At 43.2% G+C, this 287,581-nt stretch overlaps 7 protein-coding genes, 3 long non-coding RNA genes, 2 other non-coding genes and 1 pseudogene across 32 annotated transcripts in view; 5 read left to right on the top strand and 8 right to left on the bottom strand.

Moving 5' to 3' along the window:
* BATF3 (basic leucine zipper ATF-like transcription factor 3) overlaps positions 1–12,003 on the bottom strand; it is a 13,457-nt gene extending 1,454 nt beyond the window's left edge. The window contains exons 1-2 of one of the 2 annotated variants that reach the window (XM_019976939.2): positions 11,767–12,003; positions 8,904–9,008 (exon numbers count right to left, since the gene is read on the bottom strand). In XM_019976939.2, coding sequence (XP_019832498.1) covers positions 8,904–9,008; positions 11,767–11,844 — 183 coding nt within the window. In that variant the 5' untranslated portion in view covers positions 11,845–12,003. Of the gene's footprint in view, positions 1–8,903; positions 9,009–9,103; positions 9,256–11,766 lie in introns of those variants that run through there. The other variant, XM_019976938.2, reaches the window with a different exon arrangement.
* Positions 12,004–51,219: 39,216 nt separating this feature from the next.
* Positions 51,220–86,694, bottom strand: NSL1 (NSL1 component of MIS12 kinetochore complex). Of its 2 annotated transcripts, none has more exons than XM_070768606.1 (6): positions 86,461–86,694; positions 80,228–80,306; positions 70,353–70,483; positions 68,794–68,848; positions 55,241–55,308; positions 51,220–52,716 (listed from the first exon to the last, which is right to left on the bottom strand). In XM_070768606.1, the coding sequence occupies exons 1-6, from the start codon at positions 86,692–86,694 to the stop codon at positions 52,438–52,440; spliced, it is 846 nt and encodes a 281-aa protein (XP_070624707.1). In that variant the 3' UTR covers positions 51,220–52,437. The 2 variants fall into 2 exon arrangements, with proteins under 2 accessions (XP_070624707.1, XP_070624709.1); XM_070768608.1 differs by lacking the exon at positions 51,220–52,716 and adding an exon at positions 53,591–55,071.
* A 59-nt stretch (positions 86,695–86,753) lies between these two features.
* Positions 86,754–101,530, top strand: TATDN3 (TatD DNase domain containing 3). Of its 10 annotated transcripts, none has more exons than XM_070768615.1 (11): positions 86,754–86,917; positions 88,514–88,546; positions 89,750–89,823; positions 90,027–90,111; positions 92,350–92,412; positions 93,309–93,418; positions 93,591–93,646; positions 94,897–95,009; positions 97,541–97,618; positions 98,194–98,228; positions 100,590–100,817. In XM_070768615.1, the coding sequence occupies exons 1-11, from the start codon at positions 86,852–86,854 to the stop codon at positions 100,642–100,644; spliced, it is 768 nt and encodes a 255-aa protein (XP_070624716.1). In that variant the 5' UTR covers positions 86,754–86,851; the 3' UTR covers positions 100,645–100,817. The 10 variants fall into 10 exon arrangements, with proteins under 10 accessions (XP_070624716.1, XP_070624715.1, XP_070624720.1 ...); XM_070768614.1 differs by having other exon boundaries at positions 97,538–97,618; XM_070768619.1 differs by lacking the exon at positions 94,897–95,009 and having other exon boundaries at positions 100,590–100,691.
* On the top strand, positions 98,328–98,399 carry TRNAE-UUC (transfer RNA glutamic acid (anticodon UUC)). The gene has a single exon. It is a non-coding gene; the product is annotated as a tRNA-Glu (tRNA).
* Positions 101,531–115,665: 14,135 nt separating the features above from the next.
* On the bottom strand, positions 115,666–145,050 carry SPATA45 (spermatogenesis associated 45). The gene is made up of 3 exons (XM_070768620.1): positions 128,356–145,050; positions 118,167–118,480; positions 115,666–116,236 (listed from the first exon to the last, which is right to left on the bottom strand). The coding sequence occupies exons 2-3, from the start codon at positions 118,438–118,440 to the stop codon at positions 116,217–116,219; spliced, it is 294 nt and encodes a 97-aa protein (XP_070624721.1). The 5' UTR covers positions 118,441–118,480; positions 128,356–145,050; the 3' UTR covers positions 115,666–116,216.
* Positions 145,051–147,811: 2,761 nt separating this feature from the next.
* On the bottom strand, positions 147,812–153,664 carry LOC139176441 (uncharacterized). The gene is made up of 2 exons (XR_011560925.1): positions 153,580–153,664; positions 147,812–153,124 (listed from the first exon to the last, which is right to left on the bottom strand). It is a non-coding gene; the product is annotated as an uncharacterized lncRNA (long non-coding RNA).
* A 74-nt stretch (positions 153,665–153,738) lies between these two features.
* FLVCR1 (FLVCR choline and heme transporter 1) lies at positions 153,739–182,887 on the top strand. 4 transcript variants are annotated; one of them, XM_019976695.2, is made up of 11 exons: positions 153,958–154,754; positions 159,795–159,939; positions 160,400–160,594; positions 166,373–166,513; positions 171,818–171,885; positions 172,556–172,659; positions 174,509–174,619; positions 175,139–175,244; positions 175,470–175,581; positions 179,911–179,978; positions 180,153–182,887. In XM_019976695.2, the coding sequence occupies exons 1-11, from the start codon at positions 154,014–154,016 to the stop codon at positions 180,225–180,227; spliced, it is 1,866 nt and encodes a 621-aa protein (XP_019832254.2). In that variant the 5' UTR covers positions 153,958–154,013; the 3' UTR covers positions 180,228–182,887. The 4 variants fall into 4 exon arrangements, 3 of the variants coding, with proteins under 3 accessions (XP_070624706.1, XP_019832254.2, XP_019832255.2); XM_070768605.1 differs by lacking the exons at positions 179,911–179,978; positions 180,153–182,887 and adding an exon at positions 178,172–178,536 and having other exon boundaries at positions 153,954–154,754; XM_019976696.2 differs by lacking the exon at positions 160,400–160,594 and having other exon boundaries at positions 153,960–154,754.
* Positions 174,532–178,639, bottom strand: LOC139176442 (uncharacterized). The gene is made up of 2 exons (XR_011560926.1): positions 178,504–178,639; positions 174,532–175,673 (listed from the first exon to the last, which is right to left on the bottom strand). It is a non-coding gene; the product is annotated as an uncharacterized lncRNA (long non-coding RNA).
* Positions 182,888–197,802: 14,915 nt separating the features above from the next.
* On the top strand, positions 197,803–198,260 carry LOC109570209 (large ribosomal subunit protein eL29 pseudogene; annotated as a pseudogene).
* Positions 198,261–205,302: 7,042 nt separating this feature from the next.
* Positions 205,303–216,440, bottom strand: LOC139176439 (uncharacterized). Of its 2 annotated transcripts, XR_011560924.1 has the most exons (6): positions 216,280–216,440; positions 209,878–215,871; positions 209,262–209,382; positions 208,340–208,997; positions 207,410–207,665; positions 205,303–205,498 (listed from the first exon to the last, which is right to left on the bottom strand). It is a non-coding gene; the product is annotated as an uncharacterized lncRNA (long non-coding RNA). The 2 variants fall into 2 exon arrangements; XR_011560923.1 differs by having other exon boundaries at positions 209,878–216,440.
* Positions 216,441–218,039: 1,599 nt separating this feature from the next.
* Positions 218,040–259,033, top strand: VASH2 (vasohibin 2). The gene is made up of 8 exons (XM_019976175.2): positions 218,040–218,171; positions 218,808–219,246; positions 227,607–227,695; positions 232,081–232,137; positions 232,887–232,961; positions 240,379–240,760; positions 242,894–243,009; positions 255,954–259,033. Exons 2-8 carry the CDS (start codon positions 218,971–218,973, stop codon positions 256,024–256,026), a joined length of 1,068 nt encoding a protein of 355 aa, XP_019831734.2. The 5' UTR covers positions 218,040–218,171; positions 218,808–218,970; the 3' UTR covers positions 256,027–259,033.
* Positions 241,947–242,019, bottom strand: TRNAG-UCC (transfer RNA glycine (anticodon UCC)). Its single transcript has one exon. It is a non-coding gene; the product is annotated as a tRNA-Gly (tRNA).
* Positions 259,034–259,290: 257 nt separating the features above from the next.
* ANGEL2 (angel homolog 2) lies at positions 259,291–277,476 on the bottom strand. Of its 6 annotated transcripts, none has more exons than XM_019976169.2 (9): positions 277,228–277,476; positions 274,761–275,086; positions 269,416–269,672; positions 268,559–268,628; positions 266,779–267,200; positions 265,759–265,885; positions 265,295–265,352; positions 263,242–263,405; positions 259,291–261,652 (listed from the first exon to the last, which is right to left on the bottom strand). In XM_019976169.2, the coding sequence occupies exons 1-9, from the start codon at positions 277,284–277,286 to the stop codon at positions 261,501–261,503; spliced, it is 1,635 nt and encodes a 544-aa protein (XP_019831728.1). In that variant the 5' UTR covers positions 277,287–277,476; the 3' UTR covers positions 259,291–261,500. The 6 variants fall into 6 exon arrangements, with proteins under 6 accessions (XP_019831728.1, XP_019831729.1, XP_070624704.1 ...); XM_019976170.2 differs by having other exon boundaries at positions 277,269–277,472; XM_070768603.1 differs by lacking the exon at positions 277,228–277,476 and adding an exon at positions 277,056–277,148.
* Between the last annotated feature and the right edge of the window lie 10,105 nt (positions 277,477–287,581).

The raw sequence follows: 287,581 nt of genomic DNA, 5'->3' as shown, positions 1-287,581 counted from the left end.
ATAAAATGCACAGACTTTATGTGTTTAGTTCAATGAGTTTTGACAAGCATAAACAACTGGTTTGATCGAGACACAGAATGTCTCCATCCATCTGGAAGTTCCCTGATCTTGCTGTAGCCACACTTTCCAGGAAACAAACTCACTCAGAAGGACAATGCAGATCATGGAGTGCAGTTTACTACACTGGCAGGCCCAAGGCAGAGTCTCCTCTTAGCCAAGGACCCCAACCAGTTTTTGGGAAAACCTTATATACTCCAAGTGTTCATGCCCAAATCCACGTCCCCAAATTCCCAGAAACTAGTCTGAACAAAGGAAAAGAAAGATACAGAGTTAACCTGTGATTCATATGCCTTAAGCCTAGGAAGTTAACAGTGGACAATTATCAATAGGCCTGTGGTCATACCCCAATAAGCATAATACAGTGTATGATTCTATTCAGTTACACAGATAATTAGGGTATTCTTTCAGGCAATGGAGAGTCTAGGTACAAGCCCTGGGGCTCTTCCTTCTAGGGGCCTGGTTTTCCAATTGGTATGTCATTTCCATAGATCCTGGGCATCAAGCTCCAAGTCCACAGTCTGGCTCAAGATGGAGTCCTGCTTTCAAGACGGAGCCTGTTCTGTTTCCTCCTTCAATCTCCCTCTGCAGCCAGCCGCCCCTGCCCCCAGCTGCTGATCTGCTTCTGAAGGTCTGTGCTGGGCTCACTCTTCTAGCCCCAGCACCCGGAAAAGTGTCTGGAACAGAACGCATGTTTGTTGAATGCTGAGTAAATGAGTGAAAAATACCTGTTGCTTTGGCTTTGCTTCAACACTCACCTAATAAGTTTCCACTATGTGAGAGTTTACAGAGGCTTAGAACTGGGGGCGGGGCGGGGGGCGGAATCAGAGAGCCCTTAGCCCAACCCACCCAGTGTTCCCTATGTAATCCCATCTCCCACATCCGACTCTCTCCTTCTTCCAAGGATACTTCCTTCTGACCGCTCTATTAGAAAGCTCCACTTTGTACTGATCTAAAATCCTTCTCCCCTTCACACCCACCTACTGGGCCTGGTTCCACCTATGGAACCACACAGAGTACGTGGGATACTTTCTCAACATCACAGTTCTTGAAATGTGAGATGGCCCCATACCACTTCCCCTTAGGTGTTCTCTGAGCTCAACTGCCTCAGGTCCTCCCGGCTCCTTGGGTTTTAGGACTTCTGCTTCCTCTGCCCTCCTGGAGGCCATTCCCGATGTATGTTCCATTTGCCAGGGGCTCTGAGCAAACTTCCCCTAACGCAGTGCAGTGCATGAGTCGAGAGGGACGGGCCATGCGGAGGGCAGCTGTCTAGAGGTAGTCTGCTCTGGGTGGGACCCACATTCAAAGCCAGCTGGCTCGAGAGATTCTTCTCCCTGAGCTTGCAGAGAAGTGCAGGATTTGCCTGCATCTGCTGCACCTCTGTCCTTGCTTGAATGACCGTTTTTTTATATTTTGGCTTAAGGGTGGGCTCTACATCTACTTCTACTGAATTTCACCCTGTTTCTTGGGCACCTTCCAGCCCAGCAAAATCATTTTGAATATTGATTGTGTCAGCTCCTGAACTGGTGATACCACACAGCTCTAAGTTTTCCCCTCATTTGATGAAGCAAGTCTTCTTTTTCTTCATTAGTAAGTCCTACAATACTCGGCCACTTGCAGAGCCTGACCTTCTTAAGGCTGACAGTCTCATTTGCATCTTGTTGAAAAGCTGTTTTCAACCATTTCTAGGTTGATTCATATGATTAGGCTTTGTCGTACCATGCATTTTCTGAGCTGGGGACCCAACCTTATTATCTTACCAGTAATGTTTGAGAAATATTACGGAAAAAGTCTGATCTTCTTACAAGTATGAAGACACATGCAAATTCTCAGCTCTCCCTCTTTGCTAAAGCTGTTCTCCTCAACAGAGCTATCTTCCTTTTTTCGAATGTAGGCCCAGCTCAAGTCCACCACCTCCAGGAAGGCTTCCCTGATTACAGCACCTAATGAAACCACATCTCTCATTATCTGTTCTCTTCAGTCTTGTATCATAGTTCAATCTTACTTATAGTAAATAAAGTCTCTCCCCAAAGATTAGAAACATATAGCAACCAGGAGCCTCTGCTACCTTCTCCTATAACCCTTCTGACCGGCCCCAGCGCCAACATCTACGACTCCTCAACATCAGTGACTCCTCAACTCTTGCCCTCGGTCTCCTCTTACCTTCTTTCCTCCCTGCCTCCCCCTTCTAGTCACCCTCCTCCCGCTCAGAACAAGGGCCCCAGAGGGGTTCCATGCAGAGGCCATTGAAGCTGTCCCTCTGCCCCCTGTCTTTCCAAGGCAGGCTCTCAGGGTGGCCTGGAATACTGTCCATGGCAGCAGGCCTCACCCACGTGCCCACAGGCTGTCCGGGGATGACTCTGGCTCCCCCAGGGAGCTGGCCACATCTGCCTGCAGCTCTCTCCCAGACCTACCACCCCCAGCTCCCCACACTCTCGTCTGGGCTTTGACCAGCTCTAGTTCTGGAGTCAGAAGTCAGTCTCCTAATGCAGTAAGAGGCCCTCCGTGGGCTGGAAGGGTCTGGATGGGAGGAGGGCATGGGGGCACAGGCACCACGGGGAGCCTGCCCACAGCAGAGGCTGAGAGAGACTATAGCTCTGGGTAGCTTGCACATGCATGTGTGCAAGCGTGCACAACACGTGCACACACACACACACACACACACTCCATCCTGCAACTGGAAATGCTCTTCACTCCAAGTAAAATGGAGAACACGTTTGAATGGTCCCATCCCTGGTGGCTCAGATGGTAAAGAATCCACCTGCAATGCAGGAGACCTGGGTTCGATCCCTGGGTGGGGAAGATCCCCTAGAGGAGGGTATGGCAACCCACTCCAGTACTCTTGCCTGGAGAGTCCTCATGGACAGAGAAGCTGGGTGGGCTACAGTCCATGGGGTCGCAAAGAGTCGGACACGACTGAGAAACTAAGGACAGCACAGTGAGCTAAGATTTTAACTGGATTCCAAAGAACAGACTCCTTCCTGTGGCAGAATATTCCAAATGCCTTTGTGTGGTTACTGAACTGTGTGGCAAGATGCTCGTGAATGTCTGAGCTTTCCCTCTGGAAGCCACAGGGGCCACACTGCCTAAGTCCTCTGCTTGCCCCAAACCCCCGCTCAGAAAGGCCACAGAGTGGGCGCCCAGCAGGTCCCCTGGCTGCCTTCTCCCTGGGGACTTTCTCTTCTGGGACTTAAGTTTTATTCATAAATCTGCCAGAGGGGGCTTTTTATCGGGCTGAGGGCATAAAAAGAGAAGAAGTCAAAATCTTCTTCAGGCAAGACCAGTTTCACAAAATAAAAAAGGGGAGTGGGGAAGAGGAGGTGGGAACACTGAGTGGGTACAGAGAGGAATGAGGAAGACCCTCTTCAGCCAGGGGAAAATCACCTGGACTTAATGTGTGTGTAAGACAAGCCAAGAACGCTAGACCCTTTGTTATTTCCAAAGAGATGATCAGTCTAGCTCTGATCTTGCTGACTCTTGAGTCTCCTGCCCTGGGAGGGTTTGAGGTCACCAGGCTGCCTTCTCTGGGTATTTGCAGGACACAGTCACAGAGCAGAGACTAGAATGGGAGGTGGCGAAATCACTGCAAATCCAAGTTCTGCCTCGGAAATTAAGCTGTTTCGGGCAGTGATTCCCAACTGGGGCAATCTTGGCAGTCCCCAGGGGACACTGGGAGCGGCTGGAGACAGCCTGGGTGGTGACAGCTGCAAAGGGGGCACCACTGCCTCTGGAGGGTAGAGGGTTGAGCACAGATGCTGCTCAATGCCCTAGGGCACACAGGACACCCTCCCCAACCCAGTGAGGAAATAGCTGACCCCAAATGTCAATAGCACTGGGCTTGAGAAACCCTGGTTGAGCACCTAAGAGAGGCTGATTGAGGACTGAGGTGCTGTCTGGGTGGGGAGAGATTTGGAGTCTAAGATGCCTTTGACGCAAAGACTGGTATGTGGGAACCAGGGGCCAGAGATGATAACTAAGGCGGGAAGGGAATGAGGGGAAAGGAAAGGCCATCAGGAGGACACAGACCCTCTTTCACAAGTGAGGCAACCGAGGCTCAGAGGTACAGCGATGCTTCCGAGGTCATACATACTTGGGACCTGATCCCTAACCCCAAGATCAGCCGCAGCTCTCACGCAATGATAGAAATTCTGCTTTTGCTTGGCAGTGCCTGGGCCCAAATTTCCCCCATGGTGGTTACCAGCAGGAAAGGACTACTCGAACTCAGGATTTTACAATAAGTCTCTTCCCAAGCCTTAAGCTCATATGCTTCCCAGCAGAAAAATTGTGTCACCAGCCCAGGGCGGTACAAATTAGTGTCATCATCACTTTCTAAACCCACTGAGGACTGACATGAAGCATTCTCTTAGAACACGCAATATCTGAAAACACCAGGGCAACACACACCACAATCATATTGCCCAAGACAGTTGTCAGTTTGTGACATTTAGGGCTCCTGAGGATGGCACTGCTGCCTTCCTTTTCTGGCTCAAAATCCTTTCTCAGTCTGACATCTCCGGGTGCCTGGCTTGAACCAGTGTGATCCACTTCTGACACATTCGCAACAGGCCTTAGAGACCCGGACCGTCTTCTTGGGTTCCCATCTGTGAATGCGGACCCAGGTCGTGTGCCTAGTGTTCAGAGATGAATACGGGCTCAAAATCCCCAAGAGAAGGGTAAGTGGTTTGACTGGGTGACTTGAAAAGCCACAGTGAACAGTAAGGCACACAGATACATGCTAGGAACCGCTTCTGGTCACCACAGTGTGGCTTCCAGAAACACCCGCCCACGGGGGAACTCAGACAACCCTGAAGAGTGAGCCTGGCCTCTCCCTGGCTCTGCCTGCCCAGGCGCCCCTCCCAACCTGCCCTTGGGGGGGGGTCCTGCCTGATGGGATAGCTCCCCCATCTTTGGCGCTGGAGAGCTGGGGAAGGAGGAGGGCGCCTGAGAGACTTGTAACAGCTGGGACTAGAGGAGACCTTTCTGCATGTTGGAGGGAAGAGAGGTTCAAGAACTGAGTGGGCAGGAGAGGATGGTGGGAATTTTTAAACACATCCTGCTCTAAATATTCCCCTTCACAGTGCTCAGGAAAGGCAAATAAAGAGCTCGTGCTAAATGGAGATATTTAGCAATGGCAGCCCACAAGATGGGATAGAGGAATTTATGGGATAAAGGCTTTACTCAAGGGGACTTCCCTGGCGGTCTACTGGCTAAGATTCCATGCTTCCACTGCAGAGCAGTGTGGGTTCAAGTCCTGGTCCAGGAATTTAAAATTCCACAGGTTGCAGGTTTAGCCAAAAAAACCCCGCTTTACTTTACTCTTAGGACGGGTGGGCTCCTCTCCTCGGGGAATTACAGGGCAGTTGTGGCTGCCAGGTGGTGGTGGGTTTCATGGCCCCTCAATGTCTCCCAACGCGCTGGCCGCATTCCGAGTCTGAGGAGGAGGTTTCCAATCACCTCTTACTTCTCCCAACCTAGACGTGGCCCGGGAGCCCCAGGGAGCCCGTGGGGCTTTCAGCTGTGACCCACAGCAGTGTGCAAGGTCCCCTGCCCGCAACCCACTGGAGCACGAATTATTCATCACCACACACCTGAAGCAGACATCTCACTGTCAATGTGCAGATGTTCATCAAAGTTTGAAAACTAGTCACCAAGGTGGCTACTGCCACCAGCGACCAACGACACTTGTGTGCAGCTAGTGACGACAAAGGGCTTGTGTGGTCCGGATGGAACCACTGTCCTGGCCTCCTTGACACTGTGTTTCCCAACAAAACTCGCCATGGTGCGTGATCCTGATCCATCCTGGCAGCTCCCCAGAGAAAGAGGGGAGGCCGTGGTCTTCTGTGGAGGCCCTGGGTTTCAGAGCAATCAGCCCCGTTTCTGGAAAGGGCAGCTGGCATGGTTATTTCTATGGATAGCAGAACAAGCTATGAAGGGTCCTCCACCCACTGTTCTAAGAGGGATTAGGCAGGAGAAAATGTGACGAACCACCCTTAAGTTTCCCAGACGTCAAGTTCATTTGGTTATCAAATCCCACAATGACAGAAATTGAGAGAGACCCATCTCTTTTTTTTTGAAGCTGTAGTATTCATGTTACCTTCCATGGTATACAGAATAAGTTCCAGGCTTTCTGAACTAATCAATACAATTAATAAAAATCCCCTAACTCAGCTGGGAAAGAATCCACCTGCAATGCGGGAGACCTGGGTTTGATCCCTGGGTTGGGAAGATCCCCTGGAGAAGGGAAAGGCTACCCACTCCACTATTCTGGCCTGGAGAATTCCATGGACTGTATAGTCCATGGGGTTGCAAAGAGTCGGACACAACTGAGCAACTTTCACTTCAGTTTCACTTTAAGACTCTTATACCTCCCCAGGACAGGAATGAGATCTGATTCCTCTCCTTGTGACCCAGTGGTAGTGCCTTGCTGGCAATGGTTCTTATTTAACATTTGTTGAGGGATTTCCCTGGGAATCCAGTGGCTAAGGCTTCGTGCTCTCAATACAGGGGGCCGGGGTTCCATCCCTGGTAAGGGAACTAGATCCAGTATGCTGCAACTAAGAGTTGGCATGCTGCAATGAAGATCAAAGATTCCAAATGCTGCAACTAAGATCTGGTATATCCAAATAAATAGATAAAAATAAAAATTTAAAAATATATATCTGTTGAATGAATCTACTTGACCTTGTTCCACAAAAGATCTTATCCAAGTCATTTAGTCACCTCTGCACACATAATCACAGAGGTCTTAAAACCGAGTATCCTCTGGTGCGTTTTGATATTAATATACCCATCTCCAACTAGAAGCTCTTCGAGAGGAAGGGCCCAGCTGTCAGGCTGGCGCATGTGCTCTGAACATAGGGCTGTGCACTGACTGAGCCACAAATCCCTTCTGGGGGTTGTTTGGTAACATGAGGCTAGAACCAGGCTTGCTTCAGGAGCAAGGGGAGGGAAGAAAGGAGGCAAAAGACATCCCAATTCTTCTGAGGAATTTTACAGAACAATCCAGTCTGGGACAGGCTTTCCCAGACCCTGGTTTGAAGGTCCTAATCTCTTTCTACAATGCAGGCTTCCTACTTTCAAGAAAGAATCTAGCATTTATAATGTATGGCCCTCTGTGAATTTACATCAGTGGGTCTCCTCTCTCTGGAGGCTGTGCATTCTAAATCTGTTCTCTGCTCACTGTGAAGGGGTTTTTAGAGGCAGTCATTTCCCACTCATAACACCCCAAAGTCTCCAATGCTGTCAACACCCTCAGACTGGCCGTGCTGAGACCATCTACAGCCAGAAAGATTGGCAGGAAACTGCTGAACCAAAACCCTTAATGATCACATCAATCCTGTGTAAAGATGAGCGCAGAGCTGCCGTCGATTCCTTGGACAGATCCTGGATGCCTTCTACATCACTTCCTGACATGGAGTGGTTCCCGCATCCTGGCTTCGAGATTATGTGGGATAATCCACAGGGACGGCAGGAAAGGAAAGAGTCTAGCATCACCCTCAGGTTCCTGATTGGGGTGATGGGTCGATGGTTCATTAGCTTCATATTACAATTTGAAGACAGCTGAGAAGAGGAAGTCTCAGGATGAGCAATCCCACTATTATGGCCAGGCTGCCACCAAGGAGCCTGAGGGGACCCATTTGGAGGCCTCGAAGCAGACCCTGGAGGTGTGGGGTTAGGGCCAGGACAGAGGTCTTATTGCAGTGATCACTGCCTACCTGAGGGTAAGCGATGCTGGGAGCTGACAGATCAACAGATTAAATCTCCCAGGTGAGAGGAAAAAAGGGTAGAGTCTGAAAGCATGGTCAGCACCAACATTTGAGAAAACAGACAAGTAGAAAGGTGAACAAAGAAACAGAAAAAAGCGGTTAAGAGGGTCAGGAGAAATAGGAAGCTAAAGACCTTGAGGGGGGACTTCCCTGGTGGCCCACTGGCTAAGACTGCACACTTCCAATGCAGGGGTCCCGGGTTCAATCCCTGGTCAGGGAACTAGATTCCACATGCTGCAACTATAAGATCCTGCATGCTGCAATGAAGACTGAAAAACCTGAGCGCTGCGACTGAGACCTGGCACAGCCAAAGGAATAAATGCAAATAAATACTCTTTTAAAGTTGTAAAAATAAAGAAGCTAAAGACCGTGAAAGAATGTTCCAAGAAGCTGTCAGAGGTCCCAGCAAGGTCAAGGATCAGGGGACTAGAAGGAGGTCCCTGGACCGGGCAGTGCCAGGACACTAGCGGACTCAGTGGAGCCGTTTCTGTAGGAAATTTGCATGTCTGTGTGTGTGTGTGTGTGTGTGTGTGTCTGTGTGTGTTTGGGGAGCAGAAAGGATATCACAGTGGCCTGGGAAATAAATGGGAACTGGGGACATCGAGACAGCAGGTCTCTTTTCAAGAAGCAGGGAGGGACTTCCCTGGTGGTTGGGTGGTCCATGCTCCCAATGCAGGGGGCCCAGGTTCCACCCCTGGTCAGGGAACTAGATCCCACATACCATGAAAATAGATCCTGTCTGCCAAATAAATTCAATAATTTTTTTTTTTAAGAAGCAGGTAAATAAAGGAGGGAAAGAAAGGACACGGGGCACTAGCTTGAAAGGGAGTTAGGATCAAAAGGAAGTTTCCTCGCTTTAAAATTAAAAGAGAACTGTGAGATACAACCAGTGAGGGAGCAATGAAGACACCGGAGAGGGAAGACTCGGAACGCTGGGCTGGAGGGAGGCAGTGGGATTAGACGTGCCCGTGGCCGAAGTGGCGATGACCAGGGCGCAGCCTCGTGGCCACCACCCTGCAGGGGCAGAGGACCACTCCCTGCCGTGGCCCTCACGTGGCTCAGCCCCAAACACCTGCTCACCTCGTGGAGTTTGTCAGCCTTCTGGGTCTGCTTCTTCCGACTTCTCTGAGCAGCAACTCGGTTTTTCTCCCTCCTCCGGACCTTCCTGTCATCATCCTCAGGGCTCTGGGGGAAAGGTCGTGGTCAGGTGGGATGCTGAGGCCCCTCGCCGCCCCTCCTCTGCCCGCTCTCTTCATCCAGCCCTGCTCGTGGAGCGTCACCGTGTTCTTTGCAGTCACAGCAGCGCTTGCTGCTCCATCAGCAGGGGAACAGTGGCCCCACGTCGAGGGAGCACTAGCCATGAGCTATGGCTGGGTTAGCTGCTACCCCGCCCCTGCCACCCCCGAGACCTGTGTGGTGGGACTGCCATCTAAAAGATGAGGAATAAGAAACTCCGAGAGGTTGAGGAACTTGCTCCAGGTATCACAGCTAGTGGGGGGCCGAACGGGAAGTGGAACTCACGTCTGCTGGACTCCAAACCAACGTTCTCAAACCTTTCCCCCACCCCACGGGGTGTGTGCCTGGAAGAGGTGTGGTGCTGGTGTGCAACTGAGGACGGGAAAGGCAGAAGGCGGCTGCTATCTGGGACTTGCCGTGGGCCAGGCCTTCCGCCAACACACACAAACAGGTACTTTTGACACTGTGTGCAAATCACAACTACGCTGGTTACTGATTGTAATCATGCAACTCTCCTAACACACCAAGTGGTCCTAAATGCCACAGGCAGCTCATCCCTTTGAACAGTGTTTGACTGACATTTTATTTCACAGGTCAGAGCAATTTGAATCCTAAATTGATGATGTGTCTTGAAAGCTCTTAGCTATACATGAGATTTGTTTGTGGGGTCGCACAGGGTCGGACACGACTAAAGCGACTTAGCAGCAGCAGCAGCAGCAGTCAAGTCCTTCAAGAGTTATTCTGAAAAGGCAGGCAGAAAAATGCACCTACAATGGTAAAAAGCACTTCATCCAGTTATAGAAAACAGAGGAGGGGTATAGTATTTGCTTCCCAGAGACCTATGAGAAGATTCCATAGAAATACTACCTTTAAAGAGTTTCAAGATCAAGAAATCAGTGGGATACAAACACAGGAAAGCTACTCAGTTATTACTATTAATGGAAAGCAAATATTGATAACATGAAATAACAGATGTTTTCAGATATCATTTTATCTGGTCTAATATTCCAAATAATAAAGATACATATCTCCCCAAGTTACAGTGAGTAGAGAATTTTCAGCATATGCAAGAAAATAAAGCTATGAAAGGAAAAGAAGAAAGAATGTGACATAGAGAAGTGGCCTGAAGACAGTGTTTAAGGGACACAAGATGTTAAGATGCAGTCTTTAAGAGGCAAAGAAGTCTTGGTGGAGGTAATCAGAACACAACAGGGAGTCTGACAAACAGAACTTTAGCTTTAGAAATACAGGGTCTTGGTTTTGTCTCTTACTAGCAATATGGCCTTGGGTAAATGACTTACACTCTCTGATTTTTCGATTTTCTCATTTGTTGTAAGTGTGATTCATTCATTCTTTCAGTAAGTATTAACTGAGTACCTGCCATGTGCCAGGCACTGTCTTGGGCACTAGAGACGCATGCCCTGAACAAGTGGTCAGTAATCTCTGCCATGATCATCCTAACAGCCCAGTGCTTGGAGCTGCATAAGATAAAACTAGATTTTATCCCAAAGCGCCACATGGTGTGTCTTCAATAACCTCTGTTGAGACTGCTATTTTCTGCTGAGTCCCTTATAGCACTCATCACCAAATCATGCCTCTCTGGTCCTCATTGGAGATTCATAAGGCACAAGGGAGGAGCATGCATCCTGCCCTGTAAAAGTGGACACTCCAAACTGGATTTATCACCTACCACATGGTCGGACCTGACAACCAGCAGAAACATTTAATTAAGGCAGAAAGAGAGCAGCAAAATGTTGAGATATTCATATATTACTAACCATATCTCTATTAGTCCTCATAAAAATCACAAGAAGTTATATTATATTGATTTTTACATGTGGAGAAACTGAGGCTCAGAGAGGTGAAGCAGATTCCCCAAGGCTACTCAGCCTGTGTGTGGCAACGCTGAGGCCCAGACTCAGCTGTGTAACTCCCTAGCGTCACCCGATGACATTCTGTACCAGGCTCCTAACTGAGAAGCAGGGCATAACCCTGAAAAGACTCGGTCCTAACGTAGTTGAGTGAGAAGTTCTCGGTCTGCCGTCCCTACCGGCAACCTTGTGTGTTTCCCCGAGTAAGCGGCTGTAAACACGGTGGTGGACAGCGCAGAGGACCTGGCGCCCGCCGAGGGCTCTCCACCCGCCCTGAGGTTGGAGTCTGCCCACCTCGGGCCGCCACCTCGCGTCCCTGGGCCATTCGGGAGGCCGCCGGAGGAGAGTACATGCTGAGATTGCCTAGGCACGAGCCGCCCCTCGGAGCGGAATTTCCCCTCTCCACACCTTGGCCCCAGCTCGGCGCGGCGGGGAAGGACCACGCGCTCCGGCGATGGGGTGGCAGCCGGCGGCGGCGCACGGATGGCGACACCTAGGGAGGCCCGGACCCCACGTGCCGGGCAGCGTGGACAGTGCCCAGCCCTACCAGGCGTCGGCGCCCTCTGACCTCTGCTCCTCCCAGGCTCAGGAGCCCAGGCACCATCCCGGACGCTCCAGGCACCTGGCTTGCGCTCGGGGCGGCCGGGCAGAGGCGCACAGCTGGGTCCCCGCGCGCCTCCCACGCCGCTCGCGTCCGGCTCCCGCATTGCCCTCCACCCCTGCTCCCATCAGTCCCCAGCCGGGAGCCCCAGCACCCACCTCCTCGCGCCCCTCGTAGCGCGCCCACCACTCCCCCCAACCCGAGCATCCCCCCGAGCCTCTATCTAGCTCGCTACCTGTGGCCGCGCCTGGTTCCCGGGCGCCGAGACGCTCCTGTGCAGGACGCTGCCGGCCGCCGGGAGCCCTTGCGACATGCCGGGCGCTGCTCCGGCCCGGCCCGGCCCGCCGCGCAGCCTCGCGGACGAGCGGCCGCGCGGCCCGGCGCGCCCTGCACGCGGGGCGCTGCCTACCGGCTCCCTCGGGCCGCACGCATCCCTGCGCCCCCGCACCTGCGGGCCGCCGCCTCGGCCCCGCCCCCCGGGCTTCCCGCTCCCCCGGCTCCACCGCGCGGCGCCCGGGTTTCCCCACCCCCGGTCCCAGCGCGCCGTCCTTCCCGTCCCCGAGTCCGCCCCGCCCCGCCTTCTCCCACCCCCGCTCCGTTTCCTCCTCTCCCCGCCCTCTCGCCGCACCCCGGGGTCCCAAATCCCACCGCTGCCGCAGCTTTCCGCTGGGCCCCCCCGTCTTCGTGGAAGTCACGTGGTGGCTCCGAACCCAGAAGGGAGCGCGAAGCTCCCCCACCAGAAGCGAGGCTGGGACAGGTTGCGGTCGTGGAGGCGCGGCGCAGCCCTGGGGGGCGTCTCTCGGCCGCTCTCGGAGAACTCGGGCTGAGAAACTCCAGTGGGCGGTTTGGGGGGTCGGTGTTTTTTTTCCCGGTCCCATAGCGGCACCTTCCTGCGCATCCGCCCGCCTTTCCCCCTCACCCCCGCGCCCGGGCGCAGGGGTCACAGTCTCGGGGGACTTTCTCTGCGCTGCGGTCGGTCACGCTCCCTCCCTCCGGGGCCCCACCGGGGAGACGCAGGCCTGTGTACCCTGAGACCCACGGGGCACCCCGGGGCCTTTCTGAGGAGAGCACCTTCTCTCTCCTCTCGCCAGTTCCGCGGGGCAGTGGGAGGGAACCAGGCGGGGCGGCCCCGGAGGGTGAATTCCCTTGGGGAGGATGGCGAGGAAGATTGTCCTGGAGATTTCACAGTGGCTGGGCTTCCCCGGAGCCTGGCTGGCACGGGGGGACGTCCCTGGTACACAGGATCGGGGATCTGGACCCTGCGCGCTAACGTGAAATGGACCCGATGCTTTTTCTCTCCCAAGGTTCAAGTGGCGGATGCTCTGCCCACCAGGTTAAGATGCGGGACTTCGTGCTAGACAGAGGCCGAGGCTTTCTCCCTCCACCTGCCTGCCAGTTAAAAGATGCAAAGTCAAGCGATGTTGTACGTGGTCCCAGCAAAGGGAAAAAAAAAAAAAAAGGTGGTTATGGGTTTGTGGTCTGCATACTGTGAGCACCGGGAAGGAAAGATAACCGCGAACCTGGGCCGGCGGGTGGGAACCAGAATCAGGAGGTCAGACGTGCCTTCCTAGTGTGGTCGCTTAAGCTTTCAGGCTCCAGGTTCGTGGGCAGCCGTGGGGATGAAGGCGGGGTAGGTGGGGTGAGGGGTCGGGCACTTGTGACTCCCAGTCTAGTGCACGTGGCTCTCCGCGCCAGGTTTAAGACTCTTGCAAAAGTTTTGAGATGCAGCTGGCTAGAGGGCAGGGAAGCAAGTGGTGATTCTTGTCTGTGTGTAGAGGCTTGGACCAGCTGAGAGGAGGGTGGAGGTGCACGCGGGCCGCGGGAGGACAGAGGGTGGGCGCCCCCCACGATTAAGGCTGCACAGCGGCGGAGCCCTTTCTCCGTCCACCTGGATTTCTCTTTTCATCTCCTTTTATCCTTTTCTTTGCTCAGCAGAACTCATGGTTGCCCTGGGGCTATTATTCTGCCTCTCATCCAGGTACACACGACGTGCTGTGCGTAGAAAAGGCTCCAAACACGATCAGTGTATGTATTGTTGTAGGTCAACTGAGAGGGGCTCCTTCTTGGAAAACTCGGCACGACTCCAATAAAGACAGGGAAATCTCCGGGTCAAGTGGTCTTTAATGTTTAGAAACACTTTCATCCCCCAGTGTCGTTTCTGACCGAAGAGCAAGGTGAAAACGCAAGGACATTTAGGTGCACTCCCACACTTCGTTCGAGATATTGCTCCTTTTCTGGTCTCGCTGAACCCATCGCGTTTTAAGTCCTTTGGGTTCTACCTTCCTCCTCTTCCCCCAGGGAGGCTGGAACCCTGCCCCAGTACACAAGAACTCTTCACACAGGGATGGACCTACAGTTTCAGTTACTCAGGGCTTTCCTCAAATATATTAAAAGGAAGAGTCCTGGTTAATTAGTGAGAACTTACAGAACGCATTAATTTGACCTACATGTACATCAAAAGGAATGAATGAAATAATGATAGGAAATAAAATCAGGAAGATAAAGCAGAATTAAATCTTTTATCAAAGCCCTGGGGATAAGACAAAGTGGAGAGAATTTTCTAAGATGAAGGTGATAGGAAAAACCACATTGATAGATCTGAACAGTGTAACAGTGTTAAATTGCCTCAGGTGACAGTATAACTAGACATTTTAAACCAGCAGATGGGGAAAAATATTCACAGTAAATCTGACAGTGTTAAAAATCTTTATTATATATACAGCACATGAAAAAAAATAAGAAAAATATTGAGACAACCTCCTAAAGGTAAATAGCAACTGACATAAACTGGCATTCTCCAACAGAGAAAACAATCAAGGAAAATAGATGTAGGAAAAATACATGTTAAAGTAATATGACTTCTAAATTAAAATATTAATATCAAAAGAAAAAGTTGTGAAAGTGTGGTGAAATTGGTGCTCTCATATTGCACTGGTATCCTTGTAAACTGGTAGAAAGCATTGGAAAGCAGTTCTATTGTAATTTTCAAGAATCGTGCAAGACATCACTTTTGACTTAGTTTCCCTAGGAAACTTCTAGAAAAGCATTCAAGAAGATCAGCGAAAATATTAAAGAGAAAAATACTATACTAACTAAAAATTCATAATAATATTGTAAGAGTGAAAAATTGTAAACACCATAAATGTCCCATTATAGATGAACAGCTAAATAAAGTATGTTCTAACCACGGGATAGAATGTTATGCATCTTTAAAATTACAAGCATGTAGACAGATTTGCTACATGGACGATTTATTTGATATGAGGCAAACTGAGGGGAAAAAATCAGGATACGAAAGATGTAACAGTAACATGTATATAAAAATATATGCATAACACTACTGTACTGTACACTTAAAAATGGCTAAGATGGTAAATTTTATGTTGTATTTTTTTTTTACCACAATGAAAAAGTGTATGCATATGAGAAAAATCAGAAGGGAATATACAAAAGTTCTAGTTTTTCTATTGTGGTGGTAGGATTATAAATACTTTCACTTGTCTTTTTTATACATTTTGGAAAATGTTTTATTACATTGACAACTTAAAATGTTCTATATTTACAAGTGATATTATCTCTTCTAGTCCTGAGCTCATTTGTTACACCAGAATGTCAACACCTCTCTGATCAAGTGGGATGCTCTAATGACAGCCTGTATTTGCTGCTTTTCTGTGCTATTTTCTAGTTCATTTTATTTGAAATCAGAAGGAGAAATAAAAGTGAAAAGGAAGAAAAGATAAACAAGAACAGACATTTCAAGTGTCTGCTTTGCTTCTTCCTCCTTTTCATTTGTATTTTTTCCTTTGAACTGGGAAGATTATATGATTTGGCAATTTCCTATTACTACCACAGTGACTCTGGATTGCATTTTTGGGGACAAAGGAAGGAGATGCAAGAGGTTTATAGCTCAGTGATCAAATCCTCTGGTGATTCACTTCACAAGAAAACATTTCATTATAAAACAAAGTTGCTCAAATGCTAGAAAATCCTGCCACTGTGTTACCTTTGCTCTTCTCTTTTAGGGAAACAGGACTTCCAGTAACTACTTTCACTGCTGTTTCTCAGAAGGTGGTCCTGTGGGCTGCTGGTGGGGCTAGAGAAAGGTCCATTAAAGGCAGAGACCCCTGTGTTTACTTGAAATCGGTCATGTTCCAGGAAATGGGCACAACTGTGCCCACAAAGATCCATACCTCATGGAGCTCAGTTCTAGAGTGGGGAGAGGGACGGAAAGCAGAACATCTGTTTAGATGGTGATACAGCCTATGGAGAAACAAAGCGGGGACAAGAAATAGGGACTGGTGAAGGGAGGTCAGGATTCCCGGGTGGCTCAGCGGTAAAGAACCCTCCTGCCAATGCAGGAGACACAGGAGACGTGGGTTCGATCCCTGGGTCAGGAAGATTTCCCGGAGGAGGAAATGGCAACCCACTCAAGTGGGAAAATCGCATGGACAGAGGAGTCTGGCGGCCACAGTCCGTGGGGTCGCAGAGTCAGACGGAACTGAGTGACTGAGCATGCACCCACGCACGCACGAGGGTAGGTCAAGCAAGGGTTTTCTGGGAAGAGTTGTCCAGACTGCATTAACAGCAAGTCCGGGAGCCTCATGGGACTGTGCCCCGTCATTACAGAAACTGTAGCTGACTGGAGTGGACTGAGAAAGGGCTGGATCCCACGAGGCGAGGTCAGAAAAGCAAAGAGCCAGGCCACACAGGGCCACTTGGACTACTGGCTTTTATGGAAGTGAAATGGGAAAACATCGGAATCTTTTGAGCAGAAGTGTGACATGATCTGACTGTCAGTTTTTACAGGACCACGTTGGCCACGGCATTAAGAACAGATTGAAATGGGCAAGGAAGACAAAAAGAGTCGATGGCAACAAACCAGGAGAGTGGGGGTGAGGGTTTGGAAGTTGTTGAGAGTGGAGGAGCCTGAGGCCAATTTGCCAGGAAGTCAAAGGGCATCAGCTTCAAGGCCTCTCACTTGGACCAGAATGGGCCCTGGCAATGTGTCCATATGGTTGGTGACAGGGCATAATAAAATTTGGACAACTGGGATATTTCAGCCACAGATGGTTCAAACCACTGTCTCTTTTCCACCCCCAAATTCCGCTCAGTCCCTTCAAGTCTGGTGGTGTTGAAGTGGCTGTGGGCATTTGGGGGAAGGTTTAATCAGAGATATATTTATATACTGGGATACAGGGTTGTGGTTTGCAGTCTCTTCTGTCAAGTCCTATTACTGCTACCTGTATGGCTCCCAGGAATATTCCTGCTGCCCTCTGTACTAACTCACCTGACAAGGTAGGTTGTACTGAGACGTGAATATTCCTGCACCGCCAGATGCCACACTGATGTCAATGGTGGAGGAGAAACAAGGTTTGAAATGTACAGCCCCAGAAGCTAATTTGAAAATTCTTAGATTGTCACACGTGTATGGTTCTAGTCGAAATTCTCTCCTTCCATGAATGAAATCGACCACACAGCTTATACAATAATAAATGTAACATAAGGAATTTTTTTCTTTGTTAATGGGAGTGATTTATTTGGTGAAGCTTGATTATGACCCTTTAACTGCTATTTGGAAATATGTCCTGGAACATTTTCAATAAAAGAGAGTACAGACTTCTGATTTTTTCATATAGGGAGGACAACATTCTTTCTTCAGATTCATTTATGTGTAGGGTAAGGAGTTAGATGAAATAGGTAAAGGGAATAAGAGGTGCAAACTTCCAATTATAAAGTTGATAAGTCACAGGGAGGTAATTTACAGCATGAGAAACATATACAATAATACTCTAGTAACTTTGTGTGGTATCAGATGGTCACTAGACTTATGACAATCATTCTACAATGTATTTAAGTGGCAAATCACTATGTTGTACATCGAAACTCACACAATATTGTACATCAATTATATTTTAATTACAATAAATAAAAAATTTGAAAATCAATTCATTTATGTATTAAGGAACTGAGAGAAAATTCCCTGGTGGTCCGATGGGTTAGGACTCTGTGCTTCCACTGCAGGAGCCCTGGGTTTAATCCCTGGTTGGGGAAAGAAGATCCCTCAAGCTTCATGGCACTGCCAAAAAAAAAAAAAAAAAAACAACTGAGAGGAAAAGACACATAAAATTAGGGAAATGTAAAAGATAAGATAAGCAATTAAAATCAGTAGAAAATTTTTGACAAAAATAAGCAAATTATAACAACACGTTTCAGCTTACAATGAAGCAGTAATTCATTTAGAGGAAAATACAGCGTCAAATGGAACCAGTGAACAAGCTCTTGGATTGTCTGATGACCCACTCATGAGGTAGAGTGCATTATACAAACACAATGGAAAAGCATTTACAAGTCTTGCTGCTCTTATCTGAAATATTGACATTGATAAGGAAACGATACCAGTACAATGAGGACATTGGTCACAAATTGGTTGATGAAGGTCATCAGTTCTAAGAAGGTTTAAGATGAATCACTGGAAAATAAAACGTGAAATGTCCTAAAATATTACAACTCACACATTACACATTGAAAAATTTAGAGAATTTTTTCACTGGAAAATAAAACGTGAAATGTCCTAAAATATTACAACTCACACATTACATATTGAAAAATTTAGAGAATTTTTTCAAATCTGACAATTCTAAAAAATTATATGTCATTACCAGTAATTTGTTGAGAGGCTGAAAGAAATGACATAAATATTTTTAATCAAATTTTTATCCTTTAATTGGAAAAAAAATGAATTATCCTTCTGGTCTCTCTATAGAAAGTGAAATTACAGAAGCATTGTCTTATGGAAAGGAGAAACAGCCTCACAGACGAAGAGGTTTCGGGTATATATATGTGTATAATACCTCCTATTGGTTCTGTTTCTCTGGAGAACACTGACATACACATATATTACTTTTCCACATGTTTAAATGCAAGCTTATATTGATATACATGTGTATGTGTATACATGAAGTCATACTCTAACATTCCTTTTCACTTGAAAAAAGTGAGTGAAAGTCACTCAGTCTTGTCTGGGTCTTTGCGACCCCGTGGAATAGTTCATGGAATTCTCCAGGCCAGAATATTGGAGTGGGTAGCCGTTCCCATCTCCAGGGGATCTTTCCAATCCAGGAATCAAACCCAGGTTTCCCACATGGCAGATGGATTCTTTACAAGCTGAGCCACCAGGGAAGCCCAAGAATCCTGGAGTGGGTATCCTATCCCTTCTCCAGTGGATCTCCCCGACCCAGGAATCAAACTGGGGTCTCCTGCATTGCAGGTGGATTCATTACCATCTGAGCTACCAGGGAAGCCCATCTATTACTCTGTTTTCAATCTTTCTGTATGCAAAAAAAGAAAAATTGATTACTCTGTTGTTTTTAATTTTTCCATATGTGTAAACAACTTTGTTATAAATATCATTGTATTAGTCAACTCTGGTTGCCATAACAAAATAACACAGTCTGGGTGGCTTGAACAACAAAAACATATTTCCCACAATTCTAGAGGCTGGAAAGTCCAAGATCAAGATGCTAGCCAGCTATGTTTCCTGTAAAGATTCTTCTTGGCTTATAGAGGCTGTCTTCTCACTGTGCCCTCACATGGCAGGAAGAGAGAGAGGAAAAGACTTGTCTCTATCTTCCTCTTCTTTTAAGGCCACAGTCCATTGGACCTCGGGCCCCATCCTTATCACCTCACTTAAACTATTACCTTATAAAGATCCTATCTCCAGTTATAGTCACTCTGGGGTTCATATATGAATTTAGGGAGGGCATATAATAAAGCTTATAGCAATCATGGTATAAACATATTTTTGCATTTATCTGATTATGGCCTTAAAGTTTAATTCCTAGGAAAAGAATTGCTAATCAAAAGGAAATAACATATTTTCAAGGTATTTGACTCATATTACAAGATGGTCTTGCAATTTGATAGTCTTGTCAGCAGTGTATGAATATCCTACTAGTTAATTAGGTAACTGAGAACTTCCAGATGTACAAGCTGGATTTAGAATAGGCAGAGGAACCAGAAATCAAATCACCAACATCCGTCGGATCATACAAAAAGCAAGGGAATTCCAGAAAAACATCTACTTCTGCTTCATTGACTATGCTAAAGCCTCTGACTGTGTGGATCATGACAAACTATGGAAAATTCTTAAAGAGATGGGAATATCAGACCACCTTACCTGCCTACTGAGAAACCTGTATGCAGGTCTAGAAGCAACGGTTAGAACTAAACATGGACTGGTTCAAAATTGGGAAAGGAGTATGTCAAGGCTGTGTATCGTCACTTGGCTTATTAATTTCTATGCAGTGAGAAATGCCAGGCTGGAAGAACCACAAGCTGAAATCAAGATATCCAGGAGAAATATCAATAATCTCAGATATGCAGATGATACCACTCTAATGACAGAAAGTAAAGAGGAACTAAGGAGTCTCTTGATGAGGGTGAAAGAGGAGAGTGAAAGAGCAGGCTTAAAATTCAACATTCAAACATCTAAGATCATGGCATCTGGTCCCATGACTTCATGGCAAATAGAAGGAGAAAAAGTGGAAACAGTGACAGATTTTATCTTCTTGGGCTCTAAAATCACTGAGGACAGGGACTGCAGCCACGAAATTAAAAGACGCTTGCTCCTTGGAAGAAAAGCTATGACAAAACTGACAGCTTGTTAAAAAGCTGAGACATCACTTTGCCGACAAAGGTCCATATAGTCCAAGCTATGGTTTTTCCAGTAGTCATGTACGGATGTGAGAGTTGATCCATAAGGAAGGCTGAACACTGAAGAACTGATGCTTTCCAACTCTGGAAAGAATCTGGAGAAGACTCTTGAGTGTCCCTTGGACTGCAGGAGATAAAGCCAGTCAATCCTAAAGGAAATCAGTCCCGAATATTCATTGGAAGGACTGATGCTGAAGCTGAAGCTCCACTACTTTGGCTACCTGATACAAAGAGGTAACTCAATTGAAGAACAACAACAAAAAGGGTTGTTTTTAGCAACTTTCCTTCTGTTGCTCCTTCTATATCCACTCCTCAGAACTGCCTGCCCAGAATTCCTCGAGGGGCAGGCTATGCAGGCTACAGGCCAATGCTCTGCAGCCTGATTCAAAACCCATCACCACATTTTCTTCACCCAGTCTTCCCACCCTTCAGGTTTTTCTCTCCCTTAGCTCTCAGACCAGAAAGACAAAGACAGCAAGTCAAACCTAAGGGTTCATATTACCTCTACTAAAGATACTTGCATTTTATTAATAAAATGAAAAAGTACTGAAGATGCATCTACACAGAGGACAAATACCACACGGTGAAATTTTAGGCTCCATGGTCCTAAAAGTGGGGAAGAGATTTGGGGAGAATCCTTAATCTCAGTATGTTAGCTTGTTATCTTCTTGTTTCTGCAAGTAGAATTGGCCCTTCCAAAGCAAAGAGGAAAAAAGAAAAAGGCCAAAGGAGAAAACAGGATGGGGGGAAGGAGACAAAAAAAGAAAAGAAGTTATTGGTGGTGGGATGCCAGTGTTTGGCCCAGATGTCAAAGAAAGTTCTGGAATAGTGGCTGGAGAATTTAAGCGACTGGGTTTATATCCTTGTTCTGTCTCTCTGTGTATCCATCTGCCTTTGTCTGTCTCTCTCATCTCTGCAGCTCTGGCTGCCTCTGATCATGGCTGCCCTGAGCTCTACCCTCCATCCCTGGCCCAGCTCCTCACATTCTCATTCATTTCCAGTTTGTCTTTCTGCACCAAGACCTCCCTCCTAGGCCTCTCTCTTGGGATATCCCACAGACACCTCAGCCTCACAAGATCCACACTAAGTCTATCATCCACCCAAGCATGCTCCTCTCTGTGTCCTGGCCCACAGTCTGGTGCCAATAGCTGCCCAGCCGCCCAGCAGAAATCATTGGACATCTTCCACACCTTCCACCCGACCAATCAGGGCTCGTCCTTGGCTCCCCTTTGTCACTAGGATGAAGCCCAGCAATCCTACTTGGCCTCACAGGGCTCTCTCCACCTCTCCAACCTTCTCTGCCCCCTCGACCCACCTCACCCCTTTATGCACATGCAGTAGCATGCTTGCAGGCTTCCAGGCCACAAGGACCTGTGGCTCCTGTCCTTCTGCTCCCCTCTTCCTTTTTCCATACACATCCCCTCCCCGCCCCTAAATCAGCTGACCCGATGGACATCTACTCCTTTTTCCAAAAGTAGCTGAATCATCTCTTCCTCCATGAAGACTTTCCTTAATGATCAGAATTAACTACAGGATTTCCCTGGTGGTCCAGTGGTTAAGAATCCACCAGCCAGCGCAGGGGACACGCTGTGATTCCGGGTCTGGGACAGTTCCACATGCTGAAGGGCCCCAACTACTGAGCTCACTGTCTCTAAAGCCCTGTGCTCTGCAGCAAGAGAAAGCACTGCAATGAGAAGCCCACATCCAGGAATGAAGAGCAGCCCCCGCCTGCCAAACTAGAGGAAGTGTGAGAGCAGCAGCAAAGGCCCAGCGCAGCCAGAAAAACCAAGAATTAACTACACATCCCTTTTCTCTCCAGTACTCAACTCCTTTAGGAAGCTTTTTAAAAAATATTCATTTACAAAAGAAATACATGAATGCACTCTCTCTTTAAGAAGAAGGGATTCAACTAGTATAGATAAATGAAAAGTCATCATCACTTCCAGTTCCCCCAGCAGTCTGATGTGTCTTTCCAGTTTTTGTTGTTGTTTAGTTGCTAAGTCAAGTCTGACTCTTTGCGACCTCATGGACTGCAGCACACCAGACTTCCCTGTCCTTCACTATCTCCTGGAGTTTGCTCAAATTCATGTCCATTGAGTCAGTGATGCTATCTAACCATGTCATCCTCTGTTGTCCCCTTCTCCTCCTGCCTTCAACCTTTCCCAGCATCAGGGTCTTTTCCAATGAGTTGGCTCTTCACATCAGGTGTCCAAAGTATTGGAGCATCAACTTCAGCCCTTCCAATGAATATTCTTATTCATATATTAGTGCCCTACTGTCTTCCCCTACTAGATTAAAAGTTCCATGAAGGCAAAAGCAATGTCTCCTGTACCCCTCAGCCCTCCTCCCCAACTCAGTGCCTCATTGTAGGAATAACCAGCACTAGAAATGAGGGCATTGAGGCACAGAGAGCTTAAGAAATTTTCCCAGATTACCAAGAAAAAGATGGCAGAGTTAGCATTCAAACTCAGGCAGAGCATGTACTTACTAAGTCTTTAATTGATTAATACATAAAGAACATTTGCACTGGGACGTCTAGCATTTGGATTAGAAGAGTTGCCCCCAAAGAAGGTCCAGCACAGACCATCAAGGCAGATATGGGTGTGCTTAATGAGTTTCAGAAGCATCATGTTAGCATATATCACAGAAAAATTAAGTAACTGATTTTTCTTTTTTTTTCCCCCTGCACTTCTGTTTCCCACAGAAAGACATCTAGTAGAATAATGTGTTAACAGGTTGTGAAATACTAGTATTTAACTTATATGCAGAGTACATCATGAGAAACGCTGGGCTGGAAGAAACACAAGCTGGAATCAAGATTGCTGGGAGAAATATCAATCACCTCAGATATGCAGATAACACCACCCTTATGGCAGAAAGTGAAGAGGAACTAAAAAGCCTCTTGCTGAAAGTGAAAGAGGAGACTGAAAAAGTTGGTTTAAAGCTCAACATTCAGAAAACTAAGATCATGGCATCTGGTCCCATCACTTCATGGGAAATAGATGGGGAAACAATGGAAACAGTGTCAGACTTTATTATTTTGGGGCTCCAAAATCACTGCAGATGGTGATTGCAGCCATGAAATTAAAAGGTGCTTACTCCTTGGAAGGAAAGTTATGACCGACCTAGATAGCATATTCAAAAGCAGAGACATTACTTTGCCAACAAAGGTCCATCTAGTCAAGGCTATGGTTTTTCCACTGGTCACGTATAGATGTGAAAGTTGGACTGTGAAGAAAGCTGAGTGCCGAAGAATTGACGCTTTTGAACTGTGGTGTTGGAGAAGACTCTTGAGAGTCCCTTGGACTCCAAGGAGATCCAACTGCAAGGAGTTCTTTGGAAGGAATGATGCTAAAGCTGAAACTCCAGTACTTTGGCCACCTCATGCAAGGAGTTGACTCATTGGAAAAGACTCTGATGCTGGGAGGGATTGGGGGCAGGAGGAGAAGGGGACGACAGAGGATGAGATGGCTGGATGGCATTACCAACTCTATGGATATGAGTTTGGGTGAACTCCAGGAGTTGGTGATGGACAGGGAGGCCTGGCATGCTGCGATTCATGGGGTCGCAGAGTTGGACACGACTGAGCGACTGAACTGAACTGAACTAAAGGCAACCCCAAATTATGGCATACCATAGGAATGATAATAGCCTGGTGTCTGAAGAGATTGCTCATTATTCTCTTTAAAACAATGAATAAGACATTCATGACTCACTTAAAAAAATAATTTCACTCATTTCCTATAGAAGTGACCACTTTCCACAACTACTTTGTAATTTCCTTGAAGGCATCTCCAGCTTCTTGCTGTGCCAACACGCACAGCATAGCCGCTGAATGAATAAACTATGAATGACTTTCCACCAGCAAGCAGCACACTTCATTATAAAGAGGATAATACCTTTGGTATTTCCCCAAACTCTCAAAACGGGTGTTTGTGGCTGTTTCAAGGAATCCCTTTTCCCTCTTAACAACTGCCCTTGCTGTTGACTTGTTTATGGCAGAAAGAGCCTCTGGTATGTGTAAGAAAGCTGCCTAAAGTCTGCTTCTCATAAGGAACAGAGCTCATTTGTTACTTCCCCCCACTAGACCTCAGGTACACAAAGTTGGATCAACCTTGATTCTTGGTACCTTTTACTCTGTCATCATTGGTTCATGACTTCTTTTAATTATTTGTCACTTAGTTATATATTAATAATACAGTGCACTAAGTCTCTTCAGCTGTGTCCAACTCTTTGTGACCCCGTGGACTGTAGCCCACCAGGCTTCTCTGTCCATGAGATTCTCCAGGCAAGAATACTGGAGTGGGTTGCCATGCCCTCCTCCAGGGAATGTTTCAGACTCAGGGATGGAACTTGAGTCTCCTGCAGCTCTCGCACCACAGGCAGAATCTTTACCACTGAGCCATCAGAGAAGAGCCCAATAATATAGCAGACACTTCTAAACCCATCATCTAATCAAAAAACCAAAGCACTGACAATCCCTTTCATTTACTTTGAATTCATCCCTACTCCATCTACCTCCTTACCTTAAATATCATAAGTTTTACCATTTTGTTGCCTTTTTTGGTTAAACTTTAAAACTTTGAGATATTTGTAGATTTGCTTTTTTTTGGCCACGTCATGCAGCAGAAAGGACCTTAATCCCCAGCCAAGCAGAGTCGTAACCACTGGGCCTCCAGGGAAGTCTGAGACGCCATGTGCCGTTTACCCAGTTCCTCCTAGAATCTTGTAAACTTTAGTAAAATATTGCAAGCAGATATTGACACTGATACAGTCAAGATACAGAACATTTCTAGCACCACAAGGATCACCCATAGCTTTTGGTATAGAAATCTCTATTTCTATAACTTTTTCATTTCAAGAGTTTTATATAAACGTAGTCAGGCAGTATATAATCTTTTGAGATTCACTTTTTTTCACTCAGCATAATTCTCTGGAGATTCATCCAAGTTGTTACCTGGATCAGCAATAGTTCATTTTTGCAGTTGTTGTGGCTGAGTAGTATTTTATGGTATTCTACGTATTTTTATATATTTTATATTTAGTAGTATTTTATGGTACCACAGTTTATTTAACCACTAACGCATTGACAGGTACCTGGGTTGCTTCCAGTTCTTGGATATGAAAAATAAAGCTACTACAAACATTTGTTTACAGGATTTTGTGTGAACATAAATCTTTACTCTTCAGGGAAAATGCCCAAGAGTGAGACCGTTGAACTAGACATACAGTTGAATGTCTAGTTTTTAAAGAACTGATGAAGTGTTTTCCAGAACAGCTGAACCATTTTAAATTCCTACCAGCAATGCATGAGTGATATTATTTCTCAGCATGTTCTCCAGCACATGTTGTTGTAACTAATTTTTATTTTAACCATTCCCATAAATGTGTAATGATAGCTCACTGTGGTTTTTAATTTGTGCTTCCCTAATGGCTAATGATGTTGAATATCTTTTCATGTATTTATTTGCCATCCCTATACGTTCTTCAGTAAATTCTCTCTTTACATCTTTTGTCCATTGTATAATTGGGTTGTTGGTTTGCTATTGATGTTTGAGAGCTCTACATATATACTAGATACTAGTCCTTATTCAGATATGTGGTTTGCAACTATTTTCTCCTACTCTGAATCTTGTCTTTTCATTTTTTATCAAGTTCTTTTGCAGAATATAATTGTTAATTTTTATTAAGGCAAATTTATCAATTTTTCTTTTTTGTGGATCACACTATTGGTATTGAGTCTAAGAACTCTTTATCCCTAGATCCTAAGGATTCTCTCTTATTTTTTTCTTAAATGTTGCGTGGTTTTATGTTTCATACCTAAGTGTATGATCCACATTAATTTTTCTGTTAGGTGAAGTCTTAGGTTGATGTTCATTTTTTCTTTTTATCTATAGATGTACAGTTGCTCCAGCGCCACTGTTGGAAAGCCAGTCTTCTTCCACCATATTGCTCTTGCATCACTATCAGAAATCAGCTGGCCAAGGGGCTTCCCTGGTGGTCCAGTGGTTAAGAATCTGTCTTGCAACACAGGGGACACAGTTTTGATCCCTGGTCAGGGAACTAAGATCCCACATACCTTAGAGCAACTGTAACTAGAGAACCTGTGTTCTGTGTTCAAGATACCACATGATGCAACGAAGATCACATGTGCTGCACCTAAGACTCAAAGCGGCCAAATAAATAAATAAACATAATGCTGAAAAACTTAGAAAATCAGCCGGCTGTGTTTGTATGAGTCTATTTCTGGGTTCTCGGTTCTACTTACATATGTATCTATTTCTCTGCCAATACCACCGTCTTGATTACTATCTCTATATATCAATAATAAGTCTTGAAATTTGATAAATTGATTCCTCCTACTTTCTCCTTCTTTTTCAAGATTATTTTAGCTATTCTAGTTTCTTTGTCATCCCATACAAATTTTAGAACAATCTTGTATATATCCACCAAAAAATCTTGCTGGGATCTTGACAGGAATTGCATTATACCTATATATAAATTTGGGGAGAATTGATATCTTTACTAGGTTGAGTTTTCCAATCCATGAGCACAGTATGTCTCTCCATTTATTTAGATTTTTTATTTCTTTCATCATCATTTTATAACTTTTAGCTACAAGTTCTCTACATGTTTTGTTAGATTAACACGTATTTCTCTTTTTTTCTTTGAGTGGTTATGCTGCTGCTGCTGCTAAGTCGCTTCAGTCGTGTCCGACTCTGTGCGACCCCATAGACAGCAGCCCACCAGGTTCCCCCGTCCCTGGGATTCTCCAGGCAAGAACACTGGAGTGGGTTGCCATTTCCTTCTCCAATGCGTGAAAGTGAAAAGTGAAAGTGAAGTCGCTCAGTCATGTCCGACTCTTAGCTACCCCATGGACTGCAGCCTACCAGGCTCCTCTGTCCACGGGATTTTCCAGGCAAGAGTACCGGAGTGGGGTGCCATTGCCTTCTCCCTTGAGTGGTTATAAAAGGTATTATATTTTTAACTTCAGTGTCCATGTGTTTATTTGCTCTTTCTAGATTTATCTTGTGTCCTATGAACTTGCTGAACTTACCTATTGGTTTAGGAATTTTTTGCAGATTCTTTGGGATTTTCTATGTAAACAATCATGTCATCTCCAATAATGGTAGTTTCATTTCTTCCTTTCTGATCTGCTTTTTTTTTTCTTATCTTATTTGCACTGACAAAAATTTCCAGTTAATAAAAGTTAATAAAATGTTAATAAAAGCTGTGAGAGCAAACCTTCTTACTTTGTCCCAGATCCTAGAGGGTAAAGCTTTTGGTCTTTCATCATGTTAATTGTAATGTTAGCTGTAGTTTTTTTTTTTGTAGATATTCTTTATCAAATTGAGGAAGTCCCCCTAGGCTGGGAAGATCCCCTGGAGGAGGGCATGGCAACGCACTGCAGTATTCTTGCCTGGAGAATCCCATGGACAGGGGAGCCTGGCAGGGCACAGTCCATAGGGTGCCAAAGAGATGGACACAACTGAAGCAACTTAATATGCATGCATGCACGCCCTTTATTCCTAATTTTTCTGGGAGTTTTTATCATGAATTGTTGAATTTTGTCAAGTACTTTTTCTGCATCAAATGATATAATCATGAGATTTTTCTTTTTCAGTCTATTAAAACGGTGGATTATACCAATTAATCTTCAGGTACTGAAACTACCTTGTCTCTCTGGAACAAACTCTGTTTAGTCATGGTGTGTAATTCATTTTTATGTATTGCTGATTTCTACTTGCTAATATTTTGGTTTTTTTCTGTATACATGGAGGATATTGGTCTGTATTTTTCTTTATTTTGTATGGACTTTGTCTGGTTTTGGTATTAGTATTACTAGCTTCGTAAGATAAAATGGAAAATGTCCCCCTCTTCTGTTTTCTTGAAGAGACTGTATAGAATTGGTATTAATTTTGCCTTAATCCTGGGCATTTATCAGAAGAAAACCATAATTCAAAAAGATCCATGTACCTCAATGTTCATTGCAGCACTGTTTCCAATAGCCCAGACTTGGAAGCAACCTAAATGTCCATCAACAGAAGAATGGATAAAGAAATGTGGTACAGGAAATTCCCTGGCAGCCCATTTGCTAGGACTCCAAGCTTTCACTGCTGATGCCCGAATTCAGTTCCTGGTGGGGTAACTAAAATCCCGCAAGCTGCTCAGCATGGCAAAAAAAAGTGTGGTACACATATATATATATATAATGGAATGCTACTCAGCCATAAAAAAGAGTGAAATAATGCCATTTGTAGCACCATGGATAGACTTAGAGATTATCATACTAAGTGAAGGAAGTCAAAGACAAAGACAAATGCCATATGATATCACTTATATGTGGAATCTAAAAAAATGATAAAATGAACTTATTTATAAAGAGAAATAGACCCACAAACCTAGAAAAAAACTTACAATTACCAAAGGAGAAATGTGGAGTGAGGAATAAATTAGGAATTTGGGAGTAACATATGCACACTCTTACATATAAAATAGATAACCAACAAGGACCTACTGTAAGCATAGGGAACCATACTAATTATTTTGTAATAACCTATATGGAAAAAGGGCTTCCCTGGTGGCTCAGCAGTGAAAAATCTGCCTATAGTGCAGGAGATGCAATTAGATATGGGTTTGACCCCTGGGTTGGGAAGAGCCCCTGGAGAAGGAAATGGCAACTCACTCCAGTATTTTTGGTGGGAAATTCCATTGACAGAGGAGTGTGGCAGGCTACAGCCCATAGGGTCACAAAGAGGCCGTCATGACTAAGTATAACACAGCACATGTGGGAAAAGAATATTAAAAATAGAACATATGTATGTAGAAAGCCTATTATATACATGTAAAAAGAATACATATGTATGTAACTGATCACTTTACTGTATACCTGAAACTAATATAACATTGTATATCAACTATATTTCAACAAAAAATAAATTTTAAAAATTGTTTTAAAAAATTTTTCTAAAATTCTGTCTTAAATGTTTAATAGAATTCTCTGGTGAAACCATCCATATATGGAGGTTCCTTTTCATAAGTTTTAGAATTATGAAGCCAATTCCTTCAATAGTTATAAGGCTATTAAAATTATCTCTTGCTTATTGAGTTGTGGTAGTTCATATTTTTTGAGGAACGAGTCTATTTCACCCAAGTTGTCAAATCTTTGTATATGTTATTGTTCATAATATTCCTTTATTATTCTTTTGAGCCTGGAGGTTCTCAGGTAATGTTCCCTGTTTCATTCCTGACATTGGTCATCTGTATTTTCTCTTTTTTTTCCTTCTTGGTCAGTCTTGCTAGAGATTTGTCAATTTTGTTCATCTTTCCAAAGAATCGTCTTTTTGTTTTTGTGGTTTTCTCTATCACTTTTCTGTTTTTAACTTTTCCCTTCTCTCTGCTTGATGGGACTTATTTTGCTCTTTTCTAGGTCCTTTAGTTCAAAGTTTGACACATTTACTGCATAAATTTCCCTCTTGGCATCATTTTAGTTATGTCAAGCAAATTTTGATATATCATATTTTCATTTCCATTTAGTTCAAGGAATTTTAAAAATTTCCCTTGCAATTTCCTATTTGACTCATGAATTATTTAGAATAGTGTTTACTCCAAGTGGTTGAAGATTTTCCTGTTATCTTTCTGCTATTGCTTTCTAGTTTGATTCCAATGTAGTCAGAGAATATACTCTCTATAGTTAAAATTCTCTTTAATTTGCAGAGGTTTGTTTTATGACCCAGGATATAGTCTAACCTGGTGTATGTTTCATGGGCATTTGAAATGAATGTGCATTCTGCAGCTGTTGGGTAGGGTGTTCTATAAATACCGCTTTGACCTGTTGCTTGAGTTCTATATCCTCGTTGACTTTTGTTTAGTTGTTCTATTAGTCATCAGATACCTAAATCTTTGCCTGTCTAGGAGGTGGGAAATGCTGTTGTCTTGCGGTCTTGATCTGCATTTCCCAGAGTTATATAGTAAGACTGAGGATCAAATTAAATATTTTCCTTCCTCTCAAATTGTACCCTTTAAAACATGTTGAGATTTACCGATTATTCAAACCTATTGCTTTTTCTACTCATTTGTTTTTTTGTTTTTGTTTTCACACATGAAGTGAACCCTGCCAATGCCTCTGAATAGAGCAGCCAGGAATACGTTTCTGGATAGATCTCCTTGTATGTCTCCATCTAGCAGAGTGCCACAAGCAATTATACACATACTTAGGTCATAAACCTCTAAAACCTCCCCACTTTCTGACAAATACCATCCTAAACCTTAACCCAACTTTTAAAGCTCATGGCACATTTCTGATGTAACAAATCCAGCTATGTCAATGGCTCGGTATTATCCTAGTCTGTCCCAGCTAAGATGGTCCCTGCCAGCACATCTCATCTTCGCCCATGCCATTGCTTCTGCCTAGAATGTACTTTGTCAACCAAATCCTACTTACATTTAAAGTGTGGCTCAGGGACTTTCCTGGTGACCCAATGGTTGAGTCCACCCGCCAATGTAAGGGATATGGGTTCGATCCCTGGTCCAAGAAGATCCCACATGCTGTGGGGCAGCTAAGCCCGCAAGCCTAGAGCTGGTGCTCTGCAACAGGCGAAGTCACTGCAATGAGCAACTTGCATATCGCAACTAGAGAAAACCCAGGCACAGCAAAGACCCAGCACAGTCATAAGTAAATAAATAAATGAAATGTGGCTCAAATGCATCCTCTGTGGAGACGTTCTCAATCATTCCAAGTGGAAGTGATGGCCCTCTTCCATCGTGCTCTAACACGTGTCAGATGATGGGTGGCTTGGTATCGAACTGCACGCATCTGGGAAACGAGTGACGGGCTCTCCCGTTAGTGATTCAGACCAGGACTGTCTGGTCGTTTCTTTATGCCTGTGTCTTGGCTGGTAGGCGATGTGCCTCTCCTGCAGTAACATTCTAGCTCACATAGTGAACATTTGTTAAAATTCCATCTTGAACAACCAAATTCATCAAAAGTGGTACATTAGAAAAACTTCCAATTCGTTGAGCAGAAATATCTCCTACACAAGATTGGAAGGATGAATTATTCAGAATACTGATAAACTCGTGCTACAAAGTGATTTCTGCATCAGTGACACATGAAATATCCCCACAGTAGCAAAACAGCTGAGAAGTGTATTTTTAAAATCCTGATGCATTTTCTTATGCATGGAAACGGACAACTCTCCACTAAGTTTCAAACATTTACTTCTTACACCTTAAACTTATACAGTGCTGTATTTCAATTATACTTCAAGAAAACTGGAAGGAAAAAAAACCTTTCACTTTTTCAGGCAAAGTGGAAGTTTCAGGAAACTGTATAATACAAAAGAACTTTAAAAAATATCTACTATGTTATTTAGTATATAGTATTTAGTAAATAGGAAGTTCCAGGCAAGTTTCAGACACTTACCTACATAAAAGTAACTGAAGTTTTATATTTCCTGTGTGTGCAATTTCACACACCAAGCAATTCCAGTTTTTATTAAAAATTGAGCTATAAATATTTAAGTCACAGAAGATCAGAATTTTAATAAAATTTTAATAAAAATTCTTATCTCATTACAAAAATGAAACAATTATCATAGAATATTAGAAAATAACAATGGCAATACTCACTGATAATCAATAACAAACTATTATATATTTAATTAATAATTAAAATAATTTATTGTAATCAATTTGCCCATAATCCCTTTACTCAATAAGAACTGCTGATAGCATTGAAGGACCTTGGCAAGATTGTTCTAGATCCTTTCTGATTCCTGTTTAGACAAAGTATACCTGATAGATTTCTTTTGTTTTTAATGAAGAGTCTCTACCCACCCTCAGTGTTCCAGGACCTAATTCCGCTGATGGTCAGCAGTTCATGTTTATTTTCGGTTCCACATGCTGTCCTTCAAACTCATTTCCTCTTGTTCTCTCCCCACCAGAGGCAGAGGAGCGCTGGCAAGTCTCCCCTGCCTGAGAATCTTCCACAGAACTAAACAAACTACTCCACCCTCAACCTGCTCTTCTCTGGAGTGAATCATAAGGCTCTTTCTCTTTGGCATTGAGTCTCTTTTCCAGTTATTTTAGTTATACCTCAAAGAGTTGCAGTCTCCCTGAAACCTTCGAAGAGGCTATTTTTCCTGACAACTGGTTGACCTGCTTATTCTCCTTTCTGAGAGCACAGGGCTAGATCAGATGACCTTTGGGCCTTCCTCTCACTTCTGACTTTATGTGCCCTCTCCTGGAGCCTGGCTTAGGATTCTACATACGGCAAGTATTTACTGGCTTTCAGACAGCATTACTGGTTGTCTGACTCAAGAGTGTGGTTGCTAATAAGAGCCACGAATGGCAAAGGCAGTTCTAGGAATTGGCTGATTACTCGGGGGAGGTGGATGGAGCAGGAAAACTAACACAGGCCTCCTGCCCACTCCCCGGTCACTTCCCCCACATTCATCACGAAAGGAAGGGTCACAAAGAACAGGCCTGAGGGACCTCACTCTGCCCCTCACTGTGGGTTCCTGGCAGGAGGGCAGCCCAGAGGATTCTGTTCTTCAAGGAGCTCTGGTTTCACGGGGGCTGCTTTACTCAACATGACCCAGAGTTCTAGCTAACTGGGGCCTCTCCCATCTTGCCTCCTCCTGGTCTCCTTTCTTTCCAGGGAAGTCAGTTTTACACACTCTTTGAGGCTGTGTACTGCTACCCATGAGCCTGAGAGATCCAGCCATATTCACCTCTGTGCCTTGACCTGAATCCTTCTAGAAGTAACAGGGAAGACAAATGGAAGATGGTCCCAGTGTAGTGACAGCAAGTCTCAGACTCAACCTTTGCAGCAATGCTCAACCTTTGCAGAAATGTCTCGGGCACTGCCCAACTTTTGCAGGCAGTGGCTGGACTGTTCCGCCAAACTCCTTCCCGAATTGGCCTTTCACTCTTTGCAAACAGCTGTTTGTCATTCCTTTCATCCATCGTACTCTGGCGTCTTGGATTTTTTTAAGGTCGTATCACTTGTTCAGAATATCCCCCAGTCGACCTCAATCTTTTCCCATTATTCGTAGAGTTCCTGAAACCACCTCTTCCAGGAAATCTTCCTTGACTAACCAGAACAGTGAAATCTCTGGCCTCCTTCCACGCTAACCACTCTCCTCAAAGAACTTCCCCTTTGTTTCCACAGAATGTAAGTGCTGCAATTTATTTATTGTCTTGTGTGTATTTTGAATAGATTCTCAAGAAGGATATAATAATCGGTGATGCCTTTTGAGAAGGAGGATGGTGTCTCACAGATGTGCGGGAGGCCCCACACACCTCAACGCATCAGCAAACAAGTGGTGCTGTTGTAAGTGTGATTTTGCAGGTGGCTGCTCACTCAGACCTTGCCTTCAGAACCTGAGTTTCCACATTCCAGTGGTGCTACTTATACATGCAGCATCAGCCAGATGCTTCAGCAGTATTCATTCAACAGATGCCAAGCACTGGGTTAGATCCTGGGGATTTAGTGCCCGTTGAAGAATTTTAAGACTATTGTGGTAGCCCATCATTTCGGTGGCCCATCATGAACTATGTCTCCCAGCATTCATGCCCCTGTAGAGCCCCCACCCTCAAACCCCTTCTTAAACCTGACTTGGCCCAGGACCTACTTTAATAGAATACAGTGTAGTCTCAGCTCAGTTCAGTCGCTCAGTCATGTCCGACTCTTTGCAACCCCATGGACCGCAGCACGCCAGGCTTCCCTGTCCATCGCCAACTCCTGGAGCTTGCTCAAACTAATGTCCATCGAGTCGGTGATGCCATCCAACCATCTCATCCTCTGTCGGCCCCTTCTCCTCCCGCCTACAGTACAGTCTAGTACAGCCTAGTACAGTCTAGCAATAGTAGTCTAGTAGTAGCAGTACAGCCTAGTACAGTACTGTACAGTCTAGTAGACTGTAAAGTAAAAAAAAAAATTTCCATTGCAGTGGTCCCTATATCTATCCAAAAAAGAACATAGTACAGGTGGTGTTGTGCCAGTTCCAGGCTTAAATCCAAGACCTGGACACTTCTGCTTTTGTAGTTTGAAGATCCTTGAGCTACTGTGTAAAGAGATCAGCTACCCTGCTGGAGAAATCACATGGGAAGTCCATTTGGAAAGAGAGAGGCACTGAGACTATAAGGAAAGAGAGAGATGCTTGACCATCCCAAGTCCCAAAGGAACCCAGCCTCCAGCCAACCTGCCGGCTGAATGCAGCCACATGAGTGAACACCAGCATGAAGACCAGAAATACCATCCAGCTGAGCCCAGCTCAGATTGCAGAACTGTGAGCAAGTAACCATTTGGTTGTTTTAAGCCACTATTTGGGGGATGATTTGTTATACAATAAGTCCCTACATATGAAAGAGTTCCATCCTCAGAGTGCGTTCTTAAGTCCAATTTTTTCCTGAGTTCAAGAAAGTTAGCCTAGGTACTCAACTAACACACTTGGCTATATAGTACTGTATTGTAATGGGTTTGTAATATTTCTCACACAAATAATACATGAAAAGCAAACACAAAAAATAAATAAAATGCTTTTAATCTTACAGTACAGTACCTTAAAAAGTACACAGTACACAGCTGGCACACAGGACTGGCACGGAGTCAAGAGGCGAGAAGAGTTACTGACTGGGGAGGCGGTGGGAGATGGCAGAACTGAAGGATCGGCAGTGACAGGAGACGGAGGGCAGGCTGCACTTTCACTCTCATTTGATGTTGATGGCACAGGTTCTGGCTCCTTGCTGGATTCAATTCTCTCTATCCTCTTGAAAAAATGATCCAGTAATGCCTGGGTAGTAGCTCTTTTTCCCTTGTCATGGATGACGCAGGAGCACTGGACTGCATTCTGAATGGCTGCTGCAAACTTTGTGTGCTGTTCCACATTTGGGTCCTGTGATTCAACAACTAACAATGCCTTCGAGAAAATCTCCTTCCATCTCCTGCGTCGTGCATCTCTTTGGTTCTTCAGTTACTTCTCCTCTTGGTCCCTCTTCATCCCTTCTCCGGGCCTCCAGTTCCACTGGGCCTTCATTAGTAAGCTCCTCACATTGCACAGAGAAGTCACCCTCTTGCAGATCTAGCTTGAAATAAAGCTGCTGTACTACTGCGTCCATACAGTACAGTGCACTAAAGTACACAAATCACAACCACCTGTAGAGGAAGCACGCACATGTCAATGTACGCCTGACACGTGAACTAACTTATGTGATTGGATTTGAGAACACAAGTTTGAATCTTTAAAAGTCCATAACTTGAAGGTTCATATGTAGGGGGCTTACTGTATAGCAACTCATAAACAATCAAATCACAGTGCTGCTGCTGCTGCTGCTGCTGCTAAGTCGCTTCAGTCGTGTCCAACTCTGTGCAACCCCATAGACGGCAGCCCACCAGGCTCTCCCGTCCCTGGGATTCTCCAGGCAAGAACATTGGAGTGGGTTGCCATTTCCTTCTCCAATGCATGAAAGTGAAAAGTCAAAGTGAAGTTGCTCAGTCGTGTCCGACTCTTAGCAACCCCATGGACTGCAGCCCACCAGTCTCCTCTGTCCATGGGATTTTCCAGGCAAGAGTCCTGGAGTGGGGTGCCATTGCCTTCTCTGACAAATCACAACAACACCCTGTAATTCCTAAAAACAAGAGAGGAGTATATGGTGTTCCAAAGTGACTTCAAGACAGATTAATAGGCCAAGGGCTTTGAAATTTAATAATCAAGCAGAGTCATGTTAGCAATAGGCCTTTAAAAAAAAAAAAAAACAGACCATACCAAGTTCTTAGATAAGAATTAATCTGTCCATCTTCCTTAAAAAATAAGCTATAAAATTAATGCAGTTCCCCCCAAATACCAACAAGACTTTTTTTTTTTGGAGGCAGGCATCGGATGTTAAAGTTCATGTGGGGATAAGAAAAAAAGTAGCCAAGAACTTTCTGCAAAAATAATAAGTGGCAGAGGAATAGTCAGTAGAAAATAAATGCATCATAAAACTATAAAAACTAAGGCAGTTTGGTATGACTTCCTGCCTGGTACCCCACAGTAGGCTACCAGCCACCTCCACTGGCTGGCTGCTCCTACAGTCCTTCACGTGGCATGTGGAGAACTCCAAATGCCTTCTGTGAGACAACAGAGCTGAGACAGGGTCAGGGGCTGGACTGTGGAGCACCACCTTGGCGCTGATTTTACCCTTCTGTCTTATCTCGCTGCAAAGAGCACAGAGACAGCATTTTCCAGACTCTGTCCTCCTGGAGTCAGTCTAGACCACCGCCCAGAGAGGAGAGTCGGGCTCTGAGTCTGCCAGCTTCACCCTCCTCATCTTTCCACAGCGCACTGGGGACAGAATGCACCAAGATTCCTCACCTGCCTCTATCCTAGACTGTGCTGATAACCAGCCCACCAGACCTGACTCTTAATGTGGTATATGGAGGCTAATGGAATTAGAAAATCCTTTTCTCTACCCAAAAAATATGGTGTTCAGGACTTGCCTTGTGACTCAAGCTGGGGACTTCCCTGGTGGTCCAGTGGTTAAGAATCTGCCTTACAATGCAGGGGACACAGGTTCAATCCCTCGTCAGAGACCCAAGATCCCACATACCTAGGGCAACTAAACCCACGAGCTACAACTACTGAGCCTGGGAATCCTGGAGCCCATGAGCCACACTAGAGAAATTCCAGCAATGCAGTGAAGACAAGAACAGCCAAAAAAAAAAAGAACAGCCAAAAAAAAGAGGCGCAACTGCTCCACGGTCCTTTGTTCCAGGTGGGGCTGGTGCTTCCCCCTCATTACTGGGGTGCAGTAAGGCTCAGCGCTCAGCCTTAGATGTGGAAGACCAGGAGACAATAAAGTTTAACTGGGAAAATGAAATGAAGTCAGTTTAATGTTTTCTAAACACTATCTTTGTAACAGATGCTACATGTATTTGGAAAACTGACATAATTTTTAGTCAACTAAAATTATTTCTTTTATTATTATTATTCACAGCTTGTGGGATCTTAGTTCCCTGACCAGGGATTGAACCCATTCAGACTGCAGTGGAAGCACAGAGTCCTAACCACTGAACTCCCAGGGAATCCCTCTTTTATAATTTAAATTAATATCATGAACATGTCACCAAAGAGGGCAATGATTTAAATGTGTGCCACATACTTCTCTGAAAAACTTGATGACTCAATTGTCTGGAAGTTGCTTTGAAAGCTTATTAATTCACAGTTGGCCAATTCAGAATTTATAACGGTAATCTTGAATGGGCAGGACTGTTAACTTCCTGCCATGAAGTAATGGTTGGCTATTATGATTTATATTTCTCAAGTAATTAACAGCAGAAATACACACGCAATCTCCTTAAGATAATCAACTTTTTAAAACCATTTTGAGCAATTTCTTACATGCTGCTCATAACTCCTGGGAAATTTAGAAATGTTTGTTTTTACTATATGTTGCTACATGTCATTAAAAAAAAAAAAGAGTGCACGAGGGAGCTGCGGCGTAATGGCAAGGACACTGTGACCCAAGGCAAGGGCCTTTGCTCTGTGTCATGGGGAGGGGCAGACTTTATTTTTGGGGGGCTCCAAAATCACTGCAGATGGTGACTGCAGCCATGAAATTAAAAAACGCTTACTCTTGGAAGAAAAGTTATGACCAACCTAGACAGCATGTTAAAAAGCAGAGACATTACTTTGCCAACAAAGGTCTGTCTAGCCAAGGCTATGGTTTTTCCAGTGGTCGTGTATGGATGTGAGAGTTGGATTGTGAAGAAAGCTGAGCGCAGAAGAATTGATGCTTTTGAACTGTGGTGTTGCAGAAGACTCTTGAGAGTCTCTTGGACTGCAAGGAGATCCAACCAGTCCATTCTAAAGAAAATCAGTCCTGAATATTCATTGGAAGGACTGATGTTGAAGCTGAAACTCCAATACTTTGGCCACCTCATGTGAAGAACTGTCTCACTGGAAAAGATCCTGTTGCTGGGAAAGATTGAAGGCTGGAGGAGAAGGGGACGACAGAGGATGAGATGGCTGGATGGCATCACCGACTCTATGGACATGAGTTTGAGCAAATTCTGGGAGTTGGTGATGGACAGGGAGGCCTGGCGTGCTGCAGTCCATGGGGTCAAAAAGAGTCGGACACGACTGAGCGACTGATCTGAACTGAACTGATGGGGAGGGGTGGAGGCAGAGTTAGCAGTCACACCACCTCGCTTCACCGAGTATTGTCTGCAGACCCCCAGGAAGGTGGCTGGGCATGTACACTGTCTTACCTTTATCTCTGTGTCCTGAGAAAGGAGACGATAATAGCTCCCACCTCATGCATGGTTTTGAGGATTAAATGAGATGATGCACGTGAAGTTTTTAGCGTGTTCTTGGCACACAGGAAGCACTCAATGACATAGTAACTATTAGTATTTTATTACTAGTATCTTGCAACCCACTCCAGTACTCTTGCCTGGAAAATCCTGTGGATGGAGGAGCATGGTAGGCTACAGTCCATGGGGTTGCAAAGAGTCGGACATGACTGAGCGACTTCACTTTCTGCAAATAAGTTGATACGGTTATATTTCAACACTTATAGGGAAGTATTTCTGTACGATTCTAGGCATATAGTGAATTCTGTTTGCTTTGTTTTTTTGTGGTGCAGCTTGAAGAATCTTAATTCCACAACCAGGGATTGAACCCAGCCCCGGCAGTAAAAGCACCGAGTCCTAACCACTGGACTGCAAGGGAATTTCCAAGTGGTTTCTTTATGTGCTTGTTTTAAAAACAAACTAAATTTTTTTAAATAAACTAAAAAACAAACAAAAACACATTGCCTTAAACAATTTTCTAATTCAATCTATTAATGGCCTTTCACCTGATTTCGCTGCACTACTACTTTGAGGGTTGGTTTACACAACTCTTCCACATCATATTTAAAGGGAGATATGAAAGATAAAAGGGGTTGTGTTAGGGGAAAAAGTGATTTCTGAGAATTCTGAGACTCTGATCTGATGTATTAAATAGCAAAGGGAACCACAGGGCTTATCTGCACATCACGTAGACCGTTCGAGGAAATCTCTGGAGAGTGTGATACCTTCACAGATAACGCGTGGTACACTTGGTCACGGTCCCTTTGTTGCCACACTTCATCTTGTTCCTCCTCTGCTTCCCCTCTCTCTGACTCCCACAACAGCTGGGAGGCAGGAGGGGCTCCAGGGCAGAGTGTGCAGCAGATCAAGTCCTCTGTTTCAGGAAGGACCATCTCGGGAGTGTTGGAAGTTGGCAGTGAGGGAGCCACACATTCATCACCCAAACAGAGAGAACACAATACTGATTTCCGTCTTTGGATTTTTGTTCCTTTTGAGTGTGAGAGACAAAAGAAATGAGGACAGACTATTTCTAGAGAAGCAATCATTTGTCATATCTGAAAAATTCCCAAGCGGAATTCTTGGGTTGGGCTTCTAACAAAGAGAAATCAAAGTATTAAGATTTGCCTGTAAATGACAGGACTTTCTTAGGGCTCCATCATAGCTTTTGAAGCCAGACGAAGCAATGTCTTACAAGCAGCTAATTCCACAGAAGTCTCAAAACCCTTGCGTGTTACTTTCATCTTCCCTCTGGGAGGCTGGAACCCAGCAGCAGTACAATTTTGCCCCCAAACTTGGGGGCCCCATTCCTTCTGCTCTTTTTTTTCACCTTATTGAATTTCTGGCTGCCATTGATATCTCTGGGAACCAAAGGCAGATTGCTTGTGGGCAGGGTCTGTGCCTTGTTTACACGTGTGTAGCCATACACCTTAGCATAGCATTTGGATTCACTGAGTATTTGTAGGGTAAAAGGAGGTGTGATTATGAAAAGTGATTTTAAAATATTGTTTGGAATGTGATTGGGAGAGCTCACAAGGCTCTGGAAATGGAATGTGTGGGACCTGGCCCCGAGGTGTCCTACAAACTGGTCAGATGTTATTAATATTACTCTACCCACCATTCATTTTCTAATGTCCACACACACCCTCAAAAGATCAGAGGTTGGCAGACATATGTAGAGTATGATAAATCAAGAGAGAATGCATACCCATACTTATTTGAACCTTCTTCCCACCACGATCTTTTCAACAGGGGAGGAAATGAAGCAAGATATACAAGTCAAAGCCTCCTTTCTACTCTTCTTTCCCACCTTCTCCTATGGTGGAGATGCTTAGGTGTTAAATGACTCAAAAGAAAAGGAGATTCAAATATAGGAACAGGGGACTTCCCCGGCGGTCCAGTGGTTAAGCACGTCCCCTTGCAATGCAGGGGACGCAGGTTCCATCCCTGGAGGGGGAACTAAGATCCCACGTGCCTCGGGGCAACTAGGTTCACACGTTACAACTAAAGAGTCCGTACACCCCAACGAAAAGGACCCTGCATGCCGCCACTAAGACCCCACACAGCCAAACAAATACATTAAATAAATATTTCTTCTTTAAATGTAGGAACAGAGGAAGTCTAACCCGGGAAAAGTCACTGAACCAGCTGGTGCTGCAAAGGGCAGGGATGGGAGAGCCCAGGGCTATTGGTATGATGTAGGCAGCAAGAGCCCTGAAGGGGTAGGGTAACCCCCGGTTGCTTCTTGGAGGAACTAAACCTCAGAAGAGTCAGAAGGAACCAAAAGAATGAAATGTCCAAGTCTCAGATACTTACGGACTGGTGAAGGGGAGTCCCATCCAGGTAATGCAAGGCGCAGAGATGGGCAGTTAGCTCCAGTGCCATCATGGCAGATGTGGGCCACAGCGCTACATATGTGGGCCACAGAGGAGTCCTTAAAATCCATGACTAGGTATGAGCCCAAAGCCATGGGAACCAGTCTCTGAAATGAAGCTAGTCCAAGTGATAATACAGACAGCCTGAGCCTTCACTAGTGCAATATCAGCTGGAGCAAGGGACCCAGAGGAGCCAGGTTTTCTGACCCAGGCCACCTGGAAGTCAAAGGACTGTAGCCAAAGGAAAAGAGGACCAGAGGGCAAATATATCTGCTAAATTAAAAGACACTTGTTCCTTGGAAGGAAAGCCATGACAAACCTAGTCAGCGTATTAAAAAGCAGAGACATCACTTTGCCAACCCAGGTCCATATAGTCACAACTATGGTTTTCCCAGTGGTCATGTATGGATGTGAGAGTTGGACCACAAAGAAGGCTGAGCGCCGAAGAATTGATGCTTTCGAACTGTGGTGTTGGAGAAGACTCTTGAGAGTCCCTTGGACTGCAAGGAGATCCAACCAGTCCATCCTAAAGGAGATCAGTCCTGAATATTCACTGGAAGGACTGATGCTGAAGCTGAAGCTCCATTACTTTGGCCACCTGATTCAAAGAACCAATTCATTGGAAAAGACCCTGATGCTGGGAAAGACTGAGGGCAGGAGGAGAATGGGCAACAGAGGATGAGATGGTTGGATGGCATCACCGACTCAATGGACGTGAGTCTGGGCAACCTTTGGGAGACAGTGAAGGACGGGACACCGGGCATGCTGCAGTCCATGGGGTCACAGAGCATCAGACACGACTGAGTGGCCGGACAGCAAGCACCAGGGAGTGAGTCTGAGGGGTGTGAATGCCTTCCTCTGCTCTGACACTCCCAAGGATACAGGGACTACACTTCAACAGTAGTAGCATGAAGACTCCAGAATTCAAATTCAGGAGAGTTTCCCTGTGACTTGCCCTCAGGACTTTAAATTCCCCAGCCACCCACCGACTCCCCACCATACTCCTCTGCCTCCTGCGATAGTAAGACTATCTTTTAAAGTCATTTACAAAAGAATATGAATACCACAAGTTATTAACGCCTGTGATTGTGATCTAGAGAAACTGACAAGTTAGAAATTTGCAGTGTGAAATCACTCATTCACTCAGCTAATAGTAGTAGAGGGCAACAGGCTACAAACAACTTAGAGATACAGCAATGAATTATAGGAGGACTCCTTGAACTTGAGGCTTCAAATGAATATAGTATTAATTTCCCCAAATCATTTCATGTAAAATACCCAGTAACCTTTTAGTGGTTATCTAGAAAGATTGTTTTTTTCTTCATTTTTGTACATAGAGACTTGATAATAGAATCTATTTGCAAAACAAATGGTCAGGGGAGAAAAAAAAAAAAAAAAAACTTCAAAGAAACCAAAACTAAAACTCTCAGCTAAAAACAGAATCTTATCTGAAATATACTGACATAATGGAACTGAAACAACTGAAAGAAACCCCTGAAGTACAATTCATTTCTTAATTTTCAATAATATGAAGAAGAGAAGATAGTGGCGAAGATAACTCATATTCACTTGCATTTGTGTTGCAGTTTTAAAATCATTTAAAAATCAAATATATTTTATGCAAGTATTAAATGCACATAATTTAAAGAATCAAATCTGCAAAACTTATACCAAAAAATATCAGTCCCTCGGCCCACTTTTCCAACCTAGATTCATCCGCAAAGGTAACCGCTTTCCATTCTCTTAGCTGCGTTCTTCTGGCATTTACTGAATAATATCCATCTTGTATCTCTGGAGTCAGCTATTTCAGACACTTTGCATTTACTTTCAGTTGTGGCAAAGACTTCACTCTCCAACATTCCCACTTCGTGGTTGATATCCTGATGGTCAGAGTGGAAACTGAGTTGTTTCAATACTGCAAAGTACTCCTGGTATACTGGTTGGTACAGGAGCTTTCTCAGCATCCCATCCTTGTCACCCCGGATGCTCCAGTTCCTGTCCTGGGAAACCCTGGACTTTCCCAGGACCCAGCAGCTGCGGGGGCCTCCAGAGTCCCTACTCTGGTGCTTTGACCACTGTCTATTCTGACGTCCAGTACTTGTGCTGTACTTGTTATTAATTTCTAATCCTCTTGCCCTCCCAATATAACTGTCTCAATTGTTTACTTAATTCAGATTTGGGGTGCTCATTATTATGTCTTTGTAAGTGTCACTGTATAGCCAACTATGATTATGTTTCTTTCCTTGTACAATTTTCTGCTTTTATTGTGGTGAATAATTTCCTGGTATTTTGACATGTTTCTTTGAACATCCAAATACTATAAAATATCTGCTCTATATAATTTTCCAAGCTGTCAGTTATATTTTCTCCTCCCGATAGTGTCTCTTTTGGAGTCTTATGTGTTCATATTCCAACCTAACCTGACTGCACTTTTCTTCACATCTACTGAACTGGGTCCTGTGGAATTGAATTTGCCGCTATCTTGGAGCCTCTCTTTCCTAGACCCATGGGCTTTTTTGGTTTATTCTTTGTAGTGCAGCACATGCTCTAGAAGTGTCCCGAAAAAAGATGCTTTGGAGATAATTTTTTAAAAAGATTTTGCATGTCTGAGAATGGTTTTTGGCTAACCTCACACTTGATTATTTGACTGGGTATGGATCCCTAGGTTTCAAATCATTTATACCAAGAATTTCCAAATTGTATTGCTTCAAGGACTTTTATTTAGTGATTTGATGCCATTCCAATTCCCTTTTCTTTATAGTTTTTTCCTCTCATGGAAGCTTTTAGGAATTTCTCTTTATCCAGCATTTCTCAGTAATCTTCCATGGTAGAGATGAGTTTTTTTTTTTTTAATTCCTTAGGTTGAATACTCAGGTTTTATCTTCTGGAGTCTTGGGATGTGAAAATGGTGTTTTTTTGTTGTTTTTTTTTTTTGCATTATTCTTCTTTCTTTACTGTCTTTTAAAATTGAGATATACTTCACAAGCCATACAATTCACCCACTTAAAGTGTACAGTTCAATGGGTTTTAGTATATTCACCAAAAAACCATCACCACGATCAATTTTAGAACATTGTCATCACCCCTGAGAGGAACCTCATACCCATTAGTGATCACTCCCCATTCTTCCTACCCTCTCAATCTAGTCCTGGGCAACCACTAATCTATTTTCTGTTTCTACAGATTTGCCTGTTATGCCATTTCATATAAATGGGATCATACCAAAGACAATCTTATAAGTGACTTATCACTTAGCATGTTTTCAAATTTCATCCACGTTGTAACATGTACCGTACCTCTTATTGCCAAATAATATTCCATCAAGTGGATATACCACGTTTTATTTATTCATTTTCCAGTTGATAGACATTTGATTTGCTACTATAAACATTCACTCACACGTTATTACATAGACATGCCCTTCATTCTCTTAGGTTTTGACCTCAGAACTGAACTGCTGCATCATATGGTAACTGTATCATCTCTTTGATAATTTTAACTCCTTGGTTTTCTCTGCCCTTTCTTTCTGGAATGGCTATCAATTATCATACCATTCAGGTATGACCTAAATCAAATTCCTTATGATTATACAGTGGAAGTGAGAAATAGATTTAAGGGCCTAGATCTGATAGATAGAGTGCCTGATGAACTATGGACAGAGGTCCATGATATTGTACAGGAGACAGGGATCAAGACCATCCCCATGGAAAAGAAATGCAAAAAAGCAAAATGGCTGTCTGGGGAGGCCTTACAAATAGCTGTGAAAAGAAGAGAAGCGAAAAGTAAAGGAGAACAGGAAAGATATAAGCATCTGAATGCAGAGTTCCAAAGAATAGCAAGGAGAGATAAGAAAGCCTTCCTCACCAATCAATGCAAAGAAATAGAGGAAAACAACAGAATGGGAAAGACTAGAGATCTCTTCAAGAAAATTAGAGACACCAAGAGAATATTTCATGCAAAGATGGGCTTGATAAAGGACAGAAATGGTATGGACCTAACAGAAGCAGAAGATATTAAGAAGAGGTGGCAAGAATACACAGAAGAACTGTACAAAAAAGAGCTTCACGACCAAGATAATCACGATGGTGTGATCACTGACCTAGAGCCAGACATCCTGGAATGTGAAGTCAAGTGGGCCTTAGAAAGCATCACTACGAACAAAGCTAGTGGAGGTGATGGAATTCCAGTTGAGCTATTTCAAATCCTGAAAGATGATGCTGTGAAAGTGCTCAGTATGCCAGCAAATTTGGAAAACTCAGCAGTGGCCACAGGACTGGAAAAGGTCAGTTTTCATTCCAATCCCAAAGAAAGGCAATGCCAAAGAATGCTCAATCTACCACACAATTGCACTCATCTCACATGCTAGTAAAGTAATGCTCAAAATTTTCCAAGCCAGGCTTCAGCAATACATGAATCGTGAACTTCCAGATGTTCAAGCTGGTTTTAGAAAAGGCAGAGGAACCAGAGATCAAGTTGCAAACACCCGCTGGATCATGGAAAAAGCAAGAGTTCCAGAAAAACATCTATTTCTGCTTTATTGACTATGCCAAAGCCTTTGACTGTGTGGATCACAATAAACTGTGGAAAATTTTGAAAGAGATAGGGATACCAGACCACCTGACCTGCCTTTTGAGAAACCTATATGCAGGTCAGGAACCAACAGTTAGAACTGGACATGGAACAACAGACTGGTTCCAAATAGGAAAAAGAGTTTATCAAGGCTGTATATTGTCACCCTGCTTATTTAACTTCTATGAAGAGTACATCATGAGAAATGCTGGGCTGGAAGAAGCACAAGCTGGAATCAAGATTGCTGGGAGAAATAACAATAACCTCAGATATGCAGATGACACCACCCTTATGGCAGAAAGTGAAGAGGAACTCAAAAGCCTCTTGATGAAGGTGAAAGAGGAGAGTGAAAAAGTTGGCTTAAAGCTCAACATTCAGAAAATGAAGATCATGGCATCTGGTCCCATCACTTCATGGCAAATAGATGCGGAAACAGTGGAAACAGTGTCAGACTATTTTTTTGGGCTCCAAAATCACTGCAGATGATGACTGCAGCCATGAAATTAAAAGATGCTTACTCCTTGGAAGGAAAGTTATGACCAACCTAGATAGCATATTCAAAAGCAGACATTACTTTGCCAGCAAAGGTCCATCTAGTCAAGGCTATGGTTTTTCCAGTAGTCATGTATGGACGTGAGAGTTGGACTGTGAAGAAAGCTGAGCGCCAAAGAATTGATGCTTTTGAAAACAAACAAACAAACAAACAACAAAAAAAAAAGAATGGATGCTTTTTAAGTGTGGTGTTGGAGAAGACTCTTGAGAGTCCCTTGGACTGCAAGGAGATCCAACCAGTCCATCCTAAAGGAGATCAGTCCTGGGTGTTCTTTGAAAGGACTGATGCTAAAGCTGAAACTCCAGTATTTTGGCCACCTCATGCAAAGAGTTGACTCATTGGAAAAGGCTCTGATGCTGGGAGGGATTGGGGGCAGGAGGAGAAGGGGACGACAGAGGATGAGATGGCTGGATGGCATCACCTACTCGATGGACATGAGTTTGAGTGAACTCTGGGAGTTGCTGATGGACAGGGAGGCCTGGCATGCTGCAATTCATGGGGTCGCAGAGTCAGACACGACTGAGTGACTGAACTGGACGAACCGATCAACTAGACATTGGCTCTCTGAATTTATTCTCTTTATTCTTACTTTTTCTTCCTAATTTGCTATCTCCTAGTCTTTTTGTTTTACTTTTGGGAAATACTATTATCTTACAGCCCTCATCCTGAATTTATTTCACCATTTACACTTCAACTTTTAACTTTTGAGAACTCTTTCTTGTTTACTAAATTCTTTACTGGAATTTTCTTAATGGAAGCAGTCTCTTCTCATCTCCGGGAAAGCAGTAATTATTTTGTAACTCTGCCATGTATTTGTCTGGGTTTGTTTGTTTGTTTGTTTGTTTTGGGATCCTAATTTCCCTTTGGTTTTTGTGTTCTTGTTTTCAGTTAACCAGTATGCACTGAGAAACCACCTTGTGCCCGCAGGCACTAGCTTTGGTACATCAGAACAAATGTTCCTGCCTCCGTGGGACCTACAGTCTTTTGGTCTCTGCATTTGGAGGCTTCCTTCACATGTCCGGTGAATTTCCACTTGTGTGCTTATTATTTTTTAAAATAAAACTTACATAAAATAAAATGAAGACATTTAAAGTGCATAGCTCAATGAAACTTTACGTATGTATACAGCAATATAAGCACCACTGAGATCAACATACAGAACATTTCCATCACCCAAAAAGCTTGCCTGTGCTCATTCCCAGTTAGTGTCTCCTCTCTCCCCACAGGCAACCACCATAGATGCATTTCGCCTCTTCTGTAATTTCCACAAATGGCATGTACTCTTTCGAGCCTGGCTCCTTTCATTCAATATAATGTCTTTGGGATTTATCCATATTACAGTTGAGTCGCCTACATACGAACTTTCAAGGATGCAAACGTGTGTCCCATCAATGTCGAGTATGAGTGAAATTGAAGTTCACCCTCCACCTCTGCTGTTGTGGACCTTCAGCTCCACCGTCTCCCACCTCTTCTCCCCCCTCCAGTTAGGGACACTTCTTGCCTGTTCACTCGATGCCAGTCCCTATATGCCAGCCGTTATACTGTATGACTGGACTTTTCTAGGTACTGGAAGACTTAAAATGTTTTTTGTTATGTATTTTTGATATGAAAGTATTATAAACCTACTACAGAATAGTACTTTATAACCAATTGCCTTAGTTGGGTACCAGGCTAACTTTGTTGGTCTTATGAACATATTGGACTTTCAAACGTGCTCTCAGAAGGGAACTTGTTCATGTGTAGGGGACTTACTGTACATGTATCAGTAATTTCAGTTTAAAATTCCTGTGTATTTCATTATGTGTATATGCCACTTGTTTTTTGACTATTGATGGATATTTGGGTTGCTTCCTGTTCTTTTTCCACACTGCAGGTTGCGGGATCTTAGTTCCCCAACCAGGAATCAAACCCGGGTCCTGGCAGTGAAAAGTGTCAAGTCACAACTGCTGAACTGCAAGGGAACTCTATTCATTTCAGAGAGTAAAATATATACAAAAATGTTTCTGGAAGCCCTGTGTGGATGGGTCTTAAGAGACGAAATGACTCCACAGTAGAGCAATTGGACTGGTCAGCTGGAAATGTGGCTTGGGACCTGCAAATATCATTGTCTGGAGCTCTTTTCTCTGGGGGTTTTTCAGTTTCTCTAAAGAAGGCCCAGCTAAGATGTGTGAGGCTGCCAGTATTCTGGACCTTCAAGACTTACCATTCCAGTATGGAACTTCACTTTGCCCATTTTTTGTTCTGGGTTTCACTCTCCTCTCCAGGTCTTTATTTCAGTTTTTCAGAAGACAAACTCCTTTGGCATAATTACCAACAGTGAGTGAAGGGGATAAGTCACCACCTCATTTTCAGGCTCCTCCATCTCACCTGTCTCTGTGGTGTCCTCCATTCAACTGTCAAGTGATTCTGGGGGTGGGGGTGGGGCGGAATTGGGTTTCCCTTCTCAATGTATCACTCTGAAGACATTTAGGTTTGATATCCCTCTGACTTGTTAATCCATTTCTCTTTCCTCCATACACTTTCCTTCTTCATCTGCTATGGTTTGGGGCAACCTACCTCCTGCTTTCCTCAAAAGATGAGTCTGTTTCTTTCTTGTTCTTGCTATTTTGGGGTAAATGCCACAAAAGAGGGACCACTGATTCAATGGATTTTCCACCTCCTTGCCCCTCCTGTGTTGACACTAATGGCGCCTCACCACCAATTCTAAGGAGGACAAAATTCTTAAAAGTTGCTCCTGCTTCTCTCTTCAGGTTCGCCTGTAGTAAGCCTCTTTAGACAAGACCCACACAGAGAGACTTACCTGGGGGTCCTCCCGTGCAGTGCTCCCTCTCAGCCACCTGCCCTGTTGAATTCTCTCACACTGCCAGCAATCTTCCTCCCTCAAGACTGCTCAAATGTCGCCTCCTCCACAAAGACTTCCATGGCTTCTCACCAAAGTTCCCCCACATACATCTATGATTTGCTGCATTGCATGATCATTGTTCTCCTCACTGGAATATGAGACTCTTGAAGTTTTATCCCTTGAGTGTTTTCACTTCCTTTTTTGACAAACCAAGTAATAATAACGCTTGTGGAATGCTCACTATGTATACTATGTGCCAAGTACTAAAGACTTTATATTACGAACTCACTTCTCATAACAACACTATAAGGTGGGTATTATTGTCATCCCCATGTTATATATGAGAACACTGTGATACAGAGGTATCCTGCTCAATTCTATATAATAACAGTAGAACAGATATCTGAATCCAGGCGATCTGGCTCAGAAACTATGCTCTGAACCTGACTTCTGAACTAAGTAGTGACTACCAGGTATCTGTTGAGTGGCTTAGTAAATAAATGAAGGTATATAGGGGAAAACGAAGGCCTTCAACAGAAGTCAGACAAGCTCAGTTTTACAGACAGCTGCATTCTGAAGCGAAGTAAAAGTCTGATTTCATTGACTTTGTTCTCTACGCAGCCCAAGCCATGAGGGCCCAAGGAAAGAGGTAGAGGGAAAGATTTCTGTTGTCCAGTGTTATGGACCAAACGTTTGAGTCCCCTCAAAATCCATATGTTGAAGCTCTAAAGTGAAAGTCGCTCAGTCATATCCGATTCTTTGCGACCCCATGGACGAATTCTCCAGGCCAGAATACTGGAGTGGGCAGCCGTTCCCTTTTCCAGGGGATCTTCCCAATCCAGGGACTGAACCCAGGTCTCCTGCATTGCAGGTGGATTCTTTACTGTCTGAACCACCAGGGAAGCCCATAATCCTGCCCCAAGTGTGGCTGTATTTGGAGACAGGACCTCTAAGGAAGTAATTAAGGTTAAATAAGGTCATAGGTGTAGCTTTCTAACAGGATTAATGTTCTTAAAAGAAAAGAACCAATACCGCCCCAATCACCAATGCATGCATGAAGGAACAGAAACTGAATTTGCCTTGATCGTGGGCTTCAAATCTCCAGAACCGTGAGAAATTAAATTTCTGTTGTTTAAGTCACCCAGTCTGTGGTATTCTGTTACAGCAACTCAAGCTGACTAATACAGTTTCTAATGCCTGATGTTTGGAAAACACAGATATTCCTTCAGTGTTTTCAGAAACCAGCTGCTTTAAACGTTCTCTGTCCCTTGAAACTGGATTTGACCTTCCTGTGTTTTGCTTCTTTGTCTGACTTTGGTTTTTGTTGAAAGGAAATTTAAGACTCCATCCAATCTGGCCTTCTTTTTACCATAGGTATGTCACTATTTGATTTTCTATTTTTTCCTTCAATATTTCTTGCAACTACAGACTTTTTGACTTTTCATCACCTTAGCTAGCTAGTTCTCAGTCTATGCAGAAATTCAATTTCTCTTTTTTTAAAACTATTTGGCTGCACCAGGTCTTAGTTGCAGCATGCTGGATCTTTTTAGTTTCAGCATGTGGGATCTAGCTCCCTGACCAGGGATCAAACCCCAGCCCCCTATACTGGGAGTACTTGAGTCTTAGCCACTGGACCACCAGGGAAGTCCCTCCATTTCTCTTCTTAAAAATACTTATCGATAATAAATTACTGATATCAGCCATGTTTACCTTAGTTAATAATGCTAATATATTTTCTTTCCTAATGGTATTTCATTTGGAACTCTGCTATAACTGTGGAGTAACACTTAGAGCCCTCTAAAAGATTTCAAGTTTCAGCTGTTTGTCTGAGGGCTTTAAAAAGAACAAACTTTTTAATTATAAAAATTTCCAGACCCAGGAGTAGAAAGATTATAGTTTCAGACAGATCCAACATTATCAAGATTTTTGCCATACTCACTTCATCTATTCCTCTCCTTTTTTCTTGGCTCACATATTGCAAACAAACCTAAAACATCAAGTTATTAGACTCTATGTATCTCAATATGAATTTCTTAAAAAGAAGATTTTTTAACAGAAACACAATTCAGTTATCTAATCTAGGAGAATTAACAATAATGCTTTTGTTTGCATGCTTTTGAGTGAAACTATTCATAGACTTTTGTACTGATATTATGAAAAAGCACGACATTAGTATAGCAATATTCTGTAGACTCCAGTTTTATAGAGAAATTTAGTTATGTGCAAGGTGTTGACCTACCATCCAACCAAAGCTAAGCTCCAGAAGGCCTGAGACAAGTCTTAAAAATACACAGGATCAAGGCTGCAGTCTTTGTACATTATTTTAATAAAAACACACTATTGCATACAAATATACAGATCTCAAGTTTTAACACTCAAATTCAGAATGCAATAAAGTAGCTTTGTAAGTTTTCTTCACTGAGACAGACTTTCTTATTCATGATTATTAACATATAATGAACAAGAGAAGTACATTATTTTCCAACCTCGTGATTAGTAAATTCCTCTATAAAGGAATGAAGGTATATAATCGTTTGTAAGAAAACAGCTGGCAAACTAGATGGCCCTGGCTACACTGTATTAATGTGAATAAGTGAAACAATAAGAGCTAGAGAAACTCTACTTAAATGTTTAGAAGTATAGGCAATACTGCTTTCTCAGACTTCTTTCTACCAATCATTATATACTTGATATGTAAACATTCTCAAATGTAAAATAGTTCAATATGATTGCATCTGTATTTCTTCCACAGTGACGTTTGTTTAATGTATTAATCTGATATATATTTTTGAACTGGATTCATCTACAAAAAGTAATGAGAAATCCTGAAAAGAAATTATTAGTTCCACGTCAACTTATGTTTAAAAGTTAATCTATGAAAGCAAAAGTGTGGGTAAGAAACGCCAGCTACATGGCAAGTTTTATTTCTAAGAGAAATTCTTACACAAATAATCATCTTCTTTGTCTTACAAAACAAAACCAAAAAAAATTCTAAAATTAATCCCACAAATTCAAATTAGTGGAACTTAGTGTAACAAAGTCAAAGCCAGTCTTGTCATCTGCATGTTAATTTGATAAATCAAACTGCCTTGGGGGAAGGAACCCAAGAAAACAACTGTATCTGCTACTGTGCAGAAATGATGATGACTTTCAGCCCTTAAATAAAGATAACTGTTATAGCTCTTTTTTAAACAAAGACGTATATCTGGGAAATGCAGTGGAATATGTTACTTCTGAAATTCCACAAAAGCTGTAAGGCAGCCAAGTGCTGATGGTATTTAAGGACAGTAAAAGTTTGCACTCTTAATGACTATTGACAGGCTTTATGCCAATATTCAAACAATATGCTTTTCATGGACTACAGATGAAAATATTATATCACACCCCAATATAGTGTTACTATATTTGTATTAAGGAATCACTAGTTATCTGCTGTTTAAACCAAGTCCTGTCCAGGCATTAGGCTGTAATCTAAATGTTGACAGTGCCTAATTTCACCTCTTAAGATGAATAAAAAGGGCTTATGTATCAAGATTAATTCTCTTTCGCCGCAACGGATACCATTTTCTCTGGGGGCAGTCTTTAGTTCGCTTTCTTCTCAGTACCAAGTCAGTAGCTGTCCTAGTAGAAGTCTCTGCTGGTGTGGTTTCTATTTGTGCTATAAAGCTCTCGGGTTTAACATCTGGTTTCCTACAGCAACTGGAAAAGACTTCCTGGTGGACTCTCTGGAGCTGGATAATAGGCTGCATCTTTAACACTTGGGAAAATCCATCTCCTTGTTCAATTAATGCAGGTAAGGACTTAAAAAACAAACAACAGTAATACTTAACATTAATCTCAGGCTGAAACACAAACACACAGAGATAAGTACAATACTCAAGTCTTTAAACTGTTCAGGTCAAGCCTTTTTCTAAAACCTTATTTTTAAGTCACAGATAATCAATATTACTTTAAAATACCAATTTTAGCCGAGGAATTTTAACAAAAAGCTAAAGCTAAAAAGATGTATTCTATTCCTATTTTATAATGCCTGGTAGTAAAATAAAACTCTAGTAAAACAGGAGGTAACAGGGACTTCCCTGGCAGTTCAGTGGTTAAGAGTTTGTCCTTCCAATGCAGGAGGTGCAGGTTCAATCCCTAGTAGGGGAACTAAGATCCCACATGCCTCACAGCAAGGTGAAAAGATTAAAACACACACACACACACACACACCCACCCACACACCCACAGAGGAGGTAACAGAATTTCAGAGTTAAAAAATCTAATGTCTGGAATTCTGTATTTTAGGATAGTACAATTTTAGAAATCTTAGAGGAGGGATCAGCACATTTTTCCTATAAAGGCCCATAGAATAAACATTTTAGGCTGTGAGGGCCTTTACATTTGTCACAATTATTCAACTCTCCTGTTCTAGTGTTAAGAGGCCACACATGCATACATGCTCAGTCACATCCCACTCTTTGCCACCCCTTGGACTGAAGCCCACCAGGTTCCTCTGTCCATGGAATTTTCTAGCCAAAAATACTGGAATGAGTTGCCATTTCCTACTCTAGGGATCTTCAGAACCAGGGATTGAACCCATGTCTCCTGCATTGGCAGGCAGATTCTTTACCACCATGCCACCTGGGAAGCCCCAAAGAGACCACAGACAATAAGCAGACCAAAGTACACGGCTCCGTTCCAAAACAATTTTATTTACAAAAACAGGTGGCAGGCCGGGTTTTAGCCTGGCCCACCCCAGTTTGCCAATGTCTGATTAAGAGCATGCTGTGAGAGAAGTGTGAGTACCAGAAAATCATGGGATCAATACACATCACAAAAGAAGGTTATAGAAAGTAATCAAAACAGAGGAGATCCTGAAGGAGTTTAAAAATAATTTTCATGTACTAGAAATCCAAATGTTTTTGTTTGGCCAGAATACATGTCAAGAACATAGACAATTTTATTATTATAATATTAAAACTCCAAGTTGGATATGCAGTTGATGGAAGAAACTTTCACATACTGAGGTATGGGGAAGTCACTCTGGTTTATACATGATCTAGTTTGAACCGTGTGCTAACTCAAACAGCCTGTCTTACGGCCTGTCAAGCATACCCGTACCTCTGCTTTCACCATGAAAGAAAAAAATGTGCTCATCACCCAGTTACACAAAGGGCGAAGGCACGACCCACTGCAGTCACCCAAGACAGCGAGCCCCGAGGGGAACTCAGGAAGGGAAAGCCAAGATGAAGCATTCTGTGCTTTGGATACACAGGCTCCCAGATAGTTAAGATGCACATTTAAGGACATATTTCAATGACCCCAGATTCTTGCACCTTCCCATACACAGAAAAAAACACTAAAATCATTAACTTGAGACATCTGTTCTTCGTGCTTAGCAGTAATTTTTTACCAAGTCGCAATCTTGACAACATTTTTTTCCCCAGCCAAAAAATTCATATAGACTGGCTCCTCCCCTACCCCTTTGGAGCAGTCCCATCAAAGCTACTGAGAAGCTCTTTCCTGGGCTATAGCCCTTGGTTTGACTCTAATAAACCTCTTCTGCTATTCTTATTATATATTATTTACTGATTATTTGCATCAATACAGTATAATACAGTGGTTAAGAGTACATGTTCTGGAGCTAAACATCCAGGGTTTAAATCCTGGCACAATTATCTGTTTGGGCAATCTACTTAGCCCCTCTAGTTTCCTTATCCGTAAAACAAGGAAGTAGCAGTACTTCTCTCAGAGGGATAGAGTAAGGATAAAATGAGGTGACACAATATAGGTGAAACAGTTAGACGGGGCCTAATTCACAAATGCTGACTAAATGTTAGTGTTATTATCCAAAATTGTTTGATGGATTCCTAACTCTCAGAACTCAAAAAATATAGCCAACCTTTAAAGAAAGTTAAGTTAAAGTGTTAATCGTTCAGTCGTGTCCGACTCTTTACAACCCCATGGACTATAGCCTGCCAGGCTCCTCCGTCCATGGAATTCTCCAAGCAAAAATACTGCAGTAGCTAGCCATTCCCTTCTCCAGGGGATCTTCCCGATGCAGGGATGGAACCCAGGTCTCCTGCGTTGCAGGCAGATTCTTTATCATTTGGGTCACCAGGGAAGCCCAACCTTTAAAGAAGCCAGGTATAACACTGGCACACGGTAGGTACCTAAAAAATGGTAATTATTCTGAATGTTACAGTCATTTAATAACTTCATTAAAGATCTATTTAAAAGACTACTGAGAATTCCTATTACAACAGACTAAGACACATATGAATGCTAAAAGCAAATACCTAGCTACACATGTTATTCACTTATAATTTAGTAGGTAGTTACCTTCATGGCTTCACTGATCTCCTTAGCTACGGCTCCTCCTCTGCATCTCAAGTTTTCCAACCGAGGGGCTGCAAAGAAACCACCAAACAATATTTTAGGCTTTTTAATCTAATACCAAGTCATAAAAGACAAGCAGGTGATATCTGGACAATAATCTGTGAGGACTCTTCACCTTTATTTAACAAGAAAATCAGAGGTTATTCTATATAGAAAACAGAAGATCAGTGAAATAACATACTCTATTTATTTGCATATGATAAGAAGGGAGGAAATAATCTTAAAAGAGTGTGGATAATATACCAATACAAAGTACAGGATGTTGAAATGGTGAATATTAGGAAGCACAATGTATCTACAAATGAGATGGCCTTATTAAAAGTGTTACATCAAAATAATTCCCTACATTAAAACATTGGAAAGTGTAGGGATTAAATTCAATAGAAAATATTATCTCCCACTTTGAAATTCCACCATAATTCAGATTAGATTCAGTAGTTCAGTAATTACATCCACTTAAAAAGAATTCAGAGATCATACAGTCATACTGTTGAAAGGCGATGGGGAACACAGAATGGATAAGACAAAAACAGAAATATGAGAACTATGGAGAAAACGGCGTTTCCCAGGTGGCACAGTGGTAAAGAATCCAACTGCAGATGCAAGAGATGTGGGTTCAATTCCTGGGTCAGGAAGATCCCCTGGAGGAGACAATGGTAACCAACTCCAGTATTCTTGCCAAAGAATCCCATGGACAGAGGAGCCTGGCAAGCTACAGTCCATGGGGTTGCAAAAAGTCAGACACGACTCAGTGACTCAACAGACAGAAGATATGTGGTTGACCTTTGTGGATAGATTCAGAGTAAGAATCAGTGAAGTCTCTCAGTCGTGTCCGACTCTTTGTGACCCCATGGACAGTAGCCTGCACCAGGCTCCTCCGTCCATATGATTTTCTAGGCAAGAGTACTGGAGAGGGTTGCCATTTCCTTCTCCAGGGAATCTTCTCGACCTACGGATCAAACCCAGGTCTCCCACATTGTAGACAGAACGCTTTACTGCCTGAGCCACCAGGGAGTAAGAATAAAGACAAGCAATCTAATTAAAAATTTAATATTCACATAATTTCTTATCACTGTAAAAAAGTTTTTAATATACAGTGTGGCAATAATAGGAAGTATTTAAAAATAATTTTTATTAATAAAAATGAGATTCCTACATTTTGTGTGCTTCTGTTAATTTAGTAACATTTGGTCCTATTAAAAAGACAAATCTTCCATTACATATTTCCCATTAGCTTTGTTCTACACACTGTACCAAAATCCTTTGCAAGTAAAAATGTTGTTGAAAATTTCTAAGTAATTCATCTTTTGAAAAAAGGGAGTATGAAAGTTGTAAGTGGATCTAAAACATTTCATAATCAGATTGATAAAATGCAACTCTAGTTGCAATGACTTTTTAGTTCAATTTACCTTTCCTGCATATGTAAATTAACAGAGATAGAAAGAATATTTGAAGAAATATGATGATTAAGTCAGAATGGTGGCTACCTCTGAGAGCAGCAGAATATTGACCAGTAAGGAATATAAGGAAACTTTTTGGGGTACAGAGTGTCTGTAAAATTGGGAAGCAGAATAAATATGTGTTAGTTACATTTGCAAATAATATAGTCAATATCTTCTTTTTTAACTTCAAGTTACCTTTTCAAGTAAAATTTAAAGCAATGGATCTAACTGTTAAAATGTAAAAAATGAAATAAATAGGATATTTTCCTGATGTTTCCAGATTTTTGGACAGTGTGACTATATTTACTGTACATATGAAAACATAATGGGCACATTATTTGAAAAGGTACTATTTAAAAATAGGTTTATCCTATGTTAAAGAAGTTGTGGTACATATATACAATGGAATATTACTCAGCCATAAAAAAGAACACATTAGAGTCAATTCTAATGAGATGGATGAACCTAGAGCCTATTATACAGAGTGAATAAGTCAGAAAGAGAAAGATAAATATCGCATATTAATGTATACATATGGAATCTAGAAAAATGATACTACTGAAGAATTTATCTGCAGGGCAGCAGTGGAGAAACAGACAGAGAATAGACCTATGTACATGGGGAGAGGGGAGGAAAGGGTAAGAGGTATAGAGAAAGTAACATGGAAACTTACATAACCATATGTAAATAGATAGTGGGAATTTGCTGTATGTCTCAGGAAACTCAAACGGGGGCTCTGTATCAACCTAGAGGGGTGGAATGGGAGGGAGATGGGAGGGAGGTTCAAGAGGGAGGGGATATATATATATACTGATGGCTGATTCAGGTTGAGGTTTGACAGAAAATGACAAAATTCTGTAAGCAATTATCCTTCAATTAAAAAATGAATAAATTTTAAAAAATAAATATGTTTAAAAAACCATAAACACAGGTTTATCCTATGTTTCCCAACTCTGCAGACAGTACCTAGATCCAAGCAGCAGTTACATACTTTAATATGTATATATGTGTACAAGTTCATCAAGCTGTGCACTGTATATTATAGCTCAATATATACAAACATACACATAATATTGAACAAAATCTCTTTTTCAACATTTACTCTAGAAAAGTTGTATTCAGTTCAATCACTCAGCACGTAGTAACACATGCAACTTGACAAAAAATTTTCTTCTGCAAACACACACTGATGGACAATAGCTGTTTTCCATCTGTTGCACAAGCAATAACAATGTAAAAAGTGCCAAGTAGTTTGGGATTGCATGTAAAATGGAGTTAGGTCCCAGGCTTGGATAACTATGAACAGATTTTCATTCATGAATGTTTGGTGCTGGACTTAGCTACGTTTAGTATTCTCGGCCCCTGACTATAAAACGCCAGCTATGCCCTCCCAATAGTGCTATAAGTAAAAATTTCCCCCTATTTTTCAAAGGACCGCTAGGGGGCAGTACGGCCCCCGCAGTGAGAACCATAGTGTTCCTATTTTTCAGAATTTTCTTGGGAACAAGAACCTTATTCTCTTAGTCTTGGACTCCCTCCTGCTGAACACAGTGCCTGACTTGTAGAGTAGGTGCTTGAAAAGTATGATGGATGAAGGCTATGACAAAGTTTGCCATGGAGGCACAAAGGTGAGGTCAATCCAACAAGGGAATTGAAAGGCGAGTAAAAACTTCATAGATGTTATAAGAGCTATGTTATAACATAGATGTTATAGACTAAGAAGATTTCATACTGGGTGGCTGGGGGTGAGTGGAAATAGGAGGTGGGTGGTAGAGGATGTGCTATACCAAAACAAGAGAATAAATCAAGAAAGAAGAAAACACAGGAACCAGGAAACATGATCCAAAACAGAAGTAAAGGAAATTCCCAGGATGATGAGGAAAGAAACAGATGGAATGAAAGCTCTTCAGCAGGTCTAAATAGCAAACAGTCCAGATTTGAACAGGAAGACAAAAGGCTCCCAGAGGAAAACCTCCAAGAAAAAAGGAAAGGGTTTTAAAAGTGGATTTGATGGAAGTGTTTACTATATTGAGAGGAATTTTACTGTTCTATTGAAGTGTTTGGGAAAGAATCAGTGAAAGACACATTAGCAAACAAAGCAAACAGAAAAATAAAGCATTCCAAAGTGGGGGGTAATAAGATGTTCAAGAAAGAAAATACACTCATTGTCTGATTACCTGACTCATACTGAAGAACATTTACATAGTCATAACAATATCAATGCTTAATACTACTGATGATTTTTGACAAAAATGAAAGTGAAGCTAATGGGTGTAGATTATTCTTTTGACAAACTTGGCTATGAAAAGGAGAGTTCAGGTAAAAGAAACAAAAGGAAAGGAAGTTTTCCCTACACGTGATCTTCTGATAGTGCATTTCTGTAGTATTATGGGCTGTCATACAATGCCAATTGGCCCTATGTATCAACTTTAGCAACTCTGTGATGGAAGCAGGTTTCATCAACCTCTTTTTTTTTCAGATGGGAAAAAAGAAGCTGTGAGAGCTGAGAAATGTATATGAACTAAATGAATAACTGAATAAACACTAAATAGAGTTAGAAACTCACAGCACACACTCTTCTATATTCTATACGTAACTTTCCAAACTACCACTTTGCCAGGAATTATACTATACTCATATGAATATAAGTTAACAAACGGTCAAAAATTCTGCTACAGTAAAAATCTCTTAAGATAAAAATGAAAATAAATTATGCCTAGCAAAGAATTTTAAAAAGTCTAGAGTTAAATTTGTTTCAACTATTAACATTTAAGTACTGTTTTGTTTTTAGTTAAGTAAATGAAATTCCTTCTTTGAAAACTAAGGAGCATCAATAATTTTAGGAATAAAACTAAACACACAAATATTTAAAAAAACCCAAAGAGGGGGGAAAAATAAACACAAAAATATGATCACTAAAAATGAAATACGTCATCTGTAAATGTATCAGAAAAGCATTCACCAACATTAACATCTACTCAGGAATTCAAAATACACAAACTTTTCAATTCCTCACTTAAGATTATTTTAAATGAATGCTCCACTTGTGTAACTAGTAAGAGCTTACAGGTACTCCTGATAAACAAACATCGGACTTAGGAATGTCTCACGTCCAGATGCCGGGTCCCTGCCATGCAGGAGATGGATGGGCTTCCTGCAGAAGCATTCTCAACGGCTCTCTCCATCACCTAATGGGAACACCTTCATGGCACCATTATTCATTGTCTCACCACAAACAAAGGTATCACTGAACCCAAATGATTACCTCCAAATTCTATGTAAATGTCACGCAGTAGAACTAATGTGCATCTGAAGTGTGATTCTCCTAATATTTTTCATCATAAATGTGTAGTATTTCAGCTACACTATATGTTACATGGGGCTTCCCTGGTGGCTTAGCGGTAAAGAATTCTGCAATGCAGGAGACACGGGTTCAATCCCTGGGTTGGGAAGATTCCTCAGAGGAGGGCATGGCAACCCACTCCAGTATTCTTGCCTGGAGAATCCCATGGACAGAGGGCCCTGGTGGGCTAGAGTCCATAGGGTCGCAAAGAGTCGGACACAGCTGAGTGACCAACCACATGTAGGTTTACATAGGTCTTTAAAGGGTAGCCAGAAAGTTATTTATTTATAATACCATTTGCACATTTTTTCAGGGGAGAAATACAGTTCAAATTTCAAAGTTCAGATTAAGTATAAATGTCTGAAATGTAACCATTTGTAAGTGGGTGACTACCTGTAAATATTCTAACAATGGCTTAAGCAAGCTGTCATTATTAGGAAAAAAGAGGAACTGTCTCTAAGTCCTTTGCCTGTAGGGTCAGCAAAAGAACTATCATAAAGTCTACTACAGAGAAGCTTAAAATAGATCTTTGTCATCACTACATGTTTAGTGAAGGACAGGAAATAATAAAAAGGGAGCCTCGTCAATTAATTTCAAATAACTTTTTTTTAAAGTTGATGATATGGAAAGAATGATTAGTTTCACGAATAGGATCACAAAAGGTTATAAATGACAAATGAAAACTCATCCTATTGGTAGGTAGTTAATTAGAAGACTGCTGCAAAGATATATATATAAAAGTTTGCTCTTAAAAATGTGGAAGTTAGGCACCCTTGAGTACACTGCCTTCCCTAGTCACTTGCTTTCTAAAACACAGGGAAATGAAAAAGTGGAAATGAAAGATTGAGTAATCAACCTTGTTTTGCTTTTAGGTCATTGCACTGACTAAACTAGGAAACATGAAATTCCAAAAGCCTGCACAAATTTAGAAATTCAGCAAGAAAAAAAAAAGCATTAACTGAGTGTTTCCTTTCCATTTCCACTGTATTTTATGAACATGTATGAGCAAGCATGCATAATATAGGATGTTTGGCTTATACTAGTTTCTAAAAAGGGTAACTAAAGGCATGAAAAAGAACCATGAGTTAAAAAGTAGCATCCCTGGTGAAAAGGAAACCAAAAACTAAGCAGTGATTTATGACTTTCCGGAAGATAACACTTTGCCATAATTTTAACTCATCTGTTTAACACACGTGCTAGGATCCTTGGCATCTACTCACACCTGCACCTCACCAGCTCCTTCAGTACTCAAGAACTGCATCTGTCTTAAGGTACCACATATTTTCAAACTCCTAGCTTGTGTTATCTGGTCTCAGTCAAGACTCTAACCTTCTCCTGTAATGCTCTTCCCCTCTATTCCTTCCACTACAGCTCAGTAGTCTCTTGTTCTATGAATATTCAAGCTCATTCTTAGGAACCTTGTTCTAGCTCTTCTAACTGAAAAGTTCTTCCTCTTGATTGTCACAAGATAAATTCCTTCTTGTTACTTCCTCAGAAAAGTGTTTCCCATCACCTAAACACATCACCCTAGCACTGATGTTATTTATTTTTCTATTTGTTGCTACTTTCCTTCTCCCACTAGAACGTAAGCTCCACAGAGCAAGGACCCTGTCTGTATCGTTCACCATTACATCCTCCACAGTGAGAACCGTTCTGGCATACCGTAGACATTCAATAAATATGCTGAATGCATGGGTGAATAATAGTCACGTGGTAAGTATTTACTGAGCATGATGCTATATGCTGGTTTCATATAATGCAAACAAAAATGCAAAGTAAAAAACTCATGAAGCTTTCAGTTTTGTGAGAAACCATAAAGAAACAAACAAGCACATGTCATAACAAATGATTTTATGGAAATAAACAAGTATTATGACAGAGAACTGGGGAGAGATTACTTTTACCAGGGTGAGTAGGAAAGATCTCTCTGTGGAGGTAGCATTTAAATGAGAAAAACTGAGAAGATGTCAACCTTAGAAGTGACTGGGGGAAGTAAACTCATACACTTAGGATCATTTTATCTATGACAAAGGAGGCAAAAAATACACACTAAATAAAAGACAGTCTCTTCAACAAGTAGTGCTGGGAAAACTGGACAGCTCTACATGTAAAAGAATTAAATTAGAACATTCTCTAACACCATATACAAAAGCAAACTTTGCTAAAATGGATTAAAAATCTAAATGTAAGACTGGATACTATGAAACTCCCAGAGAAAAACAGGCAGAACACTCTGACATAAACCACAGCAGAATTTTTTTTGGATTTGTCTCCTAGAGTGATGGAAACAAAAACAAAAATAAACAAATGGGACGTAATTAAACTTAAAAGCTTTTGCACAGCAAAGGAGACCATCAGCAAAACAAAAAGACAACCTGAGGAAAAAATACTTGCAAACTATGTGACTGACAGGATTAATTTCCAAAATACACCATCAGCTCATATAGCTCAATAAATAAATAAATGGGCAGAATACCTAAATAGATATTCCTCCAAAGAAGACATACAGAAGGCCACCAGGCACATGAAAAGATGCTTAACACTGCTAATTATTCAAGAAATGCAAATCAAAACTACTATAAGGTCTTACCTCATACCAGTCAGAATGGCCATCATCAAAAAGGCTACAAATGATAAACCCTGGAGAAGGGGTGGAGAAAAGGGAATCCTTCTACACTACTAATGGAAATGTAAATTGGTGCACCCACTATGGAGAATGGTATGGCAGTTCCTTGGGGATTCCCTGATAGCTCAGTTGGTAAAGAATCCACCTGCAGTGCAGGAGACTCTGGTTCAATTCCTGGGTCGGGAAGATCCCCTGAAGAAGGGATAGGATACCCACTCCAGTATTCTTAGGCTTCCCTTGTGGCTCAGGTTGCAATGAATACACCTGCAATGAGGGAGACCTGGGTTCGATCCCTGGGTTGGGAAGATCCCCTGGAGAAGGGAAAGGCTACCCACTCCATTATTCTGGCCTGGAGAATTCCATGGACTGTATACTCATGGGGTTGTAAAGAGCTGGACACGACTGAGCAACTTTCACAGCAATTCTTTTAAAAACTAAAAACAGATCTCTCAGCAATTCCACTCCTGGGCATTTATCTGGAGAAAACTGTAATTCGAAAAGACATATAGCCAACACTATGTTCACAGCAGGACTATTTACAATAGCCAGTCAAGACATGGAAACAAACTAGGTGTTTACTGACAAATGAGTCAACAAAGATGATGTGGTACATACACACAATGGGACACTTCTCACCACAACAAAGAACGAGATGCCACTTGCAGCAACACTGATAGACCTAGAGATTATCAGACTAAGTGAAGTCAGACAGAGACAAGTATCGCACAGTATTGCTTATATGCGGAGTCTTAAAAAATGATATAAATGAACTTACTGACAAAAGAGAAACAGACTCACAGCCATAGGAAACAAATTTATGGTTACCCAAGTGTAAGAGGGGTAAATCAGGAGTCTGAGATTAAAATATACACACTACTGTATATAAAATGGATAACCAACAAGGACCTCCTTACTATATATTAATAGCATAGGGAACTCTACTCAATATCTTGTAATAACCTACAATGGAAAAGAAACTAAAAAACAAATACCCACACACATAGCTGAACCACTTTGCTGAAAGAGAGGGTCTACAGAGGGCCAGAACAAAAAGGAAAGCTTTTGAAATGAATCTGGAAGGACCAGGTCACATAAAGGAATGGTGAGAAGGTCGAAGTCTATTATTCTTTAAAATTGGAAGACTTTAGGATTTTAAGCAGAGAGGAATGAAAGTTGATTTGTGTTTTTAAGAGTATCCTAAATTTCTAGTCAAGCTGGTCTTGGAAGTTCATAAACTCCCCACTTTTGTCCAAAGTACCACTGGATAAATATAGAAAAATTTTAAAGACAAATTCAAAGCATGTACAAAGTAAATTTCTATGAACCAGAAAAAAGTAGAAGAGAAAAAGCTGTTAAGTCAGGCTAAAGTTACAGATCCAATGGAGGGCAGACGGAAGATAGGCAGTAAGTAACCAGGAATTTGCTCCCCACAAGATAAAAAGGTATCAACATGCACCAGAGGGGCAGGGAATGGGGAGAGCTGGCCTCATACATGAAACCAAGGGTTCAAATGGAGTTTTCCTACCCTGAAAAGGAGGCTGGGGGAAAAAAAACCAAACTGAGCTACTGAGCTGCAGCATACTTAAAGCTACACTAGATGATGGGAGAAAATGCCTCAAAGCCAGGGCCTATATTAAGCTGCCTGCTGACTTAGTGACTAGATCCACTATCACCAATATTACAGTGGAACAGGGGCCCTCCCAGTGTCAATTTAAGATGTGGTTCTTGCCTGGGACTGTTCAAGGGCCAGACAGAAGGCAACCACAAAACTACTAGACAGGAAGAGGGGAAAGCAGCAATAAGAAAGTAAGCACATGAAAAACTTGGTCAGGAAACACTTGCTAAGCAAAATTCTTAAATATATGAAGAAATCACAGCCATGAAAGACAGCCAATATAACCAATGTCAAGGAGAGGAATTTGCTGCAGATAAAATAAAAATAGAGCAATCTGAAAATGATTTTAAGGTTTCAGTTCAGTTCAGTCACGTCCAGTTCTTTGTGACCCCATGAATTGCAGCACGCCAGGCCTCCCTGTCCATCACCAACTCTTGGAGTTCACTCAAACTCATGTGCATCGAGTCGGTGATGCCATCCAGCCATCTCATCCTCTGTCGTCCCCTTTTCCTCCTGCCCCCAATCCCTCCCAGCATCAGGGTCTTTTCCAATGAGTCAACTCTTCACATGAGGTGGCCAAAGTATTGGAGTTTCAGCCTCAGCATCAGTTCTTCCAATGAACACCCAGGACTGGACTCCTTTAGGATGGACTGGTTGGATCTCCTTGCTGTCCAAAGGACTCTCAAGAGTCTTCTCCAACACCACAGTTCAAAAGCATCAATTCTTCGGCACTCAGCATTTTTCACAGTCCAACTCTCACATCCATACATGACCACTGGAAAACCACAGCCTTGACTAGATGGACCTTTGCTGGCAAAGTAGTATCTCTGCTTTTGAATATGCTATCTAGGTTGGTCATAACTTTCCTTCCAAGGAGTAAGCATCTTTTAATTTCATGGCTGCAATCACCATCTGCAGTGATTTTGGAGCCCCCCAACAAAAAAAGTCTGACACTGTTTCCCCATCTATTTGCCATAAAGTGATGGGACCAGATGCCATGATCTTCGTTTTCTGAATGTTGAGCTTTAAGCCAACTTCTTCACTTTCTTCTTTCACTTTCATCAAGAGGCTCTTTAGTTCCTTTTCACTTTCTGCCATAAGGGTGGTGTCATCTGCATATCTGAGGTTATTGATATTTCTCCCGGCAATCTTGATTCCAGCTTGTGCTTCTTCCAGCCCAGCGTTTCTCATGATGTATTCTGCATATAAGTTACATAAGCAGGGTGACAATATACAGCCTTGATGTACTCCTTTTCCTGTTTGGAACCAGTCTGTTGTTCCATGTCCAGTTCTAACTGTTGCTTCCTGACCTGCATATAGGTTTCTCAAGAGGCAGGTCAGGTGCTCTGGTATTCCCATTTCTTTCAGAATTTTCCACAGTTTGTTATGATCCACACAGTCAAAGGCTTTAGCATAGTCAATAAGGCAGAAATAGATGTTTTTCTGGAACTCTCTTGCTTTTTCTATGATCCAATGGATGTTGGCAATTTGATCTCTGGTTCCTCTGCCTTTTCTAAAACCAGCTTGAACATCTGGAAGTTCACAGTTCACATATTGCTGAAGCCTGGCTTGGAGAATTTTGAGCATTACTTTACTAGCGTGTGAGATGAGTGCAGTTGTGCGGTAGTTTGAGCATTCTTTGGCATTGCCTAAAGGTTTAAGATCCTCCAATAGCTAAAGAAAGGCTTCCCAGGTGCTACTAGTAAAGAACCCACCTGCCAATGCAGGAAACTTAAGAGACATGGTTCCAATCCCTGGGTCAAGAAGATCTCCTGGAGGAGAGCGTGACAACCCACTCCAGTATTCTTGCCTGGAGAATTTCATGGACAGAGGGGCCTGGTGAGCTACAGTCCAGAGAGTCACAAAAAGTCAGAAACAACTGAAGCAACTTAGCATGCATGCAATAGTAAAGGAAATCATAACAGACATTATAACAAGAATAGTACAAAAACAGAAGAAATGATAAGCAAAGTTGAAAGATTAAGTTAAAGATTTTCTAGAAGATGAGAGTCCTCAGACAAATTATACATGGAGTTGTGAGTGGAAGATGAGAAGAGGAAGCAAGCAAAACAAATTAAAAAATCCTCCCTATCCAAAACCAAAAAAAAAAAAAAAGTGTATACTCTATTTAAATAAAATTGTGTGCATGTGTACAAAAGCATAAAAAAATTACCAGTAAGAAGCACAGAGATGAACCGTATGTTACATAGTTGAATGAAAAAAAAAAAAAAGAATAAAATATATTGTATATATATTAACAACTCAAAACTCCCTATGTCTATCTGCCCACATACAAATGTACTGATAAAGATCTAAGATTAGACATATCAAGCAGTTACAGTAATTGTCTATTTGAAGGTGTGTGACATCAGATATTTAGAAAAGGCAGAGGAACCAGAGATCAAATTGCAAACATCCTCTGGATCATTGAAAAAGCAAGAGAGTTGCAGAAAAACATCTATTTCTGCTTTATTGACTATGCCAAAGCCTTTGACTGTGTGGATCACAATAAACTGTGGAAATTTCTGAAAGAGATGGGAATACCAGACCACCTGACCTGCCTCTTAAGGAACCTGTATGCAGGTCAGGAAGCAACAGTTAGAATTGGACATGGAACAACAGACTGGTTCCTAATAGGAAAAGGAGTACATCAAGGCTGTATATTGTCACCCTGCTTATGTAACTTATATGCAGAATACATCATGAGAAATGCTGGGCTGGATAAAGCACAAGCTGGAATCAAGATTGCCAGGAGAAATATCAATAACCTCAAATATGCAGATGATACCACTATTATGGCAGAAAGTGAAGCACTAAAGAGCCTCTTGATGAAAGTGAAAGAGGTGAAAAAGTTGGCTTAAAGCTCAACATTCAGAAAACTAAGATCATGGCATCTGGTCCTATCACTTCTTGGTAGATAGATGGGGAAACAGTGGAAACAGTGATAGACTTTATTTTGAGGGGCTCCAAAATCACTGCAGATGGTGACTGCGGCCATGAAATTAAAAGATGCTTGCTCCTTAGAAGGAAAGTTATGGCCAACCTAGACATAATATTAAAAAGCAGAGACATTACTTTACCGACAAAGGTCCATCTAGTCAAAGCTATGGTTTTTCCAGTAGTTATGACTGCATGTGAGATATGGACCATAAAGAAAGCTGAGCACTGAAGAACTGATGCTCTTGAACTGTGGTACTGGAGAAGATTCTTGAGAATCCCTTGGACTGCAAGGAGATCCAACCAGTCCATCCTAAAGGAAATCAGTCCTGAATATTCACTGGACGGACTGATGCTGAAGCTGAAGCTCCAAAACTCTGGCCACCTGATGCGAAGAACTGACTCATTGGAAAAGACCCTGATGCTGGGAAAGACTGAAGGCAGGAGGAGATGGGGACGACAGAGGATGAGATGGTTGGATGGCATCACCGACTCGATGGACATAAGTTTAAGCAAGCTCTGGGAATTGGTAATGGACAGGGAAGCCTGGCATGCTGCAGTCCATGGGGTCGCAAAGATTCAGACACAACTGAGTGAATGAACTGAACCAAACCAAACCGATAACAAAGTAAGTGTTACTAGGTTAATGTTTATTGTCAAACGCAATGACTGTGATAATTTTAGCCAACTTCAGCCTGCATTTGCTTCCCCCTCTCAGTTTATCCCATTGGCTTGGGACACTTTGAAAGGGCAGGGGACATGTTAGAAGGTAAATCAGAATTCAACAAGGGTGAGGTATTCAAAGCCATAAGTATAGAAATCCCATACAAATAAATCAAGATCTTAACTGTTTTACAAAGACTTCAAAATTGGTACTTTAGAGAGCCAAAGGCAAATTCCAAAATGTCTCTTAGGAAAATTGTTACACATTTTTCAAGGTAAGAATAGAGTTATTTAAAAATATGCATGATCCACATTTTTAGCAATGTTAGTTCTGTTGCTGGATTTACAAAGTTTATATTCTTTTTATTTCTTTGTGTTTTACAAGATGCACTTAAGTGGAAAACAGAACTGAATTCAAAGGTGTAACAAGTGTACATATCTCTTAAGTTCAATATTATATTTTTATTGGATTTTATTCTGTAAATGATGAAAAACCAATGATGGTTATCACAAGAAGAAAAGATACTATGAGTGCTTTAATAGTCACTTTGGCTGTAATGCAAAGAATGGATAATATAATAGTATTAAAGATGGGAGGGTATTATAGGAGAAGGCAGATGGAGAAGGTGTAATACTCTAGGTTAGGAGACTGCTTAATGGAAGTCCAGATTCCTGGGTCCTGACCCTGGAAATTCTGAGATGGTAGGTTTAGAGCTAGTTCTCATAAACCTAAGTGAGAAAAAGACTTGACTGGGAGTGAGAGCATCAAAGGGAAGATACCCCTGATGCTAAATCCTTTAAAGGAGTATCAGGAACTCCTAAAGTTACAAGCTCATGCTTCATTTTTACCACAAATGAATACTGGCTCACCTGGATCAGGGTCATATTTTAGGTCCAACAGATGTACAACAGGGTGGTACTGCTTCTAAACATAAAATAAAACAGATTTAAATTAACAACTAGGTGACTTACAGAAACATTTTCTTTGGCTAATATAAATAAATATTAGTTAGCAGTATCATTCTTTTGCCAAAAAAACCCCAAAACAAAACAAACGTCCAAATTAGATCCTGTAGGGAAGGGAGGAGAAAAGAACAGATCAAATTAAGCCTGATTTATACCTTTTAGAGTACTGCCACCTACTGCATACACTAAGAAGCAGCAACATACAGAAGCATACAAGCAAATTAAAGGCACAGTGACAGAATCTTAAACTATAAGGTAGTTTTCAAACTATTAACGGACTGTTTTTCAAAAGTTCATTTTAAGACAAGTGGTTAGAACTTGAACTCACATTCACACAGAAATCTGTTTTTAAAAGTGTCAGCATACTAATGCCTACCTGTGATACACTGGGACTGCAGTAGCAGAACTCTAAGAACAGGATCCATAATTCAGGCAAAAAGGAAGTGGAAAATGTCCTTTCTCATGCCCAAAGCAGCAGGAACCAAAAAAGTTTTTTGTTTGTTTGTTTTAAAGCTGTCTTTAGTATCCTCACCCCATTCATTTTTACATCAATTTTTAAACTTCCACAGCAACACCCCATCTAGGTCAGCAAACTTTCTTTTATGTAATACTGACTACAGGTTTTTTGATGGAGAGGGTGGGAGCAGGGAGGAAGGGTAGTAATAGGGAGAAAGATACTGGAAAATAAATACATTTTGAATGTTTTTCCTGAGGAAATTTTAAAAGTAGATGAGGGAGATAGGAGTGGGGTATTTCTTGGAGAACTGACATTTCTATGGAAGAAATAAGAAAAATTTTGCTTATAACTATTTTTTCTCATAGAATGGTAAGTAAAATATTTTAGATAAAGTACCTGCTTCACTCTCTGAAGCAATTCCTGAAAACTAAGCAACTGGAAAATTTATATGTGAGTATGCTAATTTCAAAAAGTAAGGACAAACCGTTAAGCAAAACTGAAAGCCACATTTATGTCTCACTCCATAGGCAATGCCATTCCAGCAAACCTCCTTCTGCCTCGTCATAATTTTTGGAGCAAAAGAAATTACACACAATTCATAAAGCAAATTTTGGCATTATAAACAGGTAGTCTCAATCTTCATCACCAAAATACATAGCAAAGACAAGAGTCTCCCAAAATACATAACTATATACAAATAATGTGCCAAATACAAATCACAAATAGAAGAGGCTTAAAAAATAAATTTCTTTCTCCTTCCTGGACTCAGAATTAAGTTATTGTCAGTCTTCCATCTTCAAATCCTACTTTATTATCAACAGTATTGAAAACCTAGAGTGACTTAGAAAGGGGAAGTTTTATAATAGACAAGCAGTAGTAATTCAGGCATGAAAAACAAAGAAACCGAAATATTATTTATCTCCACTTGATCTTATACTTTAACTTTTTTACTGTAGTAAAACAGACATTACATAAAATTTACTATTTTAAAGGTAAATCATCTTACCAGAATCTCTTGTTGTGCCTTTATGATTTTGATGACATATTCAAGGATCTTTCTGGGATACTGCTTACGTTTTGTGGCTAAATCAACTATGATTTCATCAAACTGGTCTTCAAGGACTTTGATATCAGAATCTATTTCAAGTGAAAAAATAATATAAAAAATTCCTTAAAACACAGTTTATATTCTATATGAAAATGTAACATAAATAAACAAAATTTAGAAAACACAAAATTTAAGGAAAACAAAAATGGCAAGTTAATGGATGCCTCACTTTGGTGACTGATTCATCTATTCATTTAAAAGTCAATTATTTATTGAGCCCCTGTGGGAATCCAAGCCCAAATCAGAGAAATACAAAGATGATTAAAAAAAAAAAAGACAAAATGAGGAAAAACTTACAGGACAAAGGAATTAGAAGAAAGTTATCAAATAAAGTGTATAAAGCAAATGAACTAATCTCTAATATAAAGCATAGCATACTGACTGGCATTAAGACAAAATCCAACAATCTAATGCCTAAAGAAGACACACAAAAATATATGTGGGCGAAAATCTACAGAATAATTTAAAGCATGCAGTATCTGTGCAAATATAAAAAGAAAAAAATGTAGAGTTTTCTATTATGGCAAAAAACTAAGACAAATTAATAATGTTATGATTATGTTAAATAAATTTTCATGAAGTCATATTAAATAAGAGACTATCTAACAATATTACATGTGTCAGTTCCAACCAATATAGTAACAATATATTCTGAAGAACTATTGATTAGAAATGAAAAGTATAGTTGTACCTGGAAGCCTTATCAGTTTATAATGTCAAGCTAGTAAATATGAAATTAAAGATAAATACTAGTTTAAAATCTGTATCAAATAACAAATGACGTAAAACTAACCCTGTAATAGAAAATTTTAATGACAAGACAGAAAAATAACTTTAAAAAAAAAGAGAGAGAAATACAAAGATGAATATAACGCAACCCCTGTTCTCTAAAAGCACATGGTTCACTGGAAGAAACTACGGATAACTGCAAAACAAGTTCACAAAAGCAGTGGAGGTGTGAACAAAATGCTAGCAGGACAAAGGACAACCTGAACAGTACTACGCCTTGGGAATCTGAGACTTTAAAGAGAAAGTAACATTTGAATTGGATCTTGAAATACTGATATAAGTGTAAATAAATTGCATTAAAAAAAGGTAGGGAAAAATAATATGGAGAAGCACATGAAGCAGAGAAAACAGCATCAGCAAGATCAAGAGTCTTTAGGAAAAAGTTCTAAATGGCTGCAGGATAAAGTATAAGGAAAGAAGGATGATAATATAATGAAAGAACCACACTGAAAGCATTTAACATTTGATTTTATTATTTCTTTGATTTGGCTAAAGCTATCTTATCAGCTGCTTTCCTGTGTTTTAAAATACAGTAGACCCTTGAACAATGTGGGAGTTATGGGCACCAACCCTTCACACCATCAAAAATCCAAACATAACTTTATAGTTTCCACATCTGTGTATTCAACCAACTACAAATCATGTAGTACTGTAGTATATATACGGTGAAAAAAAATTCCTATATAAGTGGATCCTTGCAGTTCAAATCTATGTTGTTCAAAAGTCAACTGTACTGATTCTCAAACTCCTAGAGAATGAATAATCACCTGGAGAACTTGTCAGACCTAAAAAACAGCTATATTGAGGTAAAACTGTCATACAGTGAACTGCACATATTTAAAATACACAATTTGGTAAGTTTTGACATGTGTATACCCTTGAAACCACCACCACAGTCAAGATAATGAACATAATCCTCACCCTAAAAGTTTCCTTATGTTCCCCTGTAATGTCCCCCTCCAGCTCCTTCCAAACTGCTCTCTATCCCAGGCAACCACTCACCAAATTTTCATCACTATATTCTAGTTTTCATTTCCTAGAATTTTATATAAGTGAAGTCATATAGTACACATTCTTTTGTAAGAAGGGGAGAAATTTTGATTCTCAACAGAGGTCTCTGGAATGAGGCCCAGAAATTAAGCACCTCAGATGAAATGAATGCAGGGAATACATTAACCTTATTTTGAAAATTATTTTTTATTTTTACTTATTTATTTGGCTGTATTGGATGGCATGGGGGCTCTCCAGTTGTGGCTTAGTTACCCCAGGGCATGTGGGATCTAAGTTTCTGACCAGGGAAGGAACCCTGGTCCCCTGCATTGCAAGCCGCATTCTTATCACTGGACCACCAGGGAAGTCCCTGGAAATTATTTTTTTAAAGTAGCGAACTTTAAATAGTCAAAAATACTAAAAAGCTATGTCCTCGGCTTAACTGATTTTGCATCCTGTGTGTTCTGCTATGTCAAAGTCTATGGCAGAAATAGATCTATTTATCTTACTGAGTAGAGAGCTTCATTATGGAGACGTCTGAAACATGTTAAATACATACTGGGGAACATTTTGAGACACTGCTGACATACATCAGCATAAACGTACATATCAGGTAAAGATTAATGAGGTCACGTATGACCTTGCATTCATCAAAAAAATATTCACTAAGTCCAACTAAATTACTTCTTCTGAGAGCATTATGAGATATAGTCATTATTACTTTGAATATTCATTTAAATGAGCAGCCTTCCCTATATTTTAATTCATTATTTTAAAAGTTCAATCACTAGCCTGAAAGGAATATTGTTAATATTTCACAATCAGGTATCAAAAACAAGTCTCCCAGGTAAATCTTCTGTGTAGAGAAAATGGTTTCTTAGCGCCACCTAATGATAAAGCTAAAAACTGAAATCTATAAATTTAGTTCAGTGTCCAACTCTTTGTGACCCCATGGACCGCAGCACGTCAGGCCTCCCTGTCCATCACCAACTCCCAGAGTTTACTCAGACTCACGTCCATCGAGTCGGTGATGCCATCCAACTATCTCATCCTCTGTCATCCCCTTCTCCTCCTGCCTTCAATCTTTCTCAGCACATCAAGTTCTTTTCCAAAGAGTCAGTTCTTTGCATCAGGTGGCCAAAGTATTGGAGTTTCAGCTTCACCATCAGTCCTTCCAATGAATATTCAAGACTGATTTCCTTTAGGATGGACTGGTTGGATCTCCTTGCAGTCCAAGGGACTCTTGAGTCTTCTCCAACACCACAGTTCAAAAGCATCAATTCTTCAGCACTCAGCTTTCTTTATAGTCCACCTCTCACATCCATACATGACTACTGGAAAAACCATAGCCTTGACTAGACAGACCTTTGTGGGCAAAGTAATGTCTCTGCTTTTTAATATTCTGTCTAGGTTGGTCATAACTTTTCTTCCAAGGAGCAAGTGTCTTTTAATTTCATGGCTGCAGTCACCATCTGCAGTGATTTTGGAGCCCCCAAAAATAAAGTCTGACACTGTTTCCATTGTTTCCCCATCTATTTGCCATAAAGTGATGGGATCGGATGCCGTGATCTTAGTTTTCTGAATATTGAGTTTTAACCAACTTTTTCACTCTCCTCTTTCACTTTCATCAAGAGGCTCTTTAGTTCTTCTTCACTTTCTGCCATAAGGGTGGTGTCACCTGCATATCTGAGGTTATTGATATTTCTCCTGGCAATCTTGATTCCAGCTTGTGCTTCTTCCAGCCCAGCATTTCTTATGATGTACTCTGCATCTAAGTTAAATATGCAGGGTGACAATATACAGCCTTGACATACTCCTTTCCTGATTTGGAACCAGTCTGTTGCTGTCCAGTTCTAACTGTTGCTTCCTGACCTGCATACAGGTTTCTCAAGAGTCAGGTCAGGTGGTCTGGTATTCCCATCTCTTGAAGAATTTTTCAGTTTGTTGTGATCCCCAGAGTCAAAGGCTTTGGTATAGTCAACAAAGCAGAAATAGATGTTTTTCTGGAACTCTCTTGCTTTTTCGATGATCCAACAGATGTTGGCAATTTGATCTCTGGTTCCTCTGTGTTTCTGAATCCAGCTTGAACATCTGGAAGTTCATGGTTCATGTACTGCTGAAGCCTGGTTTGGAGAATTTTGAGCATTACTTTGCTAGTGTGTGAGATGCATGCAATTGTGCAGTAGTTTGAGCATTCTTTGGCACTGCCTTTCTTTGGGATTGGAATGAAAACTGATCTTTTCCAGTGCTGTGGCCACTGCTGAGTTTTCCAAATTTGCTGACATAAATTTAAGCAGGGAAGAATTTGTCATTACTCTGGCATCCCCATTGGCTCAGGGGTAAGGAATTCACCTCAATGCAGGAGACGTGGGTTCAATCCCTGGGTCAGGAAGATCCCCTGGAGAAGGAAATGGCAACCCACTCCAGTATTCTTGCCTGGGAAATCCCATGGACAGAGGAACCTGGCAGGCTACAGTCTATGCTGCTGCTAAGTCACTTCAGTCGTGTCCGACTCTGTGCGACCCCATAGACGGCAGCCCACTAGGCTCCTCTGTCCCTGGGATTCTCCAGGCGAGAACACTGGAGCAGGTTGCCATTTCCTTCTCCAATGCATGAAAGTGAAAAGTGAAAGTAAAGTTGCTCAGTCGTGCCCAATTCTTAGCAACCCTATGGACTGCAGCCTACCAGGCTCCTCCATCCATGGGATTTTCCAGGCAAGAGTACTGGAGTGGGGTGCCACTGCCTTCTCCGGCTACAGTTTATAGGGTCATAAAAAGTTGGATACGACTTAGCGACTAAACAAATACGTACTGGGTTGGCCAAAAGGTTTGTTTGTTTTTTCCCGTAACTAGCTCTAGTAGTGCTTAATTGTCTTAAATTTCATTAACAATTTTGTTAAGAGTGTACTGTGACAGCTGTCATATCAGGGTGTATTTTAAAAAAAAGTTTATCAATTGGTGAATTTTTGAGTAGCCATTTTAATATTGATCATAGAAGAAGAAAGCAACATTTTCAGCATATTATGCTTTATTATTTCAAGAAACATAAAAATACACCTGAAACACAAAAGAAAATTTTGTGCAGTGTATAGAGAAGATGTTGTGACCAACTGAACATGTCAAAAGTAGTTTGTGAAGTTTCATGCTGGAGTTTTCTAAAGGGACAATGCTCCATGGGTAGGTAGACCAACTGAAGTTATGAGCGATCAAATTGAGACATTAATCGAGAACAGTCAACATTACACCATGCAGAAGATAGTCAACATACTCAAAATATCCAAATCTAGCACTGAAAATCATTTGCACAGCCTGGTTATGTTCATCACTTGATGTTTAGGTTTCGCATAAGTTAAGCGAAAAAAACCTTCTTGAGCATATTTCCATATGTGATTCTCTAATGAAACATAATGAAAAATGTCCTGTTTTAAAGCAAATGTGACAGGAGATGAAAAGTGGATATTGTACAATAGTGTGGAACAGAAGAGATTATGAGGCAAGTGAAATGAACCACCACAAATCACACCAAAGGTTGGTCTTCATCCAAAGGTTATGTTGTATATATAGTGGGACTCAAAGGGAGTCCTCTATTATGAGCTCCTTCCAGAAAACCAAGCAATTCATTCCAACAAGTGCTGCTTCCAAGCAATAGGTGAAAAGTGTCTGGAATCAGTCAACAGAAAACACATCATCTTCCACTGAGATAACCCAAGACCACATGCTTCTTTGATGACCCGACAAAAACCATTACAGCCTGGCTGGGAAGTCCTGATTTCATTCACTATATTCACCAGACACTGCACCTTCAAGTGCCCATTTCACTCTTTACAAAATTCTCTTAATGGAAAAAAATTTCTGTTTCCTGGAAGACTGTAAAAGGAACCTGAACAGTTCTTTGCTTAAAAAGATAAAAAGTTTTGGGAAGATGGAATTATGAAGTTGCCTGAAAAATGGCAGAAGGTAGTGGAACAAAACAATGAATATGTTGTTCAGTGAAGTTCTTGATGAAAATGAAAGACTGTCTTATTTTTTACTTAAAAAACCAAAGGAACCTTTGGCCAACCATATACTATGTGCCAAGCCAAGTACTGAAAATATAGTGATGAGAAAAATATATATATTCCCTGCTCTCAAGGAACTTACTTTTTAATTCTTTTTTAAAAAATATATTTATTTATTTGGCTACACCAGGGCACAGCTGCAGTATGTGTGATCTTTGATCTTCATTCAGGCACGGGGGATAGCCCTCTCAGAGTAGAGGGGCAAGGAGAAAGTTGGTCTCACTTGTATATTCATTCTTTCATTTGTTCACTCATATGCACAATAATCTCAGTGAACAAAACACAAAAGCCTCTGCCCTTGTGAAACTTACTAATTGATTCTATGTATTAGATCAAATACAAACCTTATTAATTCTATCTTCTGAACATCTCTCGAACCCATCTTTCTTTTCTCTTTCTTAGGGTGGTCTTCACCGTCTTTGGCTGTGTTACTGCAATAACTTCCTAAGGTCTGAGAGGTTCTCCCTTGAATTTCTCCCTTCTCCAATCTGTCCCGGACACAGTCAGCAGTTAGATTCTAAAACACACACTTTTTCTTGTTACAGTAGTGCACCCTTATCTGTGGTTTCACTTTCTGCAGTTTCAGTTACCCATGGTCAACCACAGTCTGAAAATATTAAATGAAAAATTTCAGAAATAAACAATTCCTAAGTATTAAATTGTGTGCCATTCTGAGTAGCATGATGAAATCTCAGGCTGTCCTGCTCCATCCCACCCAAGACATGAACCATCCCTTTGTCCAGTTTATCCTGCCCATTAGTCATTTGGCAGCCACCCTGATTATCAGATCCACTGTTGCAGTATCTCTGTGTCTGTGTTCAACCAACCCTATTTTACTTAATAATGGCCCCAAAGCACAAGAGTTGTGACGCTGGCAATTTAAACAGGGCAAAGAAGGGCTTCCCTGGTGGCTCAGTGGTAAAGAATCTGCCGGCCAATGCAGGTGACACAGATTCGATCCCTTGTCTGGGAAGATCCCACATGCTGCGGAGCAACTAAGCCCACAGCTAATTGAGCCTGTGCTCTAGAGCCCACGAGCCGCAGCTACTGAAGCCTGAGCCCTGAGCCCATGCTCTGCAACAAGGGAAGCCACCTCAAGGAGAAGCCCACACACCACAACTAGAGAGCAGCCCCTGCTCGCCACATCCTTTAACAGAGAAAAACCCGTGCAGCAGAGACCCAACACAGCCAAAAATGATAAATGAATTTTTTAAAAAATAAAATACAGCAAAGAGAAGCTGTAAGGTGCTTCCATTAAGTGAAAAGGCAGAAGTCTGCAACTTAATAAGGAAAAATATTGTAGGCTGAGATTGCTAAGATCTACGGTAAGAATAAATCTTCTATCCATGAAATTGTGAAGAAGAAAAAAGAAATTTGTGTTAGCTTTGTTGTCATTCCTCAAACTGCAAAGGTTACAGCCACAGTGCATGGTAAGTCTTTAGTTCAGACAGAAAAGGCATTAAATTTATACAGTAAGATATTCTGAGAGTGAGGGAAAGAGACCACATTCACATAATTTTCATTACAGAATATTATTATAATCGTTCTATTTTATTATTAGTTATTGTTGTTAATCTCATTAAGCTTAATTTCTAAACTAAACTTAATCATAATTATATATAGGATGGATAAACAACAAAGGCCTACTAGCACTGGGAACTGTACTCAATATTCTGTGACAAACCATAATGGAAAAGAATATAATACATGTATATTATTGAGTCACTTTGCTGTACAGAAGAAGAGCAACATTGTAAACCATACTTCAATACAATTTTTTTTTAAATAGTATACACAGGGTTTGGTACTATCTGAGATTTTAGGCATCAACTGGACAATCTGGATACATCCCCTTAAGGTAAGAGGGGACTATGGGGAGGTGGTTTAGGGGCATTACATATACTGTGCACTTTACTTACATTATTATTACATCAGTTCCACCTCAGATCATCAGAGGTTGGGGACCCCTGATCTACAGGATAAAGTACATATTCCTCAGCATACTCTACTGGGCTTTATGTGATTTGGTCCCAACTTGGCCTCATCTATCTCAATTCACTTCTGACATTTTCCAAACATATCACTCCTTTGTGCCTTTAGGGCTTCCCTGATAGCTCAGCTGCAGTGCAGACTCCACCTGCAGTGCAGGAGACCCCAGTTTGATTCCTGAGTTGGGAAGATCCGCTGGAGAAGGGACAGGCTACCCACTCCAGTATTCTGGCCTGGAGAATTCCAAGGACTGTATAGTCCATGGGGTGGCAAAGAGTTGGGCATGATTGAGCGACTTTCACTTTGTGCCTTGGACATGCTTTTTTCTTTGCTTCAAACGTCCTTCCAACCTCCTTTCTGTCTATACTTTTATTTATTAAATGCATTTAATAGCAACCTACTCTGTTATGTCTTCTCCCACTTTCTGAGGAGTAATGCGTTTTTGTCTATTTCCTTCCTTTAATGATGAGTTCCTAAATGCTAAGAGTCATATCTTTTCATTTATTTCCTGGAACTTGGTATGGTGTCTGACATTTATTAAGTGCCCATGAAAGAAGGTAAAACTGCAGTATTCTCAACTATTTCCCCTCAGAGTTATGAGGGGGGGAAAGGGACAGAGAACATCCAGGTTTCAGCCATCCACTCATGCTGTCAACCTGTCAGAAAATACACATGTTGATCTATAAACTGATGAATCATACACTAAAGGCAGTCTGGACCGAACAACACAGCAGTTCCAAACTGACTTCACAGAACAACAGTCACATAAACACCCAGTAAAGGCTGTCTAGTTTGAAAATACTCCTAGGTGATTCTGATATGCTGCCTTTCCCCACTAATTGGCAATCACTCTGATAACAGTTGAAAAATCTGATGTTGTTTTTTCCATTTTAACATGTAAACCACAAAGTGAACTCTGGGTGTCTTTGAAGAGGTAATTATAATGATGCCAAGGAGTAGAGAGTAAAGTCTTCTGAGCAAAGAATTATCTTAATGCTGAGAAGAAAAACTATAGCCATAGAGAATTACTTGACAGGGCTTGGAATAAGCTCAAAGGTTTAAGTGGTTAATCTTAACAGCTAGCAGAGACATCAGTCTACACTGGTCAGATCTCTGCACTACCACCGTGGCAACCAATAAGGTCGCCTGACAGTCCTCCTGTCTGGACAGCCCTTTTCCTGGACATTGCTGGAGAATTCTGTCTCTCTTCCCACGCTGATCATTCTTTTTCTACTACATTTTTTTCCTTCCTACACTGACCATTTTCTATTAAAACTTGAATTTCTTTAAATATGTCACCTTTATTAGGTAGGGTGCAATCTAGTCTGCCTGGACCAGCAAAATATTCTGTCTTTTTAAGGAGGTTTCTGCAAATATTAAACTCATTCTTTATATGGTACTTACACAGTCTAACTTCACATTTCTAAGAGTATTTCACTATCTACTCAAAGGATCAATTATAAAAATATAATTTGATTTATCAAGTATTAAGCATAGGAATATGCTTAATTCTCTGGGCCTGCTTCTTCATCTCACGATAGTTCTCTGGTATTGTATTTTCCAATAAGCTACTGACAAGGGTACTTTTGAAGACTGACCAGATGAAAGTCTTGTGGGAATGCCAGATGGCATATATAAAGGATCATGGTAACCACTATGTTTTTTGCCTCAGTGTATGACCTTAATAGTATTCTAGATTAATTTTCTCTTTTCTTCCAGTAAAGGAACTCTACCAGTAAAGAGGTGACATTGAAAACAGGTAGGAATTCCCTGGTAGTCCAATGGTTAGGACTTCAAGCTTCCACTACAGGGGGCATGGGCTTGATCCCTGGTTGGGGAACTAAGATCCTAGAAGGAATCTTCCATGTGACATGGCAGGAAATAAAATGGAATGGCTACAAAAATAACTCAGAAATGAATGACAGAGGGACAAAGTGAAGTCACATACCCATAAAGCAATCGTCTGAAGCTTCCTGCCATGCTTGCCCATTAATGCTGACATTCTCTTGCACAGCCGATTCGAAAGTCTGCAATAAAGTCACAAAAATCAAGTCACTGAAAATAACTTTAAATACTGAATTCAAACATTTGGACAATTCAGATTTGTGATAGAGAATATAAAAAAAGTAGACGACTAGATTACTAGTATGCTTATGCTTTTCAATGAAGTGAGATTCCATTTGAATCACTTATTCTACCTACATTTTAGTTCCAACAGCCATTAAGAGAATGAGAAAATGTGATGAAAAGTTTTACAATATTGGTGCAAACAAAAAGAATTTACTTACTAAATGAAAGGAAAGTGAAAGTGAAGTCGCTCAGTCGTGTCCAACTCTTTGCGACCCCATGGACTGTAGCCTACCAGGCTACTCTGGTCCATGGGATTTTCCAGGCAGTAGTACTGGAGTGGATTGCCACTTCCTTCGCCAGGGGATCTTCCCAACCCAGGGATCGAACTCGGGTCTCCCGCATTGTAGACAGATGCTTTACCATCTGAGCCACCAGGGAAGTAAATGAAAGGAAAACAAGCTAACAAATTGGGCTCAAATGAATCTCAAGGGTATAAGTAATACATTTGCTGCTGAATGAGGGTCAGTGTTAACAAGTGGGAAAATACACAGGCTTAAAACAAAGTGAAATTAATTTCTACTTTACAACGGACTGTATTTTGGGGGAAGGGGGGACTGCGTTGGGTCTTAGTTGCAGCACACGGGATTTTCATTGCATCCCTGGGGATCTTTCACTACAGTAAATGGATTTACACACACCCTCTAGTTGTGGCACTTGGGATCAGTGTTTCAGTGCTTGGGCTTAGTTACTCTACAGCATGTGAGTTCTTCCGGCACTGGGGGTTGAACCCACATCCCTTGCACTGCAAGGCAGATTCTTAACCACTGGACCGACCACCAGGAAAGTCCTAGGACTCTTTTTTTTTTTTGAGATATACTTTGAAGTATGTAATGATAAAATGACATGAGAGATGCAATTTGCTTTAAAATAAGAAGTATAACATATTTTTGATAACTGCTAAATTTGGTGATGGACATATGGATGTTCACTGTGCTAGGCTATTTTTTGTAACTTTAAAAATGTTCGTAATACATTAAAAAGTAAAAAACTAAAGAAATTTGATGGTATCATCCAAATTTTAAACACACATTCCTTATAGCCCAACAATTTCACGTCTATCAATATAACCTAAAGGACCATTCTCATAAAAACATAAAGAAGATAAACTGAACATGCTTATTTCAGTTCTGTTTGAAATTATGAAATATTGAGGGAAAAATATCTAAATTCAAAATTAGGAGAATGGCTAAATATACAATATACCCATATCATACAATACTAAAAGAATGAAGTACATCTCTATATAACATTAACAAATAATAAAGACATATTCAGTTTTTTAAACAAAAAGCAGGATGTTAACAATTCATCAGCATGACACTATTAGTATTTAAAAAAAAAAAAAAAGGAACACTTTTTAAAACAGAGAGATAGCTTTAAAGCCAAAAAAGAGAAGGATTATATCCTCCAAAATAGTAAGTTATTTCCAAGAAGGAAGAAGGATAGTGGAGAGGAATTCAAAGATTTCTGCTTTATGCTATTTTTCATAAAGAGAATACATTTTATATAATTAAAAATAAGCTTAAAATTATCCTTCAATTTAAAAATAAATTTTTAAGAAAGGAAAAAATAAGCTTAAATCAAATGATGACTGATAATTATGAGTTAGAGTATGTATTCTATACTTTAAAGATTTTTATAAAGTAAAATCCTTACTCTATCCAGTTCTATTCAAGAATTATCCAAATTGTCTTTTTAATATTCATTGTACAGTTGTATCCATTTTTTTAAATGTTACTTTATTAAGTATTAGAGAAATGCAAATCAAAACTAAAGTGAGGTATCACCGCACACCAGTCAGAATGGCCATCATTAAGAAATCTACAAAACAATAAATTCTGCAGAGAATGTACTGCACTGTTGGTGGGAATGCAATATAGACACTGTGGAGAACAATATGGAGGCTCCTTAAAAAACTAGGAATAAAACTACCGTATGACCCAGCAACCCCACGACTGGGCACATGCTCTGAGTAAACCATAATTTGTACCTCAGTATTCACTGCAGCACTATTTACAATAGACAGGACATGGAAACAACCTAGGCGTCCATCAACAGACGAAAGGATAAAGAAGTTACAGTACGTATATACGATGGAATATTACTCAGCCATAAAACCAAACAAATTTGAGTCAACTGAACTGAGGTGGATGAACCCAGCGCCTGTTATACAAGTGAAGTGAGTCAGAAATGAAAAATAAATATCATATATTAATACATATATATGGAACCTTCCCTGGTGGCTCAGAGGTTAAAGACTCTGCCTGGAATGCGGGAGACTGGGGTTCGATCCCTGGGTCCAGAAGATCCCCTGGAGAAGGAAATGGCAACCCACTCCAGTACTCTTGCCTGGAGAATCCCATGGAGGGAGGAGCCTGGTAGACTACACTCCATGGGGTCGCAAAGAGTCGGACATGACTGAGCGACTTCACGTTCGTATGGAATCTAGAAAAATGGTGCTGATGAATCTATCTGCAGGGCAGGAATGGAGACACACGTAGAGAATGGACATGTGGACACAGCAAGGGAAGGAGAGGGTGGGATGAACTGAGAGAGCAGCACTGACACACACACCCTCCCACGTGTACAGCAGATGGCTGGCTTAGAATCGACCTGGCCAGTGCAGGGAACGTGGGTTCAATCCCCAGTCTGGGAAGATCTCACATGCCCTGGAAGCTGCTATATAACCCACAGAGTTCAGCCTGGTGCTCTGTGACTTCCGAGAGGGGTGGGAAGGCAGGGGTGTGGTATGGTGGGGTAGAGGGGTGGGAGAGAGATTCGAGAGGGAGGGGCTATATGTATACTTATGAATGATTCACGTTGTTGTACAGCAAAAACCAACACCACATTGTTAGGCAATTATCCTCCAATTAAAAAAAAAATTGTGGTAGCTGAATAATGGCCCCCAGAGATGTCTGCATTCTAGTCCCCAGGACCTGTGAATATGTCATCTCATACAGAAAAAAGGGGGGATTTTGCTGGTTGTGATAAATAAAGGATCATGAGATGTGAAGAGTGTGCTTGATTATTCAGGTGGGCCCAATGTAATCACAAGGGTCCATACCAAAAAAAAAAAGGGCAGGAGTGTCAAAATCAGAGGGAAGGGATGTGTGAGCAGAAGTCAGAGCTCTGAAGATGAAGGAAGGAGCCATGAGTGCAGCCTCCAGGAGCTGGGAAAGGCAAGGGCAGGGATACACCCCAGAGCCACCAGAAGAACTGCAGCCCTGCCAGCACAGACTTCAGGACTTCTGCCCTCCACAACTGTCAGATAATACCTTTGCATCACTGTAAGCCACTCAGTGTGGTAACTTGTTACATCAACAATAGGAAATGAATACGCTGTCCACACCCTCTATCTCTGTTGTTTTTGGATTGTTATTTTCAATCTCTGTCCCCAGCCCACTACCCACACCCATTATAAATAAATTAAAATATTAAAAGAAAAAAATACACAGGACTTTCCTAGTGGTCCAGTGGATAAGAATCCGCCTGCCAATTCAGGGGACACAGATTTGATTCCTGGTCTGGGAAGATTCCACATGCTGTGGGGTGACTAAGCTGGTGTACCTCGAGTCTGTGTTCTGCAACAAGAGAAGCCACTGCCACAAGAAACCCGCCTGCCTCTAGAAAGCCTGAGCACAGCAATGAAGACTCAGTGCAGCCAAAATTAACTAATTAATTTTTGAAAGCCTTAAATAAAAAGTCTACAGATTATAAATGCTACCCTCTTTCATGATTGGTGGGAATGTAAACTGATACACCCACTATGGCAAACAGTATGGAATTTCCTCAAAAAATTAAGAGTTGCCATATGATCTGCATCCTACTCCTGGGCATATCTATCTGGAGAAAAGTACTAAATAAAATTTGAGAAGATATGCAGGACTTCCCTGGTGGTCCAGTGGTTAAAAATCTGCCCACCATGCAAAGGGACATGACTTCAATCCCTGGTCTGGGAAGATCCCACATGCCAAGAGGCAACTACAACTAAGTCCATGCACCACAGCTACTGAGCTTAGGCTCTCAAATCGAGGAACTGCGACTACTGAGCCCACATACCACAACTACTGGAGCCCGCATGCCCTAGAGCCAGTGCTCCACAGCAAGCGAAGTCACCACAAAGAGAGCTCCGAGCATAGCAACTAAAGAGCAGCCCCCACTAGCTGCAAGTAGAGAAAGTCCTCGCGCAGCGACGAAGATCCAGCCAAATACAAAAATAAATAACTGAAAAAAAAAAAAAGATGCGCATCCCAGTGTTCACTGCAGCACTATTTACAATAGCCAAGACATGGAAACAACTTAAATGTCCATCGACAGATGAAGCATAAAGATGCAGCACATACACAATGGAATACTCCTCAACCGCAAAAAAGATGGAATAAAGCCATTTGCCAAACATGGATGGACTTGGAGATTATCACATTAAAGTGAAGAAAGTCCGACAGACAAAGATATATGATATCATTTATATGCAGAATCTAAAATATGACACAGAAGAACGTGTCTATGAAACAAAGTCACAGACATAGAGAAGAGACTTGTGTGTACAAAGCAGGAGGTGGGTGGGAGAAGGATGGATTAGAAGTTTAAGATTAGCAGATGCAAACTTTTACGTGTAAAATGGATAAACAACAAAGTCCTGATGTACATCACAGAGAACTACATTCAATATTCTGTGATAAACCATAATGGAAAAGAAAGCATACATATGTATAACTGAATCATTTTGTTATACAGTAGAAATTAACACAACATTGTAAATCAACTACACTTCAATAAATTTTTAAAAAACTATCACAAAAAATGTTACTATATTATGCAGTTTTAGATAGAGATGTCAACATTCCTGAAGCCTCCGCCTTTTATCTGTTTTCTTAATTAAAACACAAGTGAATTCCCTTGGTAGTTTAAGTCTTCACATCTTTTATCTTCTAATTTACTTTCTCATCCATTAATAAAGTATAATCGGTTAAGCAAGTTCCTCTTTTCCTGTAAGGAGAACTAATGTTCTAAGTACCTTAGCACTTCCTGGAAAGGGGTAAATGCTAAGATCATTACACAAACAAGTCTTCTCCTGTGAAACTACTACTAAAAACGTCCTCAGGTATGTCTCTATCCTTCCCTTGCTAGCAAGGGGGGAATGATATAAAAGTCAGTGTATATAATACTGGAACACAGAATCACAACCCAGGGAGTGTTCCAACATTCTTCATCCACTTAACTTTATTTTGTTTGCATTGTGGTCAGTAAAACTGTACTGCATTACAAACATTTTGACATTTCCCCCTGTATATAAATAGGTTGTGTGCTTTCTTCAGACTGGCACAAATCCCTCAATTTCTGTCTTCCCCCACGCGACCCCCCCCCCCCAAAAAAAACAACTCATCTTCTACAGAGCTTTGCAAAATACTTGAGAAAGGAAGGGGAAACGGATTATAAGGGTGGGTGTGATCTTAGTGAAGTTTATAATGGGAAGCTTCCTTACCTACTTTAGACTCGTAGAGAAAATGTTTTCGCTCTCTTTACAAGATATTCTAAAAACAAGCAAAAAGACCAAAAGCTAGCCTGGTGACTGACTTCCCGGATTCTCCTTTCTGAGTCTCTGTCTACGCCGTCCAACAGGGGACAATCTAGCCACTTTGTGGCTGCTGAAGCCTTAAAATGTAGCTAGTGGAAAAGGACATCAGGTTTAAGTTTAAGACAGATGTGAAAAGCTTGGTATGAACCAAAGAATGTAAACTAGCTGTTCCTTTTTTTTTAATTATTACAAGTTAAAATGGTATCTTGGACACGGTTAAATAAATATCATTAATTTCACCTATTTTCTTCCTTTTAATTTCAAGTGACATACATGGCTCGCCTTGAATTTTTCGGTCGGACAGCACTGGCCTAAGTAACAACACCCAGCTGCCTCCAGCATCTATCTCGTTCCCTCGCGTTCCCGGGCACCGTTAAACTCTTCCAAAACCGGCCGTGGGCTCCTCCTGACCACTAAGACCGGGGTGTGGAGAAAGCGGGTGAAAAGACAAGAGATGGCTACTGGGCCCGTACCCACTGCGCATCTCGCAGCGCGGGCTCCCGAATCTCCTCAGGCAGCGCGTCCCCGAGCTTTTGCACGAAGCTGCTGCACAGTTCTAGCATTTCCGTCACGGCCCGCTTCGAGGTGCAGCGCACACGGAAGTCTTTTCGGTAGGTGGCAGGGACCGAGGCCCTGTCTTCTGTCCCGGCCACTCTCCCCACGTCCCCGGAAGGGGAGCGAGCCACCGACCTGAGGGCCCGCTCCATACTTCCAACTTGAACTCTGGGCGGGAATTCTGAGGGCGGAAGGGCGGGTTTCCCGGGAGGAAGGAGCACACGTCCGGCCGGAAACTGAGCCCACCGCGGCACTAGCGTTCCGGCTGTGGCTCCGCCGGCGAGTCCAGGGGTTTCGGTGGCTGCTGTGATGGGGGCGGTGGGCGTAGGGCTGGTGGACTGTCACTGCCATCTCTCCGCCCCGGACTTTGACCACGTACGTGAGGGCGAGGTCGGGCCCGTGGGAGCGGGGCGGGCCCCGTCCTTTACCCTTCGAGTTATCCTCCCGTGGGGCGAAGTTCCACGCGTAATGTCAACGTGTTTTACCTGCTACATTGGAAACCAGAGGCTCGTATTAGAGAAAGAAGAGGCGGTTCTGTTTTGGGGGTAAACCTCTCAAGAGGTGACGCTTAAGTTGCGGAAGAAGGACAAAGCGGTGGGTGCATGGTGGTGAGGAAAGCAGGCGGGTTGCAGGCCCCTCGACAGGACAATATTTGGCCAAGATATCTAAAGCCTGGGTGGCGTCCAATGAGCTAAAAAGAGAGAAGCATAAAATCGGACTCAAGAAGTTTGCATAGGATAGGTGAGGCACGAATTCACATTTCATTAGAATCACAATGAAAGTGAAAAGTGAAAGTGAAGTGGCTCAGTCGCGTCCGACTCTTTGCGACCCCATGGACTGTAGCCTACCAGGCTTCTCTGTCCATGGAATTTTCCAGGCAAGAATACTGGAATGGGTTGCCATTTCCTTCTCCAGGAGATATTCCCGACCCAGGGATTGAAGCCGGGTCTCCCACATTGTAGGCAGACGCTTTACCGTCTGAGCCATCAGAATCACAATGGGGATCCTGTAAAACTGTTTGTTGGTTGGGTGGGTGGGTGGTTGAAGGAGAGAGACATGATCTGATAATCCATTTAAAAACCTTTCTGCCGATGTGTGGTAAATGGATAGAGAAGAACAAGGGTTAGAAGTTAGAAAACCGGTTTGGAGGCTTTTGCAGTATTGAGACTAAAGATGATCCAGGTTGCAGGGGAGTTGTAAGCGAGAGAAGCAGATGGATTCAAGTTATATTTTGGAGATCGATTCTTAAGTACATACTGAGAGGAACTGGATGTGCAGAGAGAGGGAGAGGAAGAACTTGAGGATGCTGGAGAGAGATGGTGGTGCTGTTTACTGAGATGAGGAAAAACAAATTGGAGAAGACAGGCAGAAGGAACAGATTTGTTGGGGAGAAAATAGTTATGCTTGGCACATGTTGAAACCTGATGTCCATCCAAGTGAAAATGTCATATGGTCATTTAAAAATTTGAATCTTGGGTTCAGAAGAGAATTACAGGCTGGAGATAAAAACTGGGGACTCACTAGCATAATGAGTATAGTAATGAGATCACTTAACGGGAAGTACACAAAGAGAAGCCTATGGTCCTGAAATCAGAGGAGAAAGAGCCAGTCAAGGAGACTTGATAAGTAGCCGACAGCTAAAGAGAAATATTTGCAGAAGCCAAGAGGAGAAAATATTTGGGGAAAGAAAGAGTAGAAAAGTTGTAGAAAAGAAATGCTACTGAAGGGTAGAGTGGGAAAGAGAAGTGTCTTTTATATTTGACAATAACAGTTTCTGTTCCAGTAGAGTGGGAACATAAGCCAGAATTTACTGAGAGAGTAAATGGAAGGTGCGTCAGCTAGGCTCTTCTCACCACCCTGTTCCTGGCCATCATTGTCAGTCTTAATGTGCCTCAACTGCATTGGTATACACAAGCAAAGGATAGTTACTTATCCATCTAAAATGATCATGATTACTTATGTTTATTTTAGGATCTGGATGATGTGCTGAAGAAAGCCAAGGAAGTAAGCCAATAGCTATATTTGCTCTTTTTTGGTTGTTTTTATTTTCCTGCTAATTTTTATCTAAGATAGTTTGAAATTTTGGTATAATATGTTGATGTTGCTTCAGTAAAACATACATTAACAATAAGCAGCATCTATTGTTTGCTATGTGCCAGACAATGAACTTAAACCCGTTCTGTACATTATCTCATTTAATGTTTCTCAACAACCTTCTAAGGAAGCTACTATTTTATAGGCAGCCGTTACCTGTTTTATAGATGAGGAGGCTAAGGCCTAGATTGACTTGTCCAAAGATGTGTCACTAGTAAAGTGATACAGACAAGATAGTCTGAATCCAGAACACATGCCCACAGACACCAGGCATGCCAGCTGTATAGAACAGGTTGGTCCGTCTGTCAGTTCTTGCTGCTGCTGCTGCTGCTAAGTCGCTTCAGTCGTGTCCAACTCTGTGCCATCCCATAGATGGAAGCCAACCAGGCTCCCCCATCCCTGGGATTCTCCAGGCAAAAGTACTGGAATAGGTTGCCATTTCCTTCTCCAATGCATGAAAGTGAAAAGTGAAAGTAAAGTTGCTCAGCCGTGTCCGACTCTTAACAACCCATGGACCGCAGCCTACCAGACTTCTCCGCCCATGGGATTTTCCAGGCAAGAGTACTGGAGTGGGGTGCCATTGCATTCTCCGCTGTCAGTTCTTAAATTAGCATTATTCTGAAGATCTTGGGAAAATTATAAAAGTTTTCTGAAACATTTTGGTTTGTTTGGAGGAAAATTGTTAATTTGGGGAAGCATTTATGAAATTCATTACAACTAGCATTTTGTGGTCTTCCTTGAAACTTATAGAAATGGTTGCCATTTTTATATATAGCCATCTTTCACTATTGCAGTTTAATTAGGAGTGTGGTATTTGGAGTAACACAGGCCTAATGATCTTGGACAGGTTATATGACTCCATCCAAATGTCTCTTGATCCATACCATGGATTACAGCAATGCCTATGTCAAAAGGGTGTGCAGATTAAATGGGGTAATATTTATACTCACTGAATATATGTCCAAAACGTAGTAGCTAATTAGTGATAGCCATTATATTGATGGAGTGTGAGTGAGCAAGGATAACTAAAAGCACAGAAAACTTTAAATTTTTATTTAGTTGTATTGGATGTATATTGAGACTATAACTAAATTCTATTCATTTTTGTTTCAGGCCAATGTCATGGCTCTTGTGGTGGTCGCTGAACATTCAGGAGAATTTGAAAAGATTATGCAGCTTTCACAAAGGTGCTACTTCTCATAAAGAAATAGAAAAGGATGCATTTATGGTGTCATGTTTATAATATCAAAGATCATCCATTTTTAAAGAGAATGAGAAGGAAAAAAATTACATTAACAGCCTTAAAAAAATTATTTCCTACTTGTTCTTCAGAGTAACATTGTCTCCTAGTCTAATAATCCTGCTTTCTTAATTCATTCTACATTTTTAGGTATAATGGGTTTGTCCTGCCATGCTTGGGTGTTCACCCAGTTCAAGGAGTTTCACCAGAAGACCAAAGAAGTGTCACATTAAAGGTAATAGTCTTATAAAACAGGAGCCATAAAAAATGGTATTACCCTTTGACTCAGTAATCTTCCTCTTTCTGATTTTTATTCTAAAGCAATAATCCAAAAGAAAAAAATTCTATCTTCTTTCACAAAGAGGTTTATTACAGCATTATTTATAATAGAGAAAAAGAGGGAACAGCCTAGCAGTTCAAAAATAAATAGTTAACTTATACAGTGTTAAATATGATGCTACAAGGTTAAATATAATTTTATAGAAAATGTGGGTTATAAGGTATATGTGCATGAGTGCTAGGTCATTTCAATTGTGTTCAGCTACTTGTGACCTTATGGACTATAGCCCACCAGGCTCCTCTGTCCATGGGATTCTCCAAGCAAGAATCCTGGAGTGGGTTGCCATACCTTCCTCCAGGGGATCTTCCCCACCCAGGGATTGGACCCGCATCTTCTGCATCTCCTGCATTTTGGGCAGATTCTTTACCCATTGAGCCATACATTGGCTCCTGTCCCTACTTAACCCACTTCAGTCATTTCTGTTACAAGCCTGACCCCTGTTCTAAAGGTTCTAAAGACTAAATATTTTCTTTAATAAAAAAAAATTCTAATTATTTTAAATCGGTCAGAATAGATCTCTCCTCCCTCCCCTTTGCCCTTCCTTTCCTTCTCTCTACCTCATTTTTGAACAGCATAGTGGAAACATCATGAGCTTTGAAGTCAGAGAGACTTGGCCTGCTGCCTTCTGCGATCTATGGCACTTAACTTTGCCAGGTCTCAGTTTCCTCATTTGTAAATGGTGCATAATTATTTGCAGTATTCCCAGTCATAGAGTATAAAGGTATAGAATATTTAAAACCCCACAATAGAACCACTAGCTCTTAAGGAACTTAAGACCTTATGGAGGAAGTAGGAATAGAGCTAAAGTCAGAAATAGACCTATGAATGTCCTTTGAAGTATTTTTACATCTATTAAAATGATAAAGACCACATATATTTATACACATTAGTGATATGAAGTAGTATTTCTATTAACAATTTACTATCCTTGACTTGCCAGAAACTTCCAAATTATTTCACAAGGAATTGAAATAATCTCATTGTAAGTTTGTTTTCCTTGTTTTTATAGATAATACATATATCCAGAAAGATTTTTTCCCTATATCTGGTCTTCATCCAAATGTGTAATTTCTTTGTCTTAAGGTTTTCTAAGTGTGCTATGTTTGCTGGGTAATCTCTCCAACTTCTCCAGTCCCTTTGAGGTCCCAGAGACACAGATTAGTTTGAACATTTGATACAGAAGATCCTTTCCTGACACTGACCTACTCAGCTATTGTCAGACACCTTCTCTGGTAACTAGGGTTATGTACTCTTAGCTCCTCTTGACAATGTTAATTCTTCTTCATTGAGTCTACTGGAATTGTAAGGCCTGGATTTATCCTCCCCCATCTTCTTTTCTCTCTCTTCAGGCGTAATTATAACATCTTCTCCTGTTCCTCGACCATCCGTTTTTACCTCCCTTTTCTTAATTCTCCTTTTTCTGATTATTCTCACTAGAAGTACTTTGAATTTACATACTCTGAAATCCTCAAAGTAATTTAAAATACGTAGAAGCAAGTTTTCCATATATTTGTTTTTCTCTTACCTTACAAGGAAACCCTTGCAGGGGAAATTCTCTTTCAGTGGAAACAGTGATATGGAAACTAGCAGTACACAGTTACTTCAGTAGTTGACAAACAGCCATATGCGTGAAATTTAGTATTTATATTGTTGAAACTTTAGGACAAAAATAGGGTACGCAGAACTCTAAAGATGAAATCAGTGAAAATAGTGCAAAAGATGTTTGGGATTATCACTATTAAAATTCACAAGTCATTCGTTTGTACCCTAAGAGGAGAATATAATAATGCGCTCCCAGACTCCCCAAGGTGAGTGGCTTTGTTCTTTCTTGCTCAGCTATTCGAGGAAATCCAAATGCCTCCTAAACAGAAGGAAGTGTTGAAGTGGGAATCTTCGTAAGAAGTAATGTTCTTATAACTAACTGGGTATGGGACATTTCTGCTCAAATTTCCAGCTAGAATTACTCACCATTATAGAAGGATTACCATTCCTAGTTCCTCAACTGGGTAAAGGATTTGTATGTAAAGGACCCAGCATAGCATAGTGCCTGGCATGTAATAGGTGTTGATACAAAACCTATGAAATTCCTCTCTCCTTCTATTTGAATGAATTTACTCTTTTTTTTCATCCCAGGATTTGGATGTAGCTTTGCCCATTATCGAGAATTATAAGGATCAGTTATTGGCAATTGGAGAGGTAAATATCCACTAGCTGATCAAGTGATTTCTAATCCAGACCTCCATGTGATATATGAAAGCAGTCCTTAATTCAGTGTTGGTGATTATAACAAACATAGATAATTATGTTCACCCTGCTCAACTGAATAACTTGTCAGTACTTCCTCAGTAAGCAAAAGCACTTAGGGATAAAACAATAGAACGCCTCCCCATGGGCTTGCTAATGGAAGAAGACTGCTTTATTAACATTTCAATATACTTCGCTTTTTTTCCTTTTGCTTAAATAAGGCCATCTCTCTGATAAGTTGAAATAGTATGTACAAGGATACTTTAAATATTAATAGGTTAGTTTATAATAAAAAACTTAATAATTTAAAGTTGTGAAGCATTTTATCACTTGGTAATTCCACTTGTAAAGATAAAAGATAGGAATAACACATTCAGAATATAGCATATAGCAGTGCATGCCAAAATAGTATCAAGGGAAGCAGTCGTTTATAATCATTACTGTCCAGCGTGGGGACCACATGCAGCTGTTGAGCACTGAACTGTGACTGGCCCAAACTGATGTGTGCTATCAGGATAAAATGCACAGAGGATTTCAAAGTCTCAGTACCTCAAAGAAAGAATGTAAAATAACTCAGTAATTTTACATTGATTATTTGTTAAGATAATAATGTGAATGTAATAATATTGATAATGATTTAGGAATAGTGACTTAAAGTATATTATTAAAGTTAATTTCACTTGTTTCTTGTTAGTGTTTTTAATGTGGCTACTGGAAACTATAAAGTTGTGTATGTGACTTGTGTGTATGACTCGCATTATATTTCTCTTGGACAGTACTGCTTCATCATCTGCCTTTTGGGATTCATTAAACCATAAACGTGATTCTGTTTTATTTTTCTGTTATAGGTTGGACTGGATTTCTCCCCCAGATTTGCTGGCACTGATGAACAGAAGGAAGAGCAAAGACAAGTCCTAATCAGACAGGTCCAATTAGCCAAAAGACTAAATTTGCCTTTGTAGGTTAATTATCATCTTTCTATATTAATAGTTCTAAAGCACATTATTGATAAATAATGATTCTCCTGAAATGGAGCTCTACTTTTCTTTTTCTCTTAACTACTTTAATAGATCAAAAATAATATGTTTGTAGTAAATACTTAAAAGAAGGTTTTTTTTGTTGTTAAACAGAAATGTTCACTCACGCTCAGCTGGAAGACCTACCATCAGCCTCTTAAATGAGCAAGGTATGTAGGTTCCTGAGAAAAATGTGCCTAATGTTTTGACAATTCTAGTCCATGTTCTCATAGAAAAAGACATCTTATTTGTTTTCTTAAAGGGAAGGGAAAGGGTCAAGTGTAGTGATGGAAATCAATTAAGATGGTTTTGCAAGTGAGCCTACTAATTATAAGGTTCTCAGTGTGATTGTAATGTCCATCAGACCAGGATAAAGCGAATGAAAAATTAGATCAAGTAAAATAAATAAGTTTTTTTTTAATTGGATCAAGTAATCTTTAGTGCCTTCATTTAAAAATTAGCAGCTCAAATTTTTTCATCAGCTTAACCAGCTGATTAATGAGAAAGAGGAAAACACAAAGCAGAGAAGGGTGATCACATTGGCTTACTCTTTTGCCTGTTTTATAGCTGCTGCTTCAGAAAATGGTATTATTCAGATGGTGGCCATCATACATAAAATGCCCTGTCATCTTCACCAGTTGTTCCTAAAGGAAAAATACTTCTCATAGGATTACTTTTCAAATTTTTTAGTTGCCATCCACAGTAAGAAATGCAATTTATTTTGAAACTCGGTATATACTCATATAGAAACTGACAGAAGTTTAAGAAGCAGTACATCTGTGTATGTGCGTGTGTGTGATTATATTGACTGGCACACCCTGGCCAGTCATGACCCACTAAACTGTTTCCGTAACTCACAGTTGTAACCCACTAAATGTCACACCTGCCATTTGAAAAAACAATATTAAATAGTGAGGTAAACGTAATTGCCTACAACTTGAAAGCATTGTGGTTCTCAGTGGTGAGTACTGAATCCCTTGGGATCACTGAGAGCATGATTTTTATGGAGGCTGAGCAGCCTTGCTTTGAGAACTGGAAGAAGTTTTTGGGAAACCTACTCTGACTGTTGAATTTTTGAACTATTCAATTCCTCATTTCCACTAGCATCCTTCTCAAGGACAGTTTGACCATTTAAAAACCTGTTAGGAACAATAATTTGACACTTCACAAACTTCAAGAAGGTTTGGAATGGGAAGTTTAAATAATTGTTTAAAATTTGTTTCAATTGTATATAATTTATTCTGCAGATTAAGAATTTATTTTTATTCTACTGGTTGAACACTGTGCGTTTATCTACCCTTTAGAAACCTCAGAACCTTCTAGTGACCAACATTTACTTACAATCTGTGTTGTTCAATTTGATTAGTGGGAAAACCTTTCATTAAGGAAATAAAATGAACTCTGATTTACTTTTTGAGAGGTGCTGACAAAGTGTTGCTGCATGCGTTTGACGGTCGGCCGTCTGTAGCCATGGAAGGGGTAAAAGCTGGGTACTTCTTCTCAATTCCTCCTTCTATCATAAGAAGCGGGCAGGTAAAATCTTTCATTAAACTTCCTCTATGCTTTGTGACCTAACACTTTAAAATATGAACTTGCACTTCACTCTCGTGAACTTTTCCTGTTCAGTACTTTTTACGTTACTGTACTGTTGTGTACTGTTCTGGTTTCATTACAAAAATTAATCTTAGGTCCCTACCTCATACTTACATCAAGAGTAACTCATAAATGGATCAGAGACCTAAATGTAAGAGCTGAGATTACAAAACTTTTAGAAGAAGACAGATCCAAATCTTGATGACCATAGATTAGGCAGTGGTTTTCTTTGCCATGACACCAAAAGCACTAACAGCCAAAGAAAAAAAATAGATAAATTGGATCCACACACAAAAAAACTGGGCAGCTCATGCTCAAAAGATCTGAACTCCCCGATAGCTTTCAGAAAAGCATTTTTAAAGGCTGTATGAGGGAGGAGGCTGCAGGGCGTGTGATCAGCTTGTACTCAGTGCTCGAATTGGTTGACATCAAGATACAGTTTTAAGCATCATCAGTCAATCTGATTTCAAATGGTCTGATATCTACATGCTTGAGGTCAGCAGTTTTCATCTGGTGACGGTCTGCTTCCTGTAAAAACAACTTAGGAATGTGTGTCAGACCTCTGCGTGTATCTTTCAGGGAACTGGAAATTTGGTGAGTCTCCTATATGACTGATTTGTACCAGTTTTCCAACCCAACAGCTATTCATTACTTCTATATCTTCACGTTTCCTTAACTCTTAAACCAGCCTTTTAAGACTCAGGGGAGGCAGTAGTCCAAAATTATTATTTTATTTACCAATTTAGCATTTTAGTTTTGTTTTTTAATTTTTATTGAAGTTGATCCAAGATTATTTTTATTTTTCCTACTTTTATCATTCATGGAGAAATTTCTTAGTAGTACTTTTTAGCAGTGGTATCATTTCCTTTTCAAAACTAAAATGCTATTATTCTTTCTAAGTTTAAAGATAATATTTGTGCATTATAGAAAATTGAGACACTTCAGAAAAAGACAAATTTCCGGTCAACCCAACCCATCCTACCACTGAGACAATCATTGTTAACATCTGATTCATATAAAATATGAAGATATCATATTCTTTTTGTTTTGAGTTAGCTTCATGGATATTTTTTGTATCTATAAACATAGACCTATTTCTTCTTTAAAATAATTACGTACTATTTCACAATATGGATGCACCGTAATCTAGTTAAGTAAAGGTTACGTTGTGTCTAGTTTTCACTGTTAACAAACAGCACTTCAGTGAATAAATAGCGTTGTGCATCACAGTTGTTCACATAACTCTTGCAGTTACTGTGTATAAATGGAACCATTAAGAAAAAGGGTATGTATTTTTAAATATGTGGTTAAATCATCACATTTCCTTTGAGGAAGTTTATACCAGTTTAATTTTTGTCTGCCAGCAGGGCATGAGCATACATATTCCTGTGCTTTTGAAATTTTACTCTTTCTTTTTTGGCTGTGCTGGGTCCTCGTTGCTGTGCTGGCTTTTTTCTCATTGTGAGCGGGGGACTTCTCTTTGCTACAGTGTGTGGGCTTCCCCTCGCGGTGGCTTGTCTTGTTGGGGAGCACAGGCTTTAGGGTGAGCGGGCTCAACGGTTGCAGTTCCCAGGCCCTGGAGCGCAGGCTCCTAGCTGCAGTGCTCGGGCTGAGTTGCTCCTCAGCATGTGGGATCCTACCGGACCAAGGATCGAACCATGTCTTCTGCGTTGGCAGGTGGTTCTTTACCACTGAGCCACCAAGGAAGCCCTGAAATTTTACTCTTAAAATAATTTATTTTATCATTGTTCTACTCTGCATCATCTATCTCCTTTCCATTTTTTATCTTAAAAAGTACAGTGGCAACAAGAGAATTGCTCTTGATGTAAAACTCACTGAGTTAATTGAAGTCTTTATAATCCAGGCAAAATCATAAACAGAATATAAAACCATCTGTTTCCTAATCTAAAATTCAAAATATGCACATGAACTTAAATTTATAAACATAAAACCTTGACTGACTCAAAGTGAATAGCAGGAAGAAACCCAGAGTATGGTAGTGGTGGAGAAACAATAGAAAATGATAGAAATCTCTCTGTGGATCTTTCAGTGAGCATGTGGTATCAGATGTTTGGTTTCTTGCTGGATGTACCTCATTTTTCGCTCTTGGTTGCTGCTCTTTTGAGTTCCTAGAGGCTTCAGATAATTTTTGGCAAAGAACGTTTTTTTTTTTTTTCTGGCCACACTGCAGTGCTTGTGAGATCTTAGTTCTCCATCCGGGGATCAAACCTGGGCCCCCTGCAGTGGAAGCACAGAGTTCTAACTGGACCAGAGAATTCCCAAAAATGTTTCTTTTTAAATCTGTTAGTGTAGAATGATGAGAACATAGTGGACATTTATTAGTTGAATATTCAGGTATGAATTTTAAATTCCTGCCGAGTAGAATGCATTGCCAGGTAGGTTTAATGCTCCTTCTTTAATCTTTACTTCTCGTGTTTTAAACTTACTAGCTTTCTCTTTTCTCTAAGAAGCAGAAACTTGTGAAACAGTTGCCTTTAACTTCAATTTGTTTAGAAACGGATTCCCCTGCACTGGGACCAGAAAAACAGGTAAACGATTTTCCTATTTCTACATTATTTAGTGTATCTTTCATTTGAAATATTTTCAATTTAGCTGTGTTTCTCATTACAGTGTAAATACAATGGAATCTTACTTTAGTACTAGGTTGAAAGATTATATTGACTTAAATTTCATCAGGTCTTTTCCAAATATGGCTGTAGTGCCCCAAAGAATATGATTTGCTATGGGTCACAACCTAGTTTATGTAATATTGAAATCCAGACCAGTATAGTAGAAAAGCTTAGTGTCTACACCTGAAACTACCACAACATTGTTAATCAACTGTACTCCAATAAAAAAAAAAAAAAAAAAAACCCAGTGTCTAGAGTCAGAAAGACCTGGATTCAGATCTGGTGTGTGATGGTACCCACTAGCTGTGTGACTTTGGTCAAGTTTCTTAATCTCTCTGAAACTATTTCTCATTTGTAAAATGTGGGTAAAATAATAGTAAAATACTTTGAAGTATTACAGTGGGGATTAAATGAAGTAATGTATATGAAAGTGCTTTGTGTGTCTGATATATAGCAGATGCTCGATAAATGTTCATTTTTCTGTTTTGAATTAGCATGCTGAAATTAGCCTCAATGTCTTGCAGTACATGTATGTATTGATATAGTCATAGATATATTTATGAAATTTCTGCTGTACATTTTGTTATTATAGGCCATAAAGAATCATACTTTAAATATTGCTAAGAATTCCCTGGTGGTCCAGTGGTTAGGACTTGGTGCTTTCACTGCCAAGGCCCAGGTTCAATTCCTGATCTAGGAACTAAGATCCTGCAAGCCTCGCAGCACAGCCTATTTAAATAAATAAATATTGCTACCATTATAAGTTATATTTACCTGAGGGGAAGACACAGTATCTGCTTTATTTGCTTATACAGTGCCTGTTGCAGTCACTTAGCACTAAATAACTTCCTGAGTGCCCCTGACTGCCCATCAGAGCTGTCTCCATGCCTCCCATGTTCAGAGGATTGGCGCTTGAGAGTCAGGAGTTTGGAAACAGTAGTGATGAAATTGGTAACAAACTATGATTATTTGTGATTACATTATGATTATTGCTAAATAATGTCCAATTAGTTACATAATTTTATAAATCAGCTCTTATAAAAATACAGAAAAGGAATGAGAAAACAGGATCGTAACTGCAGATATTTTTTGTTTGAGTGTAAAATAAAATAGTACAAAACTGCCTTCCTGACTAGTCGAAATAGGAGAAAAGGACCTAACTTTTTTACCCTAAAAATGAGTTTCAAATGCTATTGTAATTCAATTTCATATTTGTATTTTGATGATTTGATCAAAATTGTGTTTTTGGCATAATACCACGCACACAGTAGGTACTCAAAAATATTTATTGAATAAATGAATTTTAAAAGGGAATATGTTTTTTGTTGAGTAAAATGTGTTTATCTTAGACAAATAGAAAACACAGAAAATAATAAGAAAATAGAACCATCTACCACTGAAAGGTTACCACTATAGTATACTGGTTAAAAGTATATACTCTGATGTCAGATTGCTCAGGTTGAAACCTCAGTTGGGCTGTTTACTAGCTGTTTAGGATCCCTTCTTATCCGTAAAAAAGGATGGTAATAATAATACCACCTATCTCCTAGAGTTATTTTGAGGATTAAATGAGAAATTCCATGAAAAACTTAGAACAAAACCTTGCCTACGATAAGCACTAAATAAATGCAGGTTCTTATGTCCTTCCACACTTTTTTATATTCATATATGTACACATAATATGTTTTTCATAAAAACAGAATTAACCTTAACACATCATCTCATGACTTGCTTTTATGTGGTGAACATATGTGTTCGTCAGTAAATAAACACTTTTCCTCATCCTGGTTAATAACTGTATAAATTGTAGCGCATGAGTATATTTAACCGGATATTGCCATGTAGGTTGTTTGTTTCCAACATGGTACAGTTAACTCTTGAATAGCGAAGTGGTTAGGGGTACTGACACCTTCTCCAGCCCTGCGCCACACCATGGAAAGTCCGCATCTATCTGCCCTCCGTGTCTTCAGTTTTACATCCCTGGATCCAGCCCTCATTCACATGGTTCTGCATTCACAGATTCAACCCAAGTTTGGATTGTGCGGTACTGTAATTTTTACTGAAAAAAATCTGTGTATAAGTGGAACCACACAGTTCAAACCATGTTGTTAACAGTATAACGAATGTCCCTGAACCTAAATCTGGGTGCACATTTTTCATTGTTTTCTTAGTAGCCTACATTCTCAAGGTTATTTTTTTTGCTCTTAACAGTTGTCGTATTCCTCTGAACATTATCATCCTGAGTAAATAATAACAACAGTAATATATTTCATCATATCTAAATGACTGAAGATGTACCACTATTTTGTGACCCTTAAGGAAAAAAACACTACCAATTATACTTTCACATGCCATTGAATGTCAGTAAAATATTTATCAGTTTCAGAGACGTTAAGATAGGGGAGAAATGCGTCTTAGAATCAGTAAAATATGGGTGCATAACCTATTTAGTCTTCAGACACACGATGGCATTACTTGAATCAAACTGCACTGCAGCCTGTGGGGTGTAGTGGCCACGCAGCAGAGCCCAGTCTTTACAAGCACTTGCTTGAGGAGCAGACCAAGGGGCAGTTAGTGCGTCGGTCAGGTCACCAAGTGTCCACTATGCAGACTGCTTCATGAGCTAGGTTCTGGGACCTCAGTTGTTAATTCCCTGCCCTAGGGTTTTGTGAGCCCTATGTTTCAAGAGCAGCATAGACTCCATCAGTGTTGTAGCCTTAGCTTTCAGGCTGAAGTTCAGGGCCTTCTCCCCACCCCCTTTAAAAAAAAAAAAGGAAAGAACCCATCAGTTGTTTTAGCCTACTCATTTTCATCTCTTTTATCCACAGTCTCCAAGGATTGCTTCTGTCAAGTGTCACGTTTGATTCCGTGTCTCTTTTTTCTGTTTCAGGTACGGAACGAGCCCCGGAACATTTCCATTTCAGCAGAATATATTGCCCAGGTGAAAGGGGTCTCAGTGGAAGAAGTTATAGAAGTGACAACACAGAACGCGTTGAAACTGTTTCCCAAGCTTCAGCGGCTGCTCCCCAAATAGCCTCTGAACAAAACCACCTGCAGAGGGCAGTGTTTGAGAAAAATAAGTGTCCTGACAAGTCTCAACTGCAGAAGCCACTGGAGAAGTATCAAGATAGAGATTATAATTAGAGACAAGTTTCTCTCAGAAGTAAAACTGTGCTTAGATCCTGAAACCCTGGGTTCAAATTCTACCTTGCACTGCTTTTCAGTTAATGAACTCATAGCAGGAGATTGGGAACACTGCTGCCTCTTACTTTGCCCGTTAAGAGCAACCACCAAATGAACTGAAACCGTTTCTTCTGGCGAGGGTGGCTCCCACAGATAAGAAAAACGTGCTACTGTGATGGCATGGAACAGGCCACAGTTGGATTCTTTACCGCCTCTTTGACTTCTTACAGGATTTATCCAGTGACAGAAGAGTATCTAGTTTCTTATCCTGTCAAAAGTCCTATCTTTTCTGGGTTTGTAAAACTGAACTTTGCATTTTGAATTCTCTCTCTAAGAGAAAAATGATCATGGTTTTTATGTTGATCTTAGATTCTGACTTGGGAAGCCAGTGGTTTGTACAATCATCATTAAACACCAAGCCCCAGAGTTTAGTTAATAATTGATTTTAAGTTCCAGTCTGAATTTTGTCACAGGTTTAAAATGTAAATAGCTTCATTAAAAATGTATCCGACATTTTTGCATACAGTAATATTTTACATTCTTAAGTTTTGAAAATCTCAGGAGAGAAGAGAGTCTTGTACCTAGTGGTGATGGCAGCACAACAATATGAATGCACTTAATGCCAATAAACTGTACTGGTAAACATTATTAAGATGGTAAATTTTGTTACGTGTACTTTACTACAATTTTTTAAAAAAAAATCTTAAATGTAGTTTACAAGGTATTGTGATTAATACCAAAACCTGAGTATTTAATTTTGTTAAATTTTATAAGCAGGAAAAAGTACCTGCCAGAGAAACAACTTCCTAAAAATCGAAGTGATTTTTACATAATCTTCAATATTTTGAAATGAATTCATTTATGGAGGAGTGGGGGTAGAGGGTCCCCAATCAAGTTAGACCATCTAAGAAGCAGAACAGGACCCCTTATGAGATATTCAGCCACTTATCATCATGATGACAGATGAAATTCCCACATTTAGTGGGAGGTTGTATTAAAACTAGATGTCTGAGTTCTCTTTTAACTCTCTTTCGCCCGTTTCCTACCGCCATCTGCTCACAATCCCTTTATCAGACGTCTTCTCACCTTTAAATCCTCTAAGATCCAACTTACAGGACTTTAGCCTACACAGCCACCCCAGCCAGACATGATCTTTGCCCTCTAAACTGTGTAGCCATTTTCTTCATTTATTCATCAGTTTCTTTCTTTTGTTGTTCAAATCGTTAACTGAGCTCTTCCTACAGGTTGCCCACTAGTCTTAGGTCTGTAGGCTGGAGACAAAGACGGTACAGTTCTTGCCTTCAGCTCTCAGTTTAATAAAGAAGATCAACAAGTGGACAAATTGCAAAGCAATGTGAATAGTACTATAATAAAAGAAAAATGAAATACTATGAAAACCAGCCTGATGACATTTAACACGTGACTCCTTTTTCCTAGGGTTACTTTATGTTTTTCACCTCCAGAGATTGTAAACCTTTTGACGGCAAACTACTTTTTTTGGTTTTGCATCTTCTATGTGTCCTGAAGTAGTAGTTAGAAGGGAGCCTGGGTCAGACCTCTCTGCTGACCTTGGAGAGCCTCCCAGAGAGGCAGGAGGCAACTGGAGCTCATTTTGGGGACACAGGAACTGCAGCAGCAGATTTTAGAGAGCTGCTTCTACCTGGTGGTCACTGGTACTGGCAAGTGCCAGTTTGGAATCCTCCTTCAAGTTTATTAGCACCAGGACCTGGTTCTGCCTACCAGCCTGTCAGCCCCAGTACCAGGACACCTCAGCTCTGAGAACCAGCTGGGGGGAGACAGAGCCCCACCCACCAGAAGGCCTGCTGTCTTAAGACCCCTGGAACCCACAGTTACCCTGGGACCCAGCCCTGCCCACCAGGACACCAACACCAGCCTCATCCACCGGTGGACAAGCACCAGCCTCATGATCACCTGGGCTGAAGCCCAGCCCTGTCCATCAGCAAACCATCTTACCAACCATGAGACCCCCCAGGGCCCTGCAGCCAGAGATCCCGGGACACAGCTCCGCTCAGCACTGGGCCAGCACCAGACCCAGGACCTGGCTTCACTCACCAGCAGGCAGACACAAGACCCTGGACCCCTGCAATCCCATAACCTGCCATGGCAGGATCCAGCCCACGCACTGCAGGCTGACACCAGCTCAGAGACATCTTGGGACCCCTCAGTCAGCCACTCCAAGATTTAGTCCCACTCACCAGCAGGTCAGCACCAGCTTTGGAACACGCTGGAACTCACAAGCAGGCATGTGGGTGGGTGGAAGCAGCCCCACCCACCAGCAGGCTGACACTAGATTGGGGAACCCCAGCCCCACCCCCAGCAATCCCAGAACCTGGCTTCACTGACCAGTGGGCCGATGCTAGCCCTGAGATCCCCCAGGACTCTGCAGCGAGCACCTCAGGGCCTGGTCCTGCTCACTAACGCCTAGTAGCCGCTACACAAGGCAGGGCCTGGCAGCCAACCAGACCAGGGGCCAGCCACACCTTATGGTAGCTTCCACAGTACTCAACTTCCCAGGACAGAAGGACACACACAGTCCACATAGGGGGCACCCCTAGAGCACATAGCTCTGGTGACCAGAAGGGATTGAGCAGCAGCTATGAAAGGCCAATTTTCCAAAGTTAGAAAATGTAACCAATATACCAAATACACAGAAAAACAAACAGAGAGTTAGGCAAAAGGAGGTAACAGAGGAATATGTTCCAAAGGAGATGGAACATATTTCATCTTTCATCCAAAGATGAAACCCCGACAGAGCCAAGTGAAGTGGAGATGGGCAATCTACCTGATGAAAAGTTCAAGGTAATGATCATAAAGATGTTCAAAGAACTCAGGAGAGGATTGTAGGAACAGAAAGAGAGATTCAAGGTTTTTAACAAAGAGTTAGAAAATGTAACAAAGAATCAAACAGAGATGAAGAATACAATAACTGAGATGAAAATGCATTGGAAAGAATCAACAGTAGATTAAATGATATGGAGAAATGAAAGAGTGAGCTAGAAGACAGAGTGGAAATCCCTGACACTGATCAGAAAAACAAATAAAAAGAAATGAGGACAGTTTAAGAGACCACTGGGACCACATCAGGTGTACTAACAGTCACATTACAGGGCCCAGAGTGAGAAGAGAGAGAGTAAAGGTCATATTTGAAGACATAATAGCTAAAAACTTCCCTAACTTGAGAAAAGAAACACATAGCCAGGTCCAAGAAGCACAGAGTCTCAAACAAGATCAACCCAAACAGGACCACACTAAAACACACTGTGATTAAAATGACAAAAATTAAAAACAAAATATTAAAAGCAGCAAGGAAAAATCTACAAGTTGCATAATACAAGGGAATTCCCATAAAGATACCGGCTGACTTTTTACCAGAAACGTTTGATCCCTGGTTTGGGAAGATCCCCTCGAGAAGGGAATGGCTACCCACTCCAGTATTCTCGCCTGGAGAATCCCACGGACAGAGGAGCCTGGTAGGCTACAGTCCATGGGGTTGCGAAGAATCAGACATGACTGAGTAACTAACACTTCTGGAGGCCAGAAGGGAGTGGCATGATATATTCAAAAGAATGAAAGGGAAAATCGTATAACCAACAAGACTCTACCTGGCAAGTGTTTCATTCAGATTTAATAGATCAAAAATTTTGCAGACAGGTGAAAGCTGAAAGAGTTCAGAAACACCAAAGCAGCTTTACAAGAAATGCTAAAGGGACTTCTCTAAGTGAAAAGAAAAGGCCTATAACTAGGAACACGAAATTTACAAGAGGAAAGAGCTCATTGGTAAAGGCAAGTATGCAGTAACCGTGGTAAATCAACCATGTATAAAGGACGACTAGAAGACAGAAGTAATAAAATTATCTATACAACAGTTAGTGAAGTGAAAGTGAAGTCGCTCAGTCGTGTTAAGGGATACACAAAACAAAAAGACATAAAATATGATGTCAAAAACAGTAAACGTTGGGGGAGTGGCGTTACAATTCTGGGTTGTAAAAATGAATTTGAACTTAAGAAATCCACAAATTACAACAATCACATTGACAGATTGCTATATATAAACCTTATCATAACCACAAACCAAAAATCTGTAATAGACACACAGCAAAAAAGAGAAAGAAAAACAGATAATAAAAAATAAGTAAAATAAAAAAGAAGAAAATATTAAGAAAAGAGAAAGGAATCCAAACATAACACTAAAGGTAGTCATCAAGACACAAAGGAAGAAAGACTGCATAATTTCACTCTTATGTGGAATCTAAAAAAAAAAAATTAACAGACATAATAAAACAGAAACAGTTCTAGATACAGAGAACAAACAGGGGGTTTCCAGAAGGAAGGGGGTTGAGGGAGGAAAAAAATAAATTAGAGATATTGAAAGGTACAACTTCTAATTGCAAAATAAATGAGTCACGGGTATGAGATGTACAGTGTGGGGAATATAGTCAGTAACTGTGTAATATCTTTGTATTGTGCCATATCATAACTAGACATCATGGTGATCAGTTTGGAATGGATAGACGTCACTGTGTGTAAAAGGAACCAACATAGTGTTGGAGGTCAATTATACTTTAAAAACAAACAAACTCATAAAAAGAGATTGTATTTGTGCCCAGAGGTGGGTGTGGGGGAAGGCCGAAGTACAAAGTTGCAGTTGTAAGACCACTAAATACTAGGGATGTAAGGTACAAATGATAAATTTAATTAACACTATTGTGTGTTATTGGAGAAGGCAATGGCACCCCACTCCAGTACTCTTTCCTGGAAAATCCCATGGACGGAGGAGCCTGGTAGGCTGCAGTCCATGGGGTCGCTAAGAGTCGGACACGACTGAGCGACTTCACTTTCACTTTTCACTTTCATGCACTGGAGAAGGAAATGGAAACCCACTCCAGTGTTCTTGCCTGGAGAATCCCAGGGACGGGGGAGCCTGGTGGGCTGCCGTCTCTGGGGTCGCTCAGAGTCGGACACGACTGAAGTGACTTAGCAGCAGCAGCGGCATTGTGTGTTATATACATGGTAGTCTTTTAGTAAATCCTAAAAGTTCTCATCACAATAAAAAATGTTTTTCTATTTAATTTGTGTCTATGAGATGATGGATGTTCACTGAACTTACTGTGATAATCTTTTCACGATGTATGTAGCTCATTATGCTGTAACCTTCAACTTAGTGCTGTATGTCAATGGTATCTCAATAAAGCTGGAAGAAAATGAATAAATAAATAAGAGGAATGGAGGCAGTAAGTCCAACCGATGGCAGTTGAGAAGTCAATATTTTATCTTTCAATCTACTCTTTGAAATGGCTATTGAATATTAAATACCTCTTCAGTGGCTTAATTTTTTAAAATATGCTTATTTTTCTCCTCTAACCTATAAATGCATTAAGTGCTACTCAAAGATTTTTTAATGTTAAATCTTTTGAAAAATAGGAGTAAACTCTCTTGGTCTGGAAAGGCAAATCTTTGCTTTATCCAGGAGCTGTTCCCCAGCTGAAAGGTAAAAAGAGCTTTTGCCCTCTCTATATATGGTGACCTGCCATACTGGAGGAAACATTTCTTATTCCAGCTGTCATCTTTTTTTCTTCTAGTAAGAAACAGATAGAATAGCATCTTTCTTTAAATCAGAAAACTATCAGTCCTTTTCTTTCATTTTGATGCAACCAAGAGTCCGCATTATTGTCTGGAGCTCAGTCTCGCTCCTGCGCACCCGTCTGTCATAGTCCTCCTCTTTACTTGTGCTGTTGCGTGTTTTCTTCCCCTCTCTCAGATCCCTCTTCTAAACTAAACATAAAGAAGAGTCTTGTATTTGCATGGTTGAGCTACAGTCACACTTCAAAGTTTAATTCTTGCTTTGCCCTTTCTTGCCCTTTTCATGCTTTTGATTGAATACTTCAAAGCAGCTTATTGTGAACTCACATTTCATTTACAAAATCTGAGTAACGACTGGTTCTATGCTTTTTAGAGCTTAGCTTTTCATGAATATGCAAATCTAACTGTCTTTTTTATTTTATTTATTTATTTAAATTTTTGACCATGCCATATGGCTTGCAAGATCTCAGTTCGCCATCAGGGACTGAACCTGAGCCAAGGCAGTGAAAGCCCAGAATCGTAACCATGGGCCACCAGGGAACTCCCTCAACTGTCCTTTTAAAACTATGACAAAATTTGTGTTAAGATTACAAAGTCAGTCAAAAATAGAGAATGGGAAAAGACTAGATAATTCAGGGATTATCAACGTTACAAGTTTAAACATGGAATGACTTCCATTCCAGTTCTTTTTTTCAAATATCACAAGAAAAACATCCTAATACTCCTTATCCCCCTTGTTGTTTAGTCTCTAAGCTGCCTCCAACTCTTCTGTGACCCCATGGACTGTAGTCTGCCAGGCTCCTCTGTCCATGGGATTTCCCAGGCAAGAATACTGGAGTGGGTTGCCATTTCCTTCTCCATGGGATTTTCCCGACTGAGAGGTCAAACCCATGTCTCCTGCACTGACAGGTGGATTCTTTACCACTGAGCCACCTGAGAAGCCCCTTTATCCCCCTTATCTTTGCCTAATTCCAAAACAAGCATATCTTTAAAAACAACAACAAAAAAAAGATGACTTCTTTGGTGAACATCTCAGATCAAGTAATTCATGACTAACCTGAGTGGTATTTATACCTTGGGTGTTAAAAATGGTGTAAATTACTTCTCATTTCCCAGTTCAGTTACTTAATGTATTAGAGAACCATGCATAGCATGTAAGGACAGTAAGTGTTAGAAGTCCAATATCCGCAGTACAGGAATCTTCTGTGGATTACTTCTGAAGTCCAAGTAATTTAAATAAATTGTATAAATTCTTGCAGCTACTGTGTGACACATTTAGAATTAAAATCCCCGACTTCAATTTTAGCACTTTCTTTCAAGTATCACAAAGCGTCTAGATCTGATGATGTCTGTTAGTTTGTGGCAACCCCATGGACTGTAGTCCACCAGGCTCCTCTGAACATGGGATTCTCCAGGCAAGAGTACTGGAGTGGGTTGCCATTCCCTCCTCCAGGGGTTCTTCCCAACCCAGGGATCAAGCCCACATTTCTTGCATCTCGTGCACTGGCAGGTAGGGGTTCTTAAGGTTAGCCATTATTATATATATATTTTTGTATCCACCTTCAAATTTGGTCTTTTCATAGACACTAGTAAAACAGCTGTTTATAATGAGAGTTCTGTAAAAACTTACCAATTTAGAAGTTTCTCCAATTTAAAGGATCCATTGTCTGGCCACTGACGAGCCGTATGTTAGCAACTCAAACCATAAAATTCAAGATGTGTCCCCACAAGAGAGTACAAAGGATGCGGCCTTCACAAGAGCCAGAAAGTTTGCTCGTCAAAATAGTTTAAGTAAAGACCTTCATTGTATCTGTTCAGTCGCTCAGTCGTGTCTGACTCTTTGCGACCACATTGTACAGACAGGCGCAACAAAGGCCGAGATGACAAAGCCCCTTATGGTCGGGGCCCATTTGTGACAAATTTGCTGGCATAGCCAAACCAAACAGCTGCTCAGAATCCCAGGCTGTTTGGCTGCCAAATGTATATCATATGTATATATTCTGAATGGCAGAGATCAAGCTCTCAAAGCACAATAAAAATGCCTAAAATCAGGCAGAAAAATTTACATTTCAAAGGATCAGGGAGAGAAACGCAAGTTTCTCCTGGAAGGCCTTTTGTTTCTTTAAGGTCAAAATTCTGAAAATGTGTTTTATCCAATTGGCTTTCTCTAACAAGTTTTGGACAGAGTCCATTTTCAGGGTGAGATTTTCTTTAATTCTCAATTAAGCAATAACTTGTAAGTATAAATTCTGTATGTATATAAACCATAGTAGTAGTAGTATTAGTCGTTCACTTGTATCCCGCTCTTTGCAATCCCATAGACTGTAGCCTGCCAGGCTCCTTTGTCCATGGGATTCTCCAGGCAAGAATAGTGGAGTGGACTGCCATTCCCTTCTACAGAAGATCTTCCTGACCCAGGGATAGAACCGGATCTCCTGCATTTGCAGGCAGATTCTGGGAAGACCCTATATAAACCAGCAGTTCAGTTCAGTCGCTCAGTCTGTCCGACTCTTTGCAATCCTGTGGACTGCAGCATGCCAGGCCTCCCTGTCCATCACCAACTCCCGGATTTTACTTAAACTCATGTCCATCGTCGGTGATACCATCCAACCATCTCATTCTCTGTTGTCCCTTTCTCCTCCTGCCTTCAATCTTTCCCAGCATGAGGGTCTTTTCAAATGAGTCAGTTCTTTGCATCAGGTGGTCAGAGTATTAGAGTTTCAGCTTCAGCATCAGTCCTTCCAATGAATATTCAAGACTGATTTCCTTTAGGATGGACTGGTTGGATCTCCTTGCCATCCAAGGGACTCTCAAGAGTTTTCTCTAACATCTTCTTCAAAAGCATCAATTCTTCAGTGCTCAGCTTTCTTGATAGCCCAGCTCTCACAGTCATAAGTGACTACTGGAAAAATCATAGCTTTGACTAGACGGACCTTGGTTGACAAACCGTACTGGGGTATTATTAATAGTTTGGAGGTTGGCAACCTTTCACTCCTTTTTCTGTTATTCTGAAAGTTTTGTTGCCTATTCAGATATCAGTTTGCCCAGCTAAAACTGCTAATGATGATTTTAAGGTGAACCAATGCACTACTTGTGAAGTTACCTTCTCTAGATGTCACTCTAGAGTCATCTCCACTCTGGTTTCTCAGTTCCTCCCTCTGGCAGTCTAAAACCACTGTGGTTGCTTGGATCACTGAGTGGCCAGCTCTCATATGTAGTCCCTGGATGAGGAAGTTTCCCCACTCCCCTTTTTTTTTCCCCCACACTGCTTGGCTTGCAGTATCTTAGTTCTCTGACAGGGGATTGAACCCAGGCCTTTGGCAGTAAGAGGGCCAAGTCCTAACCAGTGGATGACCAGGGAATTCCCACATTTTTTAACTTAAATGAGTAAGCTTCCTATGGGATCATTACATAGCATATGAGGATATACCTACACCAGTCTTGCAAGTTTCTCAGTTGCCTGAGGAAGCCATTGCTGGCTGCAAGGAGATGTTTTCTTCTTCTTTGGAGCTGAAAGCGCTCATGCGATATTCTCACTTTCATTCTGACAAACTCTATTAAAATAGCCGATTCAGGGAAGAGTGACAGGCCAGTCTCTTACCAAGTCACTCAGCCGAATGAGTTTTATTTTTACTCAGTGGGTAAAATTGCCCCAGTGTTTTTCAACACAAGTAACGAAAGTACCTTTTTTTGAAACCAAGTTCAAGGAAATCATGTAGCATTTGTCTTTTCATGTGGGTTTTTTTCTTTTATTGATGTGGTGTGTCACAGTGACTGATTTTCATATGTTATAACATTCTTGTTACCCTGGAATTAATCCAACTTTATCATGGTGTGTGGTCTTCTTTATTGTTGGACTCAGTTTACTAGTATTTTGTTTAGGATTTTTACATCTCTATTGGCCTGTAATTTTCTTCTGTTGTAGGTGTCTTTGTCTGGTTTTCCCTCAGGGTTGACCAAAGGGCAGCTGTAATGTGACAGGTTGATGGCTGCAACATTTTTTGTTTATTGTTACGGCAGGAAACATTTTTTCATTAACAAAGGAAAACGGGTGAGGAAGGGAAGTCTTCCAGAGGAAGATGGTATTTATTGATTGGCTGCATGGCATGCAAGAACTTGGTTCCTTGACCAAGGATCAAAGCCCACTACAGTGGAGGTGCAGTCTTAGTCACTGGACCACCAGGGAAGTCCCTGAAGGAGGTAGTATTTAAGCTACAGTAGTTCCCCCCTATCTACAGGGACAATTTACGAGACCCCATTGGATACTAAAACTGAGGATAGCATGCTGCTGCTGCTGCTAAGTCGCTTCAGTCGTGTCCGACTCTATGCGACCCCATAGATGGCAGCCCACCAGGCTTCTCCATCCATGGGATTCTCCAGGCAAGAACACTGGAGTGGCTTGCCATTTTCTCCTCCAATGCATGAAAGTGAAAAGTGAAAGTGAAGTCGCTCAGTCGTGTCCGACTCTTAGCGACCCCATGGACTGCAGCCTACCAGGCTCCTCCGTCCATGGGATTTTCCGGGCAACAGTACCGGAGTAGGGTTCCATTGCCTTCTCCTGAGGATAGCATAGAACCTTATATATACAATCTTCCTTATACATATCAGGGGAGCAAAATTTGCCACCCCAAAATGTCTCTTTGGCACACGAGTTAGGGGAAACACACTAACTGAAACGGTCCACCCTGGCCAGGCACCATACAACCGTTCATGTGAGTGACTTTAGAACAGGAGGCCTTAGGAAGGAACATGGAACCACAAGTCACCATCAATCAGGAGAGTTTGGGAAAGGTCAAAGGAGATGCCACGTGTCCTTCCACCTCCTAGAATCCTCCTCGCTGGCATCCATCTCAGTCAAGCAATGCATGTGCGGCCAGGAAGCTCCGAGTCAGAAGGATTGGTCAGAGACAACCCGGAAACTCATCCCGTCACCATAAAACCTGAGACTGTGAGCCACGTTACAGAGCAGTTCTCCTGGGTTCCCTCACCCTCCTGCCTTCCACCGGGTGACCTTTCCCAATAACGTCTCTTGCTTTGCCAGCACATGTATCTCCTTGGACAATTCGTTTCTGAGTGTTAGACAAGAGCCCCTTTTCCAGCCCTGAAAGGGGTCCCCCTTCCTGCAACACATAGATTAATTCAAACTGAAAACAATCAATTTCCAGAGGACTCAAGTCCATTTGTCCTACCTGCCTAAAAGAATTTAGATAGAGGACACTTTTTCTCGTCTTCATGTGAATTGCCTTCCTCCCAGTTGAAGTCCCAAACCACTACCCCCCACATCCTCTTTAGTCTTTAGCTGAAGATGGTATTTAAGGTAAGGGTTTCAGCCATTCTGGAAAGTTACTGAAGTTTCCTGGTCATGTATACATGCTATTAAACTTTATTTGATTTTCTCCTGCTAATCTATCTCATGTCAGTTCTTAGGCCATCCAGAAAAGCCTAGAAGGGCAGAGTAAATTTTCTTCCTCCTTGACACGTACATACCTATGATAAAGTTTAATTTATAAATTAGGCACAGTAAGAGATTAACAATAGCTAATAATAAAATAGAACAATTATAACAGTATACCGTTATAAAAGTTATGTGAATGTGGACTCTCTCAAAATGTCTTATTGTACAAATTTAATACTTTTTCAACTTATCACATACTGTGGCTGTAATTTTCACAGTTTGAGGTGTGACAGCAAAGGTAGCACAATTTTTTTCCTTTTTCACAATTTCACAGATAGAAGATTCAATCTTACTGTAGATCTTAGGAACCCCAGCAAAGGATTTTTTTCTTTTCCTTATTAAGTCTAGAACTTTCACCTTTTCACTTAATGGAAGCACTTCTTGTGCTCTGGGGCCGTTATTAAATAAGGGTTACTTAAATATAAACACTGCGATACTGAGATAGTTGGTCTGTTAGTTAAGTCAGCTACCAAGAGACCACTGGGCAGCACACGCTGGACAAAGGGATTAATGGTTCATGTCCAGGCAGGATGGAGCAAGACAGCATGAGGTTTCATCATGCTATTCAGAACAGTGCACATTTTTAAATGTATTATTAATTGCTTATTTCTGGAATTTTCTGTTTAATATTTTCAGGTTATGGTTGACCACAAGTAACTGAAACTATGGATAGTGAAACTGTGGATTGGGGTGGGGGGGACTACTGTAAAGTTAAAGAGGCCAAGGGAACAGAATGTGTGGAAGGCGGGTGGTAACAGAATAAGGCAGAAAACCACAAGTAGCTGGGGAGGAGGTAGTGAGGACTGAAATGAGGTTAGAAAAGTTAAGTATATTGTACACAACCAGACACTCATTTACTATTTGTTTATCTCCTATGATTCATCTTCAGTTCAGTTCAGTTACTTGGTCATGTCCGACTCTTTGTGATCCGATGGACTGCAGCATGCCAGGCTTCCTTGTCCTTCACCATCTCCTGGAGTTTGCTCAAACTCATGTCCATCGAGTCAGTGATGCCATCCAACCATCTCATCCTCTGTCATCCACCTTCAATCCTTCCCAGAATCAGGGTCTTTTCCAAGGAGTCAGTTCTTTGCATTGGATGGCCAAAGTAATGGAGTTTCAGCTTCAGCATCAGTCCTTCCAATGAATATTCAGGACTGATTTCGTTTAGGATTTACTAGTTTGATCTCCTTGCAGTCCAAGGGACTCTCAAGAGTCTTCTCCAGCACCACAGTTCAAAAGCATCAATTCTTCAGTGCTCAGTTTTCTTTATGGTCCAACTCTCACATCCATACGTGACTACTGGAAAAATCTTAGGTTGAACCAAAAATAGATTGGCTCTGTATTTCTAGCCTTTACTTGGGCTGCCAGGTGTTGGGAGATCATTCCCATACACAGGTCTCTCACATTTCTGCAGTTTTGTGCCAGAGGCACCAAAAGCTTTTGCTCCAGACTGTCTCTTCAAGGGTGTTTGTATTACCATGGGTCTTGATAGACAGAGATCACATCCCCACTGAATCAAAGGGAGGGTTTATTTCCTGTCCAGTATAATAAAGAGAATGTCTTCCACCAGGCAAAGACTGGCTCTCTTGAACTTAGTGGTCTTTAGCTGTGAGGCAGATCCTCTCTGTGCGTGTCAGCTATCTGAACAGCTCCATATTGTTCTGTGGATTTTAGGAAAGGGAAGATGGAGGGGAGGGCAAGAGGAATCAACAGGTATGTTAGGTTTGTGCTACTTGCTGGGCTCCAAATAACAAGTCCTTTGCCTCAGAACTAGGAGTCTTATGTCTTCTGTCAATGCCCATGAAACTGTGGCAGGCTAACCCTTCACAGCTCCTGACACCAGGTGTTTGCCTTCTTGAAAAGCAAAGGCTTAGGCTTTGGGTCTGCTTTCTTTTTTTACATGCCCTCAGATCTGATGGATCTTATTCATACTATGCCCTGGTGCAGTGTTAGCTGAGGTAGGGTTGTAGGCCAGTTGCCTGGTTCATCTCCCTTCAATAATAAAATCCTTTGGCTAATGAATCTGAGCTCCCTATGGAGGCAAAGGGCAGCCAAATAAAAGGTGGATATTTCACTAATATAAAGACAAATGCCAAGAAACAGCTGTGTTCCAGGCCAGGCAGTGCTCAGCTTGCCATATGAAATAGGCTCTTAATAGAAATCAAATAGCAATTAACTCAAACTACTATAAGGAACATAAGCCAGGATAAAATTTGAAAGTTAGTCTGCTATCCAAGCATCAGTAAAAGATAGGCGACCCTAGCCAAATAGGATTTGACCATGAGATGATTCAAGCAATGCCCACTTGGCATGGGCAATGATACACAGACCACCTGTCTCCTGAGAAACCTGTATGCAGTTAAATCCAGACAAGGAACAACTGACTGGTTCAAAATTGGGAAAGGAGTACCACAAGGGTGTATATTGTTGCCCTCCTTATTTAACCCATATGCAGAGTGCATCATGCAAAATGCTAGGCTGGATGAATTAAAAAATGAAATGAAGATTGCTGGGAGAAATATCAAGAACCTCAGATATATACCATTCTAATGGCAGACACTGAAAGGAAACTAAAGAGCCTCTTGATGAGGGCAAAAGAAGAGAATGAAAAAGCTGGCTTAAATCTCAACATTGAAAAAACTAAGATCATGGCATCTGGTCCCCTCATTTCATGGAAAAATAGAAGGGGAAAAAGCAGAAGCAGTGACAAATTTTATTTTCTTGGGCTCCAGAATCACTGCAGACAGTGACTTGCAGCCATGAAATTAAGAGACACTTGCTCCTTGGGGGGAAAGCTATGATAAACCTAGGCAGCATATTAAAAAGCAGAGGCATCATTTTGCTGACAAAAATCTGAACAGGCCAAGCTATGGCTTTCCAGGAGTCATGTACAGATGTGAGAGTTGGACCATAAAGAAGGCTGCGTGCCGAAGAATTGATGCTTTTGAACTGTGGTGCTGGAGAAGACTCTTAGAATCTCCTTGGAATCAAACCTAAAGGAAATCAACCCTGAATATTCATTGGAAGGACTGATGCTAAAGCTGAAGCTCCAATACTTTGGCTACCTGATGAGAAGAGATGACTCACTGGAAAAGATTCTGATGATGGGAAAGATTGAGGGCAGGAGTAGAAGGGGTTGACAGCGACTGAGATGGTTGGATAATATCACCAACTCAATGGACATGAATCTGAGCAAACCCCAGGAGATAGTAAAGGACAGGGAAGCCTGGAGTTGTGCAGTCCATGGGGTTGAAGAGTCAGACATGACTTAGCAGAAACTGAACAACAGCAATGATATACAACAAAAGCCTCTATAGGAATCTCCTATTACCTTCTCAAGTATGTACTTATTCAAATTACGAAAATCATTGCTCTAACAGAGTAAGGTAATATAAGTAATCAATAGAAGCAAATGTAAACTTTGGGAAACTTTAGCCTTCAACTTGATTTGTGTGGTTGGTCAACACATTCCACTGATTTACAAAAACAGTATAAACTCTGGGTGTGGGAAGAAGGATAAATTAGGGGCTGGAATTAACATATACACACTACTATTTATACTATGTATAAATATAAATAGATAACCAACAAGGACCTTCTGTATAACACAGTGAATTATACTCAATATTACATAATAACCTGTAAGGGAAAAGAATCTGAGAAAAGTGTGTGTGTGTATATATATATATATATATATATGTATATTTTATACATATATGTTTCAGTTGCTGTGCTGTACATCTGAAACTTATATAATATTATAAATCAGATATGTTGTTTGTTGTTTAGTCACTAAGTCGTGTCCGACATTTTCTCCGTCCCATGGACTGTAACCTGCCAGGCTCTCCTCTGTCCAGGGGATTTCCCAGACAAGAATACTGGAGTGGGTTGCCATTTCCTTCTAAATTAAAAAAACAAAAAAAAACACCTTTTTTTTTAAGAATTAATAAAACACTTGTAACTCTAAAAAACCGAATATAAACTATTTGAACATTTTAAATTAGTAAAGAGAAGATCACTATGAAGTGAACATTTAGGTCATCCATCTCTGAAAGTATCTTTAATAACTCAAATCCTCTCTTCAAAACGTTTAAGTCTAAATGATGGAAGGCAGTGAAGATGTAATACGTTTTGTGTGGCTCAATGGTTTCTTGATGATCTAATGAATAGTTTTCTTTGGCTTCACTTATAATTAATATTTGTAAATAATTTAGACAGATATTGAAGAAGGATCAAAGAGATTGTGTTTCTATGTGTCTTTGTAGATGGACACATCTATCCAAATATGGCATTATCTGAAAAATAAAAGAATAAGTATCTATTACATATCTTATTATACATTTCATAGTTCCAGAATAACCCTGAAGGCAGAGAGGAGAAGTACTGTTTCATAGATACAAGGAGTAAGGTTTAGAGACACTAAGTGACTAAAAGCATGAGCCTACTCAGTGACAGAAGCAGAACGTGAACCCGAGTGCAGTGGGCTGAATGTTTGTGCTCCTCCAAATTCTTATGCTGAAACCCTAATCCCAACGGAAATGGTCTTTGGAGGTGGGACCTTTGGGAGGTAATTAAGTCATGAGAGTGGAGTCCTCATGAAAGGGATTCGTGCCCTTATAGGAAGAGCCCCCAAAACTAGCCAGCTGTTTCTATTGTGTAACAATACGGCAAGAAATAGCTCTCTGAAAACTAGGAAGAGGGAACTCCAAGAACCCAATCATGCTGGCACCCTGATCTCCAACTTCCAGCCTCCAGAACTGTGAGGAATAAAGTTAGTTGTTTAAGCCACTCAGTCTATAGTATTTGTTACAGCAGCCCAAACTGAGTAAGATACCAAGTCTTCCATTTTTAAGTCATGGTTAAGTAAGACTCTCCCTCTTTTGACTGACATATCTCCAAATGAAAAATTAAAGAGAGAGCTTCAAAATACCTGTGAGTCTGTTTCTGCTCATTTGAGTTTTATTTTAGATTTCACATATAAGTGATGGCATATGGTATTTGTCTTTCTCTTTCTGACTTACTTTACTTAGTATAGTAATCTCTATGACCACCCATGTTGCTGCAAATGGTATTATTTCACTCTTTTTTGTGGTTGAGACTGTGTGGGTTTTCTTAGAATTGTGGTGGTTCAGTCACTAAGTCGTGTCTGACTCTTGAGATGCCGTGGACTGTAGCTAGCAAAGTGCCTCTGTCCATGGGATTTTCCTGGCAAGAACACTAGAGTGGGTTGCCATTTCCTTCTCCAGGGGATCTTCCTGACCCGGGGATAGAACCCTGATCTCCTGCATTGCTGGCGGATTCTTTACCAACTGAGCTACCAGGGAAGCGGAATACTTCCTCCTTGTAAAATAGTTATTTTTTGAGCAAAGTTAAAATATGACTGTTACAGATCAACTTTAAAACACAATGGAGAATCTCAGGTTTCCAGGCCACACTCTATCACCCTCTCTGCCCTGCTTATGAAAGCGGTGGGTCAGGTGTATAGTCATAGCCTTGTCATCAAAGAAGTTACATTTCCAATATGGCAATTATTTTGTTTGTGACCTAACTTAATCATTTGTTGGTTATGTTTAACATAAATTATACTTTTTATTTTTTTCAAAATAGATGGAAAAATACCATCAGTTACTTGTCTTGACTTAGAAACAAGTATTTAACAATTAAAGTATTTACCAGCAGTTCTTCTTCCTCCTCCCTGCAAAATAATACCACCAACACCACACGCCACCTCACCCCAAACTTCCTCCACATTTTATTGTTGTGTCTCAGGTCTTTTTGTTTGATATTTGTCATCAAAATTATTTCCACTGTATCTCAATTTTGCATATAACATTTTTGCAGACGTAACAGAAATTGATGGACAAGGAGGCCTCTGGATCCTTCTCCAAATATGGTTCTTAGGCCATCAGGCTCAGTGTCACCTCTGCCTGCCTGAGAATGCATATTCCAGGACCCAAACTAGAGCCTATTGAATGAGCCGGTGAGGAGATGATCCCTCAAATCCTGTAAACACGAGGAAACGAGGATCTCTGGTCTATAGTAGATCTTACTAGCCTAGTTTACGTCAACTAGCCTAGTTTACTGATGCATTTAACTTCAAACAGATTGCCTTTTAACTATCCCAGAGCAATATGTATGAACCTCTTTCAATCCTAGAAATAACTCCTAAGTCTACTTATGCATTCCTCCTGTCAACTGGGTAGGAATCCTACCGCAGCATCTTACTTTTTGGTGGAAAGTGCCTTTTCTCCTTGTGAACGAAGAGACTCAGTTTGACCCAGGAGCTCCTGTCACTGTCAGGAACAGGTTTTTTGACCTGGTCGTGAGTAAAGGACTTGTAGGCACCATGGAAATGCCTTTTTTGAACTCTCAATAAGCTGACTTGATTGCTTCTTTCCACCAGGCAGTTGGATTCTCGCCTTTCATTTATCTCCTCCAGGAGACGTTTGTCTGTTTTAAGTTTTTTAATTATTTCACTGTTTCTGTTTACAGATGCCATTATGCTGACAAACTATAATCATCAAGTGGTTCTTGCTGTCCTGCAAACAAATGCGGGAAAAAAAATACTATCAATTGCTCGCTTGACTTCAAACCCAATATTCACAATCAGGTGTTCGCCAGCATCTCCAGTTACTTTATCAAGTGATTACCTCATGTCAGGTATTTCTCCTCCTGCAGATACCACCACCACTGCCCCTCCCCCAACCTCCCTGCATCTCTTACTATTGCTTTCTAAGGTCTTCATATTTCCTGAGGAGAAAGAAAAGACCAGAGAAAGAGGATACAGTGAAAGAATATATTTTGGGTTTTAAAGTGATACTATGCATTGATTTTTGCTTTTAGGAACTTTCATTGCTTATTCTGAATGTTAGGTAGTTAGAATAGGGAAAAGGAGTCCAAAATGGCAGTGGCTAAAAGACAAGAAAGAGAAAAGCCCGTGAAAATAGAAGGAAGGTCAAAGAAAGGTCCGAGGACCGGAATGAGGACTTCAGGTAGAAAAGCACTCCTTGCTGAGCCCAATTTGCATAGGGCAGGCCCAGGGGGAAGAAAACATATAAAAGGAGGAGCCACGGCTCTCTCGTGCTCTCCGCCCCCCACCCCACCCCACGCAATGGCACGCTCCTCCACTCTCTTCTCTTCTTCGAGAATGGTTTCTCCTGCTATCTTTTAAATAAAATAGACCTGTAACACTGATTTGTCTAAGAGCTATGACAGGGTTTGTTCAAGATTGGAGAGCTGTGACGCGCTCAGGGCTTTAATGTCCATCGCTCCAAATCATTGTTGTGACGAGACAAGAACCGAGAAGCATACAGTTGCCAGACGTGATTATGAAGATAATATGAATTTATTATAGGAAATGAAGAAAACACAGCAAAGTATAAGGTAGAAAAGCTAAAATCACTTGTAATCCAGAGACAGACAAATTAACATTTTGGATGTTTCTTTCCTAATAAATATCCAAAGATATTTCATTATAAAAAGTACAAGGGGTTCCCTGGCTGTCTAGTGGTCAGAACTCTGAGATTCCACTGGCGAGGCTGTGTTGATCCCTGCTAAGGGAAGTAAGATCCCTCAGGCTTAGTGCTACAGCCCTAAAATTAAAAAAAAAAAACAAATACAGAAGACATCAAACTGGTCATACTAAAACACAAATTTTAAACATTTGTTTTTAACTATTTAGGAAGAGTTTGCTTGTTAGGCCAGTAAATTTATCTTTTCATGGATTTGAAGCACTTAAAAATCAGATATGCTAAATTTACAAAGGAAATTTAAAATATTTAAAGGATTTGTATTAACTAAGTTTGTAAATATACCTCTCGAGGTGTTTAGTCTTTTCAACTTGGCTTAACTGAATATTAATTCCAGAAAAAATAAGAATGATCATTCTTTATATAAAAATAACTCAGTTTAGGGAATTTTCTGGCAATCCAGAGGTTGGCACTTCATGCTTTTACAGCCGGGGGCAGTGGTCTTTCAGTCTCCTGTTGGGGGACTAAGATCCCACAAGCCATGTGGCATAGCCAAATTAAAAAAAAAAAAAACAACCCACAATTTATAAATAGAATACAACTCATGTTGAAACCAACATTTTCATTTTAGAAAATCAGTATTATGAGCCCTAAAGTCCTACCAACCCAAATGTCCATCAACAGCTGAGTGGATAAATAAATCATGGTATATCCACACAATGGATACTATGCAGTAAGAAAAAAAAAAGATAGTACTATTGATACACATAATAACATGGCTGACTCTCAGAATAATTGGGTTGAGTGAAGAAAAGTCATACCAAAAAAAAATGGTATTGTATGATTCTACTCATACAAAATTCTATGAAATATTAACTACTCTACAGTGACTGAAAGCAGAGAAGTGGTTGTCTGGAAATGAGGAGGCGTTAAGAACAATGGCAGCAAGCAGGATTGTAAAGTAGTACACTGTGTGAGTAAGGTTTTAGTGGTGATTAATACATTTGTTATCTTGATTGTGGTGATGGTTTCATGTTTTTGCATATATCAAAGCTAATCAAATAGTACATAGATCATCTTTGACTTAGGGTGGGGTTTCAAACTGATAAACCCATTGTTTATTGAAAATGTCTTAAGGTGAAAATGCATTTAATACACCTAACATAGGAAACATGATAGCTTAGCCTTGCCTACTTTAACCTGCTAAGATCATGTACATTGGCTTTCAGTTGGGCAAAATCATCTAACACTTATTATAAAACTTATTTTATAATAAAGTGCTGATTATCAAATGTAAGTTAATTGAACATTATACTGAAAGTGAAAAACCGAATGGTTGTAATTATATCAGTCATTTTCACTTTTGATCACATGGCTGACTGGGAGCTGGGAGTATTGTCCCACAAGTCACTAGCCTGGGAAAAGATCAAAGTTCAAAATTTGAAGTATTTAAGATATGGATTCTACTGGATATATATTGCTTTTGCACCATCATAGTGTTGAAAAATTGCACACCAAATCATTGTAAGTTAGAGGCCGTCTGCACTTTAACCATGCAGTTTATTGTATGTCAATTATATCACAATAAAGCTGTGGAATAAAATTGGGATTAGCACTGAGCACATTGCATAAAGCAAGTGGTTAATAAACACTTGTTGAATGAATAAAAAGTATATTATTTATCAGATAATTTATATTCACTTAACATTAACATTGTGAGAACTTTTCATATCACTACATGTGTCATTCGTAATAAAAAAGGTACTCTCTGATGACAGTAGTCTATCATATGGATTTATAATAATTAATTGATTAGTCCCTTTATTGTTAGACTTTTAGATTATTTACCCTTTAACACTTTCAAGTGACAAAAATCTTGCAAACATATATTATTTTAGGAAACCCACAAGACATCAGTTTTCCATTCCTAAATACACAAAAGGATAAGAGGTATAGTTTCAGAGTTCTCTGGGCTAACAAATCTTACAAGAAAAAAGTTACTTGAAGAAAATAGTTGCTCGGAACAAAAGGAAATGCTTTAATGGAGAATGAAATTCCTGACTTTTTTTCCTCCCTCTGTCCAGAGCCATGAGGAAGACTCAGATATTCTGAAAAATTATAAAGAATTGTCTCAGGAAGTTATTGCCACAATAATGATGCAAAACTCAGAGGCATGCAACAATAAACATTTATTCTCATGCTCATTAGTGGATTGTTTAGATCCAGGTGAATTTGGTTGGGACTGGCTCCCAGCTGAGGGTGAAGGTCCCACAATTCTAGGACTAAGAGAAATAAGTAAAGCTATTTTTCTCTAAGCCAATATCTCAGATGGGACCTAACTCTCCTATACTCATTTCATTTCTGGGAATTTTAAGAACATAAATCCTTTTTTAAGAACATGAGAAGAAAAGCTTTTTTACTAAATGACAATTGTATTGCACCATCTCTGGCATATACAGCCTTTCTGTTTTATCTTTCTCTTTCCTGTCTCCCTTGGAAAATCCTTGATTTCAGGCATCATATTATTTACAATAATATGGAGTTGGAGCTCAGTATAATGTAGGAGCTCAATAAAAAGCAGTTGACTTTCCTAAAAGTATAAATCCAGTAATGTTAGCTCACAAATCTTTTATAGATGTACAACCCACCAAGAAATGATCCCTTGGTTTACAAGTAAGCAATTCTTTAAGCAAGATGTCAGTTGCAGAAGTGAACAGGGAAGAAAGAAGATAACTTTTTCAACATTGGATCTAGCAAGTTTAAACTGAAGGGAGATAAAATATTTTATGCACTCAATTAACACTAAATAATTAAATTGGCCTCAATCTTGCTAACTCCATTTCGATCACCTGTTAATTTTTTTCCAAAGTAGTAAAAACAAGAAGATATGAATGAAATAAATCTACAAATAGCTCCCATATCTCATTTTTGTCATTAATTTCAAGTTACTTTTACTAGAGATACTAATTTATTGGAAATTAAACTCCTTGAATTTTGTGTCCTTTACTGCTTTTACTGTTTATCATCCTCTCTGCAGGATGTTCAAATGAAAAACAAGTGGGGACATGACTAAAGGAAGTAGAAAACAAGGTAATTGTCTCGTGTACTTTTGAGCTAATTTATATTTTGTTAAAAGCCCATTATACAGATTTACTGCAAATGAAATGTAGATGTCTTAGTCACAAATTCACTAAGAAGATCACAGAATTCAAACTTTTTTACTAATAGACTAATTTATTTGATATCACTGTACATTCTCACCCTAGTGTCTTATTATTTTTAAATTAATTTTTATTGGAGTATAGTTTCTTTACAATGTGTTAGTTTCTACTGTACAGCAAAATGAATCAGCTGTACGTATACATCTATCCCCTCCCTTTTGGACTTCCTTCCCATTCAAGTCACCACAGTGCATTAGGAAATAATCACTGAAGTCCAGGAAGCACAGAGTCCCAAGGAGAAACATGCCAAGACACATATTAATCAAACTAACAAAAATTAAATACAAAGAAAAATTATTAAAAGCAGCATAGGAAAATAAAACTCTTATTACAGATCACATGAACACAGGAGCCAACTAAAATTAGACACAGCAAGAGTCTTATGGTAACAGCATGGAATCTGAAGTCAAAAAGGTTTGACTCCTGTTCAAGCTATGCCAATTATGTGGCCTCAGTTAAGTTACCTTCTCTGGCCCTCAGTTACCTTATATGTTTAATGGAAATAATATCCAAATCACAGAGAACCATAAGGATTAAATGAGCTAATACATTATCAAGAACTTAATATAACCAAAACTCAATAAATGGTAACGTTAAAATATTAGTCACTGTAAAAACATTTTTGTTCAATTGGATAAATAAATAGTATTTTTGTCCCCTCAGTTATTAATCTGTTTATTTGCTATGTGATCAGGTTCAGCTACATAATTGTGGTGGCCAGAGCAAAATGATAAGGCAAGGGCCCTTGTTGAGAAATCACTGAGAATTTTAAGATGGTGGCAGAAGAGCATTAAACCAAGTGGGCTCCTTCTTAGGTGCTTGTGTGATGGCAGAGAGAGGTCACGTGTCTATGAAACTGGCTATATGTGTGACATAGGAACAAGTCAATTTCTATGCTTAAATCACCTAGTTTTAGTGTCTTAAATGGAGGTAAATAATGTGCCTAACCTATGAATTTTTAAAGGCATGTATTTTTAAGCATGCATATACAGTCAGTTCAGTCGCTCAGTCATGTCCGACTCTTTGTGACTCCATGGACTGCAGCACGCCAGGCTTCCCTGTCCCTCACCAACTCCCAGGGCTTATTCAAACTCATGTCCATCGAGTCAGTGATGCCATCCATCTCATTCTCTGTTGTCCCCTTCTTGTTAAAGGTTGTTGCTGAACCACGCAAAGACACCAGGATTCTTGGCCTCAAGAGAAGAATTCAATCCGGGGCCAGAGACAAGGCTTGATCGCTCAGAGCTTTTGTGTAATAAAGTTTTATTAAACTATAAAGGAGATAGAGAAAGCTTCTGACATAGGCATCAGAAGGGGGCAGAAATAGTACCGCTTGCTAGTGTTAGCTACCGGGGTCCAGCCCCGGTTGGATCCAGGGATTCCCTCGGGAGGACGGCGTTGGTGAAAGGATAGATAAAAAGAGAAAGAGGGGCTTGAACTAACTGGTTTACGCAGAAAGCCAAAAAACCTGTGACATCAGATTTGCACTGACCACAGAGGCCACAGGCGCCCTCTCAAATCGCAGAAAGTGCCCCACCTTAGGCACCTTTTCGAGTAGGTCTTAGAAGCCCGGGCAAATAAGTGGTTTCAGAGGGCCCCCACGCTCCAAATTAGTCATCCTGAAAGAAGAACAGAGAAGAAAAGGAGAGAAAAGGGAACAAGAAAGAACGACATAGGGAGACCAAGCTTAATGAGCATGGCCCGCAGCTTTATTTTCCAAAGTAGCTTTTATACCTTAAGTTACGCATAGAGGATAATAGGGGGTGTACAGTCATGCAAGGTCAGCAGTCCTTGACTCTTATGAAGCCAGGCTTTCTTTTTGCAAACTTATCATATGCTTTAGGTGATTTACATCATCTTCTGGCCAGGAGGCCTGTTAACATTTTATGACCCTTTCTTCTGAATAATGGTTAGTCAATCAGAAAACTTATTTTCTCTAAAGGTGATTATTCTAAAGTCAGGCGCCACCCTCCGAAAGCATTAGATAAAGTTGCATTCCCATAGGGCAAAAGGGTGGTGGGCTATAACAAGAAAATAATTAACTTAAGGGTCCAAGGTTACAAACATTAAAGCTACTACTTACATTTCTATATACCAACTATATTAATCAATACCCTCCCAGGGACACAGTAGGTAAGGGATATGGAAACCTGGCAGCAAGCATTAGCTCAACAAAGAAATCCTCTACTAGTTCTATTCTAACAATTTTAACTCTCTGAGAAGCTCTGCATTGTTAGAATATCTTAAGCTTCCTGTGCCTCTCACGGTTGGGAGGCTGTGAACAATCACAAGCATAGCTGCAGGAGTCTGAACAAACCCGTCAGGCAAGCTAGAAAGTCATCAGAGGAGTTTGAATTGAAACACTCCTATTATGCCCAGGAGACTTATTAACTAGAGCTCTAAGTTGATTTTCTTCAGAGAAAGGTGGTCGGGGATAGCACCCCATGAATGTCAGAGGAGTTGGTAAAAGTCATAAAATAGTAAAACAGACAGATTCTGGTTTTGGGGTAGACACTCAGGCAGGTCCGGGGGGGCCCTTGAGCCCTGATTCACCTTGCCCGTCAGGGGTCTCCCGCATGAACTTGTCATGGGTGGGAACTCCCATGCTGGCTCCATTGCAGTTAGCAATGGAGTTATATACTCTCCAATGAATCCAAAGAATGTCTGGAGGTTGTAAAGACCTCACCAGGCCTACTCCCATAACTTACATTTTAAAATAACAGGATTAACCAGAAGGTTTAATCCAGAGACTGTCCTCAGGCAGGATACATTATTGTTATATAAACCTAAGGAATGTAGAGGGGAAAAAAAGTTTGTCCTTTCTTCCTCTTTGAGAATTCCAGACCCCTCTTCTCCTTGGGGACTCCTAGACTTCTTATCAACCTGCCTAGGAAATGACTCTCTCATCCTCCTGTCTTCGATCTTTCCCAGCATCAGGGTCTTTTCAAATGAGTCAGTTCGTCGTATCAGGTAGCCAAAGTATTGGAGTTTCAGCTTCAGCATCAGTCCTTCCAATGAATATTCAGGACTGATTTCCTTTAGGATGGACTGGTTGGATCTCCTTGCAATCCAAGGCATTCAAGAGTCTTCTCCAACACCACAGTTCAAAAGCATCAATTCTTTCATGCTCAGCTTTCTTTACAGTCCAAATCTCACATCCATACATGACCACTGAAAAAACCACAGCTTTGACTAGATGGACCTGTGTGGGCAAAGTAATGTCTCTGCTTTTTAATATGCTGTCTAGGTTGGTCATAGCTTTTCTTCCAAGAGCAACTGTCATTTAATTTCCTGGCTGCAGTCACCATCTACAGTGATTTTGGAGCCCAAGAACATAAAGTCTCTCACTGTTTCCATTGTTTCCCCATCTATTTGCCATGAAGTGATGGGACCAGATGCTGTGAATGTTTTCTGAATGTTGAGTTTTAAGCCAACTTTTTCACTCTCCTCTTTCACTTTCATCAAGAGGCTCTTTAGTTCTTCTTTGCTTTCTGCCATAAGGGTGGTGTCATATGCATATCTAAGGTTATTGATATTTCTCCCAGCAATCTTGATTCCAGCTTGTGCTTCATCCAGCCCAGCATTTCTCATGATGTACTCATAAGTTAAATAAGCAGGGTGACAATATACAGCCTTGACGTACTCCTTTCCTGATTTGGAACAAGTCTGTTGTTCCATGTCCAGTTCTAACTGTTGCTTCTTGACCTGAATACAGATTTCTCAGGAGGCAGGTCAGGTCATCTGGTATTCCCACCTCTTGAAGAATTTTCCACAGTTTGTTGTGATCCACACAGTCAAAGGCTTTGGCATAGTCAATAAAGCAGACGTATATGCTTTTCTGGAACTCTTGATTTTTCGATGATCCAATGGATGTTGGCAATTTGATCTCTGGTTCCTCTGCCTTTTCTAGATCCAGCTTGAACATCTGGAAGTTCACGGTTCACATATTGCTGAAGCCTGGCTTGGAGAATTTTTAGTATTACTTTGCTAGCGTGTGAGATGAGTGCAATTGTGCAATAGTTTGAGCATTCTTTGGCTTTGCCTTTCTTTGGGATCAGAATGAAAACTGACCTTTTCTAGTCCTGTGGCCACTGTTGAGTTTTCCAAATTTGTTGGCATATTGAGTGCAGCATCATCTTTTAGAATTTGATATAGCTCAACTGGAATTCCATCACCTCCACTAGCTTTGTTAGTAGTGATGCTTCTAAGGTACACTTGACTTCACATTCGAGGATGCCTGGCTCTAGGTGAGTGATCACACCATCGTGATTATCTGGATCATGAAGATCTTTTTTGTATAGTTCTTCTGTGTATTCTTGCCACCTCTTCCTAATATCTTCTGCTTCTGTTAGCTCCATACCATTTGTCCTTTATTGCACCCAGTTTTGCATGAAATGTTCCCTTGTTATCTCCAATTTTCTCGAAGAGATCTCTAGTCTTTCCCATTCTATTGTTTCCCTCTATTTCTTTGCATTGATCACTGAGGAAGGCTTTCTTATCTCTCCTTGCTAGTCTTTGGAACTCTGCATTCAAATGGGTATATCTTTCCTTTTTTTCTTTGCCTTTAGCTTCTCTTTTTCTCAGCTCTTTGCAAGGCCTTCTCAGACAACCATTTTGCCTTTTTGCGCTTCTTTTTCTTGGGGATGGTTTTGATCACTGCTTCCTGTACAATGTCACAAACTTCTGTCCATAGTTCTTCAGGCACTCTATCAGATCTAATCCCTTGAATCTGTTTGTCACTTTCACTGTATAATATTACACTTTCACTGTATAAGGGATCTGATTTAGGTCATACCTAAATCATGCATATACAGTGGATCCTCTGTAGTCCTGCTCTAGGGACCCTCTAGGTCCCACTCATGGACTCCGTATTTGAAAATTTACCTACTCACTAAAATTTGCTATCCAATAATCAATACTGTAGCACTCTCACAGTCATCCCCAAACACACACTTAGCAGTGAAAACCTGGGTCTCCTTAATCTGCACCACAGCTTGCTCTCTGCCTTCTTGTTTCAGCTATCATAAGTGTGCCGTTTTCCTCATATTTTTAGGGTCACATGCGGTGTTTCTTGCATTTTGGTGCTTTGCATTGATTTCACTGTGTAAAATGCCCATCGAGTTTCATGCTAAAGTACCATCTGCTGTTCCTAGACGGCAAGAAGGCTGTGATGCGCCTTATGTGTGTTAGATCAACCTTGCTTAAGAATGAATTATAGTGCTGTCAACTGTGAGTTCAACATCAATGAATCAACAACATATTTTGTGTCTCTAAATTGAAACACTCTAATAAAAACTATACATTGGTTGGTTGACAAAAATGCTGTGACCAGAGGCTGTGGTCACAGAGCCTCTGTATTTCCTCTAAGAGCCATGACTCAGTATTTGCTAATTCAATGTTCAGGGCACTTTATAGAATATAACTACCAAAATACCAAGAATCAAATATATATATATTGAAAGCATATTACTATTTCTACAGGTATATTGGACTTCCCAAGTGGCTCAGTGGTAAAGAATCTGCCTGCCAATACAGGAGATGTGGGTTCAATCCCTGGGTCAGGAAGATCCCCTAAGAGAAGGAAATGGTAACCCACTCCAGTAGTCTTGCCTTTAAAAATCCCATGGACAGAGGAGCCTGGCTGGCTACAGTCCACGGGGTTGCATGGGGTCGTGTCTGACTTAGTGACTAAACAACAACAACAGGTATATTATTATAAATTACCTTCAACATACAGCAACTCAGAGCCTATTTGAAGTCCACTGGTGTGGCTCAGCCTACTGATATGTTACCCTGGCAATGGAATATTACAATTTGTGCCATTCTGGCTTTGTTCTAGTCATAGAATCCTAGTTAAGAGAAGTTTTAAAGTCAGAGAGACCATTTAGTTATCAGACATATGTCCTTGAATAAATTACTCAATCTCTCTTAATATCAGTTTCTCCATCTGTAAAATAGGACAAAGATATCTATATCATGAAGCTGTGTTTGTGTGTATGTGGTCGAAACAGACAGGAGCTGGAACTGTTAAAAAACAAAAACAAAAACCCTAAATGGTATCACTTGTGCTAAAGCCCATGATGCCAAACCTACATTTAATCCCTAATATAATTGCAGCTTCCACCCCTACCAGAAATGCAATTTTAATCAACTTGTCTGGAATTTTCAATAAAGTTAACTGCCACGGGAGTCCTCTCCATCCCCCAGAGGAAAAAAAGATAACCTTTGCGTTTCTCTCCCCTCATTCCCCTGATCTAAAGCAACTTTTTTTTTCCTTTTGCTAATAGCTCCCTTCCCACCTTCCTTCCTATAAAAGCCTTCCATTTTGTACAACTCCCCAAGTGCCCTTCTAGTTGCTAGATGGAATGCCTCCCAGTTCGTGAATTGCCTAATAAAGCCAATTTCATTTGCAAATTTGTTTGGCTAAATTTTTTTTTTTTTTAATAGAGTTAAATGAGATATGAATATAAAGCTCTTTTCAGTGTGCCCAGCATCAATTTATTATATGCACTGACATTTCTTGAGCACCTACTTTGGGTCTGTTGCTGTTCTGTGCACTGAGGGCAAATAGGTACCTGCCCCCAAGGAGCTTCAGGTCTAATGGTTTGTGGTAGATCAGATCAGATCAGTTCAGTCGCTCAGTTGTGTCTGACTCCTTGCAACCCCATGAATCGCAGCACGCCAGGCCTCCCTGTCCATCACCAACTCCCGGAGTTCACTCAGACTCACGTCCATCGAGTCAGTGATGCCATCCAGCCATCTCATCCTCTGTCGTCCCCTTCTCCTCTTGCTCCCAATCCCTCCCAGCATCAGAGTCTTTTCCAATCTTTGCATGAGGTGGCCAAAGTACTGGAGTTTCAGCTTTAGCATCATTCCTTCCAAAGAAATCCCAGGGCTGATCTCCTTCAGAATGGACTGGTTGGATCTCCTTGCAGTCCAAGATTTGTGGTAAGTACTTAGTAAATTGTTGCTTTTTTTTTTATTGATTTTATTAAAACTTCATGTTTCACTTGGGTAATTATTTTATTTGTATGCTTTTTTCTCAGAAGAGGAAGTCTCCAGCTTCTTAAAAATAAAAGAAAAAAAACCTTCAGAAATACATTTCAGAAATACAAAAGTCATAATTTCTTTTTTTTCTGTTTTTTTTTAATTGAAGTATAGTTGATTCACAGTATTGTGCCAATCTCTGCTGTACAGCAAAGTGACTCAGTTATATACACACATTCTTTATGGTTTATTACAGGGTATTGAACATAATTCCTGTGCTATACATTAAGACCTTGTTGTTTATCCATTCGAAAGGCAGAAGTTTGTATCTACCAACTCCACACTCCCAGTCCATCCCTCTCCCTCAGTCCCAATCCCTTTGGCCACCACAAGTCTGATCTCCGTGAGTCTGCTGCTGTTTTGTAAATAGGTTCTTTTGTGCCGTGTTTTAGAGCCCACGTATAAGTGTATCATATGGTATTTATCTTTCTGACTTTCTCCGCTTAGTATGATAATCTCCAGTTGCATTCATGTTGCTGCAAATAGCATTATTTTGTTCTTTTTTGTGGCCAGCAGTATTCCATTGTGTATATGTGCCACATCTTCTTTATCCGTCCGTCAGTGGACATTTAAGGTGTTTCTGTGTTTTGGTTATTGTGAGTAGAGCTGCTATGAAAGTAGTTGTGCATTGTCAGGAAGCATTTAACAGGAGGCTTCCTGTCGATCTGTCAGGAATCCTCTGTTCCTTATTAATTCCTGAATATTCAGGAATTCGGAGGAGAGGCAAGTCTCTCCCGGGGCTGACGGATCCAGGCATTTCCTTCGTTAGTTTTTCAATACAGTGATAAGTACCCTCTTCCTTCTTGTGAACTGTACGGTAAAAGTGATTGTTTACAACTCTCTCTCTCTTTAATATGGATCGCCTATGTATTGTAAGTCTGGAATTTTAATCTTTGTCGAGAATAACTACCTTGTAAGACAATATATATGCCCACACCATGTTGATTAAAACACTTTTGCTCCATCAGAGCTTTGGTCCCCGTGTCTTGCTTTCTTTCTCTCTCTCTCTAAGGCTGATTTTCTGGAGCACAGAGACCCATCTTGCTCACTCTCCTGCCCAGGCTTCTAAGACCCTCTCGAGAAGGCGCACTGTGCTTTCAACCCCCTCGAGAGGGCACCAGGTATCTTCGTGAGCGACGCAAGCCCTGTGTCAAAGGACTTTATTGGTTTTCTGCGTAAACCAAGGAATATCAGCCTCTCTTTCTCTCTCCTTTACTTTCTTACCATTGACTCTGGGCCACCAGGTTCCGGTCCATTAAAGGACCTCAACAGTGCATGTATCTTTCTGAATTGTAGTTTTGTCCAGGTATATTCCTAGGAGTGGGATTGCTGGATTATACGGTAATTCTATTTAGTTTTCTGAAGAACCTCTGCACTGTTTTCCGCAGAGGCAGCACCGGCAGTGTAGGAGGGTTCCCTTTTCTCTACACCCTTTCCAGCATTTGTTACTTGCAGGCCAAAAGCTATCATTTCTTCACCCGTTTACAGAAATTAGTGATAGAAGAAAGACTGGTGTTGAAGAAACCAGTTCACAATGCTAGAGAAATTAATTCCTTAAAGAACTATATCAAGGGTCAGCAAAAGAAACTAAATCACCTAACTCTAATGAGATTAGAGCACAAAAATCATTAAGACCAACACAGGGCAGTTGCTAAAGATAAGAAAGTGTTTTTTTTTTTTTTTTTTTTCATTTTTTTTAAAACAAAGCTCCCAGATATGCAAAAGGCTTATCAAGAGATCTCAGCAGTTGGGCACAATCCAGGTACCTGAGGGTAGGGGCTATATTCAAATCCTCCGTTCTCAGACTGCAATCTGGAGGAAGATTTCTACGTCTTTGAACTTCAGCTTCCTTAGCTGTTAAGTGGGGTGGATGTCAGTATTGTGATGATTAAACAACAGATGAAAGGACTTATAAACTATAACGTACAATCCAAGCACCATGAGTTCTTCTAAAATGTATAATAGATTAGATTTTTAATTCATAAAGTTACGTATGCTGTGCCCAAGAGTAATATTCTATCTACAACACAGTTATTTGTAACATAAGAAACCCAAGTGGGGACTTCCCTGATGGTACAGTGGATAGGAATCCCCCTGCCAATGCAGGGGACATGGGTTCCATCCCAGGTCTGGGAAGATTACACATGCCCCAGGGCAACTGAAGCCCACGTGGGTAACTTCTGAACCCCACATGCCCTGGTCTGTGCTCCTGCAACAGGAGAAGCCACCACAATGAGAAGCTCATGCACCACAACAAAAAAATAGCAAACCCCCCACCTCTCCTCCCCGGCTCATCTCAACTAGAGAAACCCTGTGCATATCAACGAGGACCCAGCACAACCAAGAAATAAATAATTTTTTTTTAAAAGGAAAGAAACCCAGTTGAAATAATTTTTTTTCCCGCTGTACCACGTGATATGTGGATTCTTAGTTCCCCAGCCAGGGATCGAACTTGCATCCCCTGCATTGGAAGGCAGGTTCTTAACCACTGGATCACCAGGGAAGTCCCTGAAATAATTCTTAAGCCAACACATTTTCCTTGCTCAAAGATTACTCTCCCAGCAAGTTTCAGGCTATATTCTAGAGTATCCCATTTTTATTTTCTTAGACTTGCTAGGGTTTGCTGCCCTCTTTGGCAACCCACTCCAGTACTCTTGCCTGGAAAATCCCATGGACGGAGGGGCCTGGTGGGCTGCAGTCCATGGGGTCACTAGGAGTCAGACACGACTGAGCGACTTCACTTTCACTTTTCACTTTCATGCATTGGAGAAGGAAATGGCAACCCACTCCAGTGTTCTTGCCTGGAGAATCCCAGGGAGGGGGAGCCTGGTGGGCTGCGGTCTATGGGGTCGCACAGAGTCGGACACGACTGAAGCGACTTAGCAGCAGCAGCAGCTGCCCTCTTTAAATTATCAAACTAAATAAACCTGGAAGGAAATAATCAAGAAAAACAGTGTTTATTTGAGATCAAAGAATTGCAATTTGGGACACACAGTTTCAGGCAGCAACCCAAACAGTATCATGTGGGGAGTAAAAGTCAGTGGCTTTTAAAGGAAAAAGGAGGAGGTTTGTATTAGTGATTTTTCCCTCTAGTGGTTTGCTGAGGCTATTACCAGAGGGCGGTAAAAGTGCATTACCATGACGTTTCAGGTCCTCTTGCTGAGTCCTTTGAGTATTTGTGGTTTGACTCAGTTTACGGTGTGTCTGGGTAAGGATGTGCATAAGATCCACCTCCTTAATGGCCTCTTGACTCCATTTAAAAAGCCCTTGACATAAGTAAAGAGTGGGACATGACTGAGCGACTGAACTGAACTGAACTGACATAAGTAAATGCATTTTATTTCACATTTCATATTTTCCCCCTTTCATCCAGATTTGTCTCTGAAAGCATCACTGACTTCTAGACCTGCTTTGTCTCACATCACTGGGATGAACTTCTCCCAGAAAATTAGATCTCATGCCACGGGGAATTTTTAATTTCTGCTGGCTATTTCAGAGAGTCAGTGTCATAAGGATTAGGCCACATTTGACCAATAGGGAAGTACTCAGGAAAAGACTTGGGCAATTTCATCACCCAGAAACTTCATTGTTACTTGAATGTTCAAGTGAATAAATCTTCAGTTCAGTTGTTCAGTCATGTCCGACTCTTTGCAACACCATGGACTGCAGCACTCTAGGCCTCCCTGTCCATCAACAACTCCAAGCTTGCTGAAACTTCACTAAGTCGGTGATGCCATGCAACCATCTCATCCTCTATCATCCCTGTCTCCTCCTGCCCTCAATCTTTCCCAGCATCAGGGTCTTTTCCAATGAGTCAGTTCTTCACATCAGGTGGCCAAAGTATTGGAGCTTCAGCTTCAGCATCAGTCCTTCCAATAATTGATTTCCTTTAGTATTGACTGGTTGGATCTCCTTGCAGCCCAAGGCACTCTCAAGAGTCTTCTCTAACACCACAGTTCAAAAGCATAAATTCTTTGGCACTCAGCTTTCTTTATGGTCCAACTTTCACATCCATACATGACTACTGGAAAAACCATAGCTTTGACTAAGATGGACCTTTGTTGGCAAAGTAATGTCTCTGTTTTTCAATATGCTGTCTAGCTTGGTCATAGCTTTTCTTCCAAGGAGCAAGCGTCATCTAATTTCATGGCTGCAGTCACCTTCTGCAGTGATTTTGGAGTCCAAGAAAACAGTGTCTCACTGTTTCCATCGTTTCCACATCTATTTGCCATAAAGTGATAGGACCAGATGCCATTAGCCTTACTATCATTTCAATCCATGGAGAGACCACAGTCTTGGTATTTGTAGAAGCTTTGCAGCAGGTCTGAGTGAGGAGCAGCGTAAGTCTAACTACAAGCACACATAGCAAAATTCTAATAATCATAAATAATATTTGAAGTCCTGATCTTATCTAAGTGCCCAGAGCTGAAGACAGCCAGCTGAAAACTTTGATAGGGAACAGAGAAGCTTTGTGCTATTTTTCGAACGTTTCAAGTTCTACTTCAGATTCACCAGAAAGTTTGTGTGTGTGTGTCTGTATGTTTTTAATATTTATTTATTTGGCTGCACCAGGTCTTAGGTGTGGCCCTTGGGATCTTTACTTGAGGCATGTGAACTCTTAGTCGTGGCTGTGGGACCTAGTTCCCTGACCAGGGATCAAACCCAGGCCTCCTGCATTGGGAGCATAGTGTCTTAGCCACTGGACTACCAGGGAAGTTCCGAAATTCACTGCAAGTGTTAATCTAGGTGCAGCAGGAGGTGTTGGCTAGGGCATTCTATCAACGGCTGCCCCGTGCTGCAAGGAGATAGTGAAGCCCTATTTGATTATCTAATACAACTCTCACTGCGGAGCCAGGGATTCCCATTGTTGCTGGGCCAAACCTCAAGTGGTAGATTTTGTTAATTTAGCCGTGGTCCAACAGGTCAGTATGGACTGCACCAGTTCAAGGAACAAATCCTTTTACATGGCAATCAATGGAGAGTATGCGAGGGTATAAAAAGTGGGCAGCCGAGTCTCATCTCGACCAATGAGATTTTGGCTGGATTTCTTTCTCTAACAAGAACTTGAAGTTAAGTGAAATGCTATGGTATAAAAAGGCATTATCCTGTCACATACCAGCTGTGTAAACATTCATAAGTCCATGGTTCTCCTTTGTAATCACAAACAAAGGTGGACCTTGAAGGAGAACATAGTCTCCAGTCAAGAGTGTGATTATTCACGTTTCCATTGACAGGTTATGAACTTAGGGATACGTTCTAGCCGTGGGTCATGCAGCCATTACAGCCTTTTAAGGGGCCAGCCAACAACCATCTGGCCCCGGTGCAGCAAAATGCTTAACACAGACTTGTGAGGTCACATTTCTTACAAATTTTGGTCAGCCATTTGCTTCTCGACAGAGGTAAAAGAAAAGAAGATCCAAGCAGGTGAAATGTTTAGAGGAACAGGACTTGAGAGAAATGTTTTGTAACAGTGTTAAACCGAAACAGAGTAGAGACCGTGATCTTATCATTTTACCCTGTAGACAACTTTTACCTCCATAGAGGTAAAAGAAAAAAGAAGATCCAAGCAGGTGAAATGTTAGAGGAACAGGACTTGAGAGAAATATTTTGTAACAGTGTCAAACAGAAACAGAGTAGAGACCATGATCTTATCGTTTTACCCTGTAGACAACTTTAAGGGCTAAGTGCTTAAAATCTACCAGACCAAGGAGAAATTGGTGATGAGGTGTATAACTAGGCTTCCCTGGTGGCTCGGATGGTGAAGAATCTGCCTGCAAAGCAAGAGACCCAGGTTCAACTCCTGTGTTGGGAAGATCCCCTGGAGAAGAGAATGGCAACCCATTCCAGCATTCTTGCCTGGAGAATTCCATGGACCGAGGAGCCTGATGGGATGCAGTCCATTGTGTCCGACTGTGTTGGACACGACCGAGAGACTAACTTTTCACTTTAGTGTGTGTGTATGTACCAGCCTGATTCTGAATACTGGGGAAGCTGTGAGCATCAGAGATTATCTGCTTCACTTTCTAGTTAATTTCCAACATGATTAAGTGACTAACACACATAAGTAGACTGTCCTTAAATCTGGAAGATTGAGGTCATGGAAACATATCCCACCCTCAGAGAGAAGTCCTCCAGCCTCTATAGTTTGAGAATAGATCACTAGAAGAATATCTCCCCATTTGCCAGAAAAGTGCCCTCGAGGAAGGTAAAAAAATTCAACTAACATTAAACAAATTCCAACAAAATGCTGACCGGTCATCATCTTGGACATAGTAAAGTCACTAAGTGATATTCTGAGACCACCAGCCAACTGAATAGGCCTTCTTTAGCAAGGATATTGAAGTAGTATCATTAAACTCAGTAAATTTATCAGTACAGTAGAGCAGCTCTTTTATGAAAAGGCTCAGTAATGAGGTTAGAGTAGTGTGTATGTCCCTGGAGAAGGAAGTGGCAACCCACTCCAGTATTCTTGGCTGAAGAATTCCATGAACAGAGGAGCCCGGTGGGCTATAGTCTATGGCATCACAAAGAGTCGGACATGACTGAGAGACTAACTTTTCACTTTAGTATGTGTGTATATATCAGCCTGCTTCTGAATATTGGGAAAGCTGAGCATCAGACAATATCTGCTTCACTTTCTAGTTAATTTTCATTTTATTTCTCCAGTCACTTCACAAGTCCAGTTGGGCACTGGAGCCTTTGTAAGATGAGAAACACGGGAATTCCCAGTGGTTAGGACTCCACGCTTCCAATGCTAGGGCCCGGGTTCAATACCTGGTTGGTGAACTGGGATTCCCACAAGGTGTGTGGTGCACCCCAAAAGAAGAGAAACATGAATCCAAAAATTTGCCCCTTCCAGCGTTGTAGGACAAGACTTAGTTGAGAGTGCCTGTTATGGTTCTTTTCATCTAGGATGTAAAGAATCTTTAAAAAAATTTTTTTTAATTAAAAAAATAATCTTTTTGAAGATGTTATTTCCAGTAGATGAAACCACCTGCTTATAGAATACGATGTGTGTAGTCTCGTCTCTGAGGAGCACCCTGTGGACAGATTGTGCTATGAGACATGTTTTTTATCTAAGGCTCTGATTAGTCCATGGCAATAATGAAGCATGTCTCCTTTAATTAGTTGAATATATCAAGAGCAGAGAGAGACAATGATTTCAAGTGGTGACAGACTGCTTCCCAAAGGAAGTATAGAGTAGGCCAGACCCCACAGACTTGCTTCATAATATGGCCAGTGGAATGTATTCCCTGGTCACCATGCAGTTCTGAGAGCACAGCCCACGTAGGTGTAACCTTTTCTCTTTTTTAAAAAAATATGTATTCATTTATTTTTGGTTGCCCTGCGTCTTTGTTGCTGCACTTTGGCTTTCTCCAGCTTCAGAAAGCGAAGCAGGGGCTCCCTCTAGCTGGGAATGGGCTTCTCGTGGCGGTGGCTTCTCTTGTTGTGGAGCAGGGCTCTGGGCATGTGGGCTTCGGTAGTTATGGCGCACCAGGCTTGTTGCTCCGAGGCAGTGGACTCTTTCCAGACCAGGGATCGAACCCATGTTCTCTACATTGGCAGGTGGATTCTTATCACCGTACCACTGGAGAAGTACCTAACCTTTTCTAACAATATTTCTACATTCTTCAATCTAATGAGGAAACATACATATCATAACAAGCACAAATTTATAGCCTTGGGAAGGAGATAACTGAATTAAATCCATTTGCCATATCTTAAGAGGCCCTTTGTGGTGGTGGTGGTTTAGTTGCTAAGTAGTGTCCAACTCTTGCCACTCCACAGACCACCAGGCTCCTCTCTCCATGGGATTTCCCAGGCAAGAATATTGGAGTGGTTGCCATTTCCTACTCCAGAGGATCTTCCAGACCCAGAATCAAACCCATGAACCTACATCTCCTGCATTTCAGGCAGATTCTTTAACCCTGAGCCACTGGGGAGCAAATCAAAATATCCAGGGACAGTTTGGATAGTTTTCCTGGTTTTTTTAAGGATGAAGAGCACAAGCTAACTGTGCCTCCTTAGAGGCCTTAAAAATATCTCCTGGATCTTCCCTGGTGATGCAGTAGATAAGAATCTGCCTCCCAATGCAGGGGACACAATTTTAATCTTTGGTCCTGGAAGACCCCCATATGCCGCAGAGCAATTAAGCCTGCTCATCACAGCTAAAGAGCCTGTGCTCTAGAGCCCGAGTGCTGTAACTACTGAAGCCCACGTGCCTAGAGCCTGTGCTCTGCATCAAGAGAAGCCACAGAAGTGAGAAGCCCTCCCACTGCAACAAAGAGTAGCCCCTGCCTGCCAAAATTAGAGAAAGGCCACACAGAAAGCAACAAAGACATGGCACACCCAACAGTAAATAAATAAAACAATCAATTAATCAAAAAAAAAAAAAAAATTCCCCAACAGTATTGTCTCATTTATCACAGCCCAGTGGATCATCTGATGAGTCATTGCCATCAGGAGTCTTTACATGGACTCTGGCAAGGCAGGTCTTCTTTGAGGGCTATACCATAGATTAGTTAATGGGCTAAAAATACAGCTATTATCAGCCCAATAAAACCTTTATGCACTGCCTTCAATTGGGCTTCTTTGATCACTTCCATTAGATCCTCTTTGAGAATGTAGACAAAATTTAATAAAACCTTTCAGGTTGGGTGGCTCATAAGGTGGCTGTTCTCGCAGCCTGATCAACCAGATTATTTCCTTTGGTTTCATTTGAATTTAATTTGAATGTCCAAGCACCTTCATGATGACCAGGACAGATAGAAGTTGGATTGATTCCAACAAATCATTCACCCAATTTCCATTCTTAATCTGGTTTCCTGGAATCTTTGTTTCCAAACTGCCAAAGTTAGAAACTACCACAGAGTGACTGTATAGATATTCACAGTTTTACCTTCTTTTTGGGTGTGCAAACTCAGTTAAAGCACGGAGCCCTGCCTGCCAGGCTGAAGTAGCAGTGGTCACTGGAGCTTCTTCAATTACTTCAAAGGAGGAAGTGATTGCAAACAATGTTTTCCTTTGTCATTGTTCATATAAGAAACATCAGTAAACTTAGGTAAACTTAAATTTCAGTGTTAGCTAGGTATTTCTTGTAAGTCAGCTCCAAAGATTAATAACTAATCAGTCAGGGTTAGACAGTCATGAGGAGTTTGGTCGGTAGGTCAAAGGAGGAGGTTTGTAGGGTTAAGGTTGTTGCTCTGGGAAAGGGTTTTGTGAGATGTTAGTAACAGCATTTCATGTGAGGTAATATGGCTTACAGAAAGGCATTGGGTGTGATAAGAACTGAGCAAAGTTTCTTCTGCTGGGGGAACATAGATGATGAGTGGACAGCCCATAACCATTTCCTGAGCTGATTTTGCAGAGCTGCTTTTGAAATAGCTCTCAGGCACAGGGGAAGACCTCTGGCTACAGTGTCTAATTATTGACTGCAATGACCAAGGACTCAGTGCTGACCTTCGTGCCTTTTTGTAAACACTCCTAAGGCATTCTCCTCCCTTTCCTACACAAAGAAGGGGAAAAGGAAGCTGGTAACTGCTGCTGCTGCTGCTAAGTCGCTTCAGTCGCATCCAGCGCTGTGCGACCCCAGAGACAGGCTCCCCCGTCCCTGGGATTCTCCAGGCAAGAACACTGGAGTGGGTTGCCATTTCCTTCTCCAATGCATGGAAGTGAAAAGTGAAAGTGAAGTCGCTCAGTTGTGTCCGACTCCTAGCAACCCCATGGACTGAAGCCCACCAGGCTCCTCTGTCCATGGGATTTGCCAGGCAAGAGTACTGGAGTGGGTTGCCATTGCTTTCTCCGAAGCTGGTAACTAGGAAGACCTAAAGCAGATGCTCTGAGGACTTCCCTGGTGGTACAGCGGATAAGAATCTGCCTGCCAATTCAGGGAACATGGGTTCGATCCCTGGTACGGGAAGATTCCACATGCGTCAGAGCAATTAAGCCCATGCACTACAACTACTGAATCTGCTCTCTAGAGCCCAAGAACCACAACTACTAGAGCCCGCATGCTCTAGGGCCCTTGAGCCACAGCTAATGAGCCCCTGTAACCTAACTACTGAGCCCAAGGGCTACAACCACTGAAGCCTTTGAGCCTAGAGCCTGTGCCTCAAAACAAGAAAAGCCACCGAAATGAGAAGCCCGTGCACCGCAAAGAAGAGTAGCCCCTGCTTACTGCAACTGGAGAAAGTCCAGAACAACCAAAAGTAAAGTAAATAAATAAATAATTTTTAAAAATAAAGCAGGTGGTTTGAGAAGTTTGATTTTCAGGATCTGGAGAGTCATAAAGGTGTTTTCTTCCCAATTTAAAGGATCTAGTCTTTCAGCTTTGAGCAATGTATAAAGAGAGTAGGCTATTAAGGAAAAATAAGGTATCCAGTTCCCATTAGTATCCAGTCAGACTCCAAAATCCCTGGTGTTGTCTTTTGGTCTGTGGCTACTGGAAATTTAAGACACTGAATCCTATTAGGGTCTAAAAGGAGTCCTTATCTGAGATCAGGTATCCTAGGTATTTGGAGAAGGCAATGGCACCCCACTCCAGTACTCTTGCCTGGAAAATCCCATGGACAGAGGAGCCTGGTAGGCTGCAGTCCATGGGGTTGCTAGGAGTTGGACACGACTGAGCGACTTCACTTTCACTTTTCACTTTCATGCATTGGAGAAGGAAATGGCAACCCACTCCAGTGTTCTTGCCTGGAGGATCCCAGGGACGGGGGAGTCTGGTGGGCTGCCGTCTATGGGGTCGCACAGAGTCGGACATGACTGAAGCGACTTAGCAGCAGCAGCAGCAGCAGCATCCTAGGTATTTGACCAGCATTTGAACAACTTGTAATTTCTCTTTAGAAACCTAATGAACCATAATTGCTAATGGCTTGAGGAGACTGATGGCATTTTGCTTACTTGTTTCCCTAGAAAAGGAAGAGAAGAAGCTTATCAACATGTTGTAAGAGGGTAGATAGATAGACCCTTGTGGAAAAAATGACATCTACTAAATCACTGTTTAGGATCTGTGAAAAGTAGGAAGGGCTTTCAGTCTAGCTAGGTGTATTGTTGTTCTTCCCACATGAAAGCAAATAAAAATTGACTTTCAGAATCCACAGGGATGCTGCAAAAGGCACCACAGAGGTCTTCTATGGTGAAAAATTTACCCTCTCTAGGTATTGTCATTAAAAGGGTATGAGAGTTAGGGGCAGTCAAATGATGAGGGATAACGATGTTCTAAATAGCCCTCGAATCTTGCATGAATCTATCCTCTTCCTTGGATTTCTTCATAGGGAAAATGGATGTAAAACAAGGGCTGGTGCAGGGACTGTGGGGTCTTGTGTCTTATATTCCCTTGTGATTGAAGTGAAGCGAAGAGAAAGTTGCTCAGTCGTGTCCAACTCTTTGCAACCCCATGGACTATACAGTCCATGGAATTCTCCAGGCCAGAATACTGGAGTGGGTAGCCATTCCCTTCTCCAGGGGATCTTCCCAACCCAGGGATCTAACCCCGGTCTCCTGCATTGCAGGCGGGTTCTTTACCAGCTGAGCCTCGAGGGAAATTCCTGCCCAGGCCTCAGGAGTTAAAGGATATTGATTAATGTTTGGAAGAAGTTTACCAGGATCAATTTGAATTTGAATTGGGGGAGCTGGATGAATCCACGCAATGTCAGTTATAGACTTTGCCCAGCATTTCTCAGGGACTTCTTTGAGGAGTTTTAACTTTCTGTTCTTTCAAGCTTGTCCTAAAGGGCAAAAACTGCTAATAATAGAACTGAGGAGCTGGAATGCCATGAGTTGTCCAGGGAGCTGAATCAATCTCGAGAATAATCTCCCATTTTGAGAAAAAGAGATGACAATGTGATATTGTTGCAGTAAAAAGGAAGAAAAGAGGAATGAGGCTTTTTTCTTTCCCTTTCCTGAGAACAAAGAAGATAAAGGGAATAGTGAGCAGGCCTGAACACTCCTAGTTTTTTTTTAACTGCTCCTAACTGCATATCTGTAACTAAGTTTGCTTTTCTGCCCTCTAACTGCAGGATCTACACTTTGCACCTATTTCCCTTTGACTCTAGGCTAAATACATCTTGTATCTGGTGTTTACCCTTACAACACCCTTCGCCTTGTAGTTACATATCAAAAAGAAGGCCGCAGAACTACTGAACTGCCAGACTCACAGGATTACCGATGCCAGTCTATGACTGTCTTTGTAAAGGGCAGGAGGAAGAACTCAAGATCCAAACACTTTTTTTCCTCATCACCAACTCCTGACTGCGAGCCCTCGTTTTATATAAGCCCCCAGACTCCTTGTGGAGGCAGGAGAGGGGGAGGAACAGTTCCTGCCGCATGAGCCTACTGTGTTTCCCCTCTCCACCAGCTGAGAAATAAAGCCACCTTTCTATTCCCTCCAAACTCTGCTTCTGCACTTTTTATTCGGCTTCAGTTAGCAGAAAAAGCCAAGATTTTGCCCAGCAACAATATTTCTCTAAAAAGGTCTCTTTCTGGGAAGTTGACAGGAGCAGAACTGACCAGACGTAAGGAATGATTGTCCTGGAGGGAGCCCAATTGGAAAGGGAAGGGAGTGGACTTGTAAACTATGGAGGGTTTTCAGGATATTCTCATTATTTGAATTATCTCAGTGCTCGGAGGAAAGGGTTGTTTGAGATTGGTGGGGTTGAGCACAGAAAGTGTGACTCCAGGGTCAGTGAAGACAAGAAGGAGCTCACTTCCAATCATAAGTGAATTGTCGCCCAGTTTGTTCTTGGAGCAAGCACAGTCCATAAGAAGAACTAAAGGCTTAACTTGGGATGATTGTTTAAAGTGTTTTAGTTTAAGGCAATCCTTTTTCCAATGGTCAGGCTTCTTATTCAAATGGCAGACATTTTTAGAGTTTGAAGGCTTTTGATTTAGTTTGTTGAAGCCTCTGGGAGGAGTCTGATAGCTGTTGAACCAGTAAATTTATGATTTTAGTGGTCTTTAGTTTATTTGAATTGTGAATGAAAAAAGTGAAAATGTTAGTTGCTTAGTCTTGTCCAACTCTTTGCGACCCCATGGAGCCCGCCAGGTTCCTCTATGGAATGCTCCAGGCAAGAATCCTGGAGTGTGTAGCCATTTCCTTCTCCAGGGGATCTTCCTGACCCAAGAATAGAATATTAGTCTCCCGCATTGCAGGTAGAGTCCAATAGGTTTGCCAAATTAACTAAATCAGGAGTTGCCATGATTTCTCAATTAAGTCAGGCTCACTTTGCCCGAATTGAGATCGTCACCTGGGCCATATATGAACATGGAGTTAAAGACTCTATTATCTAAAGAGTCTAACAATTTCAAGTCTGTTGTAATATCATGCACAGGTTTGTTAGTCCTTGAGTGCATGCTTTGATTTTATTCCAATCAACAGGTTTTAGGTTGGCCTGAGAAATGGTTTTATATAAAATTTTTCTATTTCTTGGGCTTTAGGGCTATCAGCTGGCAGGATACATTGCAGATCCTTTAAAGGAGGATTCCAGCCAGCTTTAGCCATCCAGTGTTGGGCCTGACCCCCCAACAAAACTAATAAAAAGATCAGGAAACAAAGGCTCATAGGTTTGAATGACAATGTTAAATTCCTTTGTAAAATGGTGAGGGTCTGCAGTTACATCGGAAAGTTCTTTGACTATAGCTAGCAACTCTTAGTCCAAAGTATATAACGTACATTTTAAAAGGTGCCCTCATCACTAGGCTTCGATTTAAATGTACGGATTTTCTATTTATTTTTCAGCTGCGCTACACAGCTTGCGGGATCTTAGTTCTCTGCCCAGGGATGCAACCTGTGCCCCCTGCAATGGAAGCGGGGAGTCCTAACCACTGGACTGCCAGGGAATTCCCTAAACGTTGAGTTTGAATTGGTTCAATGAAAGAGATTGGGGGTGGAGGCTGAAGAAGGGGGCCTCGAGGTTTGAGGGGTTAGGTGGGAGTTCAGCAAGGGAAGGAGAGAGATGGGGGTAGATGCAGAGGACAGATCTGAGCAGGAACGGGTGACAGAATTATAAGTCTTTTGTAATTGTGAAATCTTTTCAGAAAGTTTAGAATTTGTATCTTGGAAGGAAGTTGTTTTGCTGTATCTCACTGTTCGTTGAACCCAGGGTAGGCAAGGCACGAGCAGGGAAGCAGGTAAAAACCTCAAGGAGCTGTAGATATTTATTCTCTTCTGACTGCTAGAGCAGCCATTGCACCAGAACGTTGTGTTCTCTCCTCTCGAGGTTGACCCAGCAGACGCAGCCATAATGTACCCTCAAGGGCTTGTAAGGTGGAGCTTATACACACAGAACAAAACCGGCCCGTGGCCAAGCGGGTTCATTGTGATACGCATGCGCGGTGCTACAATGAGCTCAGCCATTACATAATCATTTACCAAACATGGGGCGAGATCGAGAGGCTGTGGGGTGAGAGCCTGACCACCGCCATCTTGGCTAGCTTGGTCTTTCCCTACGGATTGGGTTTCCCTGATAGCTCAGTTGGTAGAGAATCTGCCTGCAACGCAGGAGACCCCCATTCTATTCCTGGGTCGGGAAGACCCCCTGGAGAAGAGAGAGGCTACCCACTCCAGTATTCTGGCCTGGAGAACTCAAACAGACCTCAAAGAGTCAGATACCGAGGGACTCTCACTTAACAGATTGGGGATCAAAGAATTGCAGTTAATGTCACATAGATTCTGGTAGCAACCCAAACAGTGTCCTGCTGGGAAGTAAAAGTCAGGAGCTTTTAAAGGCAAAGAAAGGAGGTTCGTATTACAAAGAATTTTAAGTGGAATTGGAGGCAGAATTTAGGCTAAACAGGTTTGGGTGCAAAGGCTAGCCCTAGAGGGAGGGGAAAGCTCAACTCAGGATTGTGACAGGTTTCAGGTGTTCTTGCAGAGTCCTGTGAATATTTGTGGTTTGGCCCAGTTCAAAAAGTCATAGTTCCATCTATGTGTAAGGTTCACCTTGTTAATGGCCTCCAGGCTCCATTTTAAAGCACCTTGCTATCAGTGAATTCATTTTCTTTCACATGAGAAATGGAATATTTCCTGCCGTATCAGTAAACAAGGATGTCACAGTCATCGGCAATTGCAGTCCTCCACGGTGAGCTAGTCATCCTGGAAGGAACTCAGGAAGGAGAGTAATACCTGCCATCTAGCACCCATTAGACTGCAGCCATTCCCTACAGTGAGCCCTGAGGAACTCAGGATGTGAAAAACACTAGGTACTGGCCCCAGATAGCTGAGGTGCATGTCAAAGGAATGGCTTCAATGAGCCCAGACTCTTGCATTCCCATACGCAGAAATGAGCTAAATTCCTTAACCTGGGTTATCTGGTTTTCTTTAATTTACAAAAAATATGCCCTTTGTTGCAAAACATCTATATAACCTGGCTCTCCCACAACACACACACACACCTCCCTACCCCCTCTCCCCGCCTTACCGCCCCCCCACCCCCCCACCTCACTGCCTTCTCAGAGTCACTCTCTCAGGATCACTTAAGATGCTACCTCTAAAAATTTCCACCAAATAAAACGTAACTTTCAGGTTGCGGTATTTTTTCAGTTGATACACATTTCACAAAACCTTACCAAGGTCATTCCCACCCTAAGGTTATAGGATACAGTACTAGGCATGTGGCCAACTATGTAAAATTAAACTGTTTTAGTTACATTTCAGAAGGGGGAGAGGACATGATTTATCATGTAATACAGGTTAAATTTTAAAATCGAGGTTCACATGACCCCCTCCTTGGTTTTGATTAACTTGCTGGAGCAGCTCGCAGAACTCAGGCACACAGTCTACTTACTATTTACTGGTTTACTACAAAAGAATAAGATAAAGGATACAGATGAACATCAAGATGGAGTAGATGCACAGGGCAGGGTATGTGGGGAAGGATATGGATTTTCCATGCTTTCTCAGGAGCACCACTCTTCACACCTTCAGGTGTTTGCCTGGTGTTAAAGAAACTCTCCTAATCCAGTACTTTGGGATTTTGTATGGAGGCTCCAAAATCACTGCAGATGGTGATTGCAGCCATGAAATTAAAAGACGCTTACTCCTCGGAAGGAAAGTTATGATCAACCTAAATAGCATATTAAAAAGCAGAGACATTACTTTGTCAACAAAGCTCCGTCTAGTCAAGGCTATGGTTTATCTAGTAGTCATGTATAGATGTGAGAGTTGGTCTATAAAGAATTGATGCTTTTGAACTGTGGTGTTGGAGAAGATTCTTGAGAGTCCCTTGGACTGCAAGGAGATCCAATCACCCCATCCTAAAGGAGATCAGTCCTGGGTGTTCATTGGAGGGACTGATGTTGAAGCTGAAACTCCAATACTTTGGCCACCTCATGCGAAGAACTGACTCATTAGAAAAGACCCTGATGCTGGGAAAGATTGAGGGCAGGAGGAGAAGGGGACAACAGAGGATAAGATGCTTGGATGGCATCACTGACTCAATGGACATGGGTTTGGGTGGACTACAGGAGTTGGTGATGGATGGGGAGGCTTGGCGTGCTGCGGTTCATGGGGTCACAAAGAGTCGGACAGGACTGAATGACTGAACTGAACTGAACTGATGGAGGCTTTCTCATATAGGCATGGTTGATCATTCATTTCATTTCTAGCCCCTCTCTCCTGTCTGGAGAATAGATGAGGCTGAAAAGTCCAAGCTTCTAATCATGGCTTGGTCTTTCTGGTGACCAGCCCTGCGAGGGGCCCACCAAGAGTTGCCTCATTAAAAGCGACTGGTTACACTGTTGTTACCAGGAAATTCCAAGGGATTTATCAACTCTGTGTTAGGAACCAGGGTCAAGGACCAAATATTAAAACAAAGATGCTCCTAGTGCTCTTACCACTTAGGAAATTATAAGAATTTTAGGAGATCTGTGTCAAGAACAGTGTGTGTGGGGCAGGGTGGTGACAGAGACTGGGTGACAGATATGTATTTTATGATCCCACAGCTATAAAACAGTTTCTTTGCAAGCAGTATTTTACTGCTTAAGGAAACTTGTTTTAACCAAAAGTTTCGGACTTACTAAGTTTGTAAGTAGTGTTTAAAATGCTTTGAATGATCTGTCTTGTTAGACTTTTAGCATTGGTACATGGGTAGATGTAGTATTTGCCACTTTCATTGTGTGAATACTCCCATTATGGTCAATTTCAAGCTACTTACATGATGTCACTGAAGCTGAAGTAGAAATCTGATATTAGCAACTTTAACAAATTATGTATTGATTTAAACCCAAGTAACCACATTTTGTTTTCCTGAGCACAAAATCCTCCCTTACCAGTAAAAAACAAAGAAATTCAAATGAATGCAGCTGGAGTAGGCGAGCAGTCAGTCAGAGATAAATGTGTGAATGGAAAACTTTAAATTTGTTTTTCTGAATCTCACCATCTTTAAAACCAACATGCCAACTAGAAATCTGATAAATCCATTCAGGTAAAGGAAATAGGAACAAGATGTAACATGGACAATTTACTGTGATTTGACATTGATTATATTTAAATCACTCAGGCAAATTTTAAGCAAGATAGGAAAGGCAGGAGCAAATTTAGCAAATCTGTGGGAGGTTTTAGGGCAGGATGTTCTTCCCACGGCAGCACTGAATTCCTAGCACACCTACGCAAAAAAAGGTACATGTAGTTTCCACCATCCTTCCATGGCACTACAATGGTATGCATGAATTACTTGGCTGATGCTCTCAAGAGCATCAACAATGTCAAAAAGAGACCCAAATGCCAAATTCTTATCAGGCATTGCTTCAAAGTCATTGCTCGGTTTCTAACTGATGCTGAAGTATGGTTACATTGGTCAATTTGAAATCACTGATGATCACAGAGCTGGGAAAATTGTGAACCTTATGGGTGGTTAAACAAATGTGGAGTGATCAGTCCTAGATTTGGCGTGCAACTCAAAGATCTAGAAATATGGCAGAATAATCTGCTCTAACCTGTGTTTGGTTTCATTGTACACGAAGTCCCTTACATACAAACAAGTTCCATTTCGAGAGCACGTTCATAAGTCTAAATTGTTTATAAGTCAAACAAATCAGCCTAAGTACCCAGTTAACACAGTCAGCTATATAGTACTGTACTGTAACAGATATATAATACTTTTCATACCAATAATGCATAAAAACAAACACAAAAAATGAAGAAAACATTTTTAATCTTACGGTACAGTACCTTGAAAAATACAGTAGTACAGTTAGCATTCAGGGGCTGGCACTGAGCAAGAAGAGTTACTGACTGGAGGAGGGAGTAGAGATGGGAGATGGTAAAATTGAAGGATTATCAGCAATAGGAGGTGGAGGGCAAGCTGCAATTTCATGCATGCCTGATGCTGCTGGAACACCCGCTTGCCTCTTCGAAAGTTCACAGCTTGATGTTTCATATGTAGGGGACCTACAGTGCTGATGGACTCAACTGGTATCATGGATGAAGAAGAAGAAAGATGAAAACACACAGAAGGGAAAATCCTAGGGTTCTTTTTCTAGGAATGTAGCGTATACATACAGATAAATCACTTCAATGGCAGCGGTGGGGGTTGTGGGGGGGGACTGGATACATTTCAATGGGGGAAAGTACATCTGGGAGGATTCTAATTTCCAGCTTTCTCCACCTCTCTATTCCCAACCTAACCTTTCCACAGAGTAGAACAGCATTGCCTTGGCTGCTCAGGGAAACAGACATGGTAATAGTGGTGCCAACTGAAAACAATGCTGCTAAAATCTACCCCCGCTCCATGACACGTGGATTTGACATCTAGTGACTTTGTTCTGGCTTGTAACATACCCTCTTAGTCTTCAGGAAACCTTTGCTCAGGAACAGCCACATCAGTCTTAATAGTATCTTGGGCCTTGGATCCTGGGTATCATTCAGATCTCACATGGCTGAACTATTACGTATTCAGATCTGTCTCAGACTTGCCATTCCACATCCATAAAGTGGCTCAATCTCCTCTTGACTCCCAACCAAGTGATGGTCTCAGTACTGTCCTCTCTGTACTCTGAACCTCATCTTCAGAGATGAAGGTTCGTGTTATGTTATATATCCAAACATGTGATATTGTATAAAGTATGAGTCACACCTAAACTGGTTAATAAGTACCTACCAATGAAACCTCAAGAGAGAGGAGGCAAGGGTTAAGACATTAGAATGATAATACAGAGAGACACTACTGAGTTTTCTCCTTTCTGTACTTCATTTGTTACTTTCTGGAACTTTGTTGAAAGAGAATATGAATTTTGTCAAATCCTTTCATAGGAAATATCTTACTTTTCATTAAATCAAAGAAATTTCAAGTCAGAAGAAATCTTAAATCTCACATAGCTCACGTTTCCTTGGAGTTTGGGCATTCTATCCATGACATACCTAGTCCAACACAGATTGCCTCTAACTCTTGTCTAGATACGTCACATGTTGTCTAGATATATCAACTCTTGTCTAGATATGTCAACGGTTGGCTCCCTCCTATGAGGTAAGTGTAATTAGTATATGCCACTGCATGCTACCCTTTGGGGACATCCTCAGATCATCTTCCAGGGAGGAGGTCTACCACCATAAATTCAGTCTAAAGATCCTGTTATAGAGAGTGAAGTCAGTCAGAAAGAGAAAACAAATATTGTACATTAACCCATATATACAGAATCTAGAAAAATGGTACTGACGAACCAGTACCAATGATACTGATGAATATCTGCAGGGCAGACACAGAGAACGGACTTGTAGACACAGCAGGGGAAGGAGAGGGTGGGATGAATTGCAAGCGCAGCACTGAAACAGATGTATTACCTTAGGTAAAGCAGCTAGCTAGTGGGATGCTGCTGTATAACACAAGGAGCTCAAAACATGCTCTGTAACAACCTAGAGGGGTGAGATGGCATGGGGCGGGTGGGAGGTTCAAGAGGGAGGGCACGTATGTATACTTACGGCTGATTCACGTTATTGTATGGCAGAAACCAATACAACATTGTAAAGCAATTATCCTCCAAGTATAAAAACAATAATAATTAAAAAAAAGACTTCACCTTCTAATACAAGGGGTATGGGTTTGACCCCTGATTGGGGTGCTAAGATCCCACATGCCTCACCACCAAAAAACAAAACATAAAACACAAGTAATATTGTAACTAATTCAATAAAGACTTTAAAAATGGTCCATGTTAAAAAAAAAAAAAAACAAGATGGGATGAAATCTAAGAATACATGAAAATGAGATATGACTTTGAGGAGATATGAGTTGATAATAATGGCTGTGGACAACATTTTACTGAGTATTACTATATATATCAGGGGTCAAGACACATTGAAGTTCTTTATATTTATTACCCATTTATTTCTCACAACAATCTTATGAAGAATATTGTCCCCCCCCCCCTTCCCCTGTGGAAACTGAGGCACAGAGTAACTAATCCAGTCATGCAATTAGTAAGTCAAATAGCTAGGGTTTGAGTCCAGTTCATTTGGCTCTGGAGCCTGGGCCCTTAAGTGTGTGCCCATGTTAAGTTGCTTCAGTCACGTCCGATTCTTTGCAACCCTATGGACTGTAGCCTGCCAGGCTCCTCTGTCCATGGGGTTCTCCGGGCAAGAATATCAGTCAGTTGCCATGCCCTCCTCCAGGGGATCCTCCCGACCCAGGGATCGAACCCACGTCTCTCACGTCTCCTGCATTGACAGGCAGGTTCTTTACCCCTAGCACCACCTGGGAAACCTATAGTAGACTACCTCAATACTAAGAATACCTAAATCATGTGCCAGGTGTTCTTTACTCACTTAATCCTCCTGTTAATGGTCTTATAAGGCATGTGCTATTACAGATCAGCTCAGTAATTTGCCCAAGTTCACACAGTTAAGCGAGTACTAAAGTTGGAATTCAACTCCAGGTAGCCAGGCTCGAGGTCAGATACTCTTCTCTACTATTCTAAATCCTCTTGCTGCTATGCTCCATGATGATGACAGGGTCAGATACAGAACTTCGTTAAGTGCAGGGAAGGCCAAAGATAAGGTGGGCAAGAATAAGACAGGCTCAAGTTGGTGATAGTGTGGAGGGCAATTTTTTATTTTGTTGGCCAGGATGCATGGCATGTAGAATCTTAGTTCCCCAGCCAGGGATCAAACCTGTGCTCCCTGCAGTGGAACCATGGTGTCTTAACCAATGGATTGCCAGGGAATTCCACCATGGAGGGAAATTAGATACCATGCTAACTGGTGTCCAGGACACTCAGAGGACTCCCAATCCCATTCCTTCTTGCTAAGGACCATAGGAAAGACAAGTTATTTTTAAACAGATGGAGCCTCAACAATCAGAGAGAGGGGCCTCCCTGCAGGGCATTCAGGAAGCTCTTCTGTGCTGAAAGGAGAGTTATCTTTCCAATCTGGCAGAAGACAATCTCCAACCTTCACTGAATAATGGGGAAATGGGGCCCTAATGTACTTTGCTACTTTTTGATTTCAGGAAGGGGGTGCCTAAATGTTTACTGTGAACATGTGGATTGGAGGTACTACTGGGGCAAGTAAAGAAAGGTCCATTTAAAATTCTACCCATTGCTGGTAATCATTTTGAAATGTATAGAAATATGGAAACACTATATTGTGCACCTGGAATTAACATGTTGCAGGTCATTATACTTTAAAAAAAAAAAAGGATCTAAAATTAAATTCTATACACAGATTCACTTCCTGAACAGTTGGTTTTTTGTTTTTTTGGTGAACTATGTAGGTTTCCTAGTACATAAAGGTATTTTAAAAGCCTCAGAATAATGAACAGTAAGTTGTCCTGAATATCATGCAATGCAATTAGTTCATTTCTCAGAAATCCATATAGACTTCTTAACAGAATGAAGTCCTTTGGATTTAGTTATTTGTTTGTTCACTCAGGGACATCACTAAGTTATCTAAAATAATATCTAAATCAATGTGTAGAAAATCATGTTTGTAGAAGAAATTTGCAAGTTTTTTTAAAAAAAGAGATTCACTTACAAAGTAAGCAATTATTTAAAATATACAAAGCTTGTTAGTTGCAATCATTCAGTAAATATTTATTGAAAACCTATCGCTAGGTACTGTTTCAAGTTCTCAGTATACAGCAACAGCAGCAATGCAACAAAACTTTCAGCCCTGCCTTCAAGGAACTTACATTTTAGTGGGGAAGGAGGAAATAACCAAAAAAAGAAAAGAAAAGTAAAATATAGGACATTTTAGAGTGTGCTAAGCATTAAGGAGAAAAATAAAGCAGGGGAAGCAGTTAGGGTGATATGTGCAATTTACATAGGATGACTAAGGAAGACATTAAAATTTCTTAAGGTTTAGGATTATGTAGTTTTCATCTTCACTGATAAGTATCTGATAATAAGTTTATATGCTACCAATATAATGATGTTCAGTTCAGTTCAGTCCCTCAGTCATGTCCGACTCTTTGCGACCCCATGAATCGCAGCACGCCAGGCCTCCCTATCCATCACCAACTCCCGGAGTTTACCCAAACTCATGTCTATCGAGTCGGTGATGCCATCCACCCATCTCATCCTCTGTCGTCCCCTTTTCCTCCTGCCCCCAATCCCTCCCAGCATCAGGGTCTTTTCCAGTGAGTCAACTCTTCGCACGAGGTGGCCAAAGTATTGGAGTTTCAGCATCAGCATCAGTCCTTCCAATGAACACCCAGGACTGATCTCCTTTAGGTTAAGTAGCAATAAAGTGTATCAGGTTTTAGCATTCTAGGTAGCAACACTTTTTAATATTAAGTCCATTGTGAAATACCCCTAGTTTCAATTTCACTTTAATAATGAATATGTGTCTAGAAAAATGGTCCATAGCTAGCTAGTGGGAAGCTGCTGTATAGCAGAGGGAGCTCAGCTTGGTGCTCTGTGATGACCTAGAGGGGTGAGATGGGGAGCTGCCGGGGAGGCTCAAAACAGAGGGGATATATACATATATATTGCTGCAATCCATGGGGTCGAAAAGGGTCAGACACAACTGAGTGACTGAACAACAACAAACAGGTGATTCACATTGTTGTATAGCAGAAAGAAACACAACATTGTAAAGCAATCCTACTCCAATTAAAATACATAAATAAAAAATGTTAAAGTCGTTTGGACCACTTCAACTCTTTCTGATCCCATGGATTGTAGCCCTCCAAGCTCTCTGTCCATGGAATTCTCCAGGCAAGAATACTGGAGTTGATAGCCATTCCCTTCTTCAGGGGCTCTTCCTGACCCAAGGATCAACCCCAGGTCTCCCTCATCCCAGGCAGATTCTTTACCAGGGAAGCCACTTGGAGTCTTTTCTTTTTTTCTTCAAATTTAGTTTCCCAAGTAGCAGGGCTGAGATTTTCTGTTGTCCAAAAAGACTTACAAGGCCACGTGCGCTCTTGAGAGCAGGGAATATGTCTGCTTTTTATTTTTTTATTCCCCAGAGTCCATGACGGTATGAGGCACATTCCTTTCAAAGCAAGTTTGGTGCCTGGAAGCCAAAGAGTGAGTTCAGTTAACCACTAACTGAAAGTGTGGGTGCACGGGAGACCGTTAAGCAACTGGGCCTGCTCAGACACAACACATCCCCAGGAAATTCCAATTTCACAAGGGCAGATTTCTTAAGAAATCTATTTACTTGGAACAGAATGCTTTCTTGCGTTTTTCCAATGTCGAGATAGCACCAATTCATGAAACCTGGTCCAGTCTGCTCTACAGGCAGGGTCTGATATCGACAGACAGCTGCACTGGGCCAAGGAGGCCAAGTTCGTCCTCCGGCACTATCAAACTTGGCTCTAGGGGAGCCCCTGTAAGCGGAAAGACTGATGACCGCCTGTCTCTGCTCTGTTTCTCCTACCCCCTCGCTTCCCTCCCTAGTTACTCGATCCAAGCGTCGCCTCTCGCCCGCCCGTTCGCCCATCCCCGAGTCTGAGGACTTCTGCCTACCGCATCCTTCCAAGTGGCGATCACCCAGCTGCGCGACCGCCAGCGTGGCCTTCCTCCTCCGCCACCTGGCAAGACGTGCCTCGCCCCGCCCCTCCGGACGCGCCCTGATTGGCTCCCGCGGGCGAGGGCGCCCGCTGATTGGCCCGAGGGCGCGATGACGCTACGCTCACCTACCCGGCCTGGTACCCGTGGGGACGCCCGCCGGGGCCGCGCGTGGGGTCCAGGACCTCGCTTGCGGACTCAGGCGGCACGGCTTTGCCGCTCTCGGTTCACACCCAGGCTCCCCCAGCTGGGGAGACCGTCGCAGGAGCGCCGACCGAGGGGTAGGGGTTTTGGGGGTGGTTGCCGGGAGGGCCTTGGGGCGCAAGCTGGGGTAGGGGTATAGGGCGGGGAGGAGAGCGGGGGCGCCCGGCGGCTCCGGGGCGCCCGGGGACATGGCGCGGCCGGACGATGAGGAGGGGACCGCGAAGGCGAGCGGACACCCGCCGGCAAACGGATACCTCCCAGTCCCGGGGGACGCGCCGGCCGGAAAGGTGAGCGCGGAGACGCAGAACGGGCCCACGGCCGGCTGTCTGGCCTTGAACGGGGTTTCTCGGGACAGCACCAAGGCCACCGCCTCGGGAACCCCGGACGGGCCGAAGACTCCGCTGGCCCCGGAGGAGGAGACCCAGGCCCGGCTGCTGCCCAAGGACCCGGGCGAGGAGACCCCGGGGGGCGAGGGCACGCTGGTGCCCCGGATCGCGCTCTCCCCGAGGCGCTTTGTGGTGTTGCTTATTTTCAGCGCCTACTCCCTGGTGAACGCCTTCCAGTGGATCCAGTACAGCATCATCAGCAATGTCTTCGAGGGCTTCTACAACGTCTCCTCGCTGCACATAGACTGGCTGTCCATGGTGTACATGCTGGCCTACGTGCCCCTCATCTTCCCAGCCACCTGGCTGCTGGATACCAGAGGCCTGCGGCTCACCGCCCTGCTGGGCTCCGGCCTCAACTGCCTGGGCGCCTGGATCAAGTGCGGCAGCGTGAAGCAGCATCTCTTCTGGGTCACCATGCTGGGCCAGTGCCTGTGCTCCGTGGCCCAGGTGTTCATCCTCGGCTTGCCCTCCCACATCGCTTCAGTGTGGTTTGGGCCCAAGGAGGTGTCCACAGCTTGCGCCACCGCTGTGCTAGGGAATCAGGTAAGGCTGGGTGATAGGTGAAAATCGAATCCTGAAGGACCAGATAAAACGGTTTAGGCCGCAGGGTCTAGGAATATGGATGAACCCTTAGGAGGCATTCTATAAAGGAAGGAGAGGAGATGAGTAGTCACAAAATAAGAAGCAGTCTTGGATGAAAGAGAGGTTTTGGTTTATTTGTGGAAACAGAACTTTCAAAACCAGTTTTAAATGACTACCTTGTCATCTCTGAGAATTATCTGTAATTAATGGTATATGCCCATAAACGCATAACACTTGTGAGTGCTGCAGTGAATGAGACTGAGGTAGGTATTATTTTTGTAGGAAGGTGTTGGATTCAAAGAAGTTTGTTCTTAGTTTGAGTGGTCAATGTGAACAACTTCTGTTTAATTTTATGTATTAGCAGTCAGTGGAGTGCCTGGTACATAGCAGACGTTTATAAACGATTGCCAAATGTTCTAGTGATAAGGACCTCACAGCATTACTGTGTCCAGTTACCAACTTTTAATGGTGAGAAAATGCAAGACAAATCACAGATCATGGAATCCATTGTAAAAAGGTGGCTTATTTTGCCCAGTCTCCATTAAGGTGTTTCCTAGACTTTACCAACACCATAGGTTCAAATTCCATTAGCATTCCAGTAGCATTATTAGGTAAAATATGTGTGTGTGTGTGTGTGTGTGTTATTTGCAAAATGGTTCTTTTAATATTTTAAATTTTGCATATGGAGTCCTATGATAGTTGATGTAAATTATATTGAGTGTTCAGCTTGAGAAGAATCAAGTTAAAAAACTATAACAAAAACGTCACCTCTCTCTATTCATATATCACTACATGTAGCTATGTAACCCACTCCAGTACTCTTGCCGGAGAATCCCATGGACAGAGTGGCCTGGCAGGCTACAGTCCGTAGGGTTGCACAGAGTCGGGCACGACTGAAGTGGCTAAGCAGCAGTAGCAGCTATGCAACAAAAGATTGTTACTCTCTTCTGATCTGACACTTGTTTCAAGATCAGAGTAAAATCTATTTAAAATCCATGTAAAGAGAAACTCTAAATGTAGGCCTACTGCTTTTATTTATTTCCTTTAAAAGTACAGAAGAAGGGATAGTTTGAAATTTAGTTGTATATTCAAAATAATTTGTGACATATTTTAGTTGGTTGCTTCTGCATGTTTGGATAGGAACTGTTTCTTTAAAATATTTTTCATTTACAAAATCATGTTCAAGATTAATACTTCATTGAGCATGATAGAAATACCAACTCCTTACCTACGAATTATCTATTTCATGAATAGTAAATAGAAATGTTTTCTCATAGGTAGATTTCCCTCTGACAATTAGCCTTGCTCTGGGACTTCCTCCTACATTCTCCCTAAGTGTTCTCATCCTTTATTGTCTCTAGTAGCTGTGCACTTGCTCATGACTCCCAGCTGTGCATCTTTAGCCTGTTTATAGAGTGATCATTCATAATAATAATCAACATTATTGAACGTTCACGAAGCCTGGTACCATACTAAGTACATTACACACACTGTATCATTTAATTTAATGTAATAAGATAGGAACTATTAGTCTTCTCCTTCTATGTATACAGAAGCTGAGACTTGGAGGGCTAAAATTATTTTCCAAAAGCCACACACCTCATTAGTGGTAGCATTCACACTTAGGTCTGTCTGATTCCTGAATCCTGTTTTTTTCTATCCATCTACAGTACCAAGTCTCTAACCTGAGAGAAACCTGTTTTAAGAAAACATTTTTAAAAATTTTTAGTGCTTCAGCCAAATTGCACAGCTCATGGGATCTTAGTTCCCCAACCAGAGATTGCCCCAGCAGTGAAAGCATGGAGCCATAACACTGGGCCATCAGGGAATTCCCAAGAGAACCTTTTTTATGTATTTATTTGGCTAGTCTTAGCTCTGACATGTGGGATCTAGTTTCCTGACCAGGGATGGAACCTGCACCCTCTGTGTTGGAAGCTTGGAATCAACTACTGAACCACCAGGGACTTTGTAAAACATAGATCAGATCATGTCATAACTGCTTTGAACTCTCCAGTGATTTTCCATAGTAATTAAAATCTAAATTCTTTACTCTGACAAAACTTTACTAATGTTTTTGGTTGCTTAAACGCTAAGCTTGCATTTTGCATAAGGGCCTTTGCAAAAGCATTCTTTCTGCCTGGAAGGTTCTTCCTCATAGGATCACATTGTTACAACCTTAATATCACTCTGCTCTCAGTTTAAATTCATTTTAAATATCATTCAGTGGCGTTTCTTGAGGATCTCATTTAAAGTTGCCCAGTCAATCTATTATTACACCGTGTTCTTTAATCCTGTGTAGTGCTTATCAGTGTCTAATATGTTTATGAAAGTGTTAGTCGCTCTGTCATGTCCAACTCTTTGTGACTCTATGGACTGTAGCCCGCCAGGCTCTTCTGTCCATGGAATTCTCCAGGCGAGAATACTCAAGTGGGTTGCCATTTCCTTCTCCATGGTATCTTCCTGACCCAGGGATCAAACCCAGATCTCCCGCATTGCAGGCAGATTATTTACCATCTGGGCCATAGAAATTGTTAATTATTGCTCATCTCCCATCCCCACCATTAGATGCTCGATTTCATTAAGTAGGCACATAGTCTGAATGTACAACATTTACTATAGTGCCTGGCACATTATAATTTCTCCATAAGAATTTATTCAATAAATTAATGAGCTTCAGACTCATATAGATACTGGTCAGCCAGATATTTCCACTTGACTCTCCCACATGACCCCACCAATCAAAATTTGCCTTGTCTTCTAGCTCATTGCTTTCCATTTCTGTGGTCGCAGCTTAGCCTTGGCCACCTGCAGCCTCGCCTAGAGCTTTGCTAACTGATTTTCCTATCTGCTTTCCTCTCTCTAATTATCCATTTGCATCCAGTGTGGTCTTTTAACGTGCAAATCTGTCCTGGGCACTCGCTTGCCCTGCCCGCATTGTCTTCCATTGCCCTTAGGGGAAGAAAGTCAAACTCTATTAAGGACAAAGTGAGACTTCCGGTTCCGCCTTCTGCCAGTTGCTCAGCGTCACCTGTCTGCAGCTCCCATTTCTCACATACCGCCCCCGCCCCGCTTCCTCTGCTCTGAGGGCAATTGTGCACTGCTTACAGTATGTCAGGGCTTCCCTGGTGGCTGAGACAGTAAAGAATTTGCCTGCAGTGCAGGAGACCTGGGTTAGATCAGATTCTCACAAGGTCATGCTGTCTGTTTCCTGTGTACGTGATGTCCTTGACTGGGAACATTTCTTGTTCGATTGGCAAGCTCTAACTTCTTATCCGGATCTTTGCCCCTTCAGAAATTTTTCCGGAACCCCAAGTCTATATAAGATGCTCCTCCAAAGTACTGTCTTAACTAAGGTGACCGTATGTTCCAACTGGCCTAGAATAGTTAAGATATACACCTGTTGTCCAGCACAACTGCTCGTGGAGTCCCATTCACTCCAACTAGTATTCTTGCTTGGATAATCAATTACACGATCCTCACAGTCTTGACAGCCTCTCCTCATCACAGTACTGCACTTACGACACTTGTAATTACCCGTTAAATTGTCTCTATCCAGCTTTTTATAGGGAGAAAGTGAAATATTTGGTAAATGTTACTATCTCTGCCTCAGGCTCCTTTTTGAAACCTATCTTGGACCCTTCTTCTCATGTCCAAAGAATCGGATCTCTCGCTCTGTTGAATCTCCTTTAATATCTTGGTTTTATTTCTCTTGTGGTTATCATAGCCCAATTTTATTTTACTGAGGTGAAATTCACATAAAATTAATCACTTTAAAGTGTACATCTCTGTGGCATTTAGTGCATTCACAATGTTGTTACAACCATCGCCTCTAGTTCCGAAACATTTTCATCTGCCCTCAAAGAAGACCCAGTTCCACTAAGCAGTCACTCCTCATTTCCCCCTCTCTCTAGCCCCTGGCAACCACTAATCTGCTTTTTCCCTATGGATTTCCCCAGCCTAATGAAAATCATACAATATGTGACCTTTTGTGTCTGGCTTCTTTTAGCATGTTTTCAAAGTTCACCCATGCTACAGCAACTGTTGGTATTTCATTCTCTAAATAATATTTCATTGAATGATATACCACATTTGGTTTCTTCATTCATTGATGGACAGTTTGCTTGTTTCCACCTTTTGGCTATTGCAAATAGGACTGCTTTGGATATTCATGTGCCATATTCAATACCTGTTATCAGTTTGGGGGGTATATACCTAAGAGAGGAATTAGGTTATATTCTATATACTATACCTATATAGTCTAATTACTATATAGGTTATATAGTAATTCTGTGTTTAACTTTTTAAGGAACTGCCAAATTGTTTTCCTTGGTAACTGCGCTGTTTACAATCTTCCTAACATTGTACAAGAGTTCCAGTTTCTTCACATCATAACATTTCTTATTTTCTGTTTTTTTTTTTTTTAAATTATAGCCATTCTAGTGGGTATAGTTTTGATTTGCGTTTCCCCAATAACTAATAATATTGAGCATTTTTTCATGTGCTTGTTGGGCACTTGTATATCTTCTTTGGAGAAAAGTCTGTTCAGGTCCTTTGCCCATTTTTGAATTGGGATGTTTGTCTTTTTTGTTATTGGGTTGTAAGAGTTCTCTATATGTTCTGCATAGTAGAGCCTTATCAAATATATGCTTTACAAATATTTTTTCCCATTCTGCAGGTTGTCTTTTCTCAGCATTTTGTGTGTGCGTGCATGTGTATTTTTATTATCTTTTCTGATTTAAGTAGCCAAAGGGTAAGGAGTGTAGCTTACACAACTTTATAGCAGCATCATTTGAGTGATTGGAGCTTAGTAAATGTTTATTGAATAGGGAAGACGTTTGTCAGCGATTTTCCTTCAATAGTAGAATGGTAAAAACACATTAGAACGTGGTTCTTTAGAGCTTACGAAAGCACCTTACACATACCGGTGTTTTTTTTTAATGTTGTATTCATTACTTTTTTCCCTTATAATAAGAAGAATTAACAGAACTGTTTATTTTACAGCTTGGAACTGCAGTTGGCTTTTTGCTGCCACCAGTTTTAGTGCCCAACACACAGAATAACACACAACTGCTGGCTCGTAATATCAGCACCATGTTTTATGGAACATCAGCTGTCGCCACACTTTTATTTATTTTAACAGTAATTGGTAAGTGAGTTACTTTCCCTAAAGCTTAACTAGATAAGTGCATGACAAACATAGGAAAATAAAAATAAACGACCCTGAAAACTTGTACTGATGATATCTCAAGTGCTATTTGCATATTTCATTCTCGCTGTTCACTTTCTTGATTAGATTATGAATGCTGCAACCCTAGGGGTATGCTGTGGTTCATTACATCTGTCTTAATATTGTACAGGGTTGGAAGACTAATTTCATCTCATTTATCTCCCTACTAATTTTTCTTTCCTGATAACTTGGTTTCAAGCATATTACCTGTCTTCTCTTTGCATATCCATCTATACGGTCTGCATCTTAGACACTAACCTCTCCAGGAACAAGTTCTTGTCATGCTTTGCAATGATGCAAATAGGCCATCACCTTCCTTTGAATGATAAATCCTTCCAGGGATCCCCAATTTAACAACTGGATCTGACATGTTGGCCAGAGAATGACCCTGGGCAGCAGCCAGCCGTTGAGCAGAATTTCAGACTGCGGCAACTGTCTGCTTGCCAGGCCACTCCAGCAGAGCTCTCTTGCCACCACTCGTCCCCGAGTCCTCCCGTCCGGGCCTGTCTCTTGAAGCAGTCAGTCAGGATCAGCTGCAAGCAGCCATCATCAGTTTGGAAGACGGTTTGGGAAGGTCTGCTTTTTAAAGTTTGTTTTTCATGGGAAACAGTTTTGATTTCAGGGAAAAGAGTAGGTGAGGCTTACTTAAAGTAATACAGCTGCTAGCATGGCTTTTGGGCACTCAGTATATCGTAAATGGATTTGAAGAAGAAAGGAACTGTAAAGTTGAAAGGCTGTCTTTTAATCATTACAATTTATAGTTAAATTTCATTACAGCTGGAGTTTTAAATTTTATATATTAATTTTTACCATGGTTATAATAGTAATGAAAACCATAAGTTTTATGATCACCAGATTAAAAAATCCTCAGTTTTCAGAGAAAATTTATGTTTTAATAGAGATCGCCTTTAAAGGTGAACTGCTGGACCCAGGGAGAGGAAACTCAGCCCACGTACTTAATTTGCCTTAAAATAATGAACAAAATATTCTCTTGGTAGCATTTAAAGTATTCTGACATGTCCAGGCTACCTATGGTTGGTTTTTATGTTCCAGTTAGAAAGTGGCATGTTTGCTGTGTGCTGACTACTGAAAAAGGACAAATTATGCCTTGTAGTCTTTTGGCAGTCTAACAAAATTTTAAAAGACATCTATATTTTTTAAAAAACAAATACCTCTATCTACTTTTCTGGTATCCATATTTGATTTGCTAGATGAAATATGAAATATAGTTTATATATATTTTGCATAAATGGATCTTCCATTAGCAATAGGAACTATTAAAATATAAAATCCTCTTTCCTTTGATTGCTATGTATCTTTGCATAAATTCTGATTTTCCTTTTTTATTGTCCTCAGTTGCTTATTTCTTTGGAAGAAGTGAGAGTAATAGATTGTATATAAGATATCTCTAGATATAAAATCATATATATGACACATATGTATTTAAACATATATATATGAGATGCTACAAACACAAGATTTTTATTTGTCAAAGGAGTGGGACAAAAAATAATAATAGGTGTGACCATTGGCATATCACCCTGTGTTATTTAAGAAATTAAAAGAGAGCTATTCATGTATATAATTACTTATTTATATACTTATGGCTTATGAATAGACAGTGGAAGTGGGAGGGGAGAATGGGAAAAATTGGAATGGAAATGTAATAGGGAAAAAAAGCTCATTGTCAAGTTTTGTTTGGTGACCTTTAATCTTACGATACTAAACATAGTATATAAAAGCAAGATAATATTGAGTTGTATTATGCAAGTGTAGTTTAAAATTGTGACATTTAAATTTAAAAAATGTACCTGTTTTCCTTATTACTAAATAATTTCTGTTGAGGAAAATCTGGATTACTTTAAAAACCTCAATTCAGTCGCCCAGTCGCATCCGATTCTTTGCAACCCCATGAATTGCCTCACATCAGGCCTCCCTGTCCATCACCATCTCCTGGAGTTCACTCAGACTCATATCCATCGAGTCAGTGATGCCATCCAGCCATCTCATCCTCTGTCGTCCCCTTCTCCTCCTGCCCCCAATCCCTCCCATCATCAGAATCTTTTCCAATGAGTCAGCTCTTCACATGAGGTGGCCAAAGTACTGGAGTTTCAGCTTTAGCATCATTCCTCCCAAAGAACACCCAGGGTTGATCTCCTTTAGAATGGACTGGTTGGATCTCCTTGCAGTCCAAGGGACTCTCAAGAGTCTTCTCTAACACCACAGTTTAAAAACCTACTTTCTTAAAATTCCTCAATTATTGAGGCAATCCTACTTCCTTCTAAATTCTACCCATAAATACTTTGGAAACCAACCAAATCTTCTAAAATAATTTAGTTTTGCTGATGCTTTTCAGTAATGTGACATATACCAAATTGGTATTGAGCATTCTTCCTAAAATACTAACTTGAGGATTCATGCCATGTAATCCTATTACCCTTTGTAAGTGTAATCCATCTAGCATTTCTAAGAATTAATCCCAACTTCCACTGAATTTCATACTAATACCCCATTTTTATTGGGAGAACACTATTATAGTCTCTAACATTTGATTTATATGCCTTAAATATGTTTAAAAGCATACTAAATGGTATATTTCATTTAATGTTCGCAGCCCTAGAGGGGCAGTACTATATTATCATTTCTATTTTATAGATGAGGAAACTGGGTCACAGAATTTAAGTAAATTTAACTAACCCATGGTCACAGTAAGTAAATGCTAAGGACAAAAATTTGAGCTTAGGCAGTCTAATTCCATTAATAAAATGTTACTTATGCAAACATATTTTAATTTTTACTTAGTCCAATTTTTTGTTTCAATTCAGATTCCTGTTGTGTAAGTGATAATGCCATTCTATTTGAAAGTTGTTCTTATGCAGATCGGTAAACTCTATCACTTAAGTATGTCAGTTAAAATCCTTATCATCCTGATTCACTGAAATGAATAGATGACAGAAATCAAAAGTTAACGGCAGTCAAAATATTTACTGTTAAAGTTTTAAAAAATATATAACATATATGCCTAATTTTACTTTTATTCTTATATTCAAGATATTTATATATTGGTTGCTATTATAAACTTCTAATAGAAATATATTTTATGTAGTCTATCAGAATTTCAAGTCCTGAGAAAAGTCTCTGGTTTTATTTTATTTTTAAAAATTATTTATTTATGGCCACGCTGCGCAGCATGCAGTATCTTAGTTCCCTAACCAGGGATCGAACCATTGCCCTCTGCAGTGGACGTGCCAAGTCCTAACCACTGGACTGCCAGGGAGTTCCCTGAAAATTCTGATTTTTAAAAATAAATATTCCTCAAAAGGACAGTGCTCAATAATTACAAAATTATTTTACATATTTTATATCATGTAATCCTCATACCAGCTTGTTGTTATTATCTCCATTTTATGGATGAGAAATCTATCTTAGCTGAGAAGCAGGAATTGATTTCTTCAGAGTCATATTATAAGTTGAGGCAGAGCCAGGATTAAAACCTGTGTTTGTCTTATAATAAGTTAATATGTGTGATGTCTGCTTGAATCACACAGGTACAAATAATGAAATCAAAAGATAATATAATCTTATTTCAAAAAATAGAAGCGGTCCTAAATACAGTAGATTTGTTACTTATTCATCAGGAGAAAAAGTTTGAATGTGTTGCCCGAAAACCCTTTGGCTACTTTCCATGCCTATTGCCAAGGGTGGAGAATAACTGTTTTATTAGTTAATTATTTTATTTGCACAACTTTTTGGTGGGGAGAAAGTAGAAGTCTATTTTTCAAAGGAGAAAGAAAAAGGCATATTTTATCTTTTGAAAGGAGCAGTGCAGCGTACAAAGGGTGACAGATCAATAGTTTTTTGATTCTTCTTTTTCTTCATAGACTGAAGCCTGACTTTACTTTCATGCACTGGAGAAGGCAGTGGCAACCCACTCCAGTGTTCTTGCTGGAGAATCCCAGGGACAGGGGAGCCTGGTGGGCTGCTGTCTTTGGGGTCGCACAGAGTTGGACACGACTGAAGCAACTTAGCAGCAGCAGCAGTAGATAAAGGCTTGATTTTGTCCAGGAGAGCAGGCAACTTCCTGAAACTAAGAGATAACCCTTGTGTTGAGAAAACAAGTCTAATGGAATTATAGACTACCAGAACTTGTTTTCATTTTGCATTTGAGTTCAAATCTGAGCCACTTAGACTTATTCTACCACAGTAAATAAAAAATCTTAGAGACTTAAGACTCACTGAACACCCATGACTACATCATAGGCATAATTTTTACATTCTGAAATGTTATTTTAAACCGTGTGAGTTCTGTTTTACCAATATTAATAAAAAGAGATATCTCCTGTCTTAACTAGGATGCAGTCTTTCAGGAAAGGACAGCAGACGTCTTCAGCAGTGCAGGGAGCAGATGGGGTGAAAAGAGGAGGAGGGATTGCAGCTACTTAAACGCTTTATGTCTACCAGTCCTCCAATGTAAGGGGTACTAAAAAGTAAATATTTATGAGTTATGTCGACTCTTGAATTAGTTGTAAGACCTATAATAATAGAAGTCTTTTAGCTTGATGTTTTCTTTGTATCATAATTAATCCATGGTTTGATGAGCAAAGAACTGTAATGTTTAAATTTTTTAGCAGCGGATAGAATTAGAGAATTAAAATATTGTATACAAATTTAAGAACAGTTTCTTTCTCTTGCAGTAATTTTCAAACTTGGCTGGGTGTTGAGTTTTGTGATACAGAGTCTAAGGTTCTGTTCTAGACATCCTGATTCATTGAGCCTTAGGTAGACTCTCAAAATCTGTATTTTTAAAAAATTTCTACATGATTACAATTGACAGCCAAGTCCATCAGATCTAACCCACTGTCAAACTGCACAGCAGGCCTTCTTTGTTGGAAGAAAGGAATAGTCACTATTTAAAGAGAAAGAGGAAGTTCTAATATTTTGGAAAGTATTACTTCATTCTCAATCCATCAGTGGCATCTAAGATGAAAAAGTTCTAGAGATCTTCTGTATAACAGTATGCCTGTAGTTAACAGTACTTATTATACACTTAAAAGTTTGCTAAGAGGGCAGATTTCAAGTTAAATATTCTTGTATCAGTAAAAAAATACCAGTGGCAAGTAACGTTGGTGGAAATTGAGACATGATTATGTGAAAACTATATAACCATGTTGATGCCTGCCAACATCATTGAGTGCCAACATCAGACCATTTTAGATTCAGTGAAATACAGCATTTCCCTTCTATTTTAATTTAAAATTTTGAGTCAATACCAAAACTAGATTTTAATTTCTGCTGTACCAGTCTTAGCAGATCAGCTCTTCTAGCAAAAAGTCTTGATTCCCAGCTAGCGAAACCCTACAGAAATCTCTCCTTTGCCATCTGTTGCAGGAAGTTGGTAGATCCTCCGTTGCTCAGCAAAAGGGCAGTCTCTAAATGTCTGGCTGAGCAGGTTGTGTGATCTAACTCCATAGAAATGAGCAGTACTAGAACTTAAGATCTCAGAAACCATGTGTCATACTTTTATGTCTCTCAGCTCTACCCCTGGATTTTCCATATGCAGCCAAGGTGGGTCAGCAAGCAGGGCCTAGCTCTGCTCCAATGAATCCTCTTTGACCCTTTCAGTTCTAGAAATGATAAACTTCTTATCAGGTTTCAGGAGAAAAGAGGTACTAACTCAAGCCAGTCCTCTAAAAGTTCAATAAGATATTGGCTTACTCATATCTAACCTTATCTCTCATTACAAATTGAACCAAATTTAGAAATAGAATACTTAACATAATAAAAATTAATCTTTCTTAACTAAAACTGGAATAATCCCTGGGCAAAGTTTAACATAGTATTATTGATGATTTTGTAGTTCACTTATGTGAATTGGCCAAATCTCTGAGTTTTAGTCAGTCTCAGAGGGTTGAGACGGAGAAGGCAATGGCACCCCACTCCAGTACTCTTGCCTGGAAAGTCTCATGGACCAAGGAGCCTGGTGGGCTGCAGTCCATGGGGTCGCTGAGAGTCAGACACGACTGAGCGACTTCACTTTCACTTTTCACTTTCATGCATTGGAGAAGGAAATGGCAACCTACTCCAGTGTTCTTGCCTGGAGAATCCCAGGGACGGGGGAGCCTGGTGGGCTGCCGTCTATGGGGTCGCACAGAGTCGGAAACGACTGAAGTGACTTAGCAGCAGTAGCAGAGGGTTGAAATGATAATACCAAACTATTCTTCACTTAGAAATTAGTGAAAATGAAAAGCCTTACCACAAAAGACTTTTACTACCTCTTTAAACTTAAACTAAATTTAGTCTGCTCACTAAGGAAGACGCATATATTGAATTTCCTTTTCATGTATATTTCCAGCATTCAAAGAAAAACCTCAATATCCACCAAGCCAGGCTCAAGCAGTTCTCCAAGACAGTCCACCCGGAGAGTACTCCTATGTGAAATCAATAAGGAACCTATTTAAAAACATTCCTTTTGTCCTTTTATTGATCAGTTATGGTAAGTGGTTTTCTTTTATTTTTGTTGATGTCTGTGTAAACCTTTGAGCATTGCAGATTCTTTTCCTTTAGTGGTTTGAGTTTTAATTAATGAGATAATGAAATAGGTTTATTGACTCTATAATAATAGCATAGTCATAAACTTAAATTTTGAACTGAAAGCAAAAACTTCAGAATGAGCTTTTTAACATGTTTTTAAAACAACAAAAACAAGTTATAGCTATTAAAGACAGAAGCACTTTCTTGTTTCATGAGTTCTCCCAGGGTATTTTTAGGTCCTTAATGAATTACAGTTCTGACTGCCATAAGGAAAATGTCATCAATAATTCCTGTCTTTGACCTTATGCAAGCTGTCATCTAACTGGAGTATTCTGTCAAAATCTCATCCTTCTAGATCTTTCAGCATAGCAGACAGATACTCCTCCTAACAGTGTAGCTTTGACTGTAGGCACCAACACATTTGTTCTGACTGTTTATTCCTTATTTCTTATATTAACACTGTTTGTTAGCCAGTACCCCCTATTTCCGTCTTACTTGCCTTCGGATGTTACTGTGATTGTCTTTATATTTTCAGGCATGTGGGGGGTGCACTAGAGGACAATTCACACAGTAGCTGAGGAGGAAGCATTGACAAAATATGGTGCCCATTGGTTAAAGACTCTTAGCCATCTGTGAGAAAAATAAACTTTCTGAACCTGACGAAGTTTGTCTACAAAAACCCTGTAGCAAACATCTTTCCAAAGACAGAAGCTCAGAAGCATTATTACCCTTGAGAATCAATAAGAAGTATCCCTTAGAACAAGGGTGCTTATTGTCACCACTTCTGCTCAGCATCCAACTGAAAGTCCTGGCTGGTCCAGTTACACAGGACCAATTAAAAGCACGTGAATTGGAAAGCAAAAAGGTGCTTTATTCACAGATACATGGCTGTGTACATCAGAGGTCAGCAAACTGTCTTACGAGCCAAATCTGGCCATTGCCTATTTTTATAAATAACATTTTATTTACTTACGTTTTTTCTACTATGGCTGCTTTTGAACTACGAGAGCAGCACCAAGTAGCCGCATCAGAGACTATACAGCCTGCAAAGCTAAAAGTATTTACTGTCTGTCCTGTTACAGAAAGTGTTTGCTAATCCCATGGTCTACAAACGAATGCAAGAGAACCTACATTCTCTGTTAGAATTAACGATATTAAATACCTAACAATGTGAAAGTATCAACTGCATTCCTATAAAAAGATAACTTTTTATAATAGCGGCCAGAGGTATAAGATGCCCGGGAATAAATCTACTAAAAAGAACTGTATGGAAATCAACTATGCTAGTGCTTGTGCTCTGGAGAAGGCGATGGCACCCCACTCCAGTACTCTTGCCTGGAAAATCCCATGGACGGAGGGGCCTGGTGGGCTGCAGTCCATGGGGTCACTAGGAGTTGGACATGACTGAGCGACTTCACTTTCACTTTTCACTTTCATGCATTGGAGAAGGAAATGGCAACCCACTCCAGTGTTCTTGCCTGGAGAATCCCAGGGAGGGGGAGCCTGGTGGGCTGCCGTCTCTGGGGTCACACAGAGTCGGACACGACTGAAGCGACTTAGCAGCAGCAGCAGCAGTGCTCGTGCTCAGTCGCTCGGTCGTGTCCAACTCTTTTCGACCCCATGGACTGTAGTCCGCCAGACTCCTCCGTCCATAGGATTCTCCAGGCAAGAATACTGGAGTGGGTTGCCATGCCCTCCTCCAGAGGATCTTCCCAACCCAGGGATCGAACCTGAGTTTCCTGTGTCTACTGAATTGGCAGGTGGGTTCTTTACCAGTGAGCCACCTGGGAAGCCCCCAAATCAGCTATACTTAAAAGACGAACTTTATAAATTGTAAAACACTGAAAGATGTAAGAGAAGGACTAAATTAAGTGGAGGGATAGACCATGTTTATGGAGGACTCAACATTGTAATAATGCCAGTTAACCTTACAGGACCACTGTGTTAACAAATGCCAGTTGTAGATTTGGGTTGATGGAAAGGTCAGACACATACAGAGGCTCTGGAAACTGAACAGAGTTTACTTGTTGAAGGAGTTAGCAAGAATGAGTTGGGAAACACTGTAGAGAGTTCAGATATTCCCTAGAACGGTTGGAGAAGCTTGTTGACTTGATGTTCATTGCCAAAGGGGTCATAATGTCTAAATGAGTAAGGGTCATATCCCACGTTTTAGAAGTGTACTTGTCTGCTCCATCCATGCCTAGTATTATGTAGAAAAGATTGGGGCAGACTTGCACATAGGATAGTCTGGCTAGGTACCACACTCCTAGGACAGGTTTTCAGTGGCCAAAACTCAAGAAACCAAGAAGACTGAGAAACTTTTTTTTTTTTGGCGTTGGGCTCTTTGGAGAAACTTAGCATCACTTATATCCCAACTGTAGCCACTTGCTATCTGAAACTCAGACAAGTGTCTCACTCCAGATTCAGGTAGCAATACTTGTTGCTATTGTAGTTCTTTATCCAGACTCTGGCTGTCCTCACTGAGTCTGGAGGAGTGAGGCCACCATAGGGTACTGTGCAGCAGAGTTCACTCAAGCCTCCGCACAGGCTCTTGTTTTCCTTGGCCTCCTCAGCCTAACCTGACTCTGTGCATTCCTGAACTCAATGGGAAGTGCGTAACAAAGGCTCGCCACCCAGGGGTTTTTGATAAGATCTCTGGACAAAGGCCTCATCTAGCAATCTCCAACTTAAAACTGGGTTTGAAATGGAACTTGGCTAATTGTAAGATTCCGGTGAAAGAAGTAAGGGCCAAGAGCAACAAAGATAGTTTTGATAAAGAATAAGGTGAGGAACTAATTCTCAGATATCAAGGTTTCTAGAGCTGTGGTAATGAGATGCCATGTATTAGTAAGGGATAGACGGTTAGTTAGACAGTCTCAAAGAGCTGGACACGACTGAGCGACTGAACTGAACTGAGACAGATCACTGGAACACAATAGAACCCAGGGGCCTACCCCTGTGTATCAGTTGGCATAGGCTAGGTTAGCAATGAAACCCCACCCAAAACAAAAAATCTTAATGGCCTACCACATCACATGGCACAGCCTGCCGATGCCGCATGTCCACTGTGAACAGACAGCGAATTACTCGGAGATCCAGGCTGATCTCAAAACGTGCTCCCACGATTACTAAGAAAAGGAGAACTAGTACTTTTGTTCACTTTTACAGTCATATGGCCGTGCCACTAAGAGCCTGCAAGAGGAAAAGCTAGAATATTTGCAAACAACAGAAGATCCCCTGGAGAAGGAAACTCAGTCCACTCCAGTATTCTTGCCTGGGAAATCCCACGGACAGAGGAGCCTGGCAGGCTATAGTCTATGGGCTATAGGCTATAGTCGTGGGGTCACAAAAGAGTCAGACACAACTTAGCGGCTGAACAACAGCAACGTGATGACTAGAGCATTATGCATATATGAAAACTTGACATTTGTAGACGAGAAACTACGTAGTAAATTGTCTTGGGACAATCGATTATCCATAGAGGAGAAATAATGTGAAGTTAGAACATGAATTGTGGATTAAAGACCAAAGGGTAAAAACCAGAACTTTAATGTTTTTTTTGTTTTTATTTTTTGGCTGTGAGGGCTGGCAGGTGGGATCTAAGTTTCCTAAACCAGTTTCCAAACCCACTCCTGCAGTCAAAATGTAGAGTCTTAAACACAGGGAAGTCGCCAGAACTTTAATGTTTTAGAAGCAAATATAGGAAACCATCTTTAGTATTCTTAAAAGAATTTTCTGATGCAAAAAAAAAAAAGCCCTAAATTTAAAAATTGATAAATATGATTAAATTATTTTGTAGAAAGACATGACATAAACCATGAGAAAATGTCTGCAATGCAATGCATATAACCAACAAAGGCTTTGCACCTACAATATAAGATTGACTCCTGCTAATCACTAAGAAAAGAGCAAACCATCCAGGAAAATCAGAGACATTTATATGTTTGTGTGTATATGTTGCTCATATATGATGCTCTGCCTTATTAGGAATCGAGGAAATGCAGATCAAAACCAGAGTGAGATACAATATCACACACATTTAAATTGGCAAAAAAAAAATTTTTTTTTAAAAATCTGACGAAGACAAATTTATCAAGAACTTAGAGTAAAGGAACTCTGTTGGTAGTATAAACTGGTACAACCATTTTGAAGAGCAGTTGGGCTATATCCAGAAAGTAGAAGTTTTACTTCTAGATTTTTGCTTAGAGAAACCCTTATATACATAAGAACAAAAGCAATATTTATTGCAATATTGTTTTAAATAGTGAAAAACTGGAAAAAGCCTTAAAGTATCTATTGACTTAGGACAAGAGATAGTTAAATTGAAGTTTATTTGCATAGTGGAGTATTATACACCAGAGAAAACTGATGAGGTAGAACTAAAAGTATCAACATGGATAAACCTCAAAACCATGATACTGAGTGATATGAGCAAATTGCAGATGGATACAATGCCATATTATTCATATAAAATTTAAATACAGGCAGAATAATTCTGTTGTTTATTGATATACATATGTTGTAATATCTGCAGTGATAAATATGATGGTCAGGGTAGGGATTACCTCTGAGGAAGAATAGGATTAAGGAAGATCTGCAAAAATGAATCTGAAGCAAAGATAGCAAAATGTTAACGTTTGTAAGACTGATGAGTAAGGGTATTTGTTATAGTCTCTGTACTATTTTGTATGCTTGAACTATTTAATAATAGAAAAATAATAAGCTTAAATTTCAGCTAGGTTAAGAGACTTAGACTTAACGTGATACAACACATATGAAGAAACTCCGTTATCCAAACCTATATATGCTTCCTGATAACCATCTGTTTTTAACTTTCCCTTCTAAAGTAGTCTTTAGTTGATGTTGTCTTCCTCATTTCCTCGTACGTCTTTGACGCAGGGGCGAGATGGCTGCAACAGGGGTTCTGGCCTAACGCTTTAGCATTCGTTAACTTGCCCAGGTGCTCAGGAAACAATCAGTTGCTTGATTGCTGTTACACAGTGTTATGCATGGGATTTCTGGCCCGTATGTCTGAATCTAAATAATAGTAAATGATGTAATGACAGAATTCTGCAATCGTACTCTCTCCTAAGCTTAGGTGTTAACGCTGCTCAGTCTGCATCTTGAAAGGGAATAGCGAGAGGTCTCAATTTTTTCTGTCAACTGTCTAAGAAGACATTGTATTTTCACAGTCATCCCAGAGTGCTCCATATCACTTTATAAACTAGTACATGGCACATTGATAGTTTTCTCTTTATTATTGTAGGTATCATGACTGGAGCATTTTATTCAGTCTCAACATTATTAAATCAAATGATACTGACACATTATGAGGTAAGCTTCTGTCAATATTGTGTTGCATGCCTGGCCAAGAACTTTTCTTCAGCAACATAATTCCTGTGAGCATGATCATGAGACCTAAAGATGTATGACCTTGTTGCTATAAAAGATTTATACTTGTTTCAGTTGAGATTACGTTTAATTCAATTTATAAAACAACACAGAAACCAGAAGTCATTACTGTTTTGACAATACCTCTGTCTTTTTCTTTATTCTTTTTTAAAGGGATAGTGTGACTGGTTATATGAGACAAGACCAAAAAAATGTAAAAGAAACCAACACAAATATAAAGAAGTAAATATCAAGCCCTGATCTCTCTTTCCTTTTGAAAAGAGAAAGCACTTCTATGTAAAAGCTATCAGATTAACTTTCTTTTCAGACACCTATGAATTACTTAAGAATTCTAACAAAAATCATTGTCCTTCTAACCATGGAGGATCAAGAAAAATTTCCTTTTTGATTTCTCCCATATGTCAGGTTTTGCTTTGTTTTTTTGCTTTAATATAGAATGTCCATTCACCCTAATACATGTACTGAATTCTTCATGTTATATTGTATGCTTAATTGTATCTGCTTATTTCCCTTGACATGAGAAGGCATGGGAATGTGAAGGATCTTTTTGAATTTGAGGTGTCTGATGAACTTCTTTTGAAAAAATTTTAAGGGAGAAGAAGTGAATGCTGGAAGGATTGGGCTAACACTAGTAGTAGCTGGAATGGTGGGATCTATTCTTTGTGGCTTATGGCTGGATTATACCAAAACATACAAGTAAGTGAAGCAGGCAGATGTGTGGTGTACAACCCAAGGTATTTTGGTTTTAAAGGAACCTTTACTTTTCATTCTAAGAAACTTAAAAAGTGTTATTATTACTAAAAGACTTACATTCTAGACACTCTTAGGTTCCCTTCACTTCTGAATGTTTCAGTGGTCTCTGTATTATCTTATTGGTCATATTTATTTCAACTTTGAGAACTTGGATACCTTATGAACTCTCCTCTCCTCTAATAATACTCAATGTATACCACTCCAGAAGAGATCAGTTCTATTTTAAAAGGAGCCCTTTCTGAGAAACATTTGACTTTTGATAGAGACTTTTATATTGCTGTTTTTTCATGTTTCAGTGGTCTCTGTATTATCTTATTGGTCATATTTATTTCAACTTTGAGAACTTGGATACCTTATGAACTCGCCTCTCCTCTAATAATACTCAATGTATACCACTCCAGAAGAGATCAGTTCTATTTTAAAAGGAGCCCTTTCTGAGAAACATTTGACTTTTGATAGAGACTTTTATATTGCTGTTTTTTCATGTTGTGAACTTAAAAACAAATAAAAAGTTTTTTCCTATCAAAAAATTATTGGTGAGCATAAGGCATTTTAATAAAAAGTTTTTGGCTAAAATGCCCTAAAAGTGTAATAACGCTTGACTGTAATACTGTAATAGATAATATGAAGATTTTATATTAATTGTGTATCTATATGGAACCAGAAAAATGCTAATACAAAAGAAAAAGTGAGTAATACCAACTGGGAGACTGAGAAAGGGGCTTTCCAAGGCAGCATCTTTTGCACTGGGCCTTAAAAGAACAGCTACATCTAAAAAAAAAAAGTAGAAGAATAGCTGCATTTCTTAACAGACAGAAATTTCTCATGTGTTTGGGAGAAATGAATGAATGGAACTGTGAATGAATGAAGTAATGGAACTGTGTCCTCTACACCTCTCAAGGCCTAAGATACATTTGATAGATCTAATCTGTTTGATATTTGGTATCATTATCTAAGCTCTTTCAAAATACCTCTGATCTTAAAATGCTCCAAATAATTCTCACATGATTTAAAATAGCACTTACTGGGGCTTCATTGTAATGTAATGGTAGCTTAGCATGAAACCCATTAAATTTGTAGATGAAGAGAGTATGTATAAAGGATTTATATTTATCAATAGTCTTTGGTCCGTTTTATAATTAGGAAACGGCTTGGCGTACAGATGTTCTTTGTTGCCCTGGCTTTCTTCTCAGGGTAACTGCCGTTCACGCACCAAGCTCTGGTCATGTGCATCACTCTTAGCTAAGAATCGTGGGAAGCAATATTTGATCCCTATCCTTAGAACCTTTGTAGTCTAATTGGGAAAAATTAAGGTGTTCATGCATGTAAAGTTAAATAATCATATAACAGACTAAAACAGATGTCAAGTGTCAATCATGTACATAGAAAATGATTAGGGAGTTTGAAGAAAAGGAGAATCTCGTCAGCTGCAGTGGTTAGGAAAAGTATTACGGAAGAGGCAGACTTTGATCTGAATCTTGAAATACAGATAGGGCAGCATCCATATCCCGTTTGGTGCCATAAAAATGGTTTTTACCCTTATGGGTATTCCTTTGTCTGAGCATTGGATATAAGGTGACTTCTGTTGTTGGCTGCAAACTGAAACTTTTGAAACTTCAGTTTAGTCTTTCAAGTCCATGCCTGGTGGAACCATTTTCCATAGATAAGAAAGGGTAAGTCTTGAAATCTGAAGAATTTATTACCATATGGACAGAGCAGAATTAGCCACATGATTTTTATGTGCCTAAGAAAATCAGACAGAACACTAACAATTCTGTTGTTTTTGTTTTAGACACACTACTCTGACTGTTTACATTCTGTCTTTTGTTGGAATGGTTATCTTTACTTTCACACTGAACCTTGGACACATTATCATCGTCTTTGTCACTGGAGGGTTGCTTGGGTAAGCATCGCACGTGTTAAAGGGAATGAGAGTGTGCTGTTAGAATTCTGAAGCATTACTGCTGTGGCTTTTCATTTTTTACAGTTCATCCAAAAGTCCTTTAATATTTTAAACTTTAAAAAAGATCCCTCTTGTGCACATAAATGTATAATTCTTTAGAACTATAAAAAATAATTCAAAATTTTTTGCTATGCTGTAGGTGAAAAACGGATGAGCCTTACTTAACCTGAAGTCTCTTTACTTGGCTAGAAAGACAACTGACTTAGAAAACTAGGAGTATATTTTTCTCTGGAAGAAAATTAGAAATTGTTTTGCTTCCTAGTTCACGGTTTTGCTTCGCAGTTCTCCTGTCCTTGGATTAATTGGTGAATCATAATAGTGCCTTCCTTGCACACACCAACGTCAAAACTTTCACTTATCTGATAATTATAACAAGTCTGAGAAGTAAAGCAGTTGGATCAACAGGTGATATTGTCCTTCCAATGATTTCTTCTGTGATTTTGAATTTATTTTCTGTAGTTTCTTCATGACTGGTTACCTCCCCTTGGGTTTCGAATTTGCTGTTGAAATCACTTACCCTGAGTCTGAAGGGACTTCGTCCGGTCTTCTTAATGCTGCCGCACAGGTGAACCTCTGATTTCTCTTAAATCTGAGACTGTTAGTTTATCAAATATTCTAATGAATAATGAATTTGACTGTAGCTTTTGTTTTTAAAAATTCCACCTTTCAATGCATGTTTCTAGAAGCCAAATCATATGAATAAAATAGTTAAGAAAAGTTCTGGGGGAAATACTGTATTTGTTTTTAAAAGCAATCTTAATAATAAAATATTTCTCTTACTTGATTTTAGATATTTGGAATCTTATTCACACTGGCCCAAGGAAAGCTTACATCAGCGTATGGTCCTAGAACGGGGAACGTTTTCCTCTGTGTCTGGATATTTGGCGGCATCATTTTAACAGGTAGGTTCGGCGCACGCCTGCCGGAAGTACTTGTGTCACATCGTCTTCGTATGTTTAATTTCATTTCTGTTGCTTCTCAAGGCTTGGCAGAACTCAAGAAAAAAAAAAAGAAATAAGAGGCAGGATATTGTTTGCCTTCAGGAATATGAATCTGTGGATTCATTTTTGAGGTTTCAAATTCAGTACAGTTACCACGCCTGGAAAACAAACCATTGTAGCAGGTGTTAGCAAAGACTTGGAATGGACAGAACTGGCCTCAGGTTCAGCTTCTGCTGCTCGTTAGCTGTGTGATTGTAGACAAGCTACTCCACCTCTCTCATTCTCCTTTTCTTAATTATATTAACAGGATATTAAAAGCTTGCTTTTAGGGCTTGCTATGAGGACTAACTGAGATGGTTGATGAGAAGCTGCTGGCAGGGTCTGGCACCTAGGGCCTGTCTGATCATGCAGGCTGCCGTTGCAGCCCAGGCTCCCCGGGCTCAGCCCCACCTCCCCACATGTGCTCCCCCTGGGTTCCACGCCTGGTTGGGGAACTAAGATTTGACAAGCCAAGGGGCATGGCCCAAAGAAACAGAAGTGAGATGTGTATCAGTGCTTCCAGGCCCATGTTGGCCTCTAATGTTATTTGACTTTGTTAGTTTCTTTCTGCATTCCTTGTCTACATGAGAGACAGAGGCGATGGAGACGCAGAGAGGGATTGTTTTTTTTTTTTTTTGATCTCCTATAACTTAATTCAAGGATAGAATCTAACAGAAAGATGTGAATCAAGGCTTCTTTTTATATTTGTTGAACACCTGGTCATCCTTTTTGAAACCCCCAGTATGAGCTCTTAGCAGTGATAAGCACATACTTTGGAAATATGCAGCCACTTAAGGTCACTGACATTTATTCATTACACTCTAGGGACTGCGTGCACTGTTTCCTCAAAGGAGAAATCCTACCAAGGAAGCGTTTTCCCCTATTCTCTTCAGTTAGTAAAACGAAACACATAAAACTGAATGTTTTGTGACTGAACGTATGTAATGTGGTAGATAAACTGCCTTAACTACTGAGATGTCATAAGTAATTCCATATTGATTCTCAATTTCCAGGAGAGGAACACATAGGTATCAAATAGAGTGTTACTGTTGCACCAAAAAAGGCAACAGTTTTGTGTTCTCTATTCACTTTATCTTATAGTAAGATTCATAAATGTTAATTCAAACAGGTCAGGTACAGAAAATTAAGAAGTATAAAAAAAGATCTTTAAAATCAGTTTTACATTGACAGTTTTGTCATTTAAAAATGCTAATTAATGTCTCTCATGTGTTGAGTGTTTTACTAGAGAGTGTATGATGGATTTGTATCCAGTAGTCATTTGTACAGACAGAGGAAAGAGGGCTGAGAGATTGCTGAGGTGTGCTGAAGGTGATACCTTTTCTTTTTTATATTTTTTTCTGAGACTTGTTGGCAGGTCTTATTTTGACAGAGGAATTACCATTTAAATGCAGTGCATTCTGCTTTTCTAGTGTTAATTTTTCTCTGTGAAGCAGTATGCTTCACATATATATCCGCTCCTTAGCGGAGAAATGGTGATACAGGGACAGAATTCAGAGATATTTTAGAATCAAACCAGTAAGCCTCAACGGTTTGAAAGGATATGAAAAATGGGGGTTGGGAAGGGGGAAGCGGGCGACTTGCTTGGGCAATTGAATGGATGGTGGCTTTCCTGGTAGCTCAGACTGTTAAGAATCTGTCTGCCAAGGCTGGAGACCTAGGTTCGATTCTTGGGTGGGAAAGATCCCCTGGAGAAGGGAATGGCAACCTGCTCCAGTATTCTTGCCTGGAGAATCCCATGAACAGAGAAGCCTGGTATAGGCTATAGTCCATGGGGTCACAAAGAATCAGACATGACAGAGTGACTAACACTTTCACTTTCTCTGGTCCTACTTATTGAAACTGAAAATACAAAAAGGACAGGTATGGTGGGAAGATGGCAAGTTCTGTTCTGGACAGGTCGAGTATAAAATCCCGTGGGACATTCAGGTCCAAGGATAAATATATGATTAGACATATTGGTCTGAAATGTAAAAAAGATCAGGTCTGGAGGTACAGCACCCCACTCCAGTACTCTTGCCTGGAAAATCCCATGGGCAGAGGAGCCTGGTGGGCTGCCGTCTGTGAGGTCGCACAGAGTCGGACACGACTGAAGCGACTTAGCAGAAGCAGCAGCAGCACTGTTAATGTGGTAGTTAAAGCCACAGACTACACAAAGAGTGTAAAATAAGAAAAGGGGCAAATTGGTGGGTAGTTAAATAATCTAATTGGTCATAAAGCAAAGTCAAAATGAAAGGTAAAAGTAAAATCAGTCTTAAAAGTTAGACTACTTCTTCTTTAGAACTTTTTCTGTTACGGATAGCAACATTTTAGAAATTCAGACATTTACACAAAGATACTTGGATATATGTAATATGGCCTTTCTGACTGCATTTAAATGATTTTAAAGAAACTGCTGATGTAACAAGCTCCCAATTACAAGCAGCTTGATATTAGAACATCCTCTTGGGCTTCCCTGGTGGTCCAGTGGGTAAGAATCCGCCTGTCAATGCAGGAGACATGGATTCCACCCCTGATTTGGAAACACCTTACATGCCGCAGAGCAACTAAGCCCACGGACAACTACTGAGCCTGTGCTCTAGAGCCCATGAGGTGCGACTACGGAGCTGCGCGCCGCAACTACCGAAGCCCGCGTGCCCCAGAGCCCATGCTCTGCATCAAGAGAAGCCAGCTCAACGAGAAGCTCGCACGCCACAACAGAGACTTGCCCCCGCTTGGCTACAACTAGAGAAAGCCTGTGCACAGCAATGAAGATTTGGAGCAGCCAAAACTAAATAAATAAATCATTGTCTAAACTGCACCATTTCTCACATATTCAGGCCTTACCATCTCCAGCAGGATGAAAGCCTCTTGACCGGCTTTGCTGCCTCTAGCCTTGTTGCCGATCACACCCCCCCACACAGCTGCCAAACGGAGCTCCTCCCCAGTCACTCACGGCGTCGTCCTGCCACTGCCAACCCAGCCTCCTCTCTTGCTGTCTCCCGTCTCCCTCTTGTGCTTGATGCTCCGCTGATCAGACGACCACGGGTGCTGAGAATAGACCCCACTCTTCCTGTCCTGACCTCTTGGCGGGTACCGGCCTCCGCCTGCCTGAATGCCTTCTGCTCGGCGTGTACCGGCTTCCGCCTGCCTGGAGTGCCTTCTGCTCGGCGTGTACCGGCTTCCGCCTGCCTGGATGCCTTCTGCTCGGCGTGTACCGGCTTCCGCCTGCCTGGATGCCTTCTGCTCGGCGGGTACCGGCTTCCGCCTGCCTGGATGCCTTCTGCTCGGCGGGTACCGGCTTCCGCCTGCCTGGATGCCTTCTGCTCGGCGGGTACCGGCTTCCGCCTGCCTGGATGCCTTCTGCTCGGCGTGTACCGGCTTCCGCCTGCCTGGATGCCTTCTGCTCGGCGTGTACCGGCTTCCGCCTGCCTGGATGCCTTCTGCTCGGCGTGTACCGGCTTCCGCCTGCCTGATGCCTTCTGCTCGGCGTGTACCGGCTTCCGCCTGCCTGAATGCCTTCTGCTCGGCGTGTACCGGCTTCCGCCTGCCTGGAGTGCCTTCTGCTCTCCTCTTGTCTGCTTGACAAGTTCCCACTCATTTTTTCAAGTTTCAGTTCAAACGTGTCTCCTCTGATAAGCCTTTCCTTATTTCCTTCGGCTGACACAGACATTTTCCCCGCATGCTTCCACCGTATCCTGTCCATGCCTGCATTACTGGAGTTGTTGCACAACGTTAAAATTGTTTGCATGTCAGTGTTTCCCATAGATTGTTGTTGTTTAGTCACTCAGTTGTGTCTGACTCGTTTGCAACCCCGTGGACTGTAGCCCACCAGGCTCTGCTGTCATGGGATTTCCCAGGCAAGAATACTGGAACGGGTGCCATTCCTTTCTCCAGGGGATCTTCCCGACCCAGGGATCAAACCCACGTCTCCTGATTGCAGGCAGATTCTTTACCATCTGAGCCACCATAGAAGCCCTTCCCTAGATTAGAGGGTCCTTTAGGGGAAGAATTGCACTTTTCATCTTTGTGTCTTGGTTCTTAGCATCCTGTATTTGTTCACCAATGAATGACTTGCTAATTAAGTTAATGACTTAGGTAGTGTTCTTTTTTCAGGCTACAAGAATGTTATGGAATATTATGGTACTATAGTGTGCTACATTTGACAATATCAAAAAAGATTTTGCACTGCTTAGAAAAAAGTATATTTATACATACTCTGTGGTAACTTCATTGATCCTTCTCTATTTGCAGCATTAATCAAGTCAGATCTGAAAAGACACAATATAAATAAAGGAATTACAAATGGCGATATTAAAGCTGTAAGTAGTGAATGTTTTTATGATTATACTATTGAGAAATGTGTACATAGAGTAAGTGTAAACCCATCTATGTAATCAGCTTATTTTTTAATTCCTGAGTCAACTGTGGATCTGTCATAATGACATATGCCAGATACGTAATGTAAATTTTTTATCTTCTTTTTCTTTCTACAGGTACCAGTTGATAGCCCCACAGATCAAGAGTCAAAAACTGTCCTGATGTCCAAACAGTCAGAGTCAGCAATTTGACGTGAAAGGAAAAGTAACATCATGTGATAATTGAATAGTAAAGCCTGGTTTATAGGTTATGGAGAATGGACACTTACTTGAAAATTATTATGTGACTCCTAAATGCAGTTACTGTTTTTTTATTTAATTGTTAATTTAAAGTACTTTTGCTGACATTTTAACATAGAAAGTAGAAGCTTAGGAGGCTTTCTAAAATGATAATATGGAGGTCCATGCCCTTCAAATTGCATAAGAGTACATGCAACTTGTTTATTTAAATATGCTATCCAGTGGAACCAAGTGAACAATATATTACTAATTATCTCCCTTTCCATCCCTGATAGCTCAGTTGGTAAAGAATCCACCTGCAACGCAGGAGACCCTGGTTTGATTCCTGATCAGGAAGATCTGCTGGAGAAGGGATAGGCTACCCACTCCAATATCCTTGGGCTTCCCTTGTGGCTCTGGTAAAGAATCTGGTAAAGAATCTGCCTGCCCTGCAGGAGACCTGGGTTTGATCCCTGGGTTGGAATATCCCCTGGAGAAGGGAAAGCCTACCCACTCCAGTACTCTGACCTGGAGAATTCCATGGACTGTCCATGGAGTCGCAAAGAGTCAGACACGACTGAGCGACTTTCACTTCACTTCACTTGGCGTTGTTCATACCAGCTGTCTAAGCCCCTCAGTGTGAAACAGTATACCAATACGATACTTTTAACCCACCAACGGACACTATTGGGATGAGACTTTCAGATGACCTCTATGATTTTTCCCATTTCTTACCATTCTCATTAGAAACTGCTTTGTTACAGGTACTGTCCGTGGCCATAAAAACTCTTCAGTGCGTAGATGGAACTCATACCTTTGGTCTTAGGCTTGTGTTCTCGTTAAGCGAAGAAGCCCAGACACAGACTCGTTGTCCTGAGTTGGTCTCTGTGCTGCCTTCCCGGTCATTGTAAGAAAGTTAACACTATATTTACTATATTTTTTCACTCCAACTTGAAATTGAGTAGTTTTGTATCCATTGCCTTTTTTACTTTTTTTTTTCACCCTTCAGTATATAGCTTTCTGCTCAGAACATTTCACCTTGTGTTTCCTGGGCTTTTTCACGGTGTCTTGTATCACACCTTATACTTTGGCCTTGACGATTCCTGAGATAAGGAAATCTCTAATAACTTCAGGGAGACCGGGTGTTCCCAATTAGGGGGGACCCCTTGAAATGCTGTCTGTTCTGATTCTGCAACATGGTTTCTTCAGACCATTCTCCTCCGAGGAGTCCTGTGCCCATGTCTGTGCTCCCTCAGTGCGCTGGGCACGTGGACTCCTTTCTTCACCACGAATGTGCACAGGCTCCGACCTCCTGGAACAGCGTGCTGTTTTCTGTGCTCAGGGTAAGGAAAACAGGACCAAATGCGTTTCCACAGTGCCTACCACTGCGTTTTGTTTACAGTGAGAATCTCAATGTTGTTCACGTCCTGGCTCTCCAAGCTGATAGGGAACATCTTTAGAGTAATGACATTGAAACAGCCGTGATATTTGTATTATGTCCACATAAACACAAAAAGCCAATCAGGTATTCCCTTGAATACCCTTGAAGTGAATTAGCAATTAGCTATGTGCATTGCTTAATATTAAAATTATAGCAATCTCCATAACCAAACGACAGGAAATTATGTGGAATCTTACCCTGGAGAGCGTGTTACCAGAAGAACTTAGCTGGGAATCAGGAACTTCAGGTCTGTGTCCTGGTGGATCTGTTTCTAGCTTCCCTGTAAATCTCCAGGCAGCATTTTCCTCATCTGTATGTAATGAATGTAAAATCTGATCTCAAAGATCATTTTTTGAATCTTAAATGCACTCATCAGGGGACAGACCAAATCACTGTAGCACAGGAACTTAAATCTAGCTGGAGGAAAATTCCCTGGACAATTGAATAAACAACTGTGGTTGTTACCTTGTAGATACAGGGAATTTAATGTCTGTTTTCAGCCTTTTTGTTCAGTTGGTGATAGCTCAGGCAGATGATGCTGTATCATTAACTTCCCTAGATAATCACATCACAGATTTTATGGCCAAAAATATATTTTAAGGTCCCTCCTTTAAATGATTGTTTTTATTTTTAAACTGTCAATGTTGTTTCAAATAATCATGTCCTTGTCAAGTTCCTGAGGTTTTGAACAAATTACAGATAAAAGTTGGAATATTTTATTCCTGAAAAGTGTATATACATATATGTCATGTGTATTTGTCCTAGTTGATTAGAAAAAGAATGAAATATTACATGGCAGAACACAAAATGAATTGATAAGTTTTTTGTATTTTTAGTTAAATTTGTAATATGTCAGACAAGAATATCATACAATTCTATGTTGTATCTTTGAAAAATGGAGTTGGGTAACTCACTTGTGTACATTTTAATTGAGTGATTTGAGAAAGAAACTGGATGCTTTCAAACGTATTTTGAAATGTTCCAAATATAGCTTTTGCCTTTTGTGAATGTTGGAGAAATATCTTTAAAAATGTGTTTTAAAAATATGTGTAAACTAATAGAGTATTGCCAGAGAATGCCTGTCTGTCTTAAGTCATTTTTTATTTTCTAATTTCTGCTCTTTGTACTATTTAGCTATATGCTTGTTCTTCAGTATTTCAGACTTCAGATAAATTTATTTTTTTAATGTTAATTTTGTATGGCTTTTTTTTTTAATTCGATACTTCAGTACACTTGGGGAATAGAAAAAAGGTTATAAGATTTCAGAATGGCCCAAGAGAGAAGTGGTTTGTGGATTACCAGGTAATAAATCTCACCAGGGGCAGGGGCAGGGTCAGGGTCAGAGCTGAGCCACAGAGGAGCCAGGGCTCAGTCTCCCCACAACTTGCTTTGGTGTCTGCCCCTCACTGGCCAGTCTGGCGGCCCTGCTGTGAGCCATCATGGACACTCCACCTAAGCTCCAGACTGTTCTCTGCCTTTTTTATCCTGCTAGGATGTGCTTGTGTGAGACCTTATAGCCTAGAAATAAAAACAATTTACAAGTTTCTTCACTGAAAATACATGTTCATGCTTCATAACATTAAATGAGATAATACATGAAAAGCATTTAGAATTAAGGTTGATACAGTCAACACTCAAAAAGTTGGGTATTATTTTAATGCATTAATGACTGCTAACTAGCAGCAGTTGCTGCTTACATGTATTTAGATTTGAAGAGAGGCATTCAGGTGACTTACATCAAAAGAATACCAGTGAGGGAAATCTGAGGTCCTGTGGAGGGTCAACAGAGAAGATAATTGGGGAGCAGGGCAGCAGAGCCTGTTCTATTGAAATCAGACCAGGCACAGGGCTGCCCACTCCAAATCCTCCCCAAACTAGTCTTACGTTCTAATAAATAGGTTGCTATCTGTTAAAGAAATTGTAATGAAGACTAGAAGCCAGATAAAAGATTAGTCTACAGCAGAGACTCCCAAAGTTTTTTCTTTATTGTTTGGCTGTGATGGGTCTTAGATGCGGCATGTGGGATCTAGTTCCCAGACCAGGGCTCGAACCTGAGTCCCCTGCGTTGGGAGTGCAGCAGCTTAGCCACTGGACCACCAGGGAAGTCCCTCCCTAAGGTTTTGATCTCAGAATTCTTACGTAAAAATCCTTGAGGATCCCAAAGAACTTCTGTTTTATGAGTTATATGTCAATATGAATCATATTAGAAACAAAACCAAAGCTATTCATTTAAAAATAACTATATCTTGACATAAATTTCATTATTATGAAAATAACCTTTCTAAAACAAAACAAAGGTAGTGAGACAAGTGACTCGTTAATGTTTAAAGAGTACAAAACTCTCTAGTGTTACAGAAGATAGCTGGATTCTTAGATTCTTCATTCAAACTGTAAAGATTCCCTATTTTGACATGTTTGAAGAAAAGCCTCGCACGTATATGGACTTGGAAAGGGAAAAGTATTTCACTAGTCTTTTCAGATGATTGTGGCTATTCCTAGCATTTTACTAGCCTTTTCAGCTAATTGTGGCTATTCCTAGCATTTTACTAGTCTTTTCAGATAATTGTGGATACTCCTTAATACTTTGCCAAAATCTGAATTGGTAGTGTCTTAAAGGTTGCTGCTGCTGCTGCTGCTGCTAAGTCGCTTTAGTCGTGTCCGACTCTGTGCGACCCCATAGATGGCAGCCCACCAGGCTCCCCCGTCCCTGGGATTCTCCAGGCAAGAACACTGGAGTGGGTTGCCATTTCCTTCTCCAATGCAGGAAAGTGAAAAGTGAAGTCGCTTAGTCATGTCCAACTCTTCGTGACCCCATGACTGTAGCCTACCAGGCTCCTCCGTCCATGGGATTTCCCAGGCAAGAGTACTAGAGTGGGGTGCCATTGCCTTCTCTGGTCTTAAAGGTTCAGTTCAGTTCAGTTCAGTCACTCAGTTGTGTCTGACTCTTTGCGACCCCATGAATCGCAGCACGCCAGGCCTCCCTGTCCATCACCAACTCCCGGAGTTCACTCAGACTCACATCCATCGAGTCAGTGATGCCATCCAGCCATCTCGTCCTCTGTCGTCCCCTTCTCCTGCCCCCAATCCCTCCCACCATCAGAGTCTTTTCCAATGAGTCAACTCTTCGCATGAGGTAGCCAAAGTACTGGAGTTTCAGGTTAGTTGCTGTGAAATCTGAAACCAGAGTTCCTACTTTGTTACATTAAAATCTAATGCTCTCTCTTGTTCTATAAAAATATTTCATAATATTATGCATTTGGAAAATAGGATTTCACTGAAGTATGCAGCTTTTCCAAATATTAATATATTTCATCATATGATGCCAGACAAGTCACCTCTGATCTCATTAGAAAGCCTTTCAAGTATTGGGAAGCAGTCAAGCCCATATATGTATTCTAAATCTTGTTTTGGCAGATGCAGGATTTCCAAAATGCTAATTTTATTTTGAAAGCTTGGTTCTCATCACTGGGTAAAAAATTCTGCCAGTTGTTTCTTGAAGTGACTCACTTCGTGGTTTCTTGCGAAAATTCGTGCCAAATGCCCAAGTCTGGGTAACCGTAATTTATGTCAGTCATTATTTCAAGTGAAAATGATGGTCTATGAAAATCAGGCTGTAGTTCAGCTTGTGACTCAAATAATTGTACGTAGGCTTTTCCTCTAAACAGCCCTCATACTTTGGTGTGTGGCAGTGTGTTATGCATACTTCCTGTGTCATCACAAAATATTAAAAAGTCACATACCCGAGGACTGGGATACAATAGCTGTTATTCCTTCACCGAGGACATTCTTAGGTAAAACTGACTTTTTTAAAAACTGCAAATGCGTGGTAGTGAAAAATCCAGTGGCCACCAGTAGTATGGGTTGATGTCACAGCCCTTTTGGGACTAAGATACCAGCAGTTATATATATTTCACCACATTTGCAAATGTCACCCAGTAAAAAAATGTAAATAACTTCTTTGTATTATTTATTATAAGAGTTTTGACATGGATTCCCTGTAAAGGTCTTAGGGACTCCCGAGTTTCTTTCCATCAATCACACTGTGAGAATCACTGTTCTAGAGAAGAGTGTCTTTCAATCAACGATTGACAATGTGAGAAGAAAGAGTGGATATAGGGGGAGGGTGGGATGAGCTGGGAGGTTGGAATTGACATATATACCCTACTGTGTGTATAACAGATAGTGGGAGGCTGCTGTGTAACACCGGGAGCTCATTTTGGCGCTCTATGATGACCTGGAAGGGTGGGATGGGGGGAAGGGGAGGAGGTCCCAGCGGGAGGGGATATATGTATACATATTGCTGATTCACTTTGTTTTACAGCAGAAACTAAGGCAACATTGTAAAGCAGTTATTATTTGTTTAATTGCTAAGTCGTATCCAACTCGTTTGCGACCCCACGGACTGTAGCCCACCAGGCTCCTCTGTCCATAGGATTCTCCAGGCAAGAATACTGGAGTGGGTTGCCATTTCCTTCTGCAGGGGATCTTCCTGACCCAGGGATCGAACCCACATCTCCTGCATTGGCAGCTGGATTCTTTACCACTGAATGACCAGGGAAGCCCAAACCGATTATACTTCCCAATTTTTTTTTAAAAAAAAAAGAAGAGCAGAAAGTAAGAGGGGGTCAAGGATCAGAGGTCTCTGATGAGCAGGCAGAAGAAAGGAGACTCCTTGGAAACAGAAAAACCCGTGAGAAAGAAAGGCAGAACTGGGTATTTTTATCAGTTGACCTGTAGTAAGTGGGGCCCTTTTCTTGGTGATGTATTTGGCTTCATCGAGCCTTAGTTTGGCATGCTGGGTCTCTCGCTGCAAACCCGGCCTCTCTAGTTGTGACACACAGGCTTACTTTCCCCACAGCACATGGGATCCTAGTTCCCCGACCAGGGATCAAACCCGTGTCTCCTGCGTTGCCCAGCAGGTTCTTAATCACCGGGGAAATTGTTAAGCCCTTTCTTAGACCCTATTGAGAAACACCAAAATTACATTTAGATTTTCAGTAAAACGAAAGACTTCCATTCAGAAAAAAGTACCATTCTCATATTCCACTGCAGGCAAAGGTACACAGGTAAGGGGCACATTTCTGAAATCAGCTCTTCTATAACCTGCCTGCCTAACCTCAGCTTCTGGGACCAAGATGCCTGTCCCCACCCACTCTTTACAGGTGGAACCAGTCATTCATTCTTGTAGGTGAGCATTGCCCTGAAGTAACTCGGAGCGGCCTTGACACCGTCCTGAGCATGGATATAGTCTCATGAATTCTCACAGGAGATAAAATACCTTTGGGTCCCTAAAGAGAGAGAAGGTTCAAGGTGCATTGACCTCGTCTTACATCTGTACTGAGATCCATGGATGTCCTGTGAGCAGGTTTGAATCAGAAGGAGGAGGACATGGGCCTGGAGGCCCTAAAGCCTTGAGAAATTAAGGGAATGGGTTCAGTAGAGAGGGGGAAATGACTCATAAGGTAAAGTCTATGAACTTCACGCCCCATTGAGACAAATGACAGGTCGGGCTTATGTCTAGTCCTGTCCCATGTATTCATTTGCACTTTTCCCTTCATTGATATTGTTTTAAAAGCCCATGATGAAATGGTCACTGGAAAGAGAACTGTCCAAAGCCGGGAGACACTTGATTTCCGGTTGCAGCCTCTAGGTTTTGTTTGACACATGCTGCTTAAGCAAACATCTCTTCCTCGGGAAAACATCTGCTTCCTCCAGGGACTGAAAGGGCCCCAATCCCCTGAGATTAATGGACAGAGTGCATTTTCATAGAGCTTCATAAGAGTAAAACTGACATGAGTGACAATGATCTCTTTTTCAGTCAAAAGCCCACTCCTCAAAACACTAGTTCAGTCGCTCAGTTGTGTCTGACTCTTTGCGACCCCATGGGCTGCAGCATGCCAGGCTTCCCTGTCCATCACCAAACATATCTGACCCTTCAGACATATTTTGACCCAAAACCAAGAGAGGTGAATTGCAGATCATCAGCTGGGGTGGGATTTTGGATGGACAAAGCTTCCCCATTACACAGTCAGCAGCTCAGTATTAGAGGAGTCCCTGAGCACACTACGCCTGGGCATAGTCAGCACCTCCAAACCTATGCAGTGCTTGCTACTATTAATGCATGACACTTTTTTTGTATAGTTAGACCATATTTTAAAATTTTTTATTTATTTTTGGCTGTGATGGGTCTTTGTTGCTGCACTAGCTTTTTCTGGTTGCGTAGAGGAGGGGCTGCTCTTCGTTGCAGTGCGCAGGCTTCTCATTGAAGTGACTTCTCTTGTTCCAGAACACAGGCTCCAGGTTCCTGGGCTTGAGTAGTTGTAGCACACAGACTTAGTTGCTCCGAGGCCTGTGGGATCTCCCCAGACAGGGATCAAACCTGTGTTCCCTGCATTGGCAGGTAGATTCTTAACCACTGGACTACCAGGGATGTCTAGACTATATTACTGCTGTGCATTATTTTATTGTCTCTGCAGTACTGTGAGCCCTTTGAAAGCACCCGTCGTGGTATGTTGGATTAAAACACGAGCAGCCTTTGGGAGCCTAAAGTCTTAGGCATGATGAAACCCAACCGCCCATAGTCTTGCGGCAGTAATAGAAACCCTCTGAATTTCTGTTTCTTCCTTTACAAGATGGGACAATAGTTCCTTGCTTGGAGGCTTGTGGTGAGGATTAAATTTATGTAGAAGGTCGCTTCTGAGCGAATGAGACCCATTATTATTCTCATTGACAGTATAAATAGGGTCAAATAAGGACAGTATAAATAGAGATGACCCTTGAGAAGCAGTTGAGGGGGAGCTGAGGTCTAAGTGTTTGGATTTCATGTTATTCATAGCAGCTGCCAGTAAAATTATTGATGTCCAAAGGATTTAGATATTAATACTTCTGTGTGCAAGTGGGTGCCGTCCTGGACATTGTGACCAGCACGTGAAACTCGAGAATTCCGGAGAGATACAGATCTGAGCAAACGCGATAGGGGTCAACGCACTTTGGCACCAAAGAACGAAACTGAGATGTTCTTGTGGGCAGGAAAAAAAAACGATTTTTATGTGTATTGCACAACCCACAACAAAGGAGATTAAATCACAAACGAGGAAGGAAGCTGCTGACAAGTCCACTGCCCGTCCACAGCTCTTCATTTCTCCTTGTTCCCTTTCCAGTCACATGCACGAGTAATTGCCCACAGACGTAAAGCAGTTTGCATACTCAATATCATAAGCACTTCCCATATCACTACATGGCCTTTGTAACCATTTTATTTTTTTTCCAGTTTTATTGACATATAATTGACATATAACATTGTATTTAAGGTGAACAACATAACGATTTGATTTCTATATTGTTAAATGATTACCACAGTAAGTTTAGTTAACATATATCACCTCACATAGTTACATGTTTTTTTCCTTGTGATGAGACCTTGTAAGATCTACTCTCTTAGCAACTTTCAAATAACCATTATTTTAAATCATTGTGTAATATTCCAATAAGGCTGATACACTATAATTTACCTAATGGGTCCTTACTCGTGGCCATTCATTTGTTCACTTAGCATATACAGAGCATTTACAATTGTGTCAGAGTTCACACCAGCAACTGGAAATATAAAGCAGTGTCCTGCCCTCAAAATGCTCACAGACAGGAAAATCACCAGGTCCACAGCACTTGATCTAGACCGTCCATGCGCAATTGGCAACAGACCCCCGAGGAGGCGGCACCCCGCCCCGCGCGGTACTCTCAGCTCTTACCGCGGGGAGCACACAGGGCTTTCCCTTCTTTGGAAGGGAGGAGGATTGTGATACTTGCCTTTGAGGCCCCGGTTTCATCGTTTTATGCCCCAGTGCCTCTGCGCCCAGCCCAGCACTCCCTCACCCTCACCTTCTGGTTTGTCAAAACCCTCTCAACTCCCTCCACCTCAATGAGACTTGAAGCCCTGAAGTGTAATCCTGGGTTATATTTGCATTTTAAATGGATAAGCCTCAAACAGTCTCCGTTGTCTGAGAAGACAGACTGGGCGAGGCTTTGCTCCTTGTGTCTCTGAAGTCACTTTGCTTTAGGCTCGTGTCTCTTTTACCTCCGAGTAAGTCGATGTTTTCCTTGACCCTGAGAGCCTGGCTGCCAGACCCGCACCGGGCACAGGGCAGCCAGGGCCGGCTCTGCCCCAAACTGGGGAGAGCACGCCCTCTGTTGGTCATCTCATAAACTGCTTAAATTCAGTTCCGCTCAGTCGCTCAGTATCCGACTCTCTGCGACCCCATGAACTGTAGCGCGCGAGGCCTCCCTGTCCATCACCAACTCCCAGAGTTTACTCAAACTCATGTCCATTGAGTCGGTGATGCCATTCAACCATCTCATCCTCTGTCGTCCCCTTCTCCTCCTGCCCTCAATCTTTCCCAGCATCAGGGTCTTTTCAAATGAGTCAGTTTTTTGCATCAGATGGCAAAAGTATTGGAGTTTCAGTTTCAGCATCCTTCTAATGAATTTTCAGGACTGATTTCCTTTAAGATGGACTGGTTGGATCTCTTTGCAGTCCAAGGGACTCTCAGGAGTCTCCTCCAACAGCACAGTTCAAAAGCATCAATTCTTTGGTGCTCAGCTTTCTTTATAGTTCAACTCTCACATCCATACATGCATGACTACTGGAAAAACCATAGCTTTGACTAGATGGACCTCTGTTGGCAAAGTAATCTCTTTGCTTTTTAATATGCTGTCTAGGCTGTACTGTTTCAGACTCACTGCCAAAATTTCACTGGGGATGGCGGTGTGTGTTTGTGGGGTGGGGCATAGGATGTGTTGGTTTTTTTCAGCCATATCCAAGCCAGCAAGCGCTACTTAACCCAAACACACACACACACGCACACACATGAGTGTGTGTCCCGCCACTCCCAGCTCTGGGCAGCACCTAACAGGGCAACAGCAATCTCTCATCTGTCTAGTGATGCTTACAAACCAAATAATGGGATGGCTGGTGAATGTCCTGATTCCTCTTAACTGCCCTGGATGACTTCTGTAAAATGGAGCCCAGCTCAGTGATTCTTCCTGGAGGCCGCTCCTGTGGCCCTCGGGGTCCCTCGGGCCACGTTGTTCCAGACTCAGCCCGGTGTCCCAACAGCAGGCTTCCTTCCACTGACCCCTCACAGCTCGGCAGTGGACTCTCACCCTTCTCCACTCCTGCCGACCAAATATCAAGAAATAGTGGCCTGTGCAGCACAAAACTATTTTTTTTATGTTGGGCAAAAGGATTTGCACGCAGTGTTAGTCTCTGAACCAGGTTACCAGAGGACTCGTGGAAACATACTCTCCAAGTTGGGATAAACGCTTGTCTGCACCTGGAAGATGAGCCTCCTTCAACAGGGGACTTTCCTCAGTGTTTCTCCCGGTCACATGTTTCGCAGGTAGGTTCCCAAACCCTTTTCACCTGCCGGCACACCTAGAAAAGGATCCTCTTTGTACAACACCCTGGGGCAGATGACCTTTTAGAACTAACACCCCAAAAAAGATGTCCTTTTCATTATAGGGGACTGGAATGCAAAAGTAGGAAGTCAAGAAACACCTGGAGTAACAGGCAAATTTGGCTTTGGAATATGGAATGAAGCAGGGCAAAGGCTAATACAGTTTTGCTAAAAGAACGCACTGGTCATAGCAAACACCCTCTTCCAACAACACAAGAGAAGACTCTACACATGGACATCACCAGATGGTCAACACCGAAATCAGATTGATTATATTCTTTGCAGCCAAAGATGGAGAAGCTCTATACAGTTAGTGAAAACAAAACCGGGAGCTGACTGTGGCTCAGATCATGAACTCCTTATTGCAAAATTCAGACTGAAATTGAAGAAAGTAGGGAAAACCACTAGACCATTCAGGTATGACCTAAATCAAATCCCTTATGATTATGCAGTGGAAGTGAGAAATAGATTTAAGGGCCTAGATCTGATAGATAGAGTACCTGATGAACTGCGGACGGAGGTTCGTGACATTGTACAGGAGACAGGGATCAAGACCATCCCCGTGGAAAAGAAATGCAAAAAAGCAAAATGGCTGTCTGAGGAGGCCTTACAAATAGCTGTGAAAAGAAGAGAAGCAAAAAGCAAAGGAGAAAAGGAAAGATATAAGCATCTGAATGCAGAATTCCAAATGGCAAGGAGAGATAAGAAAGCCTTCCTCAGTGATCAGTGCAAGGAAATAGAGGAAAACAACAGAATGGGAAAGACTAGAGATCTCTTCAAGAAACTTAGAGATACCAAGGGAACATTTCATGCAAAGATGGGCTTGATAAAGGACAGAAATGGTGTGGAACTAACAGAAGCAGAAGATATTAAGAAGAGGTGGCAGGAATACACAGAAGAACTGTACAAAAAAGATCTTCACGACCCAGATAATCACAATAGTGTGATCACTGACCTAGAGCCAGACATCCTGGAATGTGAAATCAAGTGGGCCTTAGAAAGCATCACTACGAACAAAGCTAGTGGAGGTGATGGAATTCCAGTTGAGCTATTTCAAATCCTGAAAGATGATGCTGTGAAAGTGCTGCACTCAATATGCCAGCAAAGTTGGAAAACTCAGCAGTGGCCACAGGACTGGAAAAGGTCAGTTTTCATTCCAATCCCAAAGAAAGGCAATGCCAAAGAATGCTCAAACTACCGCACAATTGCACTCATCTCACACGCTAGTAAAGTAATGCTCAAAATTCTCCAAGCCAGGCTTCGGCAATACATGAATAATGAACTTCCAGATGTTCAAGCTGGTTTTAGAAAAGGCAGAGGAACCAGAGATCAAATTGCCAACATCCGCTGGATCATCGAAAAAGCAAGAGAGTTCCAGAAAAACATCTATTTCTGCTTTATTGACTATGCCAAAGCCATTGACTGTGTGGATCACAATAAACTGTGGAAAATTCTGAAAGAAATGGGAATACCAGAGCACCTGACCTGCCTCTTGAGAAACCTATATGCAGGTCAGGAAACAACAGTTAGAACTGGACGTGAAACAACAAACTGGTTCCAAATAGGAAAAGGAGTACGTCAAGGCTGTATATTGTCACCCTGCTTATTTAAGTTATATGCAGAATACATCATGAGAAACGCTGGGCTGGAAGAAGCAAAAGCTGGAATCAAGAGTACTGGGAGAAATATCAATAAGCTCAGATGACACCACCCTTATGGCAGAAAGTGAAGAGGAACTCAAAAGCCTCTTGATGAAAGTGAAAGAGAAGAGTAAAAAAGTTGGCTTAAAGCTCAACATTCAGAAAACGAAGATCATGGCATCTGGTCCCATCACTTCATGGGAAATAGATGGGGAAACAGTGGAAACAGTGTCAGACTTTATTTTTGGGGGCTCCAAAATCACTGCAGATGGTGATTAAAGCCATGAAATGAAAAGACGCTTACTCCTTGGAAGGAAAGTTATGACCAACCTATACAGCATATTCAAAATCAGAGACATTATTTTGCCAACAAAGGTCCGTCTAGTCAAGGCTATGGTTTTTCCTGTGGTCATGTATGGATGTGAGAGTTGGACTGTGAATAAAGCTGAGCACAGAAGAACTGATGCTTTTGAACTGTGGTGTTGGAGAAGACTCTTGAGAGTCCCTTGGACTGCAAGGAGATCCAACCAGTCCATCCTAAAGGAGACCAGTCCTGGGTGTTCGTTGGGAGGACTGATGCTGAAGCCCAAACTCCAATACTTTGGCTACTTTATGCAAAGAGTTGACTCATTGGAAAAGACCCTGATGCTGGGAGGGATTGGGGGCAGGAGGAGAAGGGGACGACAGAGGATGAGATGGCTGGATGGCATCAACAACTCAATGGACATGAGTTTGGGTAAACTTCGGGAGCTGATGATGGACAGGGAGGCCTGGCGTGCTGCGATTCATGGGGTCGCAAAGAGTTGGACACGACTGAGCGACTGAACTGAACTGAACTGGGGCAGATGGGTGGAGCTGCTCTGAAGTCCCCAGGCCCCAGGCCCCGCCTCCCACAACAGGGCTCACTCTCCCGGCAGGCCTGATCCAGACACTCAGCATCTCGGGCTTGCCTCCAAATCCCCTGGGGAGGGTCCTTGGTAAACCCCAGCATGCTGTGCCCCACCCCAGAGGTTCTGATTCTGCAGGTGTGAGGTGGGGCCCGAGGACTGGTGTCCCTCACAAGCTCCCAGATGATGCACCGCAGCAGGTCTGGGGCCCATACTTTGAGAGCTCCCACCCTATAGAAGCTGCCTCTGATCTCCCTTCCCTGGGTGGGCTGAGCACACAGTAACTTTTTAGGGGGGTCTCCCCAGGCTCAGCTCCCCACCAACCCCGTACCTGCTCTCTAGGTTGCCCCAGAAACCCTTCCTCCAGCCTGGCTGGAAACAGGACCTGGCTGTTTCTTTCATGATCCAGAGGGGAGGCTTCTGTCTTTTCCCTGTGAAGAGGAACAGGGTAGAGATTGGGTTTCTTAACCATCTGGATGGCTCTGAGCCCAGCAGGTGCATTTGTGGCCATGGAGGGGAGGCACGCAGATGGCACCGCTGGCCCATCTCCAGCCTGCGCAGGACACACGGCATCGGGCACCTGTGCAGAAACAACCTGAGCACCCATGGGAGACATGGGGCGGGCCAGGCGGTCCCTGGAGAGAGTCAGCTGTCGCTCTTCCCTATCAGATGTTTATCTTCCTCCCTCCCCCTTGCTTTTGGCCCGCTTCAGAGAACAGGGTGGATCTGAGACGGAGGCAGCGGACTTTGCTCCTAGGAAAGGAGGGTTGGGAAAACCAGCCTCTAGGAAAGCAGCGTTCTCCCTGGTGAAGACGGCATCGATGTGTATCTGGTTCCGGCAGCATCCTGATCACCATGAATCGAGGATGGCAAGCAACACGCCTACCTGTTTTGGAGAAAAGGTAGCAAAGGAGAGAAGAGACTCTGTCCCAGAGTCTGGGCACAAAATCCAGCACTTTCAACAGGCCAAACTCCTGGGCTTGATGCTAAGGCCTCCTGAGCAAGTAAAGGAGGGAAAAAGGGACTTTCCTGGCGGTCCAGGGGTTAAGACTCCACACTTGCACTGCAGGCAAGCACGACGTGACTAGGAAATTAAAAAAAAAAAAATGAAAGGAGGGAAAGAGATGTTTGTGGGCTTACTTTTTACGTTCTAGGAGTTACCTGGTGATCCCGGCATGGCCACGCGGGTCAGACTCACATAAGACAACCACTTCCCGGAATCACGTATTCACTTCTAGAACTATCAAGTATGGGTTCACCCAACCCTTCCTCTTCCTGTTTATGTTTTGTCTGTAATACTCATAAAGAAAATGAATTGTATGATTAGGACTTCCATTTTTTTCTTCTTCTTTAAATTACCTTTTAAAATTCAAGATCTTCTCTGGGTTTCTGTCTCACAGGTTGATTATAGGGTTGATTCGTTTATTCATTCAACAAACATTAAACAGTAATTTCGGGCCAGGGTTGCAGAGCCAAGCGAGACCTGCTGCCGGGTCTGGTAGTCTGGTGAGGACAGACGTATGGAGAATTTAAACGGTGAGAAAGTGCTGAGGAGGGGACCTGGGCCGAGTGCTGAGGCACATTAGCGAGTATGAACTCTGTGGGTGGGGCTGGGGAAGGCTCTGAGCCGAGCTGCTGTTGGAGCTGCGTCTGGCAGGAGCATCTCCAGGCCCCTGTGGGACCTCCCCCGAGTTTTCTGTCTTCTCCAAACAAGAGCTTAGCAAAAGCTGCCCTGGGCAAAAGCTCTGCCCTTAGCAAATGCATTTGAAACCTTACTTCCCCAGCGCTGTTTTTATTCTTGAGTTTCCTTCCGCACTAGCTCAGCTGACTTTCCCAAAAGGAATATGTGGCTGGTATATTTGGTGTGTTCCTGTCACTTCATCGCCTCCTAGGAACAAGTGAGCACTTTAAAATTGGGAAAGATTGTCCTGAATTTGAAGGGTTTACAGGAACTCTAGCTGGGCAGGGGACCAGATCCCATGAAACACCCTTTCCAAAACTCAAATTCAGTTTGTACAACAATAAGCAGGGATGCTTGCAATGAAAAAAACAAAACCAAATGAAAAGAAACCTCACAGGTTGTTCCAGTTCACTCCCAGAAATTGATTCTTTAGACCCAGGATGCTGTCATGAAATTTTTCAGAAGCGACCCACCTGTTTGTGCTGGTGGGTTGCTTGTGAAAGCAACTGGCCATCTTTGCCTCTGCAGGTTCTTACCGCTTATTTGGAGGCCTACTTGGGCTGCTGCTAAGTGAAGAGATTCCTCCAATAAACAAGGTTCGGGGGGTGGGGAAGGGGGCTTGGAGGATCCAACCAAGCCTCTGGCTTAAGAAGGAGCCAGAGAACCACTTGGGGCATCGTCCACAGCTGGGAAAAAGCTCACTGAAGGCCTCACTGCAGAAGGGTCCACAGGAACATCACTGATCCATTAGCAAGCAATGCTGGTCAGGCTCCTGACTGAAAGGCTAAGGTCCTTCTAGAGGAGGAGACAATAACATACCCCATCTGCTGAGAGCATTACAGTTCCCAAAGGGCTTCACTGCATGATCTCATCTGACCATCACGGTCAGCACATGTGAGAAGCAGGTTTTGATTCCTGTAACCCTGGCAGCACCAAGAGATGCTGGGTGAGACTTCAGCATCACCCTGGCCGGCTCCCCGTTCCCCAACCCACCCCCAACAAGCCTATCATCTAAGCAAAACGGTGTACACGTGCTTGCTGACAATATCTCAGCATCTCCTTTCTTAGGGCCCCAAGAGCCTCCTATAATAAACTCTGAAGCCTCACTGATCACAGACATTTTGCAAGGGGTAAACTCAGGCTCAGCCTTGCCAAAAGTTGTGTAGCTAGAAAAAAATGGAGCTGCAACTAGGACAGATTCGCAAGGCAGGCCTCTCCCTTGACTCATATGAGCTGCCTCCTTGGCGAAAAGTGAAGTCGTTCAGTCGTGTCCGACTGTTTGCGACCCCATGGACTGTAGCCTACCAGGCTTCTCAGTCCATAGGATTTTCCAGGCAAGAGTACTGGAGTGGGGTGCCATTGCCTTCTCCAGGGGATCTTCCCATCCCAGGGATCAAACCCGGGTCTCCCGCATTGTAGGCAGATGCTTTACCCTCTGAGCCACCAGGGAAGAGGGTCAGAAAACCCAAGCAGGGAGAGGCAGGCACAACCTCAGCCTCAGACTCTGACCTGAGGGATGACCCAGAGGGAGGCACATCCCTAAGGCATTGGCACAGATGGTCAGCCTGGTGGGCATCATGGGCTGGCTTTCTTAGCCCTGGCACCAATCTGCTGCTGGCACTCCTGCCTTCAGCACCCACGAGACAGTTGCCTGGACTGCTCTTGGGCATCGGGCCCCCTGTAAACTCTCATTAGTGTGCTCAAGGCAGCCCCCTTGCTATGTACGCTCCATCCTCTGAGACTTGCAGTGAGGATCTGGGTCAGTGACGGAAGTTAGGCATAGAGAGGTGGACACTCTGGGCTGCTAATTATGACAATGATCATAAGCCACACTTCTTGTTCTCTTCAGTCGCTCAACCGTGTCTGACTCTGCAACCCCATGGACTGTGGCACATCAAGTTCCTCTGTCCTTCACCATCTCCCAGAGCTTGCTCAAACTCATGTCCATTGAGTCGGTGATGCTGTCTAACCATCTCATCCTCTGCTGCCCTCTTCTCCTTTTGCCTTCGATCTTTCCCAGCATCAGGATCTTTTCCATTAGGTCAAGTCTGCATCAGGTGGCCAAAGTATTGGAGCTTCAGCTTCAGCAACAGTCCTTCCAATGATTAGTCAGGGCTGACTTCCTCAAGGAGAAAATCAGTCACATTGTTGATTCCCAAACCTGGAGATCTGGGGATCTTTTGCCGTAAAGTTGAACAAGCCACGCCTACTTGCTCCTGAGTCAGATACCCGGAGGGAGCTGGAGGTTCATATACGTTAGGCTGTTTGATAACACTTGTATGTTGAATAAAGTTTGAAGTTTAAACCCACACATGCATCTCCTGTGTTTATCTTAGTGATGGTTATGTAGTTGAGAGTCTGCAGCAGAAAATGTAGCTCAAAAAGCTACCTTGGTTCTTTCTCATCTGGTACCAGGCGCTTCAGGATCTGCTGTCCCCAATGCAAACATGGCCAAGTCCAAGAACCACACCATGCACAACCAGTACTGAAAATGGCCCAGAAACAGCATCAAGAAATCCCAATCACAAGAATATGAGTCTCTTAAGGCGGTGGACCCCAAGTTCCTGAGGATCATGCACTTTGCCAAGAAACACAACAAGAAGGGCCTGAAGAAGATGCCGACAACGCCAAGGCTGAGGCTGTCAAGGCCCTCGCGAAGCCCAAGGAAATCAAGCCCCAGATCCCAATGGGCGGCAGCCGCAAGCTCAGCCAACTTGCCTACACCGCTCAGCCCAAGCTCAGGAAACATGCCCGTGCCCGCATCATCAAGGGTCTCAGGCTCTGCCGGCCAAAGTCCCAGGCCAAGGCTTCAACCAAGGCCTGGGCACCTACAGCTGCAGCTCTGGCTCCCAAGGGTGCCCAGGCACCAAAGCTCTGGAGTAGAGACCTTCATCTGCCAGTATGAGGACAGAAGGGCCGATGTGACCCCTGGGCTGCTGTCTGCATAGTGCCGGTGCCCTCATTTGGGATCTGAACAAATAAATCTGAGACAGGATCTGTCAAAAACAAAACAAAAAGCTACCTTGGTTTCCAGTGACCGGTAGCGTGAGGTGTCTGTGGCCTACCCGATGGACCCAGGAGACAGCGGGGCATCTGGGCACGACATCAACCATTCCAGGCTCGGCTCAGGTCCACTTGGCTGGCCACCTGCGTGTGGGGCTCGAGGTGGCTGGGCTGCTCCATGCGGCACAAGGGGCCCCGTCTGGCCCTCTCCTGGCAGAGCTGAGCTAGTGCTCTTCCTTCTGTTCCACTCCCCCATCTCGGACTCTGCTCTGCACCCATTGCTGGGGTTTGGAGGGGGGGCGTCGCTGGGAGCCCTGCGAGGGTGGAGACAGGCACCTTCTGGATGTTGCTTTGCCCTGGGATGGAGAGGCTCTCCCTCTGAGCTGGGAACACAGGCCCGCGTCCCTGGTTTCTGAGTTGGCTGGAGCATCCTCCGTTGAGCCATCAAAGAGGACCCTGAGAGCTGAGGGCAGGGCAGCTAGGCAAGGATGCTCTCTCGCTGTGGGATCCCATGGGTTTCTGGATTTGAGACTGCCTGGCATGATAACCAGCCCAGAAGTGTTCTGCAGTGGGGAAGCGGCTGCTGGGAGAGATGGACAGAGCACACAGAGGCTTTGGTTTTAGATCTCACTAGCTGACTACCTGGAGGCAGGTTACTCACCTCTCTGAGCCGAGTCATGCTGGGAATTCGGAGTCAGTGGGTTAAATGAGGCGGAGATGGCGGGTTCCCCACACAGCACAGGACACCCTACCGATGCGGCTCCCGCGCCCTTCCCCTTCTGTTAGAGTCTGTGTCTCCAGCGCACAGTCGGGCAAGCCAGATGTCAGGACCAAAGGCACAGCCTTCCCAGCAAGCTGGCCACCTCCCCGGGGCCCCCACAGCTGCCAGCTCCTTCCTTAAAAAACACTGAGTCAGAGCTAGTGCCCTGGAGCACTGTCAGGGGCAAGGCAAACAGCAAGAGGTCTTTCTCTGGACATTCGCTCCTGGGTAAGCTCAGGCGGCAGCCCCATCCCTGCAGTGCTGGTCACACAGGCTGCAGGGGGCTGAGCCCTGAGGGGTCATCTCTTGTCCTCTCTCCCGGCTCCCCAAGCTCCTGGCAGAGACCCAGGGAGGGCCAAACCAGGTGAGCAGCCTTGCTCAGAGGGTCTGGACAGAGCTGTGTGCTCGCCCAGGGACGAGGCAGCTCTGCTTCTCCTGGAACCCCCTGAACATGACAGCAGCTTTTGGCCCCTGGCCCCTGATGGGGTCACCGTCTGAACACTGAGGCCTCTTCCAGCCCACTCTGCCAGGTCCCCATGAAATGTAAACACAGGTGGGCTTGCTCTTCTGGAAACAGACTTTGGGGTTGGCTCTGAGCTGGACTCTAAATCTTTAAAACTGTCCATGAGGCAGCCTTGGGTGAACAGCCTGTGCGGCCTGTGGATTCCCCAGTGTTTTGCATTCTTGTTTCCTCACTGATGGATCATATGAGCGGTACTGCCTCCTCGGTCCCGAGGCTGTCCCCCTTGTTCACTCTGCGGTCACTGGGTGGCAGAGTGAGGCACCGTCCTGTTGGTGCCCTCCAGCTGGAGCTCCATCCCTTCATGGCAAATAGATGGGGAAACAATGGAAACAGTGAGAGACTTTATTTCCTTGGGCTCCGAAATCACTGCAGATGGTGACTGCAGCCAGGAAATTAAAAGACACTTGCTCCTTGGAAGAAAAGCTATGACCAACCCAGACAGCATAATAAAAAGCAGAGACGGTACTTTACCAACAAAGGTCTGTATAGTCAAAGCTATCATTTTTCCAGCAGTCATATATGGATGTGAGAGTTGGACCATAAAGAAAGCTGAGTGCTTAAGAATTGATAACTTTTGAACTGTGGTGCTGGAGAAGACTGTTGAGTATCCCTTGGAATGCAAGGAGATCAAACCAGTCAATCCTAAAGGAAATCAGTCCTGAATACTCATTGGAAGGACTGATGCTGAAGCTCAAGCTCCAATACTTTGGCCACCTGATGTGAAGAACGGACTCATTGGAAAAGACCCTGATGCTGGGAAAGACTGAAGGCAGGAGGAGAAGGGGACAACAGAGGATGAGATGGTTGGATGGCATCGCCTACTCAATGGACATGCATTTGAGTAAACTCCTGGAGTTGGTGATGGACAGGGAGGCCTGGCATGCTGCAGTCCATGGGGTCGCAAAGAGTCAGACATGACTGGGAGACTAAACTGAACTGAACTCATCAGGGGCTCCACAGATACAGCCCAGATTCTCAGACTTGAAGAATCACCCAAGGACTTGTTCAACTGCTTTTGTCCTGCCTCTTACTAGCTGTGTGCATCTGGCAGGTTACTAACCTCTCTGAACCGATTTTCTGATTCAGCAGTCCAAGGTGGGGGTAAGAATTTGTATTTCTATCAAGTTTCCAGGTGATATGACAGCTACTGTTCAGGGGAAAGTGTCAGGGGCTAAAAGTCCCTCCCTGGCTCCTGGGAGTCCAGTGGCCTGGGATCAAACACTCTCATCTCGTAAAAAGTAGGTAGAGGTGACCATGCACAGAATTCCTTCAGGAAGGCTCCGGTGCTGGCATTTCCCACCCCATCCCCCTCCCAACATCCTTTGTCACCGTCCCTAGAGTGTATCTCCACTGAAGCACTCAGTGGCCAAACAGTCAACCTGTTTGCAACCACAGAAGCCCAACACTGAGTAGACGCCATTGAAGAGAGAACAGAGATTGGAGGAAAGTAACAGGAGAAGGTGACAGAGAACAGAAACAGAGCCGTGCACACACGCACTGGTCCCAGTGAGACCCCAGATGGGATAACGCCCCCCTGTACTGGGGTTTGAGATGGGAGACAATCCAAGAGGCCCCTCCTGCCCTTCTTCACTGCACCTTTCCCAGGCTCCTTGTGGCATGTGACTGGATTCTGGCTCAAGGCACCCCAGGGCTTTGACAACCCCATGGCACACAAGCTGAGAGAGACAGAGAGAAATGTACAGAGAAACTCAGAACAAGGGAAAGAGAATATAACTTGGGAGCTTTTTGTATCAGGGTGGGAATGGCATCACTTCCACCGACATTCCCCCGGTAAGAACCCTGTCGCATGCCACAGGGAGCCTGAGAAAGGTGCTGTGAACAAGTGCAGAAAGCGGCTCGAGGATTTTCTCCCATCTCAAAAGTGCAAGTGTTAGTCGCTCAGTCATGTCCCATGGACTCTTTGAGACCCCGCCATGGACTGTAGCCCACCAGGCTCCCCTGTCCATGGAATTCTCGAGGCAAGAATATTGGAGTGAGTTGCCATTTCCTTCTCCAGGGGAACTTCCTGATCCAGGGATTTAACCCAGGTCTCCTGCATTGCAGGCAGATTCTTTACTGTCTGAGCCACCAAGGAAGCCCCAGTCCTTCATGGCTGCATGGAGCAGAGCACCTCCTTCCCCACACCCATTAAGACTTTATGAGAGAACAATGAACTCCCACTGAATTAATCTGCTGAAATCTCGGACTCGATCTATCTACCTGCAAGAGAATGTAGCATTCCCCAACCAATGTATCAGACACAAATGGAAAGAGAGAAAGACAGTAGATGCTCCCACAACGTACAACCTTGCAGGTCACTCCATTAGTTTGATCAGAAGGAGCTCATTTAACATCTTGGGCTCTAGGACGGTAACAATTACCACCTGTGGAGTGTGCTCAGGGGCCACACTGCTTTCCCTTCAGGAATTCATTTTATTCCTTGTAAGAATGTGAGAAGTGGTACGACTGTAATCCCTGTTTTGAAGATGCAGATCTGAGGTGAGCGGCCGGCGCGCCGTTAAGTACTCTACCCAAGGTCATGCAGTGATCACCTCTGGGAAGAGGCAGTGGCAAGATCTGACTCCAGGCTGCCTGTCTGTAGCCCACATGCTCTAAATTACACCAAACCCTCCCTGAAGACTCAAGGCCCAGTCCTTGGCTGTAGGGAGCTTAAACTGAGTTGGGAAGACATCATGGTGTATACTTGAGAGTATGGATTTTGGGTGGAGGAAAAGAATTTGTCTAATCCTAAGATGGCTTGCTAAATGCAAATGTGATGACCCCACAGTTGAAGGAGGAGGTTGGGAGTAAAGGGAGATGGGATTAATGCAACAGGAACAGATCCCGGTAACCTTAGGAGTTTGATGAAACTGTGACAGTCTGGAGAACTCTGTGTGAATGTCAGATTCCCCAACTTCCCTTCCCCTCCTGCTCTCCACGCCATCCTGCATCCTCCTCTTCAGCTTCGTGATTTCAGGTCTTTTCCAAGAGCTGAACTGTTGTATCCTTCACTGTTGTATCCCCAGCCCCAGAAACAGGGCTAGGCCTAGAGTACATGCTCAGTATTTGTGGGATGACTTGATAGGGAGAAATATAGCTGGTGGGGGCTTGGCAGCAAGAGTTTGTTCACTTGGAGCCTCAAATCTGTGAACGTTATGGGCTGTGGAATCTCAAGAGGCCATCTGGTCCATGCCTTGCTTCCGCTGGTGACTGCCTGCCAATCATCCAGTCTCTTCTCTCCTTAAAGACCTAATATATGACAGCAGGGCTGACAGAGGCTTTTAGAGACCACATAGTCCAGGTGATCTCCATCTTGGATCTGTACAGTCCTCCAGTTTATGGGATACCAACGCCTGGACCCGCTCTTGGAAAGATTCTGATTTGATTGGTCTGGGCTGTTGCCCAGATATCAGAATTTTTAGTGGCTCCCTAGGCGCTCTTCATGTGCTGCTAAGGCTTAGAACTAGAGGTCTAATCCAATCCCTTTGTTTTATAGACCAAGCCTCAGAGAAGGGAAGGGGGATGCCCAGGATTATTCAGCCAGCTCTTGAAGGGATGAGCCCCAAGTCCAGTGAGCACGCTTCTCTACTCCAAAGGCCTCCCCATCATCTCTTCTGAAAATGTAGTTTTTGATCTCCTGGTTTTGGGGGCTGAAAGTGATTCCTAAGGTTAGAATCTTTAAACCTTTCCTTGATCTGCCCAGAGTGGATTCAGCTTTAACCCAGAGTCTCAATCCAGTCCAAAGCAGTTTCACCCAGGTCCTCCTTCTTGCTCTGTATGGGCCTCCCTGTACGACCACATGCCAGTTCTTCAGCTTCTTGGGGAGGTCTCCCCACATGCCTCGGGAGCATCTCTGATCCACACGCCTTCCCCGCTCAGTCCCTTTCTGGCTTTCTTTCCTCCACTCAGCTGCCTTTGACCCACTTATTCTTCTCCAGGCTAAAGTCCTCCCTGAGCACCCCTTGCCCACTGAGCTGTCCCCAGCAGGAAAGACCTGGCAGACAGTGGGTCTTGCCTCCTTTTGCATTTCTCCTCCTTGATGACTCCCCTCTGGCTCTGCAAAGGGAAAACGCCCCAGAAAACTGCCTCTGTCCTCCTCCCAGCTGGCACACAGCTAACTTGAGTCATGCCCTTGGAATACACATAATCAGATCTCATTTGTTAAAATAATAAAACAAAACAAAACAAAAAACCCCAGCAGTGCAAAACACATGCTGATACAGGCTTTGGTGAAAGATGATACAAAGTAGACTGACTGTTCCTTAATCAGGAGCTCAGTAAACACCCCTTTCCTGGGAGAGCCTCCCAGAGGGTATTCTGGGAAGCCCGGAGAGTTTTTAACCCTCATTAGCTCCAACTAAAAATGGACCCACTGGAATTTTTACAGGCAGCTATTAAGCAGGAGTAGAACTCACAGGGCATTATTATGAACATGGTTACTAATTATGCCTCACAAGCCGGGGATAGGGGGTGGGGGTGGGGGTGGGGGGGCAGCTGGGGGCAGAGGATGCTGTTGGGTTCCTGCCTTCCAGGGGGTGAAATTACTGCTCTCTCATCCTTGACGATTTCTCCATCTCCCAGCCAGGCCTCTGGGCTGTCCAGGTCACCCTCTGGTGAACTTGGCCGATAGTTTCTCTTTCAAGAATGTTACAGCCAACCAAGCCATCCGCGCGCCACAGGTAAGGAGTTCACACACCCATCATTGAGATGTCTGATGACGGTCAGCAAGTGCTGAGCCCAGCAGCGGCTCGACACACAGCTAACTCCTCCTCTGCCAGTTGCTTCCTCCTGCCGGGTCTTATTTAATCCTTCCACAACTCCTGTGAGGTGGCTGTCGTTGAACCAATTTTCAGAAGGGCAAACGGGTTCAAGGTTGCATGGCTCAGCTGAGTCTGCACAGTATTCTTTGCACGGACTGTACCTGGAAACCCTTCTGGATCATGATATGGTGATCATTTTCCTGAAGGCAGGGGACTTAGAGACGCCACAGGAACATCTCAAAAGGCAGAGAACCATGGCCAAGGAGAGAGGAAGGAGGAGAAGGGTTAAAACAAAAATCATCTACTCCAGAGGGGACACTATATATCAGACATGGCCCGTAGTCATGTTTTAATTGGCCTACACACTCTTATATGATGGAATTTGTTGCTGATATTTGAAAAACCAGAGCATTTCCCCCAAAGAGCCAGACTTCCAAGTTGTCTCTTTTACTTTTTTTGGCATGCCAGGTCGTAGCTGCAGCATGCTCGATCTAGTTTCCTGATCAGGGATCGAACCCAGGCCCCCTGCAGGGACAGGCGGATTCTTAACCACTGGACTACCAGGGAAGTCCCCCAAGCTTGTCCTGAAAAACTGTAATCATTTGGCCAACCATTGGTGGAGGCAGACTAGGGCTTCCCTCCTCTTTAAAGAGGACAGTACTCTCCAGCGTGCCACCGTACCCACTCGGCCAGCGTCACCCATTTCTGTTCCTTGCCTGACACACTGACAATTGAGTTTATGGTCCCTGATCTATTTCCACCGACCCCCTCCCTGTAAGAAAAACAGGACCCAGTGAGGTGACAAGATCAAAGGCACATGGGGTGACCTAAGACAACCACTTAGCTTCCCTAGGCTGCAGTTTCCTCACCTATAAGATGGGAATGTTGATAGTGCTTGTCTTAACGTGGGCTGCTGGAACAACATACCACAGTCTGGATGGCTGAAACAATAGACATTTATTTGCTTAGAGTTCTGGAGTGTGGAAAGTCCATGATCCAGGTGCCAGTAAATTTAGTTTCTGGGGAGAGCTCTCTTCCTGGCTTGAGGCGGTCACCTTCTTGCGATGTCCTCACATGGCCATTCCTCAGTACATACTCTGTAGGGAAGGGCAAGCTATCTGGTGCCTCTTCTTGTGAGGATACTGACCCTATTGGGTCAGGGCCCCAGCCTACAATTTCACTTAACCTTAATCCTTTCCGTAGGGACCCCATCTCCAAATATGGCCATATAGTTAGGGCTTCAGCATACAAATTTGAGGGGGGACACAAGTCATCCTCAACATTCAAAAAACTAAGATCATGGCTCAGTGACAGATCTTATTTTCTCAGGCTCCAAAATCACTGCAGACGGTGATTGCAGCCACAAAATTACAAGACACTTGCTCCTTGGAAGGAAAGCTACGACAAACCTAGACAGTAGATTAAAAAGCAGAGACATCATTTTGCTGACCAAAGTCCGTTTAGTCAAAGCTATGGCTTTCCCAGAGTTGGACCATAAAGAAGGCTGAATGCCGAAGAATTGATGCTTTTTGTGTTGTGGTGCTGGAGAAGACTCTTGAGAGTCCCTTGGAGCAAGGAGATCAAATCAGTCAATCCTAAAATAAATCAACACTCAATATACATTGGAAGGACTGATGCTGAAGCTGAAGCTCCAATAATTTGGTCACCTGGTTCGAAGAGCCAACTCATTGGAAAGCTTTACACTGATGCTTGGAAAGACTGAAGGCAAAAGGAGAAGGGGGCAACAGAGGAAGAGATGGTTGGATGGCATCATTGACTCAATGGACATGAATTTCAGCAAACTCTGGGAGAGAGTGAAGGACAGGGAGGCCTGGCGTTTTGCAGTCCATGGCGTCACAAAGAGTCAGACATGACTGAGTGACTGAACAATAACAGTTCAGTCCATCAGTTCAGTTCAGTCGCTCAGTCATGTCTGACTCTTTGTGACTCCATGAATCGCAACATGCCAGGCCTCCCTGTCCATCACCAACTCCTAGAGTCCACCCAAACTCATGTCCATTGAGTCGGTGATGCCGTCCAACTAACTCATCCTCTGTCGTCCCCTTCTCCTCCTGCCCTCAATCTTTCCCAGCATCAGGGTCTTTTCCAATGAGTCAGATCTTCGCATCAGGTGGCCAAAGTAATGGAGTTTCAGCTTTAGTATCAGTCCTTCCAATGAACACCTAGGGCTGATCTCCTTTAGAATGGACTGGTTGGACCTCCTTGCAGTCCAAGGGACTCTCCAGAGTCTTCTCCAACACCACAGTTCAAAAGCATCAATTCTTCGGTGCTCAGCTTTCTTTATAGTCCAACTCTCACACCCATTCATGACTACTGGAAAAACCATAGCCTTGACTAGATGGACCTTTGTTGACAAAGTAATGTCTCTGCTTTTTAATATGCTGTCTAGGTTAGTCATAACTTTCCTTCCAAGGAGTAAGCATCTTTTAATTTCATGGTTGCAATCACCGTCTTCAGCCCATAATGGTGCCCATTTCCTAGGGTTGCTGTGTGAGGCTGGCCTGAGTCCATGTGGGAAAAGCACTCAGCGTCTGGCGCATCATATGTTCTCAGTAAATGTCAGCAATAACATGTGACAATAACAGTGAGGGCGTAGGCTCCCTCTTTAGCTTTTTGTAGCACTTCCTCTGCCAAGAGAGATGCTTGTCATGGTCTCTCAACTGCTCCCCAGACAATTGTCTATCATAAGGTCGAGGAAAGTGTTAGCATTAAGGAAGGAAGACATGTTGGCACGTGTCTAATGCTGACTCTTTCCTCAGGTTAGACACCAGGGAGCCTCCAGGGAGACTGACAACAGGAGACCCCGTGGTCGTCTCCTCTGGGAAAACTGAACACCCCGCTGTAAAACTGGGCTCACACTCCCTCTTCAGTATTCCAGCCTCTTCAGAGGCTGGGCAGACAGTCAGCCTCTCAATGTGGTTAGCTCGTGGCCCAGATACACAAATGCCTGGATTTCCTTCTTGTGTAGAGTCCTTGTCCCATCTTACCTGTCTTTCCTTTTCATCTCCGGGTGTGGAACATTCCCTGGAAGGCACCGGGCCTGTGTCCGGGCCCTGGAGATCCAGTGTACTGGTCAACTCGATCTGCTCCACAGTCTACTCTCTGCTCTGCGCTGTGCCGGAGGCTGTCCTTGGTGGACTGGGCTCCCGTCTCCTGCCCTCATCTGCTCCTTCAGGCCTCAGGCAGGTAACAGCTTCTGGGTTCTGCACCATCCCTAATGGTCCCGTCATCTCCCCTCTGCCTCTGTCAAAAAATATCTTTCACTTAAAAACCAGTTCGAGAGTCCCACCTGTCTTCTGCTTGATCCCTGACTCATATAGAATGAACCTGACCTGTACAAAGATTTTTAGGGCACAGTAGAGAGGTCTGAACCCAGAAAAACTGCTCAGTGGCAGGGTGGTGAGTCAGGCACTCATTCTGCTCAAGGATGATTTTCCTGCTCCAATTTCCATGACTATTTCATATACACACCCTGTGGCAGTCACCAAACACCTAGAGGTGGCTGCCTGCCTCAGATGGGATGCTGCAGGCAGCTGAGATTGGCAGATAGAGTGCCCTTTGTATCACTTGGGTTCCTGGACCTTCAGAAACTCCCAGGGTAGGTCCTGTACGACCCAGATCATGCGTCTCCATAGCAACTGCCTTAGGTCTCATTCATTAGCTGGGGCAGGCCTGGGTCACCGCACTTACCTATTCATTTGGGAAACAGATGCTATTTTATTAAACTGCTTCTTTTTGTCTTCCTATAGTGCCCAAGAGCCAAAAGGGGCTTCCTCACATAACCCCAGTGTCCCAAGGCATCTGAGCGATGGCTCCTCTTTGCATGAATCTCAGGAAACCCATAGAGACCAAATTCAAGTATTTGCAAGATGGCTGCTGTTAGAGACTGTATTTTATTTACCTATTTATCTACTTACTTATGGCTGCACTGGGTCTTCATCGCGGTACACGGGCTTCTCATTGCCGTGGCTTCTTGTTGTGGCTCGCGAGTTCTAGAACACAGGCTTAGCAGTTGTGGCATGCAGGCTTAGCTGCTGCATCGTGGCATGTGGTATCTTCCCAGACTAGGGATTGAGCCCATGTCGCCTTCACTGGCAAGTGGGTTCCTCACCACTGGACCACCAAGGAAGTCCCAAAAGACTTGATTTTTCTGTCCGTCCAAAATTCATATGTCAAATTCTCAATTCCCAGTGCAATGGTTTTAGGAGATGGGACCTTGGGCAGTGATTAGGTCAAGGGTGGGGCCCTCATGAATGGGATTAGTGTCCTTGTAAAAGAGGCCCTGCAGAGCTCCCGTGTCCCCTCCACCAGGCGAGGGCACACTGAGAAGCTGGCTGTGCAGGAACCAGGAAGTGGGTCCTCACCAGTGTCTGGGCTCTGCCAGCACCGTGATCTTGGACTTCCCAGCCTCTGGAACGGTGAGAAATCAATGTTTGTTGTATGTAAGTCACGCAGTCTGCGGTCTTTTTGTGAAGGGGCGGGCCCAGGGCCTCTGACTGCACTGTCAGGAGTGACAGGAGGTTTCTTCTCTGAAGGCTGCCATTGTCATTTCACAGCAGATGATCCTCGTCCTCTCTGGGAAAAAAAGTAGCTGAAACCCAAGAAAGTCTTAAATTTCTGCTCCCTCTAGCCAAATGTCCTCAGAGCACCTCAGAACCCTAAACCTGGCAGGAAGAACCATTGTCCAGGGCCCGCTGCTGCCCGTGGGTCGTTCAGGCCCCAGTGGGGTCCTCTCCCTGGGGCCTCCCTGGTCTGAGTCCCTTTGCTTTCATTTCTCCTCTGTGCTCCCCCTTCTCCCGTGATCCCTCTCCAGGGCTTTGGTTAGAAAAACTAATGAACCTGAAATTCAAGGGACTTCTCTAGGAGGCAAAAGTTTGAAACATCAGGACAGTAAAACTTTTTGATCATAAGAACATCCGGGTCTTGACTGTGACGACCATTTAAATCCACATTCTTCTTGCTATTAAAAAAAAAATTGAAAAAAAGAGTTGGATTAAGAGAATCTTCTAGTTCTGCCACTTATTAATTGTATCATCTTATGCAAGTTGCCTAACCTTCTAAACCCCAGTTACTTCCTTTGTAAAATGGGAATAATAATACCTGCCTTACAGGCTTAGTATAATAGACGGTTGTTATGTTTTCAGGAGTTAGTGCCCCCTTCACCTTTTAAAAACTTTTCACTTGGAAATAATTTCAAACTCACAGAAAAGTGGCAGGAATAAGAATAGTGCAAACACTGTCTGCATACTCTTTACCATTAACATTTCACTTTAAATCTTTTATTATTTTCTTCTACACACGCACACAGAGTGAGGTATTTTCCTGAACCCCTTGGGAGTAAGTTACACATTGAATAGCCCTTTCCCCTGGTATACCTCATATTTTCTTTTTTAAAATAAATTATTTATTTCTTTACTTATTTCTTTATTTTTATTTAAAAAATTTTTGCTCGCACTTGGTCTTTGTTGCTGCTCTCAGGCTTTCTCCAGGTGTCGTGAGCGGGGTCTACTCTTCGTCACAGTGCCCAGGCTTCTCTTTGTGCTGGCTTCTCTCCTTGTGGAGCACAGGCTTTAGGCACACACGCTTCGGTAGTTTCGGCTCACAGGGTTAGTCGCTCTGTGGCATGTGGAATCTTCCTGGACCAGGGGTCGAAGCCACATCCCCTGCATTGGCAGGGGATTTTTATCCACTGTACCACCAGGGAAGTCCCCTAAGGTACATTTTCTAAGAAAAGGAATCAGGATATTCTCTCACATCACTATAGTACAATTACTAACTTCCATAAAGCTGACAAAGACACAATACTTTTATCTAATTGAACATCTAGACTCCAGCTTTGTCAATTGAACCACTAATGTCATTTACACCATTTTTTCCCTCTTAGGTCAGGATCTAGTTTATGATCAGATATCACATTTAGCCATCATGTTTTTTTAGTTTAACTCTTTTTTTTTTTTTTTGGCCTTGCCATGTGGCCTGTGGGATGACCACCAGAGAAGTTCCTAGTCTTTCCTTAATTTGGAACATGTCCACAGATTTCCTTTGTCTTTTATTACATTGACAGTTCTAAAAATATAGTTTTTTGAATGGAAGTTTCCTTATTTGGGATTGGTATGATGTTTCTTCATAATTAGATTCATGTTAAGGATGCTAGTCAGACTGTTGTATAGGGGATGTTGTGTTCTCTGGATATCACATTTGGAGACACGTGAATGGCACCCCACTCCAGTACCCCACTCCTGGAAAATCCCATGGATGGAGGAGCCTGGTAGGCTGCAGTCCATGGGGTCGCTAGGAGTTGGACACAACTGAGCGACTTCACTTTCACTTTGCACTTTCATGCATTGGAGAAGGAAATGGCAACCCACTCCAGTGTTCTTGCCTGGAGAATCCCAGGGACGGGGAAGCCTGGTGGGCTGCCGTCTCTGGGGTCGCACAGAGTCGGGCACGACTGAAATGGCTTAGCAGCAGTAGCAGATGTTCATCAGCCCATAACTGGTGATAATAACTTTGATCACCTGGTCAAGGTACTGTGTTACTCCATTGAATAGTTACCATTCTTCCCCTTGAAACTTACAAGCAATTTGAAGTAAGACACTTAAGATCATGCAGATATCCTGCTCCTCACTGAAATGTCCCCTAGCATGCATTTATGACTCTTGCCTGAAAAAAGTCTACTATGAGGATTGCAAAGTGATGATTTTCTAACTCTGGTATTCCATTCACCTTTACATTCTACTATAAACAAGATTCTTCCCTTCTACACCACTTATTTATGTATTTATTTATAATCAATATAGCCTTGTGGGTTTCTATTTTTCCACCAGCTGTCTATCTGGTTACCCTGGGGAGGGCTGCTGTATTGCAGGCTCAGTATCAGTCTTCGCTGTTGGCCGGCTGAACTCCCTCAACAATGGCAAGAGCTGTGGACCAGATCTGGTTTCAATTTAGAAATGAGGTAAGGGTGTATGATTTTTCACTATGGTGATTGAAGTTGGCCTTCTGCTCATAGCTCTCTGTTCTTTCTAATTATGCAAATCAAGTAATACTTTAATTGGCTGCCCACCTATCACTCCTGGTAGGGTGACCATGGGTATCAGTTCGACTGGGGTGGTTCTAGTGTACACTTATTTCCCCCACGTAATCATTACTAGCACACTTTTCACTCTTGAAAGTGGCTCAATTTAGACAATATGTGTGTGTGTGCATGCTAAGTCACTTCAGTCGTGTCCAACTCTTTGTGACCCCATGGACTGCAGCCCACCAGGCTCTTCTGTCCATGGGATTCTCCAGGCAAGAATACTAGAGTGGGTTGCCATGCCTTCCTCCAGGGAATCTTCCCAACCCAGGGCAACTGTGTCTCATGTCTCCTGCATTGGCAGGTGGGTTCTTTACCACTAGTGCCATCTGGGAAGCCCAATTTTGACAATGAATACCCTCCCTTTAGGAACACCATGATTTATTATCCAAACACCAGGGGTTCCTGCAGATAAAGTCACACTGGTCTTCCTGCCTCCTTGCTGTCCATTGTGGTAAGTATCCCACCTTGTCCTTTATGATCATGTGCTCCCACCAGGGCTTTGCAGTTCTGTGATTTTTATCATCTCCACTAAAATCATGGAGCTCAGTCCCACAGCAGCTTCCCCCGTACCATCAACTTTGAACTACAAGGTCAGTCATGTCATGCTCACAAAAACAAAACAAAACAAAACAAAACAGACTTCCTTACTAGCACACTCTTTATTGCTTTAGTGAAGAGTGTGTCCTCTGGGCCAGCCCAGGGAACTAGTCAGGTGGTGGATTCTTGAGCCGTATATGATAAACTCTTCTAATAGTCCCTCCTTCCTGAATCTTCTGACCCCTTCCTCAACACTGCACATGGAAATCTGGCTTCTCCACTTTGCTTACTGTAGGCCATTTTTGAGACCAGGCTTCAAAAAGCCACCCTAGCAAACTCTCCGGGCAAGCTCCAAGCATCCTTACTAAAATATTAAATCTCGAGTTCTATGTGAATATCCCCAAATTAGTAAATTCTTCCAATTGAGCTTCCTGCTTCACCCCCACCTGCAAACAGAACATCTTCCAGATCCACTCCCACATGCTTCTACAGTTCCTGCCAGTGCACACCAGCCAAGTCCCACAAGATTTGTGGCAAGCATGCTCTTTCTCCCTGGAGCAGGACTTCTTCCAAGTGTGGGCTGTGCGACAGCCTGACTCTGGGTTTTGGCAGAGGCAGTAAGTGGCGGGGCCAGGTCTTGAGAAGAAGCCTTCTTTGGGCAGGAACATTCAGGAGATCTGAAGGGTCAAGAAACTCATCCACCCCTATCCCCGGTCTCAGGGTCCCAGTCTTTCCCTATCAGGGCTCTGCTTTGACGTGGATGCCTATCAAGGCCATGCATTTAGTCTATTTTTGCAGTTCTGCTACCCTTGTGGTCAAACTGGCTCATCCTAAAGGAAATCTACAATGAACATTCATTGGAAAGGCTCATTCTGAAGCTGAAGCTCCAATACTTTGGCCACCTGCTGTCAAGAGCTGACTCATTGGAAAAGACCCTGATGCTGGGAAAGATTGAAGGCAATAGGAGAAGAGGGTGACAGAGGATGAGATGGTTAGAGAGCATTACCGACTCAATGGACATGCATTTGAGCAATCTCCGGGAGACAGTGAAGGACAGAGGGGCCTGGTGTGCTGCAGTCCATGGGGCTGCAAAGAGTTGGACATGACTCAGCGACTGAACAGCCACAGCCACTTGTATTCCCAATGTTTCCCTCTCCATCAATTCAACCCAGTTAAATACGTGAAAGCTGTGATGCTATTGCATATCAAAGCTACTGCTATCTCTCTTGTCACCAGCAAAGGACTCTATTGACTTCATACAGCGAGGAGACACAACCCAAAAATCCATCCTGAGGACTCGCTTTCTAGAACCACTTGTAAAACCGGTTGTCTTAGCTCTGTTACTCTAGAAAACAGGATCTGAAAGCAGAGATGAAATCTGATTGAGAAGGCAGCAAGAGTGAGTGAAAAGGGAAACAAGGTGGGCTAGGAAGAGAAGCAGTGCAGGACGGTCTGTTCTCTTGCAGGTAGGTGCTTCACCACCCTCTGCAAAGAGCCGTGGCAGGTGCTTCAGGAAGTACGTCTGCTCAGCCATATGGGATGTCTCCAGACAGTGTTAGAAAATCATGACTCAGAACAGTCCATAGGAGGCAGGAAGGAAAGATAATGTATTTGCCCAGCTGCCTCTCATTTCCTCTTTCTATTAGTCAAATGTCCCTCGTGCAGGCCGCAGGCTCAGTCACTTCAGTCATGTCCAACTCTTTGCGACTCCATGGACTGCAACCCGCCAGGCTACTCTGTCCATGGGGATCCTCCAGGTAGGAACACTGGAGTGGGTTGCAATTTCCTTCTCCAGGGGAATCTTCCCAACCAAGGGATCGAACCGTGTCTCTTATGTCTCCTGCGTTGGCAGGCAGGTTCTTTACCACTAGCACCATCTGGGAAGCCCCAAAATGTTCCCCAGAGGGAATTAATTCCCTTAGATTCCCCATTGAGGGCTGCTTAAAAGCCACATCCTTCAGTGTGACATTTCATCTGATGCAGAAGTAGTAGACGGCTCAGAGACTCCAGACACGCGGTCAGCCAGCCTGGCTGTACAGCAGCAGCCAAGGGGGACCTGATGGACAAGCGACTGTCTATCCCAGATGGCTGAACTGCACAGATATGGCTGGCTGTGAAGGGAGCTGTGGAGGCAGGAAAAAAGGCAACATCTAGCCAGTGTGATTAGGCTCATAAAATGCATCTCATACATCCATCAAGAGGCTATAAATATCAACAGGTGGTGGAGCTAGACGTATCATCATCAGGTTAGGATTTTGTCTTATTTATCTTAGAGACCCTAGCAACTGGCACTTGAAAAGAAGATACCATTTGAACTCAGTTTTTATGGTTCCAAACCATAAATTAAAACTACTACATGTCTCTGCTATGCCAGTTGTTATGCTGGTGAACAAATAGGACTATGCTCTCAGAGGTTGAGCAGCTGGTCATCATGTGTCAAGTTGGCCTTGCCCCACTGTGTGCATATGTGGCTATGTCACTCTTACTAACCACCTGAGCCCTGGCTGCCAAAGGAGGAAAGGAGGCGATAAATTAGCCGTTTGGGATTAACATATATACGGTACTATACATGGGCTTCCCTGGTAGCTCAGCTAGTAAAGAATCTGCCTGCAATGCAGGAGACCCTGGTTTGATTCCTGGGTCAGGAAGATCCTCTGGAGCAGGGATAGGCTACCCAGTTCAGTATTCTTAGGTTTCCTTGATGGTTCAGACAGTAAAGAATCCTCCTGCAATGCAGGAGACCTGGGTTCGATCCCTAGGTTGGGAAGATCCCCTGGAGGAGGGCATGGCAACCCACCCCAATATTCTTACCTGTAAAATTCCATGGACAGAGGAGGCTGGTGGGCTATAGTCCACAGTGTTGCAAAGAGTCAGACATGACTGAGTGACTAAACACAGCAGAGTACTATATATAAAAGAGATAACCAACAAGGACCTACTGTATAGCATAAGGAACTATACTCAGTATTTTGTAACAACCTATACGGCAAAAGAATCTGAAAAATACATATATTATAAATAAAAGTATATTATATATAAAAGAATATATATATAGCTTAATCACTTTTCTGTACACCTGAAACTAACACAACATATCAAATCAACTATACTTCAATTAAAAAATTAAAAACAAACAAACAAAAAAACCCCCCTAAAACCCATAATCTGTCTGGCCTGGGTTCACTTGAGTGTTATATAACACGAAATACACAAAGAAATGGAGAACAGAGTCGGCTGGTCCACACAATGAGTACAGTTCTCAGATGCAAAAGGATTCTGAACAAAAGGGCCCTTCTGACCTCCAGTCCTTTCAGCGGGACAGCGCAGCTCACATCAGAAGCTGTCTTACCACCTCTTTGGAAAATTAACCAAATCTCATAGCTGTCTTCTTAGACCGTTTCACTTGACTCCCCACTGCACCCATCCCCTGGGATGGAGGATGGATAGTAGGAATACTGGAGATGAAAAACAAAAGTGTTTCCTTCAACTGTGGGGGAGTCCTGAGGTGCCTAGGCCACGAAGATGATCGATGACCCTCTCTGGTCCCTAGGATCTTGATCCGGGTGAAGCAGGATCCAGGCCCTGGGTTGACATGGACCTTGTAGTTGTTTGAATTTGGCCTGAGTGGGGACACTGGAGATTGATGCCAAGGACACTTGCCAGACACTCTGTGATGTTCACTAACGGGTCTGATCACTTGAGCTTAGGAAGCTCCCTTTTCTCCTGAGGGCTTGTGAGGCCATATTCTCTACTCTGCATACAGATCTGCATCTTGAAACCCTAGTCTCCTGGACTTGAAACCCCAGGGGAAGTGAGGAGAAAGAGACGGATCTGAAAGAGAGTGAGAAAAGGGAGGAAGGCTGTTTGAGGTGAGAATACAGCTCATTCTTCTGAGGCATGTTTTCTCCTAATCAGGAAATGAAAACCAAGGCAATTATGTATTGAGAGGATAACTCTCTTTCCATTCCCTATTTTTTCCAGATGTGCTTGTACTTGAATTACTCAGATAATTTCCTGAATGTTATTATTAGGTCCATTTCCTCTATCTGGACCTGAGTTACTCTCACTGTGGAATCTATAAAGTCCAGGGCCTGGGCTCTGTCGGTGATGCTGCAGGACTGGTTAGGAATCCAGGTCTCTACCTCACCTTTCTTCTGAGCCAGGAGCTACACTCCAGCACCCACCCCTCACCACACCGTTCTCTGAAAGTGGAGTTCCAGTTCCACAGGAGCGACTAACCCGTAGCATCCAGAAACAGATCTGTCATCAGTGGTTTTAGATGATTGCTTCTTTTTCCTCTTCATTTAAAAAAAATTATCTATTTTAATTGAAGGATAATTGTTTTACAGTGTTGTGTTGGATTCGGCCTTATGTCAACATGAATCAGCCATAAGTATACATGTCCCTTCTCTCTTGAATCTCCCTCCCACCTCCCACCTCCCACCTCCCACCCCATCCCACCCCTCTAGGTTGTCACAGAGCCCAGGTTTGAGTTCCCCAAGTCGTAGAGTAAATTCCCACTGCCTATCTATTTTACATACAGCAGTGTATATGTTTCCATGCTACTCTCTCCATTCCCCCGCCCCGGCAATAAGTCTATTCTCTATGTCTGCAGATGACTGCATTTTTAATTTGAGGTTAACCTAGCATTGCTGTCACAGCTGCTTTAACTCCTCAAAGCTGGCAGGCTGGCCTGGAGTTTAAAGAGAAAGGCTTTACAGCCAAGTTCTGAAGTCTCCATAAGCGAGGAAGTCAGAGGATCATAGAATCTTAGAGCCAGAACAGACCTTGGAGAGTGAGCGATCTGCTCTTCTCAGATAGAAGCCAAGGCACAAAACAGGCAATGGCTTGTCCTGGGTCACACAGCTTAGCCAACTGATAAACCTGGCCTTAGGGCTAGCCCTCAGGTGAGGACTCTGGTGCTCTTCCCCTCTCACCTTGCTCTTCTTTTTAAAAAGAAGATGTCTTTAAGACAAAGGTCTTTGCCTGGAGAGTGTGGGAGGGCCTCCACTTCACCCTGGCTCTGAAGCATCTCTCCCTCCTCTCCTAAATCAGTAGCTGTGACAACAATGTGAACCTCGATGACCACTCCCTCGCATATTATCTTGGGTGTAAAGGGACTTTATTAGTCTCTCTGGACTAATGTCTCACAAGGAAAGATGCTGAAGCTGAAGCTCCAATACTTCGATCACCTGATGCGAAAAGCCGATTCGTTGGAAAAGATCCTGATCCTGGGAAAGACTGAGGCAAAAGGAGAAGGGGACGACAGAAGATGAGATAGTTGGATGGCATCACCGACTCGATGGACATGCATTTGAGCAAAGTCCTGGAGTTGGTGATGGACAGGGAAGCCTGGTGTGCTGCAGTCCACGGGGTCACAAAGAGTCGGACACGATTGAGCGACTGAACAACAATAATGTCAGAGGGTCTATGGCTCTGTCACCTAGTGGGTTTTGGGTAATTCGTAATGTGGGGTTAAAAAAAAGTGTGTGTGTATATATATACCCCCACATTACGAATTATGTGAACAGCCCTGCCTGAACCACCCATCACCGCTTGGTAGCGGCAGGTGAGTGTGTCCAGTGTTCCTCAGGGAATGTGTCTTACCACAAGCCCTCGTCTACCTCGGGGTTACTTCTTGGGTGGCTTTACTCTCAGGGTCACTTCTTGGGTGGCTTTACTTTTCCTCTGCTTCCCACAGTTGCAACCCCCGCAGTACCACGACCCTTGGGGAAACTCTGTCCTAAGTCCCAGGGACCCACGCTCCCGCCCCCGCGGGGGTCCCAGAACAAGACGGCAATCGCATTTCGCGCGGCCGCCCGGGGCCCCCTCCTCCTCTTCGCTCCCGCCCAGGAGCCTCCGGAGCCAATCAGAGCGCGGCGGAGCCCCGGGTTGTGAGAGTCCCGCGCTCGGGCCCCGCCCCTCTTTGTTGCGGCGGCCAATGGACGCAGTCAGAACATCGGCGGCTGCCCGGGTGACTCGGTTATCTGTCACAGAATAACATTCGAGAATGGGACATGGAATGAGACGACGGCCGCAGCACCCCCAAGCCCAGGCCCAGGCCCAGAAGCAGCCCCCGCCTTCCCCGCCGCCCGGAGAGGCTCCGCAGCCATGAGGCCGACTGTCCGGAGGTAAGGTTCCGGAGCTGCTGTGCGCCCTTTCCCGCGCCCCGCCTGCAGCCAGTCCCCCGCCCCGCCCGGGGTGCCCGGCGCTGGAACTCGGGGAAGCAGGCGGGTGGAGCCACTGCCCCTGCAGCCGGGGGCCGGGGGCCGCCCCTAGCGCTCCCGGCTTCGGGAGGGCTTCCTGGAAGAAACGCGGCGGTCTTTGCAAGCCGAGGCTAACGCTTGCGCCCTCGCGGCAGCCCCGGGCGCTCACGTGCCGGCACGTTCTGGCTCAGCTCTCGGGCACATTTGGCGACCCAGGAACGTGCGGAGCCTTGCGGGGACCTCCGGTTCCTTCCTGCGGCGTGTCTTTCTTCTTCTTCCTTCCCCGTCCACTCCGCAGCCTCCACGCTCCTTGTATTTCCCTCTCATGGTTTAGGTGGGTGTGAAGCTTTGTGGCAATATCCAAGTCGCCTTGCTAGGTAATTCCAGGGCTGGAAGCTGGTGTGCAATTCCCTGGCTGGGGGTGGGCTCTGTCCGCGCGCAGTGCGGAGCGGACAGTGAAGTGGGGATCCAGCAAAGCCCCACTGCCTTGGCCACGGCCCCCTCCGTGGTCCCTCTGGGTGTCCACTTACCGTGGTGTGTGCTGTCTCTCACTGATTTCAGGCACGGCCCGTAAGCAGAGCTCCGGCCGCCGCTCCCCCTTGGTGCGTCCTGCCGCAGCGAGAGGCATGGAGAAGGCCGCCCCTGCCGGGCGCTGATCCCCGCGCTGCGCCCGCGAGCACACGCCCCCTGCGCAGCCCTCCGCGTCCCCCGCCCCGGCCCCATCATGACCGGCTCCGCGGCCGACACTCACCGCCGCCCCCACCCCAAAGGCGCCAAAGGCACCCGGTCCCGGAGCAGCCACGCGCGGCCCGTGAGCCTCGCTACCAGCGGGGGCTCGGAGGAGGAGGACAAAGACGGCGGGGTGCTGTTTCACGTTAACAAGAGCGGCTTCCCCATCGACAGCCACACCTGGGAGCGCATGTGGCTGCACGTGGCCAAAGTGCACCCCAAGGGGGGAGAGATGGTGGGCGCCATCAGGAACGCCACCTTCTTGGCAAAGGTTAGTAGCTCCGAAGGAGGGTTGGGCTGGGCAGGGATGGGACCATTTTACCTGTACGTAGCGTAGCGAATAGAGGCAATTTCCATTTTCCTGGTCCTGCTGCAAACTCCCTTCCCCGCCTAATTCTTCCCGCCGGCTCCCACCCCCTTTGCTTAATGGAGATGTTTGTCTTGGATGTCTTAGCAATGCGAGAGAAAAGGAAGAGGGGTTACTGTCCTGGGACTGTGTGGTCGACTTGTGCCAAGGCTTCTTTGAATCTGGAGCCAAATTCTGTTATTTACTTACCCTCTGTACATCCTCCTTCAGCGAAAACTGAAGCCACCAGGTAGCACCAGTGTGCCAAGAATGCATAGACTCCCTAGGCATCGCGCCCCTCTCACCCTCTCTGGAGTCTCTTGGTCCTCCTCTGTGTTCCCCTCGAAAATGATGTATTAGACTGTGAATGAATTTACAACCAACCAGTCAGACTTCTCATCGTGAATCATTCCTAGACTTTTTGCCAATTTTTTTTTTTAAATGACAATGACTTTCACCTCTGAAACTTGCAAAAGAGTCAACCCTTTCTTTTCCCAGCTTATCTGGGCTCTGAGAAAAAAGAAAAAAGTGTTTTAACCATGACTTAAAAGGGACTTTCCAGTACCCATGATGAATGAATCTCACAGGATAGAGAAAGAGACTTAGGAATGAAACTGTTTCTACCTTGGAGAGAAGCCAGTGAGCCAGTTGAATTTGGTGGCCAAGGATAATGTTAATAAAATGGAGGGACATATGCAGGGGTCTCTATGTGAAACATCAGAATGCAAACTCAAGGAGGAATGACGCAGAGCCTGGGGGATGTAGCATGGCAGATGGTTTCCCGTGCACCCTGGGGACTCTGGTATGGCTGAAAAGATTCCTGGGCAGGTCTAGGAATGCCAGGCCCGAGACCTGGAAAGCCATCTGGTCGAGTCCCCAACCTGGAGCATCTGGTTACTTGAGCCTCTGAGCCTGCAGGCCAGAAAGCTGTGTGTGCCCTTGGGGAAAGTGGCAGAGCCTCTCAGCTTCCTGTGGCAGTTGGTTACAGTGTTTTATTACCCTGCTGGTCAAGGAGATCTTTCATTTTGCTCAAAGAGAATCTTGCCTGCTTTCGTGTCAGCTGTAATTACCCTTGCTGAGTCCTTCTGGAGGACTCAGAACCTGAAAACAACTCTGGTACCGATGTACAGTTCTGACTTCAGAGTTGGTCCTTACTTAAGTGAGGCTTTCTCATTTAGCACCCTCAGCACCCACCCTGCTTCTAACTGTGACTTCCTCCTTCTCCTGACATTGTGCGTGGGGACCCCCTTTCTCTATAGGAATCAGAGAATGTCAGCGTTGGTAGAGATTAATCCCTGCCTCTCAGCAAAAACCCTCCCTTTTTTTGAAGACTTCCTGGGATTGGAGGGCTCGCTACCTCACAGAGCAGCTTCCAGGCCTGGCCAGATTTTGCTTACTAGGGAACTCTTAAACTGGGAACAGAAGTCCGTCCCCACCCTTCCTCCCCAGTTACGTGTCATCAACAGTTCTTCTGGTCAAGAAGCAAAGGGGAGCACACATGGCCTTCCTATGCTACTCACAGCTCCCTTGAATGTTATGAGATGGTTCTCTTGGAGTGAGGGAAGGACTTGGAGTCAAAAATCAAGCTACTGAATCCTAGTCCTGGTTGTGCTACCTCTAGCTTCGTGACCTAGATCACTCATTTAAAAATCTCCCACCTTCGTTTTCTCATCTGTAAAATGGGATTAGATCAGGTAGGGTGTAAAGTTCTTTCCAAGTCTCAAATCCTATGGGGTTATGACCCGTTAATCTTCAGGTTTCCGGTGATGTGTGCAATAACAGAGGGACACTGGACTATTCTGCATCTTCCTTTAATCGTCTTTGTCCACAGGTAGTTCCTTTCATCTTTTCTTTTTTATGTATCATAGTTCCCAGATCAACTCACTTTCCTTGTCCTCTTTCTAGGACAGTTGCTACTTTGTCATCAGTCAGTCCCGGAAAGCAAGCACAATATGAAACACAATATGCTGAATGTTGTCTGAGCAGCTTAGAACCTACACCACTACTTCCGGAGACCTGTACTTTGATACTTCCATTATTGAGGCTGAATTCTGGGTTCTTAAAAAAGACTGTTCTTTCTTTTCTTTTCTTTTTGTTTTAATATAGTGGCCATATCATATTGTACTTTCACAGTAATACTAAGGTCATATGAGGGCTTCTGCCAAGCCAGGACAACACCAGCCTGAACGTGGGCATCGGCTTTTTGAATCTAAATAAAGAACTTCACTTTTCTCTCCTACGTTGTATCATGATGCTTGCTTCTCCATCCTCAGCCCCGCTGTAGCATCCCCTCTCTCCTGGTTCTGACATCCCCCAAACTCTGACTCTGCACAGGCCCTGGGATGGGAACAGCTTTTTCTTTTTTAAAAATTTGTATTGGCATATAGTTTCTTGACAATGTTGTGTTGTAAATCAGCTACATGTATACATATATCCCCTTTTCAGATTTCCTTCCCATTTAGGTCACCACAGAGCACTGAGCTGAGGGAATAGCTTCGAAAACTCCCGCTTCCAGGAACCTCTGATTCGAAGGCTATACCTGCACTCAGCTCAGCAGAGTTTCTCCTCTGGGGCCAAGTCCTTTTCTCTTTTGATCAAATCCATGTCTTGCTGAGGAATTTGTACAGAAGCAGGGGGTAGGGGGGAGTGGTGGTAGAAAAGTTGGAGAGTTTCAGGGAGATTAACCTTTTGGTGGGCTTCCCAGTTGGCTCAGCAGTAAATAACCCGCCTGCCAATGCAGGAGCTGTGGGTTCGATCCCTGAGTTGGGAAGATCCTCTAGGGAAGGAAGTGGCAACATTCTCTAGTATTCTTGCCTGGGAAATCCCTTGAGGAGCCTGGCAGGCTACAGTCCATGGGGTTGTAAAAGAGTCAGACATGACTTAGTGACTAAACAACAAACCTTTTTTTTTTTTTTTTTTTGACAATTGAATATGGAATATGGATTAAGAAAAGAAGTGAGCAGGGTAAAGTGTCAAAGACCTAAAAGGAGGACTGAATGACACTTCCTTTGACCACAGGCATTCTGTTAGTAAGTTCTGTCCAGAGATCCAGGTGCCCCCACTGGGGAAGGGGGGGACAGGTGTCTCCTGCTCTGCGATCCTCCTTCTAAATGTGTGACTGTGGGCCTCTGCCCTACTGGTTACTGGCTCTGAAGTTCCAGCTGACTAGGTGAAAGCCAGGGTTTTTTAGGGGTAGTGCAAGAAAGCAGCACGAGTTAGTTGGCTGATAATCAAGGTTGGGAAGGAGAAGCAGAGAAGATGGCTGGCTCAGAAAAAATCAGCTGAGCCAACTAGGAGTCAGCACCTCCTGCTTCTTGACTGCCTGGAGCCCAACTCTCCTGGGGCAGACAAGCAGATGGATTCAGCGGGAAACATCAAGCCGTTTCTTGCAGACGCCACGTTTTTGTAACTCATCCTCACGTTGATCCCAAATTGTGACATAATTCACATTTAGTGGACTCCGCTTGGCCTGAGTGAAGAAGGGTGAGGGCTGTGGAGCCAGGCTTTGCTGCAGTCAGGGCTCCTCCTGTCGCCTGCTGGCACACATGGGCAGCTCACTTTCTCCCCTGTCCTGCGTTCCAAACCATCAGTCCCCACTTCCTGCTCAGCCTGAGGATGTGACCCCTGACCTTCATACCAGGTTACCATCAGCAGATTTCTGGGGCCCAGCCTGGGCTCAAGAGTGGTGTTCCGTGCTCCCCTCCAGCTTGCCAGAGAAGATTCTTCTGCCTGGAACCTGCACAGTGTATGGTATATTGCCAGGGCAGGGATGGCAAAAGGCTGTGCTTTCTCTCTGTACTTTCTTGTCAAAGACTCGTGGTGCCCGGGGCTCTCGCTGCCTCCTGGCTCCTTTCCTGGCTCCTCCTTCTCGCCACATGGTGATGTATGGGGATGACACATACTGGTGTCTGTCCACATCTTTGCTCCTTGGATGCTTCTGACAGGTCATTGCGTTTGGCAAGGATGGAGTGAAAGAGAGCCTGTCTGCAAAAGCTGGCCTGTGGTTTGTTTCCTTTTTCTTCTTGAACAACGGTCTTCCTGTCCACCCCCCTTCCCCCACCCCCTGACTGTAGGCACAGTGCCTACGGTGGTAGGAGCTCTTAGAGGGGGTGGTTTAGATTTGTGCCCTCTAGATTCAGCCTTCTTCAGCTGGGATGTGGCTTGAGAAACTTGGATGCAGTTGGCAGGAGGGACTTGACAGGGACAGGATAAATCTAGGTTGAAGTCTTGGGTGAATTGGGGCAGGAAAATAACAGGAGAGACTCTCAGGACCCCAGTCAAGGATGAGAAGAAAAAGGAGCGTTCCCCGGGCTTTTCATGAAAAGGCTGTACCAGTTAATTTTCCCATCATGCCACAGGAGAGCATCCTACCAGGACTGGGTATCCACACTTCAAGATATCTCTCTTTATTGGAGAGGCAAAAAATGATATTCTGCAGTGGCTTTAATTTTTCATTCTTAAATTGTGCACTGGAACATTTAAAAAATATTTATTCACTATTTGCATTTCTTTGTGAACTGTCTTTTCATGGTCATTTAAAAAATTGTGGGAACATATTATTTACCATTTTAAGTGTACAGTTCACATTGTACTTACAATTAAGTACATGAATTACTTACATTAGTTACATGTAAGTTCACATGTACTTACAATTAACTTCACGAATGAAGGATATTAACTCATGTAATTTACACTGTAAGTAGGTTCACATTGTTGTACAACCGCTACCACCTTCCATCTACAGAAGTTTTTCTTCTTCCTCGGCTAAAACTCTGTACCCATTAAACACTGAGTTCTTATTTTTCCCTCCCTCAGCCCCTGGCAACCACACTTCTATTACTCCTTGGCTCTATGAATTCGACAGCCATAGTAACCTCATATAAGAGAGATCATTCGGTATTTGTCCTTTTGTGACTGGATTATTCCACTTAGCATCATGTCTTTGAAGTTCTGGCTTATATATCAAGTGTCAGAATGTCCCTTCCTTTTAAGGCTGCGTAGGAATGCGTGGCCTGTGTAGTGCATTGTGTTCACCCATTATCTGTTGATGGACACTTGGGTGTCCATCAGGGCCATTTTCTTTTTTTGCAAATACAAATGTGCCTGTTTTTATTGTAAGCTTACCTATATTACCTTCCTGACCATATACTTTAAAGAGACTATTTTTTTTAATTTATTTTTTTATTGAAGGATAATTGTTTTACAGAATCTCTTTCTTTTTAAAAATATTCACGTATTTATTTAGGCTGCACCAGGCCTTAACTGTGGCACTTGGGATCTTCAGTCTTTTGTTGGCGCTTGCTGGCTCTTTAATTGTGGCATGTGATATCTAGTTCCCTGACCAGGGATGGAACCCAGGCCCCCTGCCTTGGGGGCACAGAGTCTTAGCCACTGGACCCCCAGGGAAGTCCCTGGGGCCATTTTCTCTTCATGAAAGCCCAGAGAGTTTTATTAACTTCTTCGAAGTGTGAACTCTTCATGAATTATGGACAGTAACGCATGGCCCCCACGTATCCACAGGGGGATATGGACGTTTTCATTCTCTTCCTTCAGGCTGAGAAGGCATCTCTGTGATGCTCCTGAGTTGAGCCTCCAGGGGCTCAAACTCTGCTGAATCTGTTATCCAGTTCCTGAAAAGTGGACACCATTCAGACTCCTCACCCCCCCGTCCAGACCCCTGAAAACACACCGTTGATGAATAATGATTAGGACAGCTAACACTTAAAGAGCCCCACGCGCCGAGCCCCAAGTTGCCTGCTTTTTACATTAGGTCATATAATCCTCACTGCCAGCCTGGAAGGTCTGAAGTAGATGGTATTCTTTCTTATTTTATCAAGAGGGACCTGGAGGCTTAGAGGTGGGGGCAGCTTGCCCAGGGTCCACAGCAGTTAGGTGAGAAAGCAGGGACTCATAATTACCCTGCAAGGAGCCTGCCTGGTTTGCCGTCCGTTGGCCTGTGGGGGCATGGGCGGCCGGAGGCTGACCCAGCCTGAGCCCCCCGCCAGCTGTCCCAGACGGCAGGGTGGGCTGCAGCCAGATGACCTCATCCCCTCGGCAGTCCCCAGCTGGGGTTTGGGGAATGTGGCCGAGGCTCCTGCACTCGCTCTCAGCTGGGGCTGAAGTAAGCGGGCAGCTGTTTTGAAAAGCCCTTGGGCGCCACTGGGCTTGCTATTCTGAAGACCAGCTGCCCCCTGACTCCCACCCCCGGCATCCGGCCCTTGCGGGCTCCATCGGGCTTGGGGGCATTGAAATCACTTGGTGGTCAGCCCCAAAAGCTGACTCAGAACCAAGTGGCTCTGGCTTCCTCAGGGCTTTGGGCAAGGGACGTCCCTCTGGGGATCCCTCAGGTGGCTGGTGACTCTGTGGGGCGTTTTCCCGTGCTTGCCAGCTTTTCTACTAACTAGGTACCAACCCCGCTTTCTGCCCGTGGCTTCATGAACTCTGCCACTGCCCTTTTGGTGCCTGTCCCACCTCCCGCTTTGTACCTGGCCCAGAGCTCAAAACACAGGAGGCGCAACAGAAATGGTTGTCCGCGTCTCGCCTGCTTCCTCACTTTTGTATGAAAGCTCTGGCACCTTCTTACACAGAATTCCGGGTGTGGGTAGATCTGTGGATGTTACTGCAAAAAAAAAACAAAACCAGGGACAAGCTTCCCCGTGTTTGCTAGGGCAGAAACACAAGGACACGCTTCGTATTTTGACCCCCAGGGGGTTGTGGGGAGGACCATGTAAACAAATGTTCAGATGGGAACATTTTGCTCCCAAAAATGACTCTCCATGACAGGAATGTGATTTGAGTTGATATGTTGTAAGCAAAATGTTTGCAGAACAGCTGTGTGAGCGTGTGCACTCCCAGTCTCACATTTTCTTTTTCTCTCTCTCTCTCTCACACACACACACACACACATTGCACCTTGGCTGTGAAATAGGATGTGTGGCTAATTCTGTTTTAAATAAAAGCAATGGAAGGTGTAGAAGTTCGAAGAACCTCCTGCTTCAGGCCCAGAGGCCCTGCGCCCTCCAGCTTGGATGTAGGGCCTGAGCCTGCAGAGCTGGGGGCAGAACCAGGGACCTTCGTGGGCCGTGTCTGGCTTTGGTGCCCACAGGCTGTCCAGCTCTGCCCCCAAGTCTCTTCACCAGTGGCTTCCCCTCTATTTCACCAGTGGCTTCCCCTCTATCAGCTAAGCACTCCGTCCCCAGGGTCTCCCTTTCCCTGTTTTCTTCGAGAGTGGAACTAATCTGACCTGTGGCCCCTTCTGCTCCTCCCTAAGCGACGCAGGCCTCCTCTCCCTCCTGCCGGAGCTGCCAGCCCGCATGGGCTGGCAGGCCCTGTCCCTGCGTCTCCCCACCAGAGGCCAAGGTTAGAAGGAAAGTAAAGGAGAAACTTCCCCCTTTCTTCCCAGGAGTGACTGGATTAGAAGCACTTGCTTATTTTCACTCTTGGCCTGGTTGGCAGGGTGGCTCAGAGCTGAGCGCCGTCTCAGCTCTAAGTTCCTAAGAAGAGGCACTTACCTCCCACTTGCCTGTCCTGGGTGCTTTTGCTCCCTTCTCTTCCCAGCGGAGGGTAAGACCTTCAGACACTCAGTGTTGACCTAGAGGCAGATTAGGAAGTGCAGGGGAGACTGGCCGCCAGGAGGGGTCAAAAGGTAAGACGGCTCCTGAGTTGGAAGGGATGCCCTTCCCTGGTAAGAGTCGAGACAAGAGGGGCATCCTTACGAATCCGCTCGGGGCTAGATTCAGGGAAGGGGTGCCACAGGCAGTGCAGGGGGTGGTGTGGAGGAGAAACGCTAGGTGCAGAGCCATGTTGCCTCCCTTTGGGGCACCATCATGTATTCAGAGGTGCCCTGGCGAAGAACACAGGTTACCCCAGCCACGCAGAAAAGTGTTGTCGTGCAGTCGAAGTGTGAGGATTAATGGAGCACCTTGAAACATCCCAGCCTGGGAGGGGAGGGTGGGACACTACAGGGCATAGCCCTTGGCCTCAAGAAGAGCGGAGGCTCCCGCAGGGAGACGGGCCGTGTTCACGCAACACGCAGAGAGCTGTAGGGAGCCCTTGCGACGACCCAGGGCAGGCTGTGTGCCAAGGGAACACAGAGGACGCCGGCAGGGGACTGACTGGTCTGGGGAGACCTTATCCTGGAGGCACCAGTTGAATGGGTGCCCGGGGCAGGGTGGCCAGCTGAGCTTGGGAGCAGCTCTGCAGTGGTCCTGACCTTTGGTCCACTCTGAGGCACTGGGCCCCACAGCATCTCCTTGATACGACCATCTCTCTCTATTTCTCTGCAGCCTTCAATACCCCAGGTTCCAAACTACAGGCTGTCAATGACGATCCCAGACTGGCTCCAGGCGATCCAGAACTACATGAAGACACTACAGTATCCTTCCGACCGGGGTCAGAGGAGACGACCCAGCCAAGGGGATGGGCATGGTGATCGCAAGTCTGATGGCCTGTCTGTTCGCAGATGGTCAGCAAATGCGGTGTGAGGTTGATGAGGCCAGGGACGGAGGGACGCCGTGATGTGAGAGCCTAGGGGTGACACTGGAGGGCCATCGCTGTGATGCTCAGACCCTCTCCCTTTAAGCTCAGACCCTCTCCCTTTAAGCAGGGTGTGGGGCAGCCGGCAAGGGGCGGCCAGGGGCGGGCACTGCTCCTCCTTCTCTCTCCCTCCTCCCTCTCAGTCATCCTTGGCTCCTTCCATCTTTCTTCCAATGCCAGCTTCCTTTTCTCTCTTCCCTCTAGTCTTCTGCTTCCTTTTCTTTCCTCTCTCTTTTTGGCCTGATGCTGACCACGCATCATCAGCAAGAAGCCCATCCGGTGCTGCCTTTCGCACCTGGTACTCTTGCTCTGCATGAGTGAGTGTGGCTCTGGGCTGGGGTCCCCTCCACTTGGCGTGAGTTTGAAGAAGAGCCAAGTTGCCTTGTGGTTCCCAGCTGGGTACAGACCAGCCAGCCGTGGCTCTCTTTTCTCCTCTGATCTAAGGAGTGTCTGCAGTCAGGATTAGATCAGTTCTGAGCACCTGCGTGAGCTGTGGTGTAAGAACCAAGGGGGCGGGTCAGATGGTCCCCTTGCCGCGGCTGGTGCTTTATCCGGGATAGGGGTCAGATGGGAGCCGGGCTGAGAACAATGTCAATGAGAGGGAGGGGCTGTCTGCCTGAGTGAGTCAGGGAGCATCTTGGCTCAGCCAGTGTTGGGCTCCCTGCCGCTATCCTGGCCCCCAGCACATGGTCCATGAGGTCAGGCCTCGGCTCACCTCTGTCCTTCCTCCCTAAAGACAGAGAGCTTAGCAGAGAGGATTTCACGGGGCACTGCACACATGTCCCGCCTGCCCCGCAAGAGGCCTCCCCTCTCTGCTACGGGCAAGAAGCTGTCCTGTGGACTTATGTGTTTGCCCTGAAGGGAAGGGTGCTAGCAGATGAGAACGGCCCCTTGGTTGGGTGACCCCTCTCAGTTCCTTCACAGACTGTGAACTCCCTGTGTGTTATTTTCCCAGTAGAATCCTAAAGTAATATTAGGGATTAGAAGATAGCACCAGCCTCCAAGGCTCAGGCTGACAGCCCAAGCCCAGGGAAGGCCGTCTGATTCAGTGCTGATCACCGAATTGGGAACTCGCGTGGGGAGCTCCCTTTGGCCCAAAAGCATAAACTCTTGTCAGAGTCCACCTGGAGCCCCAAGAGCTGAGCCTTCCTGGATGTGACTGACTCCTCACAGAACATTCCAGAAGGTGATGGAAATTAGAACTTAGAATTGCCCACCCCACTTCTACTTGGGGCTTCCCTGACAGGTAAAGAATCTGCCTGCAATGCAGGAGACACAGGACACTTGGATTTGATCCCTGAGTTGGGAAGGTCCTCCGGAGGAGGAAATGGCAACCCACTCCAGTATTCTTGCCTGGGAAATCCCATGAACAGAGGAGCATGGTGGGCCACAGTCCTTGGGGTCACAAAGAGTCAGACACGACTGAGCCACTAAGCAGGTCCCTTCTACTTAGGAGAGGGTCTTCACAAGGATCATCTGGCTGGAGATTAAAGAGGATAAGCCTGGGGAGAAATGCATTGTGGGGGCACGTTTGCATGTGCTTTACATATAACTGCTCTTTCTCCCATAAACCCTGCAGCACACTCTCAGTCCTGAAGGATCTGCTTTTTCATTTTTCTCTTCGCTGACCCGTTGTGATGGTCGCTGACCTGGATCGGTGACTGCAGAGAGGGCCAGAGAAGCGAAAACATGCCCCGTGCTGCCGGGATCAGGTTCTGGGTCACCTTGCCATTGGAGTGTCCTCCCTGTTCTACCCTCTGACCAGCCTTTTATTTTGCAGTTCCACGGGCCTTCCTAGTGCTTTGTCCTGGACGCAAGGACTGGTGCTAGGGTATGGGGACCACTTGGGGCCAGCCCTGACTGTGCAGGTTCTCAGCTGGGGATGCAAAAGGGTGAATCCTGCCTTCCCTTCTGTCAGCCTCACAGCCTTGGCCAACAGGGGTGCTGGCCTCGCACAGGATTCTGGGACATGAAATCTGTAGTCCTGAGCTCTGTTGTGTGGGGTGCAGCCTTCTGAGGGTGAGGTCTCTCTGTCTCTGAAAGCAGCCGTTTACTGGAGGTTCTCCTCCCCAGCCCATTTTCAGGGCTGATAACTGTAAGGGACTGAGAAAGGATGGTCAGGTAAATTTTTCTTAATTATTTTTTTATTATAGATTGGTCTCACTCTATGCACTAGATGTATAAACTAGATATAAGCACGGAGAGAAATCTCGGCATATAAATAGAACTTTTGCCTGTTGCATTCTACTTTTACATTCTTCCCTGGTGGCTAAAGAAAGGTAAAGAAAGTGAAAAGTGAAAGTTGTTCAGTCATGTCCAGCTCTTTGCGACCCCATGAACTTTATACTCCATGGATTCTCCAGGCCAGAATACTGGAGTGGGTTGCTGTTCCTTTCTCCAGGGGATCTTCCCAACCCAGGGATCGAACCCCGGTCTCCTCCCAGGTCTCCTGCAGAAGAATGAACCACCGTCTGAACCACCAGGGAAGCCCAGAAGGTAAAGAATCTACCTGCAATGCAGGAAACCCTGGTTGATCCCTGGGTCAGGAAGATCCCCTGGAGAAAGGAACAGCAACCCGCTCCAGTATTCTGGCCTGGAGAATTCCATGGACAGAGGAGCCCGGCGGGTTCCAGTCCATGGGGTCGCAAAGAGTTGGACACGGCTAAGCGACTAACACTTTAAATATACCAGGAATCTCACTGTTTGAATGAAATCTTTGGTAAAGTGAAAAACCATTTTACAACGAGACTGTGGAGCCCTTTATTTTCCTATTACCTTCAGGGTTTTGTATATTGTATTTTTAAAAGCTGAGCGGGCCTTTATTGTTATGGGTTATTCTTATGGCTCATGCTGGTAATTTCCCAACAGTTGAGCCTCTTAAAATCATCCCCTGCCTCCCCCAACCCCTCATCAGTCCCAGATGGGGTGACTGAATAACATCCAGGGCCAAGACCATGGCCTGAAATCAGAATCGCCAGAGGTGGAGCCCAGAACCTGCTTATCACAGACTCTCCAGGAGGTTGTTAAACACGCTCGTGTCCTAGGGGCCAAGCACGTCTTTGCCAAGACAGGAATCCCAGCCCTTCTTAGGAGGGTGTGCAATGCCTTGAGGTGATCATTGCTTCCCTCTGCAGCTGCCTGTACCATTGTAGGGGCACGCGTCTAACCTCATACTCCACTCCTGGGCTACAGGTTCAGGCTTCATTGGCACCTTCCCAATACGCACTTTTCCTGTAGGATTTTGTTGGAGGCGAAAAAGAGAAACAGAAAGTAACTTTTCTTTAGGTTCAGAAAAAATCAAGATCCAGTATCAAGAGAGCCTGCTATCAGAGAATCTCTGGTCCCCTTCCGAATGAGCTCATGTGGGCTTGCAGGTCTCTGAAACCTTGTGGGCAACCAGCTAAACCCCTGTGGGGGTAATGGTGTCAGTCTCCTCAGATTTAATAATCCATGCCAGTGTCAGTCAGACGGGACATGGAAGAGATGTCTCCCCAGAAAACTCTGCTGCAGTCAGTTTGCTCTTGAGAAACTCTGCTGCCATCTACCTGGCCTCCATGCCTCACCCTTCCATCCATCCAGCCATCCAGCCATGAACCTACCCTTCTGTCTGCAGCCAGCCAGCCAACCTTTCATTCATCCATCCACCTATCCTGTCTTCTGGTTTTTAGTATTTATTTTATGATTTATTTGTCTGTGCCTGTTCTTAGTTTTGGCCACAGGGTCTTTGGTTGTGGCATGTTGGATCTAAGAATATCCAGGCAAGTCCCACCTAACCACTCTTCTGTCAACCCCATTCTTCTTGCCTTCCTTGCATCCACCCACTTATCCATCCATCCGTCCACCCAGCCATTCACTTATCCCTCATATTTAATACGTTTTGTTAACTGGAATATGTTGGACTTGTGCCATGCTTTAGGGTGATACAAAGATGGTAGAGAAACAGTCCCAACTCTCAAAGAGATTGTAGTTTAGTAGATGAATTAAGACATGTAGTCAACAAAATACAGAGAATATTGAAAAGAGCTAGTCTGAAGTTCCAGGGTGCTTTGGGGCCTCCAGGGCAGGTCAGTGAGGAGGAAGATGCTGTTGGTGATATTCTGGCTACTGGACACCTAGAAAGCCCCAACTCCCTCATCCCTTCGAGACATCAAACATAGCTTCCTCTGTGGGATTACTGGGACCGTTGGAGTTTTCTGTCACTTTCCCTTTACATACTTCACACAGATACAATCATACAGGGACCCAGTTCTTTGAAATTAGGAAGATGAGACCACTGAGTGGGTAAGTGGTGCATGGTCTATGGACCAGGAGACTGTGCTTCTAAGAGCTGTCATCTTTCTCTCCCACTCTTGGTCCTTGATCCCAGTGCTCAAACATTCTGGCCCATAAGGGGTGAGGGTGGGGCTGCCCCAGGACCAGGTGAGACTGAGGTCTCAGCCACTCTGGACAGCCAAGCTCAGTGGTGGAGACTAACTCAGGGATGGGGGAGGCGTATGAAATTTGTTTTATGTGGCCTTTTTTACTTGCTTCCTTGTAACATCCCTTGTCCTGGGTTAGTGGGAGGGTACTGTGGATTAGGGGCACTAACCTCACAAAGGGTTTCCCAGGTGGCGCTGGTGGTAAAGAACCCACCTACCAATGCAGGAGACCCGGGTTCAATCCCTGGTTTGGGAAGATCCCCTGAAAGAGGGTATGGCAACCCACTCCAGTATTCTTGCCTGGAGAATCCCCATGGACGGAGAGAGGAGCCTGGTGGGTTACAGTCCTTGGGATCGCAAAGAGTCGGACATGACTGAAGTGACTTAGCATGCATGCACACAACCTCCCAAAACTACCTCTTGGAGAGAGGAGTGGAGAATTTAGGAATTTTAGTTCTGCCAAGTACTTTTCCATCCTCCTGCAAGGCCATTTCTCCCCTTTCCCTCTGTATTCCTGCATGCTGGGCCTAGCGTGGAGACTTGTGGGCTGACACACAGACCAACCGCATAATTAAAGGAACCTGAGATCCTTCCTTGTGCTCTACCCTACAGGTTAATGGAAACAGCGAAAGAAATGACTCGGGAGTCCCTGCCTATCAAATGCCTTGAAGCTGTCATCCTGGGCATGTATCCTTTAAGGGATGTGAGTTTAAATGTGCTCTGTAGATGGTAGCATCACTCTGGGCTGGTTGTGCCTTTCACATCCTAGGTCCTCAGAGATGATGCTGGTCATCTGCGTGGAGGAAACTGTCAAACTCCGCTGGTGCTTCTCTTGAACTTTCACCATCTGGACTTGAACCAAATCAGAGCTCGGCTGCTCGGCCATCTTCAGTGTAACCTGTGAGCTGAAGCCTGCTTCGAGGCTGGCTCCCAGGCCAGACCGCATTAGTTGCGAGGAGAAGTCTAGCTTCGGGGGGACTAGCGAGAGCGTGTGTCATTATTTTTTTGCATTTACCTGGCATTGCAACAGGAAGGACATGCCCATGGGATTACTCAAACCCATCTGCAGGAAGATTCTTAGCATGGACTGTGGAGGGGCAGTCCACCATGCGGACTGCCTGGTGGCAGTGTCCTGACCCTACAGGACATAAGGCTGAAACCAGGGTCTGGACGCTTCACACTTTCCATTCCGTTTTCCACTAGGCGCCTGGCTCCTCAGCCGGAGGGGAAATACGATCCAGAATAACCGTGATGACCCTTGACTTCTTAGTGGTGGCAGCAGTAGAACGTGATCTGGTAGAAAAGCAGAGAAATTCCCCATCCCGGGACGGACGGCTTGGGTGAACTGGCCAAGGGAACACAGCCAGACATGAGCTCGAGAGGTGGCCCCAGGTTAGGACAGTAGGTCCTTGAGTGCCGTGCTGAGAAGGGTGACTTTTTCCAAAGACAGTGAGCAGCCCTGCCGAAATCTCTGGAGCAGAGACAGGACACGATGAGCATGCACTCCAGAGAGACAGTTCTTGGGGCAGACAGAAGGGCAGCCGGGGAAGGTGAGACTGCATCTGCGACGCCAGTGAGGAGCCGTTCCCTCAGGGAGCTGTTCCCTTAGGGGGATGGCGGTGCTTGAACTGTGATCTTGGCCATGGGGATGGCTTTGAGGGGACAGTTTCAGAAGATCTCAGGGACTGAGAATTAGCCGGCGTTGATGCAGAAGGAAGTCCACGAGTACAGGTTTCTGGATGAGTCGACCATCTGTGGAAGATGGGCTGAAGGAAGGTGAGAGACTCGGGCGCAGACCTGAACTCAGACGTAGCCGTGAAGGTCGAGGAGGGGAGTTGGACGTGTCCTCAGCCCCACGCGGGGACTCATATGTGCGGAGCTAGAGGAGAGAGGCCATGACTCTGCATTTCTGGTTTGGCAAATTGAGTGATGGGATAGTAATGCCACCGTCCACGGGGAGGACTGACAGAGGAGGGTCAGAGTTACGGGGAGGTGAGTTCCGATTTGGACATGTTGAATTGGAGGTGCCTGTGGGGCATCGGGTCATGTATTAGACTGTGGCGCTCAGGAGGAGGGTCCTCGCTGGAAATAGAAACTTGCGGGCGGTGGGCGTTAGGGGTGGCCGTGGTTTCAAGGATGACATCCCAGGGTTTTCTGCTCTAGTTGGACACAAGGAGCCGTGACAGAGACTGAGGAGGGCAGTTAAGAGGAGTGGAAAGGAAACCAGGAGAGAGAGGAGACTCAGAAGTCAGCGGGAGGCTTAGGACTGGGGACGGGTCTGGTCCGTTTTCCTGGACCCCCTGGACATCTTCACGGGGAAAGGAACTTTGCCCCTCTCGTCTGCAGACCGCTGTCTGGCCGGATCTGAAACACGACTGTCCACAGGTGCCCAGGCTCGCGCCTGAAGATTGGGAACTTGAGTCTCGTGGAGGCCCTTGCCCACCCCTGCAAGTCATACCTCCCCGCTGCTCCCCACCCGGGAGATGGACACGTCTGGGAGCCCAGCAGGCAGGCAGGGGTGGGGGGTGGGGAACAGCAGATGGCTCCAGGCCCCACCCTTTTGAGGCAGGAGTCCACACAGCTGTTGGGCAGAGCCTCCTCTAAGTTTAATGGGCGAACAGTTGTCGGAGATTTGCTGGTGGTGGGTGAAGGAGCCCCTCGCCATGGGCGCCAGCTGCCTCCAGACCCTCTGCTGGTGGAGGTCGCGGGGCCCCTGGACGGAGGTCACCTGGCGTCACACGACAGTCCTGTACGCGGCAGTCTTGTCGCCTTGCAGTTGCATCAGTCCAAGTGGAAATTAGCTTAGGTTCCTGGAGTTGCTTAAACCCTCGGGGTTGGGGGGCTGTACCTGTGGCCAGCCCCAGGCCTGTCCGGATCAGAGGCAGCCTGTTCTGGCCCTCTTTTGTTCTTACCGTTATGTCATTTCGGAGAAGTGGAGGGAGGGTGGAGAAATACTGCCGAACTCAGGGAAATTTGACTCCTGCATAGACAAGAGACACAGAGCTGGATTCTAAAAGTGACAGCCTCTTTGTCTTTGCTCCGTCAGCATCCCTGTGGCCTGCTTTCCTCCCGGGCACAGCCAAGGGCGAACTCGGGTCATCCGTCTGCCTCCCACAGGTCCTTCCGCAGGTCCTGGAGGACGAGGGGTGCGTTGACAACTCTGAAACAGGTCGACTCGGCTGCTTCTTGGAACTCTGTGTCCATCAGCTTGTCCTTGTTTGACGTGAGCCGTGAGCGTTGGAACCCTGTGTCCGTCAGCTTGTCCTTATTTTCTCTTGTTTGACGTGAGCGCGGAGTTCAGGATTCATTCGTGAAAGGCCACTTCTTTTGATCTTGGTTTTGTGATCGTGCTGGAGAGAGAGAGCCTTGGGGATCATGGCACTTCTTTGGGGGGGCCCCATTGGCCCTGGTGGGGCTTAATACTGGAGCTCAAGTGCTAGGGTTTCTCCAGTAATAGCTGTATTACCAGAGGCAGGGTAGGCATCGCCCCAGCAGGCTGGGTGCTGGGCCGAACCTCCCTGGGCTGGGGGCACTGCTGCTCTCTTCCCAATTAAAGCTCAGGCTACTTCCCAGTCCTCATCCACACCTTCTAGTCCCCTCCCTCTCGGTTCACAGAGACTCCAGGTCCCATTGATTGCCGGAGTGATGGAGCAATTCTGAGTGAGTGATGACTCGTCACAGGATGGGCTAGTGGTCCCTCCGGTCACTCCCCACTCTCTCCTCCCCTTGACTGATTCTGCTTGTCCTGTAGGAATCCTGGTGTGGTCACACCGAGGCCCCTTCTCTGCTCTCCCTGAGGTGGCTGGGATTCCTCTCTCTCAGCACGGATCACATTGGGGTGGGTTTTTTCAGTTTTACTGAGATAAAATTGACTTAGAGCACTGTGTAAGTTTAAGATGTACACCGTAATGACTTGACATATATATTGCAAATGCAGGGTTTCTAAGCATTGTAGTGACATATTCATAACTTCAGTTCAGTCGCTCAGTCCTGTCTGACTCTTTGCGACCTCATGGACTGCGGCAGGCCAGGCTTCCCTGTCCATCACCAACTCCCAGAGCTTGCTCAAGCTCATGTTCATTGAGTCGGTGATGCCATCCAACCACCTCATCCTCTGTCGTCCCCTTCTCCTCCTGCCCTCAGTCTTTCCCAGCATCAGGGTCTTTTCTAATATGTCAGCCCTTCCCAACAGGTGGCCAAAGTATTGGAGCTTCAGCTTCAGCATCAGTCCTTCCGGTGAATATTCAGGACTGATTTCCTTTAGGATGGACTGGTTTACATTTACCATTTTTAACTTTACCGTTCAGTAGCGTGGAGGACATTCACGCTGTTATACGGCCATCACCGCTGTGCATCCCCACCACCGGCTCTTCCCAACTGAAATGCTAAGCCCATTAAACAGGGTCCCCTGTCCCCTAACAACCACCATCCTACTTTATGTCTCTATTAGAGTTCGACTCCTCCAGATACCTCATAAAGTTGAATCATACAGTATTTGTCCTTTTCTGACTGGTTTATTTCACATACACTAATTTCCTCAAGTTTCTTTCCTGTTGTAGCGTATGCTAGAATGTCCTTCCTTTTTAAGGCTGAGCTATTCCGTCGTATGTACATACCGCACATCGTTGATCCGTTCACAGCTTGAGTAGAGCTTTGGTTATCCCCACTTTGGGCTCTTGTGAAGAGCGCTGCTGTGACGTTGGTGCGCGAGTATCTGTTGGAGCCCTCGCTTTTGGTTCCCTTGGGTGCGTACCCCAAGTACAGTTGCGGGGTCAGACGGTAGTTCTGTGTTTAATGTGCTTGAGGAACTGCCGTGCTGACGGTATTGTGTCCCCCCCGCCCCCGGCCACACCGTGTAGCATGGGGATCTTCCCCAGCTGGGGATCAAACCCTTGCCCCTGGAAGGAGAAGCATGGAGTCTTAGCCACTGCTCCACCAGGGAAGCCCCCGTGTTGTGTCCATGTTGAGTCTGTCTCTCTGTCAGACTTTCAGGGAAGAGCTGTGTACTTCATCCTTGACTCCACAGCCCTACCTAGCAGTCTGGCTGGGATAGGAAGTAGTGTTTGTTACACTGACTTAACTGAGGAGTGCCCTTGTTCCAGCCCCAGAGAACTCGCCCCAGAAAGCAGGGAAGGATTTATGTAAGAGGACCCAGAAGGATGTGATTTCACTCCCTTACTGCCAGTTAACCTCACGTGATAAAGTGAAGAGAAAGCAGGTAACCATTTTTATAGAGAGGAGCCATCTGTGATTAAATTGAGGTCAGACGACAAGACTTCTTCTTTTTAAGGGTACCTGGATTAGCCCTATACCCTGTGCAGTCCTTTTTTTAAAAAAATTACTTTAATTTGAAAAATTTTAATATAATTTTAAAGGCTACTTTCCATTTACAGTTATTCCAGAATATTGGCTCCATTCCCAGTGCTGTACAGTACATTCTTGAGCTGGTCTTACACCCGACAGCTTGTTCCTCCCCACTTCCCATCCCTATGTTGTCCCTTCCCCCTACTGGTATCTACTAGTTTCTTCTCTGTACCTGTGAGTCTGGCTTCTTTTTTGTTATGTATACAGGTATGTTGTGGTTTTTGGATTCCACATGTAAGTGAGTGATATCCAGTGTTTGTCTTTCTCTGTCGAGTGCAGTCCTTTTAAGCGTAAGATGTATCCTCACAACGTAAGGTTCATCCTTTGAGCAAGCATTAACCAGACACTTCTGTGTGCTCGGCCTGTGGGAGGCCCAGGATGCAAAGTACAGCTCCTGCCCTCGTAAGATACAAACACACACACACAGTGCTGGGCGAATAAGCGCCAAGTGCGCTGGGAGCTCTTGCAGGGGATGCGGGGACTTCACCCACACTGAGGAAGGTCAGGGAAGGTATCACAACCAGGCACTGAGGCTCTTCCAGTCAGGGTGTGGCCTGTGTGAAAGCGAGAAAGTCCGTAGCATCCTTACCACTCATGATTCTTGGGAGACCCAAAAGATCTCTGCCAGGTTTAAATCCCTTGTGCTATAAGGCTGACCTGCAGGAAGCCAAAAAAGTTGTACTGAAATAGGGACATGAGGTCGTGTACAGTGGGTGTAGTGGTTTCTTTTTGAAAGTTTCGTAGGTCACTTTGGTCTCAGCTTTGAAATGTGTTTGTTGTTGTTCAGTCACTAAGTCCTTATGGACTGTAGCCCACCAGGCTCCTCTGTCCTCCACTGTCTCCCAGAGTTTGCTCAAATTCATGTCCGTTGAGTCGGTGATACTATAATCATCTCATCCTCTGCTCCCCACTTCTCCTTTTGCCTTTAATCTTTCCAAGCATCTGAGTCTTTTCCAATGAGTCAGATGTAGTCTAAAGGTCATTTAAGATTTTCAGTTATATTTGACCTCATATTCTGGGGGAATACATGTGCTGAGGGCAGTGGGCATAGATCTGTGGATTCTTTATGGTCTCAGGGTATATCCTGCAAAAATGTCACGGGTCGGGAATTCCCTGGCGGTCCGGGGGTTAGGACTCTGTGCTTTCGCTGCCAAGGGTGCTGGTTCAATTCCTGGTTGGGGAACTAAGATCCTGCAAGCTGTGCAGCCACAAAAAACCAAGTTATCATGGATCAGCTGTGGGTCAGCGTGTGGGGGAGATGAGACAGTACAGAGGATGGTGAGCAGGGGCTGAATCATGGTAGACTTTGGGAGGGATTTGGACTAAGTCCTGGAGAAGTGAGAGACACTGAAAACCTAAGTAAAAGAATGAGATGTGCTGCATTTTGGCTTCAATAGATCATTCTGGCCGCCGTGTAGAAAGTGAATTGGAGCAGAGATAAGAAACGGTGAAGACAAGTTCCCAGAGAGTAGAGAACTGAACCCGCTTAGCAAGTATTAATACTTACCGTGCACAAGCCAGCTTCCTAGGTGGCACCACTGGTAAAGAACCCGCCTGCCAGTGCAGGTAGATGTAACAGACACGGGTTTGATCCTTGGGTTGGGAAGATCCCCTGGAAGAGGGCACAGCAACCACTCCAGTATTCTTGCCTGGAGAATCCCATGGACAGAGGAGCCAAGCAGGCTACGGTCCGTGGGGTGGCAAAGAGTCAGACATGACTGAAGCGACTTAGCGTGCATGCATGCACCAAGCCACCATGTTAAGAGCCTGGCTTGTTACTTACTTCAGCAAAGCCTGGTGACACCAGCAAAGCCTGGTGACACCAGACACAACAGAGTGTATCTGGATTTTTAGTGTCTCTCTTCAGAAGAGCTGGATCTGTGAGTCACCATAGCCACACCAGGACCGTCCAGAGACTCAGATATAGACCTGAGGAGGTGGTGCCTCTTGTCCAGTGTTGCAGCGTTTGGAGTCTGTGGGGCAGTTACTTGAAGTTGTGCGCTGTGGAGTTGCTGAGCCCAAACTGAGTTAGCAGAGACTGGATGGCTCGACCCCAGTGAGCCAGTCTGTGGAGAGGGCTGAGCTGTGTCACCAAGTGGTCTGGGGACTGAGGGGAGCCCGGGGGTCGGGTGTTGCAGGCAGCTGTCCGGTGGTACCCGATGCTGCTGGCATGGGTGTGCCAGGGCCAGTGAGAGGAGCAGGCGAGGTGCAGGTGTGACGCATCCTGACACCATCCTGTCCCTTCCCTTTCCGTCAGCTGGTCTGTGTCTTTTCCGTCGCCACTGCCTTGCCTTGACTCTGGTCATCATTTCTCCCCGCACCGTCGCAGAGGCCTTCGATTCCTGGTCTGCCCCACATACCCAAATCAGAATTAATGACTGAGAACATCATTCCAGTGGCATAAGCTGACTTTTAATAGCTCGTCATGCCCTGTAGAGCACCAGGTAAAGAAAAAGTACCTTGTGATGGTTGAGCTTCTATTATTTAATTACTAAAGAAGAAAGGAAGTCTTCACTCTTGGTCCCATAAAATTTGGTTTGATGTGCAGCAGATAGCAGGTATCTCAAAGATAGGGAGTGAATCCTTTATAAGAGGATTGATCTGGAAAGATGAGGTCTGGGTCTGCTCAGAGGCAGAGGAGTGGATCCCCTGGCCGTGTGGTCCACTTCCCCTTCCTGGGAGTGCAAGTTCTGGTATCTTCAAGGCCTCTTTTCTCTTCCTTGACTCAGATTGTCTTAAGATACTTAACGAATGGACAGCCTTCCATCGAGCGATTCCCCATCAGCTTTAAAACCTACTTCTCAGGAAATTACTTTCACCATGTTGTGCTGGGGATTTACTGCAATGGCCGCTATGGCTCGCTGGGCATGAGCCGAAGGGCTGAGCTGATGGACAAGCCATTGACCTTTCGGACTCTGAGTGACCTCATCTTTGACTTCGAAGACTCCTACAAGAAGTATCTTCACACAGTCAAGAAGGTCAAGATCGGACTGTATGTCCCTCATGAGCCTCATAGCTTCCAGCCCATCGAGTGGAAGCAGCTGGTCCTCAATGTCTCAAAAATGTTGAGGGCTGACATAAGGAAGGAGCTGGAGAAATATGCCAGGGACATGAGGATGAAGGTCAGTGCAAGGAAGGCAGATAAGGGATGCAAGACCCTTCTTTCATTTTCCCTCTCTCTGTCTCTCTCTCTCTCTTGCCATGTGCCCTGTGTTTCTGAGATGGCCAACAGTTTCTCGAGGTTATCTTGTTTATTAGCCACCTTTTAAATAATTTTGGGGACTTCCATGACAGTCCAGTGGTTAAGACTTCAAGCTTCCACTGCAGAGAGCACAAGTTCAATTCCTGGTCAGGGAACTAAAATTCCACATGCCACGTGGTGTGGCCAAAAAATAATAATAATAAAAAGTTTGTAAAGGATTTTGTAAGGCGATTTCAGAGAAAAAGAGAGCGAGCCCAGCAGTCAGGCAAAAGGAAATTTATTAGAGGGAAAAGAGAAGGTGACTGGCTCTTAAGGAGAACCAGCGTTCTCCCTTTCTGATGGAGTCCTCCTTATACCCCACCAGTGAAAAATTCTCTGAAGGGGTGGTCGCATAGCCGGAGGTCTGGAACCTGGTGGTCTCGTAGCTTTGAGAAGATAGGCGCCCGTGAGATAACAGGATGCCATTTGGGCAATTGGTCAGTCTCACAGATCACTGTGATTTTTTCTCGTAGCTTTGAGAAGATAGGCGCCCGTGAGATAACAGGATGCCATTTGGGCAATTGGTCAGTCTCACAGATCACTGTGATTTATTCTTTGTTTGCCAGGTCGACATAACGAGCCGTCTAATCAATGAGACCCCAAGTGGGCCCTATCAGATCTGATTTTTGACATGGACACTTTAAGTTTCTTTGCATTTACTACTTTAAAAACCAGACCTAAAGTCCATGTGGGTGTTGCAGCTGAAGCAAAGTCATGTTTTATACTGAGTCATGTTTTATCTCTGGTTTGCTTTGTGAGTTGTAAAGCCCTTGGCATAAAATTCTGACCTGGTGTCATAGTAGCAAACAAAGGAGCACACATCCTGCCGTAGTTTTCATAAACGACTGCGTCACTGCCAAGGGGACAGGATGCCTGCTTGTCCTTCCCCTCCAGGGCTTGTGGAGTCACTGAGGGCTGTGTCTACACCGAGGCCAACAGGAGAAAGTGATTATGCCGAATTTAGGCTTGGTTGTGGTTAGCACCTGGAGACTTGTCATCTTCACTTGGTAGTACTTGGAATGGGGATTTTTTTTTTCTACCCACACCATGAACTTGTGGGATCTTAGTTCCCTGACCAGGGATCGAACCTGGGCCCACTGCAGTGGAAGTGTGGGGTCCTGACCACTGGACCACCCGGGAATTCCCTGGAATGGAGATCCTTGATCCTTTGAACCCACTCTGCATGCGTGTGGGCTTCCTGGGTGGTACTAGCGACTAAGAACCTGCCTGCCAATGCAGGAGATGTCAGAGACGCAAGAGAAGAGGGTTCGATCCCTGGAGGAGGGCACGGCAACCCACTCCAGTATTCTTGCCTGGAGAATCCCATGGACATAGGAGCCTGGTGGGCTACTGTCCATAGGGTCGCAAAGAGTCAGACACGACTGAAGTGACTTAGCACGCATGCATATGTGCGTGTGTGTGGGGGGAAGGATCCAGGGAAGAACAAACTGGCTTCTGGGGCAACATGGATGGGACTTTGTCTTCCCAAGAGGGGAATTTACTGAACAACCAAACAGCCCCAGGAGGCTGAGGCACTGGGCTGTCAGTTAAGGGGGAGGGGGCACAGGGTCATCATGCCATCCTCTGAGCAGTGGCCCCTCTGCTTCTTGTGGTGACCTTGTGACATCAGGTCAGAATTTTACGCCCAAGGGCTTTGCAACTCACAAAGCAAACCAGAGATAAAACATGACTCCGTATAATCTGATAAATTATACAGCAGGGTGACCCACTCATCCTGGTTTTTCTTTTTTTAACTTTTTTATAATTTCATTATTTATTTCTTTATTTTTGGTCATGCTGAGTCTTGGTTGCTGCACTCCAGCTTTCTCTAGTTGCAGCAAGGTGCCTCATGAGAGAGGCACCTGGGTGGCTCAGCCCTCCTCCCGGAAGTCTTCCAGCCCAGGGCCTTGGGCAGCATGGGATGACGAGGGGCGGGGCTGAGATGCTGGGCTTTAGGAAGGCACGGGGAGGGTCCGTGGGGAGCCAGCGCAGTGACTCCTCCTATCTCTTCCAGATCCTGAAACCTGCAAGTGCCCACTCTCCAACCCAAGTGAGAAGCCGGGGGAAATCCCTGTCCCCCCGCAGAAGGCAGGCGAGCCCCCCGAGACGGCTTGGCAGGCGAGACAAGTCGTAAGTAGTATCCTCCCCTCCCCCCACCACTCCCCAGTTCAAGGCCCAGCACATACACTCGTGGGGTTGTCCTGGGCTTGGCATTCGAACCAAATGGTGATCTCCATGAGATGGGCCTCTTGCGTGGGGGACATCTCTGACGGCAAAGGTCCCCCATGCACGTCACCCCCCCAGTGCTCTTACCCTCCTGACGGTCAGATGTAGACACGGCTGGAGAGATAAGCCCCAGACGCTGCGAGGTGGAGAAGAGCCTGGAAGGAGCCCTGGCCTTAGAGTTAGGAAGCCTGGGTCTGGAGTCAGCTCAGCTGCTTAGGGAGCTGTGGGGCCTTAGAAGTGTTGTGCAACCTTTCTGGGCTCACGTTCTCTCACCCCAAAAATGAGACCGTTAGAAGGGATGAACTTGCCTGTTACTAGAACCTTAGCCCTCTGTGCCCAGTAGAAAGTGCAGTTGCGCTCCGTGGATGGTGGCATCAGAAACAGTGCTTGGCCTCTCCTCTCTCCTTGGCTGGCTGTACCCTCCTCTGTTTTAGCCTTGAAGCTGGTGACTCCTTGCCTCCTTCTTAGATCAAAGTGATCCACTTCAGAAATGACAGTTGGAGATGCTGAGGCTGCCCAAAGTAGCCAGTGGTAATCCCCTGGCAAATACGTGGGCCATAAATACGCTGGGAAAAAAAATACTGCCTTGATGAATACCAGCGGCCTGCTGTGTCTGACACACGGGTTCTCACCGTGCAGGCGGCCCAGGGGTGCAGGGCACGGGGGTCCCGGTGCGTCCGCGCGTTCGCCTTGCAGCCTGGGCAAGTGCTCGGGGGCGTCTTCGTTTCCTTGTGCGTCAAAGAGGATCAGAATCTTTTCTTGCCTATCTCACAAGGTGCTGTAAGCTCAGGTTAGAAGATGTGTAAGAGCGATCTGTGGATGGTGAGCTGTGTACACAGCATGTTGTTATTGTCACAGCATTCCTGTAGTGGGAGGAGAGAGTGTTTCACAGTTTTCCTTTTCAGAGGAAGGAACCAGGGCACAGAAGATCTTGTGCTGTGTCGTGTAGTTAGCCAGCGACAGAACTGGGGCTAGAACCCAGGCCTCCTGACTCTGGGAAGGTGGTGGGGGAGGAGAGGACAGGATGAAGTATTGTCATTTCCAGGGAAGATTTCCCGTTCATCTCTGTTCCGCCTCCCACTGCCAGTCCCAGGCTTCTGCACCAACAGCCAGGAAGGTCTTGGGACTGGAGCCCAGGGTTTGAAAGGGGAGGAATGACCAACTGGGAGGGTTGGGTGCTCCTATAACTGAAGGTCAGAGTGGTTTCTTTTTTCTTTTTCTAAAAAGTTTTAATTGGAGGATAATTGCTTTACAGTATTGTGTTGGCTACTGCCATGCAACAACCTGAATCAGCCATAAGTATATGTCCCCTTCTTCTTGAACCTTCCCCCTCACCCCCTTCCCACCCCATCCCACCCCTCTGAGTTGTGCGACACGTTGAACTCCCTGTGTTATGCAGTAACTCCCTGTGGTTTCAACATAGGTTTGTCCTTTTAGGGAGCAGGGTGGCTTTAGACCTGTCGTACATGGCCTCTGACCCTATTCCTGCCCCTAATGCTGGGCAGCACCCTTGATCCTGATGCTCACCTGTCTGTCCTCTCTGATTCAAGCAGCCATTCATTACTGTCACTGAACAAAGCAGCTGTGGTCTCAGAAGACTATGGACCTGGAAGCCTTTCCCAGAGGGTCATTGGGCAGAGTGTAAGGGGCCCCGCCCGAAATGGGAATCTATTTGGTGAGCCCTGGAGTCGGGGAGGGTAGCCTTTAATCTGCTTGGTTATGCTTACTGCCCGCGGAGGCCTGAGTCCTCTCCTGAGGAGCTCTCAACTCTTCAGCAAACGTTGCATGGTCCATAAAGCCTTGCTCTCCCCTCGAGACTCTGGTATCCAGGGCCCAGGAAACCCTAGGCATTGTGTCTGATTGGATTTTTGCACAGGATGGCCATCGTTGGTTTTTAAGGCAATTCCTGTTGGGGTCATTTTACTTGGATCCACAGGAGCTTTGCAGTCCAAGGCAGGTTACGTTTTTAACTGCAAAAAGTTACCGTGATTGCCCAGGGATGGTAAAGCCCCTACGATCTTAGAAGCTGGTTATAGAAACAAAAGTTGGAATGACAAGCGGCTGGTGATGGTCATGGTGTTGGTGCTGGTTTGAGTGGAGGAAGAAGGGAGTTTGAATTTGGACCATGGGCTTTGAGGTGCTTCTTAGACATAGGAGGTGGGGGTTAGCGGGAATGTCATAGAAGTTGCTGAAAATGCAGATGTGGAGTTCAAGGGTGTTGGGGAATAGAGATCCTGCTTTTAGAGCCATCTACTCGGAAGGGACAGTTGAAACAACAGCTGGATCAGTTTGCCAGGAAAGAAAGGAGAAAGAGAGCGGAAAAGAAGAAGTCATGTCAGGGTCCTGAGTGTGCGAGAAGTGCCAGCATAGGAGATGAGGAAGAAATAGAGAGTGGGAGAAAGGGCCAGCATGAAGGCATCCGCCTGTGCGCACCGAGGATAGCGCGGAAGGGCTTAGGGGCGCTGAGGAGGCGGAAGGTGACACCGTGTATCACGTGGCTCTGATGCTGCTGTGAGGGAGCCCGAGTCATCTGGTGCGAGTGGGGAAGAGTCTTATCAGTACAGGGTGGAAAATGGGCACACGGGGCCTGGCTGAGGAGAGATGGAAGCGTCGTATAACCCTGTTCACAAGGGCCTCCCTGTGGCTCAGACAGTAAAGAATCTGCTTGCAATGCAGGAGACCCTGGTTCTATCCTTGGGTCGGGAAGATCCCATGGAGAAGGGAATGGCTACCTCACTCCCAGTATCCTTGTCTGGAGAATTCCATGGACAGGCTCCTCTGTCCATGGGGTTGCAAAGACTCGGACATGAGTGAGCGACTTTCACTTTAACGCTTGAGCACTAGGAGGAGGGCTTGTTAACACAGATTGCCTGGCCCCTCCTCCAGTGGTTCTGATGCAGCAGATCTGGGCCGGTGCCTGAGAAGGGGCCCTTCTAACGAGTCCCCGGTGATCCTGGTGCTGCTGGTCTAGGGATGCCACCTGGACAGCCAGCGTCTGGTCAGTTATTGTGGGAGAACCAGTTTGGGGCTTGACCTTCAAAAAATAACAGAACGTCAAGTCTCGAAGGTCCTGGGTCTGCTGAGAGGGGCAGATGAGGCCATCGAGCGTGGATCAGGGACTCAGCCCTGCCTAGTCCTTCCTGGGCCCCTGGGTAATGAGGTTGCTGTTGTGAAGTCAGAGGGTGTGGCCCTGGCGTGGCCCTGTGGTTGGGCCCCACTGAAGTCACCCTGGGAGGAACCCGATGGGTCCTTCTCCTGGGGGCCAGAGAGAGAAGTCCCGACCTCAGTCATCGCCCAGGCCGTGCCCCTGCCCTCATCTCTGGCCACTCTGTCACGCAGCCAAGGCAAGCGAGCATGCCGGTGCCTGCAGCGGACAGCTGTTAGATTGCCACGGATGTGAGTGCACAGCCACCCTCCAGTGTCAGGGCCCCCTGCCCTCCCCTGACTGCCCTCCCGAGGCATGGGAGTCGGCCTGGGAATGGGGAGGAAGACTGGGGAGAGGGCAGTAGTCACCGAGAGATCAGGAAGGAAGACCTGCGGGGAAGTGTGGTTCAAGTCCATCACCCCCCTTCATTCCCTGAACTGGTCCTAGCTCCAGCCAGGCAGGCCCAGGAGCACAGAGGTGATGGCTCTTGGTTCAGTGTAAATGTAGACTTTTCCAAAATGATGAAGAGGGGCTGCAACCAGGCCCCGGATCCCCTCAGACTCATGACCCCTCCTGGCACCCCTTCTCCTGGGCCGGGCCCTGACTCCCAGGGGTCTTCATAAACTCTTCCCTAGGGCCAGAATTTGGGGAGTGGTGGTTCTGGCCCACAGCAGGATCAGGTGGCCTTGGTTGCTTGACCAGCCAGGGAGCCCAGGCGGCTTGTGGATTCCCGTGGACACTCTGATGTGAGCAAGTCCAGTAAGACCATGGTGATTCTTGGTGGTGGAAGCTCCCGCTGCTGCTTTTCTCTGCTCCCAGGGATTGGAGGCCAGGAGAGGATCTGGGGGGCAAGTGTCTTGGCTAGAGTTTCACAGTGGAGGGGGCATTACAAGGGCTTCCCACGTAGTGCTGGTGGTAAAGAACCTGCCTGCCTGCGCAGGTGACTTGAGAGAGAGACACGGGTTTGATCCTTAGGTCGGGAAGATCTCCTGGAGGAGGGCACGTCAACCCACTCCAGTATTCTTGCCAGGAGAATCCTATGGACAGAGGAACCTGGCGGGCTACCATCCATGGAGTCTCAAAGAGTCGGACATGACTGAAGCGACTTAGCACACAGGCACAGAGACGTTACAAGGATGGCAGCGTCTCTTCCACGGTTCCTCCTTAATCCTGACTTCCGGATTGCAGGGCGGGATGAGGAATGACAGGGGCCCCCATGCAAGAAGAGAGGGAAGAGAGATGCAGGAGATGAGAGTAACATGAAGGCTGCGGGAGGTGGGGACCACGAGGCGCACCGAGCACCAAGCTCCTCCCTCCCTCTCCAGATCCCAGCTTCCGTCACTGCAACAGACTGGGGTCCAGGACAGCCTGGTTCCTAGAGGTGTGTCTGGAGTAAAGCAGCTTCCCAGCCTCTACCCATGGCCTTCCCCAAGCAGGCTTTTCTCCAGGTAATATGGCTTTTGGGCGAGGAAATGAGAAAGTGACAAATGTAGTTACGATCCAGCAACTCCATCAAACTTCAGACCTCTTAGTGTGTAGCATGATCGGGACCAGAAAGGGTTTGGTGACTGTTCAGTTCAGTTCAGTGCAGTCGCTCAGTCGTGTCCGACTCCTTGCGACCCCATGAATCACAAAACGCCAGGCCTCCCTGTCTTATCACCAACTCCTGGAGTTCATTCAACTCATGTCCATCAAGTCGGTGATGCCACCCAGCCATCTCATCCTCTGTCATCCCCTTCTCCTCCTGCCCCCAATCCCTCCCAGCATCAGGGTCTTTTCCAGTGAGTCAATTCTTCGCACGAGGTGGCCAAAGTATTGGAGTTTCAGCTTTAGTATCAGTCCTTCCAATGAACACCCAGGACTGAGCTCCTTTAGGATGGACTGGTTGGATCTCCTTGCAGTCCAAGGGACTCTCAAGAGTCTTCTCCAACACCACAGTTCAAAAGCATCAATTCTTCGGCACTCAGCTTTCTTCACAGTCCAACTCTCACATCCATACATGACCACAGGAAAAACCATAGCCTTGACTAGACGGACCTTTGTTGGCAAAGTAATGTCTCAGCTGGTGATTCTTACTATGTTGTTATTTCAGCATTACTTAAGGCCGCCAAGTCATTTCTAAATGTGGCGGGTGCCGCCGTGAAGCTGGGGAGTGGCCTCAAGAGGGGAGAGTTACCATAACAGCCAAGAGGCTCCTCAGCTGTGGGGTCCCAGCCCCTGTCTGTGCGTGTGGATAATTTTAGTGGTTTTATGTCCCCCGGTACCCCCCCACTTGCAGCTGGGGCTCCTACCAGCTCTGCATTCCTCGCCATTTTTGCACTTGTCTGAATAATCCTTCTCGAAAGGAGCATCAGTGTCACTGGGTTGTCAAGACAGTCAGCTGAGTGGGAGGGCAGACGGCAGTGACTGTTGGTGTCTGCTGAGACAGAGCTCCTTCAAGAGAGAAACAGGGACTCCCACCCCTTCCCCTCCGCCCAACAGTCCTTCCACCTCCTCTCTGCTCCTCTGGGACTGTTTAAAGAACCTTCCACACTGAACAGTCAGGTTGTTTCCTGTGGTTCGTAAACAGATAGAGCTTGCTATGTGCATGGAAAAGGCCTTCTGTGAACTTAAAACCAGCTCCTTGAGGACAGTGGGCCTCAGGCTCACTGAGATTCTCAACAGGGGCCAGGGCGCCCCCGGGGGAGAAGGGTTAGAAGTGCAGCGGAAGGGGAGGGTTTATAACGATGCTGCTGCCCATGAGTGCCTGGGGGCCCAGAGGGTGAATGTCCTGCCAAGCTTAGGACCATTTCCGCCCCCCAATAAAAAACCAATCCACCACTGACAACCCCGAATGCCCCATGGAGTCCTCTCCATCTCTGACAGTCCCCAGGTCTCGACTTCCTGATCCATGGCCTGAACCTGAGAGAGAGGTGGTGAGTCGACAGTGGTTTTCTGGCTGGGCTGTGTGTGTTCCCATGAAGGCAGCTCCTGCCAATTCGAGTGACCCCAAGAACATTCTGAACTGGGGCAAGAGTCCCTCAGGGTCCATGGGAACACCTTCTCTCCCCATCTGGCTTCTTTGCTCCCTCGGTCTCTTCCCCTCTCTTCTTTGCTGCTCATGACTTTTTCTTCCCTTTGTCTTCCTCTTTGATTTCCATTCTTTGTCATCCATCTCGAGGGCGGTCCGCGGCTCCGATGGGCTCTGCTCGCCCGTGGAGACCCTCAGGGTCACAAAGGTTCCTCAGCCCAGTGAGGTCTCCTTGCACTGCTGGGCCACAGATGAGGAAACTTGCCCCGTTCAGTTGCCAGGCTCATGAAGGCGCCTCCAGGCGACGGGGCTGGGGGGCCCTAAGTCATTTCTAAGTGAAGTCATAATGAAGTCAGAGAGCAGTGATTCGGGTCCTTGGTCTAACCACATGGAAGATATTTTGAATGGGCCCCAAGAAGTCATTCTCTTTAGATCCCAAGTGAGGAAATCTCCCTGGGCAGGGGTGGGTGGGGGGGTTGTGGTTGGAAAGGGGGAAATTTCCTTCACATGGAATGTAGAGGAGACACAGAGAGGGAGAGAGAACTAGGAAGGTTATGGAGGGAGAAGTCAAACCTCCTGAATGAGGTGGGGTTTCTTCCCTGGTGCCCAGAGAAGGAAGTTTCCAACTCAGAGGCCCACCCTGCTTCATCCCCTGGGGGATTTCATGGTGGTCCAGGGTGCCCGGAGATGCTTGAACAAACCAAAATGAAGTGACGGGCCTTATCAAGAAAGACCACCTCTGGCAAAGTGAGCCAAGAGCCTCCAGAGCTGATGATTGAAGATAGTCACACAGGGCTGGGGTTCCTCGGGGGCTCTCCGCTGCAGTAAGGAGAGGTGAGAGCCGGGAAGCCATGCCTGGGACTCTCAGCGGCCTTGGCTCCTGATCTCCGGCCAGAGCCTCCTGCCTGGGGAGGGCTTGAAAGAACAGGGAGCTGGAGCTCTCTCCAGAGCCACATCCCTCTTGGCTCAGGCTTGTCTGGTCACAAGCAGCCTCAGCTGTCTCCCCTGTCAGCTGCCAGCAGTGGTGCCTGTGGTCCTGGGAAGTGAGGAATGTCAGAAGCAGGGTGGGCTTTGAATGAAGGTGACAGGTGGGAGGGAGCCCCCCTCAGTGTTCCTCCCTGAGGCGTGCAGGCCATGAGTCCTAGATCGAGTCTGGCCTGGCCTGACTCCTGCCCAGCTAGACAGGAGCGGAGGGCCTTGGGTTTCCCTGAACTTGTGAATGCTGGGCTGATGCCACCCCTGATTTAATCTGTTCCACCCCCTTAACATGGAGGAGAAAACGGCAACCCACTCCAGTCCTCGTGCCTGGAAAATCACACGAACAGAGAAAGCTGGCAGGCTGTAGTCCCTGGGGTCGCAAAAGAGCTGGACACGACTGAGCGCGCGCATGCGCGTGCACACACACACACACACACACACACACACACACCCTTAACACCAAGGACTGAAAGATTTAATGTTGCACTGTTGCGATACATCCATTTATAGAGTCCAGAGACTGTGGAGAGTACAGCTAAACTCGTCCTTGTGAATGTGCAGTGTGTGAGGGTGTCACCTGTGAACACGGGCCTGTGCACGTGTGTGAGGGGTTGTGACCTCAAGGGAGGCAGGAGCAAGAAGCCTTAGCAGCCTGACTGGGGGCCTGTGTGTCCCCGTCAGGGAGCCCGGAACTGGGCTTAGCTGGGCCGCGTCCCTGAGGTGTCTCACACCTGCAGGGGAGAAGGAAGGGGTGCATTTCCATTAGAAGAGGAAGAATGGATTTTGGCTCTACTGACCAGCCATCTGTTTGGGTAACCCCAAGACCTGCAAGGCATGTGGCACAGTCTAAGTGTGTTGGTTTCTCAGTTGTGTCTGACTCTGCCACTCCATGGACTGTGGCCGCCAGGCTCCTCTGTCCATGGGATTCTCCAGGCAAGAATACGGTGTGGGTTGCCATTCCCTTCTCCAGAGATCTTCCCAAGCCAGGGAGCGAACCTGGGTCTTCTGCTTTGCAGGCAGATTCTTTACCATCTGAACCACCAGGGAAGCCCAAGTGTCACTTAGTAAATTCTTGTGAATGAGTAAGTGGTGCCCAAGTTCCAGGAGCCCTGCTGGCCGACTGCCCTTCAGGCCGTCTGACCCATCCTGCCCAGTGACGGCTTGGGGGCTAGGGGTGCGAGGAGAGGAGACGCCTCAGACAAAGCCCTTGTCCCAGGGACAGGGAGGGACCTGGGTGGTTTAGGGGGAACCCTCTAGGCTTTTTCTCCACTTACTGCCTCTTTCCTGAAGTCCGGTCTCACACAGACACACCAACTCGTTCAGCCCCAGGTTGGGCTGTCACCCCCCTTGCATCCTCAGTGTTCTCCATCGTTTTCTGATTCCGAGGCTTCTTGTGGCTTCCCTGTTGCTAACGTCCAGTCTAGCCGAGCTCTTCCTTGGCCCTGAGGCTGCCCCAGGTGGCGCACATAGGAGATGGTTCACTGTCTAGGTGCAGTTAGCCCGTACTAGGGTATGTGGTGAATATCAGTGGCACCTCCCACAAAACACTTTCTCTATGGAACCGTGAGCCTGTCCTCCCCAGGCCCCCTCCCGCTCTGCAGAGCTCCGCTGCGCTGGCTCCGGGACCAGGCCATCAGGCAGTTAGCCTGGTTCACACTTGGATACATTGACATGACAACAGTGAGGCTGGGACAGTCCATTTTTGTGCGGAGAGAAGTGCCCCCTCCTTCCTTCCACAAAGTGCATCAAAGGAAACCTGAAGTCCCTACCCCACGTCCCCTAAAATAGAAGGCGCCCGAGAGCTTTTCAGAGGGAAAGGCTTCCTTGTTTGGACTAGGGAAGGATTTGGAGAAATACATTGTTCTAAAATAATAACCCTGGATCCGATGTGCAAGGTTCTGGGCAAGTGCAGACCCAGCTGAATCATCGTCCTGAGGCTTGTGTTTCTTAAAAATAACCCCCCTTGCAATACTCTAATTATAGCTGGGGGAGCACTTGGAAGGGCCTCTCCACAATAGCTCCCCCAGCTTTGGCCCTGAGACGAGCTGGCGAGGACTGAGCCGTTATTTCTGGCTGGGCTCCCAGGCAGGTGGCATGCTGCGATAACCCACTTCTGCCCTTCGCCAGGCCAGGAAATTCAGCCAGTGTTGCCATGAAAGAAGAGGGTTTCACCTTGCAGACAGTTCGCCAGGAATCTCAGTTGAACTCATTTTCTGCCAGTGTTGTTGTTCAGTCACTCAGTTGTGTCCAACTCTCTGTGACCCCATGGACAGTACACGCCAGGCTTCCCTGTCCTTCACCAACTCCCAGAGTTTACTCAAACTCACGTCCATTGAGTCGGTGATGCCATCCAACAATCTCATCCTCTGTCGTCTCCTTCTCCTCCCACCTTCAATCTTTCCCAGCATCAGGGTCTTTTCCAATGAGTCAGTTCTTCGCATCAGGTGGCCAGAGTATTGGAGCTTCAGCTTCAGCATCCATCCTTCCAATGAATATCCAGGGTTGATTTTGTTTAGGACTGACTGGTTTGATCTCCTTGGAATCCAAGGGACTCTCAAGAGTCTTCTCGAGCACCACAGTTCTGCCAGTGTTAGCCTTTTTCCCTCCGCCCCTGTGTTCTGGGCTGTTGTGGGAGGCATGAAGGTGGGGATACAGAGGAAGGAGACAACTTAGTCCCTTTCCTTTGGAAGGCCCCATGCTGTCTGTTGTCGCAGAACCAAATTCAGCTGTACAAGTAGGCAGGTTCCCCAAGTGACCTTCAAAGATAAGGTAAAGCCTCTCCTATATACAGAAAAGCAAAAAAAAGTCTTCCAGTCAATTCTTAGAATGTTTGTTCATGGTAGCTTGAATTCTGGCTTAGGACTTTGTTAAAAATATCCCATCACAAACATACCACAATGAAATCCTATCAGCCATTTACATGTTAGTAGGAACTAGACTGGCTTCCCTTGTGGCTCAACACTAAAAAGTCTTCCTGCAATGTAGGAGATAAGAGTTCGATCCCTGGGTCGGGAAGATCCCCTGGAGATGGAAATGGCAACCCACTCCAGTGTTCTTGCCTGGGAAATCCCTGGGACAGAGGAGCCTGGCAGGCTACAGTCCATGGGGTCATAAAGAATAGGACCCAACTTAGGTTAAAAACAACAAAGGAACTAGACCAGAGTTTATTGAGAGGTACAGGGTATTCAACAGTGGGGATTCGCAGATGAATTTACTTGATCCCTTCTCTACAGTTGTTTGCAGACTCTGAGGCAGACTCAAGAATTATGAACCTTTGGGATTCTTTAACCTAGTGGACCCCAACCTTTTTGGCACCAGGGAAGTTTCATGGAAGACAGTTTTTCCGTGGACTGGGGTGAGGTGGGGATGGTTCAGGCAGTAATGTGAGTGGTGGGGAGCAGCAGATGGTTCCCTGCTGTGTGGCCTGGTTCCTGACAGGAGCTGGGGACCTGCTCCAACGATGTACAGAAGGAAATGGTAGAGCATGTGGAGCAAGGGGTGGTGCATTGTGGGGGCAATCTAGTCAGAAAATACTTCACAGGGGAAGTGGCATCTGGGTTGGTTAGGGTTCCTGAAGGGATGAGAAGAGACATGCGGGAGGCATTCCAGAAGCCAAGATGCAGAGACAGGAGTGGCCTGACGTCTTCCTCAGATGCTTGGGAGGATGCTCTGTGTGGGGACCAGGAGACTGAGGGTCAGGGTCATTGCATCTTGGTCAAGGCCATCTGCTTTTGATTCTGGAGGAGAATTCTGGTTTCCACCTCTTGCTAACCACGCGACTTTGAGCACGTTTCCTAACTTTCAGGGCCTCTCTTTCTTCCTCTGTCAGATGGATGGTAACAGTATCAGCGCTGTAAGGCCATGGTGGGAATGAATTCACCCATGTAAGCCCCTTAGAACAATGCTTGGTACAGAGTAGGTGCCTAATAAATAAAAGCTATTTATAAAGTGGTGGTTCCTCAGCACCTGGGGGCGTGGGGAACTGGCGGAAGTGCTAAGGAAAGGTTTAGAAAAAGGAGGCCAAAGGGCTCCAAGGCAAAGTGCATCTATTTTTAAGGATGCTGAGAGCAGAACGTGGGAAAGGTAAGGGGAGGTTTCAGGAACAGAGAAACTTGAAAAGTGAAAATTCTCTTCCTTGCGGCTGAGAGGCTTCAAGAGGAAGCCAGGAGAGTGGCCAAGAAGTGGCTTCAGAGCAGCTGGCGTCCGAGTGGCTCATGCTTGTGGCCCGTCGCTGCAGTGACCCCAGGAAGCCCTCGTTTCGGGGTCAGTGGGTGGGGTTCGTTCATTCCTTGACCTTCCTTGTCGCCTGTCCTGCCGCGGACTTTGCAGCAGGTGCTGTTGGTCACAGAAATGAGGGAGAGAAAATAGGCGAGTGTGGCTTTATCTGAGCCCCTGAGAAACGCTAGGAAGCTAGGGTCTTACTAGCTTTCATCTCACATACGAAGAGCAGCACATTTAGAGTTTCAGGAGGAGACGTGTGACTTGGTGTTGAGGAATATGCCAGGATAGGGAGAAAGCTTGTGCAGGAAAGACTCGGAAAAGTGGGGTGAGCTGATTGGTAAGTGCTGCGAGGACCGTGGACCAAGGGGTTCTCTCGTTAAAACACAAGGAACTGCTTAGCCTTGGGAGGCGGTGGGAGATCTCAGAGCCGCCACGGCTCAGGGCCCAGGTGGTATGCGAAGTCCCAGGGGAGAAGACGGACTCTTAGAGATGGGTTTCTGGACTTCATTTTGGGTGCGGCTGCTTCTCTGAAAGGATTCTGGAGTGCTTGCCTGAACTTGCTCTTACTCCGCATACTAATAGCGCAACACCATTACTAGCATCATGTCTGAATTAGCTGCTAACTGGTGAGTTAATGGCTTCCCTGATGACTCAGATGGTAAAGAATCTGCCTGCAATGCAGGAGACCCAGGTTTGATCCCTGAGTTGGAAAGATCCCCTGGAGGAGGGAATAGCTACCCACTCATTTTAAAAATGGAGAAAAAAATTGTGAGATAAATCCTGAGAATGCTTAGGCATGATCTTATGTCGGGAATTCTCCTACGAAGTAGCTTTAATGAAGACAGATGATGCACTTCTGAAGGACTTCTTTCCCCAGCTTGAAGTACTTTCTCATATGCCTCCTGTAAATGCTTGAGTGCAGTATCATACTGCAAAGTACATGAGAAAACGTATTACATTTAGGGAAGCGAGGCGATTTGCCTTGGAATGATTTTCCACATGGACATGCTTTTTCAGATGAATTCTGAAAGATTCATCCTAAATTTATACCCTCAAGCCTGGACTAGAGATGGAGAATGTCTAAGAGAACCTGAGTCACCCCAGACATCTGGGAGGCGCTGGGCTTCCCCATGGCACCGAGGAAGCCAAGGTTTCTAGGAGAATTTGGTTCAGGTGCTTGGTTCTGTTGTAGTTGAACTTCAGATTCTTGCAAGGGTTACAGATAACGTGTCAGAAGTTACAGTGTGACCAAATTCAGGCTTGAAGTTAAACAAACTCATTCAGCAACCTATACATTTTGTTTTGAACTCTACCTTGAAAACCTATTAAAAGGCTCCTTAAAACCTATAAAGGCAGACTTCAGAACAAGAAGTAGAGCTGGGGGCTAGGACTGGCATGTGGTGGGGGGCGGGGTGGGGTAGAGGGCCCTGACAACAATGCTAAATGATCTTTCTGTACCCCCTCCCCTCCATCCCATCTTTCTTTTACCCGCAGGCCTGCACTGCCTGAGAAGAAGGTGGCTGACGTCAGCACTCTGAACGAAGTGGGCTATCAGATCCGGATTTAGGCCAGCCGTACCGCAGCAACAGGGCTTCTATGGTGCTTCTCTCTGCACTTTACCCAGCATCTTCAGGAGAACTGCAACTATTTATTGAGAACTGGTGAATTTTATTTTTAAGGATTCACTTGGAAGTAGACTCTGAGTGGCTGGTAACAAAAAAAAAAAATTCATGAAGGGACAACCATGAAAAGGCTGTGATAGACCCCACTGGGGTTGGACTGTCCTCACTCCAGACAGAAAGGCTAAGACCATAACTGTAGTTTTTTATATTTTCCCATTTACCTACTTTCTTTTACTTGCTTTGAACATTATGCCTCTCTAGTAGTCCATGTTCATGAAGCCCTCCCCCCTCCCACTTTTGATACAGTAAGGTAACTCAATCAGTATTAATGTCTTTTTCAGCAATAACAGAGGCAAAGATTGGTGGGGTTTTTTTTAAGCAGTCAATATTACCTCAGCATCTTGACATCAGATATGCAAACATAATGGTGGGTTGTTTTTTAAGTCTATTTGTATTGTTTCCCCAGTATTTCCCATGGGGATCTCCACAAGGTTTGCAATTTTTTTCCTGGTGCACATGTGATGAGATTTTAGGTATTATATGCAAGTGTTTTACTTAAAGAGCACTGAAATTCTTCTGGCAATATGGGAAATCATTTTCAGGATCTTGGGAGTTACTACTTTCTTAATCTTTCTTACAGCATTCACTGACAGCAGCTTTTGTTCTTTCAAAACAAAACAAAAAAGCACGTTCAGAAGCTAGTCTGTGTTCTGTCACTAACATTTAAACTTTGCAGACTCCAGTGAAAAGCACATGAGGTCATGTATGGTTACACAAATTTAGCAGTATTGCGATTACCTCTGACAATAACACCCTCAGACAGAGGCCGAGAGAATCAGGTTTTGAGAACTAGATAACCTTGCTGTTCACATTTCACCTCAGTTTTAAACTCTGAGTCAGGCCTTGGTTCTGAAGGACTCACTGTTGGTAGGTAGGTAATGTCTTATATTAAGACCAAATATGGCATGATGTGATTCTTTTCCAGTACCGTTTTTAGGTACCACTTCATGATGTTTAGGAACTGGTATTGGAAAATGCAGTGAATTGGAGAAGCAGAACCTTTGTTTTTTAAATGGAAAAGACTTCGGGTACGGTGTTACAGCTTATAGCTTGATGTTCTCCATGGAGCAGGGGATGAGTATCTGGCCTGCATATGGCAGTTAAAGTGTAACTTCTGCTGCAGACCACACAGAATAACTTGCATACCAAGTCTGTGTGTTATCAAGAGTACAGCTTCTAAAAAAAAAAAAAAAAAAGAGTACAGCTTCTACTTCACTTGTTTGATCTTAGCAACCATGCCAACTTATGCAACCAAAAAGCATATTTTAAGTGAAGTTTGTTAGTCAACAAAAGTGTTATTTCAGTCTTGGGGCCTCCCCCTCTGGCTTTCTTTACCTGAAGGTGATTTTAGGAGTAAAAAAAAAAAAGAATCTGCTCATTTCAGATTCTTTACCTCTGAGGCGACATGGGAAGGAAAAAGACTCTATCCTTCAGCCAGACTCTATCCTTCAGCCGTGTGCAGCTGAGCTCACTCCCTAACCCTATATCCTAAGAATCGGTATTAATGGAAAGTACTATCCTTGAAAAAAGAAGTCGAATGTCCTTTACATGAAAAAGCACCAAGTAAGTCCAATCTACATCTCAGATTAAAACAGTTAAACACATTCAGGACTTAACCACTTTTAAGAATAGTACTACCAGTAGAATTGAAAATGAGTTATTTTAATCTTCTCAAGACAAACCCATTTGCAGCCTCCTGGCCACATGTACTTAGATGTTTGGAGTAGTCCGTGAATCATTTCATTTTCATCCTAAAATACAGACTTTGCTCTCTAGATGAAATAAAATCATGTTTATCAATCTGAAAGTTTATTATATCCAATAAGTAGACTACTTATAGTATTGATATACTGCAGTCATTCTAAGGGCTTGGAATAGGATTTTCCAAGTATTAAGTACTGTCCAGTCTAAAATATGGAGTGTCAATATTTGCATATCCTTGTCTCCCACAGAGTGGGGGAAGGAATTAGGAATACAACCTGTTTCTAATATGCTGACGTCTAAGCCTTAAAACTGCCAACTGGCTTGAAGATTCAATTAGTAACCTGATTTCTTCCACACTCACTTCTTGATTTTAAGATTCATTTCCCCAAAGCAAGAGTTAGTCAACAGAAACATGAAAATAAGTTAAAATGTTCTTAGTTGTTACTCTATTTTTATTGCCTATGGAATATGTTAATTTCTAAAAGACACAAGAAAAGTACCAAACTCTTACATTCTAGTGAATTGATAATAAGGTAAGAAAAAAAAAAGACACGATTTACCCCACAGAATTGATTTTAAATCTGGTTATAATTCAAAAGATAAAAATCATGAAATGATTTGAAATCTAGTTTTTAAAAAAAGTTAATGCAAGAGAAATTTTATGCTTAAGCCATTGTGATAATACATGCAAAGTTTAAATGAATGACAGAAATCTTGATTCTAGACTACATGTTGTGCTGTTTTGAGTACATTTTTATTTCAGATATTTAGTATTTTCTATACACTCTGAAATCATGAGCATTTCACTTTTTCTAAGTCAATTATTTCATAAGGATTTTATTAATAGATATTGGTAAATAGAACTTTGGAGATCTTAATTCCGTATTCTTACTATACCCGAGGCTTTTGTAAGCTCTAGTTTTATGTACAACCTTGTACAGTTTTTTGACATACAATTCAGAATCTTGTTTATTCTCTTGGACTTTGTTCTGGCCAATACATTTTTTTTAGATCTCTTAAGAAAAACTGTGATTGTTTTAGTGGGTATTTTTCTAAGTAAATGAAAACTTGTATAATGGTATTTTAGAGAATGCCAGATAAGTGCATGTTTCAATTTAATGTTTTTCTCATCACTTGTATGTTTATACACAGCATGGGACTTTCAATAAAATCATCCTGGAAACTCAAGGATTGTTTTCCTTCTAAAAATATAAATGGTGTGACTTTTTTTCTTATCCCTCTTATTATATACTTGTTCTAGTAAACTAATTTATCACTCTCACCCTTGTCTTCTTCCACAGTTTTCAGGTTCTGTATTAAATTTATCATTCTATTTTGGTGTATCTTAATTCACTTATTGGCTTCCTTATATTTTGGCATCACCCAAGGCAACAAGTGAGTTTCACAGCTGACTTCATCTACCACAAAACCTTCAGGCACAAATGTACTAGTATGATAATTTATTAGGCAACTTACAGGGACAAAGTGCACATGGCTTGACAAAGTGAATGTTTTTCCAACCCTCTGAATTCTGGATCTCTAACTTAAAGACAATTTCAAACACACCTACTGATATCAAAAGCTAGAGTAAAACCAAAATTTCATTACTGCAATTCTGCAATATATCCCTTTCCATTTAAAACCTGGATAGCACAGCAGGTGAGACAGGGAGATTTGGTTTCAGCAGTTAACCAAATTTAATTGCTTTTGGCAGGTAAATACAAGGCTCCAACAGTTACTAACTCTTCTGATCAAACAAAGTAAAGACAAGTGGACAGTTAATTTTAGTGGAGCTTTTAAAGCCTGTGACAAAGTTACAAAGGACTCCTTGGCCTCCAGTACATATAATAATACTTCATTCTATAAGGTAAAGCAGAAAGCAATTTTATGGGATTAACTCAAAGTGAAACACATGAAAAGGGCCTAAAATCACAATATATTAATCAGGGTACAAAAAATTAAGTTTTCAGAGGTTTTCAGAGATGTTTGTTTATCAAGAATACCTATATATAAAGTTAGTTGTTAATAAATTCATACAACACAACATAGTTATCCATGAGTCTTCATTTTTCTTTCCCTAATACTAAAAGGGATAAATATACTATCTGCTGTTATCATTTGCTGATGACAATATCTGCTAATCAGAACATGTAATACTTTGAAAACTGTTACTACAAAATGTGGGAAATCCTATGGTTAATACTGTTAAGTTTAAAAGAAAAAGTGACACAATAAACAGAAGTATTTCTGTAACACTGTAACTTTTACTAGGGAAATCCTTATAACCCACATGCTTTTGGGGGGTATTTATCTGGTTTATTTATTTTTTTAATAATTGTAGTAAATAACTTCAGTAGAAAAAGTCCGAGCTTATAAAGTAACTACTGCTGCTAATTTAAAATGAAGCATTCTATTCAGAAAACCCATTGTAAAAAACTTTTGTAATTCAGTATAATATAAAATTACTTAGTAAAAATGGACATAGTTCTTTGATCCCAATTCTAGAAAAGAGTAAATTTTCACTTAGGTTTTAAAATGTTTGATTCAAACACTCATTAAGAGCCAACTGCAGGATTTTTCAGACCCACTCTTAACCGCTTTATAAAAAAGACCAGCACCATCTCACACTACTGAATCATGATAAAAAAAAGATAAAAACCCAAAACATTACAGAAATGACAACAGTTAAACCACAACAAAACAGTTATCATCAACTATTAAAGAGTGTTAGGTCTCCAAGTTAACATCTCCCCTCTAGAGTTCTGCTGGCTTCCTCTTATTTCTGAGGCAAATAAAAAGAATCTTATAGCTGCCACTTTGTTCCAAATACAAGTTTCCTAATAAAGTAAATTTCTACAGGATTGGTTCAGTAAAGTAAAATCTTTCCTTCAATCCAGAATCTTTTCTTGAAACTAAATTAAAAAAAAAATTACTAGGGAAACTCAAGGCATGACCCCCGCCTCTTGACTCTCTCAGGCATCCTGTGCAGTCCACTACAGGATGGAGAGTGGGCTTGTCCAAAACACCTCATCCTGCTAGTTATGGTGACCTACATCTTCCCAATAAAATGCAGGCACCTTACATGGCTCAGGATGGTAATAAAATGGATTCAGCAATTTGTATAGTTCTAAAAAGCACTGTCAAGCCCCATCAAAGACAAACTAAAATGGTTAGATACTTGGGAACAACCCAATGATTTCTGAGATGAATGAGTTAAGACTCAACAGACATGATACTTGTGATGAAATCAGGCCTTCTGGAAGGGAATGAGTTGTGGTCTGCAAGAACTCAAAGATATTTTGGATCCACTGTAAAGCTTGCTAAAAACACGAAATTCTTTCCTAAGAGGACTAAAGAAGTTGCGCCGTATTTAAAAATCACTGTCAACTTTACTGGGATTTAGAATAAATATTTACAACTTTTTTTGCAATAAACAGCATTTAGATCTCACTTGTCAGGAAAATATTTTTTCATTATTAAAAAAGAAAAGTGTAAACGTGTTTCTTCTGTTACCTGTTTCAAACATTTAACATAAACCTCTTCAGAAATTTCATAGCGTAAAAATAAATAAACATGCAAACTCTTAAGAACAACTTTACATTCTTTGGGGAAAAAAAAACCAAACGGGAAAGCAAAGTATATATGTAATCAAGAGTCAGAGTTCAAGTCTGAATTTAGCCAATAAAGGCAAATGATCTGAAGAGTTATTTTCATTTGGAAGTCCATTAACAGTCCATAAGTCTTGTTCTGTAAGAAGTGACAGTCTGGCTAGAAGTTTCAAGCCACCAACCAAAGCAACTTCAGCTCCTACATTAAAAAAGCACATACATATTTAGTGAAATAACAGGTTGTACATTGACCCCAGAAGTCTTTAAAAAAAATGATATGTAACTTGACACTGCCTTGGAAGTCTAATATGAAACAGTTTAAAATCTGGTTAGTTTTTATTGAGTTATAACCTAATTATAACACTCAAACAGCAGTCTCAGATGTTTGTTTTCCTATTTCAGATTTGTTTTTTCAATTTCAAGTTCTACAAATAATCTTTAGAAGAAAATATCAATATAACACATAAGAATGTTAAGAGTAATTTGAGATTGACAACTACCTAAGAAATTCACCCATCAACTTTTCTATAATTGTATAAAACCGAAAGACTAAGCCACATCTAAGTAGGACATTTATTAAGTGACTGCAGAATAAATTAGTATAATTTGGTCCCAGAGAGTTAGTACCCACAGAAGTGGAGTAAAAGGCTCTTGATGTTAACATTGGAGATGCTGGTCCACGGCACACTCCCGCCATCTAGTGGAGATATATATATATATATATAATGACAACTACCAGAACTAAATTACAAATTGAAAGCAACAAGGTTATTTTGTAGAGTTGATCTAGTGGAGAGGAATTGGACATCTCCTGAGTGTTACTAGTAAGGTTATTTTTGGATAGAAAGAAAAAAACAGAAGGGAAAATTGGGAAAGAAAAGTAGCATTGAAAAAAAAAAAAAAAAGGAAGAGAAAAAAGGAAAATCAGAAAAGACAAAATAGCTGCCCACATTTAGGATTTTCAATTTTCTGAATACTTTTTTGACTCCTGGTTCCCTGGTGTAAAGAATCTGCCTGCAATGCAGGAGACCCAGGTTCACTCCCTGGGTTGGGAAGATCCCCTGGAAAAGGGAACAACAACCCACTCCAGTATTCTTGCCTGGAGAATGCCATGGACGAAGAGCCTGATGGACTAGTCCATGGGGCTGGTGAAGTCAGACACGACTGAGCAACTCCACTTTCACTACTATTAAACCTCCCTTTCTCCTCCACAGTAAATCCTTTGACCAATAGTTAATACCTTGTTGTCAATGAATCATACAAGGAAAAGTGTTTTATCACCTGTGCTTTTTGAAAACACACTGTTCAGACTTCTCTTTCCAGAAAGAGACAATATCCCAGGGTCAACATGACAAAACCGTCAGCTGTTGGCAGGACAAGCAAGGCCCTCCAATGAAGGCAGCACCCCTTAGTAAAATTTAAGTACAAAGCTGTGTGATGCTGCCGCCGCAAGAAGAACAGTAGACTTGTGGTGGATAAAACCAGAAGGCAATATAAAAGATCTATAAAGGAACTCAGAAGCTGGCTGGGATTGGAGGCTGGAGCTAAGGATGTAATTCACAGGGAATAATTTGCTCTGAGGTATTTCACTGCCTCCATCTTCTGCAAGTGATAAACTGATTTACTCGGGTATAGTACCAATCTGCCAAATATATTACCAATTTTAAAATACTTTTAATTTCTAAATTGAGAACTTCTCATACAGATGTTTGGCTTTCTCAGCTTCAGCCCTGAAGTTTTTAGTTACTGTGTTCTCAAGCAGAATTTAAGATTACACGCATTCTTTACCTGGCTGCTCAGCAACACCTTCCTTTTCAGCAGAATAGAAAATATAATCCACCGTTACGGCACTTCGGGAATGGCAGGTGGTCACTTCTGGGATTCCAGTGTCAGGAAGATAATGTGAATAAACAGATGACAAGCTGAAATGGTGCTGTAAATTTGAAGATAACCTAAATTGAAGGAGAAAAAAGAGTAGCGTCCATCAAGTTTTTAATGATTTTTATAATTCCTCCTACTTAAAGCACCTTTTCACTTAAATTTCCAGACAAAACCAGACATTAGGACAATATTTATTTAAACAGACCATATCACAATTTCACATTTCTTTGTTCATGCAGTGATATCCAAAATCCATTAACAGGTATAATATGTGGGGTGTGTGGGGGAGCTCAATAATTAACATACTGATGTGATTTTTTAAATTAATTGTAACATATTTGATAGCCTCCACTTACTAATGAACACATATTCTAAAACAATTTGTAAGTTTTTTGCTGCTTCTAAGAATATTAAAGTGGCCTTTAGGAATACTATTTAGAACTGACAGACTTTTGATGTCAGAGGGGCCATATTTTTCCATGGTTATCCTTGCTATGGTATGTGAGATAATTTTGTACTGCATCTTAAAACAGCTTCTATATAATGGCTTACATTTACCCCATTCTTTAAATATACATGATGTTTCAGGCAAAAGGTTTAAAAATCATATCCCATTAACACATCATGAATTTTAAGGATATTTTATGTCATGAAACAAAACAAAATTTAAAAGAAATTTTTTGTTCATTCAACACACATTTATCAAACATCTCCTAAGTCCAAGGCACTATCTCTTCTTAAGCGCTAAGGATACACTGATAAAGATGCCCTGATTTTAAAGAGCTCATAGGTCAATAAGTACAGATAATTGTTTCAAATTGCTCTACTGCCAAGTTTTAGAAACTTTTTATGTCTGAGGACTTATATTTACAATATTATTAAATGTAAAATAGGCCTACTGCCAACTGTTCTTACTACTAACATTTTAGTTTACAGATACAAGTATGCATATAAAGGCACTATTTTAAAGATATAAGTAGCTTTTCTTACACCCTATTTTTATAAAAAGATTTTAGAATTACTCAAAACTAAGTATTTGCTAGTAAGAGTAGCCTTTTTAATTATCTCACTCAGGGAAGTTTCTACTGTGAAAGGTTTAAAATTTTTTAATAAATTTTAATTTTAAAAAATTGCTCCTTTCTTTCTAGTTCTTATAGATATTTTCCCAAAACAAGATATACAAAATATAATAAGACTGAAAAGAAGTCAGATAAAAATGAGAGGTGATTCTGAAATTTAAATGTTAAAAGTCAAAACTATAGAAGAGTCAGACTACGAAATAATCAAGACATTTTGAGAATCTCCTAAGACACAAATGTCCTATTGTATTAAATATATGTTTTTCAATCACAGCCCTAAGCATCCATGATTCTTTAATAAAAAGAAACCCAGGCATCTTTACCTAGCTACCTATGAAGACCTTTCCCTGTAGTTTAAGAGATAAGTTCAGGTAATTATCTTTTCTACAGCCATATTCTTTTTTTGGATCATTTCTCCTATAGATTTATTTTTGAGATTCAGTAAGCAGTTAAAGGAGGCTAAAGATCCTCTTGAAATCTGAAAGATATTTTTCTGTGATCTTCACCTTTGTTTAAATACATAATAGCAATAAATGTTAGTGGGTTCAGGTCCATGGACAAATTGTTTCTATAAACAACGCTTAAGCACTTACTGTATGTCAAACACTGATTTTACATGCTTTGTCTCATCTAGTCCTCACATCAATCCAGATTATAAAGAAACTGAACCTTTTAAAAATGTTAAATTTCTTGCTTAAAATCACACAATTAAAGAGCAGCAAAGTTAGTGTTAGAACTCAGGTCTATTTGACTTAAGAGCCAGCGTTCTTCACCAGCACAGAGTATCATCAGCTTTATTTTTTCACCAAGTGATTTTTGAGAAATGATTTCTTTACTCAACTAGAGTCAGCAAATGTCTACTGTTGCTTTCCAGAACTCACTTTTCAGCTGTTACTAGGACCTCTGTTTTGTCCAGCTCTGGTTGTGTCAGGTCACCATCTGTAAGAGCAGAGAGAAGCTTATTAATACTCTCAGTGTCTTGTTTTGTTCTATTTTGCCGTAGAGTACTTTTACTCTAGGAACAGTATTTAAGGCATATCTAGTTTAGATAGATGCCTAGTTAAATGGTTCATCCCAGAATATGTATTATGCAAATACTAATTAGCAAAAATAAAACACAAACATGTTCAACGCAACATGCAAGTAATTCATGCAAAAGTAATTTTGGAAGTTGATTTTCAAAAAGGTAATCAGAGTTCTTAAAAAAAAAAAAAAGTGAACAACCCTATGCTTTTATGTATGAATATTCATCTCTGAGATGTTATCCCTTTAAAAATTTAGTTTTATGCCTTCAAAGGGAACACTATTATCAAGAAGACTGCCAAAATGGATTGCAAACACTTACCTGGCTTTTCTACTTTTGGTACCTGCTGTACCTCATACACACAGTTCTGTGAGATACCTAGGTTTGGGGGCCAAATTGGAATAGATAAAATTCTTTGTCCCCGTGAAGACTGTTCCTGGCCAGATACCTAAACAAAATTTCAACAGGTATCTTAGGTAAATAGATTTTAAATTATGTACTGAAAAGTTTATTTCTTAAATAAAAGGAAATCCAAGAATAGTAAATATTATCCTTTATTCATTATATCATTTGTGCTTGTAAAATTTTGCTCAAATACAGTTCAAAAAACATTATTACTTACATAAAAATGGTAATCTTTTCCTATGCATGTTTTTCTCAAATTTGGAAATCTAAATGATCTATAGCTTTGGACTAATACTGCTCCTCCTTTTTTTTACTACCTGCATTATAGTTCCTGTTATATAAAATACTAAGAAAGATCAACTCTCATAAAACTGTAAACTATCATCCAAAACTCAGTGGCAAGGGCTTACTTTGGTCAAATGTACTAAAGAGGAAATAATCTGAACTAAGCAGAACAGAACAATAAAAATAAAAACATGGGATAAATTATACTCAGCTAAAGAATTGAAATATGTATCCTTATGGAAAGGAAAACTTATATAATAAGCAAATATTACTGTTTCTCCAACTCTCTTGCCCACACCCGGCATTCAAAACGCTTCTCTGCACCTGTGAGTAGTTCCTTATTTGTGAAGTACTCATGTCTGTCAATGGTTTTATTTTCCTTCTTCACCCCCATTCTGAATCTTTTGTTGGCTCCTACTTCCTCCAAGCAGAATATTGTCACAAATAGATGGAAAAGTGAATTAAATCCAGTGAATATAATTACTTATGAGTAGCTATGGATCATCATTGCAGTTTGATAAAGTGAGGGTACTGGTTCATCTGAGGTTTTCAAACAGCTCTGGGATGACTTTACAAGGTAAAGCTCTGTCCTCACTTTACAATGTAGACAGAGACTTACACCCACCTCCTAATAAGAAGGAATGCACTTACCTTTCCTATGGCGAGTCCTTCATAATTCAATTTTCCTTCCTTAATAAAACTATAGAGTGGAGAACCAGGAACAGAATTGAAGTCCCCACACATAACAATGGGGCAGAAGCTGCCGTCTTTCTGATGGGCAACACTGGAAATCTCTGCCAGAAGCATTGCCAGTTGGGTCAGTTTAATGTCACCTCGCCTTGGGTTATACAACAGATGTGTGTTAGCTACACAGATGGCAGGGGAGGCAGCGCTTGGAATCTTGGGTTGCAAGAGCAACACTAATCCAACATTGTCTCTGTCCAATAGAGGAACATCACGGCGGTAGAATTCCACTGGGTTCACTGATAAGAGTGAAAATTTGGAATGTTTGAAGCAAATGGCACAGCCATCAGGTTTCCTTCCTGTCCGCATCTTGTATTCACAGTGATAACCTGTAAGAAAGAAAAAAATTTTTAACAAAGATGACTGTTTTTTTAATATATATACGAAAGTAATAGAACTGTTTTGCCACACTTGCAAAAAATAATATGGCAAAACAAAATTCTAATTTTTGGACAATGTTTGTCGCTCAGTGAAGTTGCTCAGTTGTGTCCGACTCTTTGCAACCCCATGGACTGTAGCCCACCAGGCTCCTCTGTCCATGGGATTTTCCAGGCAAGAATACTGAAGTGGGTTGCCATTTCCTTCTCCAGGGGATCTTCCCGACCCAGGAATCGAACCCGGGTCTCCCGCATTGCAGGCAGACGCTTTACCGTCTGAGCCACCAGGGTTAGTGTATTAGTAAGGTAGGATGTTAAAAAGTGTTGGAATCAAAAAAGTCTACTTCTGGGTCAAACAGATTTTTTTTTACCGGCAGACTGCAGTGTTACATACACGTGTTATCACACTCTCATTTCCATCCTAACAAAAGTCAGAGTCAAGGCAAAAACAGCGACCTTATAGTAACCTGTCCCCTCTCTCCCAACCCCAGATCTCTTACCTTTTTGCTTCTAACTCTTTCCTGCTTGATCCACTCCACACACAGCAGTTTCTCTTGCCTCAAGGCACTACAACCTTCTTAGCCATCTCCACTACCTGGAATGCTCCAGCCACCACTTGTTCCTTCACCTCCTTTAGGTCTTTACTCAAAAGTTGCTCTCTCTGGTCATTTTGTTTAAAACTGAAAGCTGACCCATTTCCCCCTTCCTGTGTTTTTCTCCAGAAAACTCTCATTACCTGAGGTACTATTTACTTGTTTGTTCAGTCTATTCTTGGCCTTTCTCCACTAGAATGTATGCTCCGCAAGCACAGAGACCTGTTACCTGTTTTGCTCACTGCTGTATCCCCATTGCCTTCAACAGTGCATGGTGTACAGCAAACACTCAAAAAAATACGTGCTGAATGAATGAATGCAACGTAGGCAGCATTTCTCAAAGAGATGACCTGTTTCTAAAGGTATTCATTCAATTAGGCACCGTGGACATAGGTGTTATAAAATGATGAACTAGATACAATGGTCCCCAATCTCATGGAACTCAGAATCCTAGGAGTCTGGTAGTAGGCAAAGAGACTCCTAGAAAGGCAGCTATGAAGAGATTTTTGCACACTTTTCCATTTATATTAAAATATGTATCAACACAAAAGTACCCATTTGAAATACTTCAATCTTTTCTTGACCTCTTAAAATGAGTATTAAGCTGTTTTTCAAAATTAAGATTTTTAGTCTAAATATACCACACACCTTTGTTAGCAAGCTATGCTTTAATAACTCACTAAGTAAATCTGGCTAAAATAAAAGTTACATTTGTACCCAATGATTCCAAACTTGGCCTGATCTCGGTTCCATAATGATCTTCTTGAACTTCTTGCAAACAAAGTACCTTAGAAGAAAAAATGGCTTGAATTAAAACAAAAAAATACAAATATGAATTTTCTGGTGCTTTTGTTTTAAAAATAGGTTTCTAAAATTCTAAAAACCTAATGAAACCTGAAATAATTTTTTCTTTTATAAATCTATCAAATCAATGTCTCCAAATTTGATCAGTCCCCAAAACCATGACCTTTACTCACATGAATCCCTCTTATTATCCAAAACTGGTATTTCTCAAAGGAAATATTTATAATTTATATGCTGGAATATTTTTCCTGAATTTACAAGTTCATTCATACTAAATCCTTCTAGTCTTTTGAATGTTATCATCAAAATTAATTTTTGCATGAATTATTAAAATTTTCAATCAAAGGGAAGTATTTACTGAATACTTAATATGGTACCAGTCTCTGTCTCAAAACTGATTGATACTTAAAACTTTTTGAATCTTTTCTGAAAAGTTATATAATCATTTATATCAACAACCATTAGCAAGTTATGCCTCCAAAGTTATAATACCCTATTCAAAGCTGTTTCATCATCTTATCTATTAAAAAAAATTTTTTTTTAGCCACACTGTGGCTTGTGGGATCTTAGTTCCCCAACCAGGAATGGAACTCGAGCCTTGGGCAGTGTTAAGCACAGAGTTCTAGCCGCTGGACTGCTAGGGAATTCACCTGTAACTATATAGGCCTTCCCTTCTTACTTCACAAACAAAAGGGATAAAAAACCATTTAGTTCAGAAATGAACCCAACTTTTCCTTAGGTGAAGAATTCTGATGATATTTTACACTTACATCTGCATCAAAGTGTTTAATTTCTTTCAGAATATTGGGAAACCTAAAACTCCAGTGTAATACTGGCCGCCGGCAGTGTTTATAAAGGTGTGAATTGTCTTCCAGTAAATCCTGTGAAAGTATATTATAGGACATCACTGAAAACTCAAACTTGTTCTCACTGTCTTCACATATGGGGTCAACATTTTCGTCTCCTAGGATCTTCGTGTTTTCTTTATTATGGTTACATATATATTCCCAATGCCGTTGTATTGTGCCTGTTAAAATATATTAGACAAAATACAAAGAATTAATAAAAAACAGATCATATATTTTCCTGCACGTAAGTATTTTTTGCCTTTTAAAAATTCTTATAAGTGATGAACAGAATGTTTTCCCCTAGAAAATGGTACTGTAGCACCTCATGACTAGAAGTGGTCATCAAACTGTTTACAAAGACTGTGGAATGATACACTGCCTGATCCAAGAGGCACAAAACATGTTTAAGAGGGTTCTGGAAGTCATTCTGGAGGCTCTGAGCGTGTGTCAACAAAGCTAAGACTACACAGGTCATGGCTTCTCACTTCCCCATGATTATGGCATGGATTTGCCAGACATGCTCAGCAACTTCATAGCCAGGACAATATACTTGTATGGCACAGCTGGTCTTTCAACAAGATAATTTCATATTGTATTTTATCACCTACTAGTATGACAAGATCATCAAATGCTTAACTGTGTTCCTGAGACAATTCATCTGAGAAATCTGGTTTAGACGTGAATGAAGGGTATATAATGACAGTAAATGGAAGCAGTATTTACGGAAGACTGCTAATGAAATAAACAAAAGAAATATTTTTAATGCACGCCAAAGCAAAAATTAAATGTAACATAGCTATACAATGCTAGTAAATGCTAATCCTGATTGACAAACCTAGCATGCAACAATCAGGAATGTGTGACAGTTTATATTCTGCAAAGACACCGTGCACACTGAAAAAGTATTGAGAACAGGAGGAAATAGCAAGAGATTCTGAAATTATAAGCAGTCTTTGATTTAGACATGATTACTTAAAAAAATACATACACACACACGTATGTATCTATAGATACATAAACACAGTACCATATATATGTATAAACACTCATACACAACACACATACTCCTTCGATCTTCCTCTCCCCATCAATAAAGAGGATACTCTTACTGTCATGAAAGTCATAAAGACAAATGTGGAACTTTTTAGAGAATCTATAAGCTTAAAAGAAGGGAAAACAAGAAATAGGATGAACTTGGGAAACAAAAAGATTTGAAGATGGACTTTCAAGCACAATTAGATGATATGAGAAAATCTCAGCCCTAGAATATCTCCCTTTTCCTGTAAGGCTTTCATTTCACTGATTCAGAATCCCTAAACTTCTCCAATTAAAAATTAAATAAAAAATAAATTGAGGAAGAGTATTCTAAACATGGGGGGGAAAGACTACAAGGAAATATACCACTATTTTTAAGAGTAATTATCTCTGATATGAAGGACTGTGAAAGATTTTTCCAAATCTTCTGTAATTATATATTTACAGAGTATCAACACATTCTAGAGGGGTGGGGGAACTAGCTGCAGGCAGTCAAAAGGTACAAACTTTCAGTTATAAAATAAATAAGTAACAGGGATGTGATGTACAACATGGTAAATTTAATTAACACTGTAGCATGGTCTATATGAAGGTTGTTAAGAGAGTAAATTCTAAAAGCTCACATTACATACAAAATATTTATTTCCCCTTTCTTTTGTGTCTCTTTGGGATTATGAAGTTCACAAAACTTATTGTGGTAATCCTTCCGTGGTGTAGTAAGGTAAATCATTATGCTGTTCACCTTAAACTTAGACTGTGCTGGTAATGTCAGTTATATCTCAAAAAAGGTGAAAGAAAAAAAGTATCAGTACACTCTAGAAATGTCAATGAAGTAAAAATTTTAAGTGACTTTAATCAGATTTCATCCCTCAAAATCTAAAAGCTGATATCTGCTGCACTGAAGGAATAGGAATTCTGATCAGAGGACAGAAGAGGAAGGCAATTTTTATGAATAGCGAGGTCTGAGTGGAACAGGGGAGTTGGAATTATGATACCAAAGGTACTAGGAGCCTGAGGAGAAAGGTAAAAACTGATGAAGGAAAGAAAACCAAAGTAACAAAAGTATTCAACTATCACATAATTTAGCTCAGTGCTTGTCCTATGTCTAGGAAAGAGAAGGAAACTACCCCTTATCCTTCACTGAATATGGAGAATCCTACTCCTAAAGGCCTTTATTTTGGGGGGCTCCAAAATCACTGCAGATGGTGACTGCAGCCATGAAATTAAAAGACGCTAACTCATTAGAAGGAAAGTTATGACCAACCTAGATAGCATATTCAAAAGCAGAGACATTACTTTGTCAACAAAGGTCCGTCTAGTCAAGGCTTTGGTTTTTCCAGTAGTCATGTATACATGACTAGCTATGACTAGTCATAGCTCACACAAAATGTTAGCTATGGATGTGAGAACTGGACTAGAAAGAAAGTTGAGCACAGAAGAATTGATGCTTTTGAACTATGGTGTTGGAGAAGACTCTTGAGAGTCCCTTGGAATGCAAGGAGATCCAACCAGTCCATCCTAAAGGAGATCAGTCCTGGGTGTTCATTGGAAAGACTGATGTTGAAGCTGAAACTCCAATACTTTGGCTTCCTGATGCAAAGAGCTGACTCAATGGAAAAGACTCTGATGCTGGGAAAGATTGAGGGCAGAAGGAGAAGGGGACGACAGAGGATGGATGAGATGGTTGGATGGCATCACTGATTCAATGGACATGAGTTTGGGTGAACTCTGGGAGTTGGTGATGGACAGGGAGGCCTGGCGTGCTGCAGTCCATGGTGTCACAAACAGTTGGACACAACTGAGCAACTGAACTGAACCCCTAAAGGTCAGAACTAAAGCTACTGATACTGACTCTGCACAGCTACTCTGAAATTTATAACACAGTTTCTATGAGGAAAACAGAAGTGATTCTTAAGAACTGATTATCGAGAACATAATTCCCTCATAAATTAGGGACTGTCTACGGTTTTAGTCACAAATCATTAAATCTTTTTATGTAAATGAGATGGAGAGGGTTCTAGTCATACAACAAAATGTTAGCTATCATCACAAACTTACAGCACTACCCTGGTGGGATCGCTGCATTAAATTCATTCATGCTTTCTTATAAAATATGTATATGTAATGGCATATAAAAGCATAAGATTTGTATAGTCCTGGCAATTAAGAGTTTAAACCAACTCTTTCGGCAATTCCATTTTTTAAAATAACCAAGACCACAAGATGATCAAATCAATACAGTAGCTTTCAGACTTCTACAGTCTGTATAACTCTTTGGTATTATTTTTCATGTCCTGACCATTAACCCCTGGTAGGCTGGGACTGGGGCTGGGATGATGGGGTAAACACATTTCATTCTGACCACATTTGCTTTGAATAAACATACAGAAATTTGTTCGAATGCTAGGGTTCCATGGAAGACAATTTGAAAACTACTGAGAGAGTGGACAGTCTCTGGCTTTCACAGACTTCACAACATAAATTCACACTACAAAAGTTTATATACCTTCCATGTCAGGAGGAACAAGGTGGTCACAGCAGAGAAGACAGATGAGTCAAAAAAAGCAAGCAATTAGGCCTGATTGGGTTTCTAGGGTGCCTAATTAAAAGGTCATAATTGGGTCACACAAATCCTTCAAATACCACTTTATAGTGACAGGCAAGTTAGCAATGCTGTTCTCTTGATTGAAAAGTAGTATTAGTGAAATATCAGAAGTCACAAATATGGCTTAACGAAGAGCATTTTCCTTATTCACAAAACCTAGGAAGAACGGACATATAGAGAGTCAGGTTGCAATCAAAGTTTATCGGTCTGTAAATGTAATTCCCCATCCATTTAAGGGAAAACAACACCACCAGGATTTTCTGAGTACCTACTATGAAGCCAACAATGTGTTAGGCACGTTGAATATGTCTCACTCCATCCTCCACAGGCTTTCAAAGCAGGCATTATTTCACACTAGGAAACCAAGGAGCAGAGAGGTTTGTAACCTGTCCAGACTCACACAGTTAGTGGCGGAGCAGAATGAGAGCAGGAGCGTTTCCTAAGCCCATGCCTGGGGTCACTAGGCCACCTCTCCACCTGAGAGCCCACCAGATTTACAAGAGGCCAAACAGAAGAGGAGTGTGTCAACCTGATGAACAATGAATACGTGAACGAGCAGCCATCTCACGTCCTCATACAGCCTCAGACGATGGGTTGTTTTTAGGAACCTAATTTTAATGATTCTAAATGTACCTTTCAATCATTCAAATACTTGTTTACAGATACACTGATGGTTAAGCGCTATACAAATAGATTTCCACTTCTTCTGAGTAATTAGAATTTCTACTTAAATGTGTAGTAGAAGTCCTACTTAGAAGAGTTCTAACTAATCTAGCTCTTATTCCCAGGTGAGACTCGCTCTGAACGCCTTTCTTTGACAAACATGTCCGCTCCCTGCAAATTAACACCCACACAGCCTATTTCCAAGTATCTTCAGAGGAATGATCTTCATCGACAACTGTAGCTCAGTAAGAATGACAATTCCAAATTTACTTAGACTACTCGTGTATCCTTTTGGAGGGGGGCAGGGCTGGAAGCACAGAGAGTCTGGTGAATTGTTGAGAGTAAAAAGAACAGGAGAAAAATAGAAATAACCAAGATAGCTAGAAAAAACTGTCTCAAAGTGAATAAGATGTGGTTAAAAGATAAACTTCCCAAAGACTCTTGATTATGTCTAAAGACCCATCATGAAAAATATAAATTTAATAAGCTAAAATTTGATTCTGTAAGAAAATATTTTTCACTTATGATTGTTTCTATTTAAGGAAATTTTTTTGTCTTATAATGCTAACATCAAAAATGAAAACATAATGTTTTTTAATATATCTGTGGAATCTCAAGAATACATGTTATCAATTTCTAAGAAATCTAAGAATCGTTGTTTCAAAAACAGTGAATTTTAAAATTATTCTTAAGGTTTCCATCTGGTTCTCCATTGTTTTCCAACTTTATATGAAGAGTAACTTTCATTTTTACTGCCAGAAATACACAATTAATTGAAGATTTTTTTTTAAAGACTTAATTAAAAAAAATAATTTCCGTTTTCCTAACAGAAAAGTACTGGTTAAAAATAAACACCAAACACCTCTAAAACCTGCAGGAGGTTTTCTTAAGGATTAAATATGAAAAGTTTCAATTATGCTATGGCTTATGTCTATTTCTGCACCAAGATAAATGTCACCTTTACCTTGGTGTTTTCTTCGTTTTGATGAAGGCTCATCTCCCTCAGAGTTCATGATGTAACTAGAGAGGTGAAACAAGGAAGTCTGGCTCAGGCTGTCAGGTCTCCAGTTCCAGTACTGAAACGGAGCTCTAGACTCAAACAAACCAGGTGGTCTCCAATTTAGTGAGAAATGCCTACTACTGAAGTACGGGTAAGGGGCGCGAGAGTAATGTCCAGGCCACCTCATACAACTAGAAATGTGTCTGTTCCAGCAACACTTTTGCAGATTCTCCCACGGTGTAGTCCAGTCTCTGCCCAGACTCTTCTGGTGGTGGGGTAACATGGGGTATCTAAAAGAAATAAATACACTCCTTGAGGCACCACTTTTTGTTCAGCTATATAGCACACAGAATCTAAATCTGTTTCCTCAAGGGAAGGTAATGTCTAATATTTAAAATCTGACTTCTCAATCTGAAGGATTTCACTGCTCGTGGCAATACCTCAAAACGCTCCCTAAACTATGAATGGTATTCTAAACACTTAACAGAGAATCCACCAGCCTCCCCAAGTACCAGCTAAACTTCTAAAAGTCCACACAATTCAGCTGAGAGATAAACCAATCACCAAACTGTATTGAGTAGCTTTCTAGCATCTAATAAAACCTAATGGACAAATAAAACCCACAGCACACATAATACTTAAATACAGAACACATAAGCTGACTGTAATAAAAGTGAATCTCTCTAACCTGGGTTTGGAGTAAAAATATGTTTCTGAACAACTTTTTTATACCAAAGTTTTATTTTCCAAACATCTTTATAGCTAAGAAAACAAAAGCCTATCACTACTTCATGAAACTACCTACCTCTCCTGGTAATCAGTACATAATTTATTTTTCCATGCTACTTTTTTCTCTTTTAAGCTTGCTCCTCCTTGAGGGAAATGAAAAAGACTAGAAATTCACCAACACTCCAAACCCAACAGCACCAATTATCTGATACCAATTATATGATAGGCTCTATCATGAAAAATGTCTCTGAAATAGTGTTATCATTATTTTGAATAGATATATTGCTCGCAGGCTCTCTTATGAAACAATGCAACTCAAGCACTAAAACACTATTCTGGCAAATAGCTACAATTCTGAGAGACTCCTCCTGTCCTCCAGAATTCATTAAAGCTGTATTTCCAAGTCAGTGTCAATAATGTCCACTTTCATCACCAAGGGAATTTTGTTTAAATTGTATTTACTGTTATTTGACCTTTATATATTTGTTTCAACAGCATTTACATTTTTATATAAATTTATTGAGCAGTTTACCCTTTCTCAAATTGCTCTCTAACCTCAACATAATTGTAAACTTTTAAAGACATGACATGGGTAAGTCTATCCTGTTTTGTGACAAGTCTGAAAGCCATAGAGATTTGGAGAAAAGCCATAGACCTTCTACCCCAATAAGCTACCGTATTCTAATATAATACTTGTACTACAAAACGTATTCGCTGTATTTGTAGTTACTTATACAGACTTTTTATTTTCTCTTAAATTGATGGGCTCCTTTGGGGCCAGAGCACCCTAATTCCTTTTAATCTGGTTCTCTTCCCAAGTGCCTAGCACAGTGCGTGACACACAGCTGGTACTCAGGAAACGCTGCCTACGGAACAGCAAAGTCCCCAAACTACAGGAGTCAAAACCTGATCCCCGTAACTGATGTAAAAACTAAGAGGGTGCTGTATTTCCCACGTGCGATAATACACCAGTCAGTTTCATATGGTACACAATTAAATAATACCAAGCATTTATTTTAAAGTGTATTAGAAAAAAAAATCAGTATATAAAAGCCAGCAACTCGTGGATACTACTTAGAAAGGCGCTAATGTGGGCAGCACCTCTTGAAGTGCTTTTTATTCGATAAGTCGATTTCACAAGTAAATTATCTGGTAATATCGATGTGGAACGAGAATTTGGTAATCATCGTAAAAGGTTGAGATCCCAGAGTCGGGGAGGGGAAAAGTTTGCGAGGCATCCACACACCAACAGAGCAGCCCCGGGGCGTGTGCACAAGGCGCGCGCCTCCCTCGGGGTCAGGCCGCCCCGAACCCACGGCGAACGGCGGCCTCGCTAACTGACCCGCAGCTGCCCGCCCGGGGCTCTGCGGGGCTGGGGCAGGAGGCCGGGGACCCGGAGGCTCGGGCTGGGTTACGGGAAGTGAGCCGGGGCTCCGAGGCCAGCCCGGCCCGGGGAAGCACGAGCCCGGCCCTCGGCCGACGCGTTCGGCGCCTCGGGCCCGCGCTGTGCGGGCCGCGCGCCGGGTTTACCTATCCCTCAGGGTCTCCAGAGGTCTGTCCCGGCGGCATCGCGGCCCGGACCCTCTTCCTCTTCCAACCCCGACACCCCAGCCCGCCCCGCCCCGGTTCCCCTGGGCCGCTCGCTCCCGCCCCCGGGCCGCCCGCCCCTCCCTCTTCCCTCCCGCCACCCAGCCCTACTGACCGGCCTCTCCCCACCACACAGCGGCCGTAGCCCCTCCTCACACAGCGCCACGCTTCCATCTTTACACTCCGCGGCCTTCCAGTTCCCGGCTCCCGGTCACAACGTCCACCTCCACGGCCGATTTGGCGGCGTCAAGCACCGGGGGCTCCCCATCACTAGACGCGGGGCCGCGAGGCCCGACTGCAAAGCATGCCGGGAAGTTCGATCTTGCCCGCCGCCAAGTCCCCATCTTGCGCTGCAAAAGTCAGCGAATTGTCTCGGCGCCAAATTGTGTTCAAGAGGCATGCGCTGAGGCTGTGAAGCCGGCGCAGCCATTTGTGAGTAGGGCGAAACAGCCTATTTAGGTCTTAAAGAGACAGGAAATTAACTAAGAGCTCAACAGCTTGATTAAAGATGATGGGAAGGTTCACTGCAGTTGGGTTTCCCAGGTGGCGCTAATAGTGAAGAAACACACCCCACCCCTGCCAATGCCGGAGACTGAAGAGACGTCGGTTAGATCCCTGGGTGGGGAAGATCCCCTGGAGGAGGGCATGGCAACCGACTCCAATATTCTTGCCTGGAGAAACCCAGGGACAGAGGAGCCTGGCGGGCTGCAGTCAATAGGGTCTCACAGAGTCGGACACGACTGAAGCGACTTAGCAAGCAAGCACTGCTGCTGCTGCTAAGTCACTTCAGTCGTGTCCGACTCTGTGCGACCCCATAGACGGCAGCCCAACAGGCTCTCCGGTCCCTGGGATTCTCCAGGCAAGAACACTGGAGTAGGTTGCCATTTCCTTCTCCAATGCATGAAAGTGAAAAGTCAAAGCACCGCAGTTACTGTTAAAAAGGAAAGAAGAAAAAAAAAAAAAACCGGTTATTTGTATCCGCTCAAGGTAGGGAAAAACTTCTCTGGGTTCCCACAGAATTGTGATACCACAGATTTTTTTCAATTAATTTTTCGGGACCACGTCTGCAGAGCTCACTTTTAAATGCCCACCTCTGTTCAGTGCAGATTGCAGGGGCAGTGCCCTGCTTTTGCTCCTGGCTCTTCAGGAGTGGCAGTTGGGTTTTTTGTGGTCTCTTTTTTGTTTTTGATAATTATCCCCAACCGTGCTGTGCTTAGTCGCTTAGTGGTGTGGGACTCTGCGACCCCATGGACCGCCAGGTTCCTCCGTCCATGGGATTCTCCAGGCAAGAATACTGGCGTGGATTGCTGTGCCCTCCGCCAAGGAATCTTCCCCACCAGGGCTTGAACCCAGGTCTCCCACATTGCGGCGGATTCTTTACCAGCTGAGCTACCAGGGAAGCCCATGAATACTGGCGTGGGTAGCCTATCCCTTCTCCAGGGTATCTTTCCAACCCAGAAATGGAACCGGAGTCTCCCGCATTGCCGGGGGATTTTTTATCAGCTGAGCTACCAGGGACGCCCTTTCCCCAACTGTGCATGCACACAATTGTTTTTAGTCCTTTATAGTTTCTTTGTTTTTTGGTGCTCAAGGAGATGTTTACCAGGTGCAAGCATTGCAGCAAAGGATCTCAGGTCTCAGGTCCCAGACTGTCTCAAAGTTACTGCCAACACTGAATTAAGGACTACTAAACCATTGTTCCTAAGGGAAATACAGAGTTAAGTTCCCCTCAAACACTGATCACATGTTAGTCACTAAACCAATATATAACTTTGTTTTATTTATGTTTGTTTACTGCTACTGCTACTGCTAAGCCACTTCAGTCGTGTCCGACTCTGTGCAACCCCATAGACAGCAGCCCACCAGGCTCCACCGTCCCTGGGATTCTCCAGGCAAGAATAGTGGAGTGGGCCGCCATTTCCTTCTCCAATGCATGAAAGTGAAAAGTGAAAGTGAAAGTGAAGTCGTGTCCGACTCTTAGCGACCCCATGGACTGCAGCCCACCAGGCTCCTCCATCCATGGAATTTTCCAGGCAAGAGTACTGGAGTGGGGTGCCATTGCCTTAAAGACACTTTATTTATTATATATTTTTGATTCAGTAACATTGAATTCATGACCAACAGCACTGTAATTCATACCAAAGTGAAGCATAAAAACACATGTTTCCTCCATAAGGCACATCACAGACTCTAGGAACAACAGACAGCGTTTCAGCACTACCTTTTGAGGCCATTTTAAACAGCAAAATAACTTTTAAAAAAGCTCAAAAGGTTTTTTTTTTAGCACTTGGCACTAAATAGGCTGTGAAGAGGACACTTGTTTATGGTGAGAGCTGAAAAAGAAGGCAGCACTTTGCTTTCTTAGACCTCACCTGGGAACATTCATCCTGGGAAACCAAAATTTTCACCCTTCTGTACATGTCCATGAATGAGGACAAAAGCACTGCCAATATTGATTTTGGAGGTACAGATCTATTTTAGCCAGTAGGCAAATTCACAAATGCATCATCCATTAATGCTGCTACTGCTGCTGCTAAGTCGCTTCAGTCGTGTCCGACTCTGTGCGACCCCATAGACGGCAGCCCACCAGGCTGCGCTGTCCCTGGGATTCTCCAAGCAAGAATACTGGAGTGGGTTGCCATTTCCTTCTCCAATCAATGCATGAAAGTGAAAAGTGAAAGTGAAGTCGCTCAGTCGTGTCCGACTCTTAGCAACCCCATGGACTGGAGCCTACCAGGCTCCTCCGTCCATGGGATTTTCCAGGCAAGAGTACTGGAGTGGGCTGTCATTGTCTTGAATAATGATGATCAAATACATTTCCATTTTATACTGTCCTACTTCTAACTGTAGTCTCAGTTTGGCAGTTTATTAAATTTATTGACTGATAGTTTCTTGTATGTCTTATCTCTATAATGAGGTTGTAAGTACCTTGTGAGCAAGGACTATGACTCATTATTTTCAAAATACACCCTACCCGGTGCTATGATAATTACACAATAGATTGTGGATAGTATTCTTTTGAATGAATGGTTAATACTGGACCAGAAATAAAGGCTTACGAATTAACAGAACCTTTTCTCTCGAATACACTCTATAACCTCTGGTTTGTGATTTGTAAGGAGGAATGTAGCACTTTAAGCAACATCCCTGGGGACTCCTCTGGAGCTATTCTTTGACGGGAAAATAAATCAGCCAGTGTTGTTGTTGTTTAGTCTCTCATTTGCATCCTACTCTTTGTGACCCCATGGACTGTAGCCCACCAGGTTCCCCCGTCCATGGGATTTCCCAGGCAAGACTACTGGAGTAGGTTGCCATTTCCTTCTCCAGGGGATCTTTCCAATCCAGGGATCAAACCCGAGTCTCCTGCATTGGCAAGTGAGCCGGTAGGTCTCACAAGAAAAAAAAAGAAGCAACAGAGATTAATGAATATCCTTTCAATGGAGCTGGAATTTGGAGGATTATCTGATCCTAAAAGATAGTCACGTTTACCTTGAATTAAACTATTTTAGAATTTTGAAGATATTAACTTGTAGAGAACTGATGGTAATGCAAATAATTGTTGCCTGTGAACATGTCAACAAATTCTATCCAATGGAGGGAAAACTCTCCTCTGTAGATAAACCAGTTTTGCATCCATTTGTAAATTCAATATTCCTGTTCTGTAAAATGTTTACTTTTTGGATTCTCCTTGAACAAATTGTAACATATCTTTGGTTCCCTTATTAATAAGTTAAATAAAATTGTTTTATATTGAGACTATCTGGGACCTGGGACCTTTTGCTGCAGTGCTTGTACCTGGGCAAACAAAATACAAAGAAACTCTGAGGGACTAAAAATACCTGTGTGCATGGGTACTTGGGACACATTATGAACAAAAGACACAAAAAGACCAAAAGCCCCAGCAAAAGAAAGGTGCTGGGAGCAAAAGCAGGGCACTGTGCTTACACTCTGCATAGAGCACTACCAAGCGGGTGGACAGACCAACTAAGCCACCCCTCTGGCCCAACCCTTGGACCCATCCCTGTGCTTGTTTAGTTGCCCAGTCCTGTCCAACTCTTTGCAACCCCATGGACTGCAGGCAACCAGGCTCCTCTGTCCGTGGGGATTCTCCAAGCAGGAATACTGGAGAGGGTTGCCATGCCCTCCTCCAGGGGATCTTCCCAATCCAGGGATCGAACCCAGGTCTCTCACATTGCAGGCACATTCTTTACCATTTGAGCCACCAGGGAAGCCCATCCCTACTCTTACCCTATGTAAGGAACCAACTCACTCTGCCTCAAGGAGTGAGGAAGGGAAACTGTTGCTTGTTCTTACTCCCTCCTCTAGCAGCAAGATTCCCAATAAACCCTTGCTTGAATTTCTTGTGTGACTTTTTATCAATTTCTTTTGATTAAGGAAGCCAAGACGGAGAAGGCGATGGCACCCCACTCCAGTACTCTTGCCTGGAAAATCCCATGGATGGAGGAGCCTGGTAGGCTGCAGTCCATGGGGTCACGAAGAGTCGGACACGACTGAGCGACTTCACTTTCACTTTTCGCTTTCATGCGTTGGAGAAGGAAATGGCACCCCACTCCCGTACTCTTGCCTGGAGAATCCCAGGGACAGGGGAGCCTGGTGGGCTGCCGTCTATGGGATCGCACAGAGTCGGACATGACTGAAGCGACTTAGCAGCAGCAGCAGGGAGGCCAAGAACCCTGGCAAGGTAACAATATGATTTCATATTTTGTGTGTGTGTGTGAATTATCCTTTAAAAAGTCTGCTGTTCCACATGAGATGCCCAATGAATTCATCTGATGAGCAAATGAACTTCACCATCAGAGAAGTACACTTCATGGATACCTAAATCTAGGAATTTATTTTCTTGTTCCCAGAAATGAATCTGAAGCATAATAGAATTCTTTAGGTCCTCTGTTTTCCTCCCAGAAATATTCTCCTCCATCAGTTTGTTAAGAGTTTTTATGTGATCAGTAAATTATTCCCCTCTTGTGGCAGCAAGATCAAGAATTTGGTTGTACGGTGGGCTCTGTAAAAGGATTAATGATTTATAGAGATCTATTATCTGTTGTGGAGAAGGCAATGGCACCCCACTCCAGTACTCTTGCCTGGAAAATCCCATGGATGGAGGAGCCTGGTAGGCTGCAGTCCATGGGGTCACGAAGAGTCGGACACGACTGAGCGACTTCACTTTCACTTTTCGATTTCATGCATTGGAGAAGGAAATGGCACCCCACTCCCGTACTCTTGCCTGGAGAATCCCAGGGACAGGGGAGCCTGGTGGGCTGCCGTCTATGGGATCGCACAGAGTCGGACACGACTGAAGCGACTTAGCAGCAGCAGCGGCAGCATTATCTGTTGAGTGAGAGACAGAGAATGTTTGGTTTCTTAGTTTGGTTTTTCTTTTTGTCTATTTTGAGCTCAAGAAATCTGCCTGGGCTTCCTTGACGGTCCAGTGGTTGAGAATCCACCTGGCAGTGCAAGGGACACAGGAGGAAGATTTGATTCCTGATCTAGAAGGGCCCACATGCCGAGGGGCAACTAAATCCGTGTACCACAACTACTGGGCCCATGCCCTGAAGCCTGTGAGCCACAGCTACTGAAGCCCGAGCGCCCAGAGCCTGCGCTCCTGAACAAGAGAAGCCATTGCGACGAGAAGCTAGTGCACCACAGCTACGGTGTAGCCCCCGTTCTCGGCAACAAGAGAGAGGCCAAGCGCAGCAGTGAAGACCCAGCACACCCAAAAGTAAATAAATATATATTTTTAAAAGAAGATTCTCTCTCTACTGGGTAGAATAGCTCTTTGATATCTAAACTAGTGAGGTTTTACGTTTCACACTTCTGTGTTTACTCTTGACCCATAGCTGAAATTGTAGAATTTAAGCCATAAACGCTCCATATGCCTGTGTGTCTATGTGTCTGTTATTTCTAAAGACCTTTATTTCGCATTATGTGAGAGTGAGATATTTTACATCTGGATGGTACTAATATATTAAATTATAAAGCTTATTAAAGGAGCTCTGTTCTGAATCGTTTAAGAGGTACATAAATTTTCACTTCCCCAAGTTATCTGAAAACAAAGAAATAGACATATGTGGGATTATTTTTTTTTTTTTTTTGGCTGCATTGAGAGGCTTGCAGGATCTTCGATCCCCCAACTGGGACCTGGGACCCTTTGCTGCAATGCTGCAAAACTTGCACTTGGATACATGCCTCCTAGAGTAACAGAATACAAAGAAACTGTGTGGGACTAAAAATAACTGTGTGTATGCCCAGTTGGGGCAAATTCTAGACCAAAAGATATGAAGACAAACAAACAAAAAAACCCAACTGCCATTTCTGAAGAGCCAAACAGTGTCAGACTTTATTTTTGGGGGGCTCCAAAATCACTGCAGATGGTGATTGCAGCCATGAAATTAAAAGACGCTTACTCCTTGAAAGGAAGTTATGACCAACCTAGACAGCATATTAAAAAGCAGAGACATTACTTTGCCAACAACGAAGGTCCATCTAGTCAAGGCTATGGTTTTTCCAGTAGTCATGTATGGATGTGAGAGTTGGACTACAAAGAAAGCTAAGCACGGAAGAATTAATGCTTTTGAACTGTGGTGTTGGAGAAGACTCTTGAGAGTCTCTTGGACTGCAAGGAGATCCAACCAGTCCATTCTAAAGGAGATCAGTCCTGGGTGTTCTTTGGAAGGACTGATGCTAAAGCTGAAACTCCAATACTTCGGCCACCTCATGCGAAGAATTGACTCATTGGAAAATCCCTCTGATGCTGGGAGGGATTGGGTGCAGGAGGAGAAGAGGACGACAGAGGCTGAGATAGCTGGATGGCATCACTGACTCGATGGACATGAGTTTGAGTGAACTCCGGGAGTTGGTGATGGACAGGGAGGCCTGGCATGCTGCAGTTCATGGGGTCACAAAGAGTCGGACACGACTGAGCGACTGAACTGAACTGAACTGAAGAGCAAAAAACCAGGTATTAGGAACAAAAGTAGCGTACTGTGCATGCCCCCTACACACATCACCACAAAGGGATGGGCAAACTACTTGAGCCACCCTTCAGTCCAACCCCTGGACACACACACCCCAGCCCTCCCTCCCTGGGGAGCAAGCAAGGAAACCTGTAACTTGTTTTCCCTCCCTCCTGCAGCCCCAGTAAAGCCTTGCCTGGCATCTAGTCAATTTCTATTGTCCGGGGAAGGCCAAGATCCTTAGCTGTGACATGACCAGGGGTCCAACCCTTGCCTCTTGCAGTGGAAGCTTGAAGTCCTAACTACCAGACTGCTAGGAACTTCCCAAAATACTTTAAATATGGTATACTTAAAAGAAATATATATATTTTTCTTGCAAAAAGTAACTCAGAAATGTGTTAAGAATCCAAGTTCAAATAATTAAGATCAGTCTCTAAGTGAACAAGTCATTGCATTTTTGAAGTAGTTTTTTTTGAAGTAATAAGAAGTGGGTGGGGTGAGATACTGATTGAGATCTCAAAATACCATCTCATCATAATTGCATAGATAGCCAGGGGCTGAGGCAGTGAAAAATGGTCAGGGATACCTCAACATTCAAGTTAAGAACCCACCTGCCAGTGAAGGAGATGTAAGTGACGTGGGTTGGATCCCTGAGTTGGGAGGATCCCCTAAAAGAGGGCGTGGCAGCCCACTCAGTATTCTTGTCTGGAGAATCCCATGGACAGAGGAGCCTGGCAGGCTACAGTCCACAGGGTCGAAAAGAGTCAGACAGGACTGAAGCTACTTAGCACGTGGTACCTGGCACTAAAGGGAAACCAAATATTTCACACAAGCATATGGAGATTCATCTGGTACTAAGGGGACTGCTTAAAAGCTCAGGAACTTGAATCAATTAGGCAGAGGCGTGAGGAGATAATATGGCAATAAAGTGTGAGTTAAACGACTCTCAGAGGCTCTGATATTTTAAAGAAAAGAAAAGTGCTTCAGAGCCCACATTTCTACGGTATGGGGACTCTCAAGAATTCTGTGCCCCCTGGAAAGAACAATTCTTTAAAGACAGATGGGTGAGGTTTTGCTTGTTTATTTGTTTTTTCTGTATGGAGTTCATTTATTTATTTTTGTCCACGCATAGCACCCCTTGTGGGATATTAGTTCCCTGACCAGGGATTGAACCTGCATCTCTCCACAGTGAAAGCACAGAATCCATTTGGCCAGGGGATTCCCTGGATGGGTGAGTTTTTGAGTTTCTGAGTTTAATCTTGATCCATGGAAGTTGTTACTGCTGCCAGAAACTAAAGGAGGTAAGACTGCCTCTCTCTTCCATGGAACTGCCAGGGCTGATTATGGAGCAAGGAGGAGGGTGGAGAGGTGCAGTGGCATGAAGTCAGAGACTGACTCTCTTCCAGGAAAAGTCACTGGCGGAAGCATTTAGCAGTGTGACACAGGTACAGAGAAATTCACTGGGGAGTTAAGGGTTTTCCAACTAGAAATAGAGATGACTAGAGCCGTGGAAATGTGGTCAGAGATAAAATAACACTCAAAAGTATGAATTTTGTAATGCCATTTGCAGCAACATGAATCAACCTAGAGACTGTCATACTCAGTGAAGTAAGTCAGACGGAGGAAGAAATACCATGTGATATTGCTTATATGTGGAATCTTAAAAACCGGTACAAATGAACTTGTTTACAAACAGAAGTAGAGTCACAGATGTAAAGCAAGTTTATAGTTACCAGGAGGGAAGAGGGAAGAGGGATAAATTGGAAGATTGAGATTGATACATGTACATTTCTATATATAAAACAGACAACTAATAAGGACCTACTCTACAGCACAGGAAACTCCACTCAGTACTCCGTAGTGACCTGTATGGAAAAAATATGAAAAGGAGCAGACATATATATGTATAATGGATTGTGCACAGCAGAAACTAACACATTGTACATTAACTATACTCCAATACAAGTTTTAAAAAAATATTAATTTTGAACAATAGCAAAAGACCTAGAATTATCTGAAGATTGTTTTCAAATCCCTGAGCAGAGGCTTGACAATTTCGGCTGTCTAGTCTGAAATGTCCAGACTGGATCAGTATACAAGCAGGATTGTATGGATTATGATAGAAGAAAAATCTAAAATAGATTGGAAGAGAAAGATTACATGTCTGGAGAACGTTTTCACAAGTTTCCAGAGGACAGGAGGAATCTGAAATTAATACCATATTGGTCAAGGGGTGCAAACTTTCAGTTATAAAATGAAAAAGTTCTGAGACCTAAAGTACACAGCATAGTGACTATAGTTAATGAAAATGAGTACCTGAAATTTGCTAAGATAAGTATTTTCACCATATGCACACAAAATGGTAATTAAGTGAAGAGATGGATAGTATATGTTAATTACCTTGTGATAGTCATTTCAAAGTGTTTATATACACCAAAACTTGTTTTATACCTTAATATATACAGTTTTTATTTGTCAATCATACCTCAGTAATAGGGGGCGTTGAGGAAGAAGTTAATGACATACCAAGAGCAGAGCATTTGTAGTTTGTTAAGTTCCAATTTAAATAATTTTTCCAGATATTATTATTGTTACATCTCTACACCAGTTGGACTCCAATGACATTTGCAGTTAAGATTCATTCACTCTTTCATTTATTCATTTATCCCAATACCCAGCTTAAGAAATAATGTATTAAAAATGTAGTTGAAGCCTCTTGGCACTTCATCCACAACCCCCTCATCTCCCCAGATGTAACTCCTGTCCTGATTTTCATGCTTTTCATTCCCATATATGCTGTTATATTTTTCTATATATGTAAGTATTACAAACATATAATGTTTTATGAAACATATTAAAACTGTATATAAATGGCATACTCTGTATCATTATGCAACTTGTTTTTTAATGTCAATATAATATTTTAAGATTTACCCATATTTATACCTTTTTCTACCCACTCCAGTGTTCTTGCCTGGAGAATCCCAGGGACGGAGGAGTCTGGTGGGCTGCCGTCTATGGGGTTGCACAGAGTCGGACACGACTGAAGCGACTTAGCAGCAGCAGCAGCATACCTTTTTCTGGTGCATTTATTCTTCAATACTGTACAGTATTCCAAATACAAGTCACAGTTTATTTTTCTTTCATTCTACTGGTACACATTTATGTTGTTTACCATTTTTGCTATCATGACTAATACTACAATTACTAATATGTGTTCTTGTACGTCTCCCTGTTTGCATCTATGATGTTTCTTTATGTGTTCCTGGGATAGAATTGTTCCGATGATAGGAAACATAAAATTGTTCCATCTTTACTACATATTGCCAAATTGCTCTCTAGAGTGGTTGAACTTTCCTTTGGGACATGTAAAAATTTCCATTGCTCCAAACACTAGTTTCACTTGAATTCCTCACAAAATTTCTAATAAGAACTTTGTTATCTCTATCATTTTCATGATTAAGACAAGAACTTTAGCAGACTTTAATTTTTCAT

Source organism: Bos indicus, chromosome 16 (assembly GCF_029378745.1).
Source record: "Bos indicus isolate NIAB-ARS_2022 breed Sahiwal x Tharparkar chromosome 16, NIAB-ARS_B.indTharparkar_mat_pri_1.0, whole genome shotgun sequence".
In the NCBI taxonomy this organism is placed as follows: Eukaryota; Metazoa; Chordata; class Mammalia; order Artiodactyla; family Bovidae; genus Bos; species Bos indicus.
The sequence above is the reverse complement of the archived record's forward strand: the minus strand, read 5'-3'. Positions and strand labels throughout refer to the sequence as shown.

What these genes read in the sequence shown, in the direction of transcription:
- FLVCR1 (XM_019976695.2), top strand. Translation starts at nt 154,014, where the DNA reads ATGGCGCGGCCGGACGATGAGGAGGGGACCGCGAAGGCGAGCGGACAC. An exon ending in TGATACTGACACATTATGAG is followed by an intron (nt 171,886 to 172,555) that starts GTAAGCTTCTGT and finishes AAAAATTTTAAG; the next exon opens with GGAGAAGAAGTGAATGCTGG. An exon ending in TGGCGGCATCATTTTAACAG is followed by an intron (nt 175,582 to 179,910) that starts GTAGGTTCGGCG and finishes CTCTATTTGCAG; the next exon opens with CATTAATCAAGTCAGATCTG.
- VASH2 (XM_019976175.2), top strand. Translation starts at nt 218,971, where the DNA reads ATGACCGGCTCCGCGGCCGACACTCACCGCCGCCCCCACCCCAAAGGC. An exon ending in ACGCCACCTTCTTGGCAAAG is followed by an intron (nt 219,247 to 227,606) that starts GTTAGTAGCTCC and finishes ATTTCTCTGCAG; the next exon opens with CCTTCAATACCCCAGGTTCC. An exon ending in CCAGGGACATGAGGATGAAG is followed by an intron (nt 240,761 to 242,893) that starts GTCAGTGCAAGG and finishes TATCTCTTCCAG; the next exon opens with ATCCTGAAACCTGCAAGTGC.
- SPATA45 (XM_070768620.1), bottom strand. Translation starts at nt 118,440, where the DNA reads ATGGCATCTGTAAACAGAAACAGTGAAATAATTAAAAAACTTAAAACA. An exon ending in AAGGCACTTTCCACCAAAAA is followed by an intron (nt 116,237 to 118,166) that starts GTAAGATGCTGC and finishes TTTATTTTTCAG; the next exon opens with ATAATGCCATATTTGGATAG.
- NSL1 (XM_070768606.1), bottom strand. Translation starts at nt 86,694, where the DNA reads ATGGAGCGGGCCCTCAGGTCGGTGGCTCGCTCCCCTTCCGGGGACGTG. An exon ending in TTCAGACGATTGCTTTATGG is followed by an intron (nt 70,484 to 80,227) that starts GTATGTGACTTC and finishes CACTTGAAATAG; the next exon opens with ATTCTGATATCAAAGTCCTT. An exon ending in AAAATATGACCCTGATCCAG is followed by an intron (nt 55,309 to 68,793) that starts GTGAGCCAGTAT and finishes GTTTCTTTGCAG; the next exon opens with CCCCTCGGTTGGAAAACTTG.
- ANGEL2 (XM_019976169.2), bottom strand. Translation starts at nt 277,286, where the DNA reads ATGGAAGCGTGGCGCTGTGTGAGGAGGGGCTACGGCCGCTGTGTGGTG. An exon ending in GTCCTAGTAACAGCTGAAAA is followed by an intron (nt 263,406 to 265,294) that starts GTGAGTTCTGGA and finishes CCTTCAATTTAG; the next exon opens with GTTATCTTCAAATTTACAGC. An exon ending in AGGTGTTGCTGAGCAGCCAG is followed by an intron (nt 261,653 to 263,241) that starts GTAAAGAATGCG and finishes TTTTTAATGTAG; the next exon opens with GAGCTGAAGTTGCTTTGGTT.
- TATDN3 (XM_070768609.1), top strand. Translation starts at nt 86,852, where the DNA reads ATGGGGGCGGTGGGCGTAGGGCTGGTGGACTGTCACTGCCATCTCTCC. An exon ending in TGCTGAAGAAAGCCAAGGAA is followed by an intron (nt 88,547 to 89,749) that starts GTAAGCCAATAG and finishes TTTTTGTTTCAG; the next exon opens with GCCAATGTCATGGCTCTTGT. An exon ending in CTATCATAAGAAGCGGGCAG is followed by an intron (nt 95,010 to 97,537) that starts GTAAAATCTTTC and finishes CTTTTCTCTAAG; the next exon opens with AAGCAGAAACTTGTGAAACA.